At 36.5% G+C, this 288,358-nt stretch overlaps 1 protein-coding gene across 1 annotated transcript; it reads right to left on the bottom strand.

Annotated features, from left to right (window-relative positions):
- Positions 1-96,633: 96,633 nt before the first annotated feature.
- Positions 96,634-218,400, bottom strand: VEGFC (vascular endothelial growth factor C). Its single transcript, XM_054486163.2, has 7 exons — positions 217,645-218,400; positions 136,365-136,578; positions 134,614-134,804; positions 118,190-118,341; positions 100,922-101,028; positions 100,288-100,621; positions 96,634-97,138 (listed from the first exon to the last, which is right to left on the bottom strand). Exons 1-7 carry the CDS (start codon positions 217,786-217,788, stop codon positions 97,024-97,026), a joined length of 1,257 nt encoding a protein of 418 aa, XP_054342138.1. The 5' UTR covers positions 217,789-218,400; the 3' UTR covers positions 96,634-97,023.
- Positions 218,401-288,358: the final 69,958 nt, after the last annotated feature.

Genomic DNA, 288,358 nt, shown 5'->3' on the forward strand with positions numbered 1-288,358 from the left:
CATGTAAGAATACATGGGGTAGTAGAAAGATCGCCTGCATAGAATTTACTCTTGCCAGATAGCAAATATTGCTATTAATATTTAAATTAAGTATAGATTGGATAATCTTCACAGGTGGCATATTCAGATTTTATTCAGTCTGTGTCTTCTTTACTCTTCTTATGTAATATAAAACACTTCTTATGTAATATAAAACAACTAAGATAAAAAACAATGAGCATAGACTCTACCAACAGATTTCTGGCGAACATTGACTGGTTTGAAACTTTAGCCAACTTAACAATTTAATGTCTTCTGATTTGCTAATTGCTTTAGTATTTCCAAAATAAGTGTCAAGAAGATAAGTGCAGGAGTGGTATGACCCACATTCATCTATGAGACCCTTATTTTAACTCTGTAATAGTCTTAGGATTTGAATTAAATCCTAGGCAATACTGTAAAAGTTAGAGATTCCCTGTGGGTCGAAGTTATCAAAGAAGCATTACATTTTAAATTTAGATGCATCCTTTTATTGGGAAAAAAAGGAAACTTTGGGAAACCCAGCGATTACAAGTTTCCAGACTGGAGCTTTGAGCTTAAGTAGAATTAAAAAAACACTAGTATCAATGCATTGTCCAAGCCTGAAGCAGCTGAGTCATAATTGAACCAGGATGTAACTTATGATAAATATTATCCAGTATGATAAAACAATGAAAAGATTGGATTTTTTTCCCTTTCTTGGAGAACTCTTGTCAAAAATTAACTTTTACCCAGTTAAAATCCAGTGTGGTGATACTGGTGTTGTGTGGATGCAGCCAACAGGTGAGTTTCAGAGTGACATTAGGCATATTTGTAAAACTGTGAACAGTCTCTGAATGAGAAAGGGAACACCTACTGACAGTCTTAACTTATCATCTGGTAGTGATGTGGTCAGTGTCGGGAATGTGCCAGAAGCTTTTCCATTCAATCTCCTGGAGTTTATGCCACTGTAGATAAAACCGCTGGCCATACATGATGACAAGGTCTACAGCAGAAGTTCTTTGGATCAAAGCGCATTCTCCTAATTTCCTTCTCATAGGAAGGAATTCCTAATTTCCTTCTCTACCCTTAAGTCACCCCACCTATATCAATGACTCCAACCCCTCCCACATTCTCTGCTTTTCTATACTAAAACATGTTCTCTGGAAGGATTCAAGACCAGCCATTTATAAATTAATATGAAATTAATAAGCCATATTTTCCAGGTTAGTCTCATTTAAAGTCTTTTTGAAATCACAGATTGAAAGTGTATATTACCTCTTAAAAATTTTTAGTACTCATATGACACAGGTATTCTATGATTAATTTTAGGTGGAGTTTAGGAATTTTGAATAATATCTTGAAATACTATGAGTGTGTGTCTGTGATTTTATTTTTCAGGTGTAAACATTAAATATAATTATTATATTTGCTTTAACGTATTATACCATTCATTTGTATGTATATTTCCTCCAAAAAAGATTCCATGTGGAGGCAAATAAGAGATATTATTAACATACTTTCTTTAGACAAGAAGCCTAAAGTCCACATCAAGATAAACTTAAGTCTAGAATCCGGGGTTCCCAGTGGAGTTCATTCTTCATTTTGCATAAGAATTGTTAGACTAAAAGTTCTAAGGAAAGTACTCTGTGTGACTTCTAATAAGAAGTTTTCTTCCCTGAAATAATGTCCAGTCAATAAATTAAGGTGTAGAGCTGTGGCAAATATTGCCATAAAAATTTACTGTGTTGAAATCTTTAGAATGCTTCCCTCACTTTCTCACATACCCACAGTGTTTCAGAGCTAGCCACAGAACGATGCATGTTGCAATGCTATGCTGGAAATACAGACTCATGTTGAAATCGTTGCCAACAACTTTAAAAAAAGATAGCAAGATGTGGAGAAATCATGAATTATGAGGGAGGTCAAGGCCAAGGCTGTAGAATAATTTCAGATTGGGCATGCAAGTGAGTAGAGGAAAAAAGGGACAAAATTAAGTCAATTTAGGTGGAGAAAATGGTGTTAGCCAAGCCACTGGGACACTGAAAACCGCAGAATAATCAGAGCTGGGTGAGACTGCAGACCAATAGGGTAGAGGAAGTGGGAAAGTTGGTAAGATATTGTATTAGTCTATTCTCATGCTGCTATGAAGAATTACCCAACACTGGGTAATTTATAAAGAAAAGAGGTTTAATTGACTCAGTTCCGCATGGCTGGGGAGGGCTCAGGAAACTTACAATCATGGCAGAAGGCACCTCTTCACAGGGCGCCAGGAGAGCGATTGAGTGCCAGCAGGGGAAATGCCAGATGCTTATAAACCCATCAGATCTCATGAGAACTTACTATCATGAGAACAGCGTGGGGGAAACCACCCCCATGATTCAATTACCTCGCACCGCATCCCTCACACAAAAGGTGGAGATTATGGGATTACAATTCAAGATAAGGCTTGGGTAGGGACACAAAGCCAAATCATATCAAATACATTGCAAGATATTATAAACAGCTTTTGATGTCATGCTAGAAGTTTTAGACTGCATGCTATAGGAGAGGAAACATGATCAAAACCATGTTTTGATGGCATGTAAAGTGGATGTGATTGACAGAGTGATGGATTATGCACATAGATAAAAGACATGGATGGGTTTTAATGATAGCAGCAAGAGTGGAGAGGAAATATAAGAAGCTCATCTGAGAAAGACTTTGTACACTTGACCAAGTTCAGCAGTAAATTAAATGTGGGGATGCTAGTAGAAGGAGAAAGAGGAAGGAATAAAGATAATCTCAATTTCTAGTTCAGAAACCTATGGGAATGCAGAAATGTCATTAATTGGTTTGGGGACATCTGTAGGAAACGAGTTCTGGAAAATTGGTGAGGAGAAAAAGACGGATGCATTTGGTTTTGGACGTACTGAGCGTGCAGTTCCAAGGAAGCATATAAGTTTTAAAAAATGAGAAATACATGTCTAGAGTTAAGGAGAGAGACAGACCCTGTAGATACAGATTTGAAAGATTATTATCATCTATTACAATCTCTGCTTGAGAAGAGCTGAAGACATGAGAAGAGAATACCTGGGGAAAGAGTACACAGCAGAAGGAAAGGAGTGCAGAAGAAGAAGTGGGCTAAGCATGAAATCCTAGGAACCCCTAAGATTAAGTGATTAAGAGGAGATACCATTGGAGGGAAAAGGGGAGATAAAAGGAGAACCAAGGAAAGGTTCTTTGAACGTGGAGACTAGTCATCAAATTCAGTCATTACAACAACCTCAAGTCCATGAGAGCTGCAAAGTGGATCCTGGATTTGGCAATGAGGAAGGCACATGGTGTCCTTTCAGAGCTGTGCCATTAGGGAGGCAAGGACCAACATCAGGTAGTAGTGGGAAGATTCACAGGGATGTGGAGAAATGGAGAATGAAAAGTTCTATTCAGAAATTTGCTGGTGAACATATTTGGTGTACACTAAAAATATTTATTGAACACGCTCTATATGCTGTGTATTATTATAGCTGAAACTGCAACAAAAAATACGACGCAATCCTGATCCTCAATGAGTTCACTGTCTATTTGGGAGGAGGGAGACATATAAATAGATCATCAGTGAGGCCATTTAATATGATATTTGTCTCAGAGGACCCAGTGCAGTCTCTTCTGAAGAAAATTACTTATGAAGAAGACAGATTAACTTACTTATGAAGACAGAGAATTCATAGTATCAAAAACTAAAAATCTCAATCAAACTAGTGTAAGAATCTTGAAGGTTTTTCAATTAACTATAAATTCAATAGTGGTGGATTGATCTGTATGATTGGAGGGCTGTAGTGCTTTATAACTTGAAATACAGTGAATTTCCTGGCTTTAAAAATGTTTAGGGTAATTTTTATTTATCCACCACTGCCTGCACACTGAGGTAATCAGAAAATTTCAATATTTGCTCCTCATCAGATAATGCCCCCTTCCCATTTCTATGCAGCTCTCTTTCAAAAATTATTTGGCAAATGCGACTGTCAAAATTAGGTCAAATAAAATGATAATTGATTGTAGTTTACTCCACGCACATAATAGTCTGTATAAGGAAAAATCTCTGGATGGGGCTGATAGTAGCAGTAAAGTGGAAGATTGTGCTTTTTCAACACTTCTGTTAGTTCATACTGTCACCAATCCAGACAGCAATTGTAGTATAAGTTTCGCCTTTGTTTGTAGTGTGGATATATTTACTTTGGTTTGAGATTGAACAAAGCAAAACAAAACAACAGGTCAATAAAAAGTATTATATTGCCATAGAAATTGAACAGCAACCTGAAAGTCCAGAGGAATAGCATCTTTCTGGAACAAACAAATAACATCAATCAGAAAAGGCTATGGAAATGTCAATAGAATACAAGAAGATATGACATCTGTAAAAATAAAATAAAATTTCAGACATAGAAATGAACTCCAAAAGAATTACATGGAACTAACAGTATTTATTTATTCATTCATTTAGTTTTACTTTTTATGTTTGATAAAAAATTTTTACTTTTTATTTTGATATTTATTTATTTATTCATTTATTTTTACTTTTTTATATTTGCTCTGTTGCCCAGGCTGGAGTGCAGTGGCACAATCTCAGCTCACTGCAATCTGCCTCTTGGGTTCAGGCAATTCTCGTGCCTCAGCCTTCCAACTAGCTGGGATTACAGTCCAGGTACATACCACCAAGCCCGGCTAATTTTTTGTGTTTTTTTTTTTTGTAAAGATGGGGCTTCACCATGTTGGCCAGGCTGGTCTCGAATTCCTGGCCTCAAGCGATCCACACGCCTTGGCCTCCCAAAATGCTGGACATGAGCCACTGCACCAAGCCAAGAGTATTTAAATTTTAATCTTAATAAAACTCGGTCTATTTTTATCTCATAAAAATACACATAACTACAATTCTCAGCACAAACAGAAAACATAATAAATAACTGACTTATACAGTCTCTTGAAAAGGGGGAAATATATCCTAGGCGGGCTAAAGATTCTTTATCATGGTAGTTGCCTTTTTTTTTCTCTTCCAAAATATCAAATCTCTCTCTCTCACATTTCCCAAAGGGGGAAAAAAAAAAAAGCAGCCTATTAAGTCTCTTATCAGTTCTTTAGTTATTTCTTTACCAAATCAATTTACTTCTTGGCATCTTTAAATTCTTCCCTTCAGCTATTAACCTAAGAGACTTCAGCAAGTCTCTAAGAAACTAGAAGATAAAAAGAAAAATATCCCAGAAAGAGGGTAGAGAGCTGAGAATACTTATATGAAAATAAGCTTTACTCCAGTGACACTTTGGTACAGTACAAAACTAAATGAAGAAATACAGGTATAGTCTTTGTCATTCAATCCCCTGTTATATATTTAGAGACTTGTGTGAATCTTGCTTGGAGTCAGGGTCCATAAATCCTCTATACAGACAAAGCAGGGAGAGCAACTTTTCCCCTTTTCCTTGGTGACTAAAACAAAGGGGTAAAGACATGAACTGAACAACAACAACAGAGATCTGCCCTTGAGTGTACAAGGTTATCACTCCAATCAAACTGTTCCTGAGGTGTAACCTTGGTTTCGTGTCCTCTCTTGGTTCATGCCAATTACTTAAGGTTGATTTTCCAGTTTTTCATAGTGATCTGATATTATGCCAGTAATTAACTTTTGCTTAAATTAGCTAGAGTTATTTTATTTAGTTTGCAACAAGAATTCTGCCTAATATAGAAATTAGTACAGGGAGTGGGGTTTAATATATCATTTGTATCCTACTATCTCCCTCCTGCCACCCCCACCCCAAATGCTCTGACACCCCAAATGCTCTGAATATAGAAACTAGTGCAAGGAGAGGCAATATCCCTCAGAGTGACAATGAAGGTGGCAGGGGTGCTTGAGATTTTGGGGTTTGAGGGAGCTTAGGTGAGGCTAAAGGACCACAAAAATATTGTTAGTTATGGAAGAAAATGTTGCTGCACATAACACACTGAGGCGAAACCACCACTTACATTATCATCTGGAGTGAGGTGCTCACTTCAAGCAACTTTTTGAGGGAAGCTACTGTTACTGTCATAGAAGAATATGAAGGACATGAGGAATTCCAACACTTGATGTAAAGTGACTGTTTCCAATGGTACAGGATAACATAAAGAAAAAGAATAGAGGCTGGGCATGGAGGTTCACACCTGTAATCCTAGCACTTTGGGAGCCCAAGATGGGAGGCCACTTGAGCCCAGGGGTTCAGGATTAGCCTGGAAAACATAGTGAGACCCCATATCTACAAAAATTTTAAAAATTAGCCAGGCATGGTGGCATGCTTCTTTAGTCTCAGATACTTAGGACTGAAGTGGGAGAATCACTTGAGCTCAGGGAGTTGAGGCTGCAGAGAGTCATAATCGCACCACTGTACTCCAGCCTGGGTGACAGAGTAAGAGCCTGTCTCAAATAATTATAATAACAACAATAATATAATGGATAGCTCAAATCCCTAAATTCTCAACTCAAGGAAAAGATCCAGTCCCAGGGAACTTCTAAGACCAAGCTAATAGACTTTACAAATCCTACCAAAAGACTGATATAGCCAAAATCAAAACACATACTTTGATTTTGTTGGCTACCAAATTACAGTGTCAGTTGGATTCACAGCCATGCCGGATCTCTTACAGTGAATGTCAGAGCATTTGGGGTGGGGGTGGCAGGAGGGAAATAGTAGGATACAAATGATAGTTTGGGGGATTTATGGTAAGATTTGGAGTAATCAGAATTTCCCAACCCCTCAATCTCAGCTGAATTTGCATTGCTAACTGGAGTACCTATTTCTCTTTTGAGAAATCTTTTTCTCCCTGCCTGGTATATGCCATACCTATTTCAATTACCTTGTAATATTAAACCAGTTCTCCATGTGTACCTCATCATTTCCAGACTTATGACTAAAGCCAGAGCTCAACATGCCTCAGCAACTTAAGCTTTATGTACTTAATATACAAAATTACTTTACAGGTCTTTGTTCACTTATATCAACAAAAAATGTGTATTCTTTATGTAGGTATGGATTCTTAGGATACTTATCCAAGGAAAGAGAATTGGGCTCAATTTATCAATGTGTGTGAACTCATCAGAGATTCTGGATTTTGAGTGCTGGTTTGAGCAACTGGGTCTTGTTTCAATTGTTTACTCAAACAGCTGACAGAAGTCTGGAATCAATGTCGGGCCACTGTAAACAAAGTTGAGATAGCAGAATTACCTTGTTAAAGTAAGGAAACAATCCAAATACTTTGGGAGATATGGACTTGAAAGTGAATTTAGTGTATATGAACACCCTGCCTATTCCCTAAATATATTCTCTCAAGAGGGCACAGATTTTCCCTTCATCAAGGCCTTGAGAAATATGCTGGTAAGGGGAGCGTCAGTATCTTGCAAAGTTCTTCAAAGGCATTGAGACTGATAGGAGACCTCACAGTAGGAATGAGTTCCCTAAATAAAACTACCATGGAAAGTGCTATGTATTGAATTATGTCCTCCCAAAATTCATCTGTTGAAGCTCTAACCCCGAACATGATGGTTTTTGGAAAGGGGTCTTTACAAGGTAATTAGGCTTAAAGGAGGTCCCGAGGGTAGGGTCTTCATGGTGAGATTAGTGTTTTTATAAGAAGAGACCAGAGAGCTTTCTCTCTCTTTCTATCTCTACCATGTGTGGACACAACAAGAAGGTGGCAATCTGCAAGCCAGGAAGAGAGCCCTTACCAGAAACCCAATTAGCCTGCATTTTGATCTTGGACTTCCCAGCCTTCAGAACTGTGAGAAACAAATGTTTATTATTTAAACCACCCAGCACATGGTATTTTGTTATAGCAGTCCTAGCCGACTGACACAGGGTGATCTTAGGGTATCCTAGCAACGTAATAGAAACTAAAGAGCAAAGCAGGTGTGGCTGCCCTAATAAGCAACAAGGCAGGGTGTTAATCAGAAGGGTCTGGCCTGACGACATTTTTTATTGTGGCTAAGTTACATGGGATCCCTGTGTTTGAAAAGATTGGGCAGTCTATTAAGTGAATAAAACATTTTTTAACCTAAAAACACCCTCCCTCTAGTGAGCAGAAGCCCAGCATAAGTCACCATGAATGACTTGCACATTTGATTTCCATATCTAAACTGGTTCACAGACCCAGAGCTGAATAAAGAGTAGATCAGGTACTTCAGAGCAGAATCTCCTCATTGGTGGTCACAACACACTGGTGTGACTTGCAGGGGTTATAGCTTGCTGAGATAACTGTTTTCCTCAGCCCGAAATAAATGGATGGCATGTGGGCAGCTAGAGATTCCAGGCCAAGTACAACCAGTTTTGCTGACTTCTCCATTTACTCTGGTATACTGTAGACATATTATTTTCTATGCATGCCATGATGTCAAACAGGCTGAAAGCCATGTCTTGTAGGAGCGACCCAGTAACAAAAATCATAACTACATATAAACAATGTTCCTCCTAGACTTTTCCAAAGGAATACTAATCTCTTTACACATCAATCTGTGCCCTGGAAAATTAGATCTACCCAAATGTTTCAGTGGACATTGACTTTGAACTTAGACAATATATGGGGACCTAGAAAGACTTTTCAGTCCACTGGTCAGAGGGAGAGTTTCCAAAGATCAAATGACCAACGGATTTTGGTCCAAGTTGTACTACTGAACCTCAGTAAAATTTTAGAATAGAGGTTCTTGTCTACAAATATCTAAATATAGATATAAAGATTTAGATATATATATAATATGTACCTTAATATCTATAACTATCTAGTTATTCATATTTATCTACCTACCTATCATCTATCTATCATCTCTCTGTCTCTCTCTATCCATGTATCTATCTATCTTACTATCTATCTATGTGTCTATACACACACACACACGCACATACACATAAACACACATAATTTGATCTCTTGAATAAAGACTGCTCTCTCAACCAAAATCATAATTGTAAATCAATACCATAGCTTGCAGGAAGGTAATTAAAAACATGTTGCATTCAATTGCAGTTATTATAACAGGCATTAATTTAATACAGGAGCAAAATAACATAGCTGTTAGAAACTCACAGATTTTTTCCTCTATTCCACCAAGCAAAGAGCACCAGAAATACTTATCTTCGCATATGCAAGGGCATATGTAGAATTTCATCATCTAATCTCAGGGCTGTGCCAATCTTCTAGCTCTGAGTTTTGTTTAGTCTTTAGGAACCTTGATAATCTCATTATCTCAAGGTTTAACATGACTTCCACTGAACTTATAGCATTCTATAGATATGCCCTAAAGAGCAGGAAGTAATAGATATTCCAGATGCCTTGGTAAGAGCCATACATACCACCAAGTGGAAGATAAAAATATTAAAATACAACAGTATAAAACGCAATGCTAAATCCAGTCAGATTTAGCATATAAGCAAACCTCCTCCAAGCTAATAGGACTTTTTTTTGTGTGTTTATTCTTAACACTAAAAAAAGAATCCCAGTATTTATGGGCCTTTCTGTATTACATGGGGAAGGAAGGACACTCCTCATCATGTTACCAAAATCATTCATAAAAGTTAATGGAAGTCTAATGCAATTCTATAAAGACAGGACAAATAAGAGCTTAGATCCATTATGAGAGAATATTTAGGTGATACTATAAGTTAAAGTACCTCCAAAAAAGTTAAGGCTTTGGGTATAGGCAAAGGAAATTTTGAATTGGGAGTGAGGAGATGTTATAAATGGGTTCATGGTCAACTGTACAAATGATTCTGGTCTTATTTACATAAAAGAATTCATGGTCAATTGTACAAATAAGATCCTGGTCTTATTTTTCATGCTAGGATATATATTTATTTTCATATTTTAATTATTTTTCTTTTTACTTCTTCTAAATTGCCTCAGTATTACAAAAATGATACAATTTAGTCTAAAATGCAGATTACCAAAAGGAGAATGCAAGAGAATTTGAGGAGGAATTGACATTACTCAGTTGTGTGGAATCTGAGTCAGGTGCAGTAACTCACAATTTTGGAGTTGTCTCTCTGTGAGAGGATGTAAATGTGGTTTGTGTCTTAGTGCAATACATAATTGTATTACAGGCAGGAACCATTTTTGTGAAGCATAACTATGGGATAAATCAGATATGGGATAATGAACTGTCATAAAGGCAGAGTAACTAGACATTTGTCATGTGCAGTCTGTCCTGCACCTGTCCCTTCTCCTTGTGTAAGAAACTCCCGCTTTCCCCACAGATTGTGAGATTTGGTGAAAGTAGTTTCCATCCTTCAGTGTGCAGAAAGCAAAATAGGAAGACACCCCTTCCCCTATCCGTCTCTCCTGGCGGTCAAAGAGGATGTGGAGCTACTGTCATTCACTTTTGGAGGCATGAAAAATGACCCAGGGATTTGGAGAAAGTATAGAGGGCACCAGCAGAGCTCTCACAAGCCTAGTGGCAGCAGCAAAACACAAGAATCCAGTGGTGTTGGGTCAAATGCCCAATGTGGTGGGGCCAATGGCAACTTTGGAACAAAGCTGATCTGGTGATATGACCCAGTTCTGGAATTAACCACAGAGGCTCCATTTGTTTCTCTCTAGTTCTTAGGTGGGTTCTCCAGACTGCCTGTGAATTCTTGCTTCTGTCTTAGGTAGAGAAATCCAATACTGGTGAAGAGCAATCTGTCTACTATATTCCCACTAGTTATTGCAAGTTTAGGCTGACTTCATCTCTCAGTATCTTAAATAACACCCTGGTGAACTTCTTTTATCAAGTATCTTCATAGACCTGGATGAAACATTTTGTTGGGTAAATCCAGGGAAGGAGGGCTGATAAAGGATATAAACACATTAATTAGCTAACATTGGCAAATTACTTCTAGAATGGCTGCACCAGTTTACCAATCTTACACTGCATTTTCCTAGCTTTGCCATGCGTGTGAGTGAATATTGAGTTTTCACCATACTGTTGAGTGGAAAATTGTAACATCACTATTTATAGTTAAATAAAATTAGGCATTTGTTCATTTACTTGGCTTTGTTTTTATATTCTAAAATTTCTTAGGTTTTTAAGTAATTTTATTCAGTGCTATATATATAATGTATATTTTTTATACTTACATAAAATATATAATATTTATATGTAAATAGTATATATAGTTGTTTACATACTTATAAATACTATATACTTATATATACAAGTATATTTTATGTAACTATATTTTAAATATATATTTAGAATTAGTTTCCTAAACTTCTTCTAAAAATTCTACTTGAGTTTTCATAGGAATTTTATTTTGTATATAGTGATAATTTCTATGGACAAGAGACAAACTAGAATGTGGTCAGGAGAATCAGGAGTATTGTGAGGGGAGAGTTTGCAGGATTAACTAGGGTGGTCAAGATAAACCTCACTGAAGCAGTGAGATTTGAACAAAGACTTGAAAGAGGAAAGAAAGCTAGACAAACAGGTGTCTGGAAGAAAAAGAGCTTTCTAGAGAGAAGGAACAGCTTCAGCAAGAACAACAAAAAAGCAAACAAAACAGCAAAAATAAATCAATGCAGCACAAAACCCAAAGAACAGCACAAAGGCCAGTGGGGCTGGAAAGGAGTTAAGAAAGACAAAAGAGCAATTGGAGAAAATTTTGAAGAGTTGAGGGTTTGGGGGAGCAGATCATGTAGGGCCTATAGACCCTTGTAAGGATTGTAGCTTCTACTATGAATGAAAGGGAAGACATTGAGGACCTTTGAGCACAGGAGTGGCGTGATCTGACCTATAGTTTATAAGGAGAACTCTGGTATAGTGCTGACAATAGATTATGAAGAGGTAAGAGTAGAAGATGTTTGGAGGCTATTTCATTAATTCCAAGGATGGGTGTTATTGCCTGAGAAAGGGCTGTAGTGATAGAAATGGTTCAAGGTATCATATTCTGAATAATTTCTAATGAAGGAGACACTAAGATGTATAGATGGATTGGATGTAGGATGTAGAAATGGAAGACAACAATAGCTTCAAGGACAAAATGACATTCATTCTCTTGAGCAATTTCAAGAACGTGACTGCTTTTTACTGAGATGAGGATGATGTTGGTGAAGTAGGTTTAGGGAAGAAAATGAGTTAAGTTTTGAATGTCTTAAGTTTGGGATGTCAAGTAGACTTCAAGTGGAAATGTAGTCTCCAGAGCTGGAGGAGATGGGAGACAGGTATGGGATAGAGATACAAACTTGGGTATACACAGGCAGTATTTCAAGCCACGAGAAAGTTTAAAATTTCCAGTGTTCATGGACGAAAGGAACAAGAAGTAAGCCCTGGAGTGCTCTAACACCAGAAAGTCTGGAAGAAAAGGAGGAATAATTGAGACACAGAAGGAGGAACTAGAGTTTATTTTGATCACAAACTTTGCAAATTTCAAAACTCTTGTTAACCCTATAGTTTTTCTTCTGGTTCTCATGGAATGATTATTTGCAAATAATGACTATTTTAATTAATGCATGTACTCCTTAATTCTTTCTCTTGTCTTATTACATTATCTAGAATTTCCTGTACTTCATTGAAAATAGCAGTGATGGGAGGCATATTACTCTTCCCAGAACTAAAAAGGAATACCTCTAATGTTTATTCGAGTATTATATGGTGAGTGTTTTAACACATAGCCTTTACAAACTAAAGACAGGCTTGTCTTTTCTAGTTTCACAAGAGATTTTACTTCAAAGGCATTTTCTGCAACTATTGAAAAGATCAATGATCTTTCTTTTAGATATGGGATGATTTACCTTGATATATTTTCTTGCGCTAAATTATTTTATAACCGTAGGGTAAATCCTACTTGATAATGATGTATTATATTTTTAACACACAGTTGAATTAAATGAGATAACATTTTATTTAAAAGTTCATGTAATTTCAAATATAATTTATAATATATAATAATAATATTTTAATTTGGAGCTATATAATTTCTTGTTTTGTACTAGTATTATCTGGTAATGAATTAAAGATATATAAAAACTCATACAGGTTTTTTGGTTTTCAAAATCATTTTCTGGAATGAACCATATTTTAAGTAGGCATAATGTGCTTCTTTGAAGTTTGTTACAGGTCATGTGTTAAATTATCTCTGTGGTTTTTTTTAGGGGAAATATTAATTACTTTTTGATTCCATAATGATTACTGTTTACAAAATGTTCTATTTTGATAGTTTTGTCAATTTATGGTACTAATATTTAATAATTTCATCTGATTTACCCTATTTATTTGTGTATAGCCATACATAGTATTATTTTAATATTTGTTTTCCATTTTTAGTTTTTTATTTCAATAGGTTTTTGGGGGACAGGCACTGTTTGGTTACATGAATAAGTTCTTTATTGATGAGTTCTGAGATTTTGTTGCACCCATCACCTAAGAAGTGCACTATACTTAATGTGTAGTCTTTTATCCCTCGCCACTTTTCACCCATTACCCCAAGTCCCCAAAGTCCAATGTACAATGCTTATACCTTTGCATCCTCATAGCTTAGCTCCCACATATGAGTGAGAACATATGATGTTTGGTTTTTCATTCCTGAATTACTTCACTTAGAATAATAGTATCCAATTCCATCCAGGTTGCTGTGAATGCCATTATTTCATTTCCTTTTGTGACTGAGTAGTATTCTATTGTGTATATGTACATGGGTTTTATATGTATATATATATATGGATCCATCCTATTCATTGTGCTATTTGTTGCCTGAATACCTTGTGGGTTTTTTCTTGTTGTGTTATTGTTATATACATACTGTGAGATATATGCTTTGTGAAGGTTATATATTTGGTGCATTTTGAGAATTTGTTTCAAGATTTAGAGCTCCTTTAGCAGTTCCTTGTAGTGCTGGCTTGGTAGTGACAAATTTTCTTAGCGTTTTTTTATCTGGCAAAGACTGTATCTTTCCTTCACTTATGAAGTTTAGTTTTGCTGGATACAAAATTCTTGGCTGATAATGGTTGTTTTGTTTAAGGAGGCTGAATCCCTTCTAGCTTGTAGGACCCTAATCCATTCTAGCTTGAAAGGTTTCTGCTGAGACATCTGCAGTTAATCTGATAAGTTTTCTTTTATGGATTACTTGATGCTTTTGCCTCACAGCTCTTAAGATTCTTCCCTTTGTCTTCACTTTAGATTACCTGATGACTATTGTGCCTAGATGATGATCTTTTTGGGATAAATTTCCCAGATGTTCGTTAAGCTTCTTGTATTTGGATGTCTAGATCTTCAGCAAGGCCAGGGAAGTTTTCCTTGATTATTGCCTCAAATATGTCTTCCAAACTTTTAGTTTTCTCTTCTTCTTCAGGAATACCAATTATTCTTTGGTTTGGAAGATTAACATAGCTCCAAATTTCTTGGAGCCTTTGTTCATTTTTTAAATTTTTTTTCTTTGTCTTTGACAGAGATTGGGTTAATTCAAAAGCCTTATCTTCAAACTTTGAAGTTCTTTCTTCTGCTTAGTTGATTCTACTGGTGAGCATTTCCAGTGCATTTTGCATTTCTCTAAGTCTGTCCTTGATTTCCAGAAGTTGTGATTATTTATTATTTATGTCATTTCACTGAAGAATTTTCTTTTCATATCCTGTCATGCTTTTTATTTCTTTAAGTTGGACTTCATCTTTCTTTGGTGGCTTCTTGATTAGCTTAATAATCCACCTTCTGAATTGTTTTTCTGGCAATTCAGAGATTTTATCTTGGTTTGGGTCCATTGCTGGTGAGCTGGTATGATCTTTTGGGGGTGTTAAAGAACCTTGTTTTGTCATATTACCAGAATCATTTTTCTGGTCCCTTCTCATTTGGGTAGACTATGTTAGAGGGAAGATCTAGGATTCAAGTACTGTTGTTCAGATTCTTTTGTCCCACAGGGTGCTCCCTTGATATGGTGTTCTCCATGTTCCCCTAAGAATAGGGCTTCCTGAGAACCAAACTGTAGTGATTGTTTTTTCTCTTCTAGGTCTAGCCACCCCACAGAGCTACCAGGCTCTGGGCTGGTACTGGGGAGTGTCTGCAAAGAGTCCTGAGATGTGATTTCTCTTCAGGTCTTGCAGCCTTAGATACCAGCACCTTCTTTGGTGGAGGTAGCAGAGGAGTGAAGTGGACTCTATGAGGATCCTTGGCTGTGTTTTTGTTCAGTGCATTGGTTTTGTGTTTGGTTGACCTCCAGTCAGGAGGTGGTGCTTTCAGGAGTACATCAGCTATGATCCTATAAGGAGGAGGCAAACTTGCCCTAGGGACACCTGGTAAAGTATTCAGGTTCCTCAGGCAGTTAGCAGGGCCATAGAGCTTCCAAGAGATTATGACCTTTGTCTTCAGCTACTAGGGCAAGTAGGAAAAGACACCAGGAGGGGCCAGGGATAAGTATGTCTGAGCTCAGCCTGTCCATGGGTGGGGCTTGCTACGGCTGCTGTAGCGGATGCTGGTGTGGTTCCCAGTCCAATGGAGTTATATTCCCTGGCGGATTATGGCTATTTCTGTTGAGTCATACCGGTCACCAGGGAAGTGGGGGAAAACTGGCAGTCACAGTCCTTACCCTGCTCCCATGCAGCCTGCAGTCCTAAAGGATGGTCTCATTCCCACCATGCCCCTACATCAGCATCTAGTCTATTTCCAGGCAGCTGGTGACTAGGGCTGAGAACTTGCCCTAGACCACAAACCTCCCCATTAAGAAAGCAAGCAGACTCAGAGTTTCTTGGTGTCTCAGAGAGCCTGCTGGGGTGATCCAGTTCTCATCTCTGTTTATTCCATTTCATTTCCTTTGCCTTTTTCTTTGTTGTTTCCTTTTTTCTATTTGTTTATTCTGTTGCTTATTGTCTAACTTTTGAGTTGAATCTTACATCATTTGTTTTCAATATTTTTTGCTTTCTAATATGTCTACACACATACACACACACACACACTTACCCATAGGCATATACACATATGTTCAAAGCTCTAAATTTTTCTCCAAATATTGCTTTAGGTTTTTCACATAAATTTGAATACATGGTGGTCTCACATTCAGCCCTGCCTGTGTTTCTTATAATTTACGTTGCAAATGCCTTTTTAACCCACGAGTAATTTAGTAGTCCTTTTTTTTTAGTTTGCAAACATATGGGAATATTTTAGCTATCTTTTTGTTATCAATTTCTAATTTTGTAGCATTATGGTTTGCATCATAGTTTATATGATGTTGATTCTTTGGAATTTATAGAGTCTTCCTTTGTGACCAGTATAAATTTGCTTTTTATGGCTTAAAAGAAAAGATATCATACCTTTGTTAAATGTAAAGCTATATATATGAATACTAATTCAAGCTTATTTATTGTATTGCTCAGATCTTTCACAGCTTTGCCTACTTTTATATTTCAATTTAGAATTTTTTAAAGAATACTTAAAATATGCCAATTTTAAAAATTTCTCTTCATAAATTTTCTAATTATTTTTATATATTTTGATTTAAAATTGGTATGTGTATATATGTATTTTTATATTGCAATTTAGAATTTTTTAAAGAATAGTTGGTATGTATATGTGTATTTTTATATTTTAATTTAGAATTTTTTAAAGAATACTTAAAATATGCGAATTTTAGTCCAGGTGTGGTGGCTCATACCTCTAATCCCAGCACTTTGGGAGGCTGAGGCAGGCAAATCACGAGGTCAGGAGATCGAGACCATCTTGGCTAACATGGTGAAACCCCATCTCTACTAAAAATACAAAAAATTAGCCGGGCGTATTGGCAGGCGCCTGTAGTCCCAGCTACTCGGGAGGCTGAGGCAGGAGAATGGCGTGAACCCGGGAGATGGAGCTTGCAGTGAGCCAAGGTCATGCCATTGTACTCCAGCTTGGGTGACAGAGAGAGACTCCATCTCAAAAAAAAAAAAAAAAAAAAAAGGCCAATTTAAAAAATTTATCTTCAAAATTTTCCAATTATTTTTATATATTTTGATTTAAAATTGGTATGTGTATATGTATGTATATTAGGTATACCCACTTGGTTTAAGAGTACTTTTCTACCAGCATATAATTGTCCTTTAGAAATTTGTTTAATGTGTTTTAACATGAAATATCTGTTTTTAATATTAAAATTTCAATATATTTTTAAAGACAACTTTGTTTATATTTACCTGGCATATTTTTTATCTCTTTATTTTTTTACTTTATGTATTCTTTAGCAGTTGGCAATTATTAGCATGTATCAAAAGAAAAAATATTTTAAGTGAGAAAATGGTCATTTAAAACATGTCTCTCATAAGTCACTTATGACTTGAAAGGGATTAAGAAAACCCAAGCTGAGAGTCTGTCTTGATCAATGAGATCATACTTTTACTGAAACTGGCATTTTTTTCAGTTTTTGTTCTACCATTTTGTTTTCTGTTTTATATCAATTAGGATTTTTTTTCTTCCCTACCTTCCCTATCCCCTAGATTAATTTTTGGTTGTTGTTTTGAGAGTTACAATTTTTATCTTTATTTGTCTGTAGATTACTCTTATTAACACTCATCTGTCATCTAGATCTTGTAATAACCATGTCTTGCAAGTATATGCAAATACTTCCCAAATTTTCACTAAGTTTATGTTTCTTTTTCAATATTCTATTTTATTCTGAAGTCTGGCATCTTTTCTTCCATTATGAGAAATTCTGGATTATTTTGTCTTCATTATTTTTTAAATTTCATTTTACTTTTTCCTCTTCTTGAACTAGTTTTAGAAGGGTGAAATACTTGTACTCATATCATTTCCATCTTATTTTTTTCATCTCTTACATTTCCTATGCCCGTTAGAAGAGATCTTTGCTCAAATATTCCAGCTCACTGATTTGTTTGTGATCTGTGTATGCAGTTGATGAGGTTGATGCCTTGTACAGTCAAAAATACGCATTTAATTTTGACTCCCCCAAAACTTAACTAATAGTCTACCGCTCACTGGAAGCCTTATTGATAATACAAACATTTGATTAACATATATTTTGTATGTTGTTTGTATTATATACTATATTCTTACAATAAAGTAAGCTATAGAAAAGAAAATGTTATTAAGAAAATAATAAGGTTGGCTGGGCATGGTGGCTCACGCCTGTAATCCCAGCACTTCGGGAGGCCAAAGTGAGTGGATCACCTGATGTCAGGAGTTTAAGACCAGCCTGGCCAACGTGGTGAAACCCCGTCTCTACTAAAACTACGAAAATTAGCCAGGCATGGTGGCGGTCTCCTGTAATCCCAACTACTCAGGAGGCTGAGGCAGGAGAATCACTTGAACCCAGGAGGCGGAGATTGCAGTGAGCAAACCTGGGTGACAGAGCAAGACTCTGCTCAAAAAAAAAAAAAAAAAAAAAAAATCTTAAGGGAGAACAACAATATTTAGAATTCATTAAGGGGAAGCGAATTATTATAAATGTCTTCATCCTCATTGTCTTCATGTTGAGTAGGCTGAGAAGGAGGAGGAAATGAAAGGGTTGGTCTTCTTGTCTCAGGAATGGCAGAGATAGAAGAGGTGGAGGAGGTGGAAGGGGAGGCAGGAGAGGCAGGCACACTCAGTGTAACTTGTATTGAAAAAAATCCATGTGTAATGGACCCCTGCAGCTCAGACCTGTGTTGTTCAAGGCTCAGCTGTAGTCTGCTCTGCAACCCATATGTTAGATTCTATTTTAGCAGTTACACTTTCAAACCCAATATCTTACATTGATTTTTTCTTAAATCATTTTCCTATGTTTTTATCATCTTCTCCTACATATCTGAGAATATTTATTATTCTTTCTTAAATTTCTTGTTTTGCAGGACTATAAATTCTTCTTTTTGAAGAGGCTCTTCAATTTGTTGTCTGTCTTTCATGTCTGTAGGCCTGGAGGAGGAGTAAGTAAAAACCCCAGTTTGTTCCCATTTTCACGAGTTTAGGAGCAAGTGTTGGAGGCCTGTCTCAGGACAGAAAGCCTTGGCCTTGAAATTGAAGCTTTAGCTTTTGCCATTTCACCCCATCTCAGGTAATGTTATGCTCTACAGGAAACCTGTGGTTTCCTCTGTTCCAGTCACCATTCTTTTCCAAGAGATGATATTGTCACCTGCAGTTGTCTGGCCCAGAATGTGAGAGTTGGTTAGAAAATACCGAGGCATTGACCAGCTTGTTTCCAGACATTATATCTGTCTCTAGCACAGCTGACTCTGGTGCTGCAGAGACATCACCCAGCCCTGTGCATGGCACTGTGGACACTGCTGCTCTCCTGCCTGTCCTTTATAACATGTTAGGAACAGAACGATGTGAAGGAGACTAATGCACCACTAGAATGTCTTCCCCAAGCTGAGCCCCATATTTGTGGCACCTCGTCCTGGTCCTCTCTTTTTACAGCTGTTTTTCTTTCTTGCTGGGACACAACCACTAGTTTATGCGTCTCCCAGAGGTTTCTGCTGTTTTGTGTTAAGACAGATGTTGCATTAGCTTCCCTCTTGCTTCTGTGACATCTCTTAATTGGGTTCCAAGGTTGGAGGACATGGCTCATATTAGTTCACAAATTTGCTCATAACTGGAAGCTTCCCCAATTCTATAAAACATACAATTATGTTTTTGATACATAAAAATGATTGGCAATTGCTAAGCTGAGTAAAATATTGAGTTTCTCTCGGCTCCAGATGCTTCAAGAAAGTATTATTAAAACCAGCCTGGTCTCAGAAAAGATGCCTAAAAATTAATCTCACATGCCTAGAAAAATCTGTTGGTATAACTGTTTTGACTATTCTGACCAAAGTATTTCCAGTAAATTGTACGACGACACTACCACACACGTGGGATAGCTGTATACGAGAATAGAGACACTTTATTTCAGGGTCAGAGAGGACAGTTAATTTTCTGAAGCACCAGATGCCTGGACAAAATCTCCTGTCAGGGGAAATTAAAAGGAATAGCCCAGTTCTCTAGAATCAAAGAATGAGGCAATTAGAACGAAGGTATCATATCGGGATAATAAGCAGTTCAGGAACCAACAATAGAGCTCTACAGTAAGGAGGGAAGAAAAGGAGGAAGGAAGGGAGGAGGGAAGAAAAGGAGGAAGGAAGGGAGGAGGGAAGAAAAGAAAAAGGAGAAAGGAATGTAGGAAGAAAGGAAGAAGCCCGTCATAGGAGACATTTCTAATAGCATAAAATGCAATAACCTTTAGCTAAGCATCAGATTAGACTATTGAACTTGTCCCTGGACAGGTGGTATTCTGTCTGTTTCTGAATTCGATAGTAATGAAAAGGACAGCCAGTTGTTATTGAGCACTTCAGTGTGCCAAATACTGTGCTAAGGATGTTATAGACATCACCCTGTTCAGTCCTCATGAAATGTATGAGGTCAGAATTATTTTCTATTCTTATTTTACAGAAGAGAAAACTGAGCAAGATTTTGTGACTTTCCCAAGGTCCTAGACCAGGCAGAGTAGGCAAAATTTAAACCTAGAAAATTTGACTCTAAGATTAGATTGTCTTGTAATGCAAAGGTTTCTGAAGATTCTGTGAAGAGTTCAGAAGTGGTTAAAATAACAACTTACGTGAGAAGAAGAAGACAAATGAAGAAATTCTGAAGGCTGAAGGATTCTGTATTCATTTTTCTTTTATAACAGTATTATAAGTCATTTTAATAATGGTCTGTAATCTAGATATCCTCTTAGTCCAAGAAAAGAAGATCCTTTGAAGCTACTGCCACTGAAGTCTTTTCAACTGGAAAGGATTTGAATAAAAAGTTGGAACATTTAAGTTAAATAATGGAATAATACAACAACTGAGGAAACTTATTGGAATGTCTTATCAATAAATGTTATAGAGTCTCTTTTTCTCCTTTAAAATAAAATAGATAAGATTCTCCCAAGGACGATTTAATTGTGGTTCTGCCTAGAAGAGGTGAGATGATTTGATGTGCCGATACACGGGTAAGGGGACCGGCGGGAGGGTCACAGGATGAAGGGCTTTCGCTGGAAGGAAGGGACTTGTTCCAACTCCTGAACCTGCTGATGTGGACCTTGTTTGGAAAAAAGCCTCTTTGTAGACGTAATTAAGTTAAGGATCTTAAGGTGACATCTTCTGGATTATCCCGTGCCTTAAACCCAATGACAAGTGTCTTAAACGACAGAAGAGGAAAAGACACAGACACAGCGAAGGCTATGTGAAGATGGAGAGAGAGGCTGGATTTATGCAGCCACCAGCCACAGAACAGTGACAGTCACTAGAAGTTGAAAAAGCTCCACTAGAGCCTTCTCACGGAGCATTTCCTTGCAAGCCTTGGTTTCAGATTTCTGGCTTCTGGAACTGTGAGAAAACGCATTACTTTGGTTTTAAGCCACAAAGTTTGTAATAATTTCTTATGACAGCCCTAGAAAACTAATACAGGTAAAGATCCAGATAGTATTTCCGGGACCATCGGTATCTCACAGGGAACTATGGGAATCTTTATAAAATGAAATGTTGACATAATCATTAACAATCCTAATGAGAAGGACAGGGCTGAATTATCTAATGAAATTCATGTGCCCGTGACATGCAGAAATTGGACATGCAAAAATAAAATGAAGGCTACAAAACCAACGATGCTGGCAAAACAGAAGCACTGTGAGGTGAGACTCCTCCCAGAGAGCAGGCCTTGGCATTTTATTAACCCTGACACATTCAACGTTTTAATTTTGACCTCAGACAAAGTCATTAAAGCATACTTTTGAAATTTAAGAATGACAAAGCTCAAGAACTAACTAATATGTTGAAGGATCACCATTAAGTAATAGACCAAATTCCAAATTATGAAATGTAGGTAATAATAACATTCATTATTAGTTACTGAGTGCTTATTATTTGTTAGGTGCTGAAATAATTCTTTAGAAGTCATTAAACCATTTCATTCTCAAAGCTGCACCCTGACATTAGTCAGTGGGGAACTGTGGCCATTAAATAACTTAATGTTGGAATGGTCGTTTTTTATTTTTTTTGAGTCAGAATCTCACTCTGCCACCCAGGCGGGAGTGCAGTGGCACAATCTCAGCTCACTGCAACATTCGCCTCATGGGTCAAGTGATTCTCGTGCCTCAGCCTCCTGAGTAGATGGGATTACAGCGTGAGCCACTGGGCCCGGCTAATTTTTGTATTTTTCATAGAGACAGGATTTCGCCATGTTGGTCAGGCTGGTCTCGAACTCCTGGCCTCCAGTGATATGCCCGCCTCAGCCTCCCAAAGTGCTGACATTACAAGTTTGAACCACCATGGTTGGCCTAGTTTAATGTTAGAATCTTAACTGAGAATCAATACCTAAATTAGGTAGATAAGAGTCTGGTGTTACTTTGCACAAAACAGATCTCATCACATCTGGAGGATGGTGCTGATTGGGCTTCCTGGCCATTGAGGATCATACTGGGTAGATTTCAAAGGAAAATGAAAACGTCTGGAAGCTAGGTCAGCACAGGCTTCATTTGTTATATTGTATGGTGAAAAAAAGAATATACTTATTTTTGTGTATCCAAAGGATAGAACTAGGAAGAGTGGTAGAAGTTACAGAGAGAAAAATGACAACTCTAGGACATTTTTTTGATAATTAGCACAGTCCAGCCAGGAAACAATCTACCTCTGCAATGAGAGATCTCTCTGTGCTTCCAGAGCCCCACAGCAGCAGCAGCCAAATGTTATACGAAAGTTGCAGTAAAGATTCATTCGATTGGATGATATTGAGCTGAATAATGTCTCTAATTCCCTTTGACTCACAGACCCTGTTTCTGTGAGTTTCTGGCATTAGTGGCAAGTGGGGAAAGGTGACAGTGATGTAAGAGTCTGGAGATGTAAGGAAATTCAAAAGAGCAACCTTCATTTTACAATTTCACAAGGTCCCTTAATAATCCATCAGCAAGTCAGATGAATTAGCAAGATAGTTTTCACAGCTGTCTAATTGAATGTGTAGACACAGTCTTAGCAAGGCACAAGCTAAGCCCTGACTAAGTGGAACCAGTTAAGACTAGGCTGTGGGCATTGCCACATATTAGCTTTGTGACTATGGGAAAGTTACTTATCTTCTGTATCTTACTTCAGTCTTATCTGTAAGATGAGAATGTTAATAGTACCTTATACAGTTTCTTATTGTAAAGATTAATGAGTTACTCAGGTAAAGTTTTTAAAACTGTGCTTTATAACCATAATAAATATTGTCACCCAAGTACACATTGAATAAGAGCACAAACAGGTAGTGCATGACATGAAAAGCACATTTTGCACTTAGAAGAACATGTCATGCTCTAGTTCATGGGCGTGAGGTTTTCAGGCACTTACTGCAACTAGGAAAGAAGAAAGATGGCAGAGATGAACGTTTACTTTTCTCTTGGATGTGAATGCAAGTGGTAAGCCTGCTTAGAGAGTCCCTAATACACCAAAATAAAGGAAAACATTGATGTGATACTGTGCCTATGAAGTGAAAAGACAGGGAATTTATGAAATACGAAGAACAATTTGCAGTCCAAAATGCAGAGCTAAATTTCTGCTCTGCTATTTACCTACGGCCATGAGCAGGCCACAGATCCTGCTAAAGCTCAGTTGTCTGTTGCATAATATAGGAATGAAAATATCTCGCCTGTGCATTTCACAGGGATGTAAAATTCAAATAAGAGTGCAAATGGGAAAGCCCTTTTAAATCGTAATGCCCAACACCAGAAAGTGTTGTTCTGACGTGTCGTGGGGGTAAAGTAGTTAAGTTCCTCAAACAAAACAAATGATCTGATTCCCTTCATAATAACATATGTAAATGTTGTTACCTTAAGTTATGCGAACAGAGGGAAAGTCTGTGGATTCAGGCAGCTCCATGTATTTTTACCAGGCAATATCCCTCCACTCAGGGTATCTTTGCTCAACTGAGTGTTTCCAGATACAGTAGAAGTATTTGGAGCAGGAGATAGAATGAAAGAGAGAGAGAGAAGACATTGTTCCTTCCCCCTCCTACTTCTAGCTCCAAACCTGAGTCAGAAATGAATTGTGTGCGTATATGTGTGTGTGTGTGTGTTTACAGCGTGTGTGTGGTGTGTGTTGGAGGGTAGGAAGAGGATAGAGGCGAGAGAAGTTTCTAAGCTTGGTACAACACCATATGACTGAAAATGTTCATGCCCAAAGATGAGACTCTTCTTTAATATGTGAAAGGGAAGCCCTAGGAAATGACTTTCTAGTATTTTCTAGGGGCAATCACAGGCAATCCTTCTGACTGAACGTGAAAGGCAACAAAAAGGAACAATGAACATTTTGTCCCTTGTGTTCCTAAACGCAAGGTTTATCATTTCATTGATACTTTAGCTAGTCATAAATTCTCAGTTCAAAATTTCCCCTCAGAATTTTGAAGGTATTTCTCCAAAACCTTCCATCACTCTGGGTTGTTGATAAGAATTTGGGAGCCATTGAGATGATTGCCTTTTTTTTTTCCTCTTGGGCATCATTTAGGATCTTTGCTTTATTCTTGATGTGCTAAAATTTCACAGGGAGGTGCCAGGCTGTTCTTAGTCACTGGGATAGAAACTCTATAAAATCAAGGACTTGGTTTTTTTACTTCTGATTTCAGGCACCTTGTGGCAACATGTCTGGCCCATAATAGGAACGCCATAAATATTCAGCAAATATAGTTTTGAGATGAATTTGTATTGTGGGACACTTGAAGGAGACATTTAATCTGAAGAATCCATCTTTATTTTCATAAGCTCTCCTACCCTTTATTTACCCTTCTACAATGCAAATAATGAGGTAAAGTCTCCCAATTTGTATAGATCCTATGGTAATCTCCACAATCCAAATGGTTGAAACAGTATCTCTGTGCCTCATTGTTTTTATTTTTTCTACTCAGGGTCATCCAGTGGCTTCATTTATTCAAATAAGCATCCTTTAAAGCAATTATTCATTCTGAGTAACTGAATGGAGCTCAGTGTAGCAAAGCAGTCTACAATCTGCTTCATGATTAGCTATAACATTTCTTGCACAAAATAAACTACATTTCTTTTTTCATGAAAGTGGCTACATCAACAAAGACCCAGAGCAGTCAACTCACTGATGACAGTCATGCAATTTCCTGAATTTCACAAATAAGTTGTCAGTTAAAAAAAAAAAACAAAAAATGTCTATGGGGACCTTACAATTTCTAAGCTTTTATTCTTCTAGGAAATGATATTTAGAATGCAACTACCATCTGATATTGCCATTATTTCATTAAAAATATTAAATTTCAATCCCTAAAACTTAGGATGTAATCTACAAAGGGAAAAAGGACAGCATTAAATGCATTTTTATTTTTTATGTATTCTTCTTTATACATTTATTCATTAATGGAGTAATTGACTGATTCATTATTTCATTTCATTTCATAAAATCTTTTTTTGAGTATGTGAATAAGGATTGGTCTGTGATATCCTTGACACTAAAATAAACACACACACACACACACACACACACACACAATTGTTCCAAGGATCTGACTTCTATCTAGATTCAGTTCAGAATTTTGCATCTTTCCCTGTTCTTAATTTATTGTATTTTGCTATCATTTGACATAAAGAGAAATAAAATATTTGCACTTCTTCAGAAAATTATTTCCATGATGACTGTATTAAGTACCAGCAGTAATCCAAGACATGGAATTAGAGTTAGAGATGACATTTTTTCTACTTTTATTTTGAAAGACTCCTTATTTTTTGGCTGAAGAAGAGAAATAGGCAAAGAATTATGGACAGTGATGAAAGTAGTGAAGCCACATCTGATTCCTTTAAGATATTTTTCAAGAACATTTAATCCTTTTAAACAATGTTAGTCTTGTCTTATTGCCAATGTCAGTGATAGCTTGGATAATCCTCTAGGTAGGAACTAACTGTTTAAATGTGACCTGGCAAATAACATACTCATTCTGTACTCTAACTTAAAAGTATTACAACGTTTGTCATTCATAATAAATTAAAATATATTTTACCACACTTGCTCTTTTTTCCAGTTATTCTTTTTTTGTTGTTGTTCTAGAAAAGACATTGATGCATTTGCTCTTCAGAACTTGAATGTTACAAACACACTTTGCACATGCTTCTGAGAAGGAAGTTTCCATGTAACTCATCCAAAACTTAAGTGGAGGAGTGGTGGATTTGAAATGACTCTGCAGCAAAGACAAAGCAATAGCATTTTCAATAAAGATATGCAAATGAAATTAAGAATTATGACAGAGGAGAATAAAAACAATAGATCAGTCCTCCTGTGGGAGAGCAACAACATAAAAAAGCAATGAAAGGGTGCAAATCATTGATGTGACACTAAAAGCAAGCCATTGCACATCTTATGTAGCGACTGGCCCTAGTAGCAAAAAGCCAGATTTGGGAAGTCTCTGAAACCACAGTTTCCTATGTTCTCTTTAACTGAGTAGGTTTACTGCATGAATCATCCCTTCAATCCCACACACCCTCCACCAAACTTCAGTAGAGACAAGAATGGCCATAAATAGCCAGATAGTAATTCTTGTTTTTTGCTTTGTTTTGTTTTGTTTTGTTTTGTTTTTGTTTTGGGGGGAGGTTTGTGTGTGTTTGTGTGTGTGGTTTTTTTTTTTTTTTTTTTTTTTTTTTGAGACAGAGTCTCCCTCTGTCGCCCAGGCTGGAGCACAGTGGTGCGATCTGGGCTCACTGCAATCTCCGCCTCCTGGGTTCAAGTGATTCTCCTGCCTCAGCCTCCTGAGTAGCTGGGATTATAGGCACATACCACCACACACAGCTAATTCTTTTTTTTTGTTTGTTTGTTTGTTTGTTTTTAATTTATTTATTATTATTATACTTTAGGTTTTAGGGTACATGTGCACAATGTGCAGGTCAGTTACGTATGTATACATGTGCCATGCTGGTGCGCTGCACCCACTAACTCATCATCTAGCATTAGGTATATCTCCCAGTGCTATCCCTCCCCCCTCCCCCCCATCCCACAACAGTCCCCAGAGTGTGATGTTCCCCTTCCTGTGTCCATGTGCTCCCATTGTTCAATTCCCACCTATGAGTGAGAATATGCGGTGTTTGGTTTTTTGTTCTTGCGTTAGTTTACTGAGAATGATGATTTCCAATTTCATCCATGTCCCTACAAAGGAGATGAACTCATAGTAGAGACGAGGTTTCACCATGTTGGCCAGGATGGTCTCGATCTCTTGACCTCATAATCCACCCTTCTCAGCCTCCCAAAGTGCTGGGATTACAGGTGTGAAACCACTGCACCTGGCCAGTAGTTCCTGTTAGACACTGCCTGCGATATGTGCAAGGGCCATTCCACTAGTTAAATTGTATAATCCTAAAGCGAACTTCCTTATTGTGATAACTAAATGATAGAACATATGAACCATGCCTTAACGAATGGCATTTTCCCTTCTAACCTCTTTAGCATTTGCTTGACTATTTTTATGGGAGAAGATTATCCCCCACCAACCTCTGTCTCCCTCTGATCTCCCTCTTCTGCTATTAGACTTAGGCAACCCTATTACGGCAGAGCCTCTGAGGAGTTTCTAGGCATGAAATCCCAGAAGGAACACTGGATGCTGTAGACTGGATGATGGAGGGCAGTGAAAGTGTGCATACCTGTGAGTTTGTGCATGAGAGGAATGGCCAGGGCTGGGATGAGAACTCTTTTGGCTTGCCTGTTAGAGCTCAGTTTGGATGGGTTGGGGCAGCTGTCTCTGTTCTCTCAAGGTTAGAGCCACCTTCACCTCAAGAACTTTTCTCCTGTGTTTGTTTCAGGTAATTGCTCTCGGTGGAAAGCTTTTTCCACCCAAGATGAAGGTGGACAGAGGTGTTCTCCTGTCGGCCTCAGTGTCCTACTGAACTGTGGCTCCCTCTCTGCCCTCTGGTTGTAGCCAAGCATGACCCAGTTCTATGAGGAAATTAAAGAGGAACTCTTTGATGTTCAGAAAATTCAAAGAACAAAGGCAATTCAGCCTGACTCTGCTTTGCTATTAATTGGGATTTGTTACTGTATTGGGGTTGAATTGTGTCTCCCTAAAAGATGGGCTAAAATCTTAACCCATGGTACCTCAGAATGTGACCTTATTTGGGACTGGGGTCTCTTCAGCTGTAATTGCATGAGATCATGCTGGAGTAGGATGGGCCCTTAATTCAATACGACTAGTGTCCTTCTACAAAGTGGGGAATTTGGAACAGACACAGAGAACTCCATATGAAGATATGAAGACAGAGACATAGATTGGAGTGATGCTGCCACAAGTCAAGGAACACCTGGGGTTACCCGAAGCTGGAAGAGGTAAGGAAGTTTCCTCTCCTAGAGACTTTGAAGAGAGCATGGCCCTGCCAACACCTTAATTTCACATGTCCAGCTTCCAGAACTGTGGAACAATACATTTCTGGCTTTAAACCACCCGGTTTGTTGTCTTTTGTTATAACAGCCTTAAAAAAACTAATACAGGAGTGTCTTAGATGAGTTTAAGTTAAAGGGAGAAATCAATGACCTTCCCCAAACTACCACTGTGTGTCCACCATTGTGTTGTCCATGTATGGCTACCGCATTTTACATTGTTCCAGATATTCCTCCTGGAAAGAAGGCTCAAGGGAGAAGATAAGATGACTACCTCCAGGCACGGTTGCTGTACCTTTAGCAAAAGCTCTGATGCAGGAAGTCCCTTAGGCTGTTCTCAGCAAGGAGCAGTTTTTCCCTGGAGCTAGATGTGTATCAATGCCTGATTCCAGCACATACCCTGAAGGAAAGATCTCTCTTTTACAAATGGTAAGACCTTTCCCTGGCTGAGAAAGGAAAAAGTGAGTCCAACATTTCATATATTTAGCAGTATCTCTATTTCTAGATATTAATTACATACAACATCATTCCCTAGTATTTGTAGTGAGGCACTAGTTATCCAAGCATAGTGATCTTCTATGATTCAAGATGAATTAAACCTCATATAATTAATACATTCAGCACATTAAACTGCAAAATAACCCACCTTTAAATGAGAGAAAGTTCACATGAAAGACAGCATATATACACAAGATTCTTAAATATATTTCAAAAGAAAAGTTGCATCAGTAAGTGAACATTTCTCAAGCAGACATTCACAGTTACAATATTTCAAGATACAGCATTTGTTTTCTTCCCCTAAATGGTTCTATATTCTTTTCACACTACACGGTGTACGTCCCTGAATAAATCTGGTCATACAAAACAGATCATTTTCAGCTCTATTTATACAATACTCTTTTCTATGGAGATCTAAGCCAGGCCATGGTTAAGGATACTTTTAAGAGAATGTTATCATTTTAATAATGTTCTTAGTGGCAAAGACTTTCTACTAAATAACAAAGGCCCAAAATAGGGGTTATATATAAGAGGCTCACTTTCCTTAATCTCTATAGAGGTAAATATTTGAGGCCCTAAAACTGTAGTGTTGGTTTTGATCATAAAATGTCAACTTACAAATATTTATCTAAATGGTTGGATTACTACTATTGGGAATATTATGTGATAAATTCTTTGAGGATTTGTTCACTTATCCACAATCTCACCTCCAATGTATATTATCTAAGAGAGGCTGGGCACCATGCCAAGAACTATAGAATAAATAGCCTGAGCCACGAGTAGTTTCTGCTCGTGGGGTTATAGTTTGAGGTATAAGAAATATAAGTATCAAAATATCACATTATATTGGTGCCAGAACTGTACAGTCATGGTATTCAGCCACATGCAAAGTTGTTTGTAGAGCCTGTGAGGCAGATGAGTGGAGTGCCTGAAGACAGACAGGTCTGAGGCTAGGAATAACCTCCTGGTGTTTCCAGGATTAAACACCCTGGCAATCTGAGAACTAGAGTACTTCCTATCCATAAAGTCATTTTCTTTATGACCTGGTTAACAGTGTATTGCCCCTGAATGCAAAGGTGGAATTATTTTAGATTACCATAGTAATTTTTAGAATGAAGTGGAAGTGGGCCTGTAACAACATTTCTGGATGCAAAGACAGCTGAAACTGCACTATAAAGAGCCATGACAAAAAGAAGGTATTGGCCATGCCTGAATTCAAAGATGAAGAACTGTGATCCTCTCCCATGCTGGAAGCAGGATATCCATCACAGATACTGGTGGACTGTAGAATGCTCACCAGCCGTAGTGAGCACAGGGGTCTTACAGTTTGTATCTAGTTATACTAACGTGTTGAGTTCTTGCAGATGTTTCTGTTGGCTGTGATTTCCAGAGCATTTTATCACAGGGATTTGTTTACTTATGTGTTATTTTTGATGGTGTGATGGTCATTGTAGTTACAAAATTATTTTTAAGAAACTTTGAGACCTAATATAACTGTATCATTTTTTAAGAGAAATTTTGCATTAGCTTCGGCCAAGCACCTTGGGGCACTACCAGTCTGAGATCATCTTAATAAAGAGTAAAGCTTCAGGTTCCCTGGACTATCCAGAGGACACACACTTGGGCTGCAAGTTTGCACAAGAGCTAATTAATTTCTAGTTCAGAGCAACTCTGGGTGTATAGTCATTGGCTCCTAGCTTAAATTGGAGGAGGATGTCAATTGATTTTCCACATTAAGTGGTTCCTGATTTTTGTTCTATTCTTCCTGAAAGGCCAACATAGCCATCTCTTAGCTTGGTAGCTATTTCTTCTGATGAATAGAAGTCCACAGCACAGAGTTTTTTTATATAGTAGGCTTACACCTCAAGAGTATTGCATTTTTTTTCAGATTTCGGATCCACAATTCTTTACTGTTATTTCAGTGTTTTTTTTTTAATCATGTATATTTTATTGACTTATAAGATTTGTCCTCAACGGGAAGGTTAGTTCAAATGATCTTCCTTGCCATGAGTCAGAAGTCCTTAGATCAGGGTTTTGCATTCTTGGTACCATTAACATTTTGGGCTGGACAATTCTTTGTTTGAGGGCACTGTACTGTGCAAGGTAGACATTGAGCAATGTCTCTGGCTTCTACCAAGTAGATGTCAGTGGCACCCTCCTCGCCCCCACAATCACGACAATAAAAAATGTCTCCAGACATTGCCAAATAGCCCCTGGGAAGCACAATTCTCCTTAGTTGAGAAGCACTGCCCTAGAGTATTGATATTTTAAAATAAAGATTATGAAGATATTTGTATTGTGTTATGAATTAAAAATAATTACATTCCGGTTCATTTGCCTCAGATTTCACTTTGTGATACAGAGGACATGGGTCTTTAAGATCCAGTGGGAAACTGCAGAAACACTGTGGTAGAGTGGAAAGAACACTAGCTTTGGAGCCAGACAGGATTGGATTCTAAACCTGCCTCAACTGCTTACCTTGACAGAATACTAATTGCACGGCCTCAGGCAAGTACTTAACCTCTTCACCCTAACTTTCTACTTCTGTAAATTCTGATTCCTCGAAGGGTTGTTTGTGAGTAATTTACTTCTCATTTTGGTTCAGTTATTCACTCAGAGCACGTAGAGTATGTAATGCTAACTTCTATTTTATTTTTCAGATATTTTCTCAAGTATAGGCTCTTTCACTGAAGGCTCTGTTGAAAAAAAATTGAAGAAAATCTATTGAACTAAATGTAGTAATCCACAAAATATTTTATTTAACTTGGATTCTTAAAGACTCAGTTTCAATTTTACTTTAAAAATATTTTACAGGTTGGGAAAAAAGGGCAAAGAAAATTTTACACAAAGCTAAAGCAGTGCTTAATTTTTTTGGTATGTTTCTTCACATTATTGTATAAAAATTGAAGAGGTAGAAAATAGGAGCCTTTTGCTGTAAGATAAGTAGCAAACTTTTTCAAATTTTATAATTTTAATTTTCTACTTCAATTTGAATCAGAGAAGTCAATATATTCTTTACAGTTACAAAAGAGCATTTAATGAGCAACAGTTTCCAGACAACCTGGCAAGTTTTTTTTTTTAATGTGTTATCTTATTTGATTTTCACAAGAAACATATGAGGTAAGTACTATTCCCATTTTACAGATTCAGGCATCTCACATATATGGAAGGTGTTTATCCACATTCACCCAGCTAAAAATAGTCTTAGATTTGTCTGCCTCAGACGCAGGGTTCTTAAACACTACATCATGCCACCTCTGATAACCAAATGCAAGAAAAGGAACAAAGATTTCAGGGATACCAATAAATCATGTCCTATGGGAGGAACATGAGCTTCATGAAATAAAATGGGAAGGAATCTTGAGGAAACACAGAGGTTCATGGCTGGGTGTGGTGGCTCACACCTGTAATCCCAGTACTTTGGGAAGCCATGGTGTGAGGATCACTTTAGCCTAGGAGTTCAAGACCAGTCTGGACAACAAAGTGAGATATCATCTCTACAAAAATAAAAATAATATTTTTTTATATTTTATGAAAAATACAAAATACAAAATAAAAATAGTCCCAGCTACATGGGAAATCAAGGCAGGAGGATAACTTAAGCCCAGGAGGTTGAGGCTGCAATGAGCTCTGCTCACACCCCTGTACTCCAGCCTGGATGACAGAGTGAGACTCTGTCTAAAAGAAAAAAGAAAAAAGAGGTTCAGGATATAAAAAACAGAAGACAGAAATAAACAACAGAAAAAGATGGAAGGTGGGGTCAGAACATGGGTTTATACATAATTCATAACACTTATCAGACAGACCAAAGGAAATGTCTTTATTTTTAATTCGGTAGACACTCCTAATTCCGTTTTGTGTGCTTAAACACAGGATTATAAATGATACCTTCCTGCCCACCAAGTTTGCTTCTAGAAAATGCACCTCCCTTTGACACAGAGACAAGCTTCTTAATCATCACATAAGTTCTAGCATTTGGACATTTATGGAACCAAAGAATTATATTTTAAAGCTTCTGCCAAGTGCAGAAGTGCTCAATGGGTATTTTGTCTCAGTAAGAAGCATAGATTTAGCCCATAGATCTTAGATAGAAAAGACCTTTGAGACTCTCAGGTGGATTTTGCGGCCTGGGCAGAAGAAGTAATAAATGTTATTACACAGAGACTCTAAAGACCACACTTCAGCAATGACTGTGTAGCAATACCTAACACTTCAGACTGTATTTGTCAAGTGAAGATTAAGTAGCTCCTAAGCCATTTCAGAGCTTGGCTCCCATTTCACCATCAGGTCTGCTCTCCCTCTCAGTTTACAGTAGATACTAGTTTAGTTAGTATAATTTTTCCTCCTAGGTACCTACATTTTTCTATTTGGCTTTGCATATCCAGGTACTATTCATAAGTTGCTATTAGATGGGGTTTAGCCTTAGTTCTATGGACTCCTAACAGGGACTTAATTTACAGTCTATGAATGGGTATAGAAATTTTTCAAGAGAAGCTGGAAATTTATATTTTGATGTTATTATCTCTCTAGTTTTAAATATTTGCAACTAATCCCAAATTTGCAAATGCTATGTGCTTCACAGGGAGTCATTCTGTGGTCTGAATATTAATAGATCTGGGGGCTGCCAGTTTGCCGCTTCTGAAGGCAAACAGAAATTCAGGTGGGATTGAGATCACCCGGGTACTCTGTCTGAATATTCCACAACTGAAAAGAGAAAAGAAAGAATGAAGTTTGGGGTCAAACTGTCTTGGGAGTTGATAGCTGTGTCTTTGGACTGGTTACTTAATCTTTCTTATTCTCTATTCTAATTGGACAAAGAAGATAATGGGACCTGTCTCACTGGGTTGCTTTGAGGAACAAATAAAACAGCCCATGTAGTCACAAAATGGTAAACGAGAATCAGCTCAATACCTGTTTCCATTGTCCTGATGGATTCCAGTGATGACTGGTTTAACCAGAGATTTATCAAGTGTTGTGTTGGAAACTCAAATAATTTGATGCCTATAGAAGGTTTATATAAAGAAGAAGAAAGGGGTGGAAACAAAGTATGAGACTACAGAGTTGGGGATAGAGTAGCACTGGTTTCTTAATTAAGTTATCTGTGCTTGAATTCAGTGATGTATTTGTTTTCCCATTCCCAGTTAGCCTCACTGATCCCAATTTATTGTCTACTGATGAATGGCAATGTTCATAAATTTAGAAAACAGAGCTTCATTTTTCATAAAGGATTGCAGCCTACAGCGTGGCCATTCTTACAGGCTGGGAAGCACAGCCTCTGGTCAGAAGCCAAAAACAGACACCTGGAGGGAGGGGCAAAGAGAACAGGAATTCATGTGTGTGGGGGGTGACTATACATATTCAATGAACTGGGGGGAGTTATGAATATTCATAAAGCAAGAGCGCACACATACACAATGCAGCTTCATGCCTCTTCATGGGACCCATGTCCAAAAAATTGGTGGCATTAGCATAATTCTAGGGTGGAGTTTTCAGCCCATCAGATGTCAAAAAGTGAAGCAGAGGACATAAAAGCCCTGTCTTTGCATCCTCCCTAGATTGGCCAGAACGACTCCATGGTCAGTGGTCTCTTACCAGGAAGGCATGCTGGTCACATGTTGTGCAGAAACCACAAAATGGAAAAGCAGCAGTCAGGCCTTTGGTTGAAATCAGCGGTGGAGCCAGTCTTTCCAAAGGGCTGGCTTCTCTTTAGACTTTGGGGTAGAAAGCCTAATGGTGGTTAGAGAGGGTGAGGGTATAGTGAGATGTGCCTATCATGGCTGGAAACTCAGTTTTCAAGGTTTTTCTGGGGTCCCCTTGGCCAAGAGGGGCTTCTTTCCATTGGTTGGGGGGGCGTAGCATTGCATTTTTATTTCTCGTTACTTAACCCCATTGCCTTATTATCCTGCCTCCTTAGAAGTTTGGAATTCAAAGACTGGCACTTGAGAACACCCTCTCCATCCCCACTACCCCTCAGGCTGGAGCTTGAGCTCCTCCTCCCCAGGGGGCACCCAATCTTGTATCCTCTTCTGCAGCCTTCCTCTGCACAGGGTTCTAAGAATGAGTACACAGAAAAAGCATCATTTAGACTCTGATGCACCTGAGTGGCAATGAAGCTGGGAAGCTAGCACCATCAGCAACGGGTGACTCTCTTCTTCCTGGCTGTGGCATAGCAATACATAAGAACTTGATGCCATTCTTTGTAGTTAGTTTTCTATGAGATGTGAAGAAATATGTTAGGAAAGCTACTTTGTGAGTCTCACTTGATCCAAAAGAACTAAGGGAAGGCTTTTTTCCAAACTAGGTCCCCAGCCTAGAAACAGTAACTTGGGAGTAACAATAACCTGCAAGTGGAAAATGAAATAAAATGTGAATGTTGCTTTCTAAGTGAGCACATTGACCTGGTTAGACCTCAACACTAAAATAACACAGTAGCAGGAAATGATTCAAATGTATATTTTAAGAGAATATTTTGTAGGTATACACATACACACCAATACATTTTACTGCCAAATTATGCAATCTGTCAGGCTATAGATTACTTGGTGAAAAACAAATCCCAAATATAGGTGCCGTGTGGAACCCAAATCCATTTCAGTAAGGTGAAACAGATGGTGACTGAAATTTACTCAACTATAATTACTATCGAAGTTCAATTGGTTGCAAAGAAAGCTTATATGTTTGTCATTTGAAAAAAAAGTTTTAAAATAAATTTGAAGTAAATAAAAAAAATGAAATAAAATAAATTTGACAGTAAAATGACACAAATTTAAAATATTTTTCAAAGAGTTGCCTTGATGTACTCAATCTAGTCATTGATTGTACCCTTCGATTTTAATTCATCCAGTGCTAAACTTCCTTCACAACTTCCCAAGGTAACTATTTGCTACTTCATTCATATAGATACTTTATTCTGGGGGAGACAAGGTTCCACTCTGTCACCCAGGCTGGACTGCAGTGATGCAATCATACCTCACTGAAGCCTTGAACTCCTGGGCTCCAGCAATCCTTCCACCTCAGCCTCCTGAGCAGCGTAAGCCAGCATGACTGGCTGAATTTTTATTTTCATTTTTGTATTTTTATTTTATTTTACTTTTTTTTTCTTTGAGACAGGATATTGATCTTTTGCTCAAGCTGGAATGCAGTGAGTGAGGCATGACCACGGCTCACTGCAGCCTTGACCTCCCAAGCTCAAGCAGTCCTCCCACCTCAGCCTCTTGCCTCCCAAGTAACTGGGACTACCTACGTGTGCAACCATGTCTGGCTAATTAAAAAATAAAAAAATTGTAAAGACAAAGTCTCGCTGTGTTGCCAGGGCTGGTCTCGAACTCCTGCACTTGAGCAATCCTCCCATTTTTGCCTCCCAAAATCTTAGAATTACAGGTGTGAGCCACCATGCCTGGCCCCTTTTTAATTTCTTGTACAGACGAGGTTCGTTGTATGCAGTTAGTCTATCAAGTGTTCATTGGCTCACAAAATTTCAAATACATCTGTGTTAATTTTTTGTTTCCTGTAACTTAGCCCCAGAATGTTCTCAGCTGAGGTTCTGTGAGTTCCAATGTGTTGAATGGATGCAACCAGGAACAATGCTTACCTAGAAAAATCCTCCAACTGGCTCTCAGAGCTGAAGTATCTATTGCAATGCAGAGGGGAAAGGCAACTCCTTCAACATTCTTTCAGATAAGTCGTTTCTCATCAATACAACTCTCGCACACAGAATTAACGTGTGGAAATATTGAAAAAATGCATTTATTATGTACTAAGGGAATTTGATTTCTATTACATACCTCTTTTAATGATTTCAAAGGGATATAGGAATGGTTTAATAATACATGTAGTTATGGAATTTGGAAACATATTCCTAACTGTAACACCCAAGAGATAGCAAAAAATAAAAAGCAATATTGTTTCTGTAAGTTGTTTGCATTTTCTATGCATCAATAAGCCATAAATTTTAAGAAGTAATGACTGGTGTGAACTCAAACTTTGTACTTTCAGTTAAAAATCTTAGCTGGTGACACATTGCAGAAGATAAGACTCCATCTTCCTCTTCCAAAACATATATACACTCCTCTCCCCACTTATTTGGCTGGTTTGTCCCATTTTATAGTAGGGTTGAAATATTTCAAGCTAAGATAACAAAGTCAAATTCAAGGTCTTGTTAGCACAACTTGGAGAAATGCCAAGCATAGCAGCCTGCTATTCCTGACAGGTACAACTCCATCAGTTTCTTAAAAGACAGAAAGAATTACAGAATACGCCATAGGGAAACAGAGTAAACTCCATGGTGAGTTGCAATCACTGAATTATATTCTTTGGCACCTTGTGCTTATATCTTTTATGGAGCAACTAAAAAAAGATGACAGGACTGCAAATAAAATGCAAGTCTTAGTACAAAGGCTTCTATCTGGTCAGTCAATACTATAAGAAAATAGAAGATTTGAGGGATTTGTCCAAGATAAACACAAGAGAGAATTGTGCAATGTAAATAATACTGCTTGACCTTCTCTTTTTGCAACTAACAGACTGTCTTTAGGCTCTGCTAGCCGTCCAGACATCTTCCTTAAGCATGTTTCCAATGTGTGTTTTCATTGTGCTACTGTCAAACTCCGTAGCTCACCCTAGGATGTGGGCTCATTATTTCTGGATTGGTTGAACAAAGTTTAAGTATGTGTGTCATCAGCAGGTAGAGAATCAGAGCTTCTCCAAGGATATAACCTGAAATATTTGTCAGCAAAACCTCAACAAACCTCAAGTTTTTAAGGGAAAACTCACATTTATAAAATCAGCATCGCTTTCTATTGCCATAACTTCCTTAGACTTTGCTCAGGAAAGGAGAAAACTTTTGGAAAATATAAGTTTTGTCCTAGCAGACTGATTACTTATCCTTGAAGCAAGGGGAATACGAACTTTTAAAAGTTATTTTTTCTTGTATTTGCTTCTAGGCATCTAGGCAGCTTCTCAGCAACTGTGCTGGGCAGATGGGAATCTAGTCTATTAAAAAAAATATCTGCTGAGAAATACACTTCACAGCTGCCCATTTGGCTAATGTTAATTATTTGTAATGTCTTTTTTAATGCATTAGATATAATGTTGCACAGTGTCCAAACCCAAGCCCATCATTATAATTATATATAATTATCTGAAAGAAATATGTTTTTAAGTAAACAATCATGCCTAAGAACTGTTTTAAAACAAGCAGATGAATGTACATCCATAAACATGTAAACAGTAGTTTGAAATATTTAGAATTATTATTACAGCAACCTATAGAATGTGAGTTAATTCTAGGAGAAATTATAGAGAGTGGGCCAGGCGCGGTGGCTCACTCCTCTAATCCCAGCACTTTGGGAGGCCGAGGATCACATGAAGTCAGGAGTTGGAGACCAGGCTGGCCAACATGGCAAAATCCCGTCTCCACTAAAAATACAAAAAAAAATTAGCTGGGCGTGATGGCAGGTGCCTGTAATCTCAGCTACGTGGGAGGCTGAGGCAGGAGAATCACTTGAACCTGGGAGGCAAAGGTTTGCAGTGAGCCGAGATCATGCCATTGCACTCCAGCCCGGGCGACAAGAGTGAAACTCTGTCTCAAAAAAAAAATATATATATATATATATAATTTTATATACATATATTTATATATATAGAGAGAGAGAGACAGTGAAAATGGTAGAAAAAATTAAAAAGATAAGGAGGAACAGTGTATGTGGGGCTCGTCTGAAGCAAATACTGGCATCTGCTTTGTTTTGCTAAACAGAGGTGAATTTGCTATGGCTGGCTTAGACCATCGTTCACCAAAAGGCAACGTGCACCAGAGGGCCCTTTATTCCTGATTAAGCAGCCTTAAAGCCATGTATGGGTGGGCTTGGGATTCCTGATTGTTTAGTCAGGTACACAAGATTACTCCCCTTCCATTCACAAAAGGAGAATTCTAGAAGTATGGAGAATAGTAGAATGGGTTTTAGCTAATGACAAGCCTTGTTAAACTGCCCCAGGTGACGGCTCATTCTTTGCCTAGTTAAGGCTTGGTTTCTCAGCAATGTTTAGCTAGATCATCTTCTTTCTGTTTTGCATATCCTAAGCCAATGGGTTAAACATGTTGATACAGGAGTTAAAAAGGAATTACTTAGACAGATAGCAAGGACCATAGGGGTCCTCAGTAAGGCTTTTTCTTTCTAATGAAAAGCAGCCCCAAATCATTTTCTAACAAATAGCAGCCTGCAAGCTGGGAGCTTGCACCAGTGAATGCTGGCAGCAACTAAGGACTAGACATTTTCAAAATGGTGGCTACATCTTCCCTTCTCCGCCAGCCACACGTGTTGTAAGGAGCAGACAAGATGGTGCCCATCAACTGGAAAGTCCATTTGCATAAAAAGATTAGGATGGGGCGACCAGCCTTCCTCATGCACTATATAAACGTCCTACCTGATTGAACCAATCTGTGAGCCCTAGGTAAATTAGGCACCACCTCCTCAAACTGGACTATAAAATGCAGGGCATTGGATGCCAGTCACTCTTTTCCGCTGGGAGACCTCTTCTGCGGTAGAAGAAGCTGTTTCTCTTTCTCTTCTCTTCTACCTATTAAACCTCCAGTCTTAAACTCCTCCTGTGTGTCCATGTTCTGAATTTGTTCTTGGCCACCACGTGACGATGAACCACGGGTTTACACCCCAGATGACATAAGCTGCTTCAATATTTTATTATATATTCATTAAATCACCATGTAAGTGTCCTGAATTATAAATGAATGGCTGGCATAGAAATTTTTATCATTGACAATAATAAAAGTAAAGGAAGGCAGAAACATAATGCTACTTGCATAAGAGTCATTCATCCAGTTTTGTTGCATACATATAATTTGCGTAGAAAAAATATGACCTCACTAAAATTCCATGATCCTGATTATGTTGTAAATATGAGATTATGTTTCATCTTTGTTTGGAAACTTTGCTTTGCAGCTGGATGAACCCACCTGAATTCAGTCCACACATAGGAGGGAGATAGTTGAGGAATATTTGAAAGAGATTTGGCTCAGGGGTCAAACATTTGACTAGAAAAATGGTTTCTTCTACTAATTGGTGTTATAACCTTGCATATGTCACTTTATCATTTTGCTTCAGTTTCCTCACTGTATATTTGTCTTTGTTTTCTTATTTTCTTTCTGTAATAGTTTTTAACTCACAGAGTTGATGTTAGGATTAAAGAGTTAGCATGTGTAAACAAGAGGCACATGATTAATCTTCAAGAGGCAGTCAAGTGCACTAGCTAATAACACAGATTTTAGAGCAAACATACCTAGATATGGATCCTAGATCTGCCTCTTATTGGCTCTGTCCCTAGACAAGTTATTGAACTTGTGTCTCAGCTCGCTGACCTGTGAAAGAGGAATGACAGTCATGCCTAGGCTTGTTGTGCAGATTAAATGAGTGGCTATATGTGAAGTACTTAGAAGGGTGTCTGAGAAAAGAATAGATTGGACTGGGCAGGCTGGAAGAGGGAAAACTGGGCTCCTATCTGGGCAATGAAGTGTTCAAAGGGCAGATATGTTCTGAATGAGAGTGGCAACAGGAGAGATGGAAAGAGGAGGCGGAATAGGAAATACATTTTCCATAGATAGCTGCTGGCTCATATTCAGGTCTCACTTTAACATAGTTTCACTTCTTTACGAAAGATTTCTCTGTCATACGCTGCCCAGACTAAATCAGGGAGCACCACCTTCTCCTTCATAACACTTATCACAGTGTGATTAATTATTAGGTTGGGGCAAAAGTAATTGCAGCTTTTGATTACTTTCGATGACAAAAACTGCAATTACTTTAGCATCAACCTGATACACTCCTTTAAGGCAAGTCCCATAGTCTCCTTTGCTTAGCATTATGTCTCTGGTGTCTAGTAGAGTAGCTGGCATCTAATTCTAACTCAATACTTATTTGTCGAATGAGAGAATAAAATGGGTGCTATATAATCTGCTAAGAAAGAGAGAAAAAATCCTAATTCCCAGAGAGATTATAGAAAATGAAAAGATTAGAAAAAAAGCCCTTTGAATTTTTTATTCAAAGTTTGTTGAGACAGAAATTCTAGAAATAGAAGGTTGATAAAGTCAGCTGGAATCAATGAGCTTATGCTCATCCCCAAAGCCTATACCCACCTACTTCCTTTCTTCCCAGTGTAGTGAATGGGCCCAAACATTGATGGCTCCACTCGTGAAATCTTTTTGGATTCCATGCCACTTGTGAAATGCTAGTCAAGTCTGCAAGATTTGAAGGTGGTATCTTGCTGAAAGCATGTAAGACCTCATTTCCCAATCTATGCAATTCCCTTGGGCAATATCCCCAGCCAGCATTGTCCAGTTGTACCTGATACAGACACAGCCAGGTCAGGAAGGCTACAGAGAGGTCTGTTGTTTAAGACTTTGGGGAGGTGTGTTGGAGAAGAAATCCTCACAGCATAGCAATGACTATGCTAATGCTCATGCTTCAAAATACATGAGCAACATTTTTTCTTCTTGCAGCAGGTGTGCATCCTTGATTCAGGCTTTAGCTGACTGACTGTGGACTAGTGTCTTCTCCAAGTTCAGGGAGTCTTAATAGTTAGGAGTATATTTAGTATCCTTGATTTCGGCTTTAGCTGACTGACTATACATTAGTGTGGTCTCCAAGATCAGGGTCTCTTAAGGGTTAGGGGTACATTTAGCTACCAGCTTCTTATCTATGAGTTGGAAGAAACAATCAAGCCTACCACTGTTGAGGATGTATGGGGCTTCTGTATGTGCTATTTGCACTCATTAGACTGGTTAATCCAAATAACTTGTAGGAGTGATTTATTTTCCACTGAGTTAACCCATAGTTTGAGTTAGGCAAAATGACATATTGTTTTCATGTTATATAAGCACAGATAATTTGTAAATTAAGGATCAATGATCAGTGTGAAAAGATAGATCACTTGGATTAAAATAAATGTTTTAAAAACCTACATCGAAAGAAAATGTGTAAGGAGAATTTATGTCATCTTTTCCTTAACAAGGAATCCCAACCTATTACCAGCATCTTGTAGAATGGAAAAAAAAAAAAAATGTATGTGTGCAATGCCATACACAGAGCCCAAACCTAGAAACAGCCTGATGTTCTTCAACAGGAGAGTGGATAAATAGCACATAAAAGATAATTATACATCACAGAACAAAAAGACACTGCCTGGCATTGATACTAAGGATTCATCTCAAGCTGTATCTTATTAAAGTCAAAAGTTAAACATAAGTGTAATTTTTATTTTATTTTATTTTACTTTTGAGACTGAGTTTCACTCTGTTTCCCAGGCTGGAGTGCAGTGGCACAATCTCAGCTCCCTGCAACCTCCACCTCTGGGTTCAAGTCATTCTCCTGCCTCAGCCTCCCAAGTAGCTGGGATTACAGGCATGTGCCACCACACTGGGCTACTTTTTTGTATTTAGTAGAGACAGGGTTTCACCATGTTGGTCAGGCTAGTCTCAAACTCCTGGCCTCAGGTCATCCACCTGCCTTGGCCTCCCAAAGTGCTGGGATTACAGGTGTGAGCCACGGTGCCTAGCCAAAAATAAGTATAATTTTTAAATATCCATTTAGGAGCCTATTCGCATGTCTATATATATCATAAAGCCACGTAAAAACAAGAGTGTCAGGACATTGATTGCCTTTAGGTTGGGTGGAGGCAGATAGAAAGGGACCAGAGGAACCATAAAATTGGAGGCTGATGACTGTCTCACTGTAGGTTTCTTTTTTATTTTTGTAAGGAAACAAACCACTTTTAAAAAGTGGGCAAAACATTTTAATAGACTTATCACCAAAGACATGCAGATGGCGTGCAGCATCCAGTTTACAGGAAGTGAACAGGAGAACACCCCACGTGATCCATTGATGCAAACAGGCAGATCTAGAATGTGGGTATACTAAGGACAACTGATCTGGTTTTTCAATGTAAAAGTGTGTTTTATTTATTTTTTATTTTTCTACCAATAGGAAATTATTTTTTATATATTTATTTATTTATTTTTCAACTTTCGTTACAGGTTCAGCAGATACACATGCAAGTTTGTTGCAAAGGTATATTTCGTGAGGCTGAAGTTTGAAATACGAATGGGTCCATCTCCCTGGTAGTGAGCACAGTACCCAACAGTAGATTTTGTCCCCCTCCTTCCCTCCCCTCTCTTATATTCCCTAGTGGCCATCGTTCCCCTCTTTGTGTCCATGTGTAGCCAACGTTTAGCTCCCACTTATAAGTGAGAACGTATTGTGTTTGGTTTTCTGTTTCTGTGTTAGTTCACTTAGGATAATGGCCTCCAGCTGCATCCATGTTGCTGCAAAGGACATGATTTCACTCTTTTTTATGACTGTGTAGCATTCCATGGTGTATAAGTACCATATTTTCTGTATCCAATCCAGAGTTGATGGGCTCCTCCCTTCAAGTTATACCTTTTCTGTTTTAAGAAGGATTTGCTTCCTGACATTCCCCTGGCACTGCCCTCCTGGGCATTCTCTGCCCACTGAGCCCTCTCAGGGTGCTGGACTGAAGTGAGACCCACCGAGTCCACCACACGCAGCCCAGTGTCTGACAGTGAGTAGATGCTCAACAAGCACTTGTGGTACAAACACACAGGTGAGCAACAAGTACTACATCTTTAACTTGCTTCACAGATAAAAATGTCTTGCCTTTGACTCCTTTTGCAGTTTCATATTTATCTCAGCAGAGAAGAATTCGGATAATACCTCTCTTTTTCTGAGAACAAAATTCAGTTGCAATGTTATGGATTAATTGAAGTCTTATGGAAGATTAGAATATTTTTAATGGAAGAAGTAGATAAAATGTGTTGAACTTACAACCAAATTTTGTGTGAAATATCTATACTGTTCTTATTTTTTACAAACAGAAATCGTCTTTCTTGTTTTAAATGTCTCCATCCATGTCAAACATCAATGATAGTTTAAGTAATAGGGGTCTTTTTATTTAAATCAGAATGTAGTACTTATACTATCTAACTCCAGAGGGTCAAATGAAGTGGAAATAATGTATTCTTACTAATTATGTTAAACAAATGTGTATTTAAAAAAAAATACTATCTTTGGATAAAGAAAATATGGCACATATACACCATGGAATACTATGCAGCCATAAAAAAGGATGAGTTCATGCCCTTTGCAGGGACATGAATGAAGCTGTAAGCCATCATTCTCAGCAAACTATCACAAGAACAGAAAACCAAACACCGCACGTTCTTACTCATAAGTGGGAGTTGAACAATTATAACATATGGACATAGGGAGGGGAACATCATACGCAGGGACCTGTCAGGGGGTGGGGGGAAGGGGAGGGATAACATTAGGAGAAATACCTAATGTAGGTGATGGGTTGATGCGTGCAGCAAACCACATGACATGTGTACACCTGTATAACAAAACTGCACATTCTGCACATGTATCCCAGAACTTAAAGTATAATACTAAAAAAAGACAGTACTCTTAAAAAAAAACACTATCTTATAATGCTATCAAATTTCAATAGGAGTAATTAAATAACAGCAGTTAAACTAAAAAGAGATAAAATTGCTTTAGAAAAGAAAAAACACAGACAACTCTTCTGTTGCAATTATGGGTGCTCAGAGGTCAGCTGCTGTGAAGGTGGAGTCAAACCTTCATGTGACTCTGGAGTCAAATCTTCATGTGATCCTGTCACAGCTTCAAGCTCTCCCTGCAGATTCAGGGGCTCTCCTGATGTTGTCAGGACCTGTGAGCTGCATGCAGAACAGCAGGAGAAAAGGGGCCACTGGAAAAGACTGGAATTAAAACTGTGTTTTAGCCAGTATTTATCTGTTATGGTCATTTTCTTTTCTTAACTCATTCAGAGTTCTCTTGGTCAACAGAGCTGCCATCCAACTTTCTTAAGCCCTTTCCCATAGAAGAGAACCTGGTTTTGACAGGAAAAAATAATTCTTTCCAATTTTTGGCCCAGGCCTTTGGCCATCTTCCCATAGAGGTTGCACTTCTGAGATGTGTAGTTCATGCTAACATACGCTTTGGGAAGTCTGTTCTCTGTTTCTAAGCAGCACATTTTGTCCTTAGCTGATGTTCTCTGAAGCTTCATTTATGTTCTTGATGTATTTTAGGCAGTATTTGAAGTTTCAGCTGAAGCTTCTGAATCCCACTTTCAAGCTGTGAGTTTTCAGACTGCAAAGACACTTGCTCAGTTTGGAGACCTTTTATTTGTCCTATAAGTTATTCATTTGTTTGATTTTCTTCAAATAAGTCTTTGAATATTTCTTATTTTTCTTCTTGAAGGCATTTAGTGGAAACATCTACATTAATAGATTCAATGAGTTTCTTCACCTTCTGACTACTAGCCTAGGTGATCTCCATTTTCTGATTCACTCTTTGTCTCTAATTCCACGTTGCTATCATTCATGTAATCTTTAAAGACATCAGGAAAATGTGTGATCTTCAGCACGGTTTCAGTCAGACACCTTAATTGTCTCTCTTTGTTATTTACAACCGGTTTCATTCCTGGGTGTGAGTTTTCAAACACTTTTTTCTGTTCTTTAAGCTTTGCTTCCATACTGCAGTTTCTTGGGCAAACAGTTTTAGACTTTCCCAAAGATGAGTATTTTCTTTCAAAGTGTTCATTAATTTATTCTGAAGCAATCTGCATCTTTCTGAGATACTTTTAAGACCTTTTTTTTTTTTTTTTTTTGCATCAGTCACTTGAGATTGGAGGATTTTTTTTTCGTCTTTTTTTGTTTTGTTTGTTTGTTTACTTTTAGAGACGGGGTCTCACTCTGTCACCCAGGCTGGACTGCAGTGGCGCGATTTCAGCTCACTGTAACCTCCATCTCCCAGATTCAAGTGATTCTCCTGCCTCAGCCTCCCAAGTAGCTGGGATTTCAGGCATGAGCCACCACACTCAGCTAATTTTTGTATTTTTTGTACATATGAGGCTTCGCTACATTGCCCAGCCTGGTCTGAAGCTCCTGGGCTCAAACAATCTGCCTGCCTTGGCCTCCAAAGTGCTGGGATTACAGGTGTGAGCCACCACACCCAGCCAAGATTAGAGGGATTCTGATGCCTTTTTGAGTGACCATCATTAGCCTATGCAATGAAAATTCAAGCTCACTTTTCTGTCTCTTTCCAAGGACGTCTCCTGTGTCCTTAAGTGAAGACCTGTTTGGACTTTTATTAAGTGCTTTGAAACTCAGAGTTTATTGCTTTGGAGGACTGACTTTCACCACAGGTGACGAGGGCTTGATAGGCTTCTGTAATTATTCCAATCTTTTCACTAACTTTGTGATATTCTTAGATCTGGGCAGAAAGTCTTTTGGCCAGCTTATCCCTCCTTGAAGTCTGTTGGCTGTTTACTATAAAAACAACGACAGCAGCACACACCAGGATCTTCCAGGGAAACCCAAAGAGACCTGAGACTTGTCTCAAGCTTTAAGACAATACCAGAAAAGCACCCCACAGCTGCTCTGAGACCAGTTGGGAGGATAGCTTTGTGACAGAAAGCAGGCCCTCCATGGCTTCAAAGAGCACTGCAGCCCTGCCTCTGATTACCAGTATCCTGTAGGCCACAGCTGACTGCATGGAACTTTAGAGAGCATTGCCTTAAATTCAAACAAGTGCCTGGCAAGCAGGACAGACCACCAGTTGGGCTGGGGAGAGGGGAAACCAACCAGGTACTATAAAACGCACTTTGAGGCTGGGCGTGGTGGCTCACGCCTATAATCCCAGCACTTTGGGAGGCCGAGGTGGGCACATCACGAGGTCGGGAGATTGAGACCATCCTGGCTACAGTGAGCCAAGATCGTGCCACTGCACTCCAGCCTGGGTGACAGAGGGAAACTACGTCTCAAAAAAAAAAAAGCACTTTGATTTTCTCTGCACACATAGAAAGTGGTATTATTATCCAGTGCATTTGGGGAAATGGAAAGATCTGATTGCAGCCAGAGACCAGCTTTGAGCTTGCACCACTCTAGGCCCCACCTGGCCATACAGAAGCCCCAGAAGATCAAAGCAGTGTTATGCTTTTCCCACTTCTCTGCACGTGGGCATGGGGGCGGGGCATGATAATGGGCCTGAAGTAGAAGAGGGCTCATGTGCTCATATCCCTGGGTGAGGTGAACTCTCTTGAATCCAAGTTTCTCTCTGCAACAGAAAGGCTTCATTCTGTCTTAAAAGTACAGAGATCTGCCTGATCTGATGGCTCCCATCCTCCCCTGTGTTTGCTCAATGCAGGGAGGCAGACACAAAGGACTGAAGGGTCTCACTAGAGGTATTAATTAAAAGAACTAAAAGAGGTATTAATTATTGAAGAACTCTGGGGAGATCAGTTGAAACTGCCAAGGTCTTCAAGTTTCATGGACTTTCTGTGGAGCGAGTTAGTCCCTGTTTGATCCAAGTGCAAAGTGGATGGGGATGAGTCTCCTCTGAGGCTGACTTCATGATCCAGGCTGCTTCCCTCATGTGGCCCTGCCATTTTCCACACATGCCTCTCAAGGTCACCCACCCTGGAGCCAGTCTCCAATCCAGAGTCATCTTCAGAAAGTGTGCTGCTGCAGAGAGAGCAGATCTTCTTTTAATTTCTTCAAACCACATCTTATTCTGTTACTATCTTTCCAGTAGACTCAGGCTAAGAGCCTCCTTGTCCATCACCTGGGTCTCTGCTATGAATGATTCCTCCCTAGTACAGCTTCCAGGATTCTCTGTCTCTGTCTGTCCTAAGTTGGAAAAAAAGGCCTCTGGGTGTCTGTAGGTAGAGTTCAGTTCTTAGACTGACAGCATCTGTAGTTGCAGGCCTGTGCTGGGGGATAGTCCTTGCTCACACTAATTCCTATTGCTGCTGAAACAAAAGGTCAGTGGCTCAGGCAGCCCTGGAAGAGATATGGGGCTACTCAGGTGGAGAGAATTACACTGCACAGCAATGCAGGGATGGTCGTCTTCCGGGGCATTCCAGCAGCCAGACCTCAGGGCACCGTGGCCCAGAGTCATGTTGCGAACGAGAAGTTGCTGAGCACCGATAAGGAAAAGTGCCTGGACCAGTAGAGCTGTTGGGCAGAGCTTCCAGACCCAAATCCTACTATTCATACCCTTATGGGCGACAATGTAACTCACTGGGTGGAGTGAATGATGTGCAGGTAAGAGTTGAAGTTGTGGTCTTGAGTCTCAAATCTGTATGACAGACCAGCATGGTGAGAATTTGTGCAGGATTTTTATGGTACATTCTTTTTTTTTTGTTTTGTTTTGTTTCGTTTTAAGAGACTGGGTCTTCCTTTGTCATGCAGGATGGAATGCAGTGGTGTGGTCATAGCACACTGCTGCTTCAAATCCCTGGGCTCAAAAGATCCTCCTGCTTTGGCCTCCCAGAGTGATGGTATGACAGGCATGAGCTTCCACACCTGGCCTCTATGGTACATTGCTGAGACAGAATTCCTTCTTCCATCTTCCTACTTTTTAATGTATAAATTTATTTCAACTATACTGGAAAAAAGGAGGACTTTCAAAAGTGGGAAAAATACAAACTCTAACAAAAAATAATAGTGTAACATGGCAAAAAGGAATTCCCTTTTCAGGGATTGACAGAGATTTACAATTCAAAGTAACCCGCAAAATGTAACTGAGAAAGCTCAAAGGAAGAGACAAATTCCCACACTTGATCTAACTCTGAAAGTACAGTTTAGGTAAGGGATGGCCTTACACTTTGACCCAGGGCAGGCGCACAACATGTCTCCAGATTGCAAAGCTCAGCCTTGGGAAGGGAGAGAAAATGATGAAAAGGTTCAAACCTTAGATTTCCTGCAGGCTTGACAAATGAAGCCTGACATCTCACCTGATTTTGGGAGTGTCTGCTCTCCTGCGGCAGGTCTTATTTTAACTATTTGAACCTAAGAGTAGGGATTTCTCAGCACAATATAATTGTGACAAAGCATTTGCTCTGACGCAGAAGCTGTTGACCTGGTTGGTGCCAAGGCCAACTTTGAGCAGATTTCCTGCAAGCAGATGGGTCAAGGAAAGTTTTTCACTGATGAGTAATTTATTTAATATTACCACATTGCCCTCTTCCTTTTCTGGGAGTGCCGTTAACATAATGCTCCTTAGACTTGCCTGAACGACATTCACTGCCCAAGTGTGAGAATATTATTATTATTATTATTATTTTGTATAGGATAGGTTTGCTTGTTAAGGATGTTTTGTTATTTCAGCAGCCTTCAAACATGTAATAAATAAATTTCCCTTGGGTTGGCACTTCCTCTCATTTCCTGAAGGAGGGGCTGATTGTTCTCACAGCTCCCCTGGGATATTTCAGGCCGTCTTCAAATGACCGAAGTGATGATGACGTCATTCCCTTGTGCACACCATTCATGTAGAGAACCCGGGGAAAGTCATTTATAGTATCAGCATCAAGGCTGGGATTGTCTGCACTGGAATTTCTCTAAAGCTAAAGCAACCACCACATGAAGTTTCCAAAGAATATGGTAGAAGAGGCTTAAACTCATTGAGATGCTCCTTTAGAATATTTGCCTTGCATAGTACCATCTAGAGAAGAATAAAAAGACTTGATTATTCCCGAAGAGAATGAGGAGAGTGTGATTTCCAATGCAAAGTGCAGCTAGTTCTGCCTGACACTGGACAAAAACTATTAAGCAGATAAGCCTTGCAAACATAATGAACATTTCTGGAAGATGATTACTTCTCTTCAGTGCTATGTAATTAGATTTGAGTGTATGAAGCAAAGGTGCTAAAGCTATATTGCTGCCCACTCAAAATGATTGAATGATTATGCAAAATTTATTCCTCAGAAGTGTGGGATGCTCAGAGCTCAATTGTTTGCAGTCCTGAAATAAGGAGCTATAATTTGACAGTCACTTAAACTCATGTTTTTTTCAATAATAATGAATTGTTCATTTTGTAAATGAACCCCAAATCCTCAGTCCTAGTAACTGACTAAACATTCCTGCACCCTAATTTCAGGGATGTAATTATGTAATTATGAAGTTATTAAGTAAAGCCAAAAAAATCAATATAAATGATTCTGAGGGTTCAGTGGGTTTATCTAACATGACAACATTATTGGAAGTATTAACATGAGTTTCTAAAACATTTATTTCCATAAGTGTTCCAAATCATTGTGCTTTTTAAAGTTTTTCTCCAGGGAGAGAAACAACAAAAAAGGGGGGGTGGGCTAGAAAAAAGGCTCTTCCTATTCTTTTCCTGTTCAAAATTTTAGCTGACTTGAATGCTACAGATTTATCATTTGTTGAATCCTATATGTTCTCCTTTTTCACTCCAAATCAAATATTGTATTCTTTTTCTATTATCTAAAGTATTAAAGTGTATTCTATTTAGAAAATATAAATAAAATAAAAGAAGAAAAATATTCTGAAATTTGAAACCAATATTGTTAAAATTAATTTTACTATGAAAATAAACCAGACCGGGTGTGGTGGCTCACGCCTGTAATTCCAGCACTTTGGGAGGCCAAGGTGGGGGGATCATGAGGTCAAGAGTTTGAGAACAGCCTGGCCAACATGGTGAAACTCCGTCTCTACTAAGAATACAAAAATTAGCTGGGCATGGTGGTGCGTGCCTGTAATCCCAGCTACTCGGGAGGCTGAGGCAGGAGAATTGCTTGAACCCAGGTGGCAGAGGTTGCAGTGAGCCAAGGTTGCACCACTGCACTCCAGCCTGGGCAACAGAGCAAGACTCCATCTTGGAAAAAAAAAAAAAAGAAAAGAAGCTCCACTCCAATTACACTGAATTTTACAGATATTCATTGAAGTATAGCAATGGCATGCCCTTAGCCTATTAAGTGTATTTGATTGATAATTTACATACATAATTTATTCTCAATGCAGGCTTAGGAGTTAGATCGCCTGGGTCAGATTTTGTCATTCATCCATCACAGCTGTGTGACCTCTGGAAAAGTACTTATTTTTTTCATGCTCCAGGTTCTTCACCTGATACAATGAAGTGTGGATAATAGTACATCTACTTTCTAGGGTTATTATGAAGATTATGTGAATCAATTATTGAAAGTACTAAGAATGGTGCTTAGCTTATCCTAAGAATTCAATAAATATTAGCTATATTGATAGTGATTACAATAGTAGTGTGCAAGACGATACTTAGCTACATATCTTAGTAGATACAGATAGCCGGGTGAGGTCTAATTCTTGTCCTCAATGAGTTTACAGTGGAATAAGGCAAATAAGTGAATGACAATAATATAAAGATGAGAAGAAAATTCTGAAGTACTTGATATTATGTCGGGTTTAAAGAATCATTAATCCAACACACATTCTGAGGTACCCGGGGATTTTGCTCCCTGTGACAAGTTTTGATAAATCTAATATTTGTTGAATTGCTTAGGACAAAATTTTGATTTGAGAGGGTTCAAGAAAGCAAGAGACTAGAGGTACTTGAGGTATCCAACTATAAACCATTTTATCAAGGAATTTTGCAACAATGGGAAGCAGAAAAATAAGGGTAATGGAGAAAAAAATGTGGTGTTCAGATGTTTGTTCTACTTAAGATGGGAGATAGAATCATATAATTTAATGATGAGTGACTGATCCAGTTCAGAGAAAGAAATAGCTCATGAAGAAGAGAGTAGAATTGCTGGAATGATGTCCTCTAGTAGGTAAGATTGGATGAAATCTAGAACATAAGTGAGAAGTTGGACATAGGTAAGATCAGGAGGGCAACAGCTTAAAAGGAGGTAATTTTGGTAAAACAGAAGCTGGTCAATGCACAGATATTGGGAAGAACCTTGTGGCAGTGCCCTTCTGATTGCTTCCAAGTTTTCCGTGAAAAAAAGTAGCTGAAAGTAAAGATTGGAGATGAAATATTAGGTGTTCTAAGAGGGAAGAAAAGGTATACAACAATTGTCTAGCAGGGTGAGGGTGCATGTGGGAAGATGATGAGCAGGTACAGACTTGGGTTTTATCAGGGTTGAAGTGTTTGCCAAGAGTGCATGATGAGCGACAAGGGAATAGTTATAATTAAGTAGTATAAAATTTAATTTAAATTAGATCAGAGAGATAAGATGTCATTAGGAGGTAGTTGGTTAATGGTTAGCAATTCTCAACGAGCTAAAGATAGTTGTAATCCGAGGGAATGATCTGGAAAGGTCTCATAGAGTGGAATGCATGGAATTGATATTTTAGAGGGATTGTAGATATTGAAACAGACAAGGCCCAGAATATGGCCATGGGAGTAAGAGAATGAGATAGGTGGAGTAGGAGATCCTTCATTCACTTATTAACTAAATATTGTAGAAAAGAAGATCAAGGAACTGAGAAGACAGGATATTATGTAATCTATATGAGTTTTGGTGTTGTAATATAGGATTGCAAAGAGTAAGAGTCATCCAGGAAAGAACTCTTAATAAAGACTTTTATTAAGAGTTTAGTAGGTGATTGCCATATGGAGGGAAGTGCATGGAGTGTGCTGATGCATAAGCTGAAGCTAAAGGACTTGAGGGGGGTAGAGGGGAGAATGGTCTCAAGAGTAAGGCCTTCCTTGGTCTGGAGGTGCCAGGAATGTGGTCAAGAAACAGTCATCTCTGAAGTGAGCTGATTAGAAAAAGCCATGCTCTTAAGAGAAAGCCATATTTTGGTTAGAGTTAAGTTTAAAGATAACAGCAATTTTTCTGACGACTGACTTTAAATTCTGAAGGGTACAGCGGAAGAAGGGTTTTAGATGTTGTGGAAGAATGGAAAGAGGTCAGAAAAGGCGATATAGGTTAGAATCTGAAGGATGACACGACTGGGGAGACCTTGAATTCTTGTGAAAAGCAAGATAAGATGATTTCTCAATATTTTATGGCAGAGAGTGATAGTGAGGCCTGGATTGCTGGATGGAAGGAGAGTGAAGCTCTTGTCAGGAGGGGCATGGAGATCCAGGAGGTCCTCTTCATTCAATAATGATGATGTGAAAGAGGGAATGAGTTTTCTTTTTCTTTTCTTTTTTTTTTTTTTTGAGATGGAGACTCGCTCTATCACTCAGGCTGGAATGCAGTGGTGCCATCTCAGCTCACTGCAACCTCCATCTCCCAGGTTCAGGCGATTCTCCTGCCTAAGGCTCCTGAGTAGCTGAGATTACAGGCACCCACCATCATGTCCCCCTAATTTTTGTATTTTTAGTAGATACAGGGTTTCATCCTGTTGGTCATGCTGGTCTCGAATTCCTGAACTCAGGTTATCACCCGCCTTTTCAAATCCAGAGAAACAGAGTTCCTGAGATTCCTCTGGACTGGTGATGTTGCCAGGAGGTGAGCAGATGCACTGGCTTCTCTGATACGGGCAGGCAAAGTGGGTTTGACATAAATCCCGGGTCAAGAATGGCCATCAAGGTGACTTATTCTACACCAGGGTCCTAGGGTTTCTCCATCTTATTACTATCAATATTTTTTGCTAAGTAACTGTTGCGGGGGCTGTTCCGTGAGTTGTAGAATATTTAACAGAATCTCTGACCTCTACCCACTCAGTAGCACCATCTCAGTTGGGACAACGAACAACGTCTCCAGATGTTGCCAATGTTCTTCGGAGAGCAAAAAATCACCTCTGGTTGAGAACCACTTGTCTAAATCTATGTAAGGAATCATGAGAGCGTAGGAGACAAGGCAGTAAACTTTGTTGGAATATATCAGGAAAGGCTTCACACGGGAAGTAATAATTTTCTAGGCAATCCAAACATTTGGGGAAAGAATTCACAGTGAGGAAATATTAAAAGAAACTTGATGTTGCTGTTTATTAAGCTAATTGAGTCATTAGGTGGGACTGTCTCTAAATGAGTTGGTATATAAATTGAGGACCTTTATGTTTGTTTAGATTTGTAGGATGTTGACATGATCAAAAAACACTCATTGTTACCGCTTTGTATATAGATGAAGAAATACTATATCTTCCTTAAATTACCGCTTTTCGTGACCCTGAAATATACAACTATTGAAAAAAAAAGACACAATCAATTCATATGAAAATGTCATAAGAGTGGAATTTTTCTCACAGATTTGTGACTGCAAACAGATGGTGAAAAATCATGAGAACAAGTCTGTTCATTGTTGAAACTATCTATTCCAAAAGATAGTCCTCATCAAAGTTAGGCTCTAAGTCACAGTTTTAGAAAATATTTAAGCTGGTTTAATGCTACCCTTTTCATCATCATTCTTAGTTTCCTCGTAATGTGTCAGTGCATTTTTATGTATAGGGTATTGCATACCAAAACTGACATTAAATTCAAAACATTGCTTATATAAACTCAAAATTGAGATAATTACACACAACCACATAATTGACTGTTCAGCTATTTTTCATTCAGCATCTTGGCCTCAAGTAAATATAGCACAAATATGACTTTAAAACAGATTGTGCCTTTTCAAACTTCTCATACTAAATAGCAGACCCTATACAATGGACTAATCTCACTATTTACAGTGTTTTAATTCTTACGTTCAATTCTTGTTCAGTTTTCAACATCTATTATTGTCTTTGTGATGTAATCACCTCCTAACTGAGATAAATTAGAATTATTTTGTCCTCAGGAATGGACAGAGTTACTAGGAGCAGTGACATAGTGAAAGTTAGGGACTTCCTTATGTGACTCAGTGCACTGCTCAGCATCTTTACTTCCCTAGGACAGTCCTCTAGATGATCTTCACCTTGATAACTAGATTGACATAATCAGATGGGAATGATAATCATGAATTGAACCCACTGTGGGAAAAGTCACTTAGTTCAAGCTGATAATGCAAAGGCATTCTTCATATCATTTGGTTTTCTCGTTTCCCATAAAAAAATAGAGAGAATGATCATTTTGGAGTAGTCTGCCAACAGTGTTCTGATCTTTAAGTAAAGTTTAGGTAATTAGAGATACACTAACATATGGGGTTATTATAAATGTGATGCCTTTAATCATAAGAATACTATTTGACAGTATTTACTTTTGAAGTTTTCCAAAAGTATTTTCTCCTGAAGGTTCTTCAATAGTAGTATCAATTTGGGACCAACAGTGTGTTTTAGAATCACTAATAAAGGGATTTTCCATTATGCCTTTGAGAGAGTACCATCTAAAAAATCACACCACAGGACTTCACTTCTGGGAAGTAGACATACTTTTTCCAATTTCTCCCTCTAAGAACAACTAAAAGCAAATTATACACACAAAACAAATTCTGAAAAGTGGAGAAAAGAAGGAAGACTGGCTAGGAACCTCAGAACCCAAAGAATGAAACAACAGTGTGTCCCCTGGGTTTTCTTTCACCTCATATATCCCAGACTTGGAGATGAAGAAGCAGCAACCCAGACTGGCCAACAGGCAAAGACAACAGAAACCTCAGCAAAGTTTGCTGTCTGCAGCTAAACTCATCAAGACTGTGTGGTATTGGTAAAGGGATAATAGATAAATCAATGGAACAGACTAGCTAAAGGACCAGAAAAAGGGCAGCCTAGTAAGAACACTTTTGGACAATAACTCCTCTACTCTAGCAGAATACCGTAGAAAAAACTGTGCCCCCACTCCCACCCATGACAATAAAGACTGAGTGGATAGCCTAGACTGCCATTCTCACCACTGTAATGAGGTGCCCAACCCACCCGGCAGTGTGAGATCAGAGAAGCCTGGGTAGGGAGCTGCAACTTTCATCCCTGCTGAGTGGCCATGAAGCATCCCTCGGAGGCAGTGTCGGTGGAGACCTTGTGAAGATGCAGGACTTCCCCATCTGTCAGTAATGGGGCACCTCTCCCCATCCCTCTCCCCTGCTGTGGTTATGAAAGTAGACGCCTAGTGTGAGACTTTCAGCACTGCCCAGAGGCGGTGAGACGCCACCTCATGGTGTCAATGGGGAACAAATAGACTAAAGAAGAAATTCCTACCCCTCCCAGCCAGGGTAGCATCAGAGGAGAGCCAGAGGGAAGAGAGAACCTCACCTCTAGCCAGGATTACCAAGTAGCCCCTCCACTTTGGGTGTCAACAGAAGTCAGCTAGGGGAACCTGGATTTCTACCCCTGCCCATCTGTAACAAACTGGCACCCCTCGTTTCCCCGGCTGAAGAGGTGTCAGAAGACACCAGCTAAAATAAGTTTAAAAGATCAAAAGTCTTCTACCATCATACCCTAAATGTTAGTAAATTTTAGGTAATTAGAGATACACTAACATATGGGATTATTATAAATATGATGCCTTTAATCATAAGAATACTATTTGGTTTTAATTAACATTACTTGTCATACCAAGATACAGTAAAACCACAATTTGAATAAAAAATGTCAACCCATAGACACCAACACTGAGATGACAGACACATTTGAATTCTCTGACAAGGATTTTAAAGCAGATGCCATAAACATATTTCAGTGTGCAATTATGAAGACAGTTTAAGTAAATGAAAAAATAGAAATCCTCATCAAATACTTTCTATTCTTTTTTTTTTTTTTAATAAGGCTTTCTATTTGTTCTGGAAATAAATAGAAGAAATGAAGAAGAACCGAATGGACACTTTAGAACTTAATAATACAAAAAATGAAATCTCAACAGAAGTTAGAATGAAGCAGCTACCCAATCTGGAAAGCAGAAAACAGACTGGGAAAGAAATAAAGAGCCTAAAGGATCTGAGGGATTATAGCAAAAGATCTACCATTGGTATCATTGGAGTCCTGGAGGGGTAGGAGAAAGACAGCAGGGAACTGAAAAAGTACTTGAAGAAACAATGGCTAAAACATTTTAAATACATCAAAAGACACAAACAATATAATGAATGGAATTACTCTACCCAATTTCATGACATAGTATGTTGTTATAATCATCAAGACTGTGTGGTATTGGTAAAGGGATAACAGATAAATCAATGGAACAGACTAGAGAACCCAGAAATATATACAAACAACTATGCTCAGCTAATTTCTGACAAAGGCACAAAAGCAATTTGTTGAAGGAGAGAGTTTTAAACAAGTGGTTCTGGGTCAGTTGGTTACTCATCAGCAAAAAATTGAATCTCTATCTAACCGTCACACTATATATAAAAATTAATTCAACATGGATCAAAGACTTAAAAGTAAAATATAAAATTATGAGAAGTAGGACTAGGCAAAGAATTCTTAAATTCAACACCAAAAGGACAATCCATAAAAAAGTTGATAAATTGTACTTCATTGAAAATACACTGTGAAAGGATTAAAGAAGATTGAAAGGTGAGGATTGAAACACAAGCTACAGACTGGAAGAAAACATTTGCAAACCATATATCTGACAAAGGACTAGTACCTAGAATATATAAAGGATTCTCAACACTCAACAGCAAAAAAAAAAAAAAAAACGCAAACAAGCAAACAATTCCATAGTTACAAAACAATGAGTATTGGGTGAAAGCCACACAAAAGGAACAGAACAAAATAGTGTCTTCCGTGTTTGGTAAATCCATTGGGACTTAAAACTTAATTTCTTCCTGAATCATCAGTGTGTTTCCAAAGTTTATTTGAAGTTTTTCCTTTTAGATCACCATGTATGAAATTTAATTTTATGTCTTCTCAACCTGTTATGGAACATCTGACATGTGATGACACATTATTTTCTTAAGAGTTAAGACAAGAGTTCCTCAGGGATGCTTGCATGTATCAACCTCAGAAAGTCTTTTAGTATTGTGTAGTTTTAAGGTAATCACAGATAAAATGATTGTTTTACATTCGTATGTCTATGAAATCCTTGTGTTAATCAGGGATATTGGTTACTAAATATATTATAGAAGAAAATACTTGGTTTCTTAAATAAGATTTTTCTTTCTTTTTTTTTTGCAGAATAAGAACTCATTCTAGAAATGAGTTGGATTTTCTTGGCAAAAATTTATTACTAAATGATTTCTCCATTTTTTAAATCACTGACATTTTTATCTCTCCTGATGAAAATGAATTGTACAGGTCTGTTAAATATGCTGACCAAACTTCAGGAAGGTTGAGAACTTGACATTTTTTGCCACCTATTTTGCCCAAATTGAATTGGATATTCCTTTATGCTCTAAAAAAACCTCAATGTGAACCAGTGTAAAATCTACCTATCATCTCACTTATTATATTTTTTCTTGGGCTCTTTAAAAATTATGTAAGGAAATTTCACAGAGCAAACAACATAAAGTTTGTCTGGTGGAACAGCTAAAATCACACTGCTTCTTTTATTATGTTATTCTTTATCCTGGAACTTTATATGGGGTCATTTATTAGCACACACTTTCCCTCTTTCTCATATTCACACTTAACAATGTTAGACTCCTTTCGATTCCAGCTTTATTAGACATATGGACTTATATAGAAATACGCACAAAATGTGTCCAAAATATTCCCAAAATGTTACTTCTCTATACCCTACTTAAATACTGAGAGTTTTATGCTTTTGTACATTCATGGAATATCCATGTTATATAGCAGAGGAATCCGTTTGTTAAAATTGACATGGCATTAGGGAAAGTCTTATAACCTGGAAAAATCTCAAAAATGGTGTCTTTATTTCAGATCTGTTTACTATTCATTTAAAAGAAAGACAGAAACATGAACTGCTGCCTTGGCACACATGAAGGACTAATTAGTATCTCTTACTTTGACCCAAATGCCTGAGGCCACACAATATCCTGGAAAGAAAACAAAAAATTATCAGGGAGCCTATGCTTTAGTTATGCCTCTCCCACTTGCCTGAGACTGTTAGAGATTAAGTAAACCTTTGTGTTTCAATTTCCCTATCTTGTAAAGTCCTGATAATATATGCTCTGCTAATTTCCTACAGATTTAAAATAAATCAGTGTTTATTACATAGTTGGCATTATTCCGAGTACATTACATGCACGGAGGAATAAAATTATAATGACTTACTGTGCTTTTCATTTCCAACATTTCTAGCTCCCTCTGTCTTTTCCCCACCCACTTCTCAAATTTAGGGACGCGTAGAGGCAAGACGTTTTATACTTACTGCCCTCGGGGTAGAGTTCTTACAGCAGTAATACAAGGAATCTACTGAGCATACTTGTTGCTGTTGTTTTAAAGTAGACTTTTGAGCCTCAAGGTCAAGTCGATGTCATTGAGACAAAACTGTTTTGAGTTTTCACATGTATCTATTGAATAGCAAGAGCCAAGTTTCCCTGTCTAAACAATAAACAGAGAATATATAGTAAGAGCTGGGCTTTTTCCTCCCCAGCCACCTAGATTGTATTTAAAATTCCACAGGTTGGGAAGAAGATGAGAAATTACAGAGGGAAGAGTACAGTGAGGTTCTCTGTACAGGGTCACTGGATGGCCCTGGCCCCATCTCCAGAGAGCCATTGGTTGGATTAGGCTTTAGCTGAGACAATCTAAACAGAATTCTGCACTCCGCTTTCTCGGAAAAGTGAACAAGCAGGGTTTGGGCTTTTCCTGATGTGTGCCAGCCGGTGGTAGCAGCAGAAGTATAGAGACACTAGCATGACTTGCTGAGGCATAAAAGGCTTGAGGAAATTTACTGAGTCTCTGCAGTCTTGAAGATTATCTGTGTTTCTTACAAGCCCACAAGACAAGGGATGGCCAAAAATGAAACCATGTATCTGAGATCCTTCAGAGTCAAGTCAAGGAAAATAGAGATTGTGTTGACTAGCAATTGGAGAATTCCAGAAAAGCAGACATCTAAGCAAATGACAGTGTGGTTGGCTGACCTCATCCAAGGACCAGAAAGTGCAGAAATTCACACAGGGCAAAATGGAACAGATGCTGATATCCAGGAGCAGGTGTTCTCTCTCTGCACCACAACGCATAAATTTCTCATGGCTAAGATGCTACTTGGTTAAATTTAAAGTCTGAAATGACAAAATTTTTCCATAGTAACATTATTTTTTTCATCAGGTATATATTACCTAAAAAGAGAGATAAAAACACATTATAGACAAAAATTACATTATTTATAAAAAAAGTTTCATTTTTTGCACTACTGAATAAATGGGATGAAATTCATGCCAGTCTCACACACATGATTTTAATGCCCACAATAGTTATGTGAAGAAATGATTATTATTGTTATTCTCATTTTTACATAGAGAATTATAGGCTTTGGATAAGAAAGTTGCCCAAGATCACATAGATGATATACGGCAAAACTGGGAACCAAATAAAGTATGCCTGACTGGAGAGACCTAATTCTTAATCAAAAGAAATAATGAATGTGGTAGAATTTGCAAATAATGTGCTACAATAGAAGTTCATCTTACATACTTATTGCAAAATTATTTCTGTAGTCTGTATATCAAAGTATATAATCAACAGAGTGAAAAGACAAAAGACAATCTACAGTGTATTAGTTTGCTGGGGCTGCCATAACAAAAAAAAAAAAAAAAAAACCACAGACTGGTGGCTTAAATAACAGAAACTTGTTTTCTGACAATTCAGGAGGCCGGAAGTCCAGGATCTAGGTGTCAGCAGATTAGGTACCTTTTGAGGCTTTGGCACATGGCCATCTTCTTGCTGTATACTCAAATAATCTTTCCTCGGTGTGCATGCATATCTGTGCCCTATCTTTCTCTTCTAAATGGACACCAGTCAAATTGGATTAAGATCTATCCATATGATTTCATTTTACCTTAACTACTTCTTGAAAGGTTTTACCTTCAAACACACATTTTGAGGTCGGGGGAGTTAGGACTTCAACACATCAATTCGGGGGGACACAATTTAGTCCATCACATGTGCTGTAAGAGAAAACACTTGCAAAACATATCTCTGATAAAAATCTAATATCCAGAAAACAGGTAGAACTCCTGCACTTAATAACAATAAAATAGAGGCTAAAGACTTGAATAGACATTTCGCCAAAGAAGATATACAAATGGTAAAGAAGCATGTGAAAAGATGCTCGGCATCACTCATCATTAGGGAAATGCAAGTCAAAACCACAATGAGATATCACCTCACAATTATTAGGAGAGCTTTTATTTAAAAATGAAAAACAGAAAATAACAAGTGTTGGTGAGGATGTGGAGGAATTAGAATCCTTGTACATTATTGGTAGGAATGGAATATGGTGCAGCACTTTGAATAACCGTATGGCGTTTCCTCCAAAATTCAAAATAGAATTACCAAATGATGCAGAAACTCTGCTTCAAATATATATCCAAAGGAATTGAAAGCAAGATCCCAAGGAGATATTGGAACGCCAGGGTTCATTACAGCATTATTCACTATAGCCAAGAGGTGGAAGCGGCCAAGTGTCCATCAATGGTAAATGGATAAACAACACTGTATGTGGAATACACATACAATGGAATATTATTCTGCCTTAACAAAAAAGAAATTCTGACACATACTACAACATGAATGAACCTTGAGGACATTATGCTAAATGGAATAAGCCAGTGACAAAAGGACAGATACTATATGATTTTATTTACATGATCTATCTAGAGTAGTTGACTCCATAGAGACAGAAAGTAGAATGGCAGTTGCCAGGGGCTGGGAGCTGGGGGCAGTGTGGGAAGGGAGAAAATAAGGTGCTATGGTTTAATGGATGTAGAGTTTCAGCTTTATAAGATGAAATGTTCTGGAGACTGGTTGCACAATAATGTGAATAGACTTTAATGCTACTGAACTGTACATTTTTAAATAATTAAGACATAAATTTCATGCAATATACACTCTATTTTTATACAATTTAAAAAAACATATTTTCAAAGATTTGATTAACATTTGACACCAGGACATAAAATGAAAGATGATTTCTTTTACAAAAAGTATTTTTAAGCCAGCTGCAGTGGCTCACACCTGTAATCCCAGCACTTTGGGAGGCCGAGGCGGGCAGATCACTTGAGCCCAGGAGCTTGAGACCGGACTGGCCAACATGGCAAAACCTCGTCTCTACTGAAAATACAAAGATTAGCTGGGCGTGACGGCACTCACCTGTAATCTCAGCTACTGAGGAGGCTGAGGCACAAGAATTGCTTGAACTGGGGAGGTGGAAGATATCCACTGCACTCCAGCGTGGGCGACAGAGCAGACCCTGTCAAAAAAAAAATTATAAATATATAATAGGTTCAATAAACATACAGGATTCACTCTACAGAAATCTTGAGTTGTAATGTGTAATTTAGATTACATTATACGTAATGTTTCATTACTTCTTGATGTCTATAATTATAAATCGATATATATACATTAAAAAAGGATCCATTTTAACTATTAATGTCCTTTGTTCTATTTCCCCCACTTATGGAATGCCTGAAAATAAATGTATCATCATATTTTATAGTTACCCACTTTCAGTAGATATTTTTTACATATTTTTAGTGCCTAAGTACTCAGGTACCATCACCTGTGTTACCACTTGGTTTCAAAATGGACATGAATTTCACCTTTACAAAATTAGATGTAGTTCAAAGCCAAATAAAAACCCATTTCTGGAAATGAATAATTGTATATGGATGCTGTGAAGATAGTCTTGGCTTATGCGCCAATAACAAACTTCCCCCAAATCTCTGTTCGCTTCATACAGCAAAAGATTTCTAAATCTACTCTGAGTCAGGACAACGGCCACCTGCTATATTCTTTGGCCTTTTGACTTCAGCATGAGGCCACCTCAATAGTTAATCTTGAATGAAGAGTGTATTATTATTATTATTTTGAGACAGAGTATCGCCCAGGCTGAAGTACAGTGGTGCAATCTTGGTTCACTGCAACCTCCACCTCCCTGGTTCAAGCGATTCTCCTGTCAGCCTCTGGAGTAGCTGAGATTACAGGAGCACACCACCATGCCTGGCTAATTTTTGTATTTTTAGTAGAAACAGGGTTTCACCATGTTGGCCAGGCTGGTCTCAAACTCCTGACCTCAGGTGATCCATCCATCTCGGCCTCCCAAAGTGCTGGGATTACAGGCATGAGCCACTGTGCCCAGCCAAGAGTGTATGTGTATTATTTTGCTAGCATTGATATAAAATATGCCACAAACTAAGTGGTGTAAAGCAACAGAAATGTATGGTCTCACAGTTCTGGAAGGCAGAGGTCTAAAATCAAGGTCCGGGCAGAGCTCTCTCTCAATTCTCTTAGGAGGAATCTGTTCCATGCTTTTCTCTGGCTTCTAGCATCGCTGGTGGTGCCTGACAATCCCTATCTTGCAGCTGTGTGACCCCAGCCTCTGCCTGTGCGTCGCTTGGTGCTCTCTCCTGGTGTGTCTTCGCATCGTCTCATAAGGACCCCAGTCACGTTGGATGGAGGGCCCACCCTCTCCTCCAGTGTGACCTCATTGTCGTCTACCTAATTACATCTGCAAGAACACTATTCCCAAATGGGTCACCTTCTGAGGTACTGGCGGTTAGGACTTCAATATATTTTGGGAGGTATACAACCCAACTTACAACAAAAGAGAAGAAAGTAAGGGGGAATCCCACAGTGACCCTTCAATGCTTTGATCAAAAGGTGGCACAAGTTGCTTCTGCTCACAATCCCTTGGCCAGAAGCAGTCCCATGGCCCCACCTGACTACAGGTGAGTGAAGACACATCATTCCCATGTGCCCAGAAACTGACAAGCATAAAGCCTAATGGTTTGGATTCATAACATGCGGCTGATCTTCTGGGGAAATGTCATCTGCCTTTCTTACTGTGGCTTTAAAACATGTCTGCAAATTCTTGGACAATCCTCTCACACAAGGTGGCATCTAAATGTCTTTGAATATGGGCACGCCTTTGTGACCCACTTTTATTAGAATGTTGTGAGGCTCGGTTAGAAACAAAGCTGCTGTGGGGCACACATCTTGGCAGCCCTGAGGGGGCACCTAAGAAGCCCTGCTCTCCTGAAGCCACCACGCTGGAAAGACTATGTGGCAAGGCCGCAGGGAAATAGAGATATTATGGAGCCCCACTGATGTTAGAAAGTAGCTATTTTAATATTCCCAGAGTCTTCCTCCCACAGGGGTGAGTGAATGAGCCCTCATATAATTCTAGCCATCATTCTTGGAGTCCTCCAGTCACAGCTGAGGCCTCATGGGGCTGTGCTGTGCTCAGCTGGAATTCCTGACCCACAGAATCTGTGAGCGGAATAAATGCCACTAAGTGTTGGGGCGATCTGTTGTATTTCCATGGTAACGGGCACCATGCTATTTATATTTCTCTGGCAGGATCAGTATCTTGAGAAGAGGGGTAGGTGCAGAGGCAGATGTGCCTCTCGTCTTTTCCACGTGAAAGGAGGAGTGGCATATTCTGGAAAGAGCTGAAAGCAAGAGGCTTGCTTCCTGGTATTGCTTAAAAGAATTCAGAAAGTAAATATATTATTTTAAAATATCCCTTCTGAAGATATTCTAGACCTTCTCTTTTTTTTCATTTCTAAAAATCTTTATTCGCTTTTTAATTGATATTTAATTCACTTTTTAATTGATATTTAATAGATACACATATTTTCAGGGTACACGTGATAATTCGATATTCATATAATGTATAAAGATCAAATCAGTGTTATTGGGCTATGCATCACCCTAAATATTTATCTTTTCTTTATTCTAGGAACATTCGAATTTTTCTCTTTTAGTTATTTTGAAAGGTGCGACAGATTACTGTAAACTATAGTCACCCTACTAATCTTATTTCTTCTAACTGTATATTTGTACCCATTGATCAATCTACCTGTCTCTTTTGTAAACAGCCTTTATTAATAGAAAATTGTACATATAAATAAATCCACTTTTTCAACATGGAAAATTGATCTCATCTTCTCATATTCTGATTTCAGGAGAAATCACCCTTCTTATTTATCTACTTAAAAATTTTACTAAGTTGTCTCTTTGTGCATTTATCACTTCAAAAAATTGCAATATTAACAGTGATTATCTCTTGATGATAGAATTAAGTGAATTTAAAATTTTAGTCCTAAATTCATTTATTTTCTGAACATTGTATAAAGAATTTATATTCTTTTTATAATCTAGTTTAAAGTGAAAATAGTTTTTGAGAAATATGACGTGAGAGATCAATTGATTGAGGAGGAATGGAATAGGCACCACAAGAGGGTTAATGGCACCAGGAAAGTTTAGTGTTAGGAAAAGAAAAGAAATATTTGGGAAAAGTGGAGGATCCAGTCCAAACTTACGAAAAACCAGACAGTGGTAGAAAATGCTACTGGGATTTTTGTGGAGTTCTTTGTAAGCTAGAAGGAAGATTCTGCTTCTGATACAGAATTCAAGATTGTAAATTAAGTGTTTAGGTAAATAATATAATCAGAATAGTGTTTTAGGAAGATGATTGTATTCATAGTGCTTCATTTGAAATGTAGCGAAAAATGGGGGAGAAGGGGATTGATAAAATAATGCACAGTTGCTTACTTCCTACTCAGAAGAATAAAGGATGTTTGATGATGGACACAAGCTGATCTGAGAGTCAAGGCAGCTTTACAGGGGGTAAAGAAGAAAACTCCTATAATAAGTAAGTCTGGCTGTACTGTATTCTTCCTGAACAAAAGAACCATATATTTCTCTGTAGACTGTAGAAATTAACAAAGGAGTTAGTTTCTACTGATTAGGTCCTTCTTAAATAAAGTCCCCACCCAACAAGCTAGTTTTAAGAACTAGTAGGGGCGGGTCACCGTGGCTCACGCCTGTAATCCCAGCACTTTGGAAAGCCAAGGCAGGCAGATCACGAGGTCAAGAGTTCGAGACCAGCCTGACCAACATGGTGAAAACCCGTCTCTACTAAAAATACAAAGATTAGCTGAGTGAGGTGGTGTGTACCTGTAGTCCCAGCTACTTGGGAGGCTGAGGCAGGATAATCACTTGAACTCAGGAGGCGGAGTTTGCGGTGAGCCGAGGTTGCACCACTGCACTCCAGCCTGGGCAACAGAGTGAGAGTGAGACTCCACCTCAAAAAAAAAAAAAAAAAAGTTAATATGAAAACGTATTACTAGTTCTTTTTTTGTTGCTTTTTGTTTTTTGAGATGGAGTCTCGCTCTGTAGCCCAGGCTGAAGTGCAGTGGTATGATCTTGGCTCACTGCAACCTCCGCCTTCCAGGTTCAAGCAATTCTCCTGCCTCAGCCTCCTAAGTAGCTGGGACTGCAGGCACTCACCACCACGCCCAGACAATTTTTTTGTATTTTTAGTAGAGATGGGGTTACACTATGTTGGCTAGGATGGTCTCCATCTCCTGACCTTGTGTTCTGCCCACCTCGGCCTCCCAAAGTGCTGGGATTACAGGCGTGAGCCACAGCGCCCAGCCTCATATTAACTTTTTAACTGACTATTATTTTTGTGATTGTCACTTTGGATTAATAGTGATTAGGCAACTGAAATATAGCTCTCAGCCCAACAGAAGTGTTATATTGCTTGAATTCTTTTACTGGAAACACATTGGGCAATTCAAAGGAATGAGCAAAGAATCAAATAGAAGTTGGAAAAAATATCCAAACAAGAAAACAATTTGCATTACCTCCTGACAGTTAGTTTTAAACCTTGTCTTACTAAAAGTGTGACTCTTCAATCTATAAACTGACCACGTCCTTATTTAAAATCAAAAGTTGAATATTTGAATTCATCTTCATTTCCAAAAGTTAAAAAATTTTCAAGAGTTTAGAAAATTTTTCTTTAATTGATTAATAAAATTGTAGAGTTCTCCTCAGTAATATAGTTCCAAAATGCTTTATCGTTTCAGCTTTTGTTTTTTTCTTTCCAAACTCCAATGACAGAAAACATAAACCAGCTCTGTGCTTCCAAATTTCTGGAATAGTTGCAGATGGGTCAATATAAATGCCAACTTTCTGGTCTGGTCTAGAGTGAATATTTTGGTGACAGTTTTGATAATTTTTGATACCTGGTGCTTTTGAATCCAGTTATACGAAAAATGCAGCAATTTCTCACTTTTGTTTTTATGGAGAAAAAACACTCAAGCAAGTCATGTTTTTCTAAGTTGTTGTGGTTTTTTTTTTTTTTTCAGTATCAGAGAAAAAACAAAAAACATCTGTTTTCCTTCAAGTCTTTGTGACTTTCCATGTCCATTCCTCAGTTATTACCAACTGAATATAAAGTGGGTGATTTTTCTAGGATTCTTTCTGAAGAAGAACAGGAATAAATAAACTTGGGAATCTGATATTTCTGAACCATAAGATCTGCACTTTGGATTGGCAAGGAATTCTCAGCTCCTAACAAACCAAACTATGACCTAGGTTAACTTGCTGTTTGAATCTGGTTTGCACTCACCTCATGGCATCAAGCCATCTCCACGCATGTGATTGTGGAAACATTTGCAAGACGTGGCAGTGACAGCAAAGGTAGCATTATGACCTCAGGGGTCTGTGTAAGACTTGGGGCTTGGTCTGCAGTAGGAGACAATTATTCTGCAATCTTCTTGGTCCTGCCATTAATTTATTTAAGGTCCTGGAAGAACTACTTAAATTGGTCTCAAGTTCCATCAGCAAGATGGGAGTAAGTATACATATCAATCTTAAGGGCATTATCTGAATCATGACAAAAATAGATATTGGTAACCTACTTTACAAATCATTAGAGAGAAATATAACTAATACTATAGTCTACTCTTCTGAAAACTAAGATTGTAATAGAATTAATAGGACATTTCCAGGACTTATAGGCATTATATTTGAAATCAAATTTTCCAGATGTTTATTTTTTCTCTTATTCATATCAAATTCTGCCAGTAAACATGCACTGATATTAACTAGCATAGCCCAAATTTGTAACTATAATTATACCCAAAATTAATCTGAAATATTTATCTGCTAATGGTTTATTGCTCTGCCTTCATTAAGTGTTACAGATGCAAAGGTGGACACACAGTGGATGCTTCATAAAGGATACTGATAAAAGAAAATACACTAAGTACCTGAGGCGATAGAGGTTGGAGGGCAACACTGTGCTTGTAGCCCAGCTGCAGCTTTATACAGGAACGGCAGGCAGGGCTGGGGAATTTCTTTTGAGTGCCCACTATGTACAACGCATAGCACTAGATATCCTTTAATGTACTAGCTCATTTAATTCTCATAAAAACCCTTTGGAATGTGAATTATTTGTCTCTTTTTTCCAAATGGTAGAACTTGAGGTTCATTGTGATGAATGAATGTGTGTGTAATCACAGCGTTGGTTAGAGGCAGAAGTAGAAGTCAGAGTTCTCTCTGACTCTAAAACTTAGACCCAGCTGATAGGCCACTTTCACTTCCTAAGAGCTGAAACTGACCATCTAAGTAGGAAGGAATGAAGGTCAATTAGTGGATTTTGTTTGTAGTTTTTACAGCGTGGCTCCATTGATGATAGCAAGTTATCTGTTAGGCAGAATTCTAAGATGACCCATGACCTTCTTCTGCTGGATGTTCCTCCTTTTATTGTGTTATATTACGAGGCATGGAGAGTTTGCAGATGTTGGGATTACTGATCAATTGACCTTAAAATAGGGAGATAATCTCGGTGGGTTTAACCTAATCACACGAGGCTTTTACAGTTTTCTCCAGCTGCTTGCGGAAGAGTAAGTCAGAAATAATCTAAGCATGGAAAGAATTATACGTGAGGGAAATTAATCACTGCTGATATGAAAGCTGAAACAGATGGCTTAAGGGATGAAAGTGGTGCTAGGGGCTGCAACGGGCCCCTGGTCAACCTCCAGCAAGACGACAGGTACTTAGCCCTACAACAGCCAGGAACTCAATGCTGCCCACACCGTGAATGAGTTTTGAGGCAGATTTTTCCCAAAAACCTCTAGCAAAGAGTCCAGGCTAGCCAACATCATTAGTTCAACCTTGTAAGGCTTTGAGCAGAATCAGCTTTCTGGACTTCTGATCTATAGGAAGGTAGGCTAATAAACGTGTGCTGTTTTAAGCTGCTAAATTTCTATAATTTGTTTTGCAGCAATAGAGAACATTGGGTTACTGGTCAAATTAACATTGTTTGCACTTACACATACTAGTATTGTTCTTGACACAGTCTTAATTATGTCTTTGGTTGCCTACTGGAATAATTGGATCAAGGTATTACTTTTCTTTAGTATGAGATTTCCTCTACTGGAAGACTTGTTCTTCTTTATTTGAGCAGGTTAACGTGTGCCAAATAAGAATAATGCATTGATTCTGTCAACTTTTAGTTCTTTAAAGATTATTTCTTTAAAAAGAGGATAGAGTTTGGTTTAAAATGTAATATTTTCTATATGTTCAAAAAGTGGACCATGTTTTTAATAGGAGATGCAAAGGCCTACCTGGTAGTGGAATGCTGGCTACAAAATGAATATGTCTGTGTTTGTGAAGGAAAGAAGTTATTGCAGAAAAAGTGTCTTGTGTACTGTTAAGAATTAAAAAGGCTTTGAATCCACTGGAATATCTGGCAACTTTGCTATAAAGTCTTGTTTTCATTAAAATGGTTTGGGCTGAACCTTTCTTTGATAATTTAAAATTCCTTTCCACTCTCCCTCCTCCTTTCTGCCTCTAACTCCCATGCTTAAAGCATCACTGGTATTTTGGCAAATCAGGCTAAGTTGAAAACAAACTACTTGCTTACATATTCTCCAGCATCTGTCTAGCAGTCACACAAGAGTGCGCTGGTGCTTTCTTCCTGCTGCTCTTGTGTACATATTTCCTGTTGCCCTTATTACTTACTGGCCTCATTATCCCAATCCAGGAGCTCTATATTCCATGGAAAGCCTCATTGCTGAAATGGCCTAGACACGTAAACAATAGCATTTGTAATCTCCGTATCTATTCACTTCTCTGTTTCTCTGTGTGTTTTTTTTTTTTTTTTTTTTCTTGAGACAGAGTCTCGCTTTGTCCGCCAGGCTTGCAGTGGCGCCATCTCAGCTCACTGCAAGCTCCGCCTCCCGGGTTCAGGCCATTCTCCTGCCTCAGCCTCCCGAGTAGCTGGGACTACAGGCGCCTGCGACCACACCCCACTAATTTTTTGTATTTTTAGTAGAAACAGGGTTTCACCATGTTAGCCAGGACGGTCTCGATCTCTTGACCTCGTGATCCTCCCACCTCAGCCTCCCAAAGTGCTGGGATTACAGGTGTGAGCCACCGTGCCCAGCCACTTCTCTGTTTCTTTAGTCATTTCTTCCTTTACTCTTGTAATCTTTGATCTAGGCTTGTTTTGCTTACCAAGTGTTATGTAACCAACTATTATTTACCTAGTACTGTAAAATTGCAACAGTTGTGTTACACTCACTGATTCTACCTGTTAGGAATTCTGGTAAGGCACAGCAGAGATGGCTTATGTCTGCCCATAATGTCTGTGGCCTCAGCTGAAGGTGATTCAAATACCTGAGGGCTTCTTCACTCAGCAACCCATCTGGTGCCCTGGTACCTGAGTTGATGTGACTCAAAAGCTGGACTAAGGGCCAGGTGTGGTGTCTCGTTCCTGTAATCCCAGCACTTTGGGAGGCTGAGGCAGGTGAATCACCTGAAGTCAGGAGTTCGAGACCAGCCTGGCCAACATGGTGAAACCAGGTCTCTACTAAAAACATAAAAATTAGCGCGTGGTGGCATGCGCCTGTAGTCCCAGCTACTCAGGAGGCTGAGGCAGGAGACTCACTTGAACCTGGGAGGTGGAGGTTCCAGTGAGCCGAGATCACACCACTGCACTCTAGCCTGGCTAAGCTCTAAAGCCATTAAGAACCCTAGAACAGTTACACCCAGGACTGTGTGTACACCCAGCCTGGGTGACAGAGTGAAACTCGTCTCAAAAAAAAACAGAACAAAAACAAAGGCTGGACTCAGCTAGAAATGTTGCCTGGAACTGGGTTAGGGTATTTACCCATTGGACAAGCTGCAGGTAGGTGTTCCACAGTTATGGCTAGGTTCCAGGTTAGTTCTGAACCCACCCAGAACTGTAGCTACGTTCTGTGAGAAACATACCAAGGGGTGATGTCCAAAGAGTGAGGGTCTCAAACATCCCAAACATAAATGCATTATGGTATTTATGATCTGGTATTAAAGGTCACATAGCAGCATTTGCACATGTAGTTGTACTCTATTGGTTGAAACAACTACAAGTCCACACAGGTGCAAGAGGAGGTGACATAGACTACACTTTTTTGAGGGGAGAGTAGCAAGGCACATTTTAGAGAAATATTTTGAATGGGATCTATTTGGTGGCCATCTTTAGAAAATGCAGCATGCCACAATCTGCCCTAGGGGTACAACAATTTGTATCCCACTGACATGCAAAGTAAAAACACCCTCTCCCAAGACCTCCAAAAGTCTCCATTTTGACCTTCATTTTAGACTCAAGGTCCAGAATCTTATCATCTAAATTGGGTGATATGGGGCTGGGCGTGCCAACTCATGCCTGTAATCCCATCACTGTAGGAGGCCCAGACAGGAGGATCACTTAAGCTCAGGAGTTTGAAGCCATCCTGGGCAGCTTAATGAGACCTTGTCTCTGCAAAAAACAAACAAACAAAAAACAAACCTAGGTGAGCGTGGCAGCATGCCTATGGTCCCAGCTACTCAGGATGCTGAGGTGGGAGGTCACTTGAGCCTGGGAGGTCTAGGCTGCAGTGAGCTGTGATTCCTCCACCATACTCCAGCCTGAGTGACAGAGTGAGACTCCATCTCAATCAATCAATCAATCAAATGGGTGATATGTAAATAAGACACCTCGAGTGCAGTTCCTCAAGTATTTCTTGCAATCTGACCTGTGAATGTAAGAGAGAGGTTATCTTTCTCCAAAACACCAAACATACAATAGTCAAACCGATATAGGATAACCACTGCTATTCAAAAATCGAATCACTGTTTCATAGCAATTCTGAAATCCAGCAGGGAACATGTTACCAGTTCCTTGATAAGGCTTAGACCCACAACCTGAGAGTTCTTCTCTGCAGCTCTTATATTCATCCTGGGCTCTTTGTTCCACCCCTGAGTCATTTTTCCTTTTTATAAGGAGTAGTCTATGTCTACACCTAAGCAGATTTGTATTTGTCTGTTTCTTTATTTTTTAAATCGTGTATCTTGCCAGTAAAATCTTTGGAGTTCAAAAGCCTTTTTTCATTTGATACTGTCTCTGTCCCTTTTAGTCCCATCTGATATAATTTCTTTAAAAATGTTGTGGGTTTGTTGTATGTCACTTTATAAGTCTAACATTTAGAAAAAAACCTATACTCACAAATGTCTGAGAGATAAACCCATTTCTACTTCAGGCCCCTTATGGGACGTCTATGGAATAATATTCTTTTTTTTTTTTTTCCTTTTTTCTTTTTTTTTTTTTTGAGAGGGAGTCTCACTCTGTCACCCAGGCTGGAGTGCAGAGCCAATCTTGGCTCACTGCAACCTCCACTTCTGGGTTCGAGAGATTCTCCTGCCTCAGCCTCCCAAGTAGCTGGGATTACAGATGCCCGTCACCAGGCCCAGCTAATTTTTGTATTTTTAGTAGAGACAGGGTTTCACCATTTTGGCCAGGCTGGTCTTGGATTCCTCACCTCAGGTGATCTGCCCACCTCGGCCTCCCAAAGTGCTGGGATTACAGGCGTGAGCCACCACACCCTACCTGGAATAACATTCTTAAGACCTTTAGAAGCCTTAATATTTTTCTTAACAGAGACATGCCCTGAAGATGGTTTGAAAGTTTTTGGTCCATCTCAATGTGTCTACAGGGCACAAACATAAATTTTTCCGAGGTCTGCATAAAGGGTTTTGTAGTCACATCTAAGATTTCATCTTGATTCCAAGACAATGTTTTTCTGCTAGCTCTCTAGATTTAATAATTGAATCAATGACTCTTTCGTAATTGAGAAGCCTTTTCTGTCTGGAAAGACTCTCCTAAACCCTTGATAGTTATTCTTAAAAAGGAAGAGTTTATTTTTTAGTTAATTTCTCTCTGCTCTCACATTCTACTATAACTGGCTAGAAGAAGCCACAATGCACCTTACACTCTTCTTCCAAAAACCTCCTTACCTTGATTAAGTTCATTAGCATATTTCTTATTTTCCGTATTACTGGTAGTAACTGTGTTGACAAGCTTTCTACCATTATATATACAAGTTTCCTTCCTCTAGCTTCCAATAACAATCTCCTCAGTCTCTTTCACACGTACACTGACTCCCTTTTTGAGGGCTGTGTTATTTTCTGTGGAAGCTACAATGAAGTACCACGAGTTGGGTAGTTTAAATCAACAGAAATTTATTCTCTCATCGTTCCGGAGGACAGGTCAAAAATCAGTTTCATTGGGGAAAGTCAAGATATTGGCAGGACCGTGCTCCCTCTGAAAATTCTTTTTTTTTTTTTTTTTTTTTTTTGAGATGGACTTTCACTCTTGTCACCCAGGCTGGAGTGCAATGGTGAGATCTCGGCTCACTGCAACCTCTGCCTCCTGAGTTCAAGCGATTCTCCCGCCTCAGCCTCCTGAGTAGCTGGAATTACAGATGCCCACCACCACACCTGGCTAATTTTTTGTATTTTTAGTAGAGATGGGGTTTCACCATGTTGGCCAGGCTGATCTTGAACTCCTGACCTCAGGTGATCCATCTGCCTCGGCCTCCCAATCCCTCTGAAAAATTCTAGGGCAGAATCTGTTCCTCGCCTCTCCCAGCCTCTGGTAGCTGCGTCACTCCAATCTCTGCCTCTGTTTTTACTTTGTCTTTGTCTCTGGGTGTGGTCAAATCTCCCTCTGCCTTTGCCTCATAAGGACATTTGTGATCACACGTAAGGCCCACCTGGATAATCCAGGAAAATCTCGCCATCACAGAATACTTTGATCACACTTGGAAAGAACCTTAAAAGAGATAACATTCACAGTTTCCTGGGTGATGATGTGGACATTCACAGTTTCCTGGGTGATGATGTGGACATCTTCTGAAGGGCAATTTTTTAGCCTACTACAAAGCTTTTTGGACATCTGCCTGACACATAATCCTAAAAACAAATTCCACCTGTTTTAGGTTTTGTTTTGGTGGTACTTCATTTCTAGATCCCTGATTCTATTTCGTTTACCATGATTGCATAAATAAAGCACCTCAGACCTTGTTCAAATAATTATAATCATGTTATTTTCCTCGAAGATCTTGTGGTTCAGGAATTCAGACAGGATTCAGTGAGATGTCTTGTCTCTGCTCCGTGATATCTGGGGCCTGTGCTGGGCTTCATTGGAATGACAGTGACTTGGAATCATGTGGAAGCTTCCTCACCCATATGTCTGGCACCTGGGCTGGGATGAATCTAAGGTGGTGTTCAGCAGGGAATGTGCACCAGAGCATCCACATCCGCATGTGGCCCTTCTGTGTTGCTGAGGCCTCATAGCGTGGAAGCAGAATAACCAAGGGATCCTCCTGAAAGGGTGTTTGGAGAGCCCCACAACCCCACTGGGCTCAATCAGTCACAGCCCACACAGATTCGAGTGGACAGGACTTGTGATGGGCAGCTGCAGTGCCACTTGCCACACCATCTTCCTCCTTTTTTGTTTAAGTGTTTATAACATGTGCTAAGTTTCAATTCTTTTTTTTCTGTTTGAAAACTTTTACCTTAAAATAAATCATCTCTTTTTAGGATAAAGAGAACTCTTTTTAGGTTAAGGGAACCAAGCAGATTCAGCGTTCATGATGAACAAGCATTCACCCCCATCTGTATAATAAATCAGGAAACCAACGTAATGTGCAGACAGCTCCTGAATTAGCAACTGTGTCTCATTTAAGGAGTCCAAAAGAATACAGTGTAAATGTTTTAAGGCTCAATAGCCAGGTAGTGAAAAGAGTGAACTCTGGAGCCAGCTGCTCTGGGTTCAGTTCCCAGCTATATCACTTATTAGTTCTTAGTTTAGGAAAATTTATTCAACTTTTTAGTGCGTCACTTTCTGCATTTCTAAAACAGAGATCTTGTTGCCTTCCTCACGCAGTGCAATGGAGACTAAGTTAATATCTATATGTAAAGCACATAAAGCAATATAAGAAATAGCAATACTCATTAGTTTCTGTGAAATCAACTTTTCAACTCATCTTTACTACTAAATGGCTAAGAATAGACACACATACAGACACCACCACCCTTCCCCCCCAAAACATGTAAAAACCTTGAAACACTGCCTTTGTGAATCAATGGCTAAGAAAAAGATTGGTACTGTCACGAATGTTTGAGAGCTGAGAGGGTCTAAAAGGATTCAGAACACAAAATTTAACAAAAATATAAAAGGCACTAAGGAAAAAGAAACATTTTTATAATACCTAAATCACTTCCCTCTTTTTCTGCCTTAATAATTCTCCAGACAGTGAACTCTTTGGTGAGCCTAAATAACTCCTCAAGATGCCTGGAGGAAATGTCCCACAGAAGCAGGTTTTTTAAAGGACATTAATTAATAGAATTGTTTAGCTTTATATTTTTGAATAACAATATTTAAAGAGGGTCTGAATAGTATACTACATGGTTAACGTCTCAATTTCTGCCTGTAGAAAGTATGTTAAGAGTTTTCAGTAAAGAGCAGACTCAATCGTGAAGACATAATAATTATTTACTCGGCTTACTGTTTTTCATTGCAAATATAAAGGCATTCTCTTTTTATGGACTCAAAAATCACTTTTAAAAAACTTGATTTTGAAAATAAATAGTAAAAATTGTGACACTGGAATATTTTCGATGAGTAGGACCGAGGAAAAAAGGGCAGAGTAGAAAATACTGGAAATGGCAAGGCCTGGAATTTCCAAAAGCACGAGCTGACTCTAAACCTTCAGATAAAAATTTTCCTCTCCTCGAACATTGGCCTCACACTTTTCTGGGTGTCGTTTTGGACTGTCAAGGCTGAGATGAATAATTTGGGATTTTCTCATGACTCCTGACCTGTAGCAGCTTGGATTTACTTAGACTTCAGCACCTTCAAAATGACATATTAGTGTCATCTATGTTCTTTCATGGAGAAATAATTCTGCCTTCCTCAACTGTCCCCTGCCACTGAATTTAATACGTGAGCATTTTGCTGTTTGGAAGTTTTCCAACTTCCCCATAAAGACCAATTGATCACCTTGTCGCCCTTGTAAAGGTATAACGGCCTCTCTCAAAGAAAAATAGTTGAGATATTTGTGGCTAGAGACAACTTATTTATTATTATTATTACTGTTATTATTATGTTTGCCCAGTGGCAGATGAAAGGAGTTCTGTAGTAGCAAGGGGTCTGGCACCTTTGTTTCAGCTGGGGTGGCTTTTGAAGTGGGCCAAGCAGCCACCTGTGTGAGCTCCTGATTTGTAAGACCTCTGTATCTACAGATATCCTGGTTTATTTTCCTTTGTTGACACGTTTGAGCACCGTTATAGCCATAATTTTATTTGGTGGCATGTGACTGTTGAAATGCTCTTTGTGTACTTTGTACTTGCAACTCTGTGGGGCTGAAGCTGAACGCTGTTTTCTGTTATTTATAACAACACGGGAGAAAGATTAGATCTCTCACATAATTATTCAGGATTTGGCAGATTCTTGAGCCGGATTTTAAGTGATTAGAAGAAAAAGGGGGCTTTGGAGCAAAACACTGCTTCATCATCTTGATTTTGGAGGACTTTTATACTCAGGGTGGCTAAAATATGCATGTGAATATAGAAATGTAGACCTTATTTCTGAGGCATTAGAAGCCTCCTCTTATTTCTCTCAAGCTTTTGAAGAAGAGTGTTCCAAAGGACACTGGACACGCTGCCTTAACCCAAACCACACCCCTCACCCTATGCTCCCCTCACCCTATGCTCCCCAGCACACTCACCTCACTACTAAAAATCAATTCATGTCTATTCTCTGCTTCAAAATAATATTTCTCCTTAACACTCAGGGCAACTTTGATTTCCTGAGCCCTCACTTTGAATTTCCACCACCATCCTAGAAATAGGCATGATTCTTAACTTCATCTAAGTATGAAAAAACCAGGACTGAGAAAGTTCAACAACCTGTTATTTTGTATTTAGAACACACACGTTTAACCACTAGCTTCTCATTCTCCAAATCTCTAAATGGGAACAATTATAACTGAAATGTTAGGATTTTGAAGAATTGAAGAAAATTTGTGTAAATATCTCATGTCATACCTAATGTATTGTCGTACTTAATTTTAAAAAATAGCTAAAAGATCTTATTGAGATGAAAAGTTCCTGGATTGAGTATGATTCCATATCATTTGAAATGCAAGAAATATATTTACCCCACATATATTACAGGTTTTGAAAAGCCAATAAAATTCTGATTCTAGTCTCCTTAACTCAGTTACTTTCAGCAGGAAATAGCCTGTTTTTTTTCCATGAAGTGACTATGTGATCCCAATACACTACTGTCTTTTACTGAACAATATTTTGCATATATAATAACTTTCTATTTCTTTTTTTTTTTTTTTTAGACGGAGCCTCACTCTGTCACCCAGGCTGGAGTGCAGTGGCGCGACCTCGGCTCACTGCAAGCTCCGCCTCCTGGGTTCACGCCATTCTCCTGCTTCAGCCTCCCGAGTTGCTGGGACTACAAGCGCCCGCCACCACGCCCAGCTAATGTTTTGTATTTTTAGTAGAGTCGGGGTTCCGCCATGTTAGCCAGGATGGTCTCAATCTCCTACCTCGTGATATGCCCATATGCCCACCTCAGCCTCCCAAAGTGCTGGGATTACAGGCATGAGCCACTGTGCCCGGCCATAACTTTCTAAGACTGAAGATTCAATAGTAAAATACATTTTTTCTCTGAAATTTGACTATGCAAATGATAATCTGCAGTGACTTCTTTTCTGCCCATTTCTACCTCCCAGCTTTTTGCATCTCCTGGGCTAAAAAGCGTTGTGCTCTACATGAAATAGCGAAAGTGCAGGCTTGGGTTCTTCCAGGGCTCTGACACAGAGAAGGGGTGAGGGGACTCTTATCTATTGGCTATTTAAGACACTAGACAGTAGTAACTTAGTTTGAGGACAAAGACTGAAAAGCAGGGTAACTTGAGAATGACCTGGGATCTGATTTCCGAGATCTGTGGAGATCTTTAGGAAGATCTCCATTGGTCTCACGTCATTGAGCTGACTCTCAAAAGCCAAAGAAGGAGCTGAACACCCCAGCTGAGTCTTCCTTGTCTGGAGTCTAGGGAAAGTAGAACTCCCCCAGGTGTTTCTGCAGAAACAGGCAACTTCTTAACTATCAGTAATGAGCCATAGGAATTAAAATCATGATATTCCAATTAATCAGTTCAGTAGATAAATAGCAAGAAAAGTCAATCACCTTTGAAGCTTGAATTATTTGACTGGAACATCAGGTAGAAAAATATTTCAAAGTCCAGAATGAAAATATTCTGGAGATGAACATCATGAGAGAAATGAAAATGCCTTTGGGAGGATATATTTAAGAAGTCAAGCAGGTGATTGACAGAACTTCTAGAAGAAAAAAACAAATAGTGAAAGGGCAATACATATACGAATAATATTGTATTGTGTAACCAAATTATCCTAAAACAAAGATACTTTTTTTATCACATAGTTTTGATGGGTCAGGAATCCCAGAGAGGGTTAGTGGAGTGGTTCTGGCTCAGGGTCTTACATGGGATTGCAGTCAAACTCTCAGCTGAGTCTGTAGTCTCTGAACTTGACTGTTGCTAACACATCCACTTTCAGCTAACTCATGTGGCTGCTGGTAGAAGGTGGACCACATGAGTTGTTTTAAACAGAACAGCCCAGAGCAGGGGTGTCCCCAGAGCAAGTGATTTAAGGAAGAGAATGAAAGTGAGTGAGCAACAATGATCAAGATAGAAGCCAAAGTCTTACACCTGAATCTTGGGAGTGACTTGCCATCTCTTCTACTGTCTGCTGCAGTACTTCAACTTTGGTATAACATTCAAGGGGACTCCACAAGAGTGGGAATACTAGGAGGTGGAGACTATTGGCAACCATCTTAGAAGCTGCCTGCCACAAATATTGTAGAAGGAATATCTCTAGAGTTGAAGAAGAACCTGAACCTGAAATTTCAGAGGGCACACTGAATTCCAAGCTGGGCCAATAACAAAACATGCACACATATTCTCCATAAAGATCTCCAATGCTAAATATCAAGTGGAAACCAAATAAGCTTCAAGTTTAATCTCACCTGTTACACCAAAGTAGAAAACGCGAAAGTGGCCTGACATATATCTCTGCAAGAACGTCGCCAGAAGACAGTGGGATAATATCTATAAGTGAATGACACACATGACTGCAACTCAAGGATTATAGATCAAAGGCCGAGGGGCAGTGGCTCATGCCTGTAATCCCAGCACTTTGGGAGGCCCAGGCGGGCAGATCACCTGAGGTCAGGAGTTTGAGACCAGCCTGGCCAACTTGGCAAAACCCTGTCTCTACTAAAAACACAAAAATTTGCCAGGTGTGGTGGCGGGCACCTGTAATCCCAGCTACTCAGGAGGCTTAGGAAGGAGAATTGCTTGAACCCAGGAGGCGGAGGTTGCAGTAGTGAGCCAAGATTGCACCACTGCACTCCAGCCTGGGTGACAGAGCAAGACTCCATCAAAAAAAAAAAAAAAGAATTATAGATCAAGATATCAAGCTGAGCTAGCATATGCCTAAATAAAATATAAAAGAGAGTTTAGAATGCATATCATGCATTTACCCCATGAGAAAAAGAATTGAGAAAAAACATCAACCAATCACCAAATAGACCATTATACAAAGCTCAAGACAGGGGAAGATAAAAGCAGAAAGGAAATAGATGTAAACATTGTCGCATGGATATTGATGAGAAAATATAATGCAAATGGTAACTAGGACTTTTGAAAGGGAAGGATAGAATAAGCTATATTTTGGTAACTCTCAGCCCCCAGATTTCTATGGCTTTCTACAATAAAAGCTCACTTCTCACTTGTTCATACAAATCCTCTTTATGTTGGGCAAATCTCCCAAACAGCCGACCTCCATGAGTCCACTCAAATTTCAAGCTGCTTAAATGTTGTGGCTCTACCATCTTAAGACAAGTGCTTCTCCTTGATCCTTGGTTTTTCTGGGAGAGGAAAATGGAGGTTCTAGAATTCCACAACGGCTTTTCAGTGCCTCAGGCTAGAAAAACCCTACATGACTTCTTGCATTTTATTGGCCAAGGACTGTTTGATGGCCTCGTCTGAGTGTAAGGGAGCTAGGAGATGAAATGCAGAAAGTAAAGGAGAATTTTACGTATCTTAGTAAACATAGGGGTAGGAAACGTGAGGTGAACCAGGGAAAGTCCACTGCTACCATGGGGACATCAATAAACGACTATGAGAGGATGGAAATCAATGTATTGCAAAGTCGTCATCTAATTGAGGTTGGTAGGAGGACTGTGGGTCTTATTGGAGAAAATGGTTTTTATCTTGTCTTCATATTATAGTTGAATCTCTGTATGAGAGGACAGAAAGTGAAATTATTAATAAATTGAGTGGACATTTGAAGTGGATTTTCTTTATCAAACCGACAAAAATAAAGAGCAGGGCGTGGTGGCTCATGCCTGTAATCCCAGCACTTGGGAGGCCAGTGGGGGAGGGTTGCTTGAGCCCCGGAGTTCAAGACCAGCCTGAGAAACATAGTGAAACTCCATCTCCACAAAAAAAAATTAGCTGGGTGTGGTGGTGCGAGACTAGTCTCAGCTTCTCAGAGGGCTAAGGTGGGAGGATTGCTTGAGCCCAGGAGGTCCAAGCTGCAGTGAACTGTGATTGTGCCACTGCACTCCAGCCTGGGTGACAGAGTGAAACTCTGTCTCAAAATAACAATAATAAGGATAATAAGTAAAGAGGAAATAACAGTACAAATAAATAATATGATTGTGTATAAAATAAATCAATTATATGGGACATTTAAATATGAACAAATCAAATTCTTACACTAGAATTCAAAAACATATTTGCTGTTTTCAAGAAACAAGCTTAAAACAAATGAATCAAGGAAGACTGAAAATAAAGAGGCAATTGCAAACTGAATTAAAAGAGTGGAGCTATTAATACCAGAAAATATAGGCCTTTAAGATGAAAGCACTGAATAGAATAAAGGGTATATTTTGTAAAACATTTCAATTCCAGTTTGATTTTAAAGTACGTCAATCTATTGGGCAAAAATACATTCTTCATAACTGACATCACAGTAGTTAACACTGTGTGCATCTGACCATGTGCAAAAACTGGTGCTAGGTGCTTCTGTGGAAATTGTATGTGTTTTGGAAATGTTTTTCTACTAAGCATTCTGGCATTCTGCTGTCATGCTCTTCAACTTTGTAGATGGTTTGGGGTGTAATATTTAAAATATAAAGATAGACGAATATTTGTGACCATTATTGCGACTTATTTAATGCTACACATGATTAAAAAAATACCAAATTTCTTCATTTCATCAATCATTTGAAGTGTCTTAAACGAACTCATTGGTTCAATGGCAGAAGTCCTATAATCCAATGTGAAGACACTTCAATCTTCCAGCTAAGAATGGTATCACCCTCTTTTTTCTGTAGTTCAACTTTGTTATACATTTTTGTAACTAGACCTAAAATTCAGTTGTGACAGTTTCATTTATAATTGAGTCAGACTTTGTGTTACAAATAATAGTTTTGTAATAATAGTTCAGGCGATATACGATATACTGAAAACAGGAAACATTTAAATGAAACCCATTCCTTTAGTCTGAGGCAGATAATATTTTCCTTTTAGATATTATCTCAAAAGTGAACGTGTTGAGTTTACTTGACTGTGAAGAAAACATTTCATAGACTATGAAATTACATGGAAATATCTGGTTTGCTATAAATAGAATTATGTGGCACAGAAGCTCATGAGGCCGTGGCGATTTAAAGTTATTCTGTTTTCGAAAAAAACTAGGTAAACAGACTGCACATATGAAAGAATAAAGTTAGGCAGGAAATAGGAGGATCGCCAACCTGGCAATGTCTTCACCGGGCCTGACAGGACACAAAATTGGAAAGGTGCTGTCTAAAGTACTGAAATTCTTTTTAGTCACAATAACTTGTGGACAGAAAAAGAATCTGATTTCCTTGGTGATAAAGAAAAAAACTGGCGGACTGAAGTAAATATTTTTAAATGGAATGAATAACATTTGAATATTTTAGTCTGTCTAAAAAACACAAAACATAAACTACTAGATAGTGATTTATTAGAAATTGTATCTAAAATCAAGCAGGGTAGTTTGACGCTTCTTCACACAAATGGCTCCATAGTATATGGGCACACTGAGTGGCTGGATGCAGCTGAAGTTTTCTGAGGTTATCATATGAAATGAGGACAGCAACAGGGCAAAAGTGAAAAAAATAAAATTTGAGACTATTTCTGCAATGATTCTTTCTTTCAAATATGTCTATTGCTTATAATATTATGTGAAGACAAAATACAAGAAGGCTGCAAGGTATAATGTTTTAAAGGTACTCTGTTACCTGCAACTTATTTGACTTCTGTTTGGAAAATACTCATGGCATTGTAGCCTGAAAAGCCATTTCATGATTGAAAGAGGTCAGAGGTTAAATTTGTATTCTTTTATTATTCTTATTTATTGTAAGCAGCATAGGCTTTTAACAGACATCATTCAGCTTTTAACCAGACACGTTATTTTGAAGTTTCCTAGAGCTGCCACTGGGGGGTTGAGATGCGAGTGTGGGGGTGCAGGAAATGGAAAAAAGACTACATAATTAAAAGTTTCAAAGATACATGGATTAATCTTGAGCATTTCCTGAGTACTACAAAGTCATCGTAGGGATATAAAATGAGAAAATACAGAAAATCACCAGCATGTTCACACTTACACTATTAGTTTATTGTTCTCTATTTGTGAACATTTGGCTTGATGCTTTTGTTTGTTTCTGTGTATCTAGGTGCTGTCTTCTTGAACAGTGAAAGAGTAGCTTTTTGAAACATCATAGTCCACAGTTTGAATCCTCTGAATAACACATGTGTCTGTTTTAGTTACCAAAACAATGCATCTTTCAAGCATTTATATAATATTATATATAAATATATAATAACATTGTGAGTTATTTACATGAAATGAATGCATGCATATTTATTCAATGCTCTCTTCTTATTTAGCGACTCCATTGAAAAGAACCATAATACATGGAAAAATTACTAGAAAGTCTAGGAAAACTGACTGAATTCTTTGGAAAGACACAGTCAAGATGAGTCAATTTTTTTTAAAAAAAAGCTGAACGATTAGGTGTGCACAAGTCAAGTATCGATGTTTGAGTCAAACAAAAAATAATTTTTTTTACAGATTGCTTTGAGAAACTTGAATTTCTAATCCACTTTATTGAAATAAAAACTTAGAAACAAAGGATCACGGGTACTATGTCTGTAAGAAAGCCAACACCTAACTCCAAAGAACAGGTCTTGTTCCTAAAGCAGAAGCCTAGTGAATCAGTGCACATGTGTATATAAAATTCAATTATATTTAAAACATGATTATATTATACTTAATGATCCTCAGTTTCACTTTTAGATTAATGAGCCACCAACGTGCTCTGATTACTTAATGATAAGACCTTTCTATTTCAATAGATTTCAGTCTTTATGCTGCACAAATAGCAGAGGCTAAAAACCCTTATTTTAATGTGTTTAATTTTGTACAATGAAAATTAAACACCTCACACATTCCACACCATTGCTAAGGGACATGCACAGCTGGACACAGAACCTCAATTGAGATTCTGTTACCACTTTCATTCGGGGAGTGCCATTCTCTCCCCTGCTTCTAACCTTCCTCTTACCCTCTTAGTGTTGTTTTTGACATTAACAGAAAGATTTTATATTTTTATATGAAAATCAATAACTCAAAATGCCATTAGAAGAGAAAGAAGTTATTTTATATTTTTCCCAATAGAAAACACCTTCACCAGGATTCCTTACAAGTTACCTGGTTGGTGACTAACAAGAGCTGGTGTCAATTCTGTAACCATCTTTGGGGGCCACTTCTGTATAGAGAATAAGTAGTAAAGGCCATTTCCAAATTAAGGCATGTTTATCCTCGGCATATGGAAAAGACAAATTGTTAAGATGTGACTTGTTTCAATGTTTGTGTTACGTAAACACTATAATCTTAAGAAGCAGTGGGACTTGGAGATAAAATGCCATCAGACTGGCTAGAAGTCCCTCATTCAATTCTCCAAACTCTGTAGTAAAATTCTTATGAAGACCACTATTCACTCTCTGCTAGACAGATGACAGGTAGTATCTAGAGGAATTTATAAAAAAAAAAAAAAAACCTCTAAGACTGAAATAATCAGGTTTAGAAAAAAGCTGGTGATCGATCCAGTCATTTGCCTTCTGAAACAAAGCAGTCAGTCAGATCTGAATAAAACAGCAAGTTGCTGGGTGATTCTCCCACAGTGTGACAGTTGGCTACAGAGATCACCAGGGGAAGTTAGGCCCCTTCCTCTTCTGTATTGGTGCTAATTTTGAGGTGATTAAACTAATATTCTCCCCTTCACACACCTTTAGACATCATTTGGAGATTAAAATTCCCAGAAAATACAAAGTAGGGAAGTTGTGGGAGTGATTGATATTATGTCTTATGAGATGAAGTCCTTGTGGCTATTAGGACCTAAGAAAATTAGGTAAAAGAAGAGAAATAAGGAACACATGCTGTATTCACCAGAGGAAAAAATGGTTAAGGCTAAAATATCACAAAACTGATGAAAGAATCAAAAAAGATGAATAAAAATAGTATATGGCCTAGGAAGTAACCAAAAATACATAAGAAAATAATACATAGTAAAAGATACATGGAATAGACACACACACACACACACATCCCACAGGAGAAAATAATTATTTGAAAATATTGGTAGAGAAATTGACTAAATGATTTCGGCAAAACATAAATCAAACCATACACTGAAATAAATTCTTGTTTAAAAAGTTAAACTTTGTATATATTACCATTAAGTAACCATTTACTTGTTTAAAATAAGACTTTTTTTTGAGACAAAATAATTGATAATTTATATCACAGATTCTCTGGCACGCTTACAATTTGTAAGTTTGTTTTCTCCTCTGGATAGTTTCACCTCCTTATGCTGGATATGCGATGACTCCAGGAATTTTCTAATCTAAGAACAAGCGTGTTCAGTGAAATATCATCAGTGTTGCAATCCGAGGGAGCACGTGAATGTGCCTGCCAGGGGAGCCAAAAGCCCTTCTTGTAGAACAGTGAAAGGAAAATAGGAAGTGAAAGCTTTGCCATGTAGAACATTCCTCCACACTGAGAGCACAGAGGATACAGACTTAGTTCGTATCCCAGCTTCAGTCTTAGAGTGCCATGTAGATATTCCTCTGTGAGTAATGACATTTCCTTCATCATTTATATAATCCTGAAATATCTTCTGATTTCTGCCTTTTGTGTATAGGAAGCAACAGCACTTCTTTTAAAAGGGGAAGGAGGGTCGGCGCGGTGGCTTATGCCTGTAATCCCGGCACTTTAGGAGGCCAAGGCGGGCGGATCATGAGGTCAAGAGATCGAGACCATCCTGGCCAACATGGTGAAACTCCGTCTCTACTAAAAATACAAAAATTAGCTGGGTGAGGTGGTGTACACCTGTAGTCCCAGCTACTCAGGAGGCTGAGGCAGGAGAATCGCTTGGACCCGGGAGGTGGAGGTTGCAGTGAGCCGAGATCGTGCCACTGCACTCCAGTGACAGAGCAAGACTCCATCTCAAAAAAAAAAAAGAAGAGGGAGGGGAAGTAGGTTAATATAATGAAAGATAGCAAAGTAAAATAGTTTGACTACATGACATTTTGTTTTGTACCTAGAAACAACAAAAACTACATTCTCAAGATAATAAAAAACAAAAAAAATGCAAACAAGCAGAATATCAAAAGTTAAGTAGTATTAACACTTAAAAAGCTCATACAGTTTGATAAGGAAAGCAATCCAATAAAAATTGACAAAGGCCTTGAATAGGCTTGTCACAGAGAAATACTTTGTCAATACTTGAAAGCATGTTCTACCTCACATGAGTGATCAATAAAACTGGAAATGAAAACAATTAAGATAGCTTTTGCACTCACAAATTAGCCGAGATTTTTTGAAGATAGTATTAGTCAAGTTGCAATGAGACTTCAGTCTTTCGTACTGTTGGTTAGGGTATAAATATGCCACCATATTTTCTGGAGGGCAATATTGGGATTATGTATCATGATGCCTAAAAAATTAACAGCTTTCACCCATGGGTTCTACAAATAGGAACTAGCCTGAGGAACTAGATCCATGGACAAAAACGTATAAACAAATACGAATTATTATTATATGAAGGATGAAAAATTATGTTCAGCTTTAATATTATGTGGTCATTCAAAATTGAAACATTGTAAAACAAAAATGTGTACACAAAAACTGATGTGCTAACTGCCTGAAACAAATTTGTGTAAGTCATATGATCCCAGTTTTGTATATTCATTAAAATAGTCACAAAAATATAAACAATGTAATAAGTATGTTTGAATAGTATCATGACGGGCTACTTTAATTTTCTTATATATACATTATTAATTTTCTAGTGTAAACATGAACTTTTTCCAAAATTGTTACTTTTAATAAGAGGTAGTAGATAAAATAACAGATTACAATAGCTGTTGTAAAATGAACTATTTCATACTCTGTTGTATCTGATATCTTTTATCCTGCAAAATAAAGTTTGCTTCTTAAAATGTTGAATTTGTGATTTTTTTCTCTTTTCCTCCTGCTTCCTCCTCCCCACCTGTACCTACTACTAATAAAAGTGAGCACAGACTGATGCTGAAAGGAAAGATCTTATGGAATTTGACTAATAAAATCAATCTTTCTCCAAAGGAGTAAACAAGTATAGGAAAAAATGAAATATGTGATCGGCTTATGATATGTCTAATTCCAAAATATTAACTGAAACCTTAACATATGCATGGACAATAAATGGGGTATTGAATAAATATTTATTGATCATTGTTTACATGCAAAATCCGTTGTGGTTTTGATAGACACTATTGCATTGAATCTTTACGGCCACATTGACCTCAATGTGGATTAAAGAACTGAGGCTTAGAGAGGTTACATGGCCTAACAGCTATTGAGGAGTGTCGGGATTCAAACTGGGCTCTTTCTCCTACACCAAATGAACTTCATTAGCATAGTTTATTTGGGTCAATCTATTCTTTTTCACATATCATGTTAACAAAATGACATATGTCTAACCAATTGGAAATTATTTAAACATAGTTTAAAATGCTGCTAACACAATATGTATTAGCATATTTTTCCAAAATGGTAAAGTTGCTTACAATTGTGGATGCCCAGACACCTTCAGATGTTGAATATAGTCCGCCGGGTTGTGGCTGCCTTACCAAAATATATAAAGATAGTGTTTTATTTCAAGACCAGCTCATTTCCCAAATGTGTGCAGAAGTAGTCCTTATAGAAGAATATTCTATGGTTATAGTAAAATGAAAATAGTACCTAAAAGCTGAAACCTGTGGATAATATTTAAGGTTTCATGAGACTTACAATATGGAGGATAGTCTATATTTTTTATGAACATTATAGTACGATCCTGTTTTAAGTTGTCTATTAGTATTTTGAAATTATATATGCACACACTCTGTCTGGAGATTTTTACAGCTTTATTTTTAAATTACTGCCACCTCTCCTCCAAGCTCTCACAATTCTACACTTTAACCTTTAACCTTTTTGACAAACTATGCTTTGAATCACATTGACTGAACCTTCTGTTGTTCATCTTTTATGAAATTTACACTGGATTTCAGTGGATCTCCATAAATTTATTTTCCTCTGACGAGAGAAAGAATAACAATTAAATTCAAATATGCTAGAAATGTGGTGAGGATTCCCAGCATAGCTATTGCTGAGTTAGAGTATTTTTTTCCAACAGCTGCTTAACAGTTACATATAACTTTACAAGCAAGTTATATGTTAAGGACATGGTGTTACCCCTTTGTTCAGTTTGAAGTACAGGAACATTTCACATTGCTTAGTGACATTTTCCAGATCACGCTGCCTTTAAAAAATGCAGTAACAATTCCCTCATAGTTAATGTTTGAAAAGTTCTGATTTAAACTGAGTTTATAAGATTTAAGAAAAAAGTGCTTTTTATTAAAAATGAAAAAAATTCCTACTGAAATGTGAGAAATTCTTAATCAAGTAGAAATTTGAATAAAAATTCAAATTTTATTTTCAAAGTTTATTTTCACCTTTTTGTCATTAATATTCGGGTACATTTAATTTTTTCATATTAATTTCTTTTTTGTTTCTTTCATTTCAAAAACATTTTTTATGAAGTCAAAACTGCCTCTCATTCTTGGAATATTTATCTTGATCTTTCACAGCAAACTTCCAGTCTCTGTGTGCTGTTTTACATATTAAAGGAGAAAATGTCAGGAATGAGATATTTGAAGCACAAAGTTTCATGACCTGATGTAACAAAAAGTATGATTGATTCCAAAATGCATTACAACATTGTTTTATATAATCATAGTGGTGATAAATTTAGATTCTAAAATTTGATGTTTGACTGAATACCAACATTTTCTCAAGTTTCCTCCCTCTTAGAATTTTGAGGCTTAACTTCTGGATGCTTAGAAATTAATTAATTAATTTAATTCTGCTTAGAAAGAGAATTTCACATTTGAAACTACCCAAGATTATAGAAATTACATAGTGAGGGCTTATTATGAATCAGGCACTGTTCTAACCTTTAAAATAATTGTGAATTTTGTAACCAGCAACCAAGGAATTAATTGCCCTTTGAAATCAACAACTGTGGCTGTGATTCTTGGTCCCCCATAGAATCCCAGTGTGGAGTGAGGCCATCAGTTTTATCTTCTGCTTGGAAAACCATTTATAGATTGCCACAGTTATCACCAGAGTTCCTTCCAGTAATTTAGTTACTATATTGGTAATGAATGAAAGCATCAAACAATTGTTTAGAATTAAATATAAGCTCCTTACAATGTGGAGCATCAAACTCTCAAGGCAGCTATTTTTAAGTCCGACTTGGGAGCAAAATCCAGTTCATGCATACAGATATTTTATCATTTTTACTTCAAGCTCAGTAAAGCCGTTTTTCAACAAGCTCTCTCAGGTAGAGTTTTCAGTATAACTTGAATAATTGAGCTAATTATTCTCTCCGCACATCTCCAGATTGTAAAATTCTTGTTTACTTTTCTTTTATCCCCAGCTCTCAACACTACTCAGATACTCTAACTGTCTTGGGATATTTTCATTGGTTTCAAAATGTTTGATTCATATTCGACTTTTTCTTGCTAATTAAAATTTGGGCACAAAGATTTCTAAGGACTGAATTGTGTCCCCTCCCCTGAATCCATATGTTCAAGCTCTAACCTCTAATGTATTTTGAGATAAGACCTTCAGGGAGGCAACTAAGGTTAAATGAGTTCATAAAGGCGGGGTCCTCATCCAGCAGTACTGATGTCCTTGTAAGAACAGGAACAGACACCAGATCTCTCTCTTTCTCTCTCCATATGTACAGAGAAAATCTATGTGAGAACATAGTGAGAAGGTGACCATCTGGAAGCCAGGAAGACAGGCTTCACCAGAAACCAGCCAGGATGGCACCCTGATCTTGGACTTCTAGCCTCCATAGCTGTGAAAACATAAATTTCTGTTGTTTAAGCCACCAGCCTGCGGTATTCTGTTAGGGAAACTCTATCAGGCTCTACCAGGGAAAGTGGGTTTGAAAATGCAACCTTCTGAAAAACCTAGGCATATTTGGATTTGCATCTATTTGCATCTGGATTTGCATCAAACAGGGAAACCTCTGTATGAAGATGCAAAGTCCTTGGTAAAATAAATTTTCATAAAAGAAGAGAGAATCAAGGCATATGAATTTGGTGAAAGAATTCTTAAAAGTTCAGGACTGTCCATAACTTTATTTGTAAAAATGAGAGGTTGACCTCTATAATTACTGAAAACCCCTTCTAGGTCTAAACCAAATTCCTCGAATTATCTCAGATGCAGACAAGAGACTGATGGTTGTTTAAGTGAACTCTGCAACCTCCAATATCCCTCCATTATTGAAGCTCTAGATTCCCAGAAGCCCAGGGAATAAGTTACCACATGATGTGGATCAATAAGAGTTCTCTTTCCTACATGCTCTAGAGGGTGAATTGTCAATCATGATTGCCCACCCAGATACTGAGGTAGGAGGTGGGGCTCAGACACTGGACCAAATGGAGGACTAGCTAAAACAGGTCCAGGGAAGAAGCACTTCCCCCTAAGACAGGCCCACCAGTGTACCATGTCAGCTTACCATTGCTATAGCAACACCTGGAAGTTAGCACCGCTTTCCACCACAATGACCTGAAACCTCAGAAGTTACGACGCTCATCCTAGAAATTCCTTTATAAACTTCTCCTTTATTTGCACGTAATTAAAAGTGAGTATAAATATGACTGCAGAACTGCCTCTTGGCTGCTATTATGGGCACACTGCCTATGGGGTAGCCCTGCTCCACAAGGAGAAGTACCTCTGCTGCTGCTTCAATAAAAGTTGCTGTCTCACACCACTGGCTTGTCCTTGAACTCTTTCCTGGATGAAGCCAAGAACCCTCCCTGGCTGAGCCCCAATTTTGGGGCTTGCCTGTCCTGCATCAATATGATAGGGACAACTGAGCTTGTAAATTTCTCACACAAAGAGCTAACCAGTCATATATCTTGTTAGAAAAAAAAATCACAACCAAATTCTCAGGTGATCCGAAATTTCATGTAAAAACATCTGCTTTAAATCTAGAAATTAGGAAATTATTAGTTTCTTCATGCTCTCTCAAAAGCAATACACTATTGTATGAATAATCTGGATGATGTGGCAGTAGAGTGTCCATGTGCACAAGTAAAGAATGAAGTTATTTCATGCCAAATAGCTTTCACTGTTTTATTTCAGACTTTTACCACTGAAATTTTCAAACAACCATCCGGTATTTATCTCATTACTTAATAAATACCACAATCCAATTCAAATACTTCTCAAGAGATATTATAATTTTGTCTTTACCATTCTTGTTCACAAATTGCAGAAATTTCTCTGTGCATTTCAAGACATGACCACACCTTCCCTATCCCTGTCCCAACAGGTCATGAGACCCCCCTCATGTTTTCTTAAAATTTTAGTGTTCCTGATTTTTCTCTTTTGTTTTCCTTTCTCACCCTTTCTCATTTTGTTCCATATTTTTCCTTCCTACTTTCTCCTTTTCTTCATTTCTTTCCTCCCTTCATTTTTCCCTCCCTTTTATTAGCAAGTCCAAGTGCCTGTCTGTGGCCCTTTACTTACTGTGTGCTCTATGAGGAGAATGAGCTTCAAAGGTGTCATCACAATTAAGAAGTGCTGTATTAAAATGGGTATCAGTCTGTCAATCCAAAGCCTGGGAAAGAAAGGAAGGAAGCTGAGAATGTTTGAACTTAAGATTCCAAAATCTTATCTGATTCCTGGTATTCTTTTTCCTATGATAGCTATTATTGAGCAGCAGTTGCCAAAAATATTGTGGAGTGGAAACATTAGAGCATGAGTATAAAGAAAGAAATAATAAAGGGTTAAATCATATTGTTTAAGATGAGAAGGTGATATAGAAAAAAAAAACTAGTGCTTTGAAAAAAACCTGTATAGAAAGGAAATATGAAGTGTGAATAACAGGGAGAAGCCATTTGTTACATGTTTAGGAAGGGCTCTGTGAAATCCGGACAGCGTGTTTAGCAATGTCACTAATATCAAGGAAAAGAGGTCCTTTTAAAATTGAATGGACTGAGTTACATTTTTATAGGTGTAGTAATATTTCCAATAAAGAAATTTAATGGGCCAGGCATGGTAGCTCATGCCTGTAATCCCAGCACTTTGGGAACCCAAGGCTGGCCAATCACTTGAGGTCAGGATCACTTGAGACAAGCCTGGCCAACACAGTGAAACTTCATCCCTACTAAAAATACAAAAATTAGCTGGGCATGGTGGCGAGTGCCTGTAATCCCAGCTACTCGGAGGCTGAGGCAGGAGACTCACTTGAACCCTGGAAGTGGAGGTTCAGTGAGCTGAGATCACACCACTGCACTCCAGCCTGGGTGCTAGAGTGAGATTCTGTCTTAAAAAAAAATTACTGAACAGAGCTATATAAACTATATACATTTTAATATAAGAAAATGAATTTTCAAAAAGGCTAAGAGGATGCACAGCTGCCTTAAAATGATGAAAAAAATTCCACATGACTTTAATGGCACATTAAAAATATTGCCATAAAGTCCAATGGTGTTGAATATTCCTGAAAACTTTTTTCTCTTTTTAAAAGTATTTATAAATTTTCTTTGTAAAATTAAGTATTTTGGTTTGAGACATGTTCAATTCTTTCATAGCTGGACATTCATTACTTAGTGAATTTTAAAGAAGTTTTTAACAATGTTTCACCGTCATTTCTATCCAATCAAAACAGTTATTGCTGTTAGTGTGGACAGTCATCGTCATGTTTCATCAAGTCTGATATACAATCAGTCCTAGTGGGTGAGTCTATGGGTAGGATTCAACATTTTGACCTCTGTACTTACAGTTATATAGATGTCAAATCCCAGAAACAAAGGTCCAATCCCTAATGAAATCCTATCATCAGAATGCCAGATGGTAACAACATTAGAAATTGATTTTTGCTTCAAAGGCCTTGCCTGGACTGAATACAGTATATGTGCATCTGATTGAGGTTTGGAAGGCATGCACAAGAAGTCTTAATTTTTCCTTCCTTATGAAAGTTTCATGGTTTAATTTTTTTCAAGATGTTTGAAAATAAATTTTTCAAAGTCTTTATCCGTATCACCTTTCATAGGAAGAAATCAGGAAGAATGATGCTTTGAGCTATGGAAATGTGTTAGGATTTAAGAAGTAGAATTAGAATTATAGTATAAGGCTGATATGTTTTTCATTTATAATTTTTTACATGCAACATTTTTAAAAGATAAATATTTCCTCTTAATGGGGTCAGTAATCTCAAGAATGTTGTGTCCCTTGAGTTCTTAAAATGTTCTGGTTTTGCTTTCCCCTTGTACGTAGTTTAGAACAAACTTTGTAACTTCAGAGCCAGGATTTCACACACAATTTTAGTCCAGCTCTTTCCTTCACAGATTAACATGCTGAGACTCGGGGGGTGGTGATTTGCCCAGGGACACAGAAAAGTAAGGGTTAAAAACTTAGTTTAGGATTCCCAATCCAGAGCTCCTTCTATTACAGTATGCTTCTTTAGACAAGGAGTTGCTAGTTATGTAATGAAAAGACCGCATGAAACTGGCTCACACTTCCATAAGCTAGCAGATAGTTATTCCCCACTTTAAAAATAGCCATATAGGGCCAGGCACGGTGGCTCACGCCTGTAATCCCCGCACTTTGGGAGGCCGAGGCGGGCGGATCACGAGCTCAGGAGACCATCCTGGCTAACACGGTGAAACCCCGTCTCTACTAAAAATACAAAAAATTAGCCAGGCATGGTGGCAGGCACCTGTAGTCCCAGCTACTTGGGAGGCTGAGGCAGAAGAATGGTGTGAACCCAGGAGGTGGAACTTGCAGTGAGCTGAGATCGCACCACTGTACTCCAGCCTGGGCTACAGAGCGAGACTCCTTCTAAAAAAAAAAAAAAAAAAAATCCATATATACCAACAATTCAAACATATGAACAGATAAATTAGTAATTCTTTCATAATTAATTACTTTATGACACAATATGTGTCACTGACTTCCTTAAATTGTTGTTTGGGTATACGATAGACATTTTTATTTGGATTTATTCAGGACTTTCTAGAATTCATCTAGAAAAAATCAGACACATTCCTGCTCTTTCTTCTGTAGCAGAGTGAAATACTATTTTTATGTTATTCTCATTTTTAATTTAAAAGGTAAAGTCCCTAAAAAATATCCTTTGGAAAACCTGCTAATGAAAGCTCAGATCTTTGGGACAGCATAGCAATGTAGAAGAGTGTGGGCCCAGAGACCTGTGTATACTCTTAGCCCCAGCACTTCCTAGACAGATAAACATGGGAGCTTCAGCATGTAAGGAGTTTCGTAAGCTTTGCCATATTCATACAGCAAATGTATGAAACAATTGCTGTAATATGAACTCTCTCACCTGTTGTGTCTGTTTCTTCTCTCTCATCCACTGAGTAAAATTCCTTCACAAGCGGGATATCCCTTGAGAAAGGCTAGTGCATAGAGATAAGTTCATGACCCTTTCTCTTTTCTTTAAAGTGCATTCTAGGTACGCCAGTGAATTCAGTCTTATATTTGCCACTCAAACTTCTGTTTTGAGTGGTGTGAATATAAAGAACAAAGGTTATTTTTAGAAGTTCTAATAATGGAATCTGTTTCAGTCAAGCAGTTAGTAAATGTCAAAAGCTTTCCCCCCAAAAATCTGGATGCTAACTCTTACACAACTGCTCACCAAAACAATTTTTCCTTGAGTCTTTTAAACGGAGTATGTGCTATTAGGTTTCTGGACATAAAATTCTGTTTATAAACTTTCTAAGATTTGGAATATATTAACTGCTCTGAGATAATAACTGCTGCGAGCTTCCAGAGTTTTCTTAACTTTATCATTTAGGTTGACTGAATTGGCATCTCAGGACTCTTCTGCAAAGTTTATGAACATTCTCACTGTATTTTTTAGCTTTTTTGCTGCATCACATTTGTTAACCTAATTAATTGTTTAGCTTTATCTTTAGTCCATTTTCTTCACTGGCTACACAACATCTCATTCATTATAATGTGTTGAAGAGGGATTTTTATGGTCCACATAAAATTGTTTGCAAGTATCTTTGGTAATGTGTTATCTTTGTTCACGATACTGTCACTTATGGTCAAAATCATTACATCTCCAGGGACAAGATTAAATAGTTTTTCTGGCTTGATTGAGGCTTTAGTTTTTGATTTAGTGTTTTCATTTTTTGGTTTACCCCAAAAAACTAATGTTTAGCACACGGATTAGTTTGTTTTTAAACCTGATAACATATAACAGTCATTGTATCAGGTTCTACGATTCTTTACATGGCCTCAGGGTGCTTACTGAAACTTAGAATATATTTTATTCCTAATTTAGCTTAAAAATTAATAAACATATCAAATCTAAAAATGATTGGCCATATCTACAGTAACAGATTACATAATGTTTATTTATATTCCTTTTGGCTCAAATAAGATGAAAAAATGAATCTTAGCTGAATTTCAAAGATGATGAGCATTTTATACACTAGGGATTGTGATTCCCTATAAGATGAAAAGAAGTTCTTTTGTTCCCAATTTTTGTTTTGTAATCACCCGTTGTCAAATTTACTTTTCAAAGTTTTTTGTTTTGTTTTGTTTTGTTTACTATTCTTAAGTTTGAAAACTTTCTAGACCTTAGCCAGTATGTAGAATGCCCGATGTATATGTTGACTGCTCACAAGCTTCAGAGCCATTGTTACTAAAAAATAGAAAAATTTTATATATTACAAGTCTATAATTTGTAAATGAGAGTGTTTTGGAAGACTGCTTTCCTTTTCCAGGACATGAAAAACTTTACTTCACGAACTAGATGATAATGCTGTACAGAGTACACAGTTGGAATTCGGTAACCATTGCATTAAAACCATTTTTTTAAAGTTAGTATTGAAAACAGGATATTTTCAGGGCACTGACTTCCTAATTAAACAGTTTGAAAGAAAACATTATTTTGTAGTAAAATATGTAGATACTGATATTTTGTATCATACTGATTTGTCACCTATACCAATTAAAAATGTTTTAGTGGGCTCCTGTAGTCCCAGCTACTCGGGAGGCTGAGGCGGGAGAATGGCTTGAACCCAGGAGGCAGAGCTTGCAGTGAGCTGAGATCGTGCCACTGCACTCCAGCCTGGGCAACGGAGCGAGATTCCATCTCAAAAAACAAAAATGTTTTAGTTAAATTAATGTGCTACCTTTACATGCTTATGAGGAATGTTTTCTCTTTTCAGGACTAATTATTTTTATACAGTAGTTATGACATACCAGTATATAATTCTCTGTCAACAAACAAAACACTTATTTGGTTTTATTTATGCAGGCAAAATCTTTGTTTTAGAGAAAAGTATTTTAGGCTGGGCACGGTGGTTCATGCCTGTAATCCCAGCACGTTGGGAGGCCGAGGTCTGTGGATCACTTGAGGTCAGGAGTTCGTGATCAGACTGGCCGACATGGTGAAACACCATCTGTACTAAAAATACAAAAATTAGCCAGGTGTGGCGGCACATGCCTGTAATCCCAGCTACTCAGGAGGCTGAGGCAAGGAGAATCACTTGAATCTGGGAGGCAGAGGTTGGGGGCAGTGAGCTGAGATCACGCCACTGCACTCCAGCCTGGGCAACAGAGCAAGACTCTCTGAAGGAAAAAAAAAAGATAAAGGTATTTTAGTGTAATGCCTTTTTGAAAATGAAACAAGCACTTCAATTGTGTGGCTGAAATGTTTCCTTTTAAACATGCATGAGCATTTAAATATTATTTTTAGTTTTTTTAAAATGTGTTGGATAGGAACACTTCCACTCACAAAAAGTATTTTAGCTGGCCAGAAAAAGTCAAATATTTGGAAAAGATTATTTTTGAGAAAATATTTTAAAGCCATTTTAATATATACTGCAGGCTTTTCTACCAAGGTAAGATTCTGAATGTTCCCAGAGCACTGAATGACTTTTAATCACAATGCTAAGTAGTCTATCTTACAAGATGTTTCATATTGATTCACTTGGTTATAAATTCAAAAGTATCATGTACTAAAATGTTTATAATCATTAAACATATAAGAGAGGAAGCAATAGCATTCTGTTGTCCTCTGACACTCTCTTTCACAGGATCATACTTTTTATCACAGTAATACATATGTGACATCTGGTTAGAAAAGAAAAAAGGGCAGAAAAAGATCAGTGTCTTCAGACAGTAGTTTTTGTTCATCATGTAAGATGATAATGGACTGAACTTAGCAGCTTATAATACAATTTTCATTTTATTTTAAACATATTTTGCATGATATAAAAATATTGATCACAGTGAGTTTTACCAATTGTTGTTGCTATAAAAATGAATGCAGAAACAATATTTTTAGTGGAAATAAATTATATAGTCATTCTTTAAAAAAAAAATCACAAGAGAAAAATCTTGGCTGTTTGGTCATTGGCAGAAAACCAGTCTTTACAAGAGGCCTTTTGCAGATGAGTTCCAGTCCATTTCTGTAAAGTTATCCACATGGTAGAGGAAAGACAGACTTTTGTCTTTGTTAGCACAGACCCACAAGGGTCTGTCTGTTCACAGACAGTTCTTCTGTGGCAACACAGTTTTCCATAGTAGAAAATCGATGAACTGGAAAACAGTACAATCTTAGCTCATTTGTGGTCTTTTCCAATATGAAGGGACACAACGACACACTTCTTCACTATATGAAAATCCTGGCTCACAAGCCTTCTGGCGGTTCGTACATGGCCGTCTGTAACAGCTAGGAGAACAAACAAGAACACATTTACGTTAAAGATCAAGGCAATGGATTCATTATGCTACCAAGGTATTTCTGTGTTTTTAAATTTCAGACTGGAACCAAATTACTAATTTTATGATGAAATTGTTCATAGGTTTATAAAAGTTTGTTTCTGCTTAGAATTACAACATTTAAGAGGAATGGAAAAGCCTTAAAATAAAAGTCTTGCTTGCTGATATAACAAATGGAAGGATGAGGTATTGTAAGCATTAGTTCCTTTGAAGTGCTTTTTGTTTCATGGGTGAAAGAAACATAAAACAGAAATTCTGAAAGTGAACACTGAAGGTCTGCTGACTTACTGTGATCACATAAGCATGGCAGAATTCACATGAGTCTGGGACTTGTATGGGACCCAGACTTCCAGGCAATTAAACCCAGCCATGTTGGCAGAACTGTGGTCCTCAGTGAGCAGCCGCGCCCTCACTCTTGTGTCTCTGCTTGGCAGCTGGCTGCATGACGGTGGCTAACTCTTCCTTTTCACCTTGGCTCCAGGTGAAACAGAGCCATTCTGGGGCAGGGAGGTGACAGGGACAATACTCAGCAGCGAGGGTCCCCTTCCTCCCATCCTAGACTTCCAGTTTCTAGTAGCGGTGAGAGGACAAATTACCAATTGGTCAATCTGTCCCCTGCCCCGTTGCTCCAGTGAATTGAGGCTTCATTTTTTGAGACAGAGTCTTTTTCTGTCGCCCAGGCTGGAGGGCAATGGGGCAATTTCGGCTTACTGCAACCTCCGCCTCCTGGGCTCAAGCCATTCTTGTGTCTCAGCTTCCCGAGTAGCTGGGATTACAGGTGTGTGCGGCTACGCCTGGCTAAGTTCCTGTATTTTTCGTAGAGCCAGGGTTTTGCCATGTTGGCTGGGCTGGTGTTGAACTCCTGGCCTCAAGTGATTGCCTGCCTTGGCCTCCCAAAGTGCTAGGATTACAGGTGTGAGCCACCACGCCTGGTGAGAACTGGAGCTATCTTTGAAAAACATTTTGGAGTACGAGCATGCCTAATGTGTGGGAATAGGTGTAAAGGGAAAAGTGCAAGATGACCTGAGGTGGAAATCAAAAGTGTGCTACAAAAAACCCTACACAATTTGGTTTTGACATTTCATTTATTTGGCTCTAGAAAAGAAAGCATGTCTAGTTAACTTTTCTTAAACTTTGCAAATGCAAATTCATAGTTATGACTACTGGTACTCCTCTACTAAAAAGGGATATGATACTTAATGATCCATAAAAGCTGTTAATTAAGGCAATGAACCAAAGAATATATACTCTGCCCACTGCACTTTGTAATAGATATTAAGAGAGAATGAGGAGAATATATATTTTCAAAATATGATATTTTCTCTTTTGCTCCAATTTATATCACAAAGCCTGGAATTATACACTTAGAAAAATGAACCTAGGATGAGTTGCAGTAAACAGAAAGTCTTTTTGAAAGAATGTATAGTATTAGGAGGAATGCAATGATAGAAATATTATCTGTGTTCATATAATTCTGTAGAAAAGTATGTATGCAGACGTAAGAATTTCAGATTTTTCAATGTATACTAAACTCACTCAAGAAGAATTCAATATAAAACATAGTTTAATAAGGCTTAAAAAGATTTAGTATCTATAGCCTTTGGAAAATAGTAGCATATACATTTTTGAAATATCCTCTTGGTTATTACAGCAGGAATATGTAGGTAAAATTGGAATATAGTTCTTTCTCAAAATAAAATGATACCTATGATGTACTTTGGAGTATAAGGGAAGAAAAATATAATCAATGAGATAGCCAGATCCACTAAAGCCTTTTTATGCAGTAGCTAAAATATTAGTTTAGGAAAACCATCAAAAATATACATTAAAATAAGGACACAAAACTCTTGAGAATAAAAAGATGAACTCATTATACACTGTGGAAAAATAATAATGAACATTAGTGAAGATAGTAAATAAATGAAATACAAGCTTTTTTCTGTTAAAAAGAACATTATCTACCTATATGTAAAGAATGGATGTAAAAAAAAGAATCCAGTGAAAGTGATTAAAAACAAATGGTCTGAAAATTAAGTAGACAACTAGGAAAGTACAATGTCATGTCATAGAAGAGGTGAGCTTAAAGAAAAAGGCCATGGAAAGGACAGGTTACCTAAGGACAAAATTCTCTATTGGATTTGGCAACTATGAGGCCAATGAAACCTTAAACAGTGGTTTAACATAGCACTCTAGGCTATAAACCAGGTTATAGTTGGTTGAATACATGGTAGATGAAAAAGGTGAAAACAAATGCCTCGTTTTTTAGCAGCTTTGAAGAGGACAGACCTGGGTTGCTAAAGTATGCTTAGCTTCACAGTAAGAGGCTAATAAAATAGAAGAGATTTGGGAACTTTTATAAACTGAGGGGAATAAAAGTAGAGTTGAAGATGTTCAAGTTACAGAAGAAAGAAGGAATGGCATGAAGCAATGTTGAAGGAATGTGGAGAAAATGTCAAACGCACAGGTCTGGCTTAAATAGTAGGATCACCTTATTCTCTGAGATTAAAGAGGAAGAGGTTCCGGGATTAACATTGAATGTACTTGAGTCGAATAACTTCATTTTTTTTTTCTTGATGAAGAAGAGTGCAAAACCAAGTTTAAGACACGAGTCTTGGGTACCTTTAACAACATATTCATTTATTTCTCTAATTCTACCAATACTTAGCTTACATATTTTCATTTCCAGATATAATTCTATACCAATGGTACTCTCATGTCCTTTGTTTGTAAGTTTTACATAAAAATTGTCTGCATTTAGAACAGTTGTCCTAAATTATGTCTAAAGGCATCATACTTTTTGGTGGGGGTGAAGTGGATTGCCTGTAGGTATTTTGAAAACATCCCACAGGAACCACTAATTTAGAGTATATTCTGAGGTTGGCTCTAATTTTGATCCTCAAGGCTCCTGTCTTGCTTTTTTGGAAGCAAATCCAGTCTCATGCACGTTTAGCATTGGTTAAAAAAATATAAGATTTTTGTCTTTCAGAATTTATTGGCCTCATTCTAACAAGCAATTGTTACTTTGGTTAAGAAAACTGCTTTTGGTTTAGAGCATATTTCTAGTAAGAGAAATGAATACTCTTCATGAGGATCTCTTACCTGCATGTTTGGTGGTGGAACTTCTTTCCTTTTAACAAGCATTTCTGTGGACTTTCTGTACATTCACAGGCACATTTTCCAGGATTTAGGGGTTGATTTCTGGGGCAGGTTCTTTTACATACACACTGGCATGTGTTTTCATCAAATTCTCGGTTGGCCCCACATTGGCTGGGGAAGAGTTTGTTTTTACAGACACACTGGCATGAGTTTCTGTCTAGTTCTTTGTGGGGTCCACAGCTGACAGGCCGAAGCCCCGCTCTGCAGACACACTGACAGGTCTCTTCATCCAGCTCCTTGTTTGGTCCACAGATGTCATGGAATCCATCTGTTGAGTCTAGACAAAACAGTCAGAGAATCTTTACTATACCTTACTTGGTTCTGGGTGTGGCATGAAACAAAAGCTTTTAAAAGCGTCTTCCTTTGTATGTTTTCCATCAAAGGATTGTGTACAAACATGAGTATGTTCCTTCATAAAGGAGTTCAAAATAATACCAATGTAAAGTAGAAAATGTACTATTTTTTAGTCACTTATTTCAAAGAATGATGAATATTGTACATGTGGTTTTAATATTAGAGTATGTTAATCATGATATAGACCCTTGGCATTTAGTCTTTAAAGCATCATTCTGCTTACCATCTCTAGCATCCGAGGAAAACATAAAGTCTTCTTGAGCCAGGCATCTGCAGATGTGATTATTCCACATGTAATTGGTGGGGCAAGTCTTGTTCGCTGCCTGACACCTTTGGAAGAAACAGACGAGGTTTAGCAATGGTGTAACTGGTACCTAGAAGGGATCATCTCTGCTCACATATGTATCAAAATAATGCTTATAGAAAATCTTTAAAAATATAAGAATTATGAAATAAAATGTGAATGTTTTCTCCCAAACTCTCTCTACCCACAACTGCTATAAAATTCCAATTCCAGAGGTAATCACTGTTTGTGGTATGGTCATAGAGGACACCAGACTTTTATCTTTTTAAGGCAAACACATTGGTTTGTATAATCATATAGGGTTTTAGCTTGTGAAATAAATAAGGTAAAACCTTTTGCTTTAAAATTTCTTTTTTCCATTATACAATATATCATGGACATTTTTATATGTCATGGAATAGAGTTCTGCTCCATTACTTTTAGTGGCTATGTAATATTCCATACAAAATATGTACCATTATTTATTTCATTAATCTACATCACTTTGATTTTGGCTTTTCCAAGCAATACTGGAGAAAACATCTATGTAAATGTATCTTTACTGACTTATTTCTGAAGCACAGATCCCCATGTTGCAAAGCCTCCAGAAATGCAAAATTTCCACTCTGTACTCCACCAAAAAGTTATCAAAGATATTTTGTTTCATTGTTGTTCTAGCTCTTTACTTCCTTCCCTCCCTCCCTCCTTTCTTCCTTCCCTTCCCCTCCTTTCCCCTTTCTTCCCGCCTTCCTTCCCTGTTTTAGTAAAAATCATGATCCTACAGGCTTCAATCAAGTACACCAATTGCTCCTTTGATGGTCCAATGGCCCCACTGTTGCTACCTGAGACCCCTCTCTGTTGGTGCCCACGTGACATGAGCCCTCTCTGGGGTGAACATGTATCACAAGCTCAGCTTGCTCATTTTTTCCTCCACACCTGGAATCAGCCATTTCTTCAGGAGCCCTAATTCTCTTTGTTGGAAAACAGCATTTTAGAGGCTATCATTTGAGATCAGAAGTGTTTAGTGCCATCAGATCACATTACTACTAGATCTTTTCAGGGGGCAGAGCTAGAAAAATGCATGTATACCCTGTAGAATGTTTTCCTAGTTAATATTTACCCAGTAGAAGGATTTTTGGTTTTAAATATCCTAATTTACAGAATATATATCAACTTCTCACTGCCTCATTTTTTCATCTAATGTTGGTGTAGACATCAAATAGAAGTATTTATTTATATCTTTCACACTCATTATGTATTGTAAACAACTTTATGTGCTGGAAGAATGCTGAGTTACATTCCAAATTGATAGAACATAGTAAGAATCCTATGTAGCCATCTTAACATGTGCATTGAGTATAAACAAACAGGCCATTTGCTAAGAAAGTTTTGCAGACATACTCACTGTGACAATACATCTTTCTTTTAATAATAGCCTGGTAACTCTTACAGCATCACATAGAGGAATTTTTCAACAGAAAAACAAGGAAATCTGCATTTTCCAACCAAAATGCAGCTTGAACATCTTCCTTCAGCTTGAACATCATTTCTGAAGATTTACCAAAGCTTTCCTGTCCAGCAAGTCTCTACAGCATCTACTAGACACAGACACGAGGAAGTTCTCTTCATTCCTCTTAATATGACAGTTTGTCTAAGATTGCCCCCTTGTCCTCCATCCACCCATCACCTTCTGCAAATAGCAATGACTGATTTGACCTTTCTTTGTCCCTTCTTGAGTTTCTTCAAGAGTCATTTCTCCTTTAGCAAGGTGAAAAACAGTCTATTATGGGTCTTTTATGTATTTTAATTTTGACTTTTAACTTTTTGATCGCTGTGTTATTTGCTATGCTATACCACAAAGTGACAATTTCTCATACAGCATATACACAGTCCATGTAACTAGATACAAAGCAACTGTATGTTAGCAACAGCAATAATTGCTGATTAGGAAACAATATACATTTTAGATTTTATCAAGATAGTTTGTTGCTTTTCTACGCTTTTCTACAGGCGTTATTAGGTATCAATTATTTTGTAGGAAATAGCTATGTTTTGGTTTACCTTCCATTCACTATAATTGTTCCCATTTAGAACAACAGAAATGTGCTCTCAAAATCTATTTTTGGGAATAGATTACTGATCTCAAGCAAGAGATTCCTGCATATATTTTTAGAGAAAAAATTTCATACTGTTACATCCAAATCCAATCAACATTACTGGATTTTAATGTACTGCTTTGACTTCATACTAATAACTTCCATGAAAACCTTGACTTCTAACAATCTTCACATCAACTGTTATTTGCTTTATCCTGCATATATTATGTACTTCTATGTTTTTACTTTTGAAAATGTCAAACATGTATGTAATTATCGGAGTTAAGACTATGAGAAAAATGTACAGTCAGAGAAGTTCTGTATCATCAGCAAGTTTCTTTTTTTTGGCTTGTTGGTTTATGTTTTCAGGGTATCTTCTTGCCAAAAAATTGCATATATGTTTTTTCTCATTTTGTTCCACAGATGATAGCATCCCTTACACACTATTGTAAACCTTGTTTTTTTCACTTATCAATATTTCCTGGAGAACATTGTACCTTCCTAATAATTTTAGGAATTCCAAGGGCAAGTCTCTACTCATTGCGCATTTTTGTCATTATTTTCTTGGTTAATCATGAACATATATTGTTCTAGATAAAACGCAGACAGTCAGGACTTATCAATTGTCCAAAACAGTATCATTGTTTTTAAAATTTATATCCTCTTGATTGTTAGCATCCTTCCATCAAATATGATACAACTTATGTTAAGTTCTATAATAGCAATGCAGTTAATCCTGGCTGCATGAAACTCATAATCTTCTTCTATAAATGATGGTAAAAACATTTTGGTCATGTCGCTTCTATGTTGATCGATATATGGTTTAAGTAACACACTGCCATGTTGGCATCGAGTGGCCATTATACCGTGTTGGTAGAAAGGCATCTTTCATTTTACCAACATGTGATTTATACTGCCATTACCTAAGCCAGTGTTATTCCAACTGCTGCTTGCAACCCATTAATGAATCATGAAATCAATGACGTGGGCTCAGAAATGCATTTTAAAATGTAATAGAATGATACGTAATAAAATACAAACCAATAGAATGCTTGTGATACAGATTGGTTCCTAAAGAAAGCACCCTGCTTCAAAAGTGAGGAGCAAGCTCTTGGCATTTAAAACTTCTCATGTAAAAATGGTGGGGGGGGGGCAACATTTCCAAAATATTGTTATTTTAGAATGAAAGGAAATGTGGTCGTGATGGACAGAGGTTTAGTAAAATTTGGTTATCTCCTTTACGTTTTAATCTCCAAAGCATTTCTCCTTACTGAAATTTCTCTTCCAGTTCTGAATATTAAAGTGTGCATAAATACTTTAAAGGTTTATAATTATGTTTTTTTGTATAGTGTATTTATAAAAGACATTGATTCAAAGACATTCTGCCTGCAAAGCAAAGCAGGGAATTGCACAATTATTTGCAAGGCATATCTATGTTGAGAATCACGTGAATAAACTATCTTTCCTATCCCCCCACCGACCCCACCACACACACACACAGACACGACCACAATCCTGCCTATAACATGTGTGAAGGATAAAGATGCTTTTACCAGAATTGTTTCATTAATTATTTTCACAGCTTCACTTGACTTTGGTTTGGCAGCTATTGCTTTATGCTGGTTAAAAATCACGTGACAAAAATATGAGTATATGTGTTTTTCAAACTAAAGAACAATTTAATGATAAAGAAAATCTTACTTTGCATTTATCTCTCCTTTGAAATATTAAAAGATAAAGTATTCCAAATATGTTCTGTTACATTATATTCTAAACGTTGGGTAATAATTACTAGCTCTTATACTTTCAACATCATAGCAGGCTATTTTGTGCATGCTATTTTTGTGATTCTTGCATATTCTACACTCTTTGCCACTGAGGTTTTCCTACACTTGGAGATTTCTTGACTCCTCAAATCCACATTTAAGGAACTAAAACATGCTATCACCTTTTGTTCGGTCTTAGTCAGAACTGAGCTGAAATGTTACTCTTTTTCAAAGAGCTATAATCTTTTATATATATATATATATATACACATATACACATATACACTATTTATGCATTTTTCCAGCTTTATTGAAACATGATTGATAAATATTGTACATATATAAGGTATACAAAGTGAAGTTTTGGTATATGTATACACTGTGAAATGATTACCACAATCAAGCTAATTAACATATCCACACCTCAAAGAGTTACTGTGTGTGTGTGGGGTTGGGGGGGTGCAGTGAGAATACCATTGAGTAGAGTAACTATGCTGTACTATACGTTAGGTCTCCAGAGCATATTCACCTTGTAACTGCAAGTTGTCACCCTCTAACATTTCCCCATGTCCCCTACCCCCAAGACCGTGGTGACCAGTCTTCTATTCTGTATCTATGAATTCTACTTTTCTGGATTCCATATATAAGGGAGATCAGCAATATGCATCTTTCTGTGTCTGGCTTATTTCACTCAGCACAATTTCCTCCAGGTTATTTCATGTTGTTGCAAATGGCAGAATCTTTGTAATATATTTCTAATTGAAAAAAATTGACTGCACCTTGATTTATGTTAAACTACTTATTGATTTACTTCCCCAGATCTCTCTTAAAATACTTCACAGATCATTCAAAATGAACGATAACATTAATTTAATGTGAATTCAACTGTAGCACATGACGATTTTCTTGAAAAGCAAATTATTTCTATAGATATGAACTGTGTTATTAATCAAGTACTCTCATTGGAAGCTCTTTTAATAAGGTTTTTCACAACAACACAACAAATGAAAATTTGGCTTACCATGTGGCACCTATAGTTCCATAGCTGTGTCCCTCAAATAGCCTTCCTATCTCTAGTCTTGTTCAATGGGAAGTGTGAGCCACAAGCATTAGTGAAACCCATGTTTCAAGGCAGGTACCATGAGCTCTCATGCACTCCTTCAGAGCACCTTCATGTCATTCAGCGGGTTATCCAACAGGATGTTCTGTACCCCATTAAAGAAACAAATAAGCGAAACCTGACTCCATTAATAATCTTGATAAATAGCAAAATAGGGTTTTGGTTTTCCAAATGCCAACTGCGGATGTTATCTGAACTTCAAGCCTGTAATTATATTATGAAGAATACAGATACAGACCCTTCTTGCCCAAGCTTTCTGTCTGAATAGCAACTGGAAGAGCAAATATATTCTTTCACTGTCAGAGCCACAGAGCCCTGGGTAAAAATGCTTCAACAATTTTGTCCCAAATGTCTTTGAACTGTCGTGTTCATCTTGAGTTTGTTACACCTGATGCTTATATACACTTGACTATGTACACAGAGACTGATTTGCTTATACTTTGGAAACAGCAGTTAATAGTGAATGGAAGGTGGTTAAGTAAAAGTGGCCTTTATATTCAATGTTATTAAGTAACTTCTTCAGTACTACAGGTAGAAATCAGAAATACATACATTTTAGGTTTCATATAAATTGTTAAAAAGGCACATGCTTAATAGTATGTATCGAAAAACACATCGACTTATCTTCTTTTGTATTGATTTGTATTGATTCCGCATGAACTTGTGTTTGTGTCTGTTTGTGTTACTGTTTGCTTGTGTTCCACTAGTCTACTGACAGGGAGAACAGTGGACAGAGTTGGGGTTTGTTCAGACATTAAAGGAAAAGATGGTGAGTAGGATGAATCAATGAAAACTCCATAGTTGTAACAATTTTGCCAGTCTTAATATTTGAAAGGATAATACAATCATTGCATTAATTTAAAACATGGATTTAGGCTGGGCACGGTGGCTTACCCCTGTAATCCCAGCATTTTGGGAGGTCGAGATAAGCAGATCACCTGAGGTCAGGAGACAAGCCTGGCCAATATGGCAAAACCTCATCTCTACTAAAAATATACAAATTAGCCAGGTGTGGTGGCACGTGCCTGTAATCCCAGTTACTCAGGAGGCTGAGGCAGGAGAATTGCTGGAACCCGGGAGGCAGAGAATGCAGTGAGCTGAGATCACGCCACTGCACTCCAGCCTGGGCAACAGCATGAGACTCTCAAAAAAAAAAAAAGTTATGTTTTTATGTTTAATTTTTTCCTTTTTGTCTGAGTATAAATTAAGCAGTAATCTGCCACATACAAAAGCTTACCTAGTCTGAGACTGACTTGGATATAAAACATGTCACATTGTGTGGTCACCAACTGGCTAAGTACAGGACTTAATTGAGTTAGAAAGCCACCAGAACTGGGGTTGGAGACACAGGGCGAGTAGGATAAGTATGGAAGCTTGTGATTTTCTGCTCTATTGTTTTTCATATTTTCTTGGATATACAAGCTTGAAAGAAGTATTGGCAGGTTGAAACAATGGAAAATCCATGGTTACTGGATTTATCAGCTTGTCATGTAATTCGAGGATAAGTAATCAGGAATTAAGAAAAAAGGTCCTTCAACAACAGCTGCTGGTCTCATTATCTTGTCACAGCCACATGTCATTAACAGAAAAACAAAAACAACGACAATAAAAACATGTTATGAGGGTATAAGAGTTGATATGACATCAAAGTGGCTGGTTGATGCCAGGAATACAGGCGAGGAGAAATGAACAGGTGGAACACGGAGACTCTTAGGGCAGTAAAAGTATTCTGCATGATACTGTAATGATTGACACATGTCATTTATATATTTATCAAAATCCACAGAACTTACACCCAAAAAAGAAGGAACCCTAATATAAGCTATGGATTTTAGTTAATGATAACATGTCAGTATTGGCTCCTCAACTGTGACAAATGTACCATGCTAACACAAGATGTTAAAAATAGAGGAAACTCGTGAAAGAGGATGTTGTATGAAAACTCTCTATACTTTCTGCTTTTTCTGTAACCTAAAATGGCTAAAAAAAAAGTCTATTAAATTTTAGAAAACAACTGGTAAATCTGGTCTAATACAATATTAACAAAAATTGTCCATGTGTTTGGTTGAATGTAACTTTAAACTTTATGACAATCTTTGATCTAATAGCCCCCAATTCTAGGCAAATCACTTCCATAATTTCAGTGCAGAGATGTATTGATGCAATCTCCTCAGCTGTATATACTTTGCATTATTTCTCACAATCTATCAGCAAGCCATAGGAATGCTGTGCTTTCAATTATTGTATTTTAGAAGGTAGAAACGAGACTGTCCAAAGGCAGGCAAACTATATATAAAAGTTACCTTCCCTTTACAAAAAACAGTAATGCTCACAGCCTGGAATCTCTTGCCTGAGTTCCATTGGTAAATCCATTCGTATCAACAGGTGATCCTTTGAAGTGTGAGACAATGTTTAGATAATGAGCTTTGTAGGAAAGAGGATGAACAGACATACGACTTACGATTTCAAAAATTACTGTATATGGACATAAAGATTTTGAACTGTCAAAGAGGATAATTTCAGGGCAGACTAAAGATGCACGTTTTAAAATGCTGAAAAACAGTAGTTTCTGATGATCTAGTATCAGACTGGTCCAATTAACTGGAAGCTAAGCTATCTCTCCATTTCTACTCTGATATAGTTTATTAAATTTATGTTATTACGCTATTTTGCTTCATTGTCTTTTGGTAAAGCAATAATGTATAACCTTCAAATTAAAAAGGAAAGAGTGAAGCATTACGGCTAAAAGTACAACTTATGGATATTTAAGCATCTAGGCATTTGGACTGAGGATATGTTAAAGATTAATAGACCAAAGACAGGAGACCTCAAGTTCCAAATCAAAGGTTTCCTTGGCTATAAATCTACTCTGTTCCTTGGAAATAAGACACGTTCTCATAAGAATAAAATCTTCTTAAATAAACCCTAGTAAGTGTAACTTCTTGCAAGCAAATAAGTTCTACTGAGTAAACAATGTCAACATTTTAATAAAAGAAATAAAAGGCAGCAAATAAATAAATATGCAAATTAGCCTTCAGGCTAGATTTATCCATTTTTTTCTCATCTTTTTTCATCCCTTTTCTCTTTATCACCACAACGTGACTGTCTTCCAAATTGAAATAATACCTATCTTCTATATTTATTATCCATTAAAAATAATTCAAGATTTCTTGGCTATGCTGAACATTGTCTTGTCAATCATTCCTCTACCTAGAAACAACCTCTGCTCCCCTAATACCACTACAGAATAGGTGAAATTCCCCAGGCTGGTGCTCAAAGCTTTAGAATCACAGCATTGTCTTTTCATTTAATATCCAATTGCTTTCACAGCTTAAGACTGAAATCAACCTGGTTTATTAAATGTGCACAGAACGTGTTATTTTATTACATCTTTAGGGACATTGTCTATGCTAACCAAATAACTAATAAATTTAGCACTATTAACTTCAAGGTCCTTGTCTATTTGACATCACTCTCTCCTCTTTGATTGTACTCTCTTGCTAATCTGTAGTGTATGTTGACTTCCCTATAGTACATTGTCACAGAATAAAAAAAAGTAAAAGCTTGTGTTATTTATTTAATGGAATGCTATATAGTTATTAAATGAATACACCAGGTGTACAGATAGCAATATGACTATATCTGTAAAACATAATGTCAAGAGAAAAAAAGTAACGCCAACATTTTAAGTTAAAATACAAAACACTCAAAGCTGCACTGTATAATATCTTCCGGTATGTTAATAAATCCAGATGCCATAAAAATAGAGAAGAGTGAGAATAATACAATTTTCGAGTGGTGGTTACTTCTGGGAATGAAGAGTGAAGAATGATGACTGGGGATTTGGGTTGTATCTTTAGTAAATATGACAAAATAGTTGTTACATTTCAAATTGGGGTAGAAGGGCACTTTTTTGTTTTGTTTTTGTTTTGTCCTTGATGTTTGATATTTTTTAATTTATAGAAGTTAAAAATAAAGAAAATGTGTTATATATACACAATGGAGTACTATTTAGCCATAAAGAGAATGCAATCCTGTCATTTGCATCAACATGAATGGAACTGGAGGCTATTATGTTAAGTGAAATAAGCTGGGCACAGAAAGACACATATCTCATGTTCTCACTCATTTATGAGAGCCAAAAAGTGAATCTCACGGAGGTAGAGAGTAGAATGATGGTTACCAGAGGCTGGGAAGTGTGGGTCAGTTGTGGGGGGAATGAAGAGAGGTTGGTAATGCATTCCAAAGTACAGTTATATAGACGAAACAAGTTCTAGTATTCCATAGCACAGTAGGGTAACAATAGTTAATAATATTTTATTATATATTTCAAAATAGCTAGAAGATTTAAAATGTTTACAACACAAAGAAGTGATAAATGTTTGAGGTGATGGATATCCAAAATATCCTGAGCTGACCATTATGCATTATACGTATGTATCAAAATATCACATATACCCCGTAAGTATGTACAATTATGTATCAACTAAAAAACAATAAAAATGCAGTCATAGCCACACCTCAAAAGAAATGGATTATATCCAAACAAATTTAGTTTGAATCTCTGCTTTGCTACTTTTCTAGTTGTGTGACATTGGGGAAATTTACTTACCCTTTCTGATTCAGTTTCTCATGTGTAAACGTGAATTTCTTTCACTCTCTTGCATTCTCTCCCCCTTTCTCAAAACACATTCTCCCTCTCTGTGCCCAGAGTATGGTAAGTTATTAGTAAATAAACATCTCCATTTCAGGCTGTTCAGCTAACAGAGTAAGTCCTAGTTATTCTTGAACCTTTCTAATATTCGGCACCTCTTACCACTTCCTCCTTCCTTGAACTCATGTCTCCACTGGCTTTTGTGGTCTCTCTCTCTGTTGTTATTCTGATTGTTCTGATTGCTTCTTCTCAGTCTCCCGTACAGATTACTGTTTCTCCAGATTATTGTGTCTGCTCTACAGATTACTGTTTCTTAAATATTGATTTCCCCACAGTTTCATCTGTGGCTCATCTTGTCTTCTTACTTCCTATATTTCCTTTGGTTGAGGTCATCTCTTCCAATTACTCTACCACTTTGATGTCTTACAAATATTACAAGCACTCAAGCTAACGTGTAAAAACTCAGTTCTCCTTTTCAGATAAGTTCCTCCTATGAACAGTGCTCCTTGTCTTTTGAATGTCATCCATACAGTTTCATCCTCAACTTCTCCCACTTTACCATCCCCCATATGCGGTTCCCAAGTTATATGCTTTCTTGTATTTCAAACGTCTTTTCCACCTCTTTTCTTCCTATCCCCATATCCACTGCTGTGGCCACCATCTTTATTATTTTTCACTTCGATTATTTCAAAAGATTACTCCTGAATTTTTCCACCTCCTGTTTTGCTTCCTCTAATCCACATACTCCCTTGCCACCAGGCTGTTCTTTCTATAATACAAAACTGCAGATACCACATCTCTGCATATATATTTTTAGTAGTTCTCAAGAGACTTTAAGAAAGAGCCCATCCTTGGCTGGGCATATGTGATTCTGTTGACCTCTCCAGACTCATGTATACCCTCTCTACTGTAGCCATGTCTCCAAGATGCTTCCTCACCACACTGATTTCACTGATTTCAGTCATATGTTTACATGCCTAGCTCAAGAATGGAATTTCTTCCGGAATAACAATTCTACATACCTTTCTATCTCTATGGTCTAGCACCTTGTTAGTAGCTAACAGAAACACAAATGCTATTTGTTGAATAAGTGAATGAAGTACAGCATAGTGTTTTAGACACTTACTATATTAGAAATATTATGTTTGTTTGTACTCTGGTACATGAGTTATTGTAGCTAAAGAATTATATTATTTATTTAAAAATACCTCACATTTCCTAATACAGTGTTATGGAGATAGAAGACCTGACATAAATGTCTCATGAATGAATAAACACTACTACCAAGGAGGAAAATCTAGGGGATCGCTGCTTAATCACAAATGGCTCCCTCCATGAAAAGAAAGTCTCTACTAAAGGGCCCATGGAAATACATGGAGTTCAATTTGAAGAAAATATGAGAGGAAATAATTGGAAAAAATAATCTGTGAGAACGCTAATATGAAAATTGGTATCTAACTGTGTCTGCTAAAGGGAATTGATACTTCCTCTGGCTTTTATGATACTTTCTGATATTGAGACTTGAAAGTTTTTCTGTAAATACTAGAAATGCTAGAAGATATTGGGGGGAACACATGGGTTTCAGAAATAAAATGATTTTAATTTTTATATTTTCCTGGCAGTTTTTTTGGCTCCTTAGCATTGTACACGTTAACATTTCTAAGACTCAATTTCCAAATCTGTAGGATGTTAGTAAAAATAGCAGCGATCATTTATTGAATGCTTAATATGTTTTAGGCACTGTGTTAATATTTAATATGGATTGCTGGTTATAAAAATCACAACATCCTTGAGTTAGGAGTTATTATTATTATATTATGCTATTCTACAATATCAGATTAACATGGTATGGTATGTCAAATATGGTATAATGCTATTGAACAGATTGATTTCAGTGAAGATTAGCTTATAAATATTCTGTATGATGTTATACGTAACATTCTTACTTATGTGCTCTTTTGTAAATAAAAAAAAAGTGTCACAAGAAAGTTTACAGAACCTACTCAAACTCAAAGAGAAATCAGAGACTAAATTCTCAAAACTGGAAGCCGCCTACAGCATCCACACTCTTCAGCCCTGTACTATGTGATGTGTATTACAAATGGAGCCACCGGCAGTATTTGTATGAACATGAGACAATGTATGGCAGATGCTTGGTGCTTTGTAATATTTAGTAAAATAAAACAATAATAATGTAACTATAATATGTGGTGTTCTTACTTGACTATAAGTGCTCTAAGTTCAAAGCCAGCCAAGCGCATCTTTGTTTTCTCTAATAGGATCTTGAAGCGTTCTTTAATAGGATCTCGAAGCGTTCTTTATCTTAGTGACTAAACGTATAGTTTATGGATGACTCTGGAAAATATCCCTCCCTAATCAATTAAAGATTTGACTTAAAATGTTATTGTAAAGGTTTTTAAAAATCTACTATTTTGGCCGGGCGTGGTGGCTCACGCCTGTAATCCCAGCACTTTGGGAGGCCGAGGCGGGTGGATCACAAGGTCAGGAGTTCAAGACCAGCCTGGCCAGAATGGTGAAACCCCATCTCTACTAAAAATACAAAAATTAACCAGGCATGGTGGCAGGCAACTGTAATCACAGCTACTCGGGAGGATGAGGCAGAGAATTGCTTGAACCCAGGAGGTGGAGGTTGCAGCGAGCTGAGATCACGTCATTGTACTCCAGCCTGGGTGATAGAATGAGACTCTGTCTCAAAAAAAAAGAAGAGAAATCTACTATTTTAAACCTAAGCTACTTAAAAAATTATACTTAATAAAGGGATTCTTTTCTAGGCTTTTCAAAAATCAATTTTATTGAGGAGTAATTTGCATACAACAACATGCTCCTATTTTGAATTTATCATCTTTTCATGAGTTTATGTATGCACATTAACTACTGTCACAATCAAAATAAAGAATATTTCCAACACCTCACAATGTCTCTTTTGCCCATTCTCAGTCAATCACGATCCAAATCCTCATACACACACTGAATTGCGTTCTCTCACTCTAGAGTACATTTGCATCTTTTAAGGGCCTCATGTAAATCAAATCATAGAGCATGCACTCTTTTTAGCCAAGCTTATTTCACTCAACTTAATGTCTCTGAGATCCTTTTATGTTCTTGTGTGTATCAGCAGTTCATTCTTTTTACATTGCTCAGCAATGTTCCACTGTACGCATATACTAAGATGTGTTAATCCACTCATCTTTCATGGGCATTTGAGTTGTTTCCAGTTATTGACTAATAAAGAACATTTGTACACAAGTTATTGTGTGGAAATATGTACATGTTAAATTCATAAGAAACTGTCAACTGTTTTGCAAAATGATTGAACAATTTTAATGTCCATTGGTGACATACGAGTTTTGGTTGCACCACATTCTGACACTTGTTTTTTTCAGTGTTTTTAATTTTAGCCACTGTGGTGGTGACTGTTCCTCTTAAATCTTAACAAATGTTAGAATTTTATAAGATAGTTACATGTCCATCATATATATATTATTACTAGTGTAGCTTTTATTAAGTTGTGGGCCATAATTCATAATGGGTTGAGACCAGTATGTTCACAAAGAAAAACAGAATAGAAAAAATTATCTGGGTATATCACATGTAATAAAGCAAATATTCATAAAGGGAGTAAAATCATCCCTAAGGGAGTAAAAATTGGGTGTGAAGCTGGGGTGGGGCTGAAATCTTAATATCTCAGTGATTTCTGGCTCTCCAAAACCCAAGAAAATAATATTCCTTAATACTTAAATTCTATTCGGTTTTATTGGCCATTACACGAACAGCATTGGCAATGGAACACACCCCAAGTGTTTCCAATATATGAGCTATGAAATTATGGTGACTAGATGGCTGTGACTGGAGGATTTTATCTTGACTGACTGAGTGATTTCAAAGTTATATACTGAGTGGTACCTATGTGGGCCGATTGGCTGCCATTGGTTGCCCTGTGGATATTGCTTATGCTTGGTCCTTGGTGTTTTTGTGTGACCTGAGCTTTGAGAATTAAATAATAATAATTTATATTTTATTATTAGTTCTACAAATGTTAGTCATACCATTACATGTCAAATGATGAAAAGAGAAATTTGACAATATCTAAATTAATATTTATCAGCTATATAAGTTGAAAGTTGTTTTCTCATACTGAGCAAAGTTAATAGTTAAGCTCTCCAAATATTTTTAAAGAAGTTATTTTAAAAATTATTTTACTTTTGCTGGAAAAATAGTGATTTTGAATGTTTTTATAAATTATTATATTTGTATTATATGTTCATATCAATTGCTACTTTGCATATGTAATTTGATATATTACAATTTATATAAGTAAACAGATTACCTTAAAAGTTTCTCGGCAAATACAATTATAAATTTATGTGAGCTGTTAAGAGATTAAACATTTTTAATTTAAATGTTAACTTAAACATTTTATTTTGTTATTTAACCCTACATTGAATAAAAAAGTAAACTTTATACTTCCTTTTTGTGTATAAAGCACAGAGATACGTATAGTATAAAGACAGAGTATATGTGTGATATTAAAATTTTATGGGGAAAGTGATTGGGGAAAAAATGTTTATAAAAGGATCCTTGGGGTTGTCATAACGAGAAAGCTTGAGCAGCACTATAATTAAGGACAATATTTTTAAATGGTAATTTGTTTTAGTTTTGTGCTTATACATAACTAATTACATGTGAAGGTATCTAGCTATCTAATTTAAAACTCTCTAATATCAACATATATATATACACAGACACACACTATGTGTGTGTATACCACACATCCTGGTTTGGAATATAAAATGTTTTTCTTACTGTAGATAGTGGTTTTAACAATACTGAAAAACACATGGGTGAGGAAATGAATCAGACTTGGATATTAATGGTAATAATAAATCTGCCCTTTAATGACTACCTTCTGGATACCAGACACTCTGCTAAGCATTGCATAAGCATTCAGTACTTCATTCAATCCTCTTTACATCTTTACAGTTTATATATAAGTAAACTGAGTTTCAGAGACATAAAACACCTACCTGGTCATAAAGAATGAATTAGTGGCAAATCTGAATTCAGAATTAGATACGGCTTACTGTAAGACTCAGGCTCTTTTTGCTGTAGCTTCCTGTCTCTTGACCTCAAACAGTGTATAGGATAGTAGTTATATGAATAAGTAATGATGAAAACATGGCAAATGCTATAAAATACATCCAGGAAATAAGTCATTTTATTTAACAAGCATTTATGTACATTGTTTAGCCAACAGCTTTGGAGTGTGATTTCCACCTTCTTCTGTAACATAAGGCAAATGCTGCTGCTGACCTTCTAGATGAGTTTGTTAAGGGTTAAATCAGACAATGCAGGTAAAGGGCTGAGAGCACAGGAATGGCTCAAGTATTTTTGAGTGTTAGCTGAATATTGCAGAGGATATAAATTTGCTGGAAACACTCTCATAATCCAGTTCCACATGAAACATTTGCAGACCCTGACAAAGCCATGTGAGGATGAACTTAATCCAGTGAGTGCTATGGGTATTCAAGCAGCAAAGGTGGCCGTGGTATTCGGACAAGACAAATGCAGGAGAAAGACCTTTACCTGAACTCTGAGAAATGGAGAGGGCTTTGGAAAGGCAGAAAACAAGCCAGGGCCAGAATAGAAACAAGATACAGAGCAGGAAATGAGCTTGGCGTTCTGGGAATCGGACTTGGTGAAACACAGACTGGGTGAATAATGGAAGACAAAACAAGAAAGGAAGGCTGACACCAGAATAGGGTGATGAGAAATTTGTGCTCAGTTCTTTGAGCAATTGAAAGTCACTGTTTCTGGTGAGATGAATGAAACGATGCCTTTTAAAGCTTACTTCATAAAACAGTGACATTATACAACAGGAGAAAGACTTAATAATGCTTGAAAACTAGTATTAATATCACTGCATTAGATCAGAGACATGCATAATGAAGTGGATGATAATGGCAGTGATGGAAATGAAATATAAGTTTAGCTTGGAACACATATCTCCCCCTCCCCCAAAATAATCAATCGTGTTTAGATGGGATAGAATAAGAAGAAGAAGTAATGACAACTCCGATTTCAAGGCCTCAAAGAAAATGAGAAAACACTGCCATGAATAATGTAGAAATAAAGGATTTAACAAGTCTTTCTCTTTGTATTTACAGCAAATATAATTACAAACAAAGCAATAGAAGATAGATTTAGATAAAATACTATAAGTCAAAAATATGGTTAGATCTTCAAATGTCATTTTGGAAACCATGAGTATGGAGATAATGGCTAAAGCTCTCAGAATGGAGGAGTCACTGAGGGTTTCTGCTCAGGGCTGAGGAAGGTGAACAGAACTCTCTGGCCTGCGGGGATGAAACTGCACATATGGCATCCTCTTGAGTTCAGATGGTAGTGGTCTCTTGCCTGTATTAGCATACATTTATTCACAAATGTCTGTAAGATCTTTGCTTTCTCACATAAAAGGGGACAGATCTCTGTCACTCAAATTAGGCTATCCTCCAGGTTTTCCTAAACTGTCCCTGGACAAACAAGGGGTCCCCCTATCTGCCACGCTAAGCAGAGCAATACAACGTGATTCAGTGGGGAAGACCAAGGTTTGCATATTACATTTATCGTTGAGTCTTTTAAAAATGTAAGGTTTTCTTAAATTTTTTGTAATATATATGTTTTTTGATCAATTTATTTATGCATTTGTTACAAATGCTAGAGTTATGTAAGTTTCATCCATATGCACCGGATATCCTAAGGAACAAAGGGTTGCTTCCCTACTTTGGGGCAGAAAGCTCTCAGGTCTTGGGCGGTAATGCATATTAATTCATTATCAGCTATTCACAGGGTCAGAACATGATCATACAGGAGAACGTGATAAGTTCTCCTATATGATCATATGAGGTATATGCTGCCATTTGCCCCTCCAAAAAAAATAGGATGGAAAGGAAACCTGAATAACAAATAATGGTTTGAATGTCAATTTGAAATGATATTAAGAGAAATTTTTTTCAAGTAATTAAGCACTATTTCACTATTCAAATATTGCTGAAATAAGAAACATGGATATATATATATATATACACACACACATATATATATTTTTATGTTTCAGATTGAAGAAAGCAATTGAATGCTAATAGATATAAAATTATTTATATTTACTTTTTGTTTTGGCCTAAAATCTTGTCAAGGCTGAAATGTTTTGAACTTTAATATGATTTATGAGTTAGCATACCTGATTTCAGGAATGTTAAATCAATTAAGCTACCTTACTGATATTTTAAGAACACTGGTGGAATGTGTTTTATTTCACAGACATACTTCTTTGATATTATGAATTACTTTGCCTCTAAAATACGCTTCCCACTGAATTTTAATTTTCAGTTTATTTTCATTGTATACTATACAAAATTTTGTCTTTGTTTTGTATTTGAAGCAGAGTATATTATAGTAAATTTCACAGAGGTTATTTGATTAAACTTTTGTTTACTTGAAAATAATTTAATATTAGTAGAGGATGCAGAAAAAATAGATTTAATTCATACTCACTGTGGTAGTGTTGCTGGCAGGGAACGTCTAATAATGGAATGAACTTGTCTGTAAACATCCAGTTTAGACATGCATCGGCAGGAAGTGTGATTGGCAAAACTGATTGTTACTGGTTTGGGGCCTTGAGAGAGAGGCACTGTAATTTCAAATAACTACAAAGAAGGGACAAAAAGAAGAAAAAATTATATAGATGCTGTAAAGCACTTTTATGGTAAATATTGGAGTCCGAAAGAGTGAGATTAGCTCTATATAAGTAGCTGCCTAATGTACACAGGATGCTATGTTTTTTATGATTACAAAGTAAAAACTGTCTTGCTTTTTTTATCAGAGTATCTTTTATCAGAGTAATAAATACTCCATATGTTTATCTTATGTCACTAGTTATGAAGTATATTAGAATTAGGATAACCAACTAATGATTACAGAGCAGAGATGTGACAGACCAATGTGTTCAAGAAAAAAGAACTGTTTGAAAGTTAAAGGTTATTTGAAATGAACATTTAAAATATTCCAGGGATTTAAAAAGTGTCACACACAGAAACATCTTTGTGATTTAGGAGCAAAGCTATTGGCCACACAACCCAGAAATGCTTGGTTATGACCTACTTTAAATAAACTGAATACATAGATGTAAGTTATATAGATGTAAAGTTAATTTTTATTAAATTTCTACCTCGATGTAGTTTTACGTGTCTTAGATCTCTTATAAATTATGTTTAAAACAAAAAAAAAGACGTTTATAATTTAATAAATAAAGTCATGTTTCTGCTATCTTGGTAAAGGAATTATGAAAATAATGAGCTTAAAATAAAGTAGGGCATTTTACACAATTCTGAATTACAGTCAAAATTTAGTTTAACTGGTCTCCTTCTGAACATCTTATTTATGGATGAAGAACTTCTCTTGTTCTCTTCCTTCTCCAAAAACAATGTTTTAAATTAAATAAACAAATACATCATTGATTAAGTAAAACTAAGTAGATTTATATTCCTAGGGTTCTTACATTCTAAATCATTACCAGTAAAAATGGTAAAAGTGAAATCTTGCCCACTAACTGCTTGATAAGATCAACTTGCAGTCATTTAACTATAATTGATCCATGTATTACTTGGTGTCTTCATGACAATCTGAGCAGTGATAAAAAAGATGACAAACTTCAAAGCCTTGTGACTTGGCCTTTGCTGAAATTTCACGCCATCAGCTGAAGACCATTGAAAATATTTATGGGATAGGATTAGTTGCCAATTTTGTCCACGCCAACAAGGAGACTTTTAAAATAAATTCTGAATAATGAAATACAGAAATATCTAAATTATATAATGCATATTGTCTTCATTCAAGATGTATTCCTTATATATTCATTTAAAAATTTAGCTACTTTCTTTAGAAAACAATATGCTTTAGAAGAAATAGGTACAGGGTTACTCCCAGACAGGTGGCTTTTATTAGCTCTCCCATTTATAAGTAGCATAAATTTGGAAAATTCATTTGACCTCTCCAAGCTGTATGTTTCTTTGATAATCAGTAAACTAAGGATAACACTTGACTCATTATTCTCGGATTATAAAGATTACATAAACTAAATGAATCTGATATGTATATTATTTGCTATACAGATTTAAGTTATTACTGTTTGTGTAAATTCTCAAGATTCTAGGTATTCTCCACAATACTGTCTGTTCTGCATAGATAACTTCACTATGTGACCTCAACATATGCCACTATTATGATTTTGACCAGTTTCTTCTCTAAAAAGACATCCGTTTATACAGGTTGGATAAAATCTTTGATTGAGTGAAATATTGCAATGGCAATAATCCTTTGCACTATATATACCTATTTTAAGAGAGAATTCTGCAGTGTCTTCATAAGCTATAATTTTTCTATCTTTTAAGACATCTATGGAATCTATATTAAGAACTAGCACTATAGAAGACATATAAAGTTGTTTTAAAAGCAATTTTTAATAAATTTATAAAATTACTTATTTTTTATATTTGTATAATTTATAATCTGATTATTTAAGCTCTGTAATAATGTAGATGGTAGGAAGGTGTACCTAAGAATTTAGGTCTAGTAGGCAGTCACATATGTGTGTCTAGAGTTTAGGAGAGCCATTGAAAAGTCATGAACATTTAAGCTGTAATTGGAGTCTTGGACATTGATGAGACTACTTGATGAGCACTCTAAATGAAAAGAGAAAATGTCTAAGAATAGAAACCTGGGGCACAGGAACATCTATGAGGTGGGAAGAGGCAAAGGAACTAGTGAATATGTCTGGGAAGAAGCATAACAATGATGAGCATCGGGAGGGGAGATTGTCAAGCCAACGGGTGCCAGAGAAAGAGGGGAGAGCTTCAAACAGGTGTGTGTGGTCACAGGGCCACATGTCTCTGGGAAATCAAATGTAATAAGAATTGACAGGAGATAACCAGCACCCAATGTGGTTCCAAGGACTGTGGCAGGGCAGGGGCTGTAGGAAGGAAGCAGCAGTGTAGATGGGGGACAAGAAGAGGTGTTCCATGTGACTAGAGGGAAAGGGCTCAAGTGGCTCAGACCAGCAGAAACAATTTTGCTTACACACACAGTGTTTGTAATCTGATATGGTTTGGGTCTGTGTCTCCTCCAAATCTCATGTTGAAATGTGATTCCCAATGTTAGAGGGGGGAGCTGGCGGGAGATGAATGGGTCATGGGACCAGATCCCTCATGAATGGCTTAGCACCATCCCTTTGTTAAGAAGTGAGATTTTGCTGTTAGTTCATGCCAGAGCTGGTTGTTTCAAGGAGTCTGAGACCTCTCCCTTCCCTCTCTTGCTCACGTTCTGGCCATGTGACACACCAGCGCCCCCTTCCACCAAGATTGCAAGCTTCCTGAGGCATCACCAGAAGGTGAGCAAATGCCAGCATCATGCTTCCTGTACAGCCTGCAGAACCATAAGCCAATTAAGCCTATTTTCTTTATAAATTACCCAGTCTTAGGTATTCCTTTACAGCAATGCAAAAACAAAATAATAAGTAAGCACTGCAGGATTTGGCATTGTCTCCAGTGAAACCAGGCAGGACAGAGCCTGATAGTGAAGGTAAGGCACTATTTGAGATAACTAACAGCTATTGTAGAAGAGTTTATGTTTTCCCACCCCTAACCCTTGGCAGCATCATCCTGCTCCCACTGATGGCTGCCCTTCCAGACTCTGCCCCAGCCTGTTTTCCAAATGGTAGACAGATTGCCGTGAGCAGTATCAGTGATCATGGAGAGACCTCATCCATGCCTAGGTAGATAATGTTCACAAATCAGGATCCACCCATGGGTATCAAGCATGAATTCAGGAACAGCAGTTTTGAAGAATGTTCTGGTGAGATGAAGAATAGCTAATTCACATTAAGAAAGCATCTTCCTGGAAAACTAAGTGTGGCTCTTTGCTTTCAAAGGCTGCAAGAAATGTGTTTTTGAATACACTGACTAAAAGAATAAGGAGACAGGTAAAACAGCACTAAAACCAAATCACTGTTGAGAGAACTGTCTTCTCCTCTAAGTTGAAGACTTTTATAAGTGGTAAAATGGAAGTACAGTTGGAGAGAAAAAAATCTTTGTTGCAGTTTAACTACTTAAAGGAAATAAAGGAAATCAAAACATAAAGGAATAAAAATCAAAATCTTAATAACTAATGTCTCATTTCTCTTTTATGTGTCTAAGTAGCAATTGGCAGGCTGAATTCAGTTAATTTTATCAAAAGCAACAGAGACTGGAAAATTAAAGTTAAAAAATTTTGTTCTTCTCTTGAAACACATCCTCTATCCCTAAATTTTGACCTGCTACTTGATGATACCAGTGTGAAAAAATTTTAAGAGTCCAGAGAAACATACCTTTGATAATATTAAAAGTAGAAAGAGTCTTGATAATTGAGTTTTATTTATCTATCAACTTCAGGAAAATTAGTAATATCTACCGGGAATATGCCGTCTGGGTATGTATTAAGATATAATTGTACCTATACTAGCTCTTGTCACATACTAAAGAGGTCTCTTTAATTTTTCTAATTCTTTCTGTGCTGGTCTCATGTGTGTATATTGACTGACTTACTCTTATCATTTAGACATGATTACAGTTTCTACTGCCTTTTCAATAAATATAGTAAATTCTATTTTCTTGTTTACAGACCCCTTCGTGAATTTTTACATAGCTATATTTAATCCCTACGTTACTAAGAATTTCCGTAAGCTTTTTTTCCTAGATAGTATGTGCTTAGAAAATATACATTTTTTGAACTGAAAAAATAATAATTAGAAGTGCATTATAAACTTGCATGGCGCCCTCCCAAAATAAATACATAACATTTTCAAATCACTGGCAACTTCCCTACTCCACGAAGTATGTAAGAATAAAGAAGAGTTTACTTAGTCTTGAGAAACAGACATTAATTAGAGTCCTGGATCTTCAATTTACTACTTCTGAGACTTGGAAAAATTACCTAACTTCCCCAAGCCTCCATTTCATTACCTATAAAATAGGGATAATAATAATGGTGATTTCAGTGTAACGTTTGGATTTTTCTTCCTCCTCTTCCTTCTCTTGTTCTTTATCATCATTCACATCAGCCAAGATTTAGTTAAATTTTTGTTAAAGAAATTCTAAATTTTAAAATTTTTATTTAAAATCTTTCCTTGTTTAGTTTTCAATAACTATTTATTGAGTACCTACATGATACCAAACACCTTGCTAGAATCTCAGGATAACAGTCACCAATAATGACCTTGCCTCTATGCCGATCAGAAACCTAAGAGCGAGGGCGGGGCATGGTGACTCACACCTGTAATCCCAGCACTTTGGGAGGCTGAGGTGGGCAGATCACTTGAGGTCAGGAGTTCAAGACCAGCCTGGCCAACATGGTGAAATCCCATTTCTACTAAAAATACAAAAATTAGCTGGGTGGGGTGGCAGATGCCTGTAATCCCAGCTACTTGGGAGGCTGAGGCAGGAGAACTGCTTGAACCTGGGAGGCGGAGGTTGCAGTGAGCCCAGATTGCGCCACTGCACCTGCACTGCAGCCTGGGCAACAGAGGTGAACTCCCTCTCTGAAAAAAAAAAAAAGAAAAAGAAAAAAAAAAAAGAAACCTCACAGTGAGGGTGAATGAGAAAATACATACACACAGAGAGAGATACTATGGTAGAATTTCTGAAATACCAAATAGCTTACCGTAAACACTGGAGTTTAATTCCCTTATGCAGTTTGTTCTTGCCATTAAATAATGATCTGAACTAACACAGTAACTAGAATTTTCTCTCAAAAGAGTTTAGATCTATCCAAACATATCAATGTTTGAAACAGTAAGTAGATTATTTTAAGAAAATATGAATCATGATACTGTCAGACTATTTTGTGCTTTATTGTGTATATAATAGTATTTTCTATTCTACATTTAAGTTCATAGAACATAAAACTTATGTATTATTCAGCACTAGCTAATAACTCCAAGTATGTTTATTTAGTAAATACTGATTGATGATGTCTTTAACTGATAATATAATCTATTATAATTTGATATTTTGAAAATTATAATTTTTCTAAAACAGTTTTATACAATAAAGTGAATTGTTCTGGAACAATAAGTAATATTAACTTGTGTCCAATGCAGGACACAAAAAAAGTTGTAATAATACAATTCATTATGAAGCCTGACATATACTTTAGGCATATAATACCAGTTGCTGGTTTTGGAAAAGATCAAAAGGATGTATAAAAAAGGCATTTAAGCAAGGCTGGAAACTGAAAAAAAATCTGACTGTATATTCTGTAAAACTACAATAAACAAGAGGAAATGGCAAGTGTTTCCAACTGAGAGGTTCCCAGTTGTAATCTACTGGCATTCTTTAATAGGAATATTTAATAGTCAATTCTCACCAACAAGAATGGACTTCAAATAAAGCCACATTTTGAAACAATAGGTTGTTTACAGCAGCATAGCAACGGCTATAAAGCAACAATTCCTAATCGTACTTATCTTGCTGGCTATTCAAGAAAAAGGTGTAGAACTTCCTTACTGAGAGGATCTTGAGTTATAATTTAGTACTAAATTATAAGTAATGTTCGTGTGGATACAAATATGACACAAAAAATGCCTTCTTTTAAAACACCATTATATCCTAAATATAACCAGTTTCTCTTCAGAACAAATCTCACTACCATATTTAATTTAAATTTAAATATTCTAAACTTTAGTCCATTAAGTACAGATATACGTACCCCCAGAAGAATATGATTAATAACTGTAAAATCAGATTTTAAAACTACACAAAATTTAAATAAATAATCCCCCAAAATGGGAAAAGGTCTTAGCATTTTGACTTAGCATTGCAACCACATGGCCAGCTATAAAAGGCCTGTGGAACTTAAATTAGGTTTGGGAAAGAAAATGGAATAACAGATAGCCTAACAGATTTAAATCTGGTACTCAATTAATTTTAACATATTGTTATGCATAAAAAGTATACACAGTACCACAATTAAAATAAAAACCTCAATTGAAGAGTTTTAGAAATACTGAATAAAATATGTGAATCTTATTGTACCTTGGGTTGGAAAAAAGTGGTATTTTTTACAGATGCATTAATTATATTCTTAAGGCAAATGTTATTCTTAAAGAAACTTCTGATAACTGGTACTGGCATAGAGTTCTTTTTCCACATCAGGATAAAACCTGATTTCCAAAAACTGTACTTGCCAAATATTAACTTGCTAAAGATACAATACAAATCACGTTCCACTTGCTGAATACATAGGAATGTAATAAATTAATCTTCCAGACTGCTGCAGTATTCTGTTTAATTAATGGAAGAAATATCCTGACTGCAGTGCAAAATAATACCTCTAATTTCATTATATAGTTGCATATTTGACTTAGGTTTAAATATTTTTTGTTGTAAAATTTTATGAAACATCCAACTTAAATATAATCGAGCATGTCTTTGTTAATATACATGCTCATATTATTGCTTTATAAAATAATGAAAAAGCAGTAGCTGCTTGTTTTTAAGATGGCAATGTAGAATTTAAAATAATGCTGCTTCTATATATCAGAATTAGCTCATAGCAAGCTAGCTTCCTACTAAACTGGCTTCTTTAGTCTGGCACTAATGAACACAGCAAAGAACTTCTAGTTCCTTGAGCTTGGTTTAACCCCACCATTTTCAAGGAGACTCTAGAGATTGAGTTGTTTTTCTTTATTCTTTCCTAGATTTAGTAAAATATATAAGGTAAATACTAACATTCAAGTAATTTTTTAATCCAAATGTGTGCCTCAAAAGCAGATGACTTTCTTCTGCTTCTGCTTTCATCACCAAATAATTTACCCCCTGCAAAATTCATTTTCTACTTTTTGGTTATATCTCTTAAATATACAACTTCTCATAAGAAAATATACTCAAAGTGTATGTTTATGAAAGAGGTTGAAAAGACATCCAATCTACTTAACTTTTCAAAGCCACTTAGATACTTGTGTGGAGAACTTTGAAGCAGTTTTTATCAATTAGTATACTTTGGAATGCACAGTGCATATGCTTTTACTTTTCAATGAACAGCTGGCTTCCTCACCCTGATAATCTCCCCTTCATTGAGTCCCATTAAAAAAAAGCATTTCTATGAAGTATCTATTAAAAAACTTGAGTTTGACATTACCTAAGGTACATTGTCCTTACAATTTATATCATTCCAATTGGTGGCTTTGCTACAAAATGTGCCTGGAACTCTTTTAACAAAATGAAAAGTCTTTTTTTTTTTTTCACCTTAAGAAAATACAGCATTAAGAAATTTCCTTTTATATTTGAAGGAAATCATCACACACTCCCATTCATACTACACTGATAATGCAATAAACTGAATAAATGCAGGAAAAGCTGCTACTTAACTACACGTTTTCAGAACTTGGAATATTAATAAAAATGTAGGAAGACTGCATTCTTGCTTTCAGAAATTTTATGCCTCGACCTCCCTTGGTTTGTAAACGTCCTGGATATGCACTTCTATAAGCCTTTGTACTTTTCTTTCACAACACTTAAACTACTTTTAATTACTTGATAAATGTTGATTTCCCTTGCTAATTTGTTAGTTCCATTAGGGCAGGATCTATCCATCACTGTACACCTACACTTTGTGCATAGCATGCTTTTAGTACATAGTATGAAGCGCCACATAATGGGTGTACCATATGCACTCGTCTAACTGAATTTAAATTAAAACTATCTGCCGGGTGCAGTGGCTCATGCCTGTAATCCCAGCACATTGGGTGGCCGAGGCGAGTGGATCACTTGAGGTCAGGAGTTCGAGACCAGCCTGGCCAACATGGTGAAAACCTATCTCCATTAAAATACAAAATCAGCTGGGCGTGGTGGTAGGCACCTGTAATCCCAGCTACTCGGGAGGCTGAGGCAGGAGAATTGCTTGAACCCAGGAGGTAGAGATTGGAGTGAGCCAAGATCACACCATTGCACTCCAGCCTGGGTGACAAGAGTGAGACTCTGTCTCAAAAAAAAAAAATCCCTTATACTACAAACAAAAATATAAGTGAATCCTTCGGATAGGAAAAGGGCATGATAATACAAAATCAAAGAGGAGAATGCAGGGCACAGCTAATGATGAATGTTGGCTTTCCCTTGGTACTGATGTTTGCTCTTCTCTTCTGATACATGAATACCCTAAGAATTAATAAGCACACCAGGCTTCAAATGACATTTATGAGAATGATGCTTCCTCCCAAATCTATATTTAAAGACCCAATTATTGTTCTAAAATTTTAGAATTATACATCAAACCTTCTGGTATCTCCACCTAAACACCATTCAGACTCTTTCAAATCAGCATATTCAAAATTTGACCTTTGACCCCAAATTTGTTTCTTTTTATTCAAGTATTCATTTTATTCACTTCTAAGTGTTTGCTATGTGCCAACTACTGTGCTATTGTTCAGTGTAATAAGCAGACACAATCTTTGCTTTCATGGAGTCTAGAACCTGCAGAATAAGACTGGGTGCAGTGGCTCACACCTGTAATCCCAGCACTTTGGGAGGCAGAGGTGGGTGGATCACCTGAGGTCAGGAGTTTCTAGGTCAGCCTGGCTAACATAGTGAAACCTCATCTCTACTACAAATACAAAAAATTAGCCGAGTGTGGTGGTGCATACCTGTAATCCCAGCTACTTGGGAGGCTGAGGCAAGAGAATCACTTGAACCCAGGAGGCAGAGGTTGCAGTGAGCTGAGTTCGTGCCACTGCACTCCAGCCTGGGCAACAAGAGTGAGACTCCATCTAAAAAAAAAAAAAAAAAAAAAAAACCTAGGGAATGAAACAAAGATAAAACCATCTGACAGATGAGGTAATGATGCTAAGATACGGCAACAATGGATGCTGTGGAAGCACAGAACAGAATGCCCTGGAAGTCACATTTGTGTGTTTAGGCCTAAGAATGAGTAGAAATTAACTAGAAACATCGAGATATGGGATCATGTGTAGGGAGACGTTTCAAACACAGAGTACAACATTGCAATACTGGAGGTGAAAGATATTGACATAACCCAAGAAGTGAAAAGAATTTGGGTCTTAGTGGTAAGTAGTTTTTGTGGGGAAAAGCATTGACATTTGAGGCTGGACATTTAGGTAGCATCCAGATCATTAAGGGCCCAGGAAATTATGTTTAAGGGATTTTGTCTGAAAGAAGAGTTCCATTCAAAACACTAACAACTTAGAACATTTGTACCAATCAATCTGACCAGATGCTGGCCTAAGCAACCCAATTAGAAAAGACAAGCTTATCACCACACTAGTTGAATGCTGGCTCCATCCCAATAAGGCAGTGTTATCGAGGAGTTTTTAGCAGTGTCTGACTTAGCATTAAGAAAAGAAAAAATAATCACTGCTAAAAAGTGGCAAATGGATTGGAGGAAAGGAAGAATGGAGGTAGGAGACCAGTTATTAGGCTTGTCCAAGAAGAATGGTCTAGGTAAGGGGTAAATGTGACCTAGATCAGAGTGGGATTAGCAGCATGGAGACACTGGTTGGGTCCTAGAGATGTTTGCAAGGTAGATTGAATAGCAATTAGTTTTGTTGAAAGGAAGAATAACTTGGCTTGACCAACTGGCTGAATGATGATGTCATTTACTAAGACAGAGAATACTGGAAAAAGAATAGGATTCACTTACTTGCTCATTTGGGCAAGGTAGTAGGGAATAGGTTGTAACTGTTAAGTGAGACAGACTGACTTGTCTGAGGGGCAGCCAAGTCACAAGGTGGAGTGGACAGTATAGAAATCAGGAGAGAAGCCTGAATTGGAGGGAAGGTTTGGGAAAAGTAAGAAAAAGTAGATGAGAAAATACAAGGAGAGTTATAGTCTGCAGAGAAGGTGTCTTAGGTCAGAATTCTCAGGAGAAATACCACATTTTTGATGAACTAAAAATTTTTAATTCTCAAAATCTTCAAATCTTTAAAAAATTAAAATGACAAAATAAAAACTAATGCTATATAAATTTTAAAATATGACTGCATTACAGATCAGAATGTATAAATATTGTGATTATTGTAAATATATAGCCTACCAATATGATAGAAAAAAACTAAAAAAAAAAATCAACCAATAACAAAAAGCAGACAAACTTCAGAAATTTCACGGGCAAGTCCTGATTTTTCACACAAGCAAAAGATTGGGAAGAAGTTGACAAAACTCATATCAACATTGTAAATCTATTATAAAAGTAAGCCTAAATTCTGCAAAGCTGGGAGGTGAAAGAGATGAAATATAGCAAGAAAAGATTCCATGTGATCTAAAGTAGACAATTTTCTTATAGCAAATATTTGATGTTTAAGTACTGAGTAGACTGGGAAAAATTATTTCACTTGTATGCAGCTTACACTTAGCACTAAATGCTCATCTTACCCCTGGCCCCTTGTAATTTTTTTTCTTTCTTTTTTTTTTTTTTTTTTTTTGAGGCAGGGTCTGGCTCTGTCACCCTGGCTGGAGTGCAGTGGTACGATCTCTACTCACTGCAGCCTCTGCCTTCCAGGTTCCAGCAATCCTCCCACCTCAGCTACCTCCCATGTAGCTGGGACTACGGGTGCACAACACCACGCCTGGCTAATTTTTATACTTTTTTGGGGAGACAGGGTTTCACTATGTTGCCCAGGCTGGTCTCCACTTCCTAAGTTCAAGAGATCTGCCTGTCTCGGCATCCCAAAGTGCGGGATTAAAGGTGTAAGCCACCGTGCCCAGCCAAGCCTTGCAATTTCTAAAGCCTAAACCTCTCCAACACCTCCCTCTTGATAGAGCAATTTTTATGCTACTGAGCATACACAGCTACCCTTGAATAAATACTTTCACTCCAATACCCACTGGGTGAATGTGACACCTAATCAGACCAATGCAGAAAATGAATATGCAATGGTCACAGAAAAAACACTAATGGTTAATGGAAGACTAAATTTATTTACTTTGCTTACTAACAAGGTACTGATTTTCTGTTTTCCAAGTTTAGATTTTACCTAAGGTATGCTTAGGTATCTATTTGGCCCATAGGTAAAGTACCCATTTATTTGGTCGACCAATAGTAAGAAAAATATAGTGTTGGCTTTTGCTCATATTAACTAATGAATGAGAGAATAAAGAAGAATTTTCTTCCTTATCTGTAAGACAAACAGATATCTATATATATGTAGCTATATAAATATCTCTCATCTAGACATCTAGATATATAGATATCTCTCATCTAGATATCTAGATATAGATATATAGATATCTCTCATCTAGATATCTAGATATAGATATATAGATATCTCTCATCTAGATATCTAGATATAGATATATAGATATCTCTCATCTAGATATCTAGATATAGATATATAGATATCTCTCATCTAGATATCTACATATAGATATATAGATATCTGTTTCTTTTACAGATATATATGTTTCTTTTACATATATATGTGTATATATAAAGTTTATATATACACATATATAAAGTTTATACATATATATAAAAGTTTTTATATATGTTTTATATATATAAAAGTTTATATATATAGTTTATATATACATATAAAGTACATATATAAAGTGTATATATATATATACAGTTTATATATATATATATATGTGACCATTGCATATTCATTTTCTGCACTGGTCTAATTAGGTGTCACATTCACCCAGTGGGTATTGGAGTGAAAGTATTTATTCAAGGGTAGGTGTGTATATATATTATGTATATATATAAACTTCATATATATGTGTATATATATAAACTTCATATATATGTGTATATATATATAAACTTCATATATGTGTATATATATAAACTTCATATATATGTGTATGTATATAAACTTCATATATATGTGTATGTATATAAACTTTATATATGTGTATATACATAAACTTTGTATATATGTGTGTATATATAAACTTTATATATATGTGTATACACATAAACTTTATATATATATATATATATATATAAACTTTTAGGTTTGGGGGTCCATGTGCAGGTTTGTGACATAGGTAAACTTATTTTAGGTTTGGGGGTACATGTGCAGGTTTGTGACATAGGTAAACATTTATTTCAGGTTTGGGGGTGCATGTGCAGGTTTGTGACATAGGTAAACTCATGTCATGGGGGTTGTTGCACAGATTATTTCATCACCCAGGAATTAAGCCCAGTACCCAATAGTTACCTTTTCTGTTCCTCTCTAGAAATAGTTATTTTTTAAAAGATCAAGCTAAATTGATAGCATAAAATTTGTTTGGCAAAAAGACTCATTATTTGAAAATTCCACAAGTGTGTTAATCAGCTATTTTATTAATAATAATCTTCAAGGCAGCAGTTTTAAAGCCTGGTTTAAAGGGAAAAGGCTAGGGGTCAGGGAACCAACTCCCTAAAACTGTGGGGGAAAATGCTGTGGATGTGTCTATATTTTCATTTGTTCTCATGAAAGGGTCCACAGTTTTTATGAGATACTAAAAGAGATTTGTGTACTTATTCTGTGGTAGGCACTGGGATAAGTAGTGAACAGACCTGTTTTTGCCTTTGTGGAGGAGGGAGACATTAATCAAGTAACAATGACTACATAACTATAAACTATGTGATTATAGGCTGTAATAAATACTATTTTAAAAATATGGGAAACTACAAAGCATTTACTGCAAATATTGGGTCTAATCCAAATAGGTCAGAAAGTCTTGCCTGAGGCCTTGCCGAAGCCACTTGACACCCAAATTGAGATCTGAAGAGCTAGCACCTCAGGAAAGAGGAGACAGGAAGTCCAGGTTAACTTAACAGTGTCTGTGCAAGGGCCCAGGAGCAGAGGAAACACGATGATGCCCAGGAATTGGAGAAAGTCTAGAGCATTGGAAGCACAAGATCAAGAATCATTACATTAGATGATGCTGAAGAGGGGCTATAGGGCAGAGATTGCAGGTTGTGATAAAGATGTGGTCTTAAAAATCCTGCATGTTCTCATTTATGTGGGAGCTAAACGAGTGGATCTCATGGAGGTAGAGAGAAGAATACTGATTATCAGAGGCTGGGAAGGGAAAGGGTAGGGAGGATGGAGAGAGGATGGTTGAGGGGTACAAAAGCACAGTTAAATAGAAGGAGTAAGTTTTAGTATTCAATAGTACATCAGGGAAATTGCAGTGAACAATGATATATTGTATATTTTTTAAAAAGCTGCAAGAGAAGAACTGTATTGTTCCCAACAGAAAGAAAAGATAAATGTTTGAGATGATGGATATCCCAATTACCCTGAATTGATCATTACACATTTTGTACAGGTACCAACATATCACATATGACCCCAAAATATATACAACTATGATATATCAATAAATATAACCTTTAAAAAAGATTTTTGTCTTATTTTACAAGCAATGGGAAATCACTGAAAGGCCTTTATGCTGGAGACTGACATCAGATCTGTGGGGTTTTTTTGTTTTTGAAACAGGGTCATGCTCTGTCACCTAGGCTGGGAGTGCAGTGGTGCAGTCCTAGCACACTGCAGCCCAGAACTCCTGGGCTCCAGCAATCCTCCTGCCTCTGCCTCCTCAGCAGCTGAGACCACAGGCATGAGCCACCATGCCTAGCCATAGATTTGGATCTATGTTTTTAAAAAATATGCTTGAAAGTAATTTATAGAAAAGATTATGAAGAAAGGAAACGGAAGGAGGAAGAGAAGAGAGAAGGTTATGTCATTAGTTGGAAAGAGTATCCAAAGTACCTTGGTTTACTATTTGATTTAAATCAAATACCATATTAGGAATATAATCTAGAATACATCGTATTGCTTAACTGAATTATTTTAAAATATAAATTGTTAATTGTATATTTCAATTCCTAAATCATCCATATTTATTTTCTCTAACTTTAAAATGAAATGACATTTTTCTCAAGAGACTCAGTATACCAAAATTCCTCTTAAGAGGTTTGGCTTGAAGATAAAAACAACATTTAAATTATTAATATGTTTTAAAAATGAATATTACCTTTCAAAGAATATCTGCTTGGCCTAAGTATTTCTATTTAATTTATTTTAAAGTATGCAGTTCTAAAATTTAGAGGATTTTAAAGAATCCTGTTTGATTTCAGGGTTATGATAAAATACACAATACCAATAAAACCTGTAAAGTAGTATTAATTTATTTAGAATAGTAAATACAAAACTATAATGTCTTATTGTTTATTTTATTGTTGTTTGATAAAGATTCAGGGAGGATAAATGAACTAAAGATAACTTTTGCTATGCCCAAGAGTATAATTATTTGTTAGTCTATTAAAAATATTAGAAATTTAGCCACCACTAAAATATTATCATGTTCCTACAACTGTACATTTTTCTGGTAAAGTTTCTAAATGCAGGACTATATTTAGAGTCATACTGTTTTCCTTGAGAACACAGGTTGGAATGACCCCTACATTATTTTGCTGTGCTTTTAGGAAATAATCAGAATGAACTGCATCTGGCTAAGCTTAACTAACTATGATACTAAAAGAAATGATAGAAGGCCCCAATGCTCACCTTTTAATTTTTTTTTAACCTTTAGAGTTGAGGCAGAGGCAAGCTGAATAGAAAATTTAGCTTTATAATTTATTTTTTGTTTCTTCTTGCAAGTCTTAATCTAAAATGGCTTGTTTCTTTATCAAGTGGGTGAGCAATATAAAGAAACTCAATTTTTGAAAAGAAAGCAATTAATTTGGGTTGTATAATAAGACAATGTCTCCAAACTCAGAGGCCAAATGATCATAACAGTAAAAATTTTGGAAATATTCAGCTAGCTGAAAAAATGTAGTTCATGGAATTGAGATAGTAATCTTAACTCTGATTTCTATTAATACTATATTGAAATAAGAGTAGGTTTTATTACTGAAAACCATGTAGATCAGCTAAAGTTTGCATAAATTAAAATGTTAATTTTCTGTCATACCACATCATACAAATCAAATCTAACACCGTATCTTTCAAACAATTTCATTTTTCATTCTCCAGGTCAAAGAACAGTTCTGAATTTAGCCAGATTTACGTGTGTGAGTCTAACTCCAAAAATAGCTTAGAAAGGCCATTAGGACAACCACAGTTTTGTCTTTCGGGGGAAGTTTGCTTCAGTCCAGCCCACAGGACTGGATTTCTCCAAACATTTCTGTTCAGAGGCCAGAGGTGCACACAATTTCAAACAACACTTTCATGGTTATTGCCAGCACATAAGCGTGTTCCACAGCCAGCCTCCTCTACCACGTAAGACGCACAAAGCAGGTTTATGTGTCTGGTCTGAAAATCCCTGATCCAAAGCCAACCTTAAGAGACATTTCCTGGTTATCAGAAGCTTACCATGTAATGAGATAAACTTCCCAGTTTATTCACAACATCTGAGATTTAGTGTCAGAGTTATTTCCTTTGCTTTCGACAGGAAGACAATGAATTTCTTCAGTGAGATGGCTTATTTCAATACTATACCACTATTTCACAGAACACACGTATTTAATTTTACATTTTGAATACTGTTGGCACTGTTACCTCCACCATCTGAAAACTTACCCATTTAAAAGTATTTTACCACCAAATGAACATGTTTATTCTTAAAGATCAACACACACATACACACATACCTGTACACACATACATATGTATATTTATTGTTTTCTTCATGAGGCTTTGACTCCACTATATGAAGAGTTGGTAAAGCAATAAAGCATCAATTACTTTCTTTGTGACACTGTCTTGTCAAAAACACAAAATACTGAAAAATTGACTTCATTCCCCTAAAGAAAATATAAGAGACGCTGAGTTGAACCAAGTTACTTTAAACCAACCAGAAGTTTAAACACATCATCCACAAAGTTAAAGCTTCTGATTGAGGGGGCTCTCGCGGGTAGCAGGAATGGGCAATACGCACCGTCTTGCTGAGGTAGCTTGTGCTGGTGTTCATGCACTGTAGCCCCTCACTGTTGCAGCAACCCCCACATCTGTAGACGGACACACATGGAGGTTTAAAGAAGGTGTTTGTTGCGACTCCAAACTCCTTCCCCACATCTATACACACCTCCCGTGGCATGCATTGAGTCTTTCTCCACTCATTATCAATACCTGTCAAGTCATAGGGAAATCAGTAAGTTTTATGGAAACCACCAAGATAAAAAAGCCCACAGCAGCTGCAAATCACTCACATTCATTTCAGATTTTAACATTTAAGTTCAATATATAACTAAAGAGACAGCTGATGGGATCCCAAATTGACTTGTGAATGAGAATATGATATAACATTGAAAAGACAAGCTAAGGATATTTCTTAAACTCATTTCTATAGCTAGGCAATAAGCAAAATTAGCATTATGCTTTATTAAAAGTACACCAATATCCCACAACACTAATGTTTGGTTTTTCCTTCTTAGGAAAATGGTAATTTAATATATGAATGTTTATAAGATGTGCAGAGAGAGTCATGTTCATTCTCTATAGTATGAGCCATTTTTGTGCTCTCAATGCAAATATAAATATAATTTTATTTTTCTTTAAAACTGAGTTGCATATGAGAAGACAACTATGGTTTTAGATTTAAGTCAAACATTCTTTTCAGGCAGACTATTTGGCAACCTTGAGTAATGTGGCTGCAGCTACGTGAAATGCAAGGCTATTTTCCACCAACTGGGACTCATTCTGAACTTTCTTCAGCAAAGTCAATGTTTCCTATCCCTTTTAACTCTCCTCTAGAATTTTCTTTCTGATGAGTTAGTAGCTTACCTATAATACTGTCGACTTTTTAAATTCTGCATGACAAATAATGTACTTCCTAAGTATACTAGTTTATTTATCCCATATTTCCCCTAAAATGGAATTTTTGGAAAAGGACATAAACTATTGTTTATACAACCATGAAGCCATTTTGTTTGCCTCTGTTCTCAAAATACTTTCCAATATCAAACTTTTATAGCGATTAAGAGCTACCAACTGAAGGCAAGTATGTTTTTAAATTACTCCACCACTTTTTAATTTTTTAATAGAGATGAGGTCTTGCTGTTTTGTTCAGGCTGGTCTCTGACTCTGGCTTCAAGCAATCCTCCCACTTTGGCCTCCCAAAGGTCTCGGATTACAGACATGAACCTCTGTGCCCAGTCCTACCCCACCAATTGATGCTATGACGTTTTATGCAACATGATCATTTTCTGTGAAGCTTTATGCTAGATAGCTCATCAGCTTAAGTCCCGCTCTGAGCCAGTTATCTACGAAGCAGCAAGGCAACAAGTGACATCTGAAAAGGTGATTTCAAATGAAGCATTTCTCAATCCAAATCAGATAGGAAATTAAGGTATAATTATTTGAGAAGATAAAGAATGTTTAAGTTATTCAACAGATAGAGTGTGTAAAATATAGCCATCTGTTTTAAAAATTTTCCAATGGCTATCACCTGAAAAAATAAATGTGCGTTTTTTATGCATGGACCTATCTATCTTGTATTTTATGAAGTCGTCTTAATACTCAAAGTGAAATCATAAAATGTTGTATTTTGAAGTAATTCTTTATTTTCTATTTGCTTTCCACCCTAAAGGTGTATTTGGTGATACAAACACTGAAATTAAAGAACCAGGCTGGCAACTTCTACTGGTTTGATATATAAGGCTTCTTATACATTTTATTTCCCATACTTACTTTTCAAGATCTCTGTATTATAATGTGCTGCAGCAAATTTTATAGTCTCTTCTGTCCTTGAGTTGAGGTTGGTCTGTTCTCTGTAATGTTGCCAGCCTCCTTTCCTTAGCTGACACTTGTACATTTTCCAATATTCTGGGTAGAGTACAGTCATGAGTTCATCTACACTGGACACAGAACGTAACTGCTCCTCCAGATCTTTGCTTGCATAAGCCTGTCAAAGAAAAATGCAAGATCAATGACTTACCAGCTTAAGGGATTTAGAAACAAATGCACTATAAAATGGTTAGGTTTAATAGTATCTACGCTCCGTTCCCTAACACAAATATTATTAATTACTCCTAAATTACTTCACTTTCCTTGGTAAAATTATATTTATATTTTAATTTGTATGAACCAAAACAATTAAAAGTGTATATTTTGTTGTAAGGAAAAAAATTTTGTGATATAATTTTAAAATAATTTTAAGGTAGCTTATTCATTTTATTCATAGCTCTTTCAAATAATTGGTCAATTTGTATGTTTGAAAATTTATTCATTTGTATCACTCTACTAAACAGATAAAATTACCCTGAAATCCACCCTAATGCTTTGCTTTATTTTTAGTTACCAGCAACAATACAATATGCTTAAGCAGGATGCTTGAGAGTAGGAGTTTTACTTTCATGGGAGCTATTTTAGAACAAATAATCATATGAAGAAAGGAATTTCAACAACATTGTCACAGTAAGATTTATATTTTGGCAGAATCTCTCAATATTTAAAAGAAAATTTTATCATCAAGATTAATACCACCTTCATAGAAATGAAATAGTTTAGAGAACACTAAATCTTATTGACGGCTAACTGCATATATAAGTGTACTCATTTAAGTAGAACATTCCAAATTATATTTTAGTAGTTACCATATCTAAGAAACAAATACAATTTTTTTCTAAATTATACTTTAGAATTAGGAAAAAGGAAACTTGTATAGCTTTATCTATCTGCCAAGTAAAATACAACATCAATTGTTTATTTTATATTGTCATGATTATCCCAGCTTTTAAATATAAGTATGTAAGTAAATACTTTGGACATTAGTTCTCAAAGTTTAGTGGGAACAAGAGTCAATGAACTAACTGTCAGAAATGCAGGTAACTGTCCCCCACCTCTCCATGGTTTCTTGGGTGGATCAAGAACCTACATTTTAACAAATTATAGTTGTTCCTGTCTAATTTTTGAGCACAAAATGAACATATTTGCCTTAAAATTGAAATCTTATTTAATCTGAAAAGTATTTTTCACTTCTATTTTTAATAATCCAAGTTATTCTATGTAAGCGATTTTTGTACCATATATTGAGAAACATAATCTAATCTCATTTTTTAATCTCATTATAACAGAGCCTCCTAAAAATAAAAGTCAATTATTAATATGAAATGTGTTGTTCCCTATTAGATAATGAAGTTGGCTGTGAATGTTGAGTTTACCCTTTCACTACCATTTATGGTGTGATTTGAGTATATCACTTAATCTCTATAGGTCTATGTTAGAAAAATATTTATATTATGCCATTACTTTCTGAAGTATATGGGATGATTCCTGATACACCATACAGTCATAGAAAATCTACTGAATACGGGAAGGGTGGAGGTGGAGAGGAGATCTTAGTTTAAATGAAAGTTACAAAACATCCTCTCACAGTTTCCCAATTAGATGTTTATAAAATATTTGCCAAAAAAACTCACTTATGACACAAAATTCAAAACTCAAAAGTGTTTCAGAATCTAAAAAGGTTGCTACTAAAGGGAAAATTTATAAAAGTGATTATAAAAATAACACAATATGTGAGGTGATGGATATGTTAACATGATTATGATAATCATTTCACAATGCATATGTACAGCAAAATATCACATCACATACCTTAAATATATACCATTTTTATTTGTCAGTCACACCTCAATAATGTTGGGAAAAAAACAGTGTACAGGTGTATTTGTGGTCACTGTTACCTGCGGTAAAATGTGACAGATCAGTTTTTGTTTGTCTCTGCTTGTTGAATAGCCCTAGAAGAAAAGGCGCAATAGGGACCTGTGTGTGATTGGAAGGTTCCTGGAACTCTCTGCTACAAGTCAGCTGGGATTAAAGACAGGTTGTGACCTAGACTGATCACATCAATTTCCAGAACAGGCCTGCACGTTCAGCCTAGCAAGAGGAGCTGTAATACATCGTTACAAAATATAATAAAAGATATTCACCAAACTGTTAAGAAAGGGATGATGGTAGACAGAGATTTTGAATTAAGTATTATTTGAAGTTTTAAGACAAACAAATTAGTACTGTAAAACTTCGAAATGAGAAATAACTATAACAATATTTATATTTATTTAAAAAACGCTCTTCTTCAATAGATCAGCTGGAGAAAAACATAAGCATAACATTCACAATAGAGAAAATGCAATATTAAAAATGAAAAAAAGTAGAAAAGCTATTATATTTATACTCTCAGGCTGAAAAAGCCTTTTTTAAAGTGAATATAAAATAAAATGTTTGTATGGCAGAAAACACTGCAAACAAAAGACAATAAAGTAGGACATTATTTGCAATATACATAATGGGTGAAAATGGTCTAATATTCTTAAAATACTGCATGAATATACTAACGAAAAATTAAAATGGTGCTTCAATAGAAAGATGGACAAAGAACTTGAACTGAATATTAACGAAGAAGAAATATAAATAATACTTGTATGATGGAAAAAGTGAAGGAAACTATAATTCTATTCAATCCTGGTGGGAGTATAAATTTGAACATCTATTCCAGGAAAATGTGGGACTGCAGGTTGAAAGGCCTCTAATACATGCTCCATTTAGATAGCCAATTCACTGTGGAATAAAATTTCCTATCCAAAAGAAGTGATATAATTCTGTCAGGTATATGTACAAATTCACTGTGCAGCTGTCTATATGACAGTGTATATATAAAGCAATCTAGCAGACAGGGCACAGTGGCTCACGCCTGTAATCCCAACACTTTGGGAGACCAAGGCAGGTGGATCAGGAAGTCAGGAGTTCGAGACCAGCCTGGCCAATGGGGTGAAACCCCGTCTCTACTAAAAATACAAAAATTAGCTGGGCGTGGGGGTGCGTGCCTGTAATCCCAGCTACTCAGGAGGCTGAGGCAGGAGAATCGCTTGAACCCAGTAGGCTGAGGTTGCGGTGAGCTGAGATCACGCCACTGCACTCCAGCCTGGGAAATAGAGTGACACTCCATCTCAAAAAAAAAAAAAAAAAAAAAAAAGCAACCTATATAGGCAATAATAAAGAATTGATGAGATAATTTATAGTAAAAACAGAAATTAGCACAGAAAGGAATGTAATAAAACTGTAAGATGTTGATATAGAAGTATAACAGATGTGCAAAGAGGTTCATGATATATTCTATGACAAACTAGGATACACAATTTATATACTACATACACACACAGAAGGATCATATATACATTTAAAACATAAACTTTTTACAAAATAAAATTTATATATAGATTGTGTATGTGTGTGCAAGTAGTGTTAAGAGTAAAAGATACGTAACAGGAAAAAATAGTTATCTTCTCTGAATTACAGGATTAAGGTAATCATGCTCTTCTTTATACATTTCTGTATTTTAAATTTTAAATGATGAATATATGTAACTTTCTATAACCAAAACAAAATGTTTAAAGTAGTCATACCTGAGCATTTTGGGAGGCCACATTATTAGCTCTTATTTTACCCTTTCATTTACTTCACTGCTCTTATTTCTGCATAGAGCATGCCTTTATATATTATTTAATTTATACTAATCATTGACAAAAGTAGTCTATGGCAGACAAATGAAATAAAAACGGCTTGAAGATTGAGCAATTAATTCGCCTTTTCTCACTAGACTGTAATTATTATACTGGTGTGGAAGAAAAATAAGCTTTAGTATCAGAAGACCCAGAAATACCTAATGTAAATGACGAGTTGATGGGTGTAGCAAACCAGCATGGCTCATGTATACCTATGTAACAAACCTCCACGTTGTGCACATGTACCCCAGAACTTAAAGTATATTAAAAAAAACAGATTTCTATCTTTGCTACAGATCATATTTAATTGAGTAAGATTAGACTTCTCTCTTTGAACTTCATTTTACTCTGTAAAATGGGAATAACAATATCTTTCTCATAGAGTTTTTGTGGTGATCCAAATAGACATTTGATATACAAGTGTAATATGACTCTTGTCGCCAGGGTGGAATTGTCATTATAACATCCTTAGGGAACAAAAGCACAGTACAGAGATTATCAGATGAATTGAAATTTTTACACCATTATTCTACCTCAGTACTGTCCAAGTTCTTCTTCAGATCTGTCTTCAGCATTTTCACTCTAAATGACTAGTAACCTAGGAAGTGAGCATTGTCACCTAACTGATAGGGTTGTTTAGTGAATATCTCAGTGAATAGTGACAGGACTGTTTACCACCTAACCATGGAACATTCACATTCACATTCTAGTTTGGAAGAATCTGAAGAGGCCCCAGTAAACTAGAACGAGTTCTGAGCCACAGACATACCAAAATCTTTCAAGTGGAAGTGTTATGCATATGAAAGTCAAGTTCCTTCCTAATGCTTTCTTGAGCCTCATGTACACCAATGTTTTCTAGAACATTGAGGTCATTTGTTTGAATATTAATATATTCCTTTATCTTTCAAAGGATTTGGTGCAGTTTAAAATAGAGAGTGCCTTACAAATGGATACTAAACTGTAATAAAAACTTCAACCAATGTAAAAGTTAATCTAATTTTGCATTCCAACTTGGATGGATCAATTAGGAGGTACTAGTAACTAGTAATCGTCAGCATTTATGCATTAGCAAACAGCAACCTACATGATATTCAGTGGAGGAGTCTGAGATGCTATGGAAGCCAAAGCTGAGTGTGCAATGACAACGTCAGGGAGCTACAGAAAATCAGGAGTCATTCCTGATTCCTAAAAGGCATTCTCTTCTGACTTAACAGAAGAAGGATGATACAAGGTATCTCTTTCTGGGAGAAATTACAAGATGACAAAGAGTTTTGGGGTTTCTCCTGCACTCTATAACTCTCTTTGGTTATGAAGATTCATAATATGAGGTGAGCACTTAGGGGAGAATTGACAACTTCACGTTTTACACACATAATTATTGTTTTTTTAAAAAAATTAATTTTTCTCTTGCTTCTCTACTTTGACTTGGGGTTGTGCAGACGCCCATTAGGGAGAAGGCACAAGTGCATGCAAGTTGTCCTACTTGTAATATCCCAGAGAGTCAGTAATAAGTGGGAAGCAGAAGAGGCATCTAGGATTAATACCATTCATGGTTCTGGACTTGCTAATGAATGGCATTTAAAATCTATAAAAATCTTTTAAAAATCTATAAAACCAATGCCAACAGTCTCTTCAAATAACTATCTTAAGTTAATGACCATGTTATATATAAATGTGACACATTTAATAATTTTATGAAGTTGAAAATCACGTGGAAATGCATAGACTTGAATTATGAAAAATGTTCTTTTACCTAGGAGCATATACTCATCAAATAATAATAATCAGAATTGAAATAATAGGCAAGAATAGATCAAAAGAAAGGTCTGATCACAATATAAGCTGAGTATCCTTATCCCAAATGCTTGGGATTAAAAGTGTTTTGGATTTTGGATTTGTTTGTTTGTTTTTGAAATAGTTGTATTTTACTGGTTGAGCAACCCTAATCCAAAAATCTAAAATCCAAAATGCTTCAATGAGCATTTCCTTTGAAAGTCAAGTTAATACTCAAAGAGTTTCATATTTTGGAGCACTTTGGATTTTGAGTTTTGGAATAGGGATACTCAAACTGTACCATATTTTCATGAAGTAGCCACAAAGGGTCACAGGCAAGTCTGGTTACTTGTCCAATATATCTGTATTTTGGTGGAGAGGAGAAAAAAATAACCTAATGTTCAAACTGGAAAACAAGGAATGTTTATAAATTTTAACTGTCCACATATCTTTAAAAGTTTATGAATTTTTTAACTGTCCATATACTATCTTTAAAAGTCTGACTCAAGTAATACCTCAAATTTGAAAAAATGTACATTACAACAGATAATTTTATAAGGTAAAGCATAAGGAGGATTACTTGCTCAAATGGTCAGATTAATAATGTAAGAAATTTACTAAAATGTTTTAAAATGAAATATTTATCATATTATTCATTATACACATCATCTCTGTGTCCTAAGAAAACAAATAGTCAATTGGCATTAAGCTCTCATAAGTAGTTACCAAAGTCAATAACTGCATACTACCATTAGTTGCTGAGTTATTCTTCCCCTAAAATAGCAAAGAAACTTGCATATTCTCATTCCTTCCTATTTAAAAATGGCAGTTGTATAACAGATGAACTTGTAGGTTCTTTCATTTTCTTCAGCTATTTATGGTGGGCAAATTTGTACATTTTAAAAATATATTCTAATTATTTAAAAATACTTTCTTTTAAGAAAAAATTGGGTAAAGTGGCAGAATAAACAAAATTTTGGATTTGAGAAACCTTCCAATACATAGTTATATAATTCACTTTTAAAATCCCCCTTTGATAGAGAGTCATCAAAATATGGAAATTCAAACGTATCCTTCTAAGGAACAGAGATTTATAAATGTTTCACATAACCGCAGCAAACCATTTTACCTAATGTTTCAGTGAAGGTGTGAGAGTCAAGAGTCTTTCACCCTCAGGTCACCCATCATCCGTGTCTACACCAACCAGATGTGCCACAGATGGGGAACCCTGGAATTAGATATTTAAATTTCAGCTTAATATTGGAAGTTTCTAATTGGAAATTTTAAATTTTAATGTTCAATTGAATTTGTGTCTGAAATGTTCTATCGCAAATGTTGAAAATAATACCATAATAGAGAATAGACTCTTTTTATATCTATTAACAGCATAAAATCTTATTTTTTGTCACTTTTTTTAGTTTGTTACCTGTTTTAATTAAAGAAAAAACAAAAAAAATTATCAAAATCTAAGTAGGCTCTTAGGAAATTTTAAATATTCATTTACTCTCTAACATAATACCAAAGTAGACAGAGTTACTTCTGCGCAATCAACACACTGGAAAACAAAGTACTTTATACGCACTGATTTCCTGCACTGAAAACTACTTGCTTGACTCTTCTGGAAGAGGATCCTCATTGACTTCACTTTGGCAAGTGGCAAAATAACTTCAGAGATATGAATTCAAACCTTTTTCCCTATATGACTGCAAAAACAGTACTATGTAGGTGAAGCCAAAAATAACAAAATAACAAATGCAATTATTCACTGAATATTAAGGCAATTCCAAGGAACTAAAATTGATTACTTGAACATTCCAGCATATAGAACAGTAGAGCAATGGTTCTCAAATCAGGGTTGATTTGGCAATGATAGATCCTCCCCCAACCTTCCAATCACACAGTCCCCTGTTGCTCCTTTTGTTCACTTTTCAGGATCGTGGCACTAGTGAGTAGAGGCCAGGTATGCTGCTAATCATTCTACAAGGCACAGAACATTCCCCTACAAAAAAAGGAATTATCCAGGCTAATGTGTCAATAGTGCCGCTATTGGGAAACCCTGCAGTTAGGTAAGAGTGGGCCTTGTCAGATGCAATAATTTAGCTGTATAGGTAATTTATTAGCCTCTTAACACATCAGAAAGCTGAAATTTGCTTGAATTTCACCCTGTAAAATCACGTAGAAATGTCAGAATGAGTTAATCTAAAATACCACCAGCAACTAAACTTAGTAAATGTTCTTAGGGAGAATTATTTATTGACCAGGGTAATATATTATTTTCTTTCTACATAGGCATTTCTCAACAGTGTTCCTTTGTTTCATAAAGAGAAGAGAATGGAGCAGTTCAGACACAGTATTCCTAGGTAAGTCAATATAAAACGTTTCAAAATTATTTTCCTTTGCTTGCCTATGATTTCAAAAACAACTTTAGAATATCTTTTCCAAAAAGTTTATTCATAAAATTCTTTTGAAATTAAAAAGTGTAATGTGTTATTAAAATATTTATGTTTCATAAAATTTCTGTTCTTCTTTGATATTTCAAAAATCGATGTATGTGAATGCTGTTTAGTATTAAATGTAGTATTAGTATTAAAGATGCCATTTTGAAAAAAAAACCTTCTAATTAATGAATAAAGAGAACAAATCATGACTATATGGTGTGATGAATTTTTACAAACTGAAAAAATCCCTATAATCATATCTAGATCAAGATACAGAACACTGACCACATCTTAGAAGCTATCTTTATTCTCATTTCTCTTCACAAAATGTAACCAAGAATTGTTGACTTCTACCAACATAAGCAGTTTTTAGTTTTTCAATTTACGTAAGTGAAATCCTATAGTATATAATCTTCCGTGTTTGAGTATTCTTCTTCTCAACCTTATCATGTAAAGCAGTTGGTTTCCCTGCGGACTGATTTTCCATTACATGAACTACTGCAATTTATTAATCTAGTTTATTCTCTACATGTCTTTTAATGGACATAACAGGCATTTTTATCAGTGGAGGGTGTATAAACAGAAATGGAACTGATGCAGAAATCAGGGCAGTGAAGTAAATGAAAGGGTAAAATGATAGCTAATAATATGGCCTCCCAAAATGCTCAGGCATAATTACTTAGAACATTTAGCTTTGCTTATAAAAAGTTACATATATTCATCATTTAAATTTTAAAATACAGAAATGTATAAAGAAGAGCATGATTACCTTAATCCTGTAATTTGGAGAAGATAACTTTTTTTGTGTTGCATATCTTTTACTCTTAACACTACATGCACACACATATGCAATCTATATATACATTTTATTTTGTGAAAAGATTATATTTTAAATATAGATGATCCGTGTGTGTGTGTAGTATATAAATTGTGTATCCTACTTTGTCATAATCATGAACCTCCTTTCATATCTAAGTTATACATCTGTATCATCATCTTATAGTTTTATTACATTCCTTTCTGTGCTAATTTCTGTTTTTACTATAAATTATCTCATCAATTCTTTATTATTGTCTGTATAGGTTGCTTTTTATATTCATTATTATAAAGACAGCTGCACAATGAATTTATACATATACCTGACAGAATTATATCACTTCTGTTGCATAGGAAATTTTATTCCAAAGTGAGTTGGCTATCTAAATGGAGCATATATTAAAGGCCTTTCAATCTGCAATACCACATCCTCCTTGAACAGACGTACACATTTATACTCCCACCAGAATTGAAAAGAATTATAGTTTCCTTCACTTTTACCATCATGTAATATGTAGTATTTATTTATATTTCTTCTTTGTTAATATTCAGTTCAAGTTCTTTGCCCATCTTTCTACTGAAGCACCAGTTTGTTTTTTCATTAGTATATTCATGCAATATTTTAAGAGTATTAGTCCATTTTCATCCATTATGTATATCGCAAATAATTTCCTATTTTATTGCCTTTTAATTTGTTTGCAGTGTTTTCTGCCATACACATATTTTCATTTTATTTTATATTCACTTTTAACAAGGCGTTTTTCAGCCTAAGAGTATAAATAATAATAACTTTTCTACTGGTTTTTTTTTCATTTTTTTATAATGCATTTTCTCTATTGTGAACCACATGACTACGTATGTTGTTGGTTATTTTTCTGGATTTTTGGATTTGTTTCATTGATCCTTTTGTCTGACGTTATGCTAAAACCATACTATAACAGCTTTATAATTACCCTTGATATTCAGCATATTATTTGGTGTATACCTGTGATAGCACAAATTTTGATAACATTATTGATACACAAAAATTTTTGCAATTTCGTTTTCTTTTTCTATGACAAATTTCAATTATGCTTTTGAAAAAAACCTTGGGGTACTTGATGGCATTAAATAATATATGTCAAATGCATAGCCTAGTACTGTACACGTTGACACTCAAAGATAGCTATAGTTAGTAACAGCCGTAGTAGCGGAAATTATAGTAAACATGTCAGCAGTAATTATATTAATGAATAGTCATTAAACTGTGTAATAGATTCAATTCTCAAAGAATACTTTAATATTTTCACTCACTTAAAATCTATATTCTTTGTGAAATCTAAATTTTCCCAATCAAATGTACATACTACTTAACACAATGCAGACCCAAAGATACACATCTAACACAATGTCTGACAGAGTTTTGAGTTTTCTAAGAGAGAACAAGCTTTGGAGGACCATACATGTATGATACAAGATAACACTAAGAGTATGTGTTTTGGGCAATGATCTACTTGTGCTTCAATCTTTCCTTCTCCAGATACTATCTCCGTAACCTTTGAGGCTCACTTCCTCATTTGAAATATGAAGACTGCTGAAACAATGAAATGAGCTACTGTGAAATAAGGTATGTAAATAGCCCAGTGCTTGATTATACTAGGTTTCTGTCCCAAGTTCTTCTCAAGTTTATTTGTATTTTATTATTTTTTTTCTTCCTTTTTTCAGTTAGGCTTGAGCTGAATTTATTATTACTATTTGACGGAGATGAATTTTTTTTCTTCCTCTAATGTTTCCATTTGCAAAGAAACCATTTATTTATTTGCCTGTATATTTTATTTAATTATGTCCCTTTACACAGCAGAGTTAGAAATACATTTTTCTACCTGCTGCAAGGAGTTATATGAAAGACCAGTATTATGCCAAACATGTGAGCCTTTTCTCAAATAAGTGCAATGTGTTCAGATGCAAGGTAATTCCAAGAAGAAGTCATCAGATTCCTTATTACTCCCCTAAAAGGACACCTTTTTAGGATCTGGAGGCCTGGGTAATCAGGATCCAGATCCATTAAGCCTGTCAGAAAAGGCTGAGTGAAAAGACAGAGTCAAAAAAGAAAAAGAGGATTATCGGGGGGAAATATATCTGGAAAACGTGGAGGAAATCAGAAGACAGAATAAAGTTTCAGAAACTGGGACTCATAATGTTTTACTGATTTTCAAAGTGATTATGATATGCCCAGTCCTATGCAAGGTGCTGGGCCAACACAAAAATCAGCAGCTGCCACCATTACTTGACCTGTCTCATTTTGGCAAAGAATCAGTTGCATCTAGAGTTGAGACATTCCTAAGCATCTTGTAGCCCAGAGCTCTCAAAGGCATGAACAAGCCTTTTTCTTAAAACAATCACAGCATCATCCATGTCCCTACAAAGGACATGAACTCATCATTTTTTATGGCTGCATAGTATTCCATGGTGTATATGTGCCACATTTTCTTAATCCAGTCTATCATTGTTGGACATTTTGGTTGGTTCCAAGTCTTTGCTATTGTGAATAGTGCCGCAATAAACATACGTGTGCATGTGTCTTTATAGCAGCATGATTTATAGTCCTTTGGGTATATACCCAGTAATGGGATGGCTGGGTCAAATGGTATTTCTAATTCTAGATCCCTGAGGAATCGCCACACTGACTTCCACCGTGGTTGAACTAGTTTACAGTCCCACCAACAGTGTAAAAGTGTTCCTATTTCTCCACATGGGCCTGTTTGGGGTGGAGGGAGAGGGGAGGGATAGCATTAGGAGATATACCTAATGTAAATGACAAGTTAATGGGTGCAGCACACCAACATGGCACATGTATACATATGTAACAAACCTGCACGTTGTGCACATGTACCCTAAAACTTAAAGTATAATAATAAAAAAAAACAATCACAGCAAATACCATTCCATACATTTAAATACAATGCATTATAGCCAAAAAGAAAAAGCCTGTTTCCAGAGTATTTAAGGGTTCGCTGAGATTGTCTTCAAGGGGTGGAAGATCAAAGTAAGGGATGTCACAAGAGCTAAAGTAAATGAAAACAGCAAATGAGATTAGAAGCTCACTCATACTTTCCTCTCCAGCTCTGCTGTTGCTATTCCCGAAGTTCATGCTTTAATTACCTTGTTGTAGGAAATTACAGGTGAGACCAAATTGTTTTCCCTACTGCTGCTTCTCTCCCTCCCCATGCATCCCATACACACCAGCTGATCACTGTTCTTGAAGCATCACTCTTATCTGATGCTTCCTTCCTCAAAGGTCTCTCCTGGTATCCTACAAACTAATAAATAAAGCTTATATATATTCTGGAAGTCCTAGGAAGTTTTTAAATAAATGTAGTTAGTGATAATAATAACACCCCAAAGCTTATGGTCCCCCATCTATAAAATGTAGATAATATAACATACTTTGCAAAGCTATTGTGAGTATAAATATGATATTTGTAAAAATAATAAGGAGGCAGATAGACTAGGAAGCCACTTGAATCTGATAAAATATTTTAAATAAATAACAAAGTAGGGAAAATATGATTTTAAAATTTTTATTGAATGACTACTATGTGCCAACGAATATTCAAGGCATGCTACTTGTAAACAAGGTCTCTCCTTTCACAGAGTTTATAAGAGTTTATTTATTTTGAGAGCTAAGAATATTAATTATCAGCTCCTTAGAATTTGTTATTCCCAAAGAATTTGTGAATTTTGAAGCACACCTGCTTTGTGTATTGCAATTAATTCCAGATGAATTTCTTGTTGCTTGCTTACATGCCTTTGGTTCTAAAGAATTCCAGATTAGTTACTAAAGTGGCAGGGCAGGGAATTTGTTGCTATGAAACAATGTTGAGTAAAACAAAGTTGAATTATTTAACCAGAAATACTGTGTCTAAAAACACAAAAATTCAATTTTGCAGTTTTACTAGCCCTTGAGCTGTTAAATTTCTCTGTTAAATGGGTAACTAAAACCCATTTAAGAATTTATTTCAAAGCAGCGCTGGGCACGGTGGCTCACGCCTGTAATCCTAACACTTTGGGAGGCTGAGGCAGGCAGATCACTTGAGGTCAGGAGTTCGAGACCAGCCTGGCCAACATGTTGAAACCCCATCTCTACCAATACAAAAATGAGCCGAGGCGTGGTGGAGGGCACATGTACTTTCTCCCTTGTAGTGTACCAGGCATATGGTATTCAGTGAAGAAATAAATGAAAGAAGAGGATTGGTATAGATAATTTCCTTTCATTTTTCATGTCATGAAGTAATTTTATAAATAAAACTTTCCTGGCTGGGCATGGTGGCTCACACCTGTAATCCCAGCACATGGGAGGATAGCATGAGCCCAAGAGTTTGAGACCAGCAAGACCCCATCTCTATAAAAAAAAAAAAAAAAAAAAAAAAATTAGACATACTGGTGCACCTCTGTGGTCCTAGCTACTTAGGAGGCTGAGGTGGGAGGATCACTTGAGCTCAGAAAGTCCAGGGCTCAAGTCACAGTGACCTATGATCACACCATTGCATTCCAGACTGGGCGACCGAGTGAGACCCTGCCTCAAAAATAAAATAATAATAATAATAATAATAATAATAATAATAATATTTCCTAAATTCAAAGTAAAACATTTTTAAAAAATTAAAGGTAATTTAATCACAATCTTCTTATAGTTACCCAAAAATTATTTATAATGCTGCATTTGTTTCAGTATATAAAGTTTTATTTTAGAAGTTGTTCCCTGTTTAGTCTGAATCAAGAAATTTTAAAAAATTAACACAATTTTCTTTTTAGAAAGAACATTGAAAAAACAGTAAAACATTTTCATTTCAACTAATTATTTTTATATTTAAACTCTTCAACCAGATTAATAGTAGGATAGGAATTTCACATTCCTTTAATCTGAATCTTTTTCTCTATTTTATTTTCACAGTCAATTACAATCAAATATGAAGAGTCAACTATTAGAAAAGTTTTAAAAATCCTATCTTACTAAAACAGAATGCAACAAAGAAAGAAGAAAATAAAGAAGGAAAGAAGAAAGGAAGGAAGGAAGACATAAAGCCTGATTCAAAGTGATTTTATAAAAAGTAACAGAAGTTTTTAATAATGTAAATATTATTTTGTGAAAATTATATTAATGAAGACCCTCTTCACTGTGTATTTTTAAATGAAAATCTTCTAAATACTTATTTGCATTTTTCTTCCTCTATGTAATGCGAGGTAAATTAAAACAGATGGTTTCAGAAATGCATTCTTAAAGTCGAATAGTTATGGGTATGAACAGGAAAGACAGAGTTATATTAGAACTAAAATATTACATCTCTAACTCCTTTTTTCTCCATACTATATAAACGTTATCAAATTCATTGCAGAGTTCTATAAGGATACCATTGATATATTCTCTTTCCTCTAACTCTGGAATCTAAAGTCCAGAACCTTGAAGAATCTTCTTCCTGCACTCTATGTCTCTTGTATACACAGCCTTATTGAATTTCCCTGTTTGGTCCAACCTCTTATTAGCTAAAAAAATCATAACAGTAGTTTATATTCTCCCCAGTTCATCAGAAAGAAAGTCCTGCCACACCAGAACATAATGGTGAAAAATACATAAGGATAGAGCTTACTGCAAAAGACCTAACGCAAAAAAGTACCAAGTGAAAAAGCAAAACTAGTGACCAAAAGTCAATTTGAAGGTAAGGACCATGAATTCAGCATCAGTGAGGATGAAATACTTAATTTGTACATCGTTCCCCTTGTGGTGTTAAAACATCATTGACGTAACTCGTTAAGCTTGGCCCACTGAAGGCAGGTATATAGCTCTACTTCCTTCCAAAGCGCTACTAAAATAAGAGTAATGAATTATAACCAGAGAGATAAAACAAATAGGGTTGAAAATAACAAGGAAATACATTGGTATATTTTTTGAAGATGAAAAATCAACAGAGGGGGTACCACAGGAGAGAAAGCTAAATACCATGTATCTTTAGATAAGAATAAATATGAGCAACTAATCTTAAGCCCCAGATCTACAGACACATTTATTCAGCAGGTACTACACAAAATGAAGTGACAGATATAAAATGGAGATATTAACTGAAGTTTACTTAAAGACCAATTTGTCCTTCAGATCCCCCATCTACCATCCCTGCCCAGTCAAGCAACTGCATCTTCTAAATCTTAGCTTAATCCTAAAGGCTTATTTCATGGAGAAACTTAAACAAGGGCTTCAAACTCAGGGTCCCTAGGTACAGCAATGATTAGGGACAAGATGAACTGAAAGAGAGAGAGAAAGAGAGAGATAGAGAGAGAGAGGATTAAGAGAAAGCCTACAGAGAGAATAGCAAATCTCCAAGCCCCTCGTCTCACCTGGTTCCATGATAGCTGGCAGCCAGACATATACTCCCTAACCACCAACCCCACCCACTCACCACCACACACTCCTCGAAGCAACAGAAAGCTTTTTCTCTGGAGAGTCTTTGTGACCAGAGGAGAAAGTTATATGTTGTTTACAGAGATCTTCCTCTGAGGGAGGTGGAAGAATCTTCCACCCACTCACCTTATATCCAAGTAGACCTAACATATAAACTGAATTGGTAAGTAAAATCCTAAAAAGAAAAGCCCAGGCCCAGATGGACTTGACAGGTGAATTCTAGAAAGTAACTTTAAAAAGAAATACTACCAATTCTACATAAACACTTTCCAAAAATATAGTAGAAAAAAAAAAACAAAAAACATGTGCCATCTTATTCAATGAGATCATTACTACCTTGATACCAAAGTCCAAGAAACACATGGAGATAAAAAAATTTCTTAAAGGCTTACGTTTCTTAGAAACACAGAGGCAAAACATTTCTTAACAAAACAACAAAATGAATCCAGCCATACAGAAAAGGATTATAATCCATGAAAAAGTGGGATTTATCCCAGAAATGCAAAGTTAGTCTAACGTCTGAAAATCAGTTTATATAAGAAACCATATTAACAAAGAAAAAAATGATATAATCACCTACGTAAAAGCACAAAAAAGTATTTAACAAAATCCAACACTCAATTCTGATAAAAACTCTCAGTAAACTAGAAACAGAATGGAATTTTCTCAACCTAATAAAGGACATCCATGAAAAACCCACAGCTAGTATCCTACTTGATGGAAGGCTGACTGCTATCCCACTGTGATATGGAACAAGGCAAGGAAATCTGCCTGCACTACTTTAATCAAATATGGAGGCTATAGCTATTATAATAATGCAAATTAATTCATTTATTGACTAACAGCATCCAGATTGGAAAGAAAGCAGTAAAACTAGCCGGGCACAGTGGCTCACACTTGTAATCTCAGCACTTTGGGAGGCTGAGGCAGATAGATCACTTAAGCCCAGGAATTCAAGACAAGTTTGGGCAGCATAGCAAGACCCCATCTCTACAAAACATACAAAAATTAGCTGAGTGTGGTAGTGCACCCATAGTTCCAGCTATTTGGGAGGCTAGGGTGGTAGGATCACTTGGGTCTGGGGAGGTCGGGTTTGCAATGAGCAGGATCACGCCACTGCACTCCAGCCTGGGCAACAGAGTGACACGCTGTCTCAAAACAACAGCAACAAAGCAGTAAAACTACCTTTATTTATTCATGGACTATACGATTCTGAATGTATAAAATCTTAAGGAATTTACAGAATATTTTTAATAGAATAAATGAGTTTAGCAAAGTCAGAGAATAAAAGACCAATATACAAAAATCAACTGAATTTTATATATACTAGCAATGAAAAATCACAAAATAAAATCAAGAAAACGATTTCATTCACAGCCCAAAAGAATAAAGGATTTGGGAATAAATTTAACTAAAGAAGCATAAGACCTGTACAGTGAAAATTACAAAACTTTGCTAAGAGAAACTAAAGATCTAAATAAATAGAGAGACCCACTATGTTCATAGATTCAAACAGTCAATAATAAGTTGGCAATTCTCCTAGGGTTGATCTATAAATAAACGCAATCCCTATCAAAATCCCAGCAGGTCTCAAACTTTCTCTAAAGCTACAGTAATCAAGACAGTGTGTGTTAGTCTTTTTTGTATTGCTATAAAGGAATACCAAATGCTGGTGCCATGCAGAACTGTGGTAATTTATGCAGAACCCAGCTAAGTAGTTTATAAAGAAAGAGATTTATTTGGCTCACAGTTTAATATGGCACCAGCATTTTTCTGGTGAGGTCCCCGGAAGCTTTTACTCATGGTGGGAGGTATAGAGGGAGCCAGCATCTCACATGATGAGATGCGGAGCGAGAGAGAGAAGGGGAGTTCCCAGACTTACACAAACATTTTTTGTGTGAATTAATGGAACAAGAACTTACTCATTACCAAGTGGATGGGGCTAAGTCATTCATGAGGGATCCAGCCCCATGATCCAATGCCTGCCACCAGGTCCCACCTTCAACATTGCGGATCATATTTTAACATGAGATTTGTACATACAGCTGAACCATATCAGTGTGCTATTGCTTAGAGATAGACTGATAGATCAGAATAGAGAATCCAGAAACAACCACCAAAATTAAAAAAACAAAACCAACTTATATTTATGGTGAAAAGATTTTTGATAAAGATACTAAAGCAAATTAATGGGGAACGGATAGCCTATTCAACAAATGGTGTTAGAACAATTGGTTAACCAGATGCAAAGACAAAAACAAAACAACAAAAAAAACCTTAAAATACTTATAACCCTCATTTCTCACCATATTCATAAACATAAAATATCATATACCTAAATGTAAGAGTTAAAACTATGAAGCTGTTAGAACAAAATGAAGTTTTGTTCTTGTGAATTTCTTAGACATGACATCAAAGCTGAAAATTTTTACTCTACAAAGGACACCATTAAGAAAATTAAAAGACAACCCCAAAATGTAGATGAAATTTTTGCAAGTCATATATCTGATAAAGGCCTTCTATCTCGAATATAGGAATAACACTTCCAAATAAACTAGATGACAAACAACCCAAGGAAAAAAGAAAGGGCAAAATATTTTAATAGACATTTCACCAAAAATTATATTTAAATGGCAAATAGACACATGAAAAGATGTTCAACATATTAGTTATTAGGGTAAATTTTGTAAATTAAACCACAATGAATGATCACTACCTTTACCCACTAAAATAGCTGTAATCCAAAAGAATTACAACACAAAATATAGGTGAGGATGTGGAGCACTTGGAACTCTCATATATATTGTTAATAGGAATATAAAATATATACTATTTCATATGCTAGTTTGACAGTTTCTTGAAAAATCATAATATACATAATATGGCCTGTAATTTCACTGCTAGTTATCTACCCAAGTGAAATAAATATATGTCCCCAGGAAGACTTGTATGTGACTATTCATAGTCATATCACACACAACAGTACCAAACTGGAAAAATTCCAAAATTAATCAACTGGCTATACAGATACATAAAATGGGGTATATGGATACAATAAAATACTACTCGGCAAATCAAACTGTGGATACATACTACCACATGAATGAGCATCAAAAACATTATGTGGTGAAAGAAGCCAGACACAAAAGACTACATTTTGTATAATCTCATTTATAGGGCATTTCTGGAAAATGCAAAACTATAGAAAGTGAAAGCCAACTGGAAGTTGCCTGGGGCTGGGGGTGGAAGCAAAGACTGACTGCATAGGCACAAGGGAACATTTTGGGATCGTAAAGACATTGTAAAATTGAACTGTAGTAATTGTTGCACATCCATAAATCATTATCCACTTACAGTAAGTAAATTTTATGGTATGTAAATTATACCATGACATACGGTAAACGTCTATAAAATGAAGAAAAATGCTAAGAAGGAGAAAGGCATACAGACCAGGAAATTGTTCTCTAGCACTGGAGAGAAAGGCGCTATACATAAGCCTTGAAACTAACTAGTCACTTGTGACAGAAAGATAGAGGCTGCCAGGAAATAACAGAGAAAAAAAATGGAATTTTAGACTAACTATTATATTTGTTGCCAATTTTCAGTGGAGTTTTACAACTACTTTAGAAACTGTAAAGATAATTGGTGGTAGAGACAATCAAAATAATTATTAATTCAAATAACTGTAAAATCAAGTATAAGAAAAAAAGTAACAATAAATAATACAGTGTTGCAATAAAATAAACAACAAATTTGTATTTACCCCCAAACTTAGATAAAGCATAACTCCCTTAAGATGATGGACCGATGAGACTGGGGTTGGGGAGGAAGAAGAGAATGAATGGGGGGTTGGGGGAAGAATAAAAGCAGGGATAAGAGCCCAGATCCTTATCTTCTATAATAATAAGCTACGCGTAAAATCTCAATGTGAAAAATCAACAAAGAGTGCCAAAAGCATAGTATTTGGGAATATGGACAAAATTACCAATAGCAACCGTAAAGAAACTTGAAAGACATTGTCTTTGGAGCATACAACTGAAGAATAGGCAGAGGACAGCTTTTCATTAGCAGCCCAGTGATGCTGTTTTACTTTTAACTATTTTCACATACCATTTAATTTTTAAAAATTGAATTTTCAGCAAAATCAAAATACATAACTCAATATGTTAGAGCATATAATTACACTACAGTGGAAATGTTTTAATATTCTCCATAATTCAGATTCTACTTTTTTTTTTCTCATGTCTCCCAGGCTGGAGAGCAGGGGTGCAATCACAGCTCACCGCAGCCTCGAACTCCAGGGCTCAAGCAATCCTCCCACCTCAGCCTACCAAGCAGCTGGGATTACAGGCATGTGCCACTATGCCTAATTAATTTTTAAAATGTTTTGCAGAAATGGGGTCTCACTCTGTTGCCCAGACTGGTCTCAAACTCCAGACCTCAATCGATCCTCCTGTCTCAGTCTCCCAAAGTCCTAGGACAAGGGGTGTGAGCCACTGCTGATTCTACTTTTTAAAACAACTTTTCTCATCCACTCCCCAGTATGAATCTGTACTGGTGAAATAATTTTCATTGTCCACATGTGTAACTCACTCTTACTGTAATCTCTGCCTCCCATTAAACTACTTCTTCCTTTTTCTCATCCATCAAAATAGTACCCATTGTTCAAGGCCACATTTACATATTAACTTCAGCTTGAAGTTTTCATCATCCACTTAAGCAATATTTCAAATTCATATCATAGCTCTTGATTAGACAGTCTTTTAACACGGGGCAATTGTAGTCATCATCATTCAACAAGTACTTGCTGAATCCTCTGTGTGTACAAGAAATCATTCTGTTTTTGGACAAAGAGACTGATAAACAAATTTGAGAGATACTGGGTACCAAAATGTAGACTATTTGTTTATATTTGCACAGTGAGGGAGAGGAGAATGTCCAAGTGAATCCAAAGTTTCTGTTATGAGAGGCACTGGGTAAATAGAGGATGCTATGGGAGGACCAGTTTAGGCTGTGGGAAAATAATGATTCATATTGACCCTGCAAGTTGGGGAGCATTTAAGCCATCAGTGTGACAATTCTAAGTTGACAGTAGGATACATGATTATACTTATCAGGAGCACCCTACCCTGTAAATACAAATGTCACAGCTATCTACGTATCTAATTGGAAAATGTAACCATGAGTGTGATTGACAGTCTTGTAGAGGAGGTTATAGAGTGAAAGGGCAATAAACAACCATCTCTGGGGAACTACAAAATCTGACATTCAGATCCCAGGGGCCGAACCAGTGAAACAACAAGAGGAGAGAGACTGGAGATGTGGTGTCATGAAATCTAAACTAAGAGAGTGTTTCTGAAAGGAGGGAATGGTTTAAAAGGGTCAAATTCTTCTGCATACTCTGTGAAATACCAACTGAAAAGATCATTGGGGATTGGGGCAAGAGGAGTGATTTCATCCAGCACAATGTAAGGCAGAAAACAGGCAGACAAAATAAAGAGGGGTGAATTCAGTATTTGATGAATTCTCCAAGAGAATGGGACTTTTTCTACCAAGTTAGAATGGGACTTTTTCTACCAAGTTAAAAAAAAAAAATGGACCGAACTACAGGTTTGGTTCATTTTTAGTGATATCTTTCTACTCAGTTTCCTCAAGCCAATCTATATCTAAGAGACCCCCAAACTAAAGTTCAAGTTCATTCTTTTAACAAATTAGCACCTAAAGTTTTCTTGCATTTGATACCAATAGCAATTAGCACCTAATTTGTTAAAAGAATGAACTTTAACTTTAGTCTGGGGGTCTCTTAGATATAGATTGGTTTGAGGAACCTGAGTAGAAAGATATCACTAAAAATGGACCAAACTAGAAGTTTTCAGGGGAGCCAGATAACATCAATGAGAAGACGCATGACTCATTAGTTTTTGAGAAAAGAGGATTTCAAACCCAATTTCTCCTTCAGTGGAATCCGTGAAAGTGGATGGAAAGCCCTGGATGAATAATGTAAACATTGCTTAGGTAGTCGGAAGATAAAATATGGAGAGAAGAAACAAAACACATTCATTGAAAAAAAAAAACTCTTCAGAGAGCTTTTTTTTTCAGAAGAAAATATTTGTGATCATAGATGAAGCAAAGTTTTCTTACACTTAATACCAATAGCAATTTACATAATTTTTAAAGTGACAAATTACATTTCCAGAAAATCGAAATATTCTGCTTTCCAAAAAACACACAAACGACAAACAGTGAGAAAACATTTACAAAGCACGTAACTGGTAAAGACTTGTATCTGAAATATAATCAAAAACACAAACATGGACAAATGATTCGATCAAACTCACCAAAGAAGATAAACAGTTTACAAACAAACAAAAAGAAGTAATGTAATCCATTAAATTAGAGAAATGCTTATTAAAACCTTAATAAGACACCACTCCACACCCATTAGAGTGGATAAAATTAAAAATACAACACTAAGTGCTCAAAAGGACGTGCAGCAACTGGAACTCTCGCATGTTGCTGTTGAAAATGTAAATCTGTACAGCCACTTTGCAAAAACAGTTGGGCAGTTTCTTACAAAGTTAAACATATACTTACTAAAATTTCAGTCCTGTATAGTATCTGTTTAGGTGAAACAAAAACTTATGTTCACATACAAATTTGTATGCAATATGTTTATAGAGGGTTTACTCATAATAATGAAAACTGAAAACACCCAAATGTTCTCTAGCTGAGCAAATGGATAAAATGTGATGGTACATTCATGTAATGGAATATCCAACAATGAAAAGAAGACTACTACTGATATCTGCCACAATAGGAACAAATCTCAAATGCATTATAACAAGTAAAGCAAGCCAGATTCAAAATGCTACATGATGTGTGATTCCTTTATATAACATTCTGGAATAGGCAAATCTACAGGGGGAGTAATAGAAGTCATTGTTAAAGACTAAAGGTGGAGAATGAGTATGACCACAAAGTGTCACCAGGGAATATGTTTGGGAAGGGGAGAAGTGATGTATTTTGACTGTGGGGATGGTGGGTATACAACTCTAGTTGTCAAAACTCGCTATAAACAGTAAATTTCTCCATATGTAATTTCACCCTTATTAAAAAGAATAGATCCTAAATCTAAATTTTAAATACACATAAACTGAGAGCTAAATAGAATTTAAAATTTCATCTAAAAACTTAAACCCAAAGAAACTAAAAGGTAAATTTAAAGGGGAGACACAACCTTAATGCTCTTGATTTCTCAGTAATCTAAAGAACTTTAAAAAAAATAATTTTGCTTTCATTCTAGAAATAAATTGCTTGGTACAAACAGGATTTTACGAAATTTCTTTTTTGTTGTTTTCAAATGGTAAGATCTTATCTTCTGAGACCTCTGAGTTGACAGCAATATTGAATTGTGTTGAAGATCTTGACAAAACTAGTAATCGGTGGTCTTCTTTGTGTTTTGCTTCTAGTCACCAGCTAGGTAACTTTGAATAAGTTACTAAAATTCTCTGGGTCTCAGTTTCTCCAAATAAGACAGTGAGTGTAATAACTGTAAAAACTTCTATTGTTTCATGTTTTTATACATAAACATACAATAAGTATGGCCAAGTACAATAAATAAAAGATTAAATAAGAAAGTCACCAAATTACTTCCAGTTTAGGTGAAATCCACATGGTGTTTGGTTATATTATTATCTGTAATTTTGGCAAATAGTTTATAATTCGAAGCATATTTAGCAGTTACTGTAATAAATAAATTAGTTATTAAAAACCAAGAATTTAGCACTGAGTTTGTTCCACTACAAGTGCTCAGCAAACAGACTACACTATCACATTTTTATGTTAGAAAACCTATCTTTAGACTAAGAAATATACACGAGAATTTCTAAAACAAATAACGTTCACCTTTTGAAACTAAAAATAACCCCTTTTGTGGACAATCAATGTCAAATGTGAAGTCATTACGAACTAAGTGCAAAAATTGAGTGAAAGGAATTTGTAGACTTTAAGAAACTGCTAAAAATAGCAAAAGCTAAGTGGCAGAAGGAATTTACATTTCTTTAGGAAACCTAAAGGAATGTGAAAGTATTTGAAAAGAAAATGTTTAGAATGAACATGTGCGTTTATTAAATATTCATATCCAAAATTGAGGATTTCAGTTATAAAATGGCTGTGGGAAAACAATCAACAAACTTCTAAGCATGTAATTTTATAATAATTTTTTTTTAAATTAGACACAATGATAATTTTATGCCTTCGTATGAAAGCAGAAATTTAATAAATGTAATTTAAAAGCATTCAGCCAATTTTTTTTTCTGTTTACTTTCAATGACTGGCAAAGCAAATGTTTCTGATTTTGCCAAAAATGCTATCCATAGATGATGAAGAGGCCAGTTATTGCTTTGAAAAAAGGGTCTATTTCAAGCTGCCTCTGTCATGGAATTTTGCTGTTTTCAATCTGTTTCGTCTCCTCTGGGAACTCCTTCTTACATCACTTTCTAACTGTAAAATAAATGATCCAAATACAATCTTTAAATCCCCATGTCCTATTATAACTTCTGAAAACCAGTCTTTCCGGTATAAATGGAAATTTGTCTTCTGTTCATTATATGACTTTAGATATTTTAAAAATATTGTTCTTTATCCAGCACTTACAGCCTGTAATTTAAGACTACTTTGCTTATCATTATTTCATCAGGGTAATGTTAGTGATTGTGTATTTTTATTTTAACAATTTAAATTTCCACTGTTTGGATGTAAAATGACAGCATTCTGACTCATCGGTCTTTGAACCGATGAGTTTCACTATTCACACATAAAACAGGAAAGAAAAGAAGAAGACAAAAAAAATACTAATGGATATATGCCAGGACCACCTTTTCTTGTTTCAGCACTGGATGTTTTGGACAGAGGTTCTTAGAGGAAATCTTCCCAGAAATTAAATTCCTATTTTTGCCCATTCTGGTGTGTAGGAAAAGTTCAATGGAAATTGTGAGACACAAAATGTAAGAGGTTACATATGCAGGCTTCTGAACAGGGGCAGTTTTGAACAGAATACTGCAGGGTTGAAGTTGGACTCTGGAGAATTTAGCATTGACCTGAAAATGTAAGGGGCCATGGGACCACATAACATCATGCCAGCTGCTTCAAAGAGGTGCCTGCCATTTAGGTCATTTTCAAAATCATCATTTGAGAGGACTGTGAAATCGTTTCAGTGAATTATATAAAATTGTTTCCCGTAATCTTTCAAAATGTATTTTATGTAAATTGGCACATTTAAATAGCCTTCTATAATATCTTAAATAGCAAAGCCTTTGGAAACTAATTTGCCTTAATTGAAATAGGTGCACCTGTTCATTCAAAAGCGGATTTACATCATTACCTGCTAGACAAAAGACACTATCTCCACCTTGAAGCCCCACCTCCTCCATGGAATCTAGGCCTAAAAAGTATTTCTCAATTAGGAGAAAAATCTTGGACGTAATTTGCACCTAAGTCACTAATGCAAAAACAGAAGACCACATGCTTTTGGACAATGATAGCTTTGAATTTCACTGTTTCTTGAAGTTCCCCCATATTTCTAGCAAGCTTTCCTAGTAAAATGCCCATATTTTGTATAAATATCCTGTAGCTAAATTTTGTAGTGTTTTCTCTTGATTTATATAACTTTAAATAACTACTAGTCTGCCTATGCCTATAGGCAGATATATAATAGTTAAGAGACTAGCTTTTAGACTTGGAATTTTACTCAGCTGTACCACTTATCACCTGTGGAACTTGAGTACATCATTTCCTCTCACTGTGCCTCAATTAGTTCTATTATAAAAAATATAATAGATGCACCTGCCTTGTAATTTCTTGTGATGATTTAAAAAGATGATGTGTTTATAGAATTTAACATAATGCTTAGTACACATAACACTTCATAAGTATTAAGATATTTTCTCTGAGGCATTAAGTGAATTAAGTATTTTAAAGTTTAAATTTATACACATTTAAAGAATAAAAGACTGTATCTTGGTTGTAAGTACTCATTTGAATGAAAATATTTCTTGTAGTGATTTAAAAATATTTCTTCTTTTGTCAAATTAATTTTGCATAATTTTTTGTTAAATAATTGTTAAATGTTTCATGACTGCTTCAAAATTTTTCATATTCCTAATAAGGTACTGTTCACCAAATTAAAAACAATTCTTAGCTAAACACATAGCAATAGAAAAAATTATAGACTAAATATTTATCAATGCACTACACAGTGAAGCATAAGTCATTTTAATTTGAAGGATGGATTTTTAAGTAATGACCCTTCCAGTTCAACAAATGATAACTCATGTTTTTATTTTAAGTATTCTTAAACAAAATATATATCAGTATATACATTTTAAGTGGTTATACAAAACATACACTATTTACAAACCTGACTGATAATATTAATGAAAAGACCACCCACTTTGTTGTATTAACTAATAAACATCCTAACGTCAAATGTAAACCAACATTGAAAAAGAAATGTAAACCACCATAAAAATTAGTTCATTGAAGGAGGGAATTATATTATAAAGTTTGTTGGAAAATATTCTATATTTATTAACATTAATGTTAATGTTAATACATATAGAATATGTTTATAATATATAAACACAGAATATATTTATAATATATATAGAATAAATATTATAAATACAGAATATTTTCTAACAAACTTTATAATTTCTTTTTAACATTTCTATGTTAAATTTGAGATGTTTCACAAATCAATAAAATATAGATGAATCCAGAATTTATTCAATGTTTCCTAAAAGATAACTTATGTCTTTTAGTGTTCATGTAATTTATGAATGTTCAAAATTTTAAAAAAGCTTGAAAAGAAGAAATACCTTTCTTCACTTGATTAAAAAAGGCCCCAAATAATAATATAAATTCATGTTCTGAACAGAATAATAATAAAAATATTTATATATTAAGTAACTATTGTAGGATAACTGCTTTTCTCCAGTAAAGCCATCCTTAGAAAATCATATCAATTCTTCACCACTTATTTTTTAGCATATTTTATTCCTTAGTGATTATTTGAAAATCACCCACGTTTTCAATTCCCATCATATATAATTACAAATTTGGTTTAAAATATATTTATATATCTTTATAAGCTAAAGATGCAGAAAGCAGAAGATGAACAGAATATGTTTTGCAAATGAGAGATATTGTGGCACATTCTTCAGTTGCTGAATAAAGGTTTAATGGTTATGATGGTGATAATAATTTAAACAAACTGAACAAACTGTCCTCTTGAAAGAATAAGATGCTAATACAGCTAACAAGGGAAGTGAAAGACCTCTTCAAGGAGAAGTACAAACCACTGATAAAAAATTCAGAGAGGACACAAGCAAATGGAAAAACATTTCAAGCTCACGGATAGGAAGAATCAATATGATGTAAATGGCCATACTGCCCAAAGTAATTTATAGATTCAATGCTATTCCCATTAAACTACCATTGGTATTCTTCACAGCATTAGAAAAACTTTTTAAAACTTCGTATGGAACCAAAAAAGAGCCCAGATAGCCAAGAAAATCCTAAGCAAAAAGCACAAAGCTGGAGGCATCACACTACCTGATTTCAAACTATATTACAAGGCAACAGTAACCAAAACAGCAGGATACTGGTACAAAAAGAGAGACATAGACCAATGGAACAGAACAGAGAACCCAGGGATAAAGCCACACACCTACGACCATCTGACTTTTGACAAACCTGAGAAAAATAAACAATAGGGAAAGGACTCCCTATTTAATAAATGGTGCTAGGAGAACTGGCTAGCCACATGCAGAAAATTGAAACTTGACCCTTTCTTTACATCATATGCAAAAATTAACTCAAGATGGATTAAAGATTTAAATGTCAAACTCAAAACTATAAAAATCCTAGAAGATAATCTAGGCAATACCATTGAGGACATAGGAATAGGCAAAGATTTCATGATGAAGACGCCAAAAGCGATCGCAACAAAAGCAAAGATTGACGAATGGGATCTATTTAAACTAAAGAGCTTCTTCACAGCAAAAGAAACTGTCATCAGAGTTAACAGACAACCTACAGAATAGGAGAAAACTTCTGCAATCTATCCATCTGACAAAAGTCTAACATCCAGAGTCTACAAGGAACTTAAATTTACAAGAAAAAAAAATCCCATTAAAAAGTGGGCAAAGAACATGAACAGACACTTCTCAAAAGAAGACATACATGCAGCTGACAAACATATGAAATAAAAGCTCAATATCACTGATCATTAGAGAAATGCAAAATCAAAACCACAATGAGATACCATCTCATTCCAATCAGAATGGCTATTACTAAGAAGTCAAAAAACAACACATGCTGGTGGTGTTGTGGAGAAAAAGGAACCCTTTACACTGTTTGTGGGAGTGTAAATTAGTTTAACCATTCTGGAAGACAGTGTGGTGATTCCCCAAATACCTAGAGGCAGAAATACAATTTCACCCTGCAGTCCCATTACTGGGTATATACCCAAAGGAATATAAATCATTATATTGTAAAATCATTGCCCATCAATGATAGACTGAATAAAGAAAATGTGGTACATATACACCATGAAAAACTATGTAGCCATAAAAAGGAACGAGATAATGTCCTTTGCGGGGACATGGATGGAGCTGGAAGCCATTATCCTGAACAAACTAATGCAGGAGCAGAAAAGCAAACACTGCATGTTCTCACTTATAAGTGGGAGCTGAATGATGAGAACACATGCACACACGGGTGGGAACAACACACACTGGGGCCTGTTGTGGGGGGAGCTTATGAGGGTAGTGAGAGCATCAGGAAGAACAGCTAATGGATGCTGGGTTTAATACCTACGTGATAGGATGATATGTGCAGCAAACCACCATGGCACACATTTACCTATGTAACAAACCTACATATTCTGCACATGAACCCCTGAACTTAAAAGTTGAAGAAAACAAAAAAAGAAAATCAAAGAATAAGATGCTAGACCCGGGCAAATGGTGGGAACAAACCACAGATTGAAATTGAGAGAGGAAGGTTTTGAGATCATTAAAGAAATAAAATAAAACAAGGTAAGTAATAAGTTGACACTTGCAAGTCTAAATGCGAGGCTAATAGGAGGTTATGCTTTGTAATTTTAGTAGCCTGCAATGGCCAGGAAACCCAGGGGAGATTCTGGAATGTCTGCTCTAGGCCAGTGTGCCTCAGCATCCAGCTGAAATCAAACTTTCAAGAGTTTAAAGGCATTTGGTAGATCACCTTATAAAACAAATCAGATATAGGAGCTTTGGTAAATACCACATCTAAATTAAGTGGTGACTTGGCAGTTTCCACACTGGTTTGTGGCACTAACCATTTGTTTATAGTTTGATGATGGTAGAGCTGGCCCTGAAAGAAATCAACCTCAAGCCTCCTTAATTGAGTGGCAGAAAATGGACATGAGCCCTAGGATTTCTCTGTTTAGTAATTCGGGAGTTTTGTCCCCAGAGGCTGTGGAGAAGGGCTATGAACATGCCAAAACCATAGGTTTGAAATTGTTTTCAGCACACAAAGAAAAGAAAAATCTCATTATTTTGTAGTTATATAGACATGTTGATCAAAGCTAGCCTTCCCTAATAACTGGAATACTCACATTATTTTCTAGATGTGGCTCCAAATAACTTTACTTATTTTAGATTTGCCATTGTCATTTAGACTATTCACAAGAAAACACTGCCACAGGTCATGGAGACATTTTCAAAAGTAAATATTCCAAAAACGTCCTAAGCAAAGACAAAAATCACATTTGTCCGAAGTTCAGGTGATTTTTGTTTCATTGCACCTTAAACAGTTTTATATATGTAGAACCTCAATTAACACATGTTTATTACAATAAATAACGTTCAAGGAATGAATAGCAAGTACTCAACAAAAGTTTGTTGTATAACGTTATCATCGATTAATTAACCAGATTAAGAGCTTTCTGAATTTGAAAGTTAAACCAAAAAGAGGAATATAAAGGATCTTTAGATTTACATTCTTAATTCATCAATTATTTTTATCAATGTAATTAATTGTTCATTGTCCAATGTCTCTTATGCATTGTTTGTTGCCACATGGAAGAGTGCAGGTATTTATTTTTAAACAAAATGCTCCATTTTGATAGGCTTTCTTCAAAATCACTTTATGGTAGATCAGAAAGTTATACAACACAGGGGAGATTATGTTTGTTACATTTAATCCTAACATTGCAGCATGGAAACATTTTTAGTGTATGGAACAGGAAAAAATGTTTGTGCTAATTCCTGCTGATTTAATTGTTGGAATAATGACTGGGTTTATGTCAATCACTCTAGTGCCCAGGGCTGTGTAAGCTGGACAATCAACATTGATGAAAATTATATTGGAACATTCCACAGGCACATTAAAACCTGAAAAATCCAGGCCAGAGAGTCCACTTAGGGGGTTGATTTATCTGGTATGGTTTATCTTTAGTGTCATAGCAATTGGGAAACTGTCAGGTAGCTACTGAGTTATGCTTTGTATGTGATGTCTCAGACCGCCAGATCTTAATTTTAAACTGAGTACACACACACAGTGTCTCATTCATCCTAAAACACATTATTCTCTGGATAATAAAAAAAGATAAAATGTAACCTTCACTTGAAAAACCATTAAATGTATATTGCAAATTGAAATGTTTGGTGCAACTGTTACTGATTGTACTGTTCATTAGAAAAAAGAAAATCTGAATTGCAACCAAGATCTACATAAAAGAAAGGAAAGGTGAACTAGAGAGATTCACATTATACAGTTTCTTGACATGTAACCAGATTTTGGAAGAAAAGTTACAAATTATACATTATTAAAGTAAGTCTCCTAATTAAGTAGTTTTTTTCTCCTCCTCCTTCTTTATATATTTAAGCACATAATTTAAGAGGAAGATAGTGATATGCAGATCAAAAATATTAATTCAAACCCTAGTTCCTCTGCTTTCCTTTTGTTTGCTTGTTAATTTTTTGTTTGGTTTATTTTAGATTCAGGGGCCACATGTGCAGGTCGGTTACAAGGGTATATTGTGTAGGGCTGCAATTTGGCTTCTATTGAATCTATCACCCAAATAGTGAACACAGTACCCAATAGGTAGTTTTCAACCCTTGTTCTCCTCCCTCTTTCCCCCCATTTTGGAGTCCCCAGTGTCTACCGTTTCCATCTTTACGTGCTTATGTGACCACTGTTTAGCTCCCATATAAGTGAGAACATGAAGTATTTGATTTTCTGTTTCTGTGTTAATTCACTTAGGAAAAAGGCCTCCAGCAGCGTCCATGTTGCTGCAAAGCACATCATTTCATTCTTTTATGGATGCATAATATTCCATGGTGTGTATGTACCACATTTTCTTTATCCAATCCACTGCTGATGGGAACTTAGGCTGATTCCATGACTTTGCTATTAAAAATAGTGCTGTGATAAACATGAGTGCAGATGTCTGTTTGACAGGATGTTTCTTTTCCTCTTATATAATCCCACCCAGATACCAGTAGTGGGGTTACTGGGTCAAACTGTAGTTCTATTTTTAGTTCTTTGAGAAATTTTCATATTGTTTTCCTTAGGGTTGAACTAATTTACATTCTCACTAAAACTGTAAGAACGTTCCCTTTTCTTTTTCATCTACCCTCAAATAATCATTAATAATCATTCTGATTCTCAGCTTTCTTAAGCTTAAATAGGTTTCATAATAACTCTCTTGAAGGCTGTTCCAAAGATGAAAATGCTTAATATGTTTCAAAATGGCATATCACCATCTTTATACATTTTGTTAACACTAACTTGTAAGTTGTAAAATTGCAAAAGTCAGACCTAATCTTAATTTTATTCAAATTCCCCCATGATTGTTGGTGTTAAGTCTTGTTTATGATGATGTGAAAAGCCAAACACTGAATTTATTCAACAAAATTTATATGGCAAGAACTCAGTCAGGTGCTGGAGAAGACAAGTGGATGTCTCCTAAGTTGAGACAGCAGTAATTCTGATATTACGGAAATATTACAATGATAAGCAACTGAGTTCAGCGAACTACAGAAGAGAGCCCAAGTGTGTGCTGCGTCAAAGGAACCGGAAGAAGCAGATACTGAAGGCCAGAAATACTCAGCAAGGGACTGGCTGCCCAGGGAAGTGAGAAGCACAAGAACAGATCAAGTGAGAGAGTCAAAAGGTAGACCTGGGCAAACACCCGTATTGAGCAGTGCTGGCAATTCGCCTAGCACATTCTCAACTTCTTGTGTCCTGTGGTAGGCCATCTGCATTCAAATAACTGAAGAAATAGTAGATGATAGAAGCTTGTTTCCAAACTATCTATTTTCATATTAAAAAAATAAAAATGCTAAAAATATTTGGGACAAAAAAATCTGTAATAAAGTGTGTATGGAGGTATTTGATATGCCCTGTTAATTAAAAAAAACTGAAATAATGCCCCCAAAAAATTGTACAATAGAATCATAAAGTAAGCATAAATGATTAAAACCCTTGTCATGACAACTGACTAGAGACGGGATGTATCATGCACAATTATGTAGTCATCAGATATAAATAATGTATAATATATGTAAATAACATTAGTGAAAAACAATATATAATAATATAATCTGTATAAAACAATATATTATACTGATATATAAATATATAAATTATATAATATATAATATTATATATAGATATAGATATATATGTCTGATGCTCCAGGATAGTAGATAATTGGCTTAAATCTCTCCAGCAGCAGTGGCATTTTATATTTCAACTTCTACTGTTTTATCCATATGGATATAAATGTATATAGGCATTTAATAGTATATGTTATTCTGTGATTTTAAAATATTTATTCTGCAAGCTAAATAAAAATCACCTTTCTAACCACTTCATAATACCTCAGCAATGTAAATGTGAAACAAATATTGTTTCTGTCCTATGACCCCAATCTTGTGTGGACTCCACATTTAAGTCCACACAAATTTATCAACATTTTCATTTCCAAAAATGTTGGTCATCATTCCAAAAGGGAACAATAGCCACAATTCCCAGAAACATTTGTTACTATATTTTTAAAGATTAGCTATCCATTCTCAAATTCATTACCTGACTCAAAATTTTCATGTTTACAGCATTAGTAAAATTTGAATGTAGTAAAAATCCCATTCTAAGGAAAAAAATGTCACTTTATGTTGAAAATGTTTGATGGTGATTAACCCTGGATTCTCATTTATATGAATCCATTGACTCTGTCTGGCTATGAAGTCACTAGATCAAATTATTTCAGTGAACTAAATTATACAATACCAGTATCCAATTTATAAACATAATTTATTACTAAGCTATGAGTAAGAATATACAGAGTGCTCAGAACATCTAGAGAATTCAGGGCAGCAGGTACATAATTTAAAAAGAAAAAAAAATAACCTATTTTCTTAGAAACCCTCAAGTGTCCAGGGCTAACTTTTCCTTCTGAAATATCAAGGTTCTTTTCTGAATGGAAAAGTAACTCTCCATTCCGTTTATAACCGAGGGTTCAAGTGGGAAGCAATGTAGTAGGCCTATAGGTACAAAGTTCAGTAGGCAAGGCCCATTCCTGTACAGCCTTAGGATGAAAGATGGCATTTAGCAGAGGAGATTTTGGCATCTCCATTCCAATATTTTTATAAAGTCACTAATGAAGAAAAAGATATCAACATATGTTTATTATAATATTAACAATTATTAGTATGTTTATTATTGTTGACCAGGGTCTGTGCTAGTTTTTAAAAAATACATTATCATCTCTCCTATAATACTTCAGTGTAGATAATATTAATTTGTTTTATAAATGAAGAAGCTGAGGCTTAGAGAGAGGTTAAATAGCTTACAAAAGGTATGCAGCCAGTAAGTAGGAAAGAGAAGACTGACTCAAGCCCATATGCTTATGATTTTTGCACTAATTACAAAGCCTGTGTTACTTACACCATATTACATTATTTCTACACTAATTCCAAAATCCCCTAACTTTTACAATCCCTAGTTGTAGTGCAGCCTTGATAACTGGGTCCCAGCCTTACCTTTTCTGTCTGAATTCTCCAGACAACCAGCTTTTTACTGGTCCACAATAGAGACTGTCCTACGTGCTAGTAACTGACCAAGGTTTCAAGGACAGGAAGTCCTGAATCAAACATCTCAGCCACTTATCCTTAGGGACTTCCGAGTTTTACCCTTTTCTTGAATCCCTTGGGAAGCTTTATCAATTCCTTTATAAGTCATCCAGTTGATAATTACCTGCCTGAATATCTACTGCTGCTACCATCACTATATCAATGATTATAAAACTTTTGTTAAACAATGCATATATATAATTTCTTTTTTGTTAAAAAAATTTTCAACTCCCAGGTCCACCTCCTGAATTATTTGTTCATCATTTGACAATCAGGCATTCCATGTGATTAGATCTCTGGAACACTCATTCGACAGCGCACACTGTGCTGCGTGTTTCACCTGAACCTGCCAGGAACCAAGGATTTATCTGCCTTCACTGCCTGCCTAGAGAAATAGCCAGATAGAGTTCCAGGAACTGTCACTAGAAAGTGTCCCCAACTAATGGAGCACACATCCTGGCCTGCTAACAATTCATGAGAAAAGCTCAGGTACTTTAGGTATTTACAGGTTCATCAGAAGACAAAAATGTGATGTCCTGCTAACACTATACTGGGACCTGCTTGGGTCTGTCCTGAGAAGATCACAGATGGAGTATTATGTCCAGTTGTAATTGTCACATTTTAAGACAGAGGGGAATGATCCAGATGGGGATGACAGCAACAATAAGAATATGGAAAGTCAGGCTGTATAAAGTGTGGTTCAGAGAACAAGAGAGATGCAGCATGGGAAACAAAAGCCTAAAGAAAGAGATATCTTTTTGCAAATAATGGCTGTGGACATATGGAAGACTTCTTTTCTATTACTGAGAGGACACAGCCAGTACCAGTGTACAATGGCAAAACTTTAATTCAGTTCAAGAAATAGTTTTCTAAGATCTAGGGCTTCCCAATAATGTAAAGGAGTGATGTCAACATAAAACAGAAGTCAAGTAATTTGTGAGGTATGCCAAGACAGATACCAGGCCAGGGACAGTGAAGAAAACATTAGTACTAGAAGGTAATACCACAGAGCATTTTCTATTTATTAGTCACCATTTGTTTTCATCATTTTCAAAAATGAGACAAGCAAGGTGTCTCTGTGGCACACAAAAAATACCTCATCCCCACCTTGCCTCAGTCTGTGCTACCTTTCTGCTCTCTGCTTATATATATGATTGGTCCAGGGGTAGAGAAAATTAACTCATGCTAGGCCAATAATGTCCACCTTTATGAGAATTCTAAACTTATTTTTAAAAAAACACAGAGCTGGGCATTCTCTGGAAATGAACAAACAATATGTCAGAGAGAAAGATATGAAATTCCACTGATATCCAGGAGCCAGCAGCAACCTTCCAGAGCCTTGGCTATGCAGTTTTTATTTGGTGTTCTGCACTATCATTGCATTAATTTTTAAAGGAAAAAACCCTCTTAATTTAGTAGTTTGTGAGCATCAGTTTCCATTATTTGCTGAATAATAATATACTTTTAAAAACCTCTTCCTCTTCCTTATAATTCTTATATTTTATTGATGTGTCTTCTCTCCTGGTACTTACATTTTAGAAAGTTGTGCAAATTAGGGTATATGTGATAATACCAAATGCTAAACAGCCTTTTGATTGGTTGATGCTATGGTTTCTAGTATGAGTAAAGCAACCAAGAGAAAGTTGGTTGCCATATTAAATTCATAACAGCACACAAACAATATCAAACCCCTACTAAAATTCCAAGCAACCACCAAATTTATCAAAGGTCACCATGCATCAGTTATTCATATAAAGCTAGTAAAATAAGGCAGATGCCAGATGTTGATGAACTCCTGTTTGCTGAATTTATTAACCAGATGCAGAAATTTACTCATTGCTTGAGTGCTTCGATATCACAGAGATATGCACTTTAAGAATATGCAGATAGGGAGATTAAATAGCATCACTTGACTGTGCGTCTGCTGTATGACAATGCATAATAAGTGGTATGCTTTTGCTTCGTGTTTCCTATTTACATAATTCAAAGCTTTGACATCATGGAAATATATCATGGGATTGTATTCTGTTACATCATGCATAAAATCTAACAGTGTAGTTATATAAGCTTTGAAAACAGAAGCATAGGGAAATGAGATGCACTTAAACACTAATCAAGATAAATGCAAATTGAAGGCATGAACTGAATGTGTTCTTCTTCACCAGGACTATGTAGTAAAATAAACTAATTTGAGCTATTCATACATAAATGATGATCCCAATCTTATTTTGAATAATTAATAATGAGTAAACATAAAGGCAGAAATAAATTAGATAAAAACAAATCCCTTAAAAAAGAAAAAAGAAATAGCACAGTCTTCATTCAAAAACTCTAAGGACTGTGACTGCAAACCCTGGGTCAGAAGGTAAGATTAGGCTTCTTAAGTGCCCCATGTAAATAACAATCAAGTTTTAAGGCTGGGCGTGGTCCTCACACCTGCAATCCCAGCACTTTGGGAGGCCAGGCTGGAGGACTGCTTGAGCCTAGGAGTTCAAGACCCGCCTGGGCAATATAGCGAGACCCCAATCTCTACAAAAAAATTTAGAAATTAGCCAGGCTCATTAGCCATGAGCTTGTAGTCTCAGCTACTCAGGACACTGAGGCAGGAGGATCCCTTCAGCCCAGGTTCAAGGCTGCAGTGAGCTACAATTGTACCACTGCACTCTATCCTGGGCAACAGAGCCAGACCCTGTCTCAAAAACAAATGAACAAAAATCAAGTTCTCTTTCATTAAGCATCTTATAAGGAGGGAAGACAAATGAGGGTCAGGAAACAGGAGGAAGCTGGCTTGGGGCAAACAATAATTACTTTGCTAATTACAAACTGAAAGTTCAGCCTAAGATTTTTAAAAATACTATTTAAAATTTAAATATTAAAATATATAAAAATTTCATTTAAACAAATTTTTAGAACATTTCCTTTGGTATTAGCAAGGGCTTTTAAAATATATCTTGAGGCATTTAATATGTATATTGAAACTTTGGGAATTTTACACTATGCCAAGACTGCAGCAAAATGGTTTTGTGTGGACCCCACATAGGCCCATTATTAGGTGATGACATACATACAATTTATTTTAAAACAAGATTTTTCTATGTTTTAGAATCAACTCAAAGATAACTGTTGAAGTGAAGAATGATTACTTTACCATAATAAATAACAAAGCAAACTGACATAGAATGACACACAGGAGCGTTCTAGAATAAACAAAGATATCAATCCAAATTTGAGCTTTGCAGGGTTATACACTATAAAATCTGCTATACTTGTGGCTTTATCTAACCTCACTAAAGTTTCAGTTTCTTCAACTATGAAACAAGAACAATAATATCCATATCACCAGATATGGTTTGTGAATTAAACATACAAATAGTAGTGTCTGGATATTTCAAGTAGTACGTATACAGCATAAATATAGCAAGGAAGAAAAGAAGGAAAGAGGAAAGGAAAGAAGGAAGAAAGAAAGGGAGGAAGTTTGCTTAATTTGGCATTAATATACACATAAGAATATAATAGGTATTAAACTGCACTTTTTACAATTAAGGCTTTCAGGAAAACAACTTTTCAGAATAAACCCCTATTTCTGATAGTAATCAGAAATGCTCTGTGAGCACTGTCACGTATTTTAAAGCTTTTGCTAAAACTCTTTACCAAAGTAAAGTGATATGAACTTTAAAAGAAGTTTCTGAATATATTTAAATATTTTATTGATATAGTCTACCCACAAAATTTAAAAAAGTCATATACTTTTACAAAATTCTTCTAAAAATTACTTGAAGATTTATGACAAATGAATGAGTATAAAAATATTTAACTACAAAAGACTGTTAGAATAAAACCATATAAAATATAAAATAAAAATTTATGTAAATGATGGGTAAACATATATAACAAGATTAAAAGGTCATATTATTCTTGAAAGAAGAAGTTTATAATGCAAGTCAATAATGCAATAATCTCAACCTAAACTTAGATAATGCTAACAAAGACTGAGAGTGAATGGAAGCTAGAGCTGAAATTAGAAGCTGAGTACAGACTTGGTCTCAGATAGGGAAGACTCAAAGATGTTGAGTCCTTTTGGCCTAACAATGAATACAGGAGAATGGATGTTGATGGAAACCTTTAAAATACTCAAGTCCCCTCCTTCCACTGACAATTAAAAGCCTGGAAAATATAAAAGAGAAAGTCAAAGAAAAGAATAAACCAACTATTAAACTTCTTTTAAATAGAAAAGAGATGTTACAGTGTTGGAAAAAATCAATTTGAGATTATTTATTCACAAATGCTTTGATATGCTCCTTTCATTCCAAGTTATTTAATTTTTTTATTTTTTTAAATGTCAAATTTTGTGTACTTTTTAGCGCACTATAAAATGTGTACTTCATTTACCCATAAAATGATCTTCATTACCTAAAATTAGCCTCTCAGAATAAAAATATTTTCTTTATTCTATCATCTATTAGTGTATGTATTTAATTATAGCCACAAAGTTCAATTACTTAAGAATTTCTTATCTTGAATGTGAGGTACATATGTATCCAAAAATATTTATAGAATATAACATTTTCAAGCACATAAAAAATAAAATCTTAGAAAGTGGTCAAATATATACCAAAAATCCAATTGTAAGTCATTAAATATGAAAACTGAAATTGAGATAGCATGTCACTCCCTCTTGTTATACAGAAGAGAATTTGGTTGAGTCTCTTACATGATTTTTTTCTCTGTAATAACATAGTTAAGTAGCAGCAGAAGCAAAAATAAACTCCAGAACCCCTACTTAACTGTCCCACCATGCACTATATTCTATAACATATCGTTTCTCTTCATCTTTGAAAAAAACCTGTTAGCTTTACATTGAATTACTGAAAATTACAGTGTAAACATTTATTAAAAATTATGCCAAAATGCAGGATTAAAAAAATAGATCAGTAAACAATCTTCAATTAATGGAAAATTTGAAAGAACTAGAGATTTTTTTATTTCTAAAATTAAATTTTCAGCAAAATCCAAAGAGAAAATAAATATTGAACATTTTAAAATTAATCCTTACAGGAGTCATAACACTGGGTACATGCAGAAAGGTTCATTATTAGTGTGATCTCTGAAACTAAATGTAAAGCGGTTGTTCAGATAAATGAAGACCACAGCCCTTATTGTGTTGTGACATATCAGTAATTATGACTACATGGATTTATCAAACTCACACATTAGTGATAATCAAATTAGACTTTTATAAAACTACATGATGATTACAATAACCTAAAACAAAATTATATTTGTTTTGAAAGTTTAAAATAGAGACTGAAGAAAATATACTATATAGATACTAACTTGAAAAAACTTTATGTATGTAGTAATACTAATGCCAGTAAGAAAAAAATGTAAAACAATGCATCAAAGGGTTCACAATATAGTAAAAAACATACAGTCCACTGAGAAGCCATTTCAATTATAAACCTAACATTACTACCTTTAGATTTCTAAAGGAATTGCATGCCTAAACTCTTCGGGGGAAGCAGGAATTTAGTAAAATAGAAAAGATCCAACATAAATCTAACAAGTTTCTTCTCATAGGTATATATACAAAATCCTGTCTGGATTGACATCCTTTTTAGATACACAAAAACTATTTATGAAAACTGACCACCAGCTGGGTTCCAAAAGATCACAAACAATTTCAAAGAATTGATGTCTTACAGAACCAATGTTTTTGACCATGATGTAACTACAATAGAAATCATTAATTAATAGATACTGCAAAAACTTTCTGCAAAAAATTTCTGTGCGTTTGGAAACTTCAGTAGCCCATGGGTTATAACAGGAAATCCCAATAGGACAAAAGAGAAAAAAAAAAGAATAAAAAGAAAGAGAACCAGAACTTTACAATAAAAGGAACACTTTTTTAAACTTGTGGGAAGAAGTTAAAAGAGAAATGCATGAAATATATTTATTAAAAACTGTAAGACTGAGAAAAATAAATTTAAGGTAATTCAACTTCAACTCAAGAAGTTAGAAAAAGAATGAGAATGTACTTAAACAATCTAAAAGGAAGGATTTAATCAAAGCAACAGTATAAAATAGTGAAATATAAACACAGAAATAGAGAGAGCCAAAAAACCAAACAAAATTCTTTGAAGAGACTAAAGAGTAAACGGTCTTCCAAGAATGAAAGAGAAAACTTACAAAGAATTTCAGAATTGAAACGCGAATAGCTATTTATAGAATGGATGGCAAAAATCATAAGGGACTACTGTCAGTATTTTCATAAAAATAAATTTGAAAATTCAAGGCATTTCAACCACGTAATTCACAAAGGATTAATAGAATGATCAAAGAATTCCTACAAACTAAAAGGACAAGCATTCTGTTTAATAAGGAAACATCAAAATGTCCGCTACAGTACTAACTGCAGTAGCAAAATGTTTGAAGAAAATGAAATATCCTCTGCCAGAGAATTGCTAACCCTTGGGTCACACAACAGATTTCTATATACATATTAAAGCTATAGGCATCAACAAGGCTTAATCCCTAAAATAAAACATAAACAAAAACAGAAAATAACATGTTGAAGAATGTATGTTCAGCACAACATAATTTACAAAAAGTTGGATAGATCAATGATATGTGTAAACATAAAAAAACGCACAAAATATAAATACTAAATTCAGAATATTGGTTAACTTGGTGGAGGAAGGGGAATGAGATTTCTGAAGGCTTATATGAGGGTCTTCAATTTACCTGTAAGTTTTTTTCTCATAACAATATCTGGAAATATAAGACAAAATGAAAGAATTTGATAGAGCCCCACCATGGGTGCCTGAAGCTTTTAGGTCCCTGTCCTCATCTGTATATTTGGAATATGTCATAAAAGAAAAAAAAATAGATGGATAAATTTCATATTTCTTTCTGTTTTTATAAAATATAAGATTAAACCCAATTTAGCTTACATTCTGAAAAATTCAGTATACAATTCTTACCAAAATATAAGTTATTTTTTTAATTTTCCATGAAATTGTGTTAAAATTTTTGAGCTGTATCTTTTCTGTGATAAATACTCCAGTATCCTCAATATTAAATTGAAGGCCTCCATGGAGTTAATGAAGTTCTTTAAGATTTTAAAGCACTAAACAAGTGGAAAATGGCAGACAGGCTGCCCCAGCTCCTGAAAGGTGCTAGGAAACAGCAGGCACAATTTATATGGAAAATAAAGACCTCAAGAGTCACTCTTCCTCCAGTCTTGAGATGGCTTTTACATAGCTCATATTGGCACTCCGAACGGCCTGCTGACTTTCCATAATCTGAGTGTAATAGAGACAACACCTTTTGACTCCAAACATTCTAAGGTTACTGCCAACAAAAACCCATCCTCCACTCTCAGTGTTCAGTAGGAGCACAATGCCTGTAGAGATGAAGGGATGAGACGCAAAGAGAATCACTTCCTTGTCTTCACTATCGAAATGGAAATGTCTTTGAGTGAGTCTTTAGTCAGTTCGGTAGTGACGCAAAGATGAAGACATCCTCTGATTAAAATTTCCCACATAAGATGTAGATGAGCACATCTACATCTTACATGGAAAATGTAAGTTATATCACACAAAACTAAGAAATAATAACTTACACACAAATCTAAGTTATATCACACATAACTAAGAAACAGGATTTTCCCATGTTAGAACTAGAACTTGGCTAATAAAATCAGGGGGGCTATAGGGAAAGAGCCTAGACTTCCAAGTCCACTGACTAGGACACTTAGTAGCAAGATTTGTGGCCCAGTCGCTATTTGTGAAGTCTGCTTCCTCATTTGATAACAACAATACCTATGATCAGATGTTATTTTAAGGACCAAAACTATAGTACATGACATAGAATATGTTCAATAAAAGATTGTTAGAATTTATTGATGGAGGGTAGAAACTAAATGCATGGAAACAGGTGCATAACAGCTAGTTGTCATTGACAGCAATTAACTAAAACCTACAAGGAGGAGAAATTTTGCCCTGCCTCTACTACCTCCAGGCTGATCCCGCTGAAACAGTCAGTGACAGGCAGCTGCTGTGGCATTCCTAAGGGCTGGTGAATGGTAGTGCCGACTAAAAATCAAACAGCAAATTGTTTATTATTGTTTTGCTTCGGGTCTATTTTGGGGAGGGCCAGGAAATGGCAGAGGGTGTGAAGGAATGATGTAGGGTCCACAGGATGAAACACTCGAGTGCCAATTCCTTATGTATGGGCTTAAGAAGAGAGAAGCCAGCAACGGCACCTTATGGAATTGATTAGCTGTGTGAATTCCTCACGCATGAGTCCATGGCAGCCTGGAGTAACACTATGAAACTGCTCAGCAGGCAGCTCTCTTGGTCACTGGCAGCTAAGATGACCCTTTCATAGGGATGATTTGTTTATTTCTGTGCCCCAAAGAATCTTTGCAAACATAAAGACATACAGAAGGGAGAAGATGGCATAGAATATTATTTTACCAAAGTTTTAGGAAATTGAAAATTAGAACAGTTTTATAACTCCTCCCTCGTGAATGATGCAGAGAAGTTTACCATTTAATAGTCCACTAAAGTGCTTTTATTCCTGCATACATGAATTGTTTTAAAATATTTCTATTTAAGGCACAGAAAATGCAAATTAAAATGCATAAGACAATAACAAGGACAATTTTTACTCTCAGTTAATAGTCAATCTTTTAACTGTTATGACTTACTCATCATAAATATAACATATACTTGCCAGTTTGATACAGAAATTATCAGAAATCTACAAATTGACTAGGATTATGTAGTTTAATTTATATATTTTGGATATCTGATTTCTTTTAGCACTATTGTTTGCTAACAAAGCCAAATAAAATTGCATGTACTATGTTGCAGACTACAATGTCCTTTCGCCTAGGTTATTCAAATTAATACTTATAATGAACTCATGAGGGAAGTCAGAATATTATTACTGTAACCATATTCCAGATGATGAACATAAAGCAAAGAGAAATTAAAAGTTATCTGAGGTTAAATAGAGAGTAATTTGGCAAAATTCCAACTTAGTTTTGCTTACTCGAATTTCAAATTCTTTCAATGGTCAAAACACAGCATTTATCACTGCAGTGACATATGGACAGTGGAAATACTGCTATGATCTTTAAAACATAGGTCTTAACTTGTTTGTTTTTAACTTGAGGTGACTTTACATCTGGTTTATTAGGTAGCTCATTAGTTTCTCATTGCTGCTGGTGTAAAGTACTACAAGTTTAGTTGCTTAAAACATTAGAAATGCATTTTTTTACAGCTTTGCAGGTGAAATTTCTAAAATGGTTCTCACTGGGCTAAAATCGAGGTGTCTGGCAAAGCCTGTAAGGGGCTCTAGAGAAGAATACATTTTCTCCCCTTTTCTAGCTTCTACAAGCTCCATGTACTCCTTGGCTCATGGCTTCCTTCCACATTCAAAGCCATCAATGACCAGATGAGTCTTTTTCACATCACATCATTCTGAATCTGACTCCCCATCCTCTCTCTTTCACTTATAAAGAGCCTGAAAAGACACTGGAACCACGTAGATAATCCGGGATCATAATCTTTCCGTCTCAAGATCCTTGATTTAACCACATCTGCAAAACCCCTTCTGCCATGTAGGTAACATGTCCACAGGTTCCAGGGAGTAGGCTGTGGACATCTTTGGGGGCCATTATTCTGCTTACCACAGGTAGATTTGAGTTATCAAAAAACTACCTATCTATACCAGTGTGAAGTGGGATGAATAAACATAGGAAAATACTTAAAAGTTTCTTAGGATATCCACTGATAAGTCCTAAAGAGAACTGTTATATATTACATAAAAATATAACTTTCTCAAATATACCTACAATTCCTGAAAATACAGATTGTCACAGGGTCTGCACCAACATATACATTCAAATAGAAACCCATGAACTTAAGAGCATTGTCTGTATATTCTATCTTTCCTATTACAGGTAAGTAATTTCTATATTTCACAGTTTTCATGTAGTTACTTTCATCTGTTGGTTCCAGTTCGCATAGATGTATACATTCAGAAATGCATGCCGATTACCATGCATATATGAGTAGTTTAGAAGATCTTGTTAACAGCCTGCCTAGCTGTCCATGGTCTCAGTATTTCAGTAGATACCAGTCCAACTTTCATCTGTTATCATCTCCATTTTACTCCCTGAGTTTTTGCTCTTACTGCCAGAACCCATGCTGCCCACTTACAGCAGACAGGAGACAAGGAATTATGCTCCCCAGAGCAGCCCTAAGCCAAAATTTAACAAGAGTTTTTGTATAAATACCCAGTTCCCTTGCATCTTGGTCAGGATAAGTCTGAGTTGTGTGTTCTACACTGTTTCATAGAGTCCCCCAGTAGAATTAAACTCCAGATACCCATAATGATAGCTTGCTTGATAACATACCATTTATTGGGTCCTCTCCCATCCTGTCTCATTTTACCATTTTCCTGCCAAAGTACCCTGGGATTGCCTCCCAGATAGACTCCTTGCCTCAATTCCCTGTCCCAAAGTCTACTTCTAGGGAAACCCAAATTAAAACACTCAGAAATACTTATAGATAATTGTTATCATCCATTGACATGCTAGGTAAATACTAAACTATCATACATGCATAATCCTACTGATACACAAATTCGTATTCATGTCACTATGAATATTCAACCCATATGTTCATTTCTCTATGATGAATGTATTACCACATTACTGTACAGCCAGTCAGATATTTTTAGGTTGATGATTCATCTAAACAGCTGAATTATGTATCTAGTTAAGTAATGCATTACAGTAATGATTTATTATGTGAATGCTATATTCCTAAGCCAGAGATTATTTTATAGATATATTAGTTGATGCAGTAAGTTAAGAGAATAATTTGGTACATGGGAGGGAGCATAATGTGATGTAGACATCAAAGACTATAGGTAAAGTTCTAATGTCTGACACACATGAGCTCAAATTCTGACTCTGCCACTGAAATAAATGGATAACCCTGGGCTTATCTCCCACATTCATGACTTTTTAAATCTATTAAGTGATAATAACAATATAAATTTATAATATTCTGAGATTAGAGGAGATACTATTTTCTTATTTAATAAAATGTACTAAATGCTTATAAGCAATTTTTTGAATGTCAAAAATTAGTCTAGGTTCTGGGCATTCAGCTATGAACAAAACACTTCAAAGCTTCTGGAGGAAACATTTAGTACAACCCCATCAAAAAGTGGGCAAAGGACATGAACAGACACTTCTCAAAAGAAGACATTTATGCAGCCAAAAAACACATGAAAAAATGCTCACCATCACTGGCCATCAGAGAAATGCAAATCAAAACCACAATGAGATACCATCTCACACCAGTTAGAATGGCAATCATTAAAAAGTCAGGAAACAACAGGTGCTGGAGAGGATGTGGAGAAATAGGAACACTTTTACACTGTTGGTGGGACTGTAAACTAGTTCAACCCTTGTGGAAGTCAGTGTGGCGATTCCTCAGGGATCTAGAACTAGAAATTCCATTTGACCCAGCCATCCCATTATTGGGTATATACCCAAAGGACTATAAATCATGCTGCTATAAAGACACATGCACACGTATGTTTATTGCGGCATTATTCACAATAGCAAAGACTTGGAACCAACCCAAATGTCCAACAATGATAGACTGGATTAAGAAAATGTGGCACATATACACCATGGAATACTATGCAGCCATAAAAAATGATGAGTTCACGTCCTTTGTAGGGACATGGATGAAATTGGAAATCATCATTCTCAGTAAACTATCGCAAGAACAAAAAACCAAACACCGCATATTCTCACTCATAGGTGAGAATTGAACAATGAGAACACATGGACACAGGAAGGGGAACATCACACTTCGGGGACTGTTGTGGGGTGGGGGGAGGGGGGAGGGATAGCATTGGGAGATATACCTAATGCTAGATGACGAGTTGGTGGGTGCAGCGCACCAGCATGGCACATGTATACATATGTAACTTACCTGCACGTTGCGCACATGTACCATAGAGCCTAAAGTATAATAATAATAATAATAATAATAATAATAAAAAAGAAAAAAAAAAAAAAAAAAAAAGCTTCTGGAGTTTCTACTAAAGAAGTAGAATCAATTAAGGAATAAACAATAAATAAAAGAAGAAAATGAAGTGTTGATGACAATAAACTGAGGGTCATGATAGAAACTGGGTGGCTACTTTAGAACAGATAAGGAAGGGTAGATTCCCTTAAGGAATTGGTAGCTGGGACCTCCACAAAAAAGAGCCAGTCATGCCCATCTAGGGGAGAACATTCCAGGCTCTTTGAAAAGAATGTGCTTACATGTTAGACAAGAAAGAGCCGTAGCCTTTTGAAAAGAGCAGGCATGGCATGTGGTGGGGATGAATAAAATGTACTCTGATTCTGATAGGTCTTATCATCCACGCAGAGTTTGGATTTTAGTCCAGATATGATGGAAAGAAGTCACTGCTAGGTTAAGATGTAGAAATGATATTATCTCATTTACAATGAAACACACCCTGGTTTCAAGAAGGAGATTAGATTTTAAGGGTGTAAAGCGAGAAAAAGACAGGACAATTAGGTTCTACTGCAATCACCATAGCAAAGGATGATGACAGCTTAGCCTAGGAAAATAACAGGTGAAATGGATGGATTTGGAATATATTTCAGAGGAAGAGAAGCTTTTTGACTTCCTGATAGATTGCTGGAAGGTTTAGGCAATTAGGTAAAATGAAAAATCAAGGATGTTCATTAGATTGGTTATATGAATTATATACAAAGCACTCTGCTCAATTCTGGACACATATTAAACACTCAGTAAATGGTAGCTAGACAATAACGCTTGGTGGCTAGAAAAGACAACTTAAATGTAGACTGGTAAAATGAGGAATAAATGGACAGAGTATGTTAACAGGTGATGGAAATAAGTATTCATTATTAATTATTCCTTACTCATACTTTTTTTTCTAGGCACCATTCATAATCTAGACCTATATAACTAAACAGTGAATGTTAGGGGCCATAAAGGAACACACATGTGGTACTTGTCTTCAATTCCATTTCAATTACATGCCAATTGAATGGAATAAACAATAATAAATACACAAGAATTAGAAGACAAAGGTCCCTAGATCTGTGATAAAAGCTTATAATATCAATATGAGAACAACATTATCCACCTCTTCTAATCTAAGTCATGCCACTCTATGCACAGAGCATAAAACTATAATGGGTAATTTGATCTGTTAACAATGATTTCAATAATAGAAAGCAAGACTCATACTGCTAACACAATAATATTGGTGCAGTCATAGATAATCAAATTCTAAAATCATTCTAAATATGTATTTCCAGGGCTAAAAAACTTTAAAGAACATCAGCAAAAAAAAAAGTGCTCTTCATTAACAATTTTTGTGATTATTCACCACCTTGGGTTTAACTTTTAAATTCTCTTTCTTCTGGTTGAATATTCCTTCTGCTAGTTTTCTTCATTGTCTTTTTCAGGTTCCAATTCTTTCTCACAGATTTAATTCTCATATAATTATCCTTATGTTTAAAGAGCAATAGTCCTCTTTAATCTACCTGAAATTATAATTAACCTAATTAAAGATTTGGTGTCCTAAAGGAAAATTTATATTCAGGAAAAGTATAGATTTACCATGTTTTGGGGGAATATTATTCCATTATATTTAATATACTGCCTTTGACTTAATCCCCATAAAGGTAAAAATGTAACTCCACTGGACAAATCCTGAATCTGAAATTTCATATTTCATAAATCTGAAATTATGTATTCTACTTCTCGCCACTTTCTTTTGTAAATTACTCATTCATTCAATAATATACATTCTTTATTACTTGGTTATGTGTGAAAATTCTTTGTATTTTTAACCCTTAGAAGTTATTTAGACATAATCTTATTAGAGTGAGAAATAAGACATATTGACAAATAAGTTATTAGTAGAAGAAAGCAAAGATTGGTTACCAGCAGCAAACAATATTCTATCATATATTTGAGGACAAATATTTCCTCAGTTTTGAAGAACAAATAAGCTAATTGCCTCAGTTTTTCTTAATAAAGTTTATTCATAATCATTGTGAGGTTTGCCACACTTTAGTCACCTTACCGATCTACCAAATGAATATCTAGAAGTTTAATTTCTTTCCCAATAGTAAATTCATATTTAGATGAACAAGTACCAAGCATCAATCATACCAGACACTTCCCAGAGCTAGGACATGCACATTTTTTAGTCTTGGCAGCTGGTGCTAGAAAACCTCTGTCTTACTGACTAGAACTGAATTAAATGTGGTTATCAATCTTGATTGTTGTCAGGGAGGATGTAAGGTACATTAATAAGTAGCTTCCCAAATCGACAACTTTCTGACTTGCTGCATTTCTTGCTCTGAGTAACCTATCCCCAGAAAGTGGGCTCCTCTTCTAACCCTAGTGATTACTTTAGTTTGTGTCCTGTATGCAAAGTCTGATACTTTTCCATGATGTCTACCTCTGGCCCCACATTGCATTCAAAAACCAGTCGTCATTTACATCCATGCTGGCTTTTTCTCTTCAGATGCCCAGGTTCTAGCCCTTTCCTATACTCATACCATCACATGGCCATTGCAACAACAAAACCCTGGTTTCTTTCATGTATTTAGCTTCCAGTTGCATTTGCTCAGCTCTATCCTTGGCATTGCAAGCTCATCCCACTGCCATCCAGGGCCAGTGATAATAGCCACGATTACTCATCTAAAAGTTCATTGTTAGCAAATTATATTTTAAATGCACTAAGAGAGTTTCCCATTGAAAAGACTGAGACTTTCTAAAAAGCTAAGAAACTAAAATAATACCTCACTGAAGTAAAAACTCAAAAACTATACTCTTTCTTGAACTTTGGAATTGTCAGGATAAATTTTTTTTCTTCAATTTACGTTTAGAAATTAAATGTAATAGACTACCCTTTGAAAGACTTCTTAGACCTGCCAATTTTGGGGTTGAGCCTATATATTTGAGAGAGTAGGGGGAAAAAAGGTACTTTGTTCAACCATAAAAAAGAAGGAAATCCTGCCATTTGCAAAAAGATGAATAAAACTAAAGGGCATTATGCTTAGCAATATAAGCCAGGCACAGAAAGACAAATATGCATGATCGCGCTTAAATGTAGAAACTTAAAAAATCAAATGATAGAAGCAGAGAGTAGAATGGTGGATACCAGGGGCTCAGGGACTGGTGGGGTGGTCAACAGGGAGACGTTGTGTCCAGGGTACAAAGTTTCAGTTAGACAGAAGCGATAATTTCAGAAGATGTAATGTACTCATGGTGACTATGGTAAATAATAATAAAGAGAGTAGATTTCAAACATTCTCATCACAAAAAATGATAAGTATGTGAGATGATAGATGTGCTAATCAGTTTGATTTAATCATTTCACAATGTACATCAATCAAAATATCACAGTGTACACCATGCATATATCCGAGTTTTCATTTCTCATTTTTAAAAAGTAAATAAATAAATAAATAAATAAAATAATTTAAGTCTTCTATCTCCAAATACATCACTAGAACGAGACATGCTTTTTGGAGAGGAGAGATGCAGCAATTGGTTTATATCGCATTTGTCAGTGAAATAAATTTAATTATTGGGACTGTTTGAATAAAATATACTAAAATATTTTTAAAAATTTAAAATGTTAACATGGTATCATTGACGAAGGCATAGCTTCCAAATTTAGAGAAAATATGTAAAGAAATAAGTGTTTTTTACACAGAAAAATTAAAAATAGTTAATAACAAGGAGGACATAAAACAAGTCGAAATGAGGTAATGCAGTTTTAAAATCATATTCTTGAGGGATAGATCAGGAGATGAAAAATAGGGTATTTTAAGAGATATTTTAAAGCAGGCTATGAAATAATAGGTTTTATTTTCTCTGAATATAGCTTTGGAAAATACAGAGCAAAGAATGGTAAGTTTTAATGATGATATTACAGATATATATTTTAAGATATTTATGCTTTTTAGAAATTACCTACAAAGATCTTAAAGTTCTTCTGTAACTTGAAAAACAATTCAAAATATAGGCAATTTTTAATTGAATTTTATGCATAGGTTTCAATTAAGATACTAGGCAATAGGCTTTTCCCTAGTAGCTGCTCCCAAAGAAAAAGGAATTTCTCTAGGCAAAGCCATCTTTTAGCGGTTGGTAGATTTAATCTGACTCAAGCCTCGCTAAAATATCTTCCAATGTTTTTAGGTTATACTGTCTATATATTGTTAATAAATATTTATCAGCCCTGTAACTGAAGTTTCCCCAGAGTAGTAGGTAAGAAAGAAATGTAATGAGAATTCCACTCCACAGCAAGCTTTTTCTCTTTCCTTTTCTTATCCAACACTCCCCCTCACATATCTATTCCAGAATTTTTTCATACAAGCTAAAGCTGTTCTCTAAAACACAGAATGAAAGACTTAGCCCTTTCTCTAGCCAATTTTTCCCATGCATGTGATATTGCCAAAGTCATATTTATTCCCCTCAAATACTCCATTCATTAATAATCTGCTGACTCCAAAACAATGAATTTTTTTTTAAAGAACCGAAGAAACGCGATATTGAGGGAGCTTCAAATGGCACTGATCTTAGTTGGATGTATTCTAAGCTTATCATCACTCACTCGTGGTACTAGCAATGATTGTTTTGCACATGGCAAAATCATACATAGGTAGGAAAAAGAAGTTTACAATACTGCAAGTCTGGCCCAATGGGCAAAGGTCAAAGATCCTATGAATTTGAAGTGATTTCCTCCACTTCAGAAGTGGAAGGGAAAAACGTTCTGTATTTTCTTGTGATTGATTTAATAAAAGCAAGTGAATATTAAAAAAAGTATATGATTATAGATCCTATACAAAATTGTCCTAAAATTGTGAGAAAATTAAATTATACTTATACAATTGATGTACTCATATATTTACCTTTACTTGCAATACCTTTTCTCTCAAGTACATTGAGATAATATTCAGTGTAAGTATCAGTGAGAACTTATTTAAGTCCTCAGTAAACATTCTAATATAAATATCCTTAGCCTAGGATCATAAGTATAAAAATATTGTGAATATAAAATCATAATATACAAACTGGTTCATAACCATATGCCCATGCAAGTTTTCTGAGGAGTAAATACGTGAGTTTTATAGATGCTCCCTAAATAAAGAAACAAGGAAACTATGTCACAGTTTTATTAAGATTACAGGAATTTGTAATGTTGAATACTACATTAAGGGCAATAGTGAATGAATAAATCAGGAAATACATGATTTTAAAGGTGCTCCCTAAATAAACAAGGAAAACTATGTCGCAGTTTTATTAAGATTACAGGAATTTGTAATGTTGAATACTGCATTAAGGACAACAGTGAACGAATGTGTGTGGGCCCACGTGTATGTATCTTCTGTCTCTGATTGTCAGCCAGTTTCCCTACATTATACATGTGCCTATGTAACCTTGGAAAAATAAACATATACTTAACACCTTTGTTAACTTTATTCTTATAGGACACAAAAATAATAAAAGGGAAGTGCTTTCAGGCAGATGGAAAGGATCAGAGGAGAGAGGAAGGCATGGAATACAAAATGAAACAGCAGAGAATGCTAGAATTTAGAGTTGGAAGAAGCCATCAGCCTGGAAGAAAATCTGGCCCAAGACAGAGAAAGATAAGAAAGCAATTAAGAGTAAGCTCAGCTGTCTCTGACCTATCCGTTTTCTTTAGAATACATTTATTCCGTGTCAGCGAAGCTCAGGGAAAAGGTGGAAATCTGTTTCACCCCATACCTATGACTGAAGAGGCTCTGGCTGTACAGTGGATACTATAGTAGCTGATGTCAGATGTAGGCTCAGAACATGAGGCCTGAAAGTCACCAGGTCTTAGGAGGGACAGTTCTAAAATTTCTTATAAAAACTGAATCAGTTATTTCTTGGTATGGTTTGAATGTCCCCTCCAAAACTCATGCTGAATTCTAATTGCCAACGTAAGGATATGGGGGGGAGGTGGGGCCTTTAAGAGGTGATTAGGTCATGAAGGCTTTGCCCAGATGGGTGGGTTTAATGCCTTTACAAAAGGGCTTTCATGTGTCATGGGTTCTATCTCTTTGCTCTTCTGTCCGTCTGCCATGTGAGGAGCAACATTCCTCCCCTCCAGAGGACATAGCCTTCAAAGCGCCACCTTAGAAGCAGAAACGGGGCCCTCACCAGGCTCCTGACCTGCCAGCAACTTGATCTTGAACTTTCCAACCTCTAGAACTGTGAAAACTAGATTTCTATTTTTCATAATGTACCCAGTTTTAGGTATTCTGTCACAGCAGCACAAATCAGACTTAAGACATTTCTGTTTCTAACAGTTTGGTAGAAGAAACTCTGAAAAAGTGCATCTATTTATCTACATGCATGCACACATATGTACTTCTATATGTTTAAACATATGTGTGTCTGCATATAAAGATCTATTAAGAAGGTAAAGTATTCCTAGGGGTGCAAAAATAAAGTGAAATAATTCAGAGAGTATTCAACACTAAGTCATATTCACCCTGGAACAGATGCTCCAGCTGGTGAACCTAGGCTTTGAACTTGACAGTTTAACAGGCAACACAGCCCAGAGCTCTCTTAAAGAGTCTAATAGTAGATCCCTAAGTTAAGCTAGAACAAATTTGTAGTCTTCTCTCAATATAAGGGCAAACTAGAAAAATAACTCTGATCTACAGAAGGAGACTGCAAGGAAATTTGCCTGTCTCAACATTTGCTCTGGGTAAAAGGAAGAAAGAAATCTCCTCCTTGGGATATAATCACAAGAAAGCTCTCATCCTAGTTGTGTGGCTCAAGCAGGCTTAAGCCAAAAAATAACTTTGAAAGTGGTCTTAATTTATAGCGTCCACAGGTGCCGAGCACAAGCAAACAAAAAGCTGCTCTAGAAAAATTTATCTTCAACCAATTCCCAAATACAATTCCAAGGAAAAAGGGTCAAAAGTGAAAGATCAGAAAGCACAACATTTCTATTAATAATAAATGCATATTTAGGGGATATTATAAAACATAATCTCACCACATTGAAAATAAGAGAAAATGAAAAAAACTACAGTTATAAACATGGATGAATCACAGAGATGATATTAAGACAAAGCAAGTTATAACAATGCAAGTTGCAAAGAGGTGCACAGAACATCATTCCAATTACATAAAGTTCAAAAGTTCAAAAATACACAAAACTCAATGAAATATTTATAAGGAATACATATACATAAAACTCAATGGGACTGGTAGTATTTTATTTTTAACTTGAGTAGTGGTACACTGGCATTCATTTATTGTTATAGATCTTAAGTATATGTTATATTCTTTCATATGTAATCAACATTTAATAGAAATATCTTCAAATGATTTGGTTCATATTAACCCATTGGAAGTAAAGTAAATATTATTACTACTTTCAGAAATGCATGATTTAACCTTACAGGTTCCATAAGGTTTCTGTATCATTTGAGACACATTTATTAAATTTACTATGTAATGGTTATTGTAATCAGTTCTTTAGGTGAATATTTTCCAATTAATCCTCATAAGAGTCCTCTAAAAAAGGTCTTTTTTTTTCTGATTACGGGTGATAAAACTGAGTTTTCAATGGAACGGTATCTCAAACATAGTAAGAGGAATTTAAACCAAAGGCCTATCCAAACAAAAATGTGTTCCCTTAGTCACTAAGCCATACTAACGGCACAATAATTATCAAGGTAGTTGATTTAGTAACTTCCACTTCTGACCATGATGGAATAGCTTGTGACAAAACAATGTTCCCACTGAGAACAACTAGAAAATATGAGATGAAATGAAAAGCAACAAACACCTATTTGAAGATATAACCATAGAGACAGCGAAGGTTTCAGTTGCCAAGATCCTGGGCAGAAAAATAAAGTAAGAGAGGTGAGCAGACATTATGAGAGCAACATTTTCCCTTGGGTAATATAGCATGATAGTCCTTGGATGGGTAAGAGGCTGAAAATCCAGGCGGAAAACAACAGAGTTAACAAATGTGAGACTGCCAGCATTTTCATAGAGCTGGAGAGACAAAACATTGAAGTTTGGGCCTTTAAAGGCAGTCAGATTTGAGGGGCTAAGATCACGGACAGAGGGTACATAAGACGAGAGAAATAAGGCTCCCTGATACTTAAGGTTTTCCTTTTGAGGCACTAAGTTTTCAAATTATCCATGGTAAGAAGCAAAGAAGCTAAGCAAATATCTTCTGAAAAGCACAAGAATCTATTCAACAGTCCCATAGTGCAGAGGTTACAAAAATTGAAGTTCAGAACCCACCAAAGAAAAAAAATCTCATAAATTCATAGGCTCTGAATGGGTATCCTGAAAGACAACTCCCAAGGAAAGTGTGTAGGCCATACCAGACTGATACACACAGGCTTCAGAAAAGCTTCTAGCCATGTCATATTCTAATGGAACTGGAGTGATCTGTCCCTTTTAGCTGATTACCAGAGGATATACTGAATCCTCTCTAGAAGGAAAAAACTGCATAATCTAGACAGTTATAATTTTTAAATAAAACGTCAAACATTCAATCAAAAGTTTTCAGCAAATAAGAAAAATATCCACAAATAAGACTAACAAAAAAATAGAAAAAATAGACAATAAAAATGACACTTCAATTGTGCTTGATATTAAAATAGGTATTGTATACTTGGGAAGCTGAGGTGGGAGGATCTCTTGAGCCCAAAAATTCAAGACCACCTTCAGCAACATAACAAGACTCTGCCTCAAAAAAAAGAAATAGGTATTGTTAAAGTACTACAACTAGTACGTTTGAGAAAACAGAAAGGAAGATGAAGAATTTGAGCAAAGAATAGAATTTATTTTACAAAACAGAAATTTGAGAACTGTAAAATGTAATAACTGAAAATAGGTCTCAATATATGGAATTAATGATATTAGAGCTAAAGAAAGGATTAGTGAACTGGAAGACAGATCAGTATAAAACATCCAGAGAAAACTAGAAAAAAAAAGCATAATAGACATAGATGATAGGAAAAGTGTCACAGAGATATAGAGCAGATAGTGCAAATTTTTAATATATATTTAACTGGAGGATAGAGACTATAAAGAAGGGATATTTAAAGAAATAGTGTTCTAGGAGTTTCCAAAATAACAAAAAGCATCAAGCTATAGATTCAAAAATTGCTATGATCATCAAACAGATTAAACACAAAGAAAGCTACACCTAAAATACTACACCATAATAGAACTACTGAAATCCAAAGACAGAATTTTTTTTTTTTTTTTTTTTTTTTGTGACAGTCTCGCTCTGTCACCCAGGCTGGAGTGCAGTGGCGCGATGTCGGCTCACTGCAAGCTCCGCCTCCCGGGTTCACTCCATTCTCCTGCCTCAGCCTCCCGAGTAGCTGATACTACAGGTGCCGGCCACCACGCCCGGCTAATTTTTGTATTTTCAGTAGAGACGGGGTTTCACCGTGTTAGCCAAGATGGTCTCAATCTCCTGACCTCGTGATCCGTCTGCCTCGGCCTCCCAAAGTGCTGGGATTACAGGAGTGAGCCACCGCGCCCGGCCCCAAAGACAGAATTTTAAATGCTAACAGTGAAAATCATTTCTTGTTCAAAGAAGCAACAATAAGATTGATAATGGATGTAATAAAAAACAGAGGGTAATAAGGAAAAAAATCTTTAAAATATAGAAAATAAATGCCAATCTAGAATACTATACACAGAAAAAAAAAAAAAGACAATGAAATGCAAAAACAAATATCCTTTGCCATAGCTTCCAAAATGTCTCATACCTAGGTACCGAAAAGGAAGATATGCAAGGTCTCTACACAAAAAGAAAAACTTAAAAATGTTTATGTAATAGGATAAGTGCTATAAGGCCAAAATAGAAAGCTCATTATTGCTAATATAGCAGTTTTCCCCAAATCAATTTTTAGATTCGATGGAATCTCAATATCTATATTCAAGATGATATTAAAGAACAAACTGTAGGTATTTCTGTCAAATATTAAGATACAATGAAGCTGGGCATGGTGGCTCACAGCTATAATCCCAGCACTTTCAGAGGCTGATGCAGGAGGATCAATTGAACCCAGGAGTTCAAGACCAGCCTGGGCAACATAGTGAAGCCTTATCTCTACAGAAGATCACAAAAATTAGCCAAGTGTGGTGGCGAGCACGTGTGGTCCCAGGTACTCAGGAGACTAAGGTGGGAGGATTGCTGGACCCTGAGAGATTGTGGCTGTGGTGAGCCATTACTGCGCTATTGCACTTCAGCCTGTGTGACAGAGTGACACTCTGTTTCAAAAAAAAAAAAAACAAGGAAAAGAAAAGATACTATGAAACTTCAGAATTTCAGACAGTGTGATACTAATGCCAGAGAGCAGACAATCACAAAACAGAGTCCAGAAAGAAACCGTACAGAGACATGATTTATTTACAAGGGTAACACTACAGAGCAGCAGAGAAATATGCTGTTACCTAGTTATCCAAATTAAAAAGAACTAGTCTTGATTTCTACCCTCCCCACTACACAAATATCAATTCCAGTTGATCGTAAATATAAATCTGAAAGTGAAAAAACAATAAAGCTTCTACAAGACTATTTTCACAACATTGGATAGACAAATGTTTCTTAAGCAAGACATAAAAAATATTAATCACAGAGGAAAAACAAGAAAAAAAATCACCTTACATTAAAATTAAAGAAATCTGGCCAGTAAAAAAAAAAAAAAAAAAGAAAGAAAGAAAAAAGACCAGTAAGAGATGGAAGAAGATACCTGCAATACACAGCTTTAAAAAGTCTGGCAACCAAATCATGTAAAGGAATTGTAGAAATCTAAAAAAAAAAAAAAAAAATACAACCAAAAAGAAAAATGAACAAAACACTTAAACAGGCATTTTATAAAAGAGGATATCCAAATGGGCAACAAGCTTGTAAAAAGATGTCCAACTTCATCAGTTTCCATGGAAAGGCAAAATAAAACCACAATCAGATGCCATTACATCACCACCAGAAGAGCTAAAATAAAAAAGACTGACAATGCCAAGTATTTGGCTGGGATGTGAAGAAAAAATAGGTTGGATATTCATTCTCCTCACTCTCCTTCTGCCTCACCACATTTATGGTGCCTCACCATAGTTAGAGAAATGTGTGCACTCTACAGTTACACCTTCTATTGACAGCCCCTCTCCTACAGTGCCCAGCAATTTCCAGGGCTGATAGCACTATTTGCTCACCTTGCCCCTGCAGGACTAGGGTGGTTAGGACTTCCCACTGTTGCTAGTACCTGGATGCTTCATGTTCTTTTGTTCTTTTCTGTTTCCTTGACACTGTCCACACCTCCATAAAATGAATCAGTCGTTAAACTCTTTTAATTGAAACACTGCCAGGGCAATGACTACTATTACTTGATAGAGATTTTGGTTTTTACTTTTTGTGAAGTAAGGAGCTATTCTAGGGCCTTACATATAACAGGAGAGGAATACAATGTGACTTACATCCTAAAAGGATTCTTCTTTCTGCTCAGTTGAGAATACACTCTAGGGAGGTGAAGATAAGAACCAGTGAGATCGGTAAACAGAACACTGCCCTGATCCAAGTGGAAGACGATGGTGGCTCAGGTCAGAGATGTAGCAAGCGGTTAGACTCTGGATATATTTTTGAAGACACAGCCAAGAGGATTGGATTCCCTGATGAGTCTGAATGTGGGGTAGGAAAGAAAGAAGTCAAGGATGATACCATGAATTTTGACTTGACCAACTTGGAGCAATTTGTTGCCACTGACTGAGTTAGGGGAGGCTATAGGTAGAGCTAGAGCAAATTTGATCAGAAGTGGAGAGAGAAAAATTTCAATTGGGAATGTTTAAATTTGAAGTGTCTGTTAGCCATCTGAGTGGAAATGACAAAAGGAGCTAGTTATATTTTAAAGTTAAGAAGACAGATTTGGACTAAAGATACAGATATGAAGATATCTAGAACCATGGGACTGGGTTAAATCACTAAGAAAGCGAATAGAGATGAAAAATAATAGAGAACAGTGGGCTGAGCCCTGGACACTTCGACATTAAAAGTTCAAGGAGAGTAGCCAGCAATGGAGAATGGGATGGAGTAACCACCACCAAGGTAAAATGAGCGCATTGAAGACAAAGCTGAAAAATAATGGTCAATCATTGTAAATGCTGCCAAGTAAGAGGATGTTTTATACATATATATACATATATATATTTCAAATTTTTCTGAGTCCTATGATATTTTGGCATCTTAAAAAAAAACTTTATGGCTTGGGAGAGATGGCCCTCCAGGGGCTGCCAATCCTTAGAGACAGCAAAGACCTCAGAAGGGAGAAGACCTTTGGTATACAAATTACCCAATCCAGAGCTATACCTCCTTTATCTGGCCATATACCCCAGGAGACAATATTCCTCTGCCTTAATTTCCCATGGTCAGTTATCAAGCAACTAAGGATTAATCCTATACCTTAGAGCCTACTGAAATTATTCAAACCAGCCAGTTCTAAACTGTTTACCCTACCCTACTCTGCCTTGCCTTTACCCTGAAACTCCAGTAAAGGCTGTGGCATAAGCTCTCTCCTCTTTCCCGTCTTCTGCCACATGGAGAACCACCCCCCACCCCCTGTGCTGTGGTCTGTAATGTCAGTGTCCCTCCAAAATTCACATGTGAAAATATCAACCCCAGCGTTTTGGTATTAAGAGGCCAGACCTTTGGGAGATGACGAGGTCATGAGAGTGGAGCCCTCCAGAATAAATTGGTACCCTTATAAAAGAGGCTTGGGAGAGCCTGCTTCCTCCTTACCCCTATCACCATGTGAGGGGGACATGCAACAAGGCACCATCTATGAAGAGTGGGCCCTCAGCAGACGCCTAATCTGCTGGCTCCTTGATCTTGGACTTCCCAACCTCCAGAACTATGAACAATGAATTTTCTGTTCTTTATAAATTACCCAGTCTAAGACACTTTGTTACAGCAGGCTGAACAAACTAAGACACCCTGTGACCCTATGTGGCATGTGGTGACCTCCTGTCTAAGACCTATGAGTATAATAAACGTTGTTTCATTGCGCCTCTCCTGTGTGTCCTCTTGCAGTCTCACCTGTGCCATCACAGAAAAGCTCACAGAACAGAGGAGTTCTAATAACTGTTGGCTTTAGCAACATGGAGGTCACTGGTATCTTGGAGCTATTTCTTATTTATATTTGATAAATATGTAATTAGCTAGCAGATATTACATTAATAAATGGATATTTAGATTAATCTTATTCCATCTGTGGGGCCTTTGGTCACAAAACCTCAAATGAGAACCATGAGGGCATGAACGTGACTCACAGGGATGGAGTTAGAATTCTAACATGCCCTGGAGTGGGAACTAATGCTTTATCAGTAGCTAACGTGAGACAGTGCTTTAAATGAGCTCTGTTACAATGTTGTAACGTATACACTATTTTGCCCAGTTCACAGCCTGACTCAGAAAGCCTGACTCACAGAATTAAGGTCATACAGCTCCTAAGGCGCCTCACTAAATTCAAATCCAGTTCTGATTTGGCAGTCTATGCTGTTTCAACCTACTCTGTACTCTCCAGTAATAACATAAAATAGAATGATTAAAGAAGGTTAATCTGAATTATCTGGGAATCAAATATGGGTCCCTGAGCTCCCTGAAAATATGATTTCCTAGTAACCCATGCCAAAAAAATAAGTCAATAATTCCTATAATGCTTGGGAAGAAATCTCTATTTACTAGAAAGAAGTCCTCAGATTAAAAAAAATCTGATAGTTACATGTGATCTTAATAGTAGTTCTGCAAACTTGATTAAATATTTAAGCTTCCAATTATAGTTGGATCTTATCCCTCTTTTCCCATTAGGCAGAAAATATTTAGAAAAGCTACACTAGCCAAAACCAGGTTAACTTCTTTCCACAGCTACCTAACGACTTCAGTCAGTATTATTGTTTAAAATTAATAGGCTACATTTAACAAAAACTTTATATTATTAAATTTCTTCTCAAAACATGTTTAGCAAGAATATCTGGCTATTCATCTTTTTAACCTCGACAACTCATTTCCAATGCAAAAGGGCAATTCCTACTATTAACAGCATTGTTTTTGTGGAAACAGTTTAAGATACTAGTCACTAGCATGATTTTCTAAATATACTTAGCAGGTTTATTTGGCTACATACAAAGTCTCTTTTAAAACCTGACATAATATTTCCAGTGACCTGAATAGGGTATTTATCTGAGAAAGCAGAACAGAATAAAGTCTCAATACAGACTTTCCAGATAGAGAATAAAAATAGTATCTAATATATTTTCAACTTTGAAATCATCTATTTCTATTATAGTGTCCTCTGGATCACTGCCCCTGAAAAATAACTGAGCTCCTATTTTAGCAATATATACTCTCTTGAGGTGGTTTCAGAAGATTAGGACACAGAGTTCAATAAAAGCTATGAGAATTCCACTGCAGCTGGCAAACACTGAGGCCTGTCATAGACTTTTCTTGTTTTTTCCACATGATGAGCAACTTCTCCACTCCTCTCTTCCATTCACAGGGAAGCCAGTTCTGACTTGACCTCTGAGGTACCCACGAGAATGTCCATTCTTCTAGCCCTCTGCCATAATACAACCTACTATTGTCTTTCATTCAATTGAAGGTGCAAGTAACTGATACACACACACACACACAAAGGTATTGCTCTCAAGGACATTTACTTAATTTTTAAAAAAGGAATCAAAGCTTGAAATAAAATAAATTCTACTTTGAGAACAAGTTAACCTTGTTTTTGCTAGTACAGCTTTTCTAAATATTTTCATCCTAATGGGAAAACATCAGCATATGTGATAATTACCCTTATTCAAGGCACATTAAGAAGAATAATTCAAAACATTAAAGAAAATACTACAGTTGCAGGGGAAAAAATTTAAATAATGTAAACTGGCCAACCCCTAGTAGATCAAATGATGATCTATGGAAACTGACCAAGGGAAAATATCTAAAGTTCAAATGCCCTTATAATAGCTGTTTTCTGCCATCTTTTAAATGTCTTTCCATGTCAAATCCCTCTTAAGTTTGATATACAGTCTACTTGCCAAAAAAAATTGTTTAACACGTATATAATTATGAATTTGAATAATAAAAGCAATATTGTAAAATATCAAAAGTAGTAAGGAAATAACAGAGAAATGTATCCAAGGTTTCCATTAACATCATAAATGCACTAAATGCATTTTTGTGAGCTTAGGTTTTCCATTTTTGTATTTCTTTCTCCATGAGTAATGTGTAAGACACTTAGAGAGGCACAGGTAGACACACTGCAGCCACAAGAAAAGTCTAAGGTTCTTGTTATCTGGTACCAGTGCTGTGGACACGCCACTTGGAAGGAGGAACCACTGTTTTTCCTCTGTGAGGACAACACATTGCATCTGTACCAGGTGTTTTATGGGAAGAGTGAATAAATTTTAATCATTCATCCCCCTCTTATGCTTAGATGTTTGTCATGATCACACAGTGTGGGATCTACAAATCAACACAGGAAAGTCGGAATTATGGTATTCTGTTATCAGAGGAGCCTGTGATCTGACAATAGCTGATTCCCCAATTTTCATATGACACTTGTGTGAAGAAAAAGGACAGAAATCTCCATCAGTACCAACTGTTCTCAGAAAAGACACAGCCTAACAGAAAGAAAAGAATGAGCACGTTGGCTGCAGAAAGCCCTATTACAGTTTACACATTAAGAAATGGAGAGGAAACAATCCAAAAGAAGTCAAAATTTGAATATTTCCTGTTTCCAACGTCACAAAAATTACAGAGTAAAAGTGAAATCAACAACAATATCTTAAAGAAAATATTTTAATGTTATATTTACTTAATTTGACATTATTTAATTGGTCTTACACTGAAATCGACACTACTCAAATACTTTTTCAAGAGGAGTGGCCTTCAAGTTTTTCCTTTCTCTGTTATGCAATTTGACACAATGAAATTAGCAAGTTTAAGTTATCATGTTTTATAAGGTTTTCATGTAAGTGCTACCACTCCAAACTGGAATTTTAATCTTTTGGACAGTCAGAAGGTCTTACATGGTAGCATTCATCTTTCTTTCTTAAAAACAATACTTCAGTAACATTAATCTTTCAGGTGGGTATACAAAGAGTGCATCAACATTGCAAACAACCTGGAGAAAACAAATCTAGAAAGTACAATGACACAATGTCACAAATGTAGTTGCCTTCTGCTATAGCGTGAATGTGTTCCCCAAACTTTATGTGTTGGAAACTTAATCCCCAATGCAAAAGCATTGAAAGGTGGGACCTTCAGAAGGTGATTAGGTCATGAGGCTCTGCCCACCTGAATGGATTAATGGTGTTATCTTGGGAGTGGGCTCCTTATCACAGGAATGAGTTTGTTATATAAAGTTCCACCTGTTCTTGCACTCTGGAGCAATCTCTCCTGATGTGATGCCTTCCACCATGAGAAGACAGAGTAAGAAGGCCCTCACCAGACACAGCCCTGCAACCCTGGACTTTCCAGTCTCCAGAATTATGAGGAAAACTAATTTCTTTTTATTCTAAATCATCCAGTTTGTGTTTACAGCAACATAAAACAGACCAAGATACCTACCCAAAGTACATTCATTCTTCTTTTGTTCTTTGCGAAAAGAATTTCAATATTGTTAGAAGATGCATGTATTTTCTTTATCGGCTTCTCTTACAGCCAGGAATGGCAAAAATGCACTTCTACCTGAGAAGATGTAAGGGCAAATCTACTGGGGATTTCAGAGAAAACTTTTGCTTTGGTTTGAATGTGTTAAGGCAACAACCTCCTCTCTCACTATTCTTTCTTCCTTGAAATCAGACGTAAAGCTGCACAACAATCAGCCATGTTGTGACCACGAGGAATGAAGCACAGAAGGCCAAACTCTAAAAATGATCAAGTGAAAAAAGCACAGGAGTCTGGACATTGATGATATGATGTTGCTCCATGTGGTACCAGCCCTTAAATGCCCACTGGGGCCTTTCAGTTACTAGAGAAAAATAAACTCCAATTTGCTTTAGCCACTACAGTTAGATTTTGTTACACACAAACAAATCCCATTTTAACTGATACTCTCAAAATAGTTAGTGAAATCACCAGAGAATGAAATAAACTTATTTTACGGTTTGATCATATCTATAAAAATAATAAATGTCTTCCTAGTATACAAAAAAACAGAAGCAGGGGAAAAATTTTAGAGAAGGAAACCAAAGAAAGAAGAATAAAAGCAAAATTTTAAAAAGTGAAGGCAAATAGGTTAAATAAAGATAGCACTGAAAAAATCGATGGGAAGCAGCAATAATTTTCACGTATAGGTTTGTTGTTGTTTTTTAAGAGATAGGGTCTTGCTCTCTTTCCCAGGCTGGAGTAGAGTGACACTATCACAGGTCACTACAGCCTTGGACTCCTAGGTTTGAGCGATCCTCCACCCTCGGCCTTCGGAGTACTTGGGTACATGCCACCATTCCTGGCTAATTTTTTTTTATTTTCATTTTTATTTTTTATTTTTGTAGAGATGGGGTCTCACCGTGTTACCCAGGCTGGTCGTGAATTCTTTTTTAATTACAGCTGAGTCATTAGGGTGAGGTTATATTGAATATACCTTACTTAACACAATAAAAATTTGAGTTATTAAACTCAACAATGCTCATCTTTAGAAGTCCAGAAAATTCACTTATAGAGGCGGCTTCATTTGTTTAGAATATTAAATAAATGACAAGTTAATATACTCTGCTTGTGAAATTTACTGGTTCCCTGTGCATTGCTAGGAAAAATAAAATAACAGAATCAATAATACATATTATACAGTTTATTTATGATATGTCACTACTTGCAATTATTAAATAATGTATGCTACAGGACTACTTAATATTAATTTAGCAGATAATTTTAATAGAATGAAACTGCATACTAAATAAAAATTTTGATTGATATTTTGAATTATTAAACCCAGCAAAAATTATTAGAATTAACTTTATGAGTGTTAGTTTTTAAATAACATAGAAAAGAATATGTAACACCATTAATAACTTTGGAAGCCAAAGAGCCAAATGCTCGTCACTCAGCCACTATTAGTTCGTTATGCTAATTACACAGTCTATGTGTTTGGAGTTTGTTAAATGTTTATTTTTGTGGCAAACAACTATCTTTGCATATGTGAAATGGGGACAACATGTGAAAGAGGAGAATATGAAACCAAAAATTTAAGTATGAAAGAATCAAGAAATGGAAAAATATAACCAATCCTATAAAATGATCCTCCTATATACACTCAATAAGTAAAAATACACTTCATGGTCCAGATTGTCTTGAAGATATATTACACATTAGAACATATGCTTTACTGTTGCTTTCTGCACTTGAAATATCTTGATTTGTATCCTCTAGATTGTCAGGTAAGAATATCGTTAGAGATCAATTGGTCCAGCCTCAGACTAGGGCAAGCTTCAGCCCGATTGATCAGATGTGAACCCCTCATATGGTCAAAGTGCCTTGAGCAGAGGAAATACACTGTGCAGATAATACTGACTCACAGGTATTATAACAATCTACCAGATGGGAAATAATGTGGCAGAAGTGACTTTTAGACATCTACCCTGGAGTGGAGGATGATAAATCCACTGCTCCAAGTAGAAACAAGTAACCTGCAGACAGAGGGCTTGTCAAGTATAAAATCTTTAATCATTTCAGATATACTACAGATTGGCCTATGGGCTCCAGCTCCAGAATTTTACAACTGAGAAAAAAAAAGTAATGAAAGAAAAATATGTTGTGTTCATAAATAAACTATTAGAATAAATAATTTAAACAAGATTATATTTCTTATTTATCATTTGATGTTGATTTTTTTAACCCAAAACCTTAACTTGAAACTTAATCAGTATAAAAGAGCTTGAGTATATTTAAAATTGTGTTGGACAGCCTGTCGCTTAGGAATAACTCAGTATGCCAGCCAATCACATTTTTGGAATCACCTCTAAACATTCCATTGACTTTTATAATTGCAGTTAAAACAGTTCATGTGACATCTGCAAGCAGTTGTTGACAGATGAGAAGATAAGCTTATATGCCATGTATTGTATTTCCAGCTGTTTTAAATTTAAATTAACATTCTTTCGTAATTTCTCATTTTGATGATTATGATGACAAATTCAGGCTTGCAAAAGCCTAGACTCAAACTAGATTTTTGAATAGTTCAAGTGTTTAATTACTTATTAATTTGAATGAAGTACATAATATATTTTCTTGTTTGCACTTGTTTTTACTATCAGTTCTGAGACTTCTCATCTAAGTCTGTCCTCTCTCAGTTCTTTCTAGTTACCATTTCCCAAACAATCAGAGATGGTCAAGGGTCATTCCCACGCTATTAACACTTTTAAAATCTAGAAGAAACAAAGGTATAGGCTTACCAAAAAAAAGAACCTTTATTTATTTGAAATGTGGCTATTGAATAAAGCTTCTTAAAGTATGTATAAAATATAAACACATAACATTTTAAAGGAATCTATCAGCCAAGCAAAGAATGTTAGGTTATAAAGACACAAATTATCTTAACCCTAAGGGTCAATAAATTAAGATCATGATAGTACAACTTTGGAAAGTTACTCCATAGTCGAGGCAACACATTAATTATTAAAATCTTGCTTTACATAAGTCTGAAAGTGTTCTTTTGAGAAACAAAGGTAAAGTTTTAAAATTATAAAACATTTTCTGATTTCCATGGAAGGAAATAAGGGAACAAGAAGAAAAGCAGTGCCTTAGCAAAAAAAAGCAAAAGTTTTCCCATAAATCCCTACTAGATTTTCTCTTATGGGCAAGAAATATTCGAGGGCAACATTAGCTGCAAAGGACGCTGGGAAGTGAGTTGAGTTTTTTTCTTTGTTTTTTAAACTGGGTACATGTGACCTCAAACACAATTTTGTCAAAACTACATTTAAAACCTCCAATTAACACTTTGAATTACACTAAAATAAAAAGGAGCCAATGAACAGAGGCACAATACAAAACATATGATCAAGTTCACAATGAGTAGAAGTAGCCCAACTGTGCCCTATATTTCACAGGTGTGGCCAACGCCACCTACGGAAGAGCCTTACAAGAGAACCAAAGCCAAAGAGAGAGAAGAGTATGTGTCAGAAAAGAATCATCGCATCCTGATACTGACACACAGTGGACCAAGCCCTAGCTTAACAACTGTCCTTTATTAAATAAAATATGATGCAACGGCCAAAGATTTATGGCAAAAATAGGAAACTGTTAACATTCATAAAGTTTTAGGTGTGTTTGATTTTGCTTGGCTTTGGTTTTTTGTATGTATCAAAATGAACAACTTAGACATGCTAAAAGTTTTTTCATAGTATCAATATTTATAGTTATTCTATTATTTATCTTTAATATTTTAAATTATAAATAGCACAGTGAGTGTTGTATTGTTCTAATATCTCCTGCTTTAATATTACACAGCATAACTGGACAGATGTTTTAACTTCACTGAACATTAAAAACTACTGGCCGGGCGCGGTGGCTCACGCCTGTAATCCAAGCACTTTTGGAGGCCGAGGTGGGCAGATCACAAGGTCAGGAGATGGAGACCATCCTGGCTAACATGGTGAAACCCCATCTCTACTAAAAAAAATGCAAAAAATTAGCCGGTCGTGGTGGCGGGAGCCTGTAGTCCCAGCTACTCAGGAGGCTGAGGCAGGAGAATGGTGTGAACCCGGGAGGCGGAGCTTGCAGTGAGCCGAGATCGCACCACTGCACTCCAGCCTGGGCGGCAGAGCGAGACTCTGTCTCAAACAAACAAACAAACAAACAAAAAACTACTGCATGGGCTTTGAAATGGCTATGTAACTAATTGTAATTTTTTGCCTCAGTCTAAGTTCTTGTCTATATTCATATACCATAACAAATGAGTCACTATTGTCTATACAAAACTTTTAAATACCTAAAACACTTTACATCTTGGAATCTTATAGAGTTGGAATTTTACTGAATCTTATAGAACTGTTTTCCTCAGATTTTATATAATACCTACATACTGGCTTATAGGCAATAACTAGCTAAATAATAAACAAATATTATGAAGTGACATATAGACATATAAAAGCAATTCTTGTTATATATAGGCCAGGCGCCGTGGCTCACACCTGTAATCCCAGCACTTTGGGAGGCCGAGGCAGGCGGATCACAAGGTCAGGAGATCGAGACCATCCTGGTTAACACAGTGAAACCCTGTCTCTATTAAAAATACAAAAACTTAGCCAGGCATGGTGGTTGGCACCCGTAGTCCCTGCTACACGGGAGGCTGAGGCAGGAGAATGGCATGAACCCACGAGGTGAAGCTTGCAGTGAGCCAAGATTGTGCCACTGCACTCCAGCCTGGGCGACAGAGCAAGACTTTGTCTCAAAAAAAAAAAGCTATTCTTGTTATATGTAGAGGATCTATTTTATAGTCAAAATGTGCCTAAATATCTGGTTCTTCAGCTTATTTTACTTGAAGGTATGAACAAATTCTAAAATAACCTTTCAAATACAACAACTTGGTATCTTTTCTGTTTATAGTTCAAAATGAAATTTTTTCCCCACAATTATGATCACTGAGATGCTGAACTTGAATCAGAAAAAAGCATAAATAGGAAAAAACAACTACAGAACAGAGGACAATATGACTTCACGTGCTGATGGTCTAGCTGTGGCAAATGCAGTTTTCTCACAATAGACATAGTTGCTGGCAAGTTCTGATGACTAAACTGTGCTGGAAGTTACACAGAATTTCTATTGCTATTTGCTCACAATTATAATTGGGAGCAAGAAAGACAATGCCAAAAGGAAATAAAACACATATTTAGGAAAAAAAAAACCAAGTAAATAGGAGCTTTTTCTAGTAAAGAATGCTAGTAGAGGGAAAGTTGTTCCTTAGGATGCCCCCCGGACACCAAAAAAAAAAGTCTTCAACAGCCAGCCAGAGGCCAGAAATCCCAAATTATTTAACGTTACTACATATATTATAATCAAATGTTGGATCAAGTAGGAATAACCCAATTAAATAATTTTAGCTAAATCATCTAACTCTTATGGCAAGTTATTTTGTTGAACAACTAAAGATTTATAAGGGCTATTGTAAATAATATTTACCTCTTAATTACCACATTCCCAGAACAGAAGTCATGCTTTGATGACTAAACATGGCCCAGCGTCAACCCCTGCTGCAAGACATTTGCTCTGATCTAAACACCCCCTAGTTTGCATGTACAGGGACTAAACCTTCTCAGTTTTCTAAGAATATTTCTTTCTGTCCTCATAAACTCGAGATATTCCCCCTAAAAAATACTGATTTCAAAATTTAGCAGTGGAATAAATCAGTTTGACAAAATTTTAACAAAATTTTACATGTTGCCAAAGACTGGCCACCTTCTGCCTCCACCACCAATCAATCAATCATCACAGAACAGGAAAAAATGTCTAATTCTTCAGATTAAGTGCACACGCCATATGCTAGAGTGTATAGTGCTGTATTTATGAATACAGTATATGTGCTAAGTTTTTCAAGCCATAAAACTAGCTAATATTACATTAAAATCAAAGCTATCCTAATATAATAACATCATGTATAAATCAAAATAGTGGGAAGATGTACAATTAGAGATAAAAAGACAACAGAGCCAATAGATCCTGATTTTCCAAAAGAATTTAAATTTAAATTTAAGAAAATCTAGTCCCAATATAAATTGTAGTATTTTTTATAGGATGATATTTATATAAGTAATACAAGGTGGTGTAAACAATGAATAATTCCTCACCATGATGGACATAGTTATTTTGTCATTAGTAAAAGTAGTTTGAAGTAAGAAGTTTTTGGAAGAAGTTTTTTTCTGGAAGAAGTTTAAAATGTTTTAATTGCAAAATAGTATACTAGAGTAAAAGATGGCATAAAAGGAAAGAAAAAATGTGTAATTTATAAAGAAGATTTGCATAACACGTGTCTAAAATTTTGGTTTAAAAAAGAGTACTACCCTATCTGTGAGCACCAGGGGCACATCATCAAGTGGGGTGAAACACTTTCCTCTGGAGTGAAACATTAACCTCTAAGTTACAATCACTTTTAACCTTCTGAGGAGACCATGCTCCTGGAATGACTGCACATTTTTCCTACTGCACATAGCAAGGGAACTGCTAATGTCAGTGGGAAAGCAAAGCCCCCAGATAGGAAAAAAAAAAAAGATAAAAGGCTCCCTATCGATTTAATTAACTCAAATGTTAATACCTTAGGCTTAGGAAACCAGAAACTGTTCTGGACAAGAATGAACATAAACATGGACAGAAAACAATGTGCCAATGTACCACCAGTGAAATCATGTGTCTTCAGAGCTTTGTGTGCTATTAAGTTGGAGTGAAACCCACAGTAACATGTATTAAAGCCCATGTTTAAGACTTCTTGGTCATATTTTATTAAAGAACGACAGCTCTTAAACATGTACATCTTTAACTGGAACTTGTTGCAGTTCTTACTAATGGCAACTGATTGCTTGGCATTTTACAGGGGTATCTATTAAAACTCTTTTCTAGGCCAGGTGTGGTGGCTCACGCCTGTAATCCCAACACTTTCGGAGGCAGAAGTGGGCAGGTCACCTGAGGTCAGGTATTCAAGACCAGCCTGGCCAACATGGTGAAACCCAGTCTCCACTAAATAATACAAAAATTAGCCTGGCATGGTGGCGTGTGCCTGTAATCCCAGCTACTCGGAAGGCTGAAGCAGGGAGAGTTGCTTGAACCCGGGAGGCGGAGGTTGCAGTGAGCCGAGATTACTCCACTGCACTCCAGCCTGGGCGACAGAGCGAGACTCCATCTCAAAAAAAAAAAAAAAAAAAAAAAAACAAAACTCCTTCTAACCTATTTACTAAGCACCACTAAGCACACATTTAATACTCATGTGTAATACACAGTGCACCAAGGACGGCATGGAGTTCATCTCGACATCACAGATTTAATTTTAGCTGTACATATATTAATTTATATCATTTCAATTTTTGAATGGAAAATGAAATTATATCTATACAGTTATATTAAATTTAAATCAGGCATATGTGTCCTCCTCCTTCCCAACACATTGCAGATATTTAACAGGGGTGTAATAAAGTTAAACTCAACATCAAGGATACATTTAATTAGGAAAATAGCACAGAAAAGCAAAATTTGAATTTCAGGTGTTTTGCACTAGAGGAAGCCCGAGCATCAGTCTTCTACATGTGTCGTCTTAACATGACTTGAGGCTGTCACACTAACACTGTTCCTAGTTTTAGACAGAAGAATAAATGTCAAATCAACATGGCACAAAAATCACCAATCTTAAATATTTTTAATCTTTAATTTACTAAGTTATGTGTCACTGTGTGCTATATTATAGTAACATAATAAATATACTGTGCTCTCATGGACATGAGCACAAAGGTACATTTTTCTAAAGTAAGACAGAATTGGTCTCTAACAGAGCAGGCTTCACTGCTACCAATATTAAAGGAAAAAAAATATTGCATTAAAATTTATGACATCATTATTTGCTTTAATGTGTATCTGAAGCAGCTTCAAATTACCCAATTGTAAGTGTGATGGTCATGACTCATGAATAATTTTGGCATTAATAAAATTCTAATTTGGCATGGACAGACTCCAAAATTAAAAGAGAGATCTAGGACTCAGAGAGAACAAACAATGAATCACTATTATGTTAAAACTAAAATTTGGCTCTGAGACAAAGGGATTAGTGTGTTTTTTAGGGAAGTCAGAAATGTCATGACCTGCAAGCAAACATGAATCTCAATAAGTGTTCTCTTTTTTCAAAACATAAACTTCGAAAAGGACTTTTAAAAGGATAAAGTAACTAAATACACAAAATAGACACAAACAAAAAGAAAGAATTAAAAATATTCCATGTAGGCAATGATATTATAGTAAATTAAACCACAGTGATTTTAAATAGCCTCGCATCTGGTATCTGATATTAACTAGCTACTTCCAAGAAACTTTGAGTGAGTGGAAATAACAATCCCTTTTACAGGTTATAGGAATTCAATCACAGGATTCATGGCAGTTGTGTGGTCACTTCAGTTAAAAGAGAGTAGTCAAGACCATTTTCTTTAACATTTCAGTCTGATTTGCCAAATTCATTCACTCTTGGGGCAGGGAGGGATGTGGAGGGGCTAATTTAATTGTAAACAAAGACAAGGGAAGGTGAACTGTTTTCACTATTGTTCACCAAGTGAACTATTTGGTAAAATCATTACCAACACATCCTTTTAGGTAAGGTAATTATGTTTGTCATTTCAGTAAAAGGGCATTAAACTTTGAACACTGCTTGGCTGAAGCAGATTAAGTAGTCGGCTTCCCTTACCCTATTCAATTACCACAAGGGAGAAAGCGCTGCTTGTCTCAGAGTGGCACTTACTCACACGCGTAACTCTTCCTCAACTACCGCAATGCCAAGGTCTGATTATTTTCACAAATGTTTCATCCTTTTCCAATATTTTAGCAAGTTGGAACCAAAAGTATTATCAAGTTCAAGGCTGTTTCTTCTACATAAAAAGAATATTAAATAAGCAGTTATTTGAATCCTGTTTCTAACAATAAAAACGTAAGCAAAGCACTTGTAAGAGAAAAAGAAATTAGGCTGGAACAGCGGCTCATGCCTGTAATCCCAGCACTTTGGGAGGCCAAGGCAGATCACTTGAGCCCAGGAGTTTGAGAGCAGCCTGGGCAACTTAGTGAGACCTCATTTCTACAAAAAATTTAAAAAAATAGCTGGGTGGGGTGGCATGTGCCTATGGTCCCAGCTACTTGGGAGGCTGAGGTAGGTGGATCACTTGAGTCCAGGAGGCAGAGGCTGCAACGAGCCACGTTCATGCCACTGAACTGCAGCCTGGGAAACAGAGTGAGGCCTGTCTCAAATTAAAAAAAAAAAAATTTTAAATAAAAAAAAATTGACAGAAAAATAAATTAGCGTGACAATGAAAAATTACTATGAAGAAAATCACATTAAAATGTTAATTTGAATTCTATAATTGGGAAAATATAATAGCACTGAACTATAAAGCTTCATTTTATTATATGCTTACATGCAATTCTAATTCTGAAATACAAATGTTAATATGAAAATCACTTTTAAAAAGATGATACAGTATCTCCATAGAGATATGAATGAATAATATAGTATTATCTAATTTTTAATGTACTTACATACTACCTGAGGGTCTATTTAGTGTTTAGTGCTTCGTTCCAATTCCAGTCAGAAAAAAAATTCTGTTTAAAAATGTGGTATCTGGTCAAAAGTTCTAAAATACTCCAACTAACATCTACACTGGAATCCTAGCGAAGTGAATACTTTCTGGATGTTACTGAATCAAAAAAATATGCTGTCAGCTGTTCAAGAGCTGGGAAGTGTGTCCACCACTGATTTTTCATCCCTTTTTCCTGTCTGCTCAGGGGCCTCCAACGCCCCCAGCACTGCAGTCTTCAGCACAGGGTAACCATGCAAGTCACAGCACTGACTGGCAAACTGACAAAGAGAACCACTAAACAAAATCAACTATTTGGAATAAACTAGAGTACTCAAGCAAATCAGCTTACTCTCAGAGAAGGAAAGTATCTACTCCATAATTCATCCCGGTGTCCGCACATCTCAGACAGCACACACTGTACTGGTTACCATTCAGGAAGAGGGTCCCTTAGGAACAGTGCAATCACATTTTCCTAAACAAATTCACACAAGTTTAACTCTGGCATATAGCATTCTACCATTAAGTTTTCTTTATATTTTCCTCAGTGAAATTGTTGATATTTTAGGTATTCTGTGATGATTTCATTGTAAATTTAGAATGCATATTTATTTTTCATGGCAATAATATAGATGAGATATTTACACATCAAAGTAGCAACATTAGTATGTTTCATTAATAAACATTTAAACTTGAAAATGTATAAGCTCTGAATATATTCAAGATGAGTTCATATTAAATTATATGGCATTATAAAAAGCTTATGTGTACCAAAGTCCTTTTCAGCCAAATGACCTAAGTATGAATGAAGCACGTAAGGAGACAGCATCATCCCAGATTCTTTGGTTTGGTGTGGTCTATGGACACCTGTGCTGCCCTCCAGGAGAGGAACAAACCCAGACACCCAGGGGAAGTGGGAACATATTATAGGCAGAACTACAGCATGTAGCCTCCAGACACTGAATGATTAAACACCCTGCATTTCCTTCACCTGTTTCAAAATCAAACATCAGTATTACATCCTCTTGCTATATTTTAGAAATTGGGAAAATTGTCAGTAAGCTTATAATTTTAAAAATTTAATAAATTAGTTGCAAGGTGCTGAAGAATCACAGTTATGTCATATGTCTAGGACACAGTACTTACATGCTATATTCTTTGTTTGTTTTCTGATCATGAAGACTATCTATTTAACACAAATTTACAGAAAGCTTACTACATGCCAATCATGGTTCCAAGGGCTTTATATGTATGCACATGCTGTTTTTCTTTTTTTTTTTCTTTCTTTCTTTTTTTTTTTGAAACAGAGTCTCACTCTGTTGCCCAGGCTGGAGTGCAGTGGCGTGATCTCAGCTCACTCACTGGAACCTCCGCCTCCTGGGCTCAAGCCATCTTCTCACCTCAGCCTCCAGAGTAGCTGTGAATACAGGCACGTGTCACCATGCCCAGTTAATTTTTCTATTTTTTGTAGATACAGGGTTTTCCCCATGTTGCCCAGGCTGGTCTCAAACTCCTGGGCTCAAGTGATCTACCTGACTCAGACTCCCAAAGTGCTGGGATTACAGACGTGAGCCACTACACCTGGCCTATATACACATTCTTATCCTCAAAACAACCTGATGAAGCAGGCATTAATTATATTCTGCATTTTGGAAGAGGACTTTTAAAAGGATAAAGTAACTAGGCTGGGTACGGTGGTTCACGCCTGTAATCCCAGCACTTTGGGAGGCCGAGGCGGGCGGATCACGAGGTCAGGAGATCAAGACCATTCTGGCTAACACGGTGAAACCCCATCTCTACTAAAAAAAAAAAAAAAAAAAAAAGTTAGCTGGGCGTGGTGGCGGGCACCTGTAGTTCCAGCTACTCCGGAGGCTGAGGCAGGAGAATGGCATGAACCTGGGAGGTGGAGCTTGCAGTGAGCTGAGATCGCACCACTGCACTCCAGCCTGGGTGACAGAGCCAGACTCTGTCTCGAGAAAAAAAAAAAAAAAAAAAAAAGGATAAAGTAACTAAATACACAAAACAGACACAAACAAAAAGAAAAAATTAAAAATTAGCATCTACTCATTGTGCTACAAAGAAGCACAGAGAAACTAAGTAATTTGTCCAAGGTCACACAGCTACTAAGAGGCATAGTCAGGACATGAATACAAAAAGGCATGTCCAGACCCTGTGCTCTTATCCACTGCACTGCATCTCTAAACAAGTTAACGTCGCCGACACAAGTAACAGTTATGTGACTGAAACAAGCAGAAATATTGGCACCGAGTTCTTCCAGGTGCTATCACAGGCAGTGTAAACAGAGTGCATAGGTTCGGCAGTTAGCAAAATAGCTAGCTTTGATCCCAGCCTATATCACTTATGACTGCATACTTTACTACTGCATAAAAGTAAGAGAAAATGGTAATTTAGGGACGGAGTTTTAGGTAAATTAAATTACAAAATAAATGTCTAAATAGAAACCTTTCCAACTATAGAAGTCACAAACCACATCTTTCTGGTCTACCCGAAAATATACATCTTTCCACCTGTCCAAATGAGGACAGGTTGAAGCCAAACTCCTTTATAAGTGAGTCTTTTAAACTTGTAAGTATTGCTTTTTACACAAAGTTGTGCGTTTAAATATTTCCTCTTTCAGTATGTCCTTTCTCTAGTAGGTGGCATCTCTTGAGTTTGAGTAAATTATTCCACCATATTAAAAAAAAACTTTTATAAGAACAGCTAAAGTATTTATATTGTTTATTTGGTAGTTTACCTACCTCCTCACATCCCCACCCCCACCTTTCTGGTCTCATTGTTAGCAGATTTTAAAAAGTAGGAATTTCCAGGACACTTCAGGGTTATCTCCTTCTCTTTTTTTAATTGCTCACTGACCTACAAATAAATGTGTGTGCAAATATGGAGATTCTAATCTTGTACACTTCTGATTGTCTAAATATTCTATTTCAATGAACTGTCTACAAATTCTTAAGCGTGCAAGAAAGAACACGTAAGTCACACTTGGCAGTCTGAAGAACTATTAAGAGGTGTATGCACGTATATGTGGGGGGGGGGGGGGTCTGTGTATGTGTATCTAAGCATGACCACTGTTTACACTGCTTGCTTTGTTTGGAATGCAAACCATAACGGCAGAGATGTCTACTTCTATACTTTGGTAAATGTATCCAGATAGCACAATGATGGGTGCCTACAGTAAGTCAAAAGTAATCACCACTATCATCACCAGCAATCAGGAGCACATAGAGGAGTTCGAATACCATATATGGGTGGCCACTGTAATGAGAAAGGCAGAGTCACTGCCAGACACTTTAAGAAACCCTGCAGTTGAAAATGGCTTCTGAGAAGCTTCTGGTCGGCTTCCTTAGACACTTCTGTGCAACAATGCCAGGTTAAGCTCCTTAAAAACCTTACTTTCAGCATACCACTAAAGAATCTTCATTGGCTCCTGTTGCTTTCAACCCAAACTCAGACTTTCTCTTTGGTTTTCACACTTCCCACCATGTTCCCTTCAGTTTCCCTTAAAGCTCTTGACTTTTGCACCAAAGGGTTTGCTTCTAGTTCCCCAAATATCCCTGACCTTTACTTCCTCTGTACTTTGCTGTCATTCTTCAATATTCCAAACATCCCTCTCTCCCCCATTTCTGTAATTAGCATCTACTCATTTTTAACATTGGGTCTCATATCATTCTGCCTTTCCCAGGCCTGCCCATGCAGCTCCCAGAAGGCTAGCCAACAACTGGTGGTAACTCACAAGACTCTCTTACAAAACCACTTACATGGTCTGGATTTATAGTTTAATTCACTTGTAGTATTTTTAATGGGTAAATTTATTTTCTCCAAAATGATTATAAGCTTGTTATAGACAAGATCACTCACTCTACATTTTTTGCATCACACACTGAACTGTAATTTCCTGCTTAGAACTGAAGCTGCCACTAGTAAGAACTGATTAACACGCCCCTGAGTTGAAGTAGATTAAAGAGCAAATAAACCTGGTACTAACGGGTAAAAAGGAAATAGGAACATCCACATGGCTTCTTTCTTGAATTCCTGGATTACCTTTCCCTGCCTCTTCTAGGCAGCCCCAAGGCAATAAAGTAACGGAGGAAGGCCTGTGGAACAGGGCTACAATCCATCTGCTTACCCAAAATGCCTGGAGACTGCAAGAGTCTCTGAACCTGGAATTTTTCTGGAAACCAAGTGCATAGACATATTAATACTCACACCCCAAAAACAAGCAGGACTGATGGCAGTATCATGTAAATAAATACATTACTATTTTCCCAGTGAAGATTAAAAATATTTAAATTAGAGAATAATGACGATAAATAGCCTTATGTCAGTTCAGATCAGGATTATAGCACCAAATAATTTAAGAAAATGAGATTTTGGGGCCGGGCGCAGTGGTTCACGCCTGTAATCCCAGCACTTTAGGAGATCAAGTGGATCACCTGAAGTCAGGAGTTTGAAACCAGCTTGGCTTACAAGGCAAAGCCTTCTCTCTATGAAAAATACAAAAATTAGCCTGCTCTAGTGGCACATGCCTGTAATTCCAGCTACCTGGGAGGCTGAGGCACAAGAATTGCTTGAACCCACGAGGCAGAGGTTGCAGTGAGCCAACATCATGCCACTGCACTCCAGCCTGGGCAACAGAGCATGACCCTGTCTCAAAAAAAAAAAAAAAAAAAAAGAAAAAGAAAAGAAAAGAAAGAAAAAGAAAATGAGTTTTTGGATTTCAAAATTGGAAAAAAAGTATCGTGGGTAACTCCTAACACCTGAAAGCCACTAGGGCACGAGCAGTACAAGGAAACAGTACTAATCCACTGACAAAGCATTTAATGTACAATTTGATTAATTCCATGATGGATGCCCAATAAAGCAAATTAAATAAAAACAATCTCTGCTTTCTCATGGTTAAACATAAACTCTGAAAAAAAAAATTAATCAACCGAGGAAAGAAGCCACCCCAAAAATTTACACTAGTAAGTTTCAGAAAAACAATTACACAAACCTAAAATATTTATAGTAAATTTTATAATTACACTATAACTCAAACTCATCAGCATCTCTCCTTGTTTAAAGTTCTCTGCTATATCTGTCTTTCCTAATGAGAAAAATCAATGATACCTTAATCCGCAATTTATACAAATCTCTACTTACAAATATGTGTTTGTAACAAAAGGTAGACCCATATAGTATTTATAAAATGCACATCTACAAGGAATAATGTAACTGGTGAAAGGTGAAACAATATATGCTCAGAAGTCAGAGGAAGTATAATGCTTCTGCCAACTTAAATTTGTTCTTTCCAAATCCACTTATTTGTGAAAGGTCATTTGGCAGAGGTAAAATCACAATCTTTCACTGAAGTTACTTTAGCACAACTTTGAAAAACTGTTTGTCAGAAAATCTTGTTAAGCCTCCAGTTAAGCAGTCGTTCTTATAATATTACCATGGATTAGGTCATTTATAATTTATCTTTAGTCAAACGAACACCATGTGGTAAAGCCTGGAAGAAAGTCTGGGTTTATTTCCGTTTGTCCCATTGTGGGGAATTAGGACCTAAATAAATGCAACAAGGTGCCCCTAACTGCAAAGTCACACACAGTGCTTTTCTCTGCCTTCCTGCACGCTGCTATAATGTGCCAAAGGAGACCAGCAGAGGGGCTGAAAGGAGTCTGAATCACAGGCCCAAAGGCCCAAACCCATTACCACATTTCTCTAAAACACACATGCTTCTCGATTTACAATGGGGCTACATCCTGACAAATTCCTCCTGAGTTGAAAATACATTTAATATACAGTAGAGTACCTGTTGTTTACTCTCGCGATCACACGGCTGACCAGTCACAGCTCACTTCCATTGTCCAGCATCCAGAGAAAGTATTTTACTGCATATTATTAGCCCAGGAAAAGATCAAAATTCAAACCTTGAAGTGTGGTTTCTACTGAATGTGTATCAACTTTGCACCATTGTAAAGTCCAAAAGTCCTAAATAGAACCATTCTAAGTCGGGGACTGTCTGTATATGCCATACAACTTTTTTTAAAAGGAAAAAAAAAAAATCTATTCTTTTTCCTGATTGTCATTCAAATCTTGGGTTCATCATCCTTAATGAAATAAAATAATGTCCATATTATGGAGGTGTAGTGAAAAACAAAACTAACTTGCAAAGCTCTTTGCGAAGCGCATAACACACGTTATGAACATCACAGATAATGATTATAAACTCCTACTCTCAATAAGAACCCCAGGACTGCCAAAGGCAAGCAGGCAAGCACAGTCCCAGGGATTCGGGAAACCCTCATTAGTCTCACGCCAGTTCCTCTGTTGGCAAAAACCCCAGCAAGAGCTGAGAAACAGCATTCCAGGTTGGACACATGGAGATAACTAGGAGGCCAGGACCTTCCTCTCAGGAGGAACTGGAACCAGAACTGGAAGTCCAAAATGAAATCTAAATCCACTACCCTCCATCTTTCTCAACTCAAAAGGACAGGATTAGAGATCTATGGGTCTTAGACATATGCCACTAAGATCAGTAATTAACTGCTTTCTATGAAGCAATTTTGATAACTGTCTTGTGAATAAATAGCCACCAATCAGATGTTCATATTTCAGAAGAATATAATGGAGTGGAAATCAAAATGAAAGATGAATTGAACTTTCTATATCTAAAACCTCATATAACCAGCATCACTCAGAGGAATGTCAGAAATCTCTTATAAGAGTGGATGTTGACAAACATACTCAATCATGTACTATAACAAAAACTGTAAATAGAACAGCTTTGGACTTGCTATTCTCTTTTGTTCCCATCGTGTCCAGTTAATTTTACTTTTGCCTGCCTTAATTTTTTGACACTGTCTTGTTTGTGTTAACATCCTTCAGAGAAACATTTTAAGACTTTTCAGTAAGTCATGCAACCACAAATAACTAGAAATAGGAATCCAGTAAATGCAAATATAAGTCAAGGAATAAGGAGATCTTCATTGTATTTGTGATTTTTACCTACGATCTTTTGTATGGCTTTACAGGTGGGCTGAAGGGCTGGATGGCTAACCTTGGTTCATAGCTTGTGTGCTATTTTCGATTTTTTAAATATTAAAAAAGTTCCTAGGTGAAAGTTATGAAAAAATTGCATCTATTGGGATTATAGATATTTAGCATCTTCTGTTTACCTTCTGAAATATTTTCTTGGGGTTCATGTAGTTATAGAAAATTCACAATTGATTTCTCCCCAGTTCTTCTCTAGTGCTTAAATCTAAATGAGGCATTTGTACAGGCCACTAGGGAGAGACATAGAGTCTTCACATCAGTTTCTTGGCAGTTGTGTGACATTTTTCATAGCAAGTACACAGCAGTTTCACTGAACGCATTAATGACACATGCCCTGTCAAGGCTCTATTCACCCACTGGGGAACGACACTTTAACGGAGCAATGAAATACTGCTTTGTGGTCTATGGAACTCAGAGATGATGTTTCATATGGGAAATGATGTTTAATCACATGGGAAAAGAACCCATATCACATGCAGAATACTAACCCATACTCACCATACAGAATATAAAAATGGTTAAATATGAAAAGCAACATTTGCAAACAAAAATGCATAGAGATTTTCACGGCAATGGTAAAATTTGCCACATCACCAATGGCAAATTTTGCATCACCAATGAAGACACTTTTGAAAGTTAAAAATAAGTTAACTTTTTTATCCTCCAACCCCATACCTATACATAACACACGTAAACATACACACACACACACACACACACACACTCAGGGTACATTAATTCTAGACTCACCCAGCAGTGAGTGACTCTCATACAGGCTATTGGCTTATCAGGGAATGCTTCTCATTTTACTTTCTACTGCACATTTTCTTACTGTAAACCAAAGTAAGTGACCATAGCCAATACAGAGATGTTGTCTTACTAAATCATACTTTCACTAGTTTTGACTTTGCAGAAATAGCAAATAGGTACTGCAAAATCAAGGACTCAAATTATCAGAAGCGTTATTGAGCCGATTATTACATTTCTGCGGTATTTAAGAACAGAAAGATATTTTCATCACTATAGTTATGGCAATGTAAGTATAGGCACTGAAAATTATTTTTGCAATTCACAGAATGCAGTCTGTTCTATTTCATTTATATTGTTTTTACTCAAGAGGCATTCCTTTAACCCCTATATTAAATTATTACACATTCCAACATTTTAATGTTTTCCCAAAATTTAAATATAAAGGTAGTTTGATTTTCAAAAATTAGTCTTCTCAATCTTTAAGTGCATTTCAAAATATAAATATAAATAAAATATTTCAAAATATAAGGCTATTTATTTTCTACACATTGTGTACGTGTTAATCAATAGTCAAATTAAAGTTGACTGTAACACACCACAGGTACCTCTCCACTTGCCACCAGTTGAAATAAACTACTGCAGTATAGTTCCAGCAAGGGGTACTGCAAGTGTTTGAACTGAAATGTCGAATATAACTTCTTTAGGAACTCTCTTAAGCATACTCTACATGGTTACGGCAGGTATGAACTTTTTAGATAAAGATATACTCTTTTAGAAGAGCCAGTAAGAAGCAGGAACAAACACAAATCATTTTTGAAAATCAGGATGCCTCAAAAGTATTTTGGCAACATTTTCAGGCAAAGGATTAAACACCTCTTATTTAAAAGAAAACAAAACAAACAAAACACCCAAACAAGAAAAAAAAATACTTAGTTTTCAGTATCTCATGACCAGATTTTAGGAATGAAGAGCTTATAAAGTTGAAACAAGCCTTGCATTGCTTGATTGTGATCTAACTGACTCTAATCTCCTGTTACATCTCAAGTCTGACCAACTTCAAGTGAACTCTGAAAGCCCTGGAGCCTGATTACTGAAGTCCCTGACACTTTTTTCTAAAGTCGCTCACAGCGCCTGGTGCTCCGCAGACTATGAACACTCCAGGAAAGTAAGGCTGGGTTGACTGATCACCAGTGTCCCAGAATCTGTTTGGAGTCCCATGAATCAGCTGGGGAAAGAAACGAGCATTTCCCGACCAAAGTGAACTCATACTCTCCAGAGCCCCGCTGACTGGGCAGGGTTCAAGACCCCTTGGTTGCCCCAGAGGAAACCAGTCTGAAATAGATTTCGGGATCGCTCACTGGGCACCTCTCCGGGCCCTTCACTCGTGTAACTTGCTTGCCTCTCTAGTAACAACTTTCTATTTAAAAAGAAGAAGAAGATTTTTCTCTAAAGCAGCGTGCACTGAGCTCAGTAACTTTGGATCCCACGTACACAAGCTTAAAGCACACACACTTTCCCCCGCGCAGGTTCTCGGGTCCGCCGCAAACCCTAACGCAAACCCTAAGGCAAACTCTCGGGTCCTCCGCAAACCCTAACGCAAACCTACCGTGGCCTCGCCCGCGTCGGGCTCCGCGTCCGAGAGGTCGAGTCCGGACTCGAAGGCGGCGGCGGCGGGCGCCTCGCGAGGACCCGGGAGCAGCGCAGCGGCGAGCAGAGAACACGCCAGAGAGAAGAAGCCCAGCAAGTGCATGGTGGAAGGACCGGGGGTGGGGGACCGGTCCGCTGGCGGGGGCAGGGGTGGGGGCGCGGGCGCCCCTGCGAGGCCGCGGGCCCCTCCTGGTCCCTCTCCCCCGGGCTCCTCCCGGCGACCCCCGTGGGCGAGCCGGAGGCGGCGGGAGCGGGTCCGGGGCTCCGCGTTCCCAACTTTGCAGGGCGCCCTCCCAGCCAGTGCCGGGGAAAGGCGGCGGGTGTCAGGTAAAAGCCTCACAGGAAACCGGACATCCGAGCTCCCCGCATTCGGAGCCCGCGAGGTGAAGCGAGGGCGAGCGAGGACGCCGCCGCGGTCCGCGTCGGTGTAGCTTTTTGGAGAGGCGGGGGGGGACACCAGAACACCCCGCGATGATCAGCCCCTTCAAACCCGCCAGAGCCCTCGTCCCCCTCCTCCCTCCCCTTCCCCGAAGTGAGAGGAGCCGGGCCGCGGGCGCTGCGGCGGGGGCGCTGGCGGCGGTGCCGGGGGCGGGAGGAGGGCGGCGGGGCGGCTGACGGCGGCGGGGCCCGGGAGCGCCGCGGCGCAGGAGCCTCCAGAGCGCGCCGGGCTGAGCAGCGGCGGCGGCGGCGGCGGCGGGCGCAGGGGCAGGGCATGACTGACGCGCCCTCTGCCTGCGCTTATGTGAGAGAAAGCGGCCGAGGGAGGGAGCGTGCCGAGCCCGGGCTGCCCTCCCCTCTCGCTCTCCCTCGGAAGCCGTCTCCCTGGAGCTCCCCGTTTCCCTCGCCTCCTCCCCGGCGGCCCCACCTCCCCCGGCCCCCCTCTGGATCTCTCCCTCCCCGCCCCCGTCCCCTGCGGGGAGCGGGCGGCCGGAGGGGCAAGTTCAGTCCCCGAGCTGGCGGTTGGCGGGACCGGCTTTAGAGGTGATGCGACCACCCCGGACCACGTGGAGCGGGGAGAAACTGGGCACCGTGCGGTGGAGGGAGCCCCTGCTTTATCGTCGGCCACTCCCGAGTGCTTGTCCTCCCTCCCGCACGCCTGGCCCCCAGTGCCCTGCTCAAAGTTTGGAAATGTCCTGGGGGTTCTAAAAGTTCCAAGAGAAGGTCATCACTATGTCAGAGAACCCTATGGGACCTCGGAGGGGTCCCCTCTCTCCCTTGGTCTGTGTAGTTGAAAGTTGCCTGATGATGCAAGAACCGCAGTTCTCAGGATGCAGTGCAGGCTGTTGGGATGGATGCTAATGATCCCTTTGGAATCCTAAACTTCTGACAGGTGAAGAGAAGGACCAGAATCTTCGTGGAGAGTAAAGACACACATTGTCAGCTTCTGCAAGAAGTTGGTTTACTTGAAAAAGGGGGTGATAAAGAGATGTGTGTGAGACATATTCCAGAAAGGATGTAACATCCAAAGAAAAGTGACTGCATTTCCCCATTGGAAAAGCACTGGGGTTTCCGTTGGGCTGGTGGCATTGGCTAGCTGCCTCCTTGGGGCAGGGTGAGCAGGTTACAGAGGACCACGCTAAGGGGTTTCAACAGTGTACAGAACATCAAAAGTCTGCCTTTTACTCCCAATCTACTTTTAAGTACACTGATGTTATAGGTCCATCGTATCTTACCAAAAGAAGAGACTTTCTTATTTGCTTCAACTCTAGAAGATTTGAAACTCCTCACCCATAATTTACTTGAAGGCTTAAATATCTCAAAGGACAGGGAACCTTCCATTCTGTGTGGCTGTTCACTCCCTTTATTGATGAGCAACACTGCTGAAAAGCATTTCCTTTCATCTCTCTATTGCTTTTGACTCCTGGAGTTTTACACAATAAATCTAATCTCACTTCCACAACTGAGTCCTTCAAATATTTTGAAAATATTTATCATGGTCTCCCTAAGCTAACTTTACTCCTGGCTAAATATCCCTTTTATTCCCCAAGATGACAGTTCCAGTTTCCCCCCTTAACCATACTGTTAGCTTTCCATGTTCATGAAGTATGCGGTTGAGAACATGGCTCACTACTTAGCGCTGTAATGAGCGTGCAGAATGGACAGTATGCCTTTGTTGACACAGCCTTGGATTGAGTTTATTTTCTGGCAGCCAAATCACAGTGTTGACTCACACTACCCTTAAAGTCAACAAAATTCCTCAATAATTTTTCATGTGTACTGCTACTTAGTCACGTCTAAATTGCCCTGTATTTGTGGAGTTAAGTTTACTGTATCCAAGATGCTTTTTTATGTATCTTTATGAAATTCCATCCCATCAGACTCGGTCCATGATCCAGCCTGTTGAGATGTTTTGTGATTTGGAACATGGTCAGTGTATCACTCTCTCGCTGTCTTGCTGCTCCATGCATAGTTGATCAGCCTGCCATAGTTATCTTCAGACACTGATAGATCTGTGAAAAGAGAACAGCTAAGGGCAGACTGGGGTAGGATTTGAATAGAAGGTGGAGTTTCCATTCAACCATTTGCTATTACAATGATTCTAAACTTTGATTGCACTTGGCATCACAAAAGGAGATTTTGAAAAAACAGATGCTTGAGTACACCTTCTGCCTTTCTGGCCTAACTGGTCTAACTGGAGTAAGGCTTGGACATCAGAATTCTAATAGGCAAACAAAATTGAGAACCACAGGCATTTCCAACACCCACAGGCCTAGCAGCGGGTGAAGACTGGAAAATCAACAAACTCAAAATATATCCAAAATATATTAATATCATATTAACTACTGTATTATTTAAATACAGCAGTAAGCTGTATTCAAACTTTCTTCTCACAAAAATGTTATCTTCCTGCTGCTATATTTTGAGTCAGAAAATGCTGGCAAAAAGTTTACTCGAATAAAAAAAAGGTCTGCAAAAACAATCATGCAGTAGTTGTTTAAGTATGTCTTAAAGTTGGTTGAGCACGGTGGCTCACGCCTGTAATCCCAGCACTTTGGGAGGCCGAGGCGGGTGGATCACGAGGTTAGGAGATCGAGACCATCCTGGCTAACACTGTCCATCTTAGGGAGACCATGATAAATATTTTCAAATGTCGGTGAAACCCCATCTCTACTTACACACACACACACACACACACACACACAAAGAATGTCTTAAGGTAAAAATGAATAGTTGCTCAAGACTTTTTGTTTTTTTTCTTCCTTATCCCCTGGAAACATTTTTGCCACTAGCAGATTTTAAAGGTTGAGAAAGTCCTTTTCACTGGTTTGTGAGTTCATCACTAGCTTCATGCAAGACCTATTTTACAACAGGTCTTCTAAATCTGGTTTTTCAAAAAGCATTGCTCAGTCAGCGGAGAAAGAGAGGTAGCAGGGCCCCAGCCAGAATAACACCTCTTTTACATATTGAGTTTTTGTTTTCTTTGGTGATAGGTTTTGTTTTTTGTGTTTTGTGTGTGTGTGTGTGTGTGTGTGTGTGTTTGTTTGAGATGGAGTCTCGCTCTGTCTCCCATGCTGGAGTGCAGTTAGAGTACAGTGGCGCCATGTCAGCTCACTGCAACCCCTGGGTTCAAGCTATTCTCCTGCCTAAGCCTCCCAAGTAGATACGGGAGATGATAGTTTTGGATGGCAAAATAATGATGATAATATATCCATTGTACATTCTCTAATATCCATTCTGACCATCTACTTTATTTCTCATTTGTTATTCCCTACCTTCTTGCTTTGTTAGTTTTACTTTGATGATTCATTTCAAGCTTTTTTAGCTGAATGCTTAGTTCATTTTTCTTCTTTTTAGTTTAAAAATACAAGTTTCGGGCCATGTGTGGTGGCTTACCTCTGTAATCCCAGCATTTGGGGAGGCTGAGGAAGGAGGATCACTTGAAGGTCCTTTGAGACCAGCCTGGGCAACACAGCAAGACCCCATCTCTGCAATCAATCAGTCGATCAATAAAATACAGGTTTTGTCTAAATTCTGCTTTACCTGTATTTCTCAATTTTGACACGTAGTGCTTCCTTTGGCAAACAGTTGCAAATATATCTTAATTTGTTTATATTTTTAACCCAAAAGTTATTTGTGTTTTCTTAGTTTAGGGATATGATTTTTACCAATTTCTAATTTTATTATATTTAATTTTTGCTATAAATGATGTTGCTTTTAGAAATGCATTCAGGCTTTCTTTGTAGTCCTGGACATGGCTGATCATTGCAACTAATTCTGTGTGTGCTTTATTTTTGTTGGGTATTAATTTTGAGCTTATTATAATATTCAAATCTTGTTTGGGAATGACGTTAAAATCTCCAGTTATAATTGTTGACATGTTTTTCTGTTTCTGACTGTAGTTCTTCCTGTTATTTTTTAACACAATGGGATACCATATCATTTTGATCTAATTTTCTTCTTAGTAGTATGTAATGTCATTTTTTTAACTTCTGATATTTTTATTTGAAGTTCTGCTTTTTCTGATATTAAAATCATAGGCTTAAAGAATTGAGATCAGCTGTGAACATGACTTAGGTAAAACTATGAACCAGTCATGTACACATGACTTAGTTGTTTCTTCTAGGAAACATTAGCCTGGAAAAGATAAGACTGCAATCCAGTATTTAAATTCAGTGTTTGCTTCAGGAAATGCTGGCAAAACACTATATCGAAGACAATAATATTCTGACTCTGGTAAACAACTTGCTTATTAATGACAGTTTTCTTACCCAAACTCTCATTTACAGGTGTTAACCGATCCTAAACTACTAGATCATGAACTTTGCCCAATCTTACTCAATTCCCCACTTTGAAAAACCCACCTTAAACTACTCGTATCCAGACTCCAAAGCTCTACAACTATTCTGCTTCTGACTTACCCAAGACACCCTAAGACCCTGTCCAGGTGGCACTCTCCCTTACTGCTGTAGGTTCGGCTAAATGGAACTTTTGTTTATTAAAAAGTTTTCTACTGATATTTTGGGGTGTTCAACAACTTGGACGTCCCATTGAAATCCTTCTCCCTTGTAGCTCAAGCAAAGATCCTAAATTCAAAAATAGTGCAAATCACTGAGGCCTCTTGAGCTTCCTGGCTTGGTGGGGGGAATCACTCTGACTACAATGAAGGGTTAAGTCTTCTGTTAGATTTCAGTCCCAGTTTCTTTTCATCAAGCTACCAAATGCTAAAAGATCTCCTTTCAAGAATCCTTTGATTATTTGATCAGACTTGAACAAATTTATCCTCAATGGATATCTGCCTTCTTACTATTGCTTGTTGTCACTGCTGCCTTCGTAATTTTCTCATGGGAGTCAAAAAAAGGAAGTTCATAAGAAAGAGAATAAGCACAGGTCCTGTTAAGTCAATTCACTGAACCATCCCTTGGGACTAGATGCCCAGAAGGATTGGTATTGACTAGACAGATATTGCCATAAACTTTATCAAAAGCTTATACAAGGATTTGAAGTCTTGTTTTGTCTGTGAGACGCTGATTTTGAATGAGATCTCCTGGTCAAACTTTCCATCTTCCCAAACTGCACATTTATCAGGTTTGCCACTGGAGACTACCTAACCTTTAGTTTGGGGAGCCAAGGGCATGAGGTGCACAAACAACTCATTTGACCACCCATTGCCAGATCATTTTGCCTTTGTCTCAGACTAAACCCAAGTTCATATCCCCTCCAAGCCATATTCCTGCCTCCTACATGTATTTTACACTATAACTAATACTATGTATCTCTGTCTAAACAGCTTAATTTTACCAACATTAATTTAGAATTTCAGAGGCCATTTGAGAAACCTTTTGTAAGAACAAAACTGTTCATTTGAAAGGTGCCTTATGGAAAGAGAGTGAAATTCCAACATTCAATGATATGTATGTTCTGATTGATATAAGAAGTCTTACAATAAAAATACAGATTCCACAATTGCTTCAGTAATTGTTCCATGGAAGGTGCAAATGAAAAAATGTGAAAAGCTCTTTTTTATATCTGCCCAAATCACGACTTGACTCAAAAAGATTTTACCTTTACTATTCCTGTTCTCTCACCCAGTTGCCCTCCAAGTTCCCTTTCCCTGACACTCTTTCTGATGTCCCTTTTCTTCTGGCCAGCTAGAAACACTAAATGCTCAATTGGCTCTTAAAGTTGACCAAATCAGAATAAGCTCATTATGGCAGATTTTAAGCCCTGGGTTGGGTCTAAGCTAAAAGTCATTTTCAAAAACTTCCAAAGTCTATGCAAGGTAGGTATAAATTTACAGAGAAATTTGCAATAGTTCTAGGAACACATAATTCAGGGTTCCCAGATCTCTATCAACTGATTTATAGGTTATTATGAACCTCAAATGCAACAAAATGTGTTGGAAAAGACAGTGTGAATACCTTGAGTATGATTTAAGAGACTCCACATTTCAGAGTAAAACCAGAGGAACTTAAAAAAGCTGTAAATTTTAGACAAAACTTTTGGAGTTTATGCACCAAAACAAAGATGACAGCATTGGAAACCTCAGGGGATGCTCCATCACACCTATAGAAAACATTCAGGTGTAGGTCCTGGAACATGTGCAGTGCCAGCTCTTGCCTCACTTTCTCTGAGTGGCCTAATGTCAGAAGTGGGGAAATTTAACATGCAAGCAAAACTGGAAAGGAAGATAATCCTGTTGCTAGTCCTCCAAGTCCTCATGGAATGAAACTAAAGGGGAAAAAAAAGGAAGTAGGAAATCAGTGACGCTCTTCCAAATAAGTCTCAAGGACTCAGTTTCCTATTTGCCCTTAAATGCTCAAGGAGAATTTCTGTGTCTTAAAAGGTGGTCTTGTGAATGTTTGATCCTGGCACTATCATATCAACCAAAAGACTTGTCACTGTCACATGACCTCTTTCTCAGAGTTAAACGACTCCAGTGGTGGCTATCTCTAATAATCCACAAATTCTCCCTGTTTCCTACTGTGCCTGTCATCTTCAGACCTTACTGAGGAATGTTCTTCATAATCTGTCACTTTCAGAATGGCAGTTTGTTGTCACCAGTGGACCTCAGGTGGAACCTTGCAAACATTTTTCATTTAATTTCCCACCTCAAGAAGGACAAACTGATCACTGTACTTTGTCAACATTGGTAGGGTAATTTTATTGAGGTTGCTGAGAATGTCTCCAGTTGCTAGTCTCTTCTGCACCAGCATAATCTAGTTAAACTGTAAAGGTGGAGACTGAACAAGAACTCAAGTGTCAGGGTACCTTTGAACACTTACAAATGGGTTTCATACAGTCACCTCCTTCGTATGGATTTTGAATATCCTAGTCAATGTTTGCTAATTTCCAAAGTGAGAGGAAAGTTTTGTCTTTGAAGTCTGGATATTTCTCACCCAATTTAGGGCTCTACCATACTTTGGGCAGACATGGCAAAGCACCACAAGGGACTCACACAATATACTCAGTCTTATCACCAACAACTATGAGTTGCATTTTCTTCATATTCTCCCAAGGAATCTTGACATGACCTGAAAAACAAAGACTTTGTCATCTGGAAAAGACAGCATAGAAAAAATTCCTAGAAACCACATTGGAAAGAAAGAGCAGATAAATTTGACTAGAACAGCAGTTAAACTTGAGGGTATAGATGCGTGGATTCATGTCTCCCAGCTAAAAAGACACAAGGTTTGACCCACTGACAAAAGGATTGACATTCCATTAGAAGATTAAAAATTAGGGATTCTAAAGTATTTTTCAGAAGCAAGTGGCCCTTGGAATAGAGGCAGCTTCTACCACGAAGCTTTGTTTCAAGATGGCAACTGCAGGATGTGGACAGCTTCCACTCAAGACTTACAAAGACTTACAAAAGTCTTTGAAGCTTGGATAGTTCTTACCCAATTTGGGGCTCTACCATACTTTGGGCAGACATGACATTATAAGGGACTCACGCAATATATTCAATCTTAACACCAACAAATACGAACTGCATTTTCTTTTTTTGAGACGGAGTTTTGCTCTTGTTGCCCAGGCTGGAGTGCAGTGGTGCGATCTTGGCTCACCGCAACCTCCGCCTCCTGGGTTCAAGTGATTCTCCTGCCTCAGCCGTCCGAGTAGCTGGGATTACAGGCATGCGCCACCATGCCCGGCTAATTTTGTATTTTTTAGTAGAGATGGGGTTTCTCCATGTTGGTCAGGCTGGTCTCGAACTCCCGACCTCAGGTGATCCACCCGCCTCGGCCTCCCAAAGTGCTGGGATTACAGGCGTGAGCCACTGCGCCTGGCCCGTTAATCCCAGCACTTTGGGAGGCCAAGGCAGGCGTATCACGAGGTCAGGAGATTGAGACCATCCTGGCTAACACAACAGTGAAACCCCGTCTCTACTAAAAATACAAAAAGTTAGCTGGGCGTGGTGGCAGGCGCCTGTAGTCCCAGCTACTTGGGAGGCTGAGGCAGGAGAATGGCGTGAGGTGGAGCTCCACCGGGAGGTGGAGCTTGCAGTGAGCTGAGAATGCGCCACTGAGCTCCAGCCTGGGCGACAGAGCGAGACTCTGTCTCAAAAAAAAAAAAAGAAAAAAAGAAAAAAAAAGATATGCAGACTTACAAAAGACTTAAAAAAATTTACAGTTTTACAAGACTTACAAAACTAGATTTTAATGGCTGGCGTTTTTTTCCTTCTATATTTTCTTTCATCATTGAAGGCTCAAAAGTCTGGGTAGTTAACCAATGGTTGTTATTTCTTACCCAGTAAAAATTCATGTTCTCTAACTTGAATATTGCTTTCTGTATCTTTAGTCGTTCCTTGATATGAAAACTCAGATATCAAGAGAAATGTATGCATGATGTGGCCAAAACCAACAATCAAGCACACTTTTCCCTATGAGTGCCAACCTGCTAGTACCAATCATTTGTTATGAAATACTTGATTTCGTTCATAATTGGACTCAACCACTAATTGAATTTTTATGTGAAAGAGAACACAACAGAGCAGGTAACCAAAATCAAAACCTCCCTGGGAAGAAAGATTTCTGCCTCCACTGAAATCATACTCAAGGATCCTTTCTCAAAGATAACATCTGCAAACAAACTTTCATGGAGAAAAGCCTCAGAAAGGGAACAAGGAACAGATGGTTTGTATTTAAGATCTGACTCAGATTTACAAACCTTACAATGAAGACTTACTATGGAGGTAACTCTTTTGGTTGTCTATCATATATACCCTGGGTGACCTTTGTTGAACCTCTTTTTGTCACATAGGGTTTATGTGAATACTAAATTAGTTAATATGTGTAAGGAACTTAAAATAATATTTAGTACCTAGTAACCTCTCAATAAACTTTGGATAAAGCATTAATAATTGCAGATGTGTTATTATGTGTCATTAATATCATGTCTGATATACTAATCTTTATTTCTTCCTTATATTTACAACATTTTTTCTGTTGTTTTACCCTTGTATTTAAGTGACTATTCAAATGGTATCAGATTTGAACATTGACTTTCTTTTTTAAGCACCTTGAAAATGTCATTCTATTGTATTCCTTCATCAAATATTGTACCAAGAAATCTAAGCATAATAATAGTTTATAGCCATATTATCTCCCTTATGTATCTGGCTGTATTTTTAGGGGTGCTACAAATTCTAATGTATTTGTTACTCCCCCAAATCTTATGATATAGAAGTTATTATAATCTATATTATGTCAACAAGAAAACTGAGCTATGAAGAAGTTTAGTATCTTGTTTAATGTTTCAGAGCTAGTTTTTGATTGAGCCTAAACTCAGGGGATTAGGCGCTGCCCTCTCCTTCCCCTTTATGAATGTAAACATGATACTTTTCCTTGTTAGATGGTTAGCCATTCTTGTTGGAAAATTTTGGAACATTTTCTTTGTTTTTTATTATATTGAATTTTACCATTGTTTGTCCATAGGGAAATATTCATAACTTCTTTAGCACAGTTTCGGCCCTTTGAATCAGTGTGTGTGTGTGTGTGTGTGTGTGTGTGTGTGTGTATGTGTGTGTAATTTCTAAGAAATTATTAGTCAAATAATCTATACAAAGTATCTCTCTTGTTATAGTTCTCTAGAATTTCTTGCATACAGATATTGACATTTTACCTTTATAATAATAGCTTATAGCCATATTGTGCCTACTCTGTGTCTGGCTATATTTTTAGGGATGTTGCAAATTCCCATATATTTAGTACTCCCCAAAATATTATTATATAGAAATTACTATAATCTCTCTCTATATATATCAACAAGGACACTGAGTTATGGAGAAGCTCATGTGTTAACTTTTCTTATATTCCTTCTGTCTATCCATCCTTTCCTAATTGCATATGGAGATTCAGTTGTTCCAGCAAAATATATTGTAAAGACTATTCTTTTCCCACTGCATTGCATTTGGACCTGTGCTAAACATTCATTGTCCATATATGTATGGGTTTATTCTGGATCTCTATTTTGTTCCATTGATCTGTTTGTCTTTAGCCCAAACACCACATTGTCTTGATTACTTAAGCTTTAAAATCAGTCATGAAGTTGTCTAATGTTAATCATCCAATTTGTTAATTTTTGCCAAAAATATTTTGACCAGTCTAACCAAACATATGTATAATATGTATTTCCATGTTAATTTCATAACCAGCTTATAAGTTTCTACCAAAAAAAAGTCTGCTGGGATTTTGTTAATGATCAAAACTTGATATAGGTCAATTTGAGTACAATTGGCATCCTAACAATATTGAGTCTTCTGATTCATGAACAAGGTATATCTTGCCAAATATGTAGGTCCTCTTTAATTTCACTCTGCAACATTCTGTAGTTTTCTTTTTACAGGTCTTATATGTCTTTGACAGATTTGTCCCCCAATTTTTTATAATTGTTTATGCTATTGTACTGATTTTTTTTAATTCCTTTTTTTTTTTTTTTTTTTTTTTGAGATGGAGTGTCACTCTGTCGCCCAGGCTGGAGTGCAGTGGCATGATCTGGACTCACTACTGCAACCTCTGCCTCCCAGGTTCAAGCGATTCTCCTGCCTCAGCCTCCCAAGTAGCTGGGACTACAGGCACACACCACCACATCTGGCCAATTTTTTTTCTTTTCCTTTTTGAGAGAGAGACAGGGTTTCACTATATTGGCCAGGCTGGTTCCAAACTCCTGACCTCAAGTGATCCACCCGCCTTTGCTTCCCAAAGTGCTGGGATTACAGACGTGAGGCACTGCATCCTGCCTAAAACTTCAATTCTTGATTGCTAATTATGACTGATTTTTGTATATAGATCTTGTATCCTGCAGCCTGGCTAAATTTACTTGTTAGTGCTGGTAGACTTTTTGTAGATTCCATAAGATTTTCTAAATAGCTGATTATGTAGTCTGTGAATAAAGACAGTTCTCATTCTTATTTTCCAGTCTGGATACATTTATTTTTCTTTCCCAATTCCACTGGATATAATCAATAAAATATTGAATAGAAGTTGTGAGAGTCTGCATCTGTTGAGATGATCCTACAGTTTTTCTTTTTTAGTTGCTTAATATGATGAATCATATTGATTGGTTTTTGAGTGTTAAACCAACCTTTTATTGCTGAAATAACTCCAAGAGTTTGTATAGAATTGGTGTTATTTTTTCCTAAATGTTTAGCATAACTCAATTAGCCGTCTGGACCTGGAGTTTTCTTTGTGGTAAGATTTTTAACTGTAAATTCAGTTTCTTTAATAAATATAAGTCCATTCAGATTATTTATTTCTTCTTGAATGAGCTTTTGTGTTTTGTACCTTTCAAGGATAGCTTTTATTTTGTTTAAGTTGTCACATTTATTGGCATAAAGTTTTTTATAATATTACCTTATTATTTTTAATATATGTGGAATCTATGATGATGTCACCTCTCTTGTTGCTGATATTAGTAGTTTAATAGCTTGTATCTTCTCTCTCCCCAACCCCTATCAGTCTGGCTGGAGGCTTATCAATTTTATTGATTTCTCAAAAAACTACTTTTTATTTCATTGTTTTTTCTGATTTTTTCCTTTTTTTTCCTACTCCATTGATTTTGGCTCTCATCATTATTTTTTCTTCAGTTTGGGCTGGGATTAACTTTATGTATTTATATATTTATATTTACATATACTTATATTTACATATACTTATATTTATATGTAAGTATAAGTAAAAATAAGATACATGAAGCAAAAACTCAGTTGCAAGAAGAAATGGATAAATCCAGTTCAAGATATCAAAACTCTCTCTCAATGGTTGATAGAATATACAGACAGAACATCAGAGGGGATATAGAAGAATAAACACCATTCATCAACTTGACCTAATTGACAAGTATAGAAAATTCCATCCTACCATAGCATAACATACATTTTTTCAAGTGCAGATGAAACATTTACCAAGATAGATAATGTTCAAAGATAGATAATGTTCAAGATAGATAATGTTAAAAAAAATCAAGGCTAACAAAAGTTTAAAAGATTCAAGGTAAATTTACATATACTTATATATAAATATATATAATTATATATATAATTAACCCCAGCCTAAACATATATATATATATATTTTAGTATCCGAACACAAGTCACTGATTTGAGACCTTTTTCCTTTTTAGTGCTGTAACTTTCCTTCTAAGTATTCATTTAGTAACTTACCACAAAATCTGATATGTTATGCTTTAATTTTCATTCAGTAAGAAATACTTTCTAATTTGCCTTTTGATTTTTTTCTTTGACTTGTGGGTTACTTATAATTGTGGCATGTACTTTCTAGATATTTTTGAATATCCTGGAAATCCTTCTGTTGCTTCTAACTTAATTTTATTATGAGCAGAAAACGTAGTTTTTATGACTTGAATCTTTTAAAATTTGGTTAGCCTTGATTTTTTGGCTCAGAACATTATCTATCTTGGTAAATGTTTCATCTGCACTTGAAAAGAATGTATGTTATGCTACGGTAGGATGGAATTTTCTATACTTGTCAATTAGGTCAAATTGATGAATAGTGTTAATTCTTCTATATCCCCTCTGACCTTCTGATGTTCTCTCTGTATATTCTATCAATTATTGAGAGAGAGTTTTGATATCTCGAACTGGATTTATCCATTTCTTCTTGCAACTGAATCAGTTTTTGCTTCATGTATCTTTAATCTCTGTTAAATGTGACTATGTAACATACTGTTGGGAAAGGAAGACATTTTGAGAATAAAAAAGGGCTATAATGATAATTACACTGGAACAATAGGAATAAACCTAAATTGTCCTGAGAGCATATATTCAATCCCTGTTGAAAATGGTGGTGAAGTATTTTTCTCTTGCATAATAGGGCCTGTGGGTAAGAAGTCCACGCTGATTGTGGTGACTCTGCTTTCCCCAGGGCTACAGGGTTAGTGAGGCTTTCTGCTTTGCCACATGGCTCCTATCTCAGGATTGCCTCATGCTCACAAGACAAAAGACATCACATGCAGGGTCTAGAGTTCTCATTCTCACCATTCCATCACTGAATCCCACATATGTTGCTTCTTCACACTGGCATATTGAACAAGGAAGATTTGTGGTGTGTAACTAGAAAACAACTCTATTTTTTCCCTACCACATACTCACATTTACTTTTGCCACTTGAATCAAAATTATGATGAGCCCAATGAGTTGTTTAATTATTCCTAGAGGATAAAAAGTCTCCCTATTCCCTCTAGACATAGAAACAGTCTGAGTTTTGTAATTTATTATCCTAATTCAGTTTAACAATAATATCTGAAAAAGAGTTCCTGTCTTTGCTAAAAATCACAGCTTTTATCCTCTCCCTAATGATATTACAGTCTCCTACCAACAACAGAAAAGGGGTAGTTCTCATTGTTTTACTTTGCTACCCCTCCACCTCCTTTTGCTAGCTACCTTTTCTGATGCCTTCAAGTCACTATAAGAGAAGGAAAAAGAAGAAGGTAGAGGGGCAAAGGAATAGGAGGAAAATTACTTCCTCACTTTTACTATTACTAGCCTAATGCTGTGCCTTTGGTATGCTTTAACTGAAAGCACAGTATTAGGCTGGTAAAAGTTAGGAAATAATTTTCATTCAGGTTGCAGATGTTTAGAGCTAACTCTCTTGGATTATTTTGGTTTTCTGAAAACCCTCTTATCACTGGAGGTATTACACCTGCAGTTTGCTTGAACTGCATGGATTCATTAATTTTCCAACTGAGGGCTTATGCCATTTCTCAGTCAGATCACATAGTGCCATGTAGGACTTGTTAAGGATATTAATTTTGGGGAAATTAATGAGAAGTCAAACATTGGTCGTAGAATGGACCAAGGATGGAGAGTGGCATTATCAAACTTACATTTTTAAATGAATACACTGACTACAGTGACAAAAATAGACTGGAACAGTTTTTGAGCAAATAAAAGTCAGAATACAATTGTGAGAATTCAGTCCAGAGAGGATCATAAGTTTAACAAGAGTACTGGCAGCAGATGTGGAAATAGGTGGATAGACTCAGGAGAGTTAAGGTTTACAGAATTGTCTGCTTTATTGGGCATAGGAATGAACAAGAAGAAAGTTGTAGGGCTAAATGTCAGGTTTAAAGCTTTTGCCATTGGATTGATGGAAGTGTCAATCAGCAAGATATGAAAGCTGAACAGGACTAAGTTATGCAGGGAGATTGCAAGTTCCACATTAGATATGTGGAGTTTCAGTTACCAGTGATGCATCCACATGGGAATATTGGATACTTAGCCAAAGATATAATAGACCGGAGCCCAGAAGAGAGGCCTGTTTTGAAGACATACATTTGAGAGTCATCAATGCATGCTAATTAGAGCTGGGGGAGTGAAGCTAATTACTTTGAGAGAAGGAATAAAGAGAATGGAAAAGCCTGAGACCAATCCTTGGCAAACACTATCATAAAAGTCAGGAAGAGGAGGATGAGCCCACAAAGGCATGTGACAAGTGGACTAGGAGTTAGAAGGAAAGCTGAGAAACTGGGTTGTCACAGATGTCAAAGGATGAGAGTAAAGGAGGATAGACATAGCCACTGGCAATGTAAAATCCTGCCAATTAGGTAAGATGAGCTCTGGCAAAAACTCACTGGATTTCTCTGCTGATCTCATTTAAATATTTTGTTGTAATATTGGACGCATAAGGCAGATTTCAGTAGGTTGAAAAGAGAAAGGAAAACAAGGAAATAAAGACAATGATCATGGAAAATGCTTTTGGAATGAAAATATGAGGGGATGGGTTAAGTGGTAGCTGGTGTGGGAACTGATGTCAAATGTTGATATATTCATCTTTAATTAAATATGATGTGTGCATTGCAATGATGTTTTTAAAGAACATGGACTTTCATGGGCAGATATGCAGGATAAAGTGAGAAATAAAATAGGAATGCACTCAAATATACATATATAAATATTATTCTAATTGTTAACTGTACAAGCAAAGAAAAAATGACTAAGAAAATACAGTAAGTTTTTAACAGTTTATCTCTTGAAAGTAGGTTGGAGAATGACTTTTTCTTGTATTGTTCTTTGTGTATTTCACAAGATATATACATAGTTAATAAATGCTAAGTCAATATGTACTAATTGTGTATATATAGTATATGTATATTATATTAGTATACAGGTATATAGTATATGTATACATATGCCATATATACACACTATATACTTATATATAGAATACTATATACATATATACATTATATACACATGCTATATATACATACTATATACATATATAGTACACATATATACTATATATAATGTGTATATATAGCATATGTGTAGAGTATATACATGTAGAGTATATATGTATATACTCTATAGAGATATATATGTATATACTATATACTCTATACATATGTGTATATATACTCTATATGTACATACTCTATATAGAGCATATACATATATACGCTATATGTATATACTATATACTCTATACATATATACATAGGGGTATGTATGTATATACTATATAAAATATACATATCCTATATATATTCACAATTAGTATGTATTGCTTTAACATTTATTTTAAAAACATTCTTCCTCTGAGACAATAAATATGTGTGAAATTGCTAACATGTACGTTAGAAATAAATTTTCAGTGCCGCAAAAGAAATAGCACTGAAACATGAATTTTCTCAGCAAGGCAATTTTACTTCTATAGAAGGGTGCATCTCATGGATGGAGCAATGGTGACAGCACACCTGAACAAGGGAGGGGAAGGGGTTCTTATTCCTGATGCAGGTAGCCCCTACTGCTGTGTCGTTCCCTTATTGGCTAGGGTTGGACCGCCCAGTCTAAGCTAATTCCGATTGACTGTTTTAAAGAGAGCGGGGTATGAGCCAGAGTGGCGGGGTGAGCAGTTCCAGCGGGAAGGACGGTTATGGAACAGGTAACTAAAAGTGCCTCAGGTCAGAGTAGGTGACCAGGGGTGACTCAGGACAGAGCAGGTGACCAGGGGAACAGATGTGAACTACTGATTAGAACTGGTGGAAAGGGTTTTTACTGAAACTAGGGACAAGGAGGCGAAGAGAACAAGGAAGTTAAACTTTAAAATGGAGAACAAAGGGCAAGAAACTTAACATACTGACATACTGATTCTTTGAAGAGAAACTTGGAACTCACTGTATTTAACAATGTAGAACACTAATTAAAGATAAAGCTTTATATAAATTCCTGAATGAGCATAAGCATAGTAAAAACTATAGTAATTTTGCAAGTAACAATCAAGATTGGAGGGAAATGAGAAGAAATAACCATGAAGGAAGTAAAAACTAGGCTTTGCAGGACCAGTGGGGAATTGGAAAAGCAAGACCATGAGAAAAGAGCAATCTACATGTTCTGGGGAAAGGTGCTGGAATGGAGGCAGTACACAGATCGGAATTAAACATGGTGGAGTTGGGTAGAAAGGTGGAGATGCATGTGGAAGGATGTGAGATGACATTGCAAAATTTGGGGAGAAAGGAAGCCAAATTAGAGTTAGCTGAAATTTAAAAGACACTTGATATTGACCATAAGTTTAGTTACTACTCTGATTGTAATGACCACCCTCTGATAAATTTTAAACAGTAAAGTGACATGATAAGAAGAGCATTTTTGAAGAATGAATTTTTATCATTATTTAGGCCAGAATGGAGGTATGTTAGGAGATAGAGAAAACGAATTTAAAGGTTGAGAAATAGGATAAAATAATTTCCCCAAAAACTTACAGGACAGGTGGCAAAGAACTAAACTAGGTTGATTATGTGAGTTTGAACTTAAAAAGGATTGCTAGAGACTATGAGTAAATGAGGGTACTGTTACTCATTGAAGAGCTACTATGTGAAAGTGAGAGACATCGAATTTTCATAATCATCATCTTAGTTTCTCCTAACAATCCAGTGGGGGGGCTTACTACCTTTTATATGGATGAGGAAACGGAGTTAGAAATATTAATATTCATTTGGCTGAGTTCATACTATTCGGCAAAACTTAGGTGTGTATCTCCAGAATTTGTCTTATTTTTCTACTCAGCACATTACACAGAGCCCTGTGAAGACATAAAAGCCAAACCAAAATATAGAGAAGTAGGGAGAAATAACTTTTGGATCTGTTGAAGTTGGAGTGCAGCAGGATATATAGGGGAGTACAGCACTACTTTTGGTTAGCGTCCAAGTCTTTTTCATTGTTTTGGGTTTGCTTTTTTTTTTTTTTTTTTTTTGGCGGGGGGAACATCAATAAACTAAGGTATACCACACACACACAATTCAGTAGCTTTCTTAATGCCATTTCTGGAATTCAAGCCAAAGATTTTAACCCAAAAATATTGATGGAAATTCCTTCATTCCTTTATTCCTTCTTTCTTCCCTTCCTTGTTCCCTTCCCTCCTCCCTGCCTTCCTTCTTTTTTACCATCAACTTTCCTCCTTTCCATCCTCCTTTTTTCTTGTATAACTATTTTCCCTTATCTGACTGTAGAGCCATTCCTCTATCTATTAATGATCTCTATTCCTCCCTATTTTTCTAAGAGAATTTATGGCACTTTATAATATGACAGTTTTATTGTTGCTTTATATTATTCTGTTGATATTGTATTTTGATATGCAAACTTTTTTTTTTACATTTTTATGAAGTCCAGTGTGTCTTTTTTTTTGGTTGCCTGTGCCTTTGGTGCCATATCAAGAAATCATTGCCAATTCAATATTGTGAAGCTTTCTCCCTGTGTTTAATTCCAAGAGTTTTATAGTATTAGATCTTATATTTAGGTCTTTGATCAATTTTGACTAAACGGTATATAAACTAAAATCAATTAATATTAATAAAATAAGATTAGGATAGTAAGATGAAGAATGACTAAAGAAGAAGTAATTAAAAGTATGTGAAATTAATGTCAAATATATTTGAGTGAATTATTTTATCAGAGATTTTTATGTGTACTCATCCAAATGGTTACTTGCATTTAAAGACAACCTTAAGTTCATGACAGAGTATATTTAGCCATCTGTTTTTTAATAGGTTATTTTTAAGACTTCAGTTTTAAAGAAAACAATAAGGTTTTTATAGGAATTTCATTATAACAAACTGGCACACATATAAATATATTGTTGTTTAAAATTAGAATGATTTCATCCATAGTTATTATGTTTTAGAATACAGATAAGCTGCAAAAGAAATCACAGGAAATGCCTCTTTTCTGAAAGAACACCATAAAACACTGTAGATAACATCACTCGCTTTTTGTACTGAATAGGTCATTTAGAGTTGACAGCATACATGAATAATTACATTTCATCTTATATTTTCTCTATAATAATGAAATGTTTAGTAAAAATAACATTTATTTTGAAAGAAATTCACAGAATATTACAGTGTTTAAAAATGACAATCATGTCTAAGAAGGCACCAATAATTCTGAATGTCTATAAAGTAGTTTGCACAAAAGTCAAGCTGGTAAAGTTTCTTTAAAGTTATTGCATCCATTTTCATAAGGAATATTGGTCTATAGTATTCCTTTCTTGCAGTGCTTTGTCAGGCTTTGGTATGAAGTAATGCTGGCCTCATAGGAGTTAGAAAATGTTGCCTCATCTGCAATTTATTGAAAAAGTTTTGGAAGGATTATTATTAGTTATTTAAATGTTTGGTAGAATTCACTGTTGAAGCCATCAAGTCCAGAACTTTTTTGTTCAGGAGATTTTTGATTAGTGATTCAGTCTTCTTACTAGTTACAGATCTATTCGCATTTTCTATTTCTTCATGCTTTAACCTTTGTAGGTTTTGTATTTCTAGGAATTTGTCTATTTCGTCTAGGTTATCCAACTTGTTGGTGTACAGTTGTTCATACTATTCTCTTCTAATCCTTCTTACTTCTGTAGAATCAGTAGTAATGTCCCCACTTTTATTCTGATTTTAGCAATTTAAGTCTTCTCCTTTTTTTTCTTAGTCTATCTAGCTAAAAGCTTTATCAATTTTGTTGATCTTTTCTAAAAACCAACTTTTGGTTTCACTGATCTTCTCTACTTTTCTATTCTCTATTTCATTGATCTCTGCACCTAGCTTTATTATTTACTTCCTTCTTCTATCATTGTGTTTAATTTGTTCTTTTTCTAGTTCTTTAAATTGTAAATTTAGATTGTTGATTTGAGATTTTTTTTTGTATTTTTTGATAAATGCATTTACACCTATAAATTTCCCCTTAGAACTTGTTTTGCTGCATCTCATAAATTTTAGGATGTTGTGTTTATAATTCCATTTATTGAAATTCTAAAATAGGCAAACAAAACTAATTTAAGGAGAGAATCAGAACAGTTGCCTTGAGAGAGGTGTAATTGACGAGGGGAACATAATCATTATCTGGAAAGGTAGAAATGTTCTATACCATAATGGATCTGGGTCAACATAGCTGTAAACATTTGTGAAAATTTTACAGCTAAAATTTCAGTACATTCAGTGTATGTATCTTATACCTAAAACAGACTTATAATAATAGTAATTGTCATTATTCTTAACCATAATATAATTATCATTAATACTATTGTTGTTGATATTATTGAGTGGCAGGTGGGGAATCAATCAAAGTATAGATTTAAGAATAGCAGAACGTGGCTGCTCATGGTGTCTCATGCCTGTAATTCCAGTGCTTTAGGAGGCTGAAGCAGGAAGATTGCTTAAACCCAGGAGTTTGAGACCAGCCTGGACAACATAGCAAGACCCCATCTCTACAAAAAAATTTTAAAAGGTAGCCTGGCGTGGTGGTGCACACCTGTGGTCCCAGCTACTCTGGAGGCTGAGGCAGGAGGATCTCTTGAACCCAGGAATTTGAGGCTGTAGTGAACAATGACTGCACAATTCCACTCCAGCCTGGGTGAGACAGTGAACCCTGTCTTAAAAAAAATAGCAGAATGTTTATAATTATTGAAGCTAAGTAATGGCAAATGGGTATTCATTACATTCTGTTTACCTTCTATGGTATGATCTAACATGAAACAAAATAATGAAATTAATAATCTAAGGATTAACTCTCCAAAATTATTATGTTATGATATTCCAGAAAAGACTACATACACATTATATACAAATCCATCTATGCTTCAATCAATATTTTATAAAGCTAATCTGACCCTTGGGAAAGTTCTAGAGTAAGCTGTTTTTATTACTTTTTTTTCCATTTACGTAGACTAGTATACAGTACAGACTGTAACCACTCTGAATGGTTATGCCAAGAACTATTAAATGTATCACTATCCCTCAAGTCTTCTGAGTGCCACATTCTATTATAAATGCGAATTCGATTATACTTTCTTGTTCCTTACAATTCATGATGATTGCTGCCCCTGTGTAATTCTATTAAACATGATGTCAAATTGAAACTATAATTCTAGTTTGCAAAATGTAAGAGTTTATGTTTCATGGTTTTCAATTATTCATCTTATACTTTAGCCACAATCCTTACTTGATTGTAATCTACCAATCTCACCTCAAATAAAATTGCAGACATAAAGTCAAAACAAGAAATTGGTATATTACAAAATCATAAAAAATTAATGAGACATGATAGCTGCAAAACATTATGAGGTCATGGTTATTATTTCTAACTTCCTCCATCTCTCTGTATTTCACATTTGCTTTGTTCTCAGAAAACATTGTAACTGGTCAGGATTCAATATCAGGTAATATAACCTAAACCTTGCCAAAAATTCTGAGTGCTTGCTGGTCCTATCTGTGTGGAGTTGCAGTACCCATCAGTGAACGTATAAGGCAGTACTAAGAGGTGCCTGTACAACCTCAATTCTCAAAGGGTAGTCCTCCAACAAACAGCCTGAGCATCATCTAGGAATTTGCTAGAAATTTTGGATCTGGCCGGGCGCAGTGGCTCACGCCTGTAATCCCAGCACTTTGGGAGGCCGAGGCGGGCGGATCACGAGGTCAGGAGATCGAGACCATCCTGGCTAACACGGTGAAACCCCGTCTCTACTAAAAATATAAAAAATTAGCCGGGCGTGGTGGCGGGCGCCTGTAGTCCCAGCTACTCAGGAGGCTGAGGCAGGAGAATGGCGTGAACCCGGGAGGCGGAGCTTGCAGTGAGCAGAGATGGCGCCAGTGCACTGCAGCCTGGGCGACAGAGTGAGACTCCGTCTCAAAAAAAAAAAAAAAAAGAAAGAAATTTTGGATCTGATGCCCCAACCCAGACCCATTCTAACTAACTCTGCATTTTGAACAGATTCTCCAGGCGATTCTTCATTAATGGCTTGTCAAACACTTCCCAAGTGTAGATAATCATTTGAGTCTTTGATATTGAGTTCTGTGACTCTATTTTATAGCAGCAATCCTATTTGCCCTCAGTAATCCTTATATATCATAACGAACTTGGTAGCACCTGATGATCACATTTACTATTATATTTATGAGACATTCATACAAAATGGAAGTTAAGGGTGCTTCCAGTCAAAGGCAGAGTAGGACGCTCTCTAGGTGGAGAGAATTGAGGGGTTGATAAACCCTCAAATATTCCCACTGTGCTACAGAAGCTTAGCATTTCTTTTAAGGCAGGGGTGTTGAAAGCAACCATACTCTGCGTAATGCCAGGGTGCTGCTAAGCATCTTCTACAGCCACTGTGTACGGTAAAAGGCAAAGCTAACAGGGCTGGACTCCAGAGCCCCAGTGCTTCAACTGGGGTAACCCCCACTGCGTCCATGTGTTATATTAGAGATTCACTTAACTTTTCTTTGGAAAAACAGTTTCTGCTAAATAAAATTAAAAATTGAAAATTTCTAGGTTGGCGTATGACCAGGAGGTCATCAAATTACATACAGTTCTCAGGCAAGGTAACATATTAACCCATAATCATGTATTGCTTCCGAGAAAGAATCCGTTAATCAGGTTGGTTACTTGAGAGAACAGGGTGAAAAACAATTAAAACCAGAAAATTTACTTTTAATGGCTTGATAAAATTGGCTTGATAAAACTGACCCAATTTTAATGTGTAATAAGAAAACTTGGACAGTCAGATAATTATTTGTGAAGCCAGGGTAACGGAAAGAAAAGTATTGATTAAGAGGACTATATATGTGTATACATGTGTATCAATATATAGATACTGAATTTCAGATTTTTTCAAAAAACTTAATTTCCTCCGTTTAAAAATGTTCTTTTGACTTTTTTATTTAGTATATATTGTGTAATGGTTATCACAATCAGATTACTGAATACATCCTGTTCATCTTATAACTGAAAGTTTGTCTCCTGTGATGGACATCTCCCCATTTCTCTCATCCCCCAGTCCTTGCAATCATTGTAATACTCTTAGTTTCCGTAAGTTTGACTTTTTCCACATTCCACATGTAAGTGAGATCATACCGTATTTGTCTTTCTGCCCCCGACTTATTTCGCTTAGCATAATGGCCTCCAGGTTCATTCATGTTGTCGCAAAAGGCTGAATAATTCCCTTATGTATGTGTGCCACATTTTCATTATTCATTCGTCCATTGACGGACACTTAGGTTGCTTCCGTATCTTGGCTTTTGTGAGTAATACTGCAGCAAGCACGGGAATGCAGTGCCTCTTCAACATACTAATTCCCATTTCCTTTGGATATATACCCAGAAATGCAATTACTGGATTATATGATCATTCTTTTTTTTTATTTTTTGAGGAATATTCTTACTGTTTTTTATAACAGTTGGACTAATTCATATTCCCAACAACAGTGTACAAGGATTTCCTTATCTCCACATTTTTGCCAACACTTGTAACCTTTTTTCTTTTTTATAGTAGCCATGCTGATAGGTGTGAGGTGATATCTCATTGTGGTTTTAATTTGCAATTCTGGTGATTAGTGATGCTAAGCATTTTTTCATATGCCTGTTGGCCATTTATGTATCTTCTTTGAAAAAATGTCTATTTGGGTCCTTTGCCCATTTTTAATTGAGTTATTTGGAGGGTTTTTGTTTTTGTTTTTTTCTTTTTGGCTATTGAGTTGTCTGACTTCCATTTATATTGTGGAGATTGACTTCTATCAGATAATTGGCAAATGTATTCTCCCATTCCATAGACTGCCTTTTTATTTTCTTGGTCGTTTCCTGTGCAGGTTTTTTTTTTTTTTTAATGTGCTTTATTACAGTGTCTGTAAAGATTGTCACCACAAAGAAAAAGGTGACTGCTTCAATGAAAAAATTCCATGAAATTATTTTTAGACACCATATTTTTGTTTTTAATAGAGGAAAATACATGTAAAGAAAAAATGAGTTTGTGTGATTAAAAAGAGAGCGCTGTTTTATTCTTTGTGTATATGAACCATGACTAATGGTTAAGAGAGTTATTTTAAAACACTAGATGTATTGGAGGTCGCAGCTTAAAATTGGCTGACGTCCTAAATCTCTGATACATTAATTCTATTATATCACTTTACATTGCAGGCTATATGTTTAGTAATATGTATTATTTAAAATTTTAACGTTTAAATTTTTATCTTAAGTTAATACGTAAAATTACCTATAACATAAGCTATGACCCAACTTGACATCCTCCTTCCAGGTAAGAAAGAATCTGCATGAGAACACAGTCAGGGAGGTAAGGGACAGACAGGGAACTGGGGTCATTAGAGTAGTGTCAATTATAGTTTCACCATCCAACTGTGTAATCCCACGCCAATCCATGCCCAGAATCAGGCAAGAAGTGGGAACAAAGTGTATCCTCAGTATTTTGTCCTAGCTAGCACCCATGTACTTTTTTTGTTTGTTTGTTTTGTTTTGTTTTTGAGACAGAGTTTCGCTCTTGTTCCCCTGGCTGGAGTGCAATGGCACAATCTCGGGTCGCGGCAACCTCTGCCTCCTGGGTTCAAGTGATTCTTCTGCCTCAGCCTCCAGAGTAGCTGGAATTACAGGCATGTGCCACCATGCCTGGCTCATTTTGTATTTTCAGTAGAGACGGGGTTTCTCCATGTTGGCCAGGCTGATCTCAAACTCCCGACCTCAGGTGATCCACCCGCCTTGGCCTCCCAAAGTGCTGGGATTACAGGCATGAGCCACCATACCCAGCCACACTCATGTACTTTTAATAACTTTATTTTTGTTACTGTATCATAAGGCTACATATCAAAACTATAAAAAATGAATAGCTCTGGGGTTTGTATGTACCAGTGCTCAGTAGGAAGAAAGAACAAAGTGTGATTATCTGGAATCATTTAAATTTCTAGACCAGCCCTGTGCATAGAAATATAATGTAAGCCACAGACATGAGCCACAGAGAAAATTTTAAATGTTCTAGTAGCCATCTTAAAGAAAAATAAAAAGCAGCGGGTGAAATTAATTTTAACAGTATATTTCATTGTATCCAATAGATCCAAAATGTTTTCATTTTAACCTGAAATCAATATAAAATTACTAATTGGATACTTATTTTGAAGTCTTTTTAATTGTACTAAGTCTTAAATATCTGGTATATATTTTTAGTTACAGCCCATCTCAATTCAGACTTGCTACGTTTCAAGTATTCAATAGCCACGTAAAGCTGGTGGCCACCACGGTGCAGAGCACAGTTCTAGACCATTATTCTCCCTCCCGTGCAGTACGGCCCACACTATTTAGCCACATTTCTTTTTCTCACTAACCTATACTGTTTCTTAAGGAAGTCCACGCTAATCGATTGCTTTGCATACCCAATTAATTGATAACTTTGCATATCCAATGCACTACTTCATCTTTAACTCTGCATTAGCTACATCATTTAAATGTTTATGCGGATAAGCAACTCACATTTTGACTTTCAGTTCCCTGATCTCTTCAAATCAAATGCATTTCCTCTCTCTTCAGCTTTAGTCATTCCATCTGAAGACCAGACTATGGACTTTGCATTCAAATGCATCCATTATGCCTCTCAATGCTTATGTCTTTGATATGGTTCGCTCAGACTACAGCCTCCCACACTTTCACTTTCAGTGTGGCCAGTCTCTCATTTTCGCTCTTTGTCGACATTGAGGCCACAGCCCTCTAATCCTCTGTCTACTCCTTCTAGACCCTTTCTTCTTCCTAGTCACATTTATGTACTAAGCAGGGATGGCAGAAGTCCACAGAGCCTGGTCTGAGGATGGTCTGAGGATGGTCTAAGGAACAGATGTCAGCAGAGCTGAAAACCGCCTCTAGGATATGATGTTACCTTAGATCAGGGGCTTTGCTGTGTTCTTTGTGTTTCTTGTTACCAGTAGGCCCACGATAGACCTGTTCCACGCCATTTCACTTCAAAGATGCTCGGACATATGTGCATGCTAGGAGCAGCTCAGCTTGGTTCCAAGCTTTGACACTGCTACATGCCTCTGTTGACCCTTCCAGGGTGATTCCATCAGCCTCCATGATTTTAAATAGCATGTACCCTGCTAGCTCCAGTACCAGCATTTCCAGTCCTGTCTTTAGCTTGCATATTTCTTGTCTCTTTCTTGATTTTTCCAGTTGTTATTGTCTTCTCCCTGCTCTTCTCCTCACATTGTCTCCCTTTTTTAATGTCTTTACTATCAAGTTCAACAAATAGAAAACCGGGAGCTATCTTCCTCCCAGCTTTATCTCTTCATTCCGTATATTTAAGCAACCAAATTCTGGTACTTCTACAGAAATCACTCTTGAATTTCTCCCCTGTTCTCTCTATTCATAGTAAGTATCTTAGTTCAGGCCCTGACCTTTATACTATTACAAATAGCATCAGTATTGGTCATCCTGAGTCCAGGTTGCAAACCAGTCGCCACAGTGCTGTTAACATACTCTTGTAAATTGTAAAGCTGATTATCTTATCCTTACGCTTAGAATATTTTATCCACTTTCTATTGAGTATATCGGAGGCTTTCACATGCATCATTTTAGAGCAGAATGATTTTTAGAAATGAAATTAGCAGTGAGTTTAAATATACGAAATAAAGCAAAAGTAGCAGAGAGCCTCACCAGAAATTAAATTTGTAAGAATAGCCCATTGATCCATTTTTAAGATAGACCATGCCAGAAAATGTCTATGACCAACTGAAAGCATCCCATTGATGCTTTAGAAAAAAGGGGAGAGTTAGGAACCCTGGAATCCTCAGAAGAATGAGTGCAGGGTGCATGGACGTATTTTTCCTGAAGATAATGTGTGTTAGGTTTTTTATACTTCTATGGTTTAAATAGAAACTATGATTCTCTCCTAAATCAACTGCTGGGAACTGGAGGGGACTGTGTATCCTAGATCCTTGAGGTGCAATCCTGCCCCACCCTCATGAAGTCAGCTGCTTCTCTGGCAAGGGTTATGAACCATATTTCTGTAATGACAAACTATTTATTTTTAGTTTTTCAACTCTCTTTTAGTAAACCTTGAAATTATTTTATCGTCTCATACTATGAGATTATTTCAAGTTTTGCTTACTCCTTCCAAAGATTTTGAGAAACAGCTATTTTTAGTTTACATAGAGAAGAAAGTCATAGATTCTTAAAAATTATATGTTTTATCTGTCAGCATAATCTTTCACAGTTTTTTGCCTGTATGGATTGATTTTGTTTTTGCTGACTGAACTATCAAAATGGCCCCAACAATTGTGAAAGTATACAAAATTCAATTTCGAATGCATTACTTTTAGACAACTATTTCCAGAAAAACAGAAAATGTCCCAATAAAAAGTATTTTCAAATGAAAAAGCTAGAGTTTAAATATATATCCTTAAATAGATAAAATTTAAAGAAAAAATTTTATATATACGATTACAAAATTGGGCCAAAGAGATAGATTTTTTTATAGGTTTACATTTATATTGGAAATTCATGCAAATTTTCTAAATAGAGTTCATGACTTTTCGCTGACATTTTCAGTTACGGTTACTATGTGTAAGGAAAATGAAAGCATATGAATGTAGAAGGAGTATGAATATAGACATAATTTCATTTCTTCTGGAATGTTCTTGACAAAATTGAGGTGGAAAGAGAGCAGGAATAGCCTTTCTGAAAGAAATATTTGCTATCCACCTGGTATTTCATTTTAAAAATTTAAAATAAGATCACTTTATTTTAAGTTATTGCTGCTACTGCTGCTGCTGCTGCTGCTGTTGTTGTTGTTGTTGTTGTTGTTGTTATAGCTGTAATCAGTCAGCCCAAAGCAAGAAATTTTGGAAGTTGATAAAGGTTGCGATTTCTTCACTCCAGCTACTTCCTGGTGTACAGAACAACTCAAGATTTGCTGGGAAAAGCTGGGAAACATTGCAAAAAAGCACAGAAATTGTCTCCCTGTGAAAAGAAAAGATCAAGATCCCATTTCCTCTTCCTTCTGAGGTAATACCAATAGAGATGCGTAAGCAGGAAAGTTTAAGATTTTCTCATGGGGCATCTCATCCTGATACAGACCTGAAGCTGACAACCAGGCACAATACCAAAGCCTAGGTTGTTGTGGGGAAGGGCTGCTTGTGGGATCAATATTCCTGAAGACAAAAATCTCTCTGTGTTCAATTTCTAATCTGCTTGCCCAATGCTTTATGCTTAACAGGCATGCACAAATAATTTTTTTTAGTGTAAAAGTAGGAATTCAGGTATCTAAAAGTATGGAATGACTATAGCTGGATGTAACACTGGAAAAGGAGGATCAAGGAGATTTGCTTACCTTTCCCTTCTCTCAGAGTTACCTTCAACAGGCCTTGCTAGATCAGTAGTAAGATGATGAGACTTGCAGAGCAGTCAGCAGGAACCACATGCAATACTCTTTGCATGCAATGGTGGTTCTTGCTCCAGATCTTCCTCCCTGTGGTATTTGGAACCAGTACTGCCTTGCACATCAAGCTTCCGTGGCAATGATATTTTCAGGACATTCCTCTGATGCATCCATGCTGTTGGTAGTGATACGTAAAGCTGGACTTCTTATTGGTCAGCCTTGGAGTCTCCAGCTTGGCAACACCTGTTCAAAAATAAGCAACCAGCATCTCATGACACTGTGCTGTCCTCCAGCATCAAGATGATGCTCCTGAATTCTGACAATACCTCTACTTCAGGAGCAGAAATGCCTGAATTATATGATCAACATTCTCAAGTAAATGGGATTATCCCAGGACATGTAGGTTCACATTAATGTAATTAGCAAAAGAACTGTGATCTTTTTGGCCTCTCAAGCTGGTAAAGCAGGAAATCAAAACTCTGTTCATACTCTCATAATGTGAGTTTCATTATTGCGGGAGACCATGCTGTTTATTATGAATTTATCCAAGAAGAGAAAACATACCTGACACAATAGAACATGCTAAAGAAATATACCAACCTTCTCATTTGCCTGGACAAGTTAAATCCAACTCGCAAACCTGAGTTGAGAAATATAATAATAATAAAATCTATATGACGTTTAAGAACAGGTTTATTTGTGATTAGAAAATGACAGAAAATTCAGAAAATTAATTTACCTATCAGTATTCCTTTTATAGCCAATTAATTTAAAATTTTATATTCTGTGCTAGGACGCTAGTTTGTGCTTGTAGAATATACTATATAATCCATAAATAGCCGTGACTTTTTCATTCAAAAAGATTGGGCATTGAGTTTGCTATTGATTTTTCATATTGATTTTAAATAAATATTCTAAAATAAGATATGAGGGTCTTATCCCAAAGAAAATGAATTTTAAACAAAAGCATCAACTATGCCTTGTTTTCAAGAGAAAACCACTGGATTGCAAAAGTAGATATAGTTTTAATATTGGCCCTTAATTCTTCCTGTAACTGTTTGGAAACACAGTGTGCCTGCCATCAGTATCCACGCTATGTGATAAATCAAACAGCAAAATATGTGAATGTGATGTGTCTGTCTTTTAAATGACTATTCTATTTTATTTTCCACATTTCTGTACACAGAGGAAGTAGATAAAATGTCACCTGTAGCTAATCATAAGGACGCATTTTACTGAATACTTCTAGGGTAGAATCTAGGGCATTTTCTGCTGAGCTGCTATCAAGCTGTGTTAGGTACTGGATCTACCAATTACGTTTATGTTAGGTTACTTACAAGGGTAGCAATAAATAAAACAGTGAGACAAGGAAAGAAGAAATCTCTGTTGCCTTTGCTGCTTGAGTTAGTAAAGGCAAAGAAAAAGTGAAATTCTTGATAGCTATCTGCACTGAAACATTTCAGCTCAATTCTCTTTCCCAAAGATCAAGTAAAGAAGGCTAATCTTGTTTTCTAGACACTTAACTCTTTTTCTTAGGCATCTTTAGTCCTTATTTTGCCTGAGAGCCTCTTAAAGGGAATATTGTATTTTAAAGTGACTCTTTAGTAATACAAACACAATAGTCCCGAATACATCAGTGTCACAGTAATCGTGTTCAGAAGTTCACACAAGCTGAATACCAGAAAGCTGAATGCCTTTCTTCCCAGTGGCATGAATACTCACAAGGCATACCATTTTAGTGGCAAATTCACTGCTATTTCATCTACAGAAATGATCACAAGACAACTGCGATAAATGGGAATATGAAAAGATGCATCAAAAGTAAAAATAGGGCCGGGCGCGGTGGCTCATGCCTGTAATCCCAGCACTTTGGGAGGCCAAGACAGGTGGATCACTTGAGGTCAGGAGTTCGAGACCAGCCTGGCCAGCATAGTGAAACCCCGTCTCCACTAAAAATACAAAAATTATCTGGGCATGGTTGCGGACGCCTGTAATCCCAGCTACCTGGGAAGCAGAGGCAGGAGAATCGCTTGAACCCAGGAGGAGGATGTTGCAGTGAGCCGAGGTCGCGCCACTGCACTCCAGCCTGGGTGACAGAGCGAGACTCCGTCTCAAAAAAAGTAAAAAAAAAAAGAAAAAAAAAAAAAAGAAAGAAATGGAAAACACAGCCTTTTCTTAACATTTATCAACATTAGTGTTGTTCTATGAAAATTTAGATTTGGCTTACTTTGCTTATCAGATGAGTATGATAACCATTTCACTACCAATGTGTTAGGTTTTAGATTCTAGATTAATGGCCCCCAATTCCTAAGTGGCAGAGATGTGCCACCAGACCTCTTAAAAGTCAGCAAACAAGAGAAAGCCATTTCCTCCTGTAAAGCATGTGTCTCTCTATACAACATAGATGAAGAGCCTATTCAATGCTATTATAAAAGATAATTGCCATCTTTACTTAAAGTTGAATGATAAAGTGAAATAAATAATTCATTTGAAAGATTATTAGGACCTCTTTCATCAAAGATCAGAGGCTTTGGATTATGGATACCTAAATTTGAATTCAACTTCTGCTTCTGGTAGATTTTGTGGCTTTAGGAATATTTGTTCCCCTTCTTTAGAAAGTAGGACTCAGGGGAGAGACCAAACTTTGAGGTAATTTAAATGACCACCTGTAAAATTTCTCAGACACCAAAAACTGTTGATCCATGATTGTTTGTACTTTTATAAATTTTTAAATAGAAATATTGAATCATGTTATATCAAATAAAACATTATTTACTTGGCATAATGATGTTTATAATAGTGTTCTAAAAATTGTCAAATGATATGTAAGATGAGTTATTATTGCTGAAATAACAAATTGAGTACAGTGTCTTGCCTTGGGAGAGCCCAGTCTCTCAAAGTCCTGGGTGATGATGTAGCAGAGCAAAGCAATTCTGAATTCTGGGTTTCAGTTGCCTGGGTTTGAATTTCAATTCTGCCACTTGCCATTCGGCAGACATTGGACATGTTACTTAATCTATTTACACTTCACTTGTTTCATCTGCAAATTAGCAATAATTCTTATAAAACTAAATCGTGGGCTGTTCTGAATTAATATTTGTAAAGTACTTAATATGGTGCCCAGCACACAGTAAGTGGTTTGAAAGGGTTAGATAAATATAAAACATTCAACATCAAGATGTCTGGAAACTACCAAAGTGGTACATTTGAATTTTACTGATTCGATTTTAGCCCTAATTCTGAGTTGTTGTGTGGCTATGATCAGAACAGTGTTTAGAGTGAGTTGACCCAAAGCTGTGAGTGTGGGGTAAAAAATGATGGATCAGCAATTTGGGACACATGAGCTGATCAGTGAGAAATGTGGGATCAGGATAAGATGCAAAGTGGCACCATCTGAAACCAAGGATGAAGAAGAGTGTAAGTTTATAAGATAGTTTTGGGGCTGTGACTGAAAAACTACCACTGACCAGTCCTCTGTGCCGGATGTAATGGAGCCAGTAGAACCCCGTCATAGCCGTATAGTCACTACCATGTTGGGATCCCTGAATCCGTTTTGGCCTGATGTACCCCAGCAACTCAGACATCACAACCTAGCTCCTCACTCCTGTCTTGCCTATTTAGATTTAAAGGACCTCCCAGCCTGCGAATCAGACACCACTCTCACTATCAGGTTTTCCTGGCAGAAACCCATAATAGGGGGTAACATTTGAGAAGAATCCTTAAATTCCCTGGAGTACAGACTTGGCCCTTGCCTGCTCACATCAATAATGACACCTCAGTTCTAGGAACTTGTCAAGAAGTCACTATTTTACTTTTGCCAAAATTTTGTTAGAGCAATGAATTTTGTGTTAATGATGTTTGGGAATACTTGTATATAAAATAAGAGTGCTTGATGAGAGGGATGTCTGGAATTGAGCATATAAATGTTTACATGCTGGAAAACTCACTAATTTTGGCAATCAGCTTAATAATTATTTGCGTAAGTTCTGTACAAAAAAATTGGTTTTCTGAGGGTCACAGAAAGCTCTCGTTTTTCTATAGGAGAAAAATGGATACATAGAAATAGAAAATATAATTAATTGAAATAATCATCCATGAAAGTAACTTAGCTTGGCTGGGCGTGGTGGCTCACACCTATAATCCCAGCACTTTGGAAGGCCAAGGCGGGTGGATCACGAGGTCAGGAGTTTGAAACCAGCCTGTCCAAGATGGAGTAACCCTGTCTCTACTAAAAATACAAAAAAATTAGCCGGATATGGTGGTATGTGACTGTAATCCCAGCTACCTGGGAGGCTGAGGCAAAGAACTGCTTGAACCCTGGAGGCGGAGGTTGCAGTGAGAGTGAGCCGAGATCGCATCACTGCACTCTAGCCTGGGCGACAGAGTGAGACTCCGTCTCAAAAAAAAAAAAAAAAGAAAAGAAAAGAAATTAGCTTACTTAGCAAGTCAGGACTGTAGTCCACAAACAAGTAGAGTTCTCTATAAGAATTTAGGTTCTTTATAAAAATTTTATTTATAAAAAATGTAGTCCTAAAGAAAAATTTGGTTTAAAAGTAATTTGGTGTTTTGCTCTTAGATTGAGGGTTATGAATTATGCTGGCAAGAAGATAAAATTGTTTCAAAGCTGGCACAATTTTTATTGTGAAGTTAAGACCTTTCAGCAGAGTGTTCACATTGCTATTTTAGATGTTTGCCTAAAACTAAGGAGTTCGTGGTTTTTATCTGCCACAGAAGTAATATAATCCCAAATCAAATTAAGCTACTGCTATGTTACTTCCTTAGTTTTAAAATTCAATATTCTTGATATTCATGACAGTTCTCTTTTTGAGAACTGATTTTCTGCAGTTCAGTGATACTCCATAATACCTAATAGATGCAAAGGTAAATATGGTATGGGCACATCTAGGCAGTTTGGGCTGAATACAGGAAGAATTCAAGCCCAGAACTAAACCACTGCCTTTCAAAGCTGATGTCATAGAAGGAATGAAGAGAGAAACCAGTCAGTTTATTTTGCCCCTGCCCTGACCTTCTTACACCAACCACCTGGGGTTGAGCCAAACCTCTCAAGTTAAGGACACACTCCTCTATGAGACTGTCCACACTCCAGACGCCAGCTGCAAGTTTGAGGTTCCCCAGGCCACCTTCACTACTGAGCAACCGGCTACAAATTTGGGGGTTTCCATGATCTCTTCACATTTGATTCACTAAAATAACTCACCAAACTTAGGAAAGTGCTGTATTTATGATTATACTTTTATTACACCAAAAGGAAATTAGAATCATCCAAAGGGAGAGACTCACAGGGTGAGGTCTGACAGGGGCCTTACCTGAAGCTTCCATTGTCCTGTCTTTGTGGAGTCCTAGATGGCATTCTATTCAACAGACACTTGTGTGGCAATACTCAAGAGCTGGCAACCAGGGGTTCTCCTGAGCTTCAGTGTCCATGGATTTTATTGGGATTTCATTACATAGGTGTGATTGATTGAATTTTTGGCCATGCTACTCAATCTCTAGCCTTCCTACCTCCCTCAGGGATTAAGCTGTTATTACCCAATTCAAAGGCCCAACCCTCTAATTACATAGTTTATCCTTCTGGTAATCCCATTCTAATTCATCTAATTAGCCTCAACTAAGAGCCCACGATGAGTCATCTTGTTAGTATAAATTATCAGGTGTTATCTGAGGGGCTCACTATGATTAAGAAAGACACTCCTATCTCTTAGGGAATTCCAAGAATTTAAAGGCTATCTATCAGGAGCTGGGGACAAAGATTAGCCAAATTCTTTATCATGCAGCCATATCTAGTTAAAAGTGCCTGAGTTTCTAAAGAAATGGGTTCAATACTTTAATGGTTTTTTTCTTGTCCTATTTCTATTAATAATGGCCTATAATGCTCTCTGACCCCTACATTCTTCTCTAGGTTTCTTAGTAGTGAGGTCTAACTTGCTTCCTTCCTCCTGAGCTCTGAAACTAAGGAGAGAACTCTAGATAATAGAATGGCTGATACTTACAGAAAAGTACCACACAGTAGGTGTCACTCTAAGTGTTCCACACTTGTCTCTCAGTTAAATTATCACAAACGTTCTATGAGATAAGTACTATTACTACCCCTTTATTGGGATCAGATTTCTCTGCATATATCAGATAATAAAAATAAAGCAAGGCTGGGTGCGGTGGCTCACGCCTGTACTCCCAGCATTTTGGGAGGCCAAGGCAGGTGGGTCACTTGAAGTCAGAAGTTCGAGACCAGACTGGCCAACATGGTGAAACCCTGTCTCTACTAAAAATGCAAAAATCGGCCGGATGTGGTGGTGGGCACTTGTATAATCCCAGCTACTCAGGAGGCTGAGGCAGGAGAACTGATTGAACCTTGGAGGCAGAGGTTGAGTGAGCCAAGATTGTGCCAGGGCACTCCAGCCTGGGCGACAGAGTGAGACTCTGTAAAAAAAAAAAAAAAAAAAAAAGCAGTGACAATACCAACGACAACCAGTAGCTTAAATATATACATGTTTCTTTTCTCACACAGAAAATGTGCAGAGGTAGATAGTCCATGATGGACAGAGAACATATTTTTCCCCTGCTCCTGTTCTACCCTTCATTGCCCTTCACTGTACATACCAATATAGCTGTTCTACCTCCAGCATCTATATAGAACAGCTATTTATAGTGAAGCTATAAATAGAATAGCTAGCATTCTATTTATTGCATCAGAAGATGGCAGTGACTTCTCCATTTAAAGAGACTTTCCCAAAGGGCCATGCAGCATGCATACATACCTCTGACTCCCTGACTTACCCAGCAACTTGCAGTCCTGCAAGCTCCATTTATGGTAAGTGCTCTATACAGGGGTGCCATTTTTAAAATTGTTTAGACTTTATTTTTAATGCACCTTTTCTATGTTTAGATACACAAATATTTACTATTGTGTTCCAGTTGCCTACAGCATTCAGTGCAGCATCATGCTGTACAGGTTTGTAGCCTAGGACCATAAGCTATGCCATATAGCCTAGGTGTGTAGCAGGCTATGCCACCTATGTTTGTGTAAGTACAACCTATGATGCTCACACAACTATCAAATTGCCCAATGATGCATTTCTCAGAATGTATTCCCATAGTTAAATGGTGCAGGATTGTATTCTAAATGTCCAGTTTTCAACAAAAAATATGAGGCATATGAAGAAAAATGCAAATATGGCCCACGCACAGAAAAAAACAATTAATAGAAACTGTCCTCAGGAAGCCCAGTTATTATGTGGAGATTTCAAAAAGTTTGTGAAAAAATGGAATTAAAAGATAAAAATAAAAATAAAAATTATAAACTTTATTTCTCAACATAATAAGCTCCATCAAGTTCAAGACACTTTTATAAGTGATGATACCAGCCATTTAGTTCATACTTAAAGAATTGAGGGTCCTGGGAATTTAACCATGTAAATGCAGTCTTTTTACATATTAACTGAAAAAAATTGATGTTCTTTACAGAGATTTTTAAAGATTAGGAAACAAAGAAATGTCAGAAGGAGGCACATCAGGACTGTAAGGTGGATGTTTAATGACTTTCCATTGGAAGTCCAGCCATATTGCCCTTGTTTGATGAGAGGATTGAGCAGGACCATTGTTGCAGGGGAGGACTTTCTGGTGAAACTGTTCTAGGTATTTTTCTGATAAAGCTTTGGCTAACTTTGTTTAAATACTCTCGTAACAAGCAGATGTTATTGTTCTTTGGCCCTCTAGAAAGTCAACAAGCAAAATTCCCTGAGCATTCCCCAAAAACTATTGCTGTGACCTTTGCACTTGACTGACCTGCTTTTGCTTTGACTGGACCACTTCTACCTTTTGGTAGCCATTACTTTGTGCTTTTTTTTCAGGATCAAACTGGAAAAGCCATGTTTCATCTCCTGTTACAATTTTTCAAAGAAATTCTTCAGGATGTTGATACCAGTTGTTTAAAATTTCCATTGAACGCTCTGCTCTTGTCTGCAGCTGATCTGTTCACAACAGTTTGGCACCCATCAAGCAGAAAATTTGTTCAGTTTGAAATTTTTTCAGCCAGAATTGTGTAAGCAGAGCAAATTGGGATGTTGATGGTGTTGGCTATTGTTTCCCCTGATAATTATCAGTCCTCTCCAACTGGACATGAACAAGATGAATTTTTTTCTTGCAAATTGATGTGGATGGTCTGCTTCTGCAGGCTTCATCTTCAACATCATCTTGTTCCTTCTTAAGCTGAGTTTGTTCCTTCTTAAACTGAGTTATTCATGGTAAAATGCTGATTTGTTTGGAAAATTGTCCCCATAAACTTTTCATAAAGCATCAATGATTTACCGTTCTTCCACCCATACTTCACCATAAATTTGGTGTTTGTTCTTGCCTCAATTTGAGCAGAATTCATAGTGCTCTGATAGTGACTCTCTTTAAACTGATGTCTTATTTTTCCTGGTGCTTCAAAATTATCCTGTTCAGACATGTTAGTATAAGTTTATTTTGTTACCAAAATTTTTTTTGAAATCCATGCATACTTTATAGGTTTTTTTCTATAATATGCCTTTTTGAAGACCTCTCACATATATGGACTTCAAATCATTTACTTTAAATGTGTTAAAAGAAATAAAGGAATCAGTGGCTAATGCACCAAAGGAGATCATGAAAATAATGTCACACCAAATGGACATCAATGAAGAGACAGATTATGAACAGGACCCTAATAGGAAAGTACAATAATTGATAGGAAAAGTTTGCTAGAAAGACTAAATAGCAGATTTGAACAGGCAATGGAAAGAATCAGAGAGCTTGCGTATCAATCAAGTGAGATTGCTCAGTCTGAGTAACAGAATTAAAAAAGGAATGAAAAGTGAAGAGAGCCTAAAGACCTATGGGATACCGTCAAGCATATCAACATAAGCATAATGGGATTTCAAGAAAAATAAGAGAGAGAAAGGGGGCTGAATCAATATTTGAAGAAGTAATGGTGGAAAACTAAGACACATTATATGCAAACTATCAAAAACCAAAGGCAGAGATGATTTTGAAAATAGCAAGAGAAAAGCAGTTTGTCACCAACAAGCAGTTTGTCACCTACAAGGGATGCTTAATATGAGAATAACTTCTGATTTTGCATGAAAATCTATGGAAGCCAGAAGACAATGAGATGACATATTCCAAGTGCTGAAAGAAAAAAATAATTCTATATTGGGTAAAATTATCCTTCAAAAATAAAGGGGGAAATCAAGATATTTTCAGATAAATGTAAAAATGACAGCATTCATTGCTAGTAACTTCCTTGCTCTGCAAAAATGCTAAAGGGAGTCCTTTAGGCTGAAATAAAAGAATGCTATACAGTAACCGTTTTTTTCCTATCTAACTTAAAAGACAACTGCATAAAGCAATGGTTGTAAAACTATATTGAAGGCACACTGCATATTAATACGTAATTTGTGATAATATCAACAAAGTAGGGAGATTGAGTGGTATAGGAGCAAAGCTCTTATAAAATTGAAATTAAATTGGTATTAATCTAAACTAGATTGAAGTCAAAATTTGAACTAGATTGGTATTTGTTTGAACTAGATAAAATCAGGGAGAGTGATGCCTCCAGCTTTATTCTTTTTGCTCAAGACTGTATTGACTATTTGGGGTTTTTTGTAGTTCCCTTTGTAGATCCATATGAATTTAAGGATATTTTCCCACTTTCGTAAGAAATAACATTGCAATTTTGATAGGGATTGCACTGAATTTTGCATATCACTTTGGGTAGTAGGGACATTTTTTCAATATTAATTCTTCGAATCCATGAGCATTTGATATCTTTTCATTTATTTGTATTTTCTTCCATTTCTTTCATCAGCATTTTAGAGTTAACAGATATTTTGCCCCCTTGGTTAAGTTTACATCTAAGTATTTATTGTAAATGGGGTTTTTCTCTTAATTTTCTTTTCAGATAGCCCATTATTAGCATTTAGAAATGCTACTATTTTTGTATGTTGATTTTGTATCCTGCAACCTTACAAATTTTTTATCAGGTCTAAAAGTTTTATGATAGAGTCTTTAGGGTTTTTTATATATAATATCATGTTACCAAAAAATAGAGACAATTTCATTTCTTCCTTTCCTGTTAAAATGCCTTTTATTTCTTTCTTTTGCCTAAGATCTGGCTAAGTATTCCACTAAATCAACTCAAAATGATGAAAAACTTAAATATTCAGGTCTTACCAGAAACCGTACAATTACTAGAAGAAAACATAGGAGAAAAGCTTCATGACATTCTTCTACGCAATAATTCTTTTAAAGATATGACCCTAAAAGCACAGGCACCAAAAGCAAAAATAGGCAAATGGGATTACATCAAACTAAAGGCTGCTGCACATCAAGAAAAACAAATAACAAAGTGAAGAGAAAATCCACAGAATGAGAATAAATACTGGAAAATCATGCATCTTATAATGGGTTAATATTCAAAATATGTAAGGAATGCAAGCAACTCAATAGCAAGAAAATATATAACCTGATTTAAAAAATGGGCAAAGAACCTGAACAGACACTTCTCAAAAGAAGAAACACAAATGGCCAATAGGTACATGGAAAAATGCTCAGCATCACTAATTATTAGGGAAATCCAAAATAAAACCACAATGAGATATCATCTCAGACCCATTGGAATGGCTTTTATTAAAAAGAGGAAATAAAACAAGTGATAGGGAGAATGGGGAGAAGAGAGCTCATACATTTTTGGTGAAATTGTAAATTAGTACCTTTTATGGAAAATGGTATGGAGGTTCCTCAAAAAGCAAAAAATAGAACTACTATATGACCCAGTAATCCCGCTTCTGGGTATCTATCCAAAGGAGCTGAAATCAATATGTCAAAACGATATCTGTACTCTCGTGTTTATTGCAGCCTCATTCACAATAGCCAAGATACAGGAACAATGTAAGTGTCCATTAATGGATGAATGGATAAAGAAAATGTGGTAAATATACACAATGGAGTAGTATTCAGCCTCTAAAAAGGGAGAAATTCTGTCATTTGCAACAACATGGGTGAATCTGGAGGACATTATGCTAAATAAAATAAGCCAGAAACAGAAAGACAAAGATCATCTGATCTAACAAAGTTATGGAATTGGAGAGTAGAAGAATAGTTACCAGAGGCTGGGGGTAGGGTAGGGATAAAGAGAATAGGGAGTTGTTGATCAAAGGGTTCAAAGTTTTAGATTGATAGGAGGAATCGGTTTTAAGATCTAGATCTATTCCACTGTAGGGTGGCTATAGTCAATAATAATGTATTATATATTTCAAAATAATTTAGAGAGTAAATTTCAAATGTCTCACCATAAAAAATGATAAGTAAGTGAAGTGATGGGCATGTTAACTAGTTTGATTTAATCCTACCGTACTGTATACATATATTAAAACATCACATTGTACCCCATGAATGTACACAATTATGATTTGTCAATCAAAAATTTCTAAAAATAAATCCAATAATATATGCAATATATATACAATTGTTTAGCCATATGTGAAAGAATGAATTTGGATGACCACCTCACACCATTTTACAAAAATTAACCCTAAAAGTGTCAAATAATACGTTTTAATTCTTATGTAGGAATTAAAGCTATACAATTCTTAGACGGAAACATAGGTGTAAATTTTTGTGACCTTGGATTAGGCAATGGTTTCATAAATATGACACCAAAAGCACATGCAACAAAAGAAAATAATAAATACATTGACCTCATAAAACATTAAAAACTTTTGTCAAACAAAGGACATTATTAAGAAAGTGAAATGACTACCTTTAGAACGGGAGAAAATATTTGCAAATTATATATCTGCTAAAGGTCTAATATCTAGAATATAAAAAGAACTCCTACAACTCAACAATGAATGGCCAAATGACTCAATTTTTTTATATGAGCAAAGGACTTGAACAGATAATTATCTTAAGAAGTCCTGCACGGCCGGGCACGGTGGCTCACGCCTGTACTCCCAGCACTTTGGGAGGCCGAGGAGGGCAGATCACGAGGTCAGGAGATCGAGACCATCCTGGCTAACATGGTGAAACCCCGTCTCTACTAAAAATACAAAAAATTAGCTGGGTGTGGTGGCGGGCGCCTGTAGTCCCAGCTACTCTGGAGGCTGAGGCAGGAGAATGGTGTGAACCCGGGAGGCAGAGCTTGCAGTGAGTTGAGATTGCGCCTTTGCACACCAGCCTGGGCGACAGAATGAGACTCAGTCTCAAAAAAAAAAAAAAAAAAAAGTGTGGTATATATATATATATGCAATGGGTTATTATTTAAGCATAAGAAGGAGTAAAGTACTGATACATGCTACCACATGGATGATCCTTAAAAACATTCACTTGTGCTAAGTGAAAGAAACCAGATGCAAAGAGTCACATATTGTATGATTTTGTTGATATGAAACATCTGGAATAGGCAAATCCAGAAAATAGGTAAATTCAAAGAGGCAGAAAGTATTACTCATGGGGTGAGGGGAGGAGGAATGGGGAATGACTCCTTGATGGGTAAGTGCCTTCTTTTTGGGGTGATGGAAATTATCTGGCATTAGATAGTGGTATATTTTGAGTATTATGTAAGCCACTGAAATTATATACTGTAAAATGGTTTAAATGGTGAATTTAAGTTATGTGAACTTTATATCCAGTTTTTAAAAAAAGATCTTGCTCAGAAGAAACATCTTTGCTCCAGGACATCCATCTACCTTCTCAGTCCAAGGCTCTCACCAGCTTCTTTTACATTTTCCCAGGAATATTATAACTTCTGAGAAACAAACTCCTTTTTTAAACATCGCACTGGTAAAAAATCAAGAAAGTGAGAGTTCCATGTTTTGCTTTTAATCGGTATAAGGTATATTGTGAAGATAAACTCAATTTGAATAATTCTGAATAAATTAGTGGAAAATAATGACCTTATTGTTGGTTAAGTGCAGGGAAAATAAACTATTACGTTTGGATGAACTTAGGCTTTTCCTTGTGAAGGTTGCCAGACTAGCTATTATTAATGTACTGTAACTTCCACAAGGTTTCTTTCTTCTGGTGAAAGATTTTCTTTTTTTCCATTTTCTGATCAAAGCACTCCACTTGACAACATTCAAAAATGAGTGTGCCTGTGCCTTCTCCAAAACACCTTTGGTATGTCGGTGAGACCTCGTCATCCTCTAGTGGCTATATTCAAAAGTTACATTCCACATAGATGTCCACTTGAGCTTTAGCCAGTAGATACCGTCCCCAGCGCTCACCATGATACTCTGAGCAGTTTCTTCTGGATGACTTCCAGAGCGTCACAGCTCACGTGAACTGAGACTACTCTGCTTTAACTCCATTCTAATGGAATGAAATACTCTGTTCTTCTTTTCTTTCTCACTGTTTCTATTCTCTTTGCACCATCTCATATGCCAAAATATTCTGTAGAATATTTATATTCTATTTTGAGCTACAACAGTCACTATTATATAGATTCCTAATACACGTTTCTCAATATTTAGAAAAAGTGATAATCATAATAGTGTAAAATATTCCAGTCACCGAGTATGTACTATGAAAACATTTTCTCCTTACACCAAACAGCCATAGCAGGGTTTTGTTTTGTTTTGCTTTGTTTTGCTTTATTATCCGACATGTAGTCTCTTCAAACAAAAGTGTATTTTAGATCCCACAAATAAACGTATCGAGACATCAAGAAACAGGTAATAATTTATAAAATTTTGAACTTGCACTTACTTTTTTTACTGATTCCAACCAAGAAAAGAGTAATGCAAATGTAAATCCCTTTAAAAATTCTATCATGAAGACAGAAATAGCTGCTGGATTTAAAATCTAATTTATAATGTAGTGATAAGAATAATAATGTTAAATGTCATATGACTATGTAGAAACAGCATGTAGTTTCAAGCAACTAATGAGCTCTTTTGGAAATAAATAATTCTCTTTTGGATAAGTAAATGTTCTCTTTTGGAACTAATTCAATATTATCTTTTAATACCTGAAGCAGAGGGGTACCAGAATATTGCTGCAAATATCTGGGGGCAAGACTTTTGTCCAATATTAAACATGTCTGTAATATAAATATATTCTTTTAAAAATTATCTGTTTTTTTATAGGAAGGAACTGTGTTGTATATTTATTTCAAATATTCTATACTTTAAACTGCTGTTATAGGAATATTACAGGAAATATTTCTGTGTGGTCAAAAGAAGGCAAATTAGGTATAAAATTTGCTTGGATGTATTAACTTGAGCTTTGGAAAGAGCCAGGAAAGACATTGAGATTTTTTTTGCAGCTTTCCAGTCTTTCCGCCTTTCTCCTTCCCTCGTAGCTGTAGGACTGCCTCTCCCCACTCCTCACACCAGTTTTGCTGTCCTGCTGGGAACCCTTTTCAGAGAGAACAAGATAGATAGATAGATAGATAGATAGATAGATAGATAGATAACAGAGAGATAGATAGATAGATGCTATTGTAAATAACATTCTACTGTCTCTTTATTAAATACCACGTTCCCAATTATTTATGTGTAAATTATCTGCAGTGTCTGTTAATAGTCTGAATTTCTCACTCTTATTGCACTTTATTGTCTCGGTAGACTGGGATCACCATCAGAGTACAATTACCTCCAGGAAAGGAAGATAGGTCAAATTTAATACAATGTGATTGCATAAGTGTGAGTGGATTTTTCCTTGCTATTGATCAATTTCACTAGCTAAGATATTTGATATTTGTTTCATAATGCTAAAAATATGTGCAAATATTCTCTTTTAGCAACACATTTATTGTCAGCCCTCCATATCTGTGGGTTCCACATCTGTGGATCCAACCAACTGCAGTTTGAAAATATGTTTTAAAAATGGATGGTTGCATCTGTACTAAACATATATAGTATAGACTTTTTTAACTAACAATTCCCTAAGCAACGCAGTATAACTATTTACATAGTGTTTACATCATATTAGGTATTATAAGTAATCTAGAGATAATTTAAAGTATATGGGAGGATGTGCATAGTTTCTATGCAAATACTACATCCTTTTATGGGGACTTAGGCATCCGTGGGTTTTAACACCTGTGAGGGGTCCTGAAACCAATCCCCCAGGGATACTGAGGGACAACTATATTCTCTATTACTTCCTTTGATGAGGTTACTGACCTCCACTGATAAATTCTCATGCATGTGTAATGGACTTAACTCAAATGTTTTTGTAAACATATAGTATTCGTGAGCAATTTCTATGGGTTTTATTTTTGCAGTAAGTTGGATCACTCACTAGACTGTGAGCTACTTAATGTCTTATACATCTTTATAGTTTCTGTGTTGCCCACAGTAGGTAGTCAATATTTGCTGAACAGAAGTTAAACATTTTTTAATCACTATATATGATATTTCTTTGGCATAAATGGGTTTTTAATGTGCTAAAGTTTCATATGCTTAAAAATGTGTTCAAAAGAAAACTATCTTTGTGTCAAAAAGATTTATACAGTTTGCTTTTTAAAGTCTGTGTGAATGAACCAATACTCTGTCTTATGTCACAGCTGGGCACTCCAATTCACCCCTTTAAGTCCAGCACTGCTAATTCCCTGACTAGCTTCCCTAGGAAAGGATATTCTTTTAAGTCTGGTGCTATGCTGTAAACACACTCCTGTTTATTCCAGCTAATGAGAAACAGGCTGTCTGGAAATGTGTCTCTGAGGAAAATACTGAGCAAATCTTTAGAAAATAAAGCTCTCCAGATTGATTGAAAAGACAACATTTGGTAACATGGTGCAAGCAAAACTATAATATCAAGCTCAAAAGAAGGCAAATTAGGTATAAACTTTGCTTGGATGTGTCAACTGGAGCTTTGCATCTGTCCGATCTCGCCCCTTTCTCCTTCGCTTGTAGCTTTAGGATTGCCTCTCCCACTCCTCACACCAACTTTGCTGTCCTGCTGGGAACCCTTTTCTGGTCTTGTTATCTTTCTTTAAGATCAGCCAAGCTGTCTCTTCCTCTTTTTCTTCTGGTAATAAGGTGTCTAATAGTTTATAGCCTTTTAATCTAATGGCTCTTCCTGTGGACAGTTTCAAATCTCTTCTTTAGATACTTGCATTTGAAAAGCCACTAACTTTTGAAACATAGTTGTTATTATCAAAAAGTTTTGTAGGACTGTGCCTTACTGAGCATTGATTTTTGTACTTGGAGAATAGTTTTATCAAAAATATAAATTATTTCACTTATTCACTTAGGGTAAAATGCCTAACAGTAGACAAGTGACAAGACTTAAAAAAAAAAAAAAAAAGCAGTTTCTCATCAAATTCTAAATCTCTTGAATCTCTCGTTTTCATAATTCTTCAACTCCTTGAAAGCATATGAACTGCTTATTGGTCATTAACTTATTTGTAAATGCAAGTGGAACTCCCATTTTAAATACATCCCCATTGATTCTAAACCATACTCTAAATTTGTCTGTGTTGCCCATTCCCTTCCAACTTTAGCCATCGCTGAAACTTCAATTGCTTTCCTGATGCTACCAAAAGAGCAGTATCATCAGTGGCCCCTCACTAATCATGTAATCTTCCTTCAGAAAGCATTTATGTTTTTTGTTATTTTCCTATAAGAAGAGAAGAAAGTCTGTTTTGGACTTCGTTCAGCCAACACTATCAGGCAATTTCCACTAATGAAAAATGTCATGAGCCATGACAGAAAAGTTTTACTACTTTAAGAATTTTTTCCATTTCATAGCCAAAGAATATCTGAATTTTGGAGATAACACATAGATATAGAGTTTTAGGTTCTACAAAGAACTAGGGTACAGAAAAATAACTTGGTCATTTCCCCAGGAAATACTCCGACTACCAATACCACAACGACTCCTAACACCACTACTGTAACAATTTCACATTTCACAGTATTTTGCCTCTCCATAGCTTCAATTGCAGCCAACATGGAATCCAAAGAGAACCAGAACTTTCGTTGTGAGAATGTTTTACACTTATTCCATTTACACTTAACACTTAATCATAAAAGTAGAACAGGTAATCTCAATGATATTTCATTGGAGGCTCTAAGAGGCTAAATGAATGACTTGATTAAGTTTACCAGGTTTATAGCAGAAATCTAATGTCTACATTTCTGACCTACAAATGGCCAATGGGTCCAAATTTATGGGCCATAGACCTTCTTTAACATAGGCAACTTTAAAGTAAGTTCTATAGACTTACTTTAAAGAGGTTCATATCTACATATATATATATTATAAACTACATAAATATTACAATAATATCTTTGTATTTTTCAATGTGATAAAATACAAATTAACTTTTAAATTTTATTGGATTTAGAGTGTATTTTTATTATATATTTCTTAGGCAATGATTAAAAATAAAGTTACTACTACTATAGTGTCTGGATTCTTTTTTAATGTTAATGAAAGATTTTCATACCAAAAAATGTTGGGAACCCCTGTACTAAATTATGATTCAGGTTGCTGTATTTAATTATGATTTGGGTCTCTGGGCCACAAATAAAGCTAGGAGAAGAAAAGAACTTATCTATGAAGAAAGCAAAGCTTCTTTTGGTTTTCTATCCACCTTTTCTGTAGCTTTTATTCCTATCTGTCACATCCTTACCCCGTACATGTCTCTCTTTCCCCTTCCATCAGGAAAAACAAACAAACAAAAAAACCTCATGATGTTTATGGAAGCGACATGTGTTTCTACTAACAATATTTATTGAATGTCTATTGTGGATGTGGTAATGTGCTATACACCTTATACACATCAACTCATTTTATTCTGACATCAACCATATAAAATGGATATTATTCGTCATATGTTGCAGATGAAGAAACTGAGGTTCAGAAATATTTACCCTTCAAAGTCACAAAACTGATGAATTGCAAATTCATGATTCAAAATCATGGCTGACAAATCCCAATGCCTGCATTCTTTCAAAGGTAAATATTTGAATTTTTACATTTTTAAGGCTCAGGTATGAAGTTAAATAACTTAGGTCATTATAGAATATAGGGTTTCATTTTGCTATTTTAAAGTAGCATCTGTTCTTTGAACGTAGAGGTTGTGTCTTCTTTGTTCACCTGTCAATCTTCAGCACATAGCAAAATGTCTGGCATATACCAAATGCCCAATGAAGGCTTTTTAAATCCTTTCTCATTCTTTCCACTTTCTACATTCAGTTAATCATTCTCTCTCAAAAATGTCTCTCAAATTTTACTTCTCTTTATTTCTATTGCCACTGTATTTGTATAAGTTCTTGTTGTGAACAGAATCATGTCCACCAGAATTCATATGTTGAAGGCTTAACACCCAACATGACTATATTTTGAGATAGGGCCCTTAAAGAGACAATTAACATGTAAATAATTGAGTGTGTGGTAGTTAATGAAGAGCCAGTAGAATATTAGTTACAATAGCATGCACCACATATACATCTTGCTCTCTTTGGGTTTACACACAATTACTTACTCTCCTATCCGTGTAACTGCAACAGTAAGTATTGAAATTTGGGTCATAAGGGTGGGGCCCTAACCCAATATGACAGATGTCCTTATAAGAAGACGAAAAGACACCAGCAATGCACGCACAGAGAAAAGGCCATCTGAGGACACAGCGAGAAGATGGCCATCTGCAATCCTAGGAGAGGCGTCCCAGAATAAACCACCTTTAAATCGATTTCAAACCTATTGTGGAATTATTCATGCTAAATATGCCATAGTGTTTATATTTCTAGGCCAACATGATAAGCATATTAAAAATGACTCCAAAGCAGATCACAAGTAGAATCTAAATTATTGACTGGTTTGCTTTTTAGAAAATTATGTAGCAATTCCCTCACTTAGGCAAATTTAATTTTAGGCTACTTTGCATGGTTTCCAACTGTAACTTTCCACGGGAAAAAAAATACAGGAAAATGGGCATGATATACTTAACATCGCTGAAAATGCATAATGACTCCACCTTTCCCAATATTAGTCAAATGTTACATTCCTAAGAACTTCATTTCTTGAATCATCAAACTTTGTTAGTGAAGACCTAGGTATGGAGGTTAAAAATTGTTTTTACAATTATTAGGCTACAAATAGTTATTACATAAAATTTGTAGATGCAATAGAAATTTTCTTGCCAAATATTTAACTAATTTGACTATAGTGTAAAATCTTCTTATAGTGGATGATCTGATAATTCTTTGCTCACTGAGGACAGCAGCGTAGGAGTAAAATTTTAGTTATTTTTAAGAACCCATTTCTTAAAATGTATGGCATGAATTGTACTCATTACTTCCAGCTTCAAGTATTCCACCAGAATTACTCTGTTTCTTTGTTTGTGGTATAATCATGGGAAGTTCACCTAAGGGCAGAGTGGTAAGTGTAGAAAATCCTGGTTTGTTGTAACACATGGGGACTATATTTGGCCTTCCAATAAAGGATTACTTGGTCTAAAGTTTTAGCATGCAGCATCTAGTATTCAGGATAAAACATCATGTTTTTTCTTAAAATCCTGGTCAAAGTTCTGGTCAAATAGCATACTAAATTTTTTTTTTTTTTTTTTTGCCCAGGCAAAACTGCATTGTCATTGTGTCAGTGATATCCAGTTACTACCTTGTTAATAGCCTATACCCTCTAGTAGGCTTAAAAAAAAAAGGTCTTTGTAGGGTGGGGATACAGATGAACATAAATCATAATTAATTAACAGGCCACAAGGATTGCCATGAAAATAATAGCTTCCTGGGTCCTTCAAATCTAATCTACCATCAAACTTTCAGAGTCAAAGCAATCTCTTTGACAGCCACTTGAGTTAATTTGAAATTAGATAAATGGGGAAAGCATAGAAGCTTTCCTTTTATTGAATATAAATTAACTTCTAAGACATGGAAAAATAACCTTTCCTGTGATTTTGTGATTGGTGATCACATTGGAAAATTGTTCAAAGGTATTAAAAATACTGATTCAATAATGGATAATCTTTTATAGCTTTTATTTTTAGTGTCCCTTGGAGAACCCAATTCTTTAATTACTCTTAAAGAAGAAACACATTTTCATAATCCTTAATTTAGGTTCAATAGAGCAATAACAATCATTGGATCAAGACAAGTCTAGGTTTAAATTCTGTATTTTTAACTTGTAGTAACCGCTGTAGATGCCAAGTTTCCCTTCATAAAACTAGGGTAGTACAGGCTCACTATCCCTTATTCACAATTCTGAAAGCCCTAAACCACTAGAAGCCATTTTTTTCTTACTTTGCAGAAAAACCTGATGTGACCCAAATCCATTATCTGAAAACCTGACTAGCACTGATGTGAGGCTACTTACAGCCTTTACTTATTCTATCCTGTGTAGATATGCATACATTTCACTGAGGAAGTATTAATGTTGTTTACCACAGAAAGACACCCCAGGCCTAAAACCCAAAGATTTCGGAATCCTGAGACATATTTAGCCGGAAGGATTTTATATAAGGGATGATTCATATGCAGAGTAAAAAAGCAATCAATATTAATTAGTAATGCTTGACCCAAAGTAGATTTTTTCAACAAACACATTGTTTCCTGTTCCTTCACAGACAAATGTTCTGTGCAAAATTATATTAGTGTTAAATGATCCACTTATTGCCTTACCTCCCCAATAAATGTGTGATGACATCTTTAAAAAAAAGAATAATTTTGGTTCAGATCTGTAAGATATAACAAACTGTAATTATGATTTTTGGAATGATTCCTACACAATATTACAGTTTTTTTAAGGCCATGCCATGGACAACTTCTTATTGTCTTACCTCACTGGGCACGCCCAGTGCTGGCCGTGTATTGTGACTTCCACAGACAGGAAGGCCACTAGGATCCTGAAATGCTAGAAATAACTCAAAAATAAAAAATAAACACCAGCAGTAAAAAGTTAGACAATGGAGAAAATGATTTAGAAGGAAAGCCTAAATATTTTAAGTCACTGTTTGACTATGAAAATGGGTAAAGAGAATGGCATATTCAGAAAGTATCTAAACCAAAGTCAGTGAGAGAACTACTCAATATGACACTAGAGTGAATAACCTTAAAGGAATGTTATTCTCATTTATCAATTCAAGGTGACGACAGGACCAGTTCATCATTTCGATTTCAAGATTTACTGTTTTCCAAGAGTATCTTGGCTATTGCCTCGTTCTCATGAGTCTCTAAATACCGTTCACTAAGCCCAAATTAATTGTCTGAAGGCACATAGTGAAGCAGTAATACTGGTTAGCAATGTTTGTTTCATCAATGAAGCTACTGCTCTTTCCATAAGTATGAGTAATAGGTTAAAAATGTGCAAAGGGAAACTTGGGAAGTCTGAGGGATTTTCCAACTCCAACAACCAATTCTCTGATTCTCTGGACACCAGCTGGGTGTATAACAACTCAGTTCAATTCTGACACCCAGAGTTAGCTCAGATCCCACAGCTTAAAGGCTCGGTCCCACAGGACTACCCCCACTTCAGGTGTCTGTCATAAATCCTGGGCCTCCAGTACTTCTGACCAACTGGCTATAAATTCAGGATTCTCCTGATCCCTTCCTAAGGTTTGGTAATTTGCTAGAATGCCTCACAGAACTCAAGAAGACGCTTCTCTTGTGTTTACTGGTTTATTATAAAAGATACAAATGAACGTCCATATAAAGAGATACATAACGTGAGGTTCAGAAGGGTTTCCAAGCAGAGGCGCTTCCATCTCCATCTTCCATGGGTGGACAAGTTCACTAATTCTAAAGCTCGTTGATTCCTGTTATTCAAGAGTTTTTATAGAGCTCAGTCTCCAGCCCTTCTTGCCTCCCTAAAAGTCAAGGGTGGGGCTGAAAGTTTCCACCCTCTAATCACTTGGTCTTTCTGGTAACCAGCCCCAACCTGAGGCTATGTAGGGATCCCATCCAAAGTCAACTAATTAGCATACATTCTGCTGTGGAAAGGAGCTCTTTATGCATAAAACAAGACTGTCTTATCAGGGAAATTTCAAGAGTTTTAGGAGCTCTGTGCTAGGCACTGGGACAAAGAACAAATATATTTCTTCTTTTTTTTTTTCTTTTTTTTAAATTATACTTTAAGTTTTAGGGTACATGTGCACAACATGCAGGTTAGTTACGTATGTATACATGTGCCATGTTGGTGTGCTGCACCCATTAACTCATCATTTAACATTAGGTATATCTCCTAATGCTATCCCTCCCCCCTCCCCCCACAAATATATTTCTTATTACACTACAGTAGTTCCCCCTGCCCCTTATCTGTGGTTTTACTTTCCATGGTTTCAGCTACTTGTGGTCAACCACAGTTTAAACATAGTAAACGGAAAATTACAGAAATAATTAATTTTAAGTTTTAAATTGGACATCCTTGAATAGTGTGATGAAATATTGCACTGTCCCTCTCCAGCCCACCCAGAACCAGAATCATCCCTTTGTCCAGAGTACCCATGCTCTATATACTGCCTGTTAGTCACTTAGTGACTGCTTTGACTGTCAGATCAACTGTTGGCAGTATCATCGCAGTATTTGTGTTAAAGTAACCCTTATTTTACTTCATAGTGGTCCCAAAATTCAAGGCTAGTGAGCTTGGATTTGCCAAAAGAAGCTGTAAAGTGCTTCCTTTAAGTGAAAAGGTGAAAGTTCTTGTGTTAGTCCATTTTTGCATTGCTAAAAAGAAATATCTGAGACTGGGTAACTTATTAGAAAAGAGATTTAATTGTGTCATCCTTCTGCACACTGTACAAGAAACAGTACTAGCCGGGCACAGTGGCTCACGCCTGTAATCCCAGCACTTTGGGAGGCCAGAGCGGGCAGATCACTTGAGGTCAGGAGTTTGAGACCAGCCTGGCCAGAGATGGTAAAAACCCATCACTACTAAAAATACAAAAATTAGCTGGGCATGGTGGCACACGCCTGTAATCTCAGCTACTCCAGAAGCTGAGGCATGAGAATCGCTTGAACCCAGGAGGTGGAGGTTGCAGTGAGCCAAGATCGCACCATTGCACACCAGCCTGGGCAACAGAACGAGACTCCATCTCAAAAAAGAAACATAGTACCAGCATCTGAAATTGTAAAGGAGAGAGAAACTTGTTCATAGTATATAAAAGATTCAGTATTATCTGAGGTTTCAGGCATCCATAAGGATTCTTGCATGACATCCCACGTGGACAAGGGGAAACTACCGTATAGGAAGGAATTTTAAAAAACTATTTTCTGAAAACCTATTATATCCAGATCAACTATAGCATGGAGAAATCATATAAGTACTATTCGTGTTTGACTAATTAACACTTCAAAAAGAGAACCAGAAAATCAACAGAGAAAAATTTATACTGTCAAGGAATGGGGAGGGGGAGCATCTAGATTTATTATCTCTCCCAGTAGAAAGAATGGAATGTTACATTTCACACGTGAGTTTTTTTATGGAAGACTATTTTTCAATGTTAAAAATATCTCCCTCTCAACATCAGCTAATTTGGAAAAAAATAATTCAACTACATATCAGAGGACTATTACCAACTTCCAATGCAGTGAAACTTGGCAAATTATTATACAACAGGGAGATAGGATTTCATGACCTTCCTATTTTTTCTTTACAAAATGCCAGCGAAACCTTACTGTCTCACTCTAGCTGGATATTAATGATAATTATTTTTTGGTACAAACTCTTTTCAGATATAATGATGTCCTCCATTTTCCTTCTTGCATTGGTTTTACTCCCATGAGAGTGATTTCCATTCCCTTATTGCACAAGGCAGAAAATCCCCACAAATAGCTGTCAATCTTAGTCTTTTGCACAGAAATTTTTAAACGTCTGGCAGGAAAACCATTCTTAATCTTTTACAATTGTAGATTAATATCTTAAATTTGTACCAAGAAGGCAGGAACCTATGTGAAAAGAAGTTGAGTGTGTTAGTCATTCTGACTCAACACTAAATAAGATTATTGAGGACTTAATCAACTTAAATTTATCTTTAGAATATGTCAAAAATTTTGTTTAACTACATATGGCCTTTTATATGTTATTTTTTTCATGGAGAAAAAAGTTGAGAACTCAAGTCCCTGGTTATCTGTATATAGCCAACTGGCTATAAGTCAGGGATCCCCACTAATCCCTGAATCTCATTATTTCCTCCATATGCAAAGAAATAAAAACAGTCAATGCAAGCACAGTAGGCTCTTGGTATCCGTGGGTTATGTATCCTCAGATTTCAACCAACTATAGATTGAAAATATTTGAAAAAAAGGTAAAAAATAACAATACAACAATAAAAATAGTACAAATAAAAATATAATACAGTGAACAATTATTTACATAGTATTTTTATTGTATTAGATATCATAAGTAATCTAGACATGTTTTAAAGTATACGGGAGGATATGCACAGGTTATATGTAAAAAAAAAAAAGTACTTCTTTTATTTAAATTAGATTCAAACAAGTTCCTATACATGTATATTTATATGGTTAGCAAATTTATTCGCATCCATGGATTTTGGTATCCAAAGGGGATCCTGGAACCAATCCCCTGAAGATACCGAGGGACAACTGTATGTACATAGCATCGCATTGGTCCAGAATCCAAATAATGTAAACATTTGCTATCATAGGTTTAAGGCAAATAAAACAAAAATACTTTTTTAAAAGTAGTCAAGTAATTTTAAAAAGTTATTTTATTTAATTTCACTGTTCTGTAGCGTATACAGGCTACCTTTGTCGGCATTGTACTGTGTATCAACATAAGAGAAAGTTTTGAAACTAAGCAGGCCTCAGGTTGGATTCTAGTTTGCTACTTTCCAACTGGGTAAGTTGGGTTGAGTTAACCAGCCATGTGAAGTCTCGTTTTCCTCATCTAGCAAACGGACATAAGAGCACCTACCTCAAGGTGTAGTTGAGAAGACCAATGAGATAATATATGTCATAAGCACTTAATAATCATTGTTTTCACTCTAGTTTTTTTACTCTAAGTATTCGTAACTTCTAAGTTTTACAGCATCTGTAGTTAAGATCAGTAGAAACAACGCCACGGTGACACCTGTTGCAGGAACACAAGCAAGTCTACATCTTCTCCAAGCTAAACTGCTGAAGTGTCTTGGGTCCCTTGTTTTTGCCTTCTGCTTTACTTTTCCCTGACTTTGGTTTCTCTGGATGTAATTTCTTTCTGATACAAGTTTGTCCTCAGTTCTACTTTTGTTTCCCCCTAATAACCTTTGGCATCTGAACTTCAAGCTCTTTTGTGTTGAATTTTTTGCTGCCCTCTGTTTATTTTATTCATTTATTGTTTTTCCTGATGCAATGTGGCTAAAATGCAGCTCCAGATGCAAAACAATTTTAGGTAAATTTTCGTTCAAGATTATCACATTAAAATTTAATAGTCATAGCATATTCTTGCCTTATAATTTACTATGAAAAAGCCCTCCACATTTAATATTTGAAATAAATCTACATGAGCTAAACAAAAATCATACATATATACTAATGAGTAGAATACACTCTAGGTAATCAATGCATTGATCACCAATTAGTATTCACAGATGTTCTAATATATAATGTTTAAGGTATACAAATCTATATCAAAAATGTTATTCTTATTAACAGTTACAAAACAACGCTGCTAGTCATTCAATAATGACAGTATTTATCTTCTTCCTAGAAAATGTATTTTTAATGGTGAGCATTTTGCTTAGTATGGCCAAAATAATACTAATAAATCATGTATTTATTTCAAGATATGCCAAAGCCAAGAGGTTTATGAAACCACTTCATCATTTTTTGCTTGATTTTTCCCTCACATATTCTGCCAGGAGTTATTGTAAATTCAGTCCTAATTCGATGAAGACATTCCCAGTCACCTCTTCCTCATATTCTTATGTACACTAGCCAAAATTAGTCAGATAAGTAAAGTTTTCCTTTGACGAGGGGATTCTGATTCTTAAGCCAAAAATAATAGATTTAATGCTGGAAAGTTTTAACAGAAAAAATAAACAGAAGATTTTTTCAAAGGGAAATAAAAATATTGAAAGTAAAATAAATCACAGCAATAAAGCTGCAATAAACATTTGATTATTAAAATTCATTGAAGAGGTCACATTTCTATAACCTACAATAAAATAACATTTCTTTTTTCTGGGTTAAGTACTATCAAGGCTTTTGGCTTTAAGGCAACTTCCTGAGGCAACTTACATTGGGACTCCACAATCAACAGAAGCTTTGAAGGTCCCACCAGGCACACAAGTGGAGTGGAGTGACGTGGCTGTGGGTTTGATCTGAATGGGAACGAGTTTCTTAGGAAAGCCTAATTCACCAGTTCAAATAATGCTTGAGCAGTAATCTTACAGCTTATGTGCTTTGTAAGAGAAGTCTTTAATGCAGGTAAAGACAGGATAAGTGAATACAGGAACAATCAGGAGAAAAGTATACTTTAATGTACCATTTAGGGGATGGAGAAGAAAGAAAATAAAAAGAAACAATTATTTCAAGGTCTCATTAACCTTCCTCCACTCAATCTATGTCAAGTAAACATCCCACAGCGATTATGAAGAAATAGTACAGGTCGAGCATTTCTAACCACAAAAGCTTCAAAATATAAAGCTTTTTGAGCACCAACATGATGCCACACACAAGTGGAAAATTCCACACCTGACCTTATGTGATGAGTCACAGTCAAAATGCAGGCACACAACACAGTTTATTTAGCATCCCTAAGTGAATAAAGACCCTCCCAGTCTTTTTCAGCTGCAATATATCTTGTCTTCACACACCCAGGTTCCCCCATGCAAGCACGCCTACAAAGGGTAATAGAATGGCACACATGCAGACCATACATGTCAATGGCAGGTTCTCTGTGATGTCTGAAGTGGTGCTAAGCTCTATGTGCATTTCTCTTTGTGTTTTTTGCTTATTCATTCTGCATTGTAAAGGCACTGTTGAAAATGCCAAAAAGGCCGAGCGAGTGGCTCATGCCTGTAATCCCAGCACTTTGGGAGGCCGAGGCAGGCGGATCACGAGGTCAGGAGATCGAGACCATCCTGGCTAACACAGTGAAAGCCCGTCTCTACTAAAAATACAAAAAGAATTAGCCGGGTGAGGTGGCAGGCACCTGTAGTCCCAGCTACTCGGGAGGCTGAGGAAGAAGAATGGCATGAACCCAGGAGGCGGAGCTTGCAGTGAGCTGAGATCGCACCACTGCACTCCAGCCTGGGCGACAGAGCAAGACTCCATCTCCAAAAAAAAAAAAAAAAAAAAAAAAAAAAAAAAAAAAGCCAAAAACACCTGCAGATACCCTACAGGTAACAGTGATAAGAAAAACAGGGAACATTTATGTTTATCTATAGCACAGGAAGTCAACCTATTGGAGAAACTGGAAAGTAATGTAGGTGTGAAACATCTTACAGAAGAGTATGGTGTTAGAATGACCACCTTATATTGACCTGAAGAAACAGAAGGATAGACAGTTGAAATTCTATGCTGAAAGAAATGAACAGAAGTTAATGAAAAATAGAAAAATACTGCATAAAGCTGAAAGTGAAGATCTTGATTGTGCATTGAAAGAGGGGATCCATCAGCATCACAGTAACACATACCACTTAACGGTATGCTGATGATGAAACAAGCAAAGATCTATACATTGGATAGAACTGTGATTCAACAGTTTCATTGCAGAAATTTAAGTGAAGACACAGCATCAAATTTTTAAAGATTTTTGGTAATAAAGCACTGTTGATAATGAAGCAGTGGAGAAATTCCTTGATGAGTTTGCCAGGGTCACTGCTGACGAAAATCTGATGCCAGAAGTCTGTAATACTGAAGAAACATCACTAATTTGGTGTTACAGCTGATGAGACAGACTTTACAGGAATTAAGGAAAACTGGGATGTGCTAATGCAGCAGGCATGCATAACCATAAACTTGTTGTGATAGGCAAAAGCTTGCACTCTCACTGTTTTCAAGAAATAAATTGCTTACTAGTTTATTATGCTAACAAAAAGGAATGGATCACCAGAGCTATCTTTACTGATTGTTTTCACAAATGCTTTGTACTAGTGGCTCATGCTCACTGTAGGGAAGCAGAACTGGATGACAACTGCAAGGTTGTACTATTCTTTGACAACTATTCTTCTCATCTTCCAACTGAAAGTCTCATAAAAATAATGTTGGTGCCAGGAAATTTCCCCCAAATTTGACTTCATGAATTCAGCCATGCAACCTGGTATCCTTATATCAATGAAGAGTAAATATACAAGTACTTTCTTGAACAGCAGGCTAACAGCAGTGAACAAAGGCATGGATGCAGAAGGTTTTCAAAAGGTGTTTAGCATGAAGGATGCAATATATGCTGTTACCAATGCTTAGAACACAGTGACTAAAGACACGTATTCCTGTTTATTCCTGGTACAGCCTCGGGCCTGAGACTATGTTCACTAATGATGATGAACAAGGTCATGGCTTTGAAGGATTCCATTTGTCAAGTGCACAAAAAAATGATGTCTGACCTCATTACATATGCAAAAATATACCTTCAGAGTTCAGTAAGCTGGAAGAAGCAGATGTGTCAGTTTATAAAATCAAAGGGAGGCTTCTAAGACAAAAACCATTGTTAGTGAAGCAGATGACTTTGAAGAAAACATTTTAAAAAGTCATCCAGCATAATGTCTCTTCATCTCTAGAGGACCCACCCATTTCCTGGTTTCTCGACTGCTTCGGATATTTCTTCTCACCTAAGAAAGTAAAACACAGTGTACAGTGCATTTTAATCAAACAGAACATCCTAGGTGGAGACTGAGAGCCTGCTGGTGTTTATTGTTGCTGTTGTTTAACAGCTGATAAAGGTATCTGGTGCGGCTGCTATGCTGCTCAGTTACCCTGAACACGTTATTGTTTTACTGTATTTATGACATGTCCATTTTTTTTTTTACTGTTAAGTACCTATGTGTGAATAAGTGTGAGAAAATGATTGCTTGTTGGTAGCATACAAATTCAGTCAGGAATAATGGTGATGCCAAACAACCACAGATTGTCCACATGGGTGACAGAGATAGGGACACCTTTACTTTCACATAGTTCAATGTACACAAACTTTGTTTTATGTACGCAATTATTTAAAATAGTGCATGAAATTACCTTCAGGCTATGCATATAAGGTATATATAAAACATTAATAAATTTTATGTTTAGACTTGGGCCCCATCCCCAAGATATCTCATTGTTGAGTATATGTGTATGCAAATATTCCAAAATCTGAAAAGTTCTAAAATCTGAAATACTTTTGTTCTTAAGCATTTTGGATAAGAGATGCTCAATTTTATTTATGAGCTAACTGAGACAGATTTAAAATGGTTTACTAAAAGTTTTACAGTGAATTAATAGGAGAAATAGAGCAACTGGAACAAGTTCTCTTTTAGAGTCCCAGAAAAATCTGGAAAGATTATTTTGTTTAAAAGTATGAGAACATTACATGAGAAGTACATTATTTGGTCATACCAGAAATCACTAGTAAGATACCACAATTAACGTAACAGAAGGAAAACGGATGATTTATACTCATTAACTTATTTATGGATAAGTACAGGTGTTTTAAGGAGAAAATTACTTATACAACATAGTTCACTTGTGATATACTGCAAATAACTAAGTTTCTTAGTTATTTGAAATGTTCCTTTCTCAGAGCAGAAGAGAAAGGAACATTTTAAGTGGAAATAGGTCTCAGGTGTTAAGAAGGAAGAAAATGGTTTTTCAGTATATACTTCATGTCTAAAGGGATAGTTGAAAACTTCCAGACAAAAATTTAATTGACCATAATTTTCCACACATAGATAGAAATCTAATCTAATTTAGCAGCTATGCAAATATAGATATGTATATGAACTTGTCTGATCTTATTTAAGTAAAGGAAGCACTTTTTTGTAAATGACAATCTTTTGGGGTATGTAAAATTTATTATATTATCTTTTCTTCCCCAAGATGTTACATAAGTATCACTAGTTCCTGAGCACTGAGAAATGTTTGAAGTCAGAGTTAGCACAAAAGCTGCATGTTTGTGTTTTGGTTAATGTTGCTTAAATGCCATGTTTATTTTCTGGCGTTCAGACTCTTGTCAACTATCATACCAAAGCACTTGAGACTCTTAATAAGAAATAAATCATCTCATTCTTTGCATAGAGATAGAGTTTAAATGTTAACATCTCAGGGAAAAACAATAAATAGTGAATTAAGTTTATTCTGAACTGTAACATCTGATATTGGAATTTTCTAATAACAAGTGTTTTCTATGCTCAGCCCACGAAATATTTTGAAGGTCAGGGGCCCTAAGATTCACATATAGTTGGGTTTAACTCATAGAGCACACATTCTTAGATGTGATACAAATTTAGAGATCAATGCAATTTAGAGAGTAATGTCCAGCAGCACAAAACCATCCCAAAGTTCAGAGTTTAGGGTAAAATGTGCTAGAAGACATGATTTCAACCTGAAGTCTAGATAAGGATTCCTACTCCTTTCTCATTGTTCAAGAGATGTGAGGTTATGCTGCTACCCTAATTTGATTCACATGTCATGGGATCCTTGAAGAACCTAGAGTTGAGAGACAGGGAGAATACTCTCCTTCTCCCCACAGTGTTAGAAGATTTGGCTTAGACAGACTTAATGGCTGGAAACAGGAATCAGAGAAGGGGTCATTGTCCTTCTTACTGAGAAATTAGTTAGGAATTAACATAGTCAGCATGGAGCCTATTTCCTAATTTTGAGGTAAAATAACCACAGTGCTAATATAAACCAGATTTTATACAGCTGGGACTCCAACATGCATGTTAAAGGGAAAATGAGATAATGAACAGAGTTAATGTATTCACTCCAATGTGTTCCTCTCATAGATATGAACACAGAGCTTGTTCTTAAGAGACCAGGTGAAGAAGAAGATATTAACATTCTTCTTTACCCAAAAAGTGAGGGAAAATATTGCTATGAATAAGATTAGGAAAAGATTGCTTAAAGTTAAATTTTTTTCCTGCAGGCCTTCTCATAGACTATCATACACTAAACTACTTTATGAATCTTCATGAGGAGGGTTATATTAAGGATTATGTTCAAACATATTTGGCCATGAAACTCTTTATTAATATTTCTCAGGAGCAGTGAACCAAGAGATTCAGTTCAGGAAACACTGATTACAAATGAGAACTAACCTCAATGATGAAAAGGATGTAGAATGTGTGAGCTATCAATTCTTCTCACTCTACAAGTTTTGCCTTCCTCAACAAGCAAAGCATTACAAGGAGGCTATTGCAACATCAATGCAAGAGATGAGGGTGTAGCATGATCTTATCAAGTCCATTGAATTGGGAAACTCTAGGGCAACATTCTCATTGTATTCCAAATGAAAGTTGTACCCTGAAGTTGTGGAACATGGAGGACCTGAGGCAATAGTAGTAAAGGCAGTGAGAAGTTGCTGGATTTAAGGTATATGCTGAAAGCTAAGCTAATAGAATTTGTTTTAACTTGGATTTTGGATGTGAGCCAAAGAGGAATAAAGGATGATTTATATGTTTTGGCAGAAGCGTAAAGTGAATGGTCATCCATGAGAGAAGCAAGTTTTGGCTTGGAGGGAAATAGAATTCCATTTTGGACTTTATAAGTGTTAGATTCATATCTAAGTGTCAAGTGTCCAGTTTGACATATCTCTGATCTGAGGGCATATGGAAGGGTTGGAGTGATAAATTTGTGAATTATCAGATAGAAGATAGTATTTAAAGTTGTGGAAATAAATGTTATCATCTAGGGCACGGAGTATTTAAATGAAGGGTGAGTCAAGAGGACACTTAAACACATAAAAGTTAGGGCATGAGAAGAATTAATAAAATAAATATACATGCAATGGACCAGTGTAGTAAGGAGATAAATTTAAAAGGCATGGTATCCTAGAAACCAAGCAGAAAAATATTTCAAGAATAAATAAGGAAGCTAGTATGTCAACCAATGCTGAAAGTTAAATGGAAATTATTGATCACATTAACAATCAAACAATGAGAAAGAAAGCACAGTATCAAGATAATTAGGGTGAAGAATATAGGCAGCAAATAAAGAGAAGTCTTTGGAAAAATTTTGCCAGGAAGGGAGGCAAAGATTAAGGAAACAATGGTGAACCTAAGGATTTATTTATTTTTTAAAATTAAAAAGGATTAAAGCGTGCTTATATGCTGAAGGGAATGATCCATTCAAAAGGGAGGAAATAATATTGCAGAATAAAGCAAAGCCCCTTTTTGAGTTTAGAAGGTATGGGGTTCAGTCCACAAGTCAGAGATTTGATCTCAACCTGAAGAAGCAGTGGCAGATAGTGGTTAAAAACAACAGACTCCATTTCTCTGATGGCCAGTGATGATGAGCATTTTTTCATGTGTCTTTTGGCTGCATAAATGTCTCCTTTTGAGAGGTGTCTATTCATATCCTTTGCCCACTTTTTGATGGGGTTGTTTGTTTTTTTCTTGTAAATTTGTTTGAGTTCATTGTAGATTCTGGATATTAGCCCTTTGTCAGTTGAGTACGTTGCAAAAATTTTCTCCCATTTTGTAGGTTGCCTGTTCACTCTGATGGTAGTTTCTTTTGCTGTGCAGAAGCTCCTTAGTTTAATTAGATCCCATTTGTCAATTTTGGCTTTTGTTGCCATTGCTTTTGGTGTTTTAGACATGAAGTCCTTGCCCATGCCTATGTCCTGAATGGTAATGCCTAGGTTTTCTTCTAGGGTTTTTATGGTTTTAGGTCTAACGTTTAAGTCTTTAATCCATCTTGAATTAATTTTTGTATAAGGTGTAAGGAAGGGATCCAGTTTCAGCTTTCTACATACCACTAGCCAGTTTTCCCAGCACCATTTATTAAATAGGGAATCCTTTCCCCATTGCTTGTTTTTCTCAGGTTTGTCAAAGATCAGATAGTTGTAGATATGCGGCGTTATTTCTGAGGGCTCTGCTCTGTTCCATTGATGTATATCTCTGTTTTGGTACCAGTACCATGCTGTTTTGGTTACTGTAGCCTTGTAGTATAGTTTGAAGTCAGGTAGCATGATGCCTCCAGCTTTGTTCTTTTGGCTTAGGATTGACTTGGCGATGCAGGCTCTTTTTTGGTTCCATATGAACTTTAAAGTAGTTTTTTCCAATTCTGTGAAGAAAGTCATTGGTAGCTTGATGGGGATGGCATTGAATCTATAAATGACCTTGGGCAGTATGGCCATTTTCACGATATTGATTATTCCTACCCATGAACATGGAATGTTCTTCCATTTGTTTATATCCTCTTTTATTTCATTGAGCAGTGGTTTGTAGTTCTCCTTGAAGAGGTCCTTCACGTCCCTTGTAAGTTGGATTCCTAAGTATTTTATTCTCTTTGAAGCAATTGTGAATGGGAGTTCACTCATGATTTGGCTCTCTGTTTGTCTGTTATTGGTGTATAAGAAATCACAATGAGATACCATCTCACACCAGTTAGAATGGCAATCATTAAAAAGTCAGGAAACAACAGGTGCTGGAGAGGATGTGGAGAAGTAGGAACACTTTTACACTGTTGGTGGGACTGTAAACTAGTTCAACCATTGTGGAAGTCAGTGTGGCGATTCCTCAGGGATCTAGAACTAGAAATACCATTTGACCCAGCCATCCCATTACTGGGTATATACCCAAAGGATTATAAATCATGCTGCTACAAAGACACATGCACACGTATGTTTATTGCGGCACTATTCACAATAGCAAAGACTTGGAACCAACCCAAATGTCCAACAATGATAGACTGGATTAAGAAAATGTGGCACATATACACCATGGAATACTATGCAGCCATAAAAATTGATGAGTTCATGTCCTTTGTAGGGACATGGATGAAATTGGAAATCATCATTCTCAGTAAACTATCGCAAGGACAAAAAAACCAAACACCGCATGTTCTCACTCATAGATGGGAATTGAACAATGAGAACACATGGACACAGGAAGGGGAACATCACACTCTGGGGCCCGGTGTGCGGTGCGGGGAAGGGGGAGGGATAGCATTAGGAGATATACCTAATGCTAAATGACGAGTTAATGGGTGCAGCACACCAGCATGGCACATGTATACATATGTAACTAACCTGCACATTGTGCACATGTACCCTAAAACTTAAAGTATAATAAAAAAAAAAACAGACTCCAATGCTAGATTACAGTCCCACTTTCAAATAGGATACCACTATACACCTATGCCTTAAATCCAAAACTCAGATAACACTGAATGCTGGTGAGGATGTGGAGAAACAGGCACTCTATTCATTGGGAATGCAAAATAATCCAGCCACTTTGGAAGACAGTTTTGCAGTTTCTTACAAAACTAACATAGCCTTATTACATGAGCCAGCAATTGTGCTCCTTGGTATTTGTCCAAATAAATAAAAAACATATGTTCACACAAAAACCTGCATACAAATGTTTATAGCAGCTTTATTCATAATAGGTGAATGGATAAATAAGCTGTGGTACATCTATATGATGGAATATTGTATCCTGCCAATTATTTCTTTCCTTAGATGTTTCCCCAGGAATTAGAATATGTAGAACATGTATAACACTGAAACATCAGATATATATATAACAAAACAGTTGCTCCTCATTCCTTTCAGATGCAGTGCAGTCTGTATAAATGAAAACTAAATTAGACATGAGGCACTCCTTTTTCTGTTGGAAGAAGAGGGCTGATGATGGACCATTTTAAATGGGTTACCCTTATTAGTATACTAATGTCACTAAAATAATAATACCAATAAATTTGGAGACTTCAACATTTGGCCAAGATGGAGTAAGAAAGACTGAATTTGCTCTCCTGAGTAAAACAACACATAAATGAATACAATTAGTAAAAACATGCTATTTACAGTACTGGACATCAGAGAAAGAACAGTGATCTCTGAGAGGCAAAAAAACAAAAAACAAACAAACAAACAAAAACAAACAAACAAGGCAAACTAAGCAATTAACTCAGGTTACTGCATAATTTAGTTTTCAGCTGTAGTGCAATGCAGATAAACCCAGACAAAGTGCTGTGGAGTCCCTGAGTTGAGGAGACAGAGCTAAGAGTCCATAGAAACCAAGGCAAGGCAGCTGGAGTTTCCAAGCCAAAGTAATAGAAGAAAACTAAGCAAATAGAGGACTGTAGAAACACATGGAAATGTCTCTACGTATTCAGCAGAGTATTGATCAAAAAATGTGTGCATGTGAGGAAACTTCCTAAGGCTGGGGAAAGAGTCATAAACAAGAATGAAAGAGCAGGAACAGTGTCTGCAGAACTAACCAAATTGAAAATCCTCAAATTAATGGGACATTGGGTACAGTACTCAAATAGGCCTTGCCTCTGGAGAGTTCTGGACTAATCACAGCCCTGGTTCCACCTAAAAAACTGAAAACATAAAAGGATCAAACTGTTTTTAAGCAACATAACTATATCCCCCAACAAAGCACAAATATATGTATAGGATTATAAAAATATAAAGTTCTCCAAAGAGAAAACCACAATGTTTGGCACCCAATTAAAAACAATCAGGCTTGTAAAAAAGTAGGAAAATGTCAAATATGATGAGAAGAAGAATCAATCAAAAATGATCCAGAATGGCATAGATGTGATAGTGAGCACAAGGATATTAAAAACAGTTATGCTACTTACATTCTATGTTAAAAAAAGAAAAAAAAATTTAAGTAGAGATAAATAGAACAAATTATAAAAACTACATATTCTGAAATGAAAACTTTTACTGGATAGGATTAAGAATAGATTGAAATTATAATCCCAGCATTTTGGGAAGCCAAGGCAGGCGGATCAGAAGGTCAAGAGATTGAGACCATCCTGGTCAACATGGTGAAACCTGTTTCTACTAAAAATACAAAAATTAGCTGGGCGTGGTGGCACGTGCCTATAATCCCAGCCACTTGGGAGGCTGAGGTAGGAGAATCACTTGAATCTGGGAGGTGGAGGTTGCAGTGAGCCAAGATTGCACCATTGCACTCCAGCCTGGGCAACAAGAATGAAACTCTGTCTCAAAAAAAAAAAAAAAAAGAAAGAAAAAGAAAAGAATACATTAAATTTTTCAGAGCAAAAGTTGGTAAACTGGAAGACATAGCAATAAAAAATATCAAGAATAAAACTTACAGAATAAGAATTTTTGAAAATGCACACAGTGGCTGGGCACGGTAGCTCATGCCTGTAATCCCAGCATTTTGGGAGGCCAAGGCGAACAGATAACTTGAGGTCAGGGTTTGAGACCAGCCTGGCCAACATGGCGAAACCCCATCTCTACTAAAAGTACAAAAAAAAATTAGGTGTGGTGGTCAGTACCTGTAATCTGTAATCCCAGCTACTTGGGAGGCTGACACAGGAGAATTGCTTGAACCTGGGAGGCAGAGGTTGCAGTGAGCTGAGATCGTGCCATTGCACTCCAGCCTGGGTGACAGAACAAGACACCATCTCCAAAAAAAAAAAAAAAAAATGAAAATGCACACAGCATAGTAACCTGTAGCAGTGGCACAGTTTCAAGTCGTCTAAAATACATTGTGACTGGAGTGCCTCAGGAAGAGAAAGGAGTGAGGAGGAAATATATCTGAAGAATTAATGTTTGAAAATTTTTAAAAGTTTGATAAAAATATAAAGTCAAATATCTGAGAATATCAATAATCTTCAAGTAAAACAACAATAACAAAATTAACCAAAGAAGATCATAATAAAATTGTTTATAACAGTGATAAGGAAAAAAAATTAAAAGTAGAAGGGAAAAAGAGATGTCAAATTCAGAGAACCAAAGATAAGATTGACAACATATTTTGCATAGGAACCAACACAACCAAGAAGTCAATGAGCAATATCCTTAAAGCAGCAAAAGAAAATCTGTCAACCTAGAATTCTGTATACCCAGCAACAGTATCTTTAAAAACCTAAGATGAAATAAAGATTTTTTAGATATGCAAAAGCTGAAAGAATTAATGATCAGCATACCTACATTATAAGAAATTTTGAAAGTCAAGCAAAAAAGATGATACTAAGTGAAAATATGGATTTTTTTTTCACTCACAGGAATGAAGAAGAGATGCTAATTACATGGATCAATATGTAAGTTTTTTTATTATTTAGATCTTTCAAAGGTAATGGGTATCCAAATAAAAATAATAACAATCTATTCTAGATGTTCTAAAATACATGAAGTCAAAATTTGTGACAAATAGCACGAAAGCTGGAAGAGGAAATATGAGTGTTAACATTTTTAAGCTAAATATGATGTGAAATAATAGCTCATGAAGGTAGACTATAATAAGTTATAGTGGCTGTATTTTAAATATCCCAAACAACACCTGAAATAACCAAACAAGGGAGATAAAATGGCATTATAAAAAGTACTTAATCCAAAAGAAGTCAGGAAAAATGGGAAAAAGGGAATAAAGAACACATAGAAAAATAGAAAACAAATAGCAAGAAGATAGATTTAAACCTAACCATATTAATAATCATATTAAATGTAAATGTTCTAAATACCATAAATCAAAGTCAGAGTTTGTCAGGTTGAATAAAAAGCTAGACCTATTATCCGTAATATCCCCTTACTATACTTACATAATATTATATGTAAAGTCTGTAATTATGTCATTGCTCTCATTCCTGATATTTGTACTTTCATATCGTTTCCCTATATTTTTCTTGATTCAATCTGCAAGTCCTATAGCTGCAAGGAACTGAATACTTCACATAGTAATTGGTATTCATAAGTATTTCTGGTGAGAATGTAAATGGTGCAACATATTTGTAAACCAGTTTGACAATAAAACAGCTATCAAATGATTCAGTCATTCCACTCCCAAGTATTTTCTCAAGATAAAGGAAAATATATGCTCCTACTAAGAACTGTACGTGAATAGTAATAGCAACTTTGTTGTAATAATAAAAAAGTGGATACAATCCAAGTGCCCATCGGCATCTCCATGGTTAAACCCATTGTTATATCCCCACATAACAGAACACTTCTTAGCAATACAGAAGAATGGACTATCAATATACATTATAATATAAATTAGTCTCAAAATCATTATACTAAGTGTAGGAACTCAGGCCACATAAAAAATTATTTTATTAATGCATTAATATAAAATTCTAGCAAATGCGAGGTATAGTGACCAAATACAGATCAGAAGTTTTCTGGAGACAGGGAAGGCTGTAGTAGAAAGAAGTGTGCAGGAGGTAGGAATTAAGAAGCAGGGGGCAAGGAAGCATTGGGGATTGACAGATATGTTCTTTCGTTTTTTTTTAGATGGAGTCTCACTCTGTCACCAGGCTGCAGTGCAGTGGCGAGATCTCGGCTCACTGCAACCTCCGACTCCCTCGTTCAAGTGATTCTCCTGCCTCAGCCTTTCTAGTAGCTGGGACTACAGGCGCGCGCCACCGTGCCCACCTAATTTTTGTATTTTTAGTAGAGACAGGATTTAACCATGTTGACCAGGACGGTCTCAATCTCTTGACCTCCAGTGATCCCCTCGCTTTGGCCTCCCAAAGTGCTGGGATTACAGGCATGTGGCACCATGCCTGGCGGACAGATATGTTCTTTTTCTGATTCTGGTGATGGTTTCATGAAATATACACATGTCAAAATGTTTCAATTTGTATACTTAACTATATGCAGCCAACTGTATTACAACTTTCAGTTTATAAAACTGTTTATAAACAAATAAAGCCTTTTTGTTTCAGTCCCTGAACTGTCTGTTTTCCTGTTTCCGGAATAGATTCTTGAACTCTGCAAAGACATAATACAAGTACAATAACTTGACCTATATCAAAATTAGCCTTGACCTTGTTCATTGGTGAAAAGCTACTATTTGCTTTTGGCCTTTGGCTTAGCCTTGGGAACTCATAAGCTGAATGCCTGTCTTACTTATTTATTTACCTGAACTTATACTGCATGTTGAATGATTGTAAAATCCTTGCAATCTTTTAGGTTGCCATCAAATTGAATCTCAGGAACAAGAACAAGATGTGTCATGAAGATTTATTGTTAATATCTGACTACTCACTTTCAAATTTAGGTACACATTCTAGATAGATGCACCTCGAAATGTGTTTCATGTATTGGAATTTTATCAGTCAGTTGAAGAATATATAAATATCATTTTAAGGGTAAAATTGATAATAATTAATAATTATGAAAGCTATTAATTTTATGTACAAATCAATTCTTGAGAACTTTCAGGTAGTCAAATAAATACAGTGGCAGTTAATTGGTATATAATGAAAAGTAACATAGATGAAAATTCAGTTCTGGTTATCATGAAATCCAATTTAATTGTACTTTGGAACATTGCTATATTCAAGATTTATTGGAAATTTCTTCCAAAATGTGTGTGAAACAGTAAATTCAAGAAGATAGTAATCTAAGTGAGGGCAATAACTTTAAATTTGCTTCCGAAAATACTTCAAAAGCATGTACATCAGCAAGGCAGAAAGCTTCAATGTGTGGGATTGCTACAAAGAAATTGTGTCATTATCATCAACCCAACAATTTTTATCTCTCAGAATTAGAAGAGAAACAAGTTTACATTAGTCTCTACTTTTGCATAGAGGAAAGGAATATAGCATTTTAATAAAAACATCAAGAAATGTACTCTCTGCTTGGAGATTCATGACCTTCGGAAAATTACTGGCTTATGTTCTGCAAAACCATAAGCCAATAATGTAGATTTGTTTTAACGATGACTTTAATGTTGTGCCAAAAATCTCTTCATTTCTTGTTTCACATCTCACAATTTTATGAATTGCCATTTGATATGTTTCTCAACATTCTCTCAGTCAAGATTCCAATTAGGAACTCTCTCCATCCTTCCTTTTTGTAAATTTGTATTCTCTCAGAACATCTGTTTTCTTCTTTACTACACAGTCTTCACCCCTTTCTTACACAGAATCATATAAAAATTCCCTGATAGGCCAGATATATATATATATTCATATATATATATATATTCATATATATATTCATATATATATATTCATATATATATATATATATATATATATATATACCAATACTCCTGTACTCAACATTCAAAAGCACCGTGTTTCATAGAAAGCAGTAATAGATTTTAAATAACATTTTTCCCTGGTACATATCTCCCCTGAGAAAAATTATAGACATCTATAACATAAGATTCTGTCTCCAACTATCATGAAGAAGCAGATAATAGCATAGAGGCAAATATTATGTGACATATGACTAATACTTACTTTTGTCCCTGAGCTACATCTAACTCAAAGTACAACTGATCTTTTTTTGCATGGGGGACTTCTGCGAGTCTGCCACATGTTTGGATAAAAATTTTATCTTGGTTGCCTCCCTCACCACATCAAGTTAGACAAGAAGCACACCTGCAATAGAGTATTTCTAGAGTTCATGAGGATCTGGGGAAGGAAGAGTTGCTATTACTTCAAAGGTTGGAGCATTAAGGTTCAAAGTTCCTGAAATAGGAAGCCAGAATTCCAGGAAAGGTTCTCTCTGACAATTCTTCAAAATACTCTTCCCTCCCACCTCTTCTGGCTTGGGGTATGGCAAGCACATGTGTGCTCACACACATACTAACAGTCAAGAGAAATATGCCTGGCAGATGTCCTTGACCATTTGGGGGCCCTGGATTCAGTGTGCCTAAACTGAATGAATGTATCCTGCCTACATGAGGTCTGCTATGTGTCAGATGTGGGTGGCCAGATGGTTACAGTTCTTCTGTTTATAATGTCAACTGCTCACTCTTCAAAAAGACCACTGTAATAGCCCACCGGTAAGCAAAGCTATGCTTATTAGCCTTCTTCAGTAGGGAGAGCATCACCTGTAGAGTCTAGTTTGTTTCTCAGTAGGGAGATTAGAGATGAGTTAACAATAGGATTTGGAGATTAAAGATCAAGTAGTTTAAGGAGGACTTTCCATGTAAGGATGTGATTGAGACAGGGCAAATTCATCATACAGTGGTTTAGAATTGGTGAACATGAGGTGATCTTGAAGTATGTCTTGATAGGTAAACAGCTGCTTGATAGTAAGCTGTTAGCTCAGATGAGCAAACTATGGTGAGAAAAGGGCCATTTATAGTTATGTAGTTCAAATAAGTCAGAGAATAATTTATATAGTCAAAATAAACTGACTTTCAAGAATTTTCTGAAGCAAACCATAAAACTATTTATATAATATTTCCTAGACTACATTGTAAAGTTATGTTGACACAGTTGGCCTAAGTCCTTGGTCCTGACAGTTCAACCAAATGGATATTGGTGGCTTCAGTTCTCATGACCAATTCAGCCTGATAGAAGAAAAACTGGATACATGTTCATGGTTTGTGTTGGGGTGCTTTCTTTCTTTTTTTCTTTTTTTTTCTTTTTTCTTTTTTTTTTTAGATGGAGTTTCACTCATTGTTGCCCAGGCTGGAGTGCAATGCTACGATCTTGGCTCACTGCAACCTCCACCTCCCGGGTTCAAGCAATTTTCCTGTCTCAGCCTTCCGAGTAGCTGGGATTATAGGCACCTGCCACCACGCCTGGCTAAGTTTTGTATTTTTAGTAGAGACAGGATTTCACCATATTGGCCATGCTGGTCTCGAACTCCTGACCTTAGGTGATCCACCCACCTCGGCCTCCCAAAGTGCTGAGATTACAGGTGTAAGCCACCACACCTGACCTATCTTGGGGTGCTTTCTAATCAAAGGTGGGCATCTATTATCTCTACTTTCCATTTGTTGTCACTTCTCTCCACTACCTCCACCCCTTTGCCAAGCAGTCAAACTTTCTTAGTCATTTCTTAGTGGAGAACACTTTATGTTATTGCTAACTGTTTCACTCTCTTTCATTGCTTTCTTACTCAGTGAGATACAGCAGAATACAATGGTTCATATGTGGGCTCAAGTGATAGATTTCCCCAGTGTGTGTTCTGTGTAGCCTTGGGCAAAGTTACTTAGTTACTCCACACTTCATTTTCCACAAAATCATGATGGTGGAGGGTTGATATGAGAATCAAATAAGTTAAATAGGTGAAGATCTCAGAACAGAGCCTGGCTCATAGGGTTGACTTTTATCACAATGCTGATTATTTCACAGCATTGTTGTGATGCTTAATTAAATGAAAGAAAATGTATAAAGAAACCAGAACAGTGGGAATAATAAAAAGTGTTGACTATTACATTATGTGTAACTAATTAACGTGTATTAGCTCTTTTTGATCATATGTAATGCTATCCATAAGTCAGTGCAGAAGGGCAGGGGAGGCTTCAAAATTATATGGGGCAAGTATTCTTTTATTTCAAAATTATTTAGGATAACATACAGGAATATACTTGGCACCTAATATATGCCAATACAATGTTTTCATGTTATGGAAGAAAGGATTTAGAATCAGATAACCGTAAGCCTGAATTCCTGTATTTTGAGATCTTACACATCAAAAAGTTAATATCTCAGCCTCATGAACTTCCTATAAAGATGGGCATAGTAACATCAAATTCATAGACTTGTTGCCAGAATTCAATGAAATGATGCAGCGAATTGTACAGAACATAAGGTTGTAGAAAAATACTATTTCCTTTTTTCCT

The sequence above is a fragment of the Pongo pygmaeus genome, chromosome 3, assembly GCF_028885625.2.
Source record: "Pongo pygmaeus isolate AG05252 chromosome 3, NHGRI_mPonPyg2-v2.0_pri, whole genome shotgun sequence".
In the NCBI taxonomy this organism is placed as follows: domain Eukaryota; kingdom Metazoa; phylum Chordata; class Mammalia; order Primates; family Hominidae; genus Pongo; species Pongo pygmaeus.

What these genes read in the sequence shown, in the direction of transcription:
- VEGFC (XM_054486163.2), bottom strand. Translation starts at nt 217,788, where the DNA reads ATGCACTTGCTGGGCTTCTTCTCTCTGGCGTGTTCTCTGCTCGCCGCT. An exon ending in CAAGCTACCTCAGCAAGACG is followed by an intron (nt 118,342 to 134,613) that starts GTGCGTATTGCC and finishes CCTTCTTTGTAG; the next exon opens with TTATTTGAAATTACAGTGCC. An exon ending in TTCCTCGGATGCTAGAGATG is followed by an intron (nt 100,622 to 100,921) that starts GTAAGCAGAATG and finishes TGTTTTGTCTAG; the next exon opens with ACTCAACAGATGGATTCCAT.